The sequence below is a fragment of the Podarcis cretensis genome, assembly GCF_951804945.1.
Source record: "Podarcis cretensis genome assembly, chromosome: 6".
Classification (NCBI taxonomy): Eukaryota; Metazoa; Chordata; class Lepidosauria; order Squamata; family Lacertidae; genus Podarcis; species Podarcis cretensis.
Window position 1 is genome coordinate 3,545,248 of NC_137175.1, and position 285,283 is coordinate 3,830,530.

General features: G+C 47.6%; 6 protein-coding genes and 1 pseudogene across 15 annotated transcripts; 2 read left to right on the forward strand and 5 right to left on the reverse strand.

The window, feature by feature from the left end:
- Nucleotides 1-17,413: 17,413 nt before the first annotated feature.
- On the reverse strand, nucleotides 17,414-62,274 carry MYLK2 (myosin light chain kinase 2). 3 transcript variants are annotated; one of them, XM_079979323.1, is made up of 12 exons: nucleotides 62,119-62,274; nucleotides 52,718-53,108; nucleotides 46,238-46,608; nucleotides 37,122-37,227; nucleotides 34,265-34,358; nucleotides 32,578-32,687; nucleotides 31,249-31,390; nucleotides 29,919-29,989; nucleotides 28,802-28,930; nucleotides 26,400-26,552; nucleotides 23,164-23,296; nucleotides 17,414-20,875 (listed from the first exon to the last, which is right to left on the reverse strand). In XM_079979323.1, the coding sequence occupies exons 2-12, from the start codon at nucleotides 53,011-53,013 to the stop codon at nucleotides 20,795-20,797; spliced, it is 1,686 nt and encodes a 561-aa protein (XP_079835449.1). In that variant the 5' UTR covers nucleotides 53,014-53,108; nucleotides 62,119-62,274; the 3' UTR covers nucleotides 17,414-20,794. The 3 variants fall into 3 exon arrangements, with proteins under 3 accessions (XP_079835449.1, XP_079835450.1, XP_079835448.1); XM_079979324.1 differs by having other exon boundaries at nucleotides 62,115-62,250; XM_079979322.1 differs by lacking the exon at nucleotides 62,119-62,274 and adding an exon at nucleotides 61,959-62,107.
- Nucleotides 62,275-76,312: 14,038 nt separating this feature from the next.
- TPX2 (TPX2 microtubule nucleation factor) lies at nucleotides 76,313-106,429 on the reverse strand. Of its 3 annotated transcripts, none has more exons than XM_079979215.1 (16): nucleotides 106,296-106,429; nucleotides 96,978-97,118; nucleotides 94,625-94,780; nucleotides 93,379-93,505; nucleotides 91,818-91,940; nucleotides 90,683-90,813; nucleotides 87,764-87,921; nucleotides 86,836-87,007; nucleotides 86,087-86,225; nucleotides 83,912-84,131; nucleotides 82,858-82,959; nucleotides 82,303-82,479; nucleotides 80,330-80,476; nucleotides 79,272-79,383; nucleotides 77,709-77,875; nucleotides 76,313-77,082 (listed from the first exon to the last, which is right to left on the reverse strand). In XM_079979215.1, exons 2-16 carry the CDS (start codon nucleotides 97,072-97,074, stop codon nucleotides 76,972-76,974), a joined length of 2,139 nt encoding a protein of 712 aa, XP_079835341.1. In that variant the 5' UTR covers nucleotides 97,075-97,118; nucleotides 106,296-106,429; the 3' UTR covers nucleotides 76,313-76,971. The 3 variants fall into 3 exon arrangements, with proteins under 3 accessions (XP_079835341.1, XP_079835339.1, XP_079835340.1); XM_079979213.1 differs by having other exon boundaries at nucleotides 77,709-77,896; XM_079979214.1 differs by having other exon boundaries at nucleotides 77,709-77,896; nucleotides 106,194-106,304.
- A 5,444-nt stretch (nucleotides 106,430-111,873) lies between these two features.
- On the forward strand, nucleotides 111,874-162,263 carry BCL2L1 (BCL2 like 1). Of its 2 annotated transcripts, none has more exons than XM_079979995.1 (3): nucleotides 111,874-112,033; nucleotides 119,785-120,455; nucleotides 159,385-162,263. In XM_079979995.1, exons 2-3 carry the CDS (start codon nucleotides 119,910-119,912, stop codon nucleotides 159,520-159,522), a joined length of 684 nt encoding a protein of 227 aa, XP_079836121.1. In that variant the 5' UTR covers nucleotides 111,874-112,033; nucleotides 119,785-119,909; the 3' UTR covers nucleotides 159,523-162,263. The 2 variants fall into 2 exon arrangements, with proteins under 2 accessions (XP_079836121.1, XP_079836120.1); XM_079979994.1 differs by lacking the exon at nucleotides 111,874-112,033 and adding an exon at nucleotides 118,136-118,276.
- A 1,789-nt stretch (nucleotides 162,264-164,052) lies between these two features.
- On the reverse strand, nucleotides 164,053-186,947 carry COX4I2 (cytochrome c oxidase subunit 4I2). The gene is made up of 5 exons (XM_079980078.1): nucleotides 186,753-186,947; nucleotides 178,288-178,384; nucleotides 172,612-172,773; nucleotides 170,953-171,084; nucleotides 164,053-164,616 (listed from the first exon to the last, which is right to left on the reverse strand). The coding sequence occupies exons 2-5, from the start codon at nucleotides 178,382-178,384 to the stop codon at nucleotides 164,480-164,482; spliced, it is 528 nt and encodes a 175-aa protein (XP_079836204.1). The 5' UTR covers nucleotides 186,753-186,947; the 3' UTR covers nucleotides 164,053-164,479.
- Nucleotides 181,316-181,977, forward strand: LOC307219240 (elongin-C pseudogene; annotated as a pseudogene). The gene has a single exon. The product of its transcript is annotated as an elongin-C pseudogene (transcript).
- A 5,162-nt stretch (nucleotides 186,948-192,109) lies between the features above and the next one.
- On the reverse strand, nucleotides 192,110-236,965 carry LOC307217733 (bactericidal permeability-increasing protein-like). 4 transcript variants are annotated; one of them, XM_079979524.1, is made up of 16 exons: nucleotides 236,447-236,965; nucleotides 216,421-216,568; nucleotides 215,356-215,470; nucleotides 214,164-214,292; nucleotides 212,915-213,070; nucleotides 212,219-212,282; nucleotides 210,821-210,881; nucleotides 210,614-210,705; nucleotides 209,078-209,257; nucleotides 206,906-206,965; nucleotides 204,303-204,470; nucleotides 203,260-203,348; nucleotides 202,332-202,374; nucleotides 200,074-200,134; nucleotides 198,725-198,801; nucleotides 192,110-194,253 (listed from the first exon to the last, which is right to left on the reverse strand). In XM_079979524.1, the coding sequence occupies exons 1-16, from the start codon at nucleotides 236,456-236,458 to the stop codon at nucleotides 194,200-194,202; spliced, it is 1,509 nt and encodes a 502-aa protein (XP_079835650.1). In that variant the 5' UTR covers nucleotides 236,459-236,965; the 3' UTR covers nucleotides 192,110-194,199. The 4 variants fall into 4 exon arrangements, with proteins under 4 accessions (XP_079835650.1, XP_079835653.1, XP_079835651.1 ...); XM_079979527.1 differs by lacking the exon at nucleotides 236,447-236,965 and adding an exon at nucleotides 231,185-231,189; XM_079979525.1 differs by lacking the exon at nucleotides 236,447-236,965 and adding an exon at nucleotides 224,311-224,496.
- A 40,859-nt stretch (nucleotides 236,966-277,824) lies between these two features.
- Nucleotides 277,825-280,173, reverse strand: ID1 (inhibitor of DNA binding 1). Its single transcript, XM_079980655.1, has 2 exons — nucleotides 279,665-280,173; nucleotides 277,825-278,365 (listed from the first exon to the last, which is right to left on the reverse strand). The coding sequence occupies exons 1-2, from the start codon at nucleotides 280,070-280,072 to the stop codon at nucleotides 278,324-278,326; spliced, it is 450 nt and encodes a 149-aa protein (XP_079836781.1). The 5' UTR covers nucleotides 280,073-280,173; the 3' UTR covers nucleotides 277,825-278,323.
- Nucleotides 280,174-285,283: the final 5,110 nt, after the last annotated feature.

A 285,283-nucleotide genomic window follows, 5' to 3' on the forward strand; every position in this document is an offset into this window, starting at 1 on the left:
AGTCTTTGCACAAGCAAATCAGGGGGAATGCTCAACAAGCAGTTTACTGGATGAGTCCTCAGCTTGCTTTGCTCTCTGTCTGTTCCCAACTGCAGATTTCTCTCTCACACACAAATCTATGATGGGTTTCTCATTCACACACAAATTCCCAGATGTTTTGCTGGCCCTAACCTTTACTCCCCCATCGGGGCCTATTATCCTACCAAAAGAGCTTTGAGCACAGTGGAATAGGTTTGATTCTCAGCGGACTTCCAGCGCAGAGAAACAGGTCTCCTCTCCCAAAGGGGATCCTCCTTGCCTTTTGCCAAAATAAGTGAGCTGATTTCATTAGTTCATATAAGGAAAAGTTTGCATGGAAGAACGGGTGCAATATAAATTCCACCCTGTCCTGACGTGGGCGTCCTGGGGTTGGTTGACAAGGATCCTACAAGAAGGTGCAGTTGTGGAGATTGTACACAAACAAACAAACAAACAAACAAACAAACAAACAAACAAATGCACCCACCCACACATCCCTGCATGATGGATGGCTGCCTATCAGGGATTCTTGAGCGGTGAGTCTTGCATTGGTGGGGGTTAGACTATGTGACTCATGAGATTCCTTCCAGCTCCACAATTCTATGATGACCACCAGACTTTCACCAACTGTTTACCAGCTCCATCTGGTACACAGGATGAGACCCTATCTGCCCGCAGACTGTCTATCCAGAGTGGTGCATGCTAAAGTTATCTCCTGCTTGGACTACTGCAATGCGCTCTACGTGGGGCTACCTTTGAAGGTGACTCGGAAACTGCAGTTAATCCAGAATGCGGCAGCTAGACTGGTGACTGGGAGCGGACGCCAAGACCACATAACACCGGTTTTGAAAGATCTTCATTGGCTCCCAGTAAGTTTCCGAGCGCAATTCAAAGTGTTGGTGCTGACCTTTAAAGTCCTAAACGGCCTCGGTTCTGTATACCTGAAGGAGCATCTCCACCCCGGACACTGAGGTCCAGCTCCGAGGGCCTTCTGGTGGTTCCCTCGCTGCAAGAAGTGAGGTTACAGGGAACCAGGCAGAGGGCCTTCTCGGTAGTGGCACCTGCCCTGTGGAACACCCTCCCAGCGGATGTCAAGGCAATAAACAACTATTTTACTTTTAAAAGACAACTGAAGAAGTCATTTCCTTCCATTGACAGGCTTAAACATGTGCAGAGGAGGGCGACCAAGATGACCAAGGGTCTGGAAACCAAGTCTGATGAGGGACGGTTGAAGGAGATGGGATGGTTAGCCTAGGAAAGAGGAGACCGAGGGCAGATATGAGAACCACCTTCAAATATCTAAGGGCTGTCACATGCAAGATGAAGCAAGCTTGTCCATTATTTATTTATTTATTAATTATTATTATTATTATTATTATTATTATTATTATTATCTATTAAATTTGTATAGCATCCTATACCCTGATGTTGAGAAAGATGGAGGGCACAAGGAGAAGGGGGCAACAGAAGACGAGATGGTTAGACAGTGTTCTCGAAGCTACAAGCATGAGTTTGACCAAACTGCGGGAGGCAGTGGAAGACAGGAGTGCCTGGCGTGCTCTGGTCCATGGGGTCACGAAGAGGCGGACACGACTAAACGACAACAAGAGGATTACAGCCTGAATCAACTGACTGCTTGCGGCCTTTTCAATGACACCCCAGAACCCACTGCCTCATAAGAACGTTAAGAGCCCAGCTGCTGGAACAGTCAGTGGCCATTTAACCCAGCATCCAGGCACTGGTATTCAGGGGCATAGTGCCCAAAACAGGGAGGACACAAACCAGCCATCATGGCTAGCAGCAAATGAGAGCTTTAGCCTTGCTATTGCCTAATGCTAGGGCTGGGTGATGATTGACATGTTACCTTCACAGAGGGTCTTTGCTATCATTATGCAGAACATAACTGTCTTGCTTTATAAATAAGTGACATTAATTGCACCAACATCATTTTAGGAGCATTTGAACAGCTTATTATTATTATTATTATTATTATTATTATTATTATTATTAATTATTATCTATTAAATTTGTATAGCACCCTATACCCTGATGTTGGGAAAGATGGAGGGCATAAGGAGAAGGGGACGACAGAGGACGAGATGGTGGGACAGTGTTCTCGAAGCTACGAAGATGAATCTGACCAAACTGCAGGAGGCAGTGGAAGACAGAAGTGCCTGGTGTGCTCTGGTCCATGGGGTCACGAAGAGGCGGACACGACTGAACGACTAAACAACAATAACCCGCAGGTATGTCCTCTCCGGCTCCAGATGGTAGGACTTGAACCAATGGCTTCAAGTAACAAGAAAGGAGATTCCGACCGAACATCAGGAATAACTTTCCATTGTCAAAAATTATTTGACTGTGGAACGGAACCTCCTTCCTTGGAGGTTTGCAAGCAGAGCTTGGGTGGCCCTGGATGCTTTAGTTGAGATTCCTGCCTTGCGGGGGGCTGGACTAGATGACCCTCGGGGTCCCTTCCAACTCCATGAATCTGTGATTTTATGAATCCTCCAACATGCAGCCTAATTGAATACTCCTTAATTCTAGAGTTTTGAGAGAGGAAGAATAGCTCTCCTCTATCCAATTTCTCAATTTATAAAACAAACTTCATAAAAAGACCACAGAGCTACTGGCCAGGATCCTGTCACCTGGCTGATGGCATGCTAATATTATCCCAAGTCCAGGGGAAGGGGGGGGGGGGGAATAAGATTTTTGGGGAACAATAACGCACACACCTTATGTACAAATGCACATATTCATGATGCAATCCCCAGTATCTTTTCAACACACCAGAAATATTTGGCTCCTATTCCTGCCCACCCACCTCTTCCTCCTTCCTCTGGGTGGGTGGTCTGGATGAGTGCCTGCACAGAACAGGATCCCACAGAGGTTCTCTGCGCATCTGGGCAGAGGAAGCAAGTGAGGGGGTCCACTCTGGCTCCATCCTGGGGGCGCCGAAGGACTTTTGCAGCTACTCTGGAGCCAAGATCGACAGCGGCATTTGGGGTCGAAGCTCCAGCTCTCAGCCCCCATCCCACTTCCTTTCCTCCAACCCCACAAGTCCTGGTGGCAGGAGAAGATTTGCCTGAGCAGAGAAAAGGGAGAGGAGGAAGAAATGAAACTGTGTTGTCAAGGGGAAGAACGGCTAGCGGTTTCTCCCACTTTTGGGAGAGCCCTTCTTTCCTGTGGCATTTCCCCCCTCCAGGCTGTTGTTGTTTTCGGGTGGGATTCTGTCACACATTGGGGAAATTCAGGCTGTGTGGTTACAGCCAAACGGGATGCATTCAAAGTCGCTTCCCCCAAACAACTACGTTCTGCAGGAAAGAAAGTGATGGGGGAAAGCCCTGGGGAAGTGTGGGATGACCCCTCAGCTAGGCTATTCACAAAGGAATCAGGATGGGTGCTCCTTAAATAGCCAGCATCATTTAACCTCCCTTTCTTGGGACAAGGGATTGATTAGGTTAGAATATGTTAAGATTAATTACAGGACATAAAATAGATGAAGATGGAAAGGAATTGCTGAAACAGTTAACTAAAGTGGAATACAAAAAGGGAGGCGTGAGGAAGTCAATGAAACAAGTGAATGAAAGTTAAGATTGAAAATATTGGAAGTGTTTTTAATTGTTTTTGTTTTGTTTCGTTAATTCAATGTTTTATGTCGTGTTTTTGTTTCTGTTTTTGTATTTTATTATGTTGAGTTGTTTAATTCTTTTTCTTTCTTTTTGTAATCTTTAAACTCTTAATAAATATTATTTTTTTTAAAAAAAAGAACTTTGCTTCAGGATGAGATCAGAAATCGTGCTCCGGCGGCAGTGGGAGGCCCCATTAGCTAAAGTGGTGCTTCAGGTCAAGAACAGTTTCAGGTTAAGAATGGACCTCCAGAACAAATTAAGTACTTAACCCGAAGTACCACTGTTTATAAAATTTCCTTCTCTGCGTATACTGTAATGTTTTACTGTTGCTATGGCCATTGGCTAATGCGAATAAAGTTTTATCTCTCAAAGTTTCAGAACAGTTGCAGGTTAAGAACGGACCTCCGGAACGAATTAAGTTCTTAACCAGAGGTACCACTGTAATTTTTACTAAAGGTGTTATTTTGCTACAAAACAAACAAACAAACAAAGATATGGCATCTCCATTTTTGCTTCCTAGAGTCTCGCTTCTCAACCCTCTCTGTCCTTTGCAGTTTTGAGGTCTCCCCTCCGCTCTGCTTCTCTCGCTGTGCTTCAGCATCCCGTCCGAGTGCCCTGGGCCTGGCCTCTGCCTCGTCTTCCAGGGCCCCCTTGGCCTCAACCGCGACCAACCCTGGAGCCATTTATAGCCTGGAGCCAGCCTGGCAGCCCAGCGTTACCGCACGTCTGAGGGAATGTGAATCAATGACCGAGAGCCTCTTCTAGCCAGCCGGGAAACTCCCGTGGGGAAGCAGGCCGGGACGGAGGCGAGCGAAAGAAACCCCAATACGTGCCCATAATAACGCAAGGAGTGGTCAGCTCTGCAAAGGGGCAGAGGGACGCCAGCCAGGGACAGCCAGCTCCATCGCCATCTCTCTCTCCCCCCTGCCTGGATGGGTGCTGGGTTCTGAGGCTGTGCCTCTCCCCTCCTCTCCCCACGCCCAGCTCTGAAGGTGGGCGAATTTCGGGTAGAGCCAAACTCCTGGGAACCAGACAGGAAGGAGACGTCAGCAGCTCTCGGGGTAACTCAAACCAGATGCTGCTGCTCTGGTTCCCAGCCAGGGCCGCGGGGTGGTCACTGGGAGGGACTGGTCAGGGGTTGTCGGCAGGAAACGGTCTGGGAGGAAACTCTCCCGGCTCAAGGAGAGGCGGAAGGAGCTCGCTGGCACCGCGGAGGAGGCAAGGCACGCCGCCGGCCGGCCTCTTGCTTAGCAACCTCACGTCGCTTCCCGGAGGCCGTGGGACATTGTGACACTACCTGGGTGTCGTAAGGACAGAAGAAGGGCCTGCAGGATCAGGCCAATGGCCCATCTAGTCCAGCATCCGGTTCTCGCATCGGCCAATGCACGGTTTAGCCCAAGGCATTTTGGCTTCTGAACTGCAAAATGGCATCTGCCTGTGTCACGGTCTGGTTTATGGGTGATCGAAGTCCCGGCAGGGGATGTTGGGACCGGGGGCAACATGGCGGGGTGGGAGCAGGAAAGGGGGTCCAGAAGCTAGGAGTCAGGAGCCAAGAGTCTGAGGGTCAGAGAGCCAGGAGTCAAGAAGTCAGGGGTCCGAGGATCAAGAAGCAGCCAGTCATGAAGTCGGGTCCAAGGAATTAGGAAGCAAGGAGTCACGAAGTCAGGGGTCCGAGGATCAGGAAGCAAGGAGTCACAAAGTCAGGGGTCCGAGGATCAGGAAGCAAGGAGTCACGAAGGCCGGGGTCCGAGGATCAGGAAGCAAGGAATCAGGAAGTCAGGGGTCTGAGGATCAGGAAGCAAGGAGTCACGAAGTCAGGGATCCGAGGATCAGGAAGCAAGGAGTCACGAAGTCAGGGGTCCGAGGATCAGGAAGCAAGGAGTCACAAAGGCCGGGGTCCGAGGATCAGGAAGCAAGGAATCATGAAGTCAGGGGTCCGAGGATCAGGAAGCAAGAAGCCAAACCCAGCAAGGCAGGAAGTGTGTTGCTGTGGTAAAGAGCTGAAGGGAAATACTGACCTTATATCCCTTCCCAGCTCTTGCCACCAGGTGCTGTGAGTCACCAATCAGCCTCACCTGTGTGGCCACGCTTTGCCTCTTCAGAACAAACTTAGGAAGGCCCCAGTCTTGCAAAGTCCTATTGGCCACAGGGCCTGGCTCCTGCACGCACACCTGACAGCCTCCTTGCCAGGGAGGAAGTTGAGAGTGAAAATTAAAACCAGGAACAAAGAGAGCCATAGAATTGTAAAGCTGGAAGGGACCCGAGGGTCATCTAGTCCAGCCCCCTGCAAAGCAGGAATCTCAGCTAAAGCATCCATGACAGATGGCCATCCAACCTCTCCTCCAAGGAAGGAGCGTCCACCACCTCTTGTGGTGACAGCTCTTGCCGTCCAAACGTTCTTCCTGATGTTTGTCAGAATCTCCTTTCTTGTAACTTGAAGCCACGGGTTCGAGTCCTACCCTCCGGAGCAGGAGGAAACAAGCTTGTTCCCTCTTCCATGGGACAGCCCTTGAGATAATTGTAAATGGCTTTTGTATCTCCTCTCAGTCTCTGAAACGTCCCCAGCTCCTTCAACCGTTCCTCATAAGGCTTGGTTTCCACAACCTTGATCATCTTGGCTGCCCTCCTCCGCAATCAAAATTGACTTTGAGATCTGCTGCCCCTCTGGATCCTGCTGCCTGAGGCAGTTGCCTTTCCTTGCTTCATGGTTGGGCCGGCCCTGGGCTGACCAGATGCCTATGGGAAACTTTAGCTGAGATGCTTGAGCTGAGATTGCTGCATTGCAGGGCATTGGACTAGACGACCCTTAGGTAATTAAAGGGACCCCTGACTATTAGGTCCAGTCGTGTCCGACTCTAGGGTTGTGCGCCCATCTCACTTAAGAGGCCAGGAGCCAGCGCTGTCCGAGGACACTTCCAGGTCACGTGGCCAGGGTGACGAAGCTGCTCTGGCGAGCCAGCACCAGCGCAACACACGGAAATGTCATTTACCTTCCCGCTATAAAGTGGTACCTATTTATCTACTTGCACTTAAGAGTGCTTTCAAACTGCTAGGTGGGCAGTAGCTGGGACCGAGCAACAGGAGCTCACCCTGCCGCGGGGATTCGAACCACCAACCATGCGATCGGCAAGCCCTAGGCACTGAGGTTTTACCCACAGTGCCACCCGCGTCCCTTAGAGGACCCTTAGAGTGTCGTAAACTAAAATCTGCCCTAATTTCCCCTATGGGGTATCCAAGAGCCCATATAGAGTCCTTATATAGGTTCCCTATTGGTAGGAGAAAATAACAGAGGCCAACCAGAGAATATTGAGAAGCAAAGCAGCTCGTAAGCCTGATCTTTATTGATCTGTTGCAACAGGGTCCTCACTCACCACACGCAGGAGAGGAGGAGGAACCCAGAACAAAGGTGTGCCTACCCTTATATAGACATTTTAAATTCCCTGCCCTGGAGCTCAAGACCACCCTCATAAACATCATACATACATCACAGAAGGGCCAGCGAGCTCCTTCTGGTCCTTCCAGATCTCCTGTCATTGTTTATTTCCTGTCTGGCAGGTTACCTGTTTAATGGTCACTTGATTGGATTGCCTGGGGAGCCTGGCCAGTCTTTTGTAATGATAAATACTTAGTTCCTGAGCCAGGTCACAGGCTCACCCTATTCAAACACAGGCATACGCTTAAGACAGGATTTGTGAGGGAAAAGACAATGGGGAGGCTTTTCCACTTTGACCTTGCAGAGAAAACATTTGCTCAGTTTAGGAATCAAAATGGCTTCAGGTCGGACTTCCTGTGCTGATCTATGTACGTGCTTGGTTGGTACACTTATGAACATTTAACATATATCTAAGACTTCAACGCAGGTGGCGCTGTGGGTTAAAGCCTCAGCACCTAGGGCTTGCCGATCGAAAGGTCGGCGGTTCGAATCCCTGCGGCGGGGTGCGCTCCCACTGCTCGGTCCCAGCGCCTGCCAACCTAGCAGCTCGAAAGCACCTCTGGGTGCAAGTAGATAAATAGGGACCGCTTACCAGCGGGAAGGTAAACGGCGTTTCCGTGTGCGGCTCTGGCTCGCCAGAGCAGCGATGTCACGCTGGCCACGTGACCCGGAAGTGTCTCCGGACAGCGCTGGCCCCTGGCCTCTTAAGTGAGATGGGCGCACAACCCCAGAGTCTGTCAAGACTGGCCCGTACGGGCAGGGGTACCTTTACCTTTACCTTTAAGACTTCAAAATTCCTATCGCAAGAGGACTCCACAATTCTATATTTCTCCTGAAGTCAAACCACCACCACTGCTGTACCACCCTGGCCAGGCCCCCCTATCTTCAAAAGTGCTCTTAACGCCTCTTAACACAGGTACCCAGAAGCATCTGTCGTTGTCATTGTTTGTCCCAGGGCAGCGCCAGCATCCTCTCGGTAGCCCTTCCTTGCCACGAGGTCAACCCAAAGACTTGGCATCTGGCTGGGTCTCCCCCTTGGTCAGTCTATTTTGGCTGGAAAAGGCAGCCAGCGACGCCAGGCTGGTCCCTGACTCACTTTCCTTCCTCAGTTGGAATCTGAGGGTGGGGGTTGAAAAGAGACAGACAGACGGAGGGAGGGAGCGAGGGAGTGACTTTCTTTTGGCCAGCGTCAGTGAAAGGGAGTCTGAAAGAGGTTGGATGTGACAGTCCTGGCCAGCGAGCCAAGTCTGAGTGTGCTGGCACCGTTCAGAGGAGCTGTGTGACGTTGGCTGGTCTTTTTGTTTTTTTGGGAAAGTGTTTTGCTCCTCTGCAAAGGCGCTGGGAAAGGGGAGGATGTGGAAAAGGGCACAGGGGTAGGTGGAGCAGGAAAAGTCTCCCCCCAAATGCCAGGGACCTTGGAAACTCTTGGAAGGAGACAGTTCAGGCCTTATGCCAGCAGGACCTGCGTTCAAATCCGTGCACAGCTACAAGGATTGAAAATTGGCCATTCCCCCAGCTTCTCTCTCAGCTGAACCGCCCTTGAAGGCCTGTAAATTAAATGTTCATCAATTTACAAGGCAAACACATACATAGGTATGTAACCCATGTTTCTGAAATAGTACAGGAGAACAATCCTGAAACCATTTTGACTCTCCCAAATTGACCTCAAATGTTTCTCTGCAAGGAGGAAGGAAATGGGAAAAAGCTTTCCAATTGTCTTTTGCTTACCTGTCTTTAGGGTGTCTTTGTGTATGAATAGGGTGAGCCTGTGACCTGGATTCAGAAATTAAAGTATTTACCATCACAAAAGAATGGCCGGGCTGCCCAGGTAATGCAATCAGTGACCATTATCAGGTATCCTGGCAGGCAGGATTTCTGTTGTAGACCGCCTCCTTCTGTGATGTATGTATGATGTTTTGGGGGTGGTCTTGAGCTACAGGGTGGGCAATTTCAAAAGTCTATATCTCCTCCCTCCTGCATGTGGTGAGTGGGGACCCTGTTGCAACAGTTAATAAAGATCAGGCTTACTAGCTGCTTTGCTTCTCAATATTCTCTGGTTGGCCTCTGTTATTTCCTCTTACCGATAGGGAACCCACTTAAGGACTCTATATGGGCTCTTGGGTAAGGGAAAAGGAGCAGATTTTGTTTACATCAGTGCCACCCCCTTGCAGTAGTGATGGAGTCCTCACTTGGCCCTGCAAGGACACTCCTCCTTCCCAGACAGACCTTCACCTCTTTCATGGGATTGCAGACTGTTACGGAAAAATCTAGGTGCAAGGCTGCTCAGTCACCCAGCTGGTCGGGCAGAGCCCGCGGGTCCCTGCGGAATAAAGGAAGGTGTTGTGTACTGAAGTTCTCACCCTGGACCAGCAGGGGGATACTGTAGATAGTTTCCACTCAGGTCCACATATGCAAATAAGGAATTGAAAGTGACATTCAGTGATTGGATAGTTACAGAAAGTTGTTTCTGTTTCCTTGTAGTTGAGCTCTATATAAGCAGATTGGCTGAGGCCTTCAGTTCAGTTCTGTTCTGGCCTGTGAATAAACAAGAGCTGTGTGAAGAATCTCTGTGTCGTCTGATATGTTCACCCACAACTTAACAGAAGGAGTCCAGCCACCAACCTCCCTGTAATTTCCGTAACAAAACTTTTCCCCCTTCCTGCCCTCTCGGACTGGATACCCCCCTTCCTTCCCTGGGACTGCTGATCTTATCTCCGATTACTCACTGAGCCTAGTGGGTGGCGGAAGGAGCAAACGGATTTTGCATAGACAAAAGGGCTGGGTTAGTGCTGCAGCGGCAGCTACAGCTCATCCTCCAAAAGGCCTATATGCCTAAGTACTTTTCATTTTAAAAAGCAGAGACATCACCTTGCCAACAAAGGTCCGTATAGTTAAAGCTATGGTTTTCCCAGTAGTGATGTAGGGAAGTGAGAGCTGGACCATAAAGAAGGCTAAAACAAAATTAAAAAATTCCTTCCAGTAGCACCTTAAAGACCAACTAAGTTAGTTCTTGGTATGAGCTTTCGTGTGCATGCACACTTCTTCAGATACACTGAAACAGAAGTCATCAGACCCTTCTATATAGTGAGAAGGTGGGGAGGGGTATTACTCAGAAGGGTGGTGGGATTGGGTGATTGGCAGATAGGCTGTCTGAGGGACAGTGGACAGTGGACCGGCCCCCTGCTGAAAATGTTTGCTGACCCCTGGCCTGGGCGAAGAGCCATTAAAGGGGGAAGGGGCTCTGATTGGATCCAAAAGCTGACAGAATATGCCGAATTAGATGGTCTATCAGAAAAAATAAAGAATAAATCAAAACAGGAATTTGTTTCAAAATGGGAGGTTTTCAAAGAATATTTGAAATATAAATATAGTAAAGTTTAATAATGATAAAATTGTGTACTGGCAATAAGTTATACGAAATTGAAATATGTAATAGACGGGCGGTTAGGTCTTTAGTGTTAAGACCAATTTATGTCTTATTGCTTGTTAAGAAAATTCAGTATCTATTGTTATTCCTGTGTGTAATTTGGTATTTGTGTTTTCTCTTTTTTCTTTTCTTGCTGTATCCTGTCTTAAGGGTATGTCTGTCTGTGTTTCAATAGGGTGAGCCTGTGACCTGGCTCAGGAACTAAGTATTTATCATTACAAAAGACTGGCTAGGCTCCCCAGCGTATCCAATCAAGTGAGCATTAATAGGTAACCTGTCAGGCGAGATAAACAATGCACTCAGATTTCTGTTGTAGACCGCCTTTTCTGTGATGTAGGTACGATGTATCTGGGGGTTGGTCTTAGGTTACACCCCTTCTGTGATGTAAGCATGATGTATGGAGGGGTGGTCTTGAGCTCCAGGGCAGGGAATTTAAAATGTCTATATAAGGGTAGGCACACCTTTGTTCTGGGTTCCTCCTCCTCTCCTGCGTGTGGTGAGTGAGGACCCTGTTGCAACAGATCAATAAAGATCAGGCTTACTAGCTGCTTTGCTTCTCAATATTCTCTGGTTGGCCTCTGTTCTTTTCTCCTACCAATAGGGAACCTACGTAAGGACTCTATATGGGCTCTTGGATGCCCCATAAGGGAAAGAAGGGCAGATGTTTGTTTACAACATCAGCAACAGGGGGTTCTCTGAGCACCTGACAAACTGCAAAGGCAACAGAAAGCCCAGTGGATATAGGGGTGTTCGGGAGAGAGAAGGGATCCATCAGCTTTTGCTGGCAGGCCAGGTTCGGGCATGACCCAGGGACAGAGAGAGTAGAAGAATTCCACATATTATCCCCAATTCTTGCAGTCCACGGGCATGTTTCCAAAACCCACAAAGACCCTTTGTATGTGTTGCCTGCCTGCAAGTAATGGTGGCTCTGCAAAGGTCATCCCTGAACACCAATTATTAGGAACTGGTCAATCTGCAAAACCACATCTGGAAAGAGACGGAGGTGGATTCTCTTCCCAAGGGAAGCAAAGCATCAATGAGGAGCTCTGTGCGAAACTAATCTTGAGTGGAGAAGAATGGTCTTCCTTGAACAGGGAAAGGCTGGAAGGAAAGGCTACCCGAGAGATGAAGAGGGAGAGAAAAGATCTCATCTCACCACAAAGTACACGCCTAGCTCATAGGGCATCACTAAATGCCACTTCTCTTATAGAATCGTAGAGTGGAAGGGACCCAGGGGTCATCTAGTCCAGCCCCCTGCAGTGCAGGAAGCTCAGCTTTAAAGCATCCATGACATGGAGACAATTGGAAATTGCAGAGTTTGGAGAAAATGAAGGATAAAGTGCGAGACTGGTTACATTACGCTCAGATTAAAGAAGTCTTTAAAAATGATAAAAAGGTAGGGTTCCAGGTGGAGAAATCGAAGTTGGAAACAGAATTGTTAGAACCAAAGACTAAGGTATTATCAACAATGTATAACTTGCTGTTAAAATGGAATACACAAGACGAAATGGTTAAATCGGTTATGATAAAGTGGGCTCAGGACATTGGGTATATTATGTTTGAGGACTGGGAAAGGTTGTGGACCACTGGGCTGAACTTCACTGCATGTAATGCTCTGAAGGAAAATGTAATGAAAATGATATATAGATGGTACATGACCCCAGTTAAACTTGCCAAAATATACCATTTGTCTGATAATAAATGTTGGAAATGTAAAGAACATGAAGGAACATTCTTTCACCTCTGGTGGACCTTCCCTAAAGTGAAGGCCTTCTGGGAAATGATATATAATGAGCTGAAAAAGGTATTTAAGTATACCTTCACTAAGAAACCAGAGGCCTTCCTTCTGGGTATTGTCGGCCAGAAGGTGCTAAAGAAGGACCGAACATTTTTTATGTATGCAACAACGGCAGCAAGGATACTCATCACTAAGAGCTGGAAAACTCAAGATCTACCCACACTGGAAGAGTGGCAGATGCAGCTGATGGATTATATGCAACTGGCCGAGATGACTGGTAGAATCCGAGACCTGGGAGAGGAGAGGGTTGAGGAAGACTGGAGGAAATTCAAGATTTATCTACAAAAATATTGTAATTTGGTTGAATGTTAAGAAGGATGCTAGATCATAAATAATTGCCCACCACTGAATTAGATCTGAATTTGACGATAAGTGAGATTAAGGAAAATACAAACTTTTTGGAGAATTGCTAGATTTTATTTAAATAAGCGGAGATAAGATTGCAAACAAGTGGGTAATTTGCTTGGAAAAACTTTTTGTAACGATGCAAGTGCGAGCGGGAGACGTGAGGGAGTCCAAAGAAGCGACGAAATTATGTTATGATATAAGTAATGTTGTTTAATATTTATGCATTTGTATTCAAAAAATGTTAATAAATATGTATAAAAATAAATAAATAAATAAAGCATCCATGACAGATGCTTCTATTCTAAAACCTCCAGGGAAGGAGAGTCCATCACCTCTCGTAGGAGTCTGTTCCACTGCCAAATGGCTCTTACTCTCAAAAAAAAATCCCGAATGTTTCATCGGAATCTCCTTTCCTGCAATTTGAAGCCATGGGTTCGAGTCCTACCCTCCAGAGCTGGAGAAAACAAGCCTCCTCCCTCTTCCACATGACAGATATTTGATGATGGCTCTCGTTTCTCTTCTCAGCCTCTTTCCTACAGGACTGCCTCTCCTGGTCTGCCCCGTGGAGGACCTTAAGGTCCACAAATAACAACATTTTGGAGGTCCCAGGTCACAAGGTGGTTAGGTTGGTCTCAACTAGGGCCAGGGCCTTTTCAGCACTGGCCCCGACTTGGTGGAACGCTCTGTCCCAAGAGACTAGGACCCTGCGGGACTTGACATCTTTCCGCAGGGCCTGCAAGATGCAGCTGTTCCGCCCGGCCTTTGGTTTGGACTCAGTCTGACCCTTATGTTTCCCTCCCCTTATGGTCTTGATCTATGGGCTACTTTTAAAATGAGGCTGCATTTTAAATTGCATTTTAGCCTGTATTTTAAATTGGGTTTTTTTCCACCTCTCTTTTTCCCCTATTATGTTTTTACTGTGATTTTATTGGTGTTAGCCGCTCTGAGTTTCTACTGAAATGAGGCTGCATTTTAATGTATTTTAATCTTGTTTTTAAGTTGTATTTTAATCAGTTGTTTTTATATCTGGTGTTAGCCGCCCTGAGCCCGGTCTTGGCTGGGGAGGGTATAAATATTGTTTTAAAAAATATTATTATTATTATTATTATTATTATTATTAATTTATTTTCCTCCAGGCAAAACATACCCAGTTCCTTCAACTGTTCCTCATCAGGCTTGGTTCCCAGACCCTGGATTATCCTGGTCACCCTCCTCTGCACACGTCTTGCCTTGCCCCCATGGGTTCCTTCAGCAGACTCAGACAGGGCCATGCTATGCAATCGCAGGCTTGTGAAACACCCTGGGGCACCTCTCCTGAATGCCATTCTGGGACGCTGCAGCCAGCTGGATGCCCTCTTGGGAAGGAGATTCTATATATAGAAGCATCCGATCCCAGGGCAGCGAGAGCTAGGCAGGGGCTGGTCTGGCAAATCTGCTGACCGGCAGCTCAGCAGAAGCCTGAGTGGAGGAGCTCAGCCTGCAGGGAGCTGAGGAGCTGGGCCCGTGTCACAGAATTGCAAAGTTGGAAGGGACCCCTAGAGGCATCTAGTCCAACCCCCTTGCAATGCAGGATTCTCAAATAAATCACCCCTGACAGATGGTGTGATAAGAATTTCAAGGTCTTAGATACAAGCTGGGCATGTTTAGCCTGGAGAAGAGGAGGTTAAGGGGTGATATGATAGCCATGTTCAAATATATAAAAGGATGTCACATAGAGGAGGGAGAAAGGTTGTTTTCTGCTGCTCCAGAGAAGCGGACACGGAGCAATGGTTCCAAACTACAAGAAAGAAGATTCCACCTAAACATTAGGAAGAACTTCCTGACAGTAAGAGCTGTTTGACAGTGGAATTTGCTGCCAAGGAGTGTGGTGGAGTCTCCTTCTTTGGAGGTCTTTAAGCAGAGGCTTGACAACCATATGTCAGGAGTGCTCTGATGGTGTTTCCTGCTTGGCAGGGGGTTGGACTCGATGGCCCTTGTGGTCTCTTCCAACTCTATGATTCTATGATTCTATGATTCTATATAATAAATGTACCAACCAAGCACGCACATAGATCAGCACAGGAAGACTTACCTGAAACCATTTTTTATTCCCAAACTGACCAAATGTTTTCTCTGCAAGGTCAAAGGAAAATGCAAAAGCCTCCCCATTGTCTTTTCTTCACAAATCCTGTCTTAAGGGTATGTCTGTGTTTGAATAGGGTGAGCCTGTGACCTGGCTCAGGAACTAAGTATTTATCATTACAAAAGACTGGCCAGGCTCCCCAGGGTATCCAATCAAGTGAGCATTAACAGGTAATCTCTTCCACAGATTTGCCCAATCATTTTTTAAAGCCGCCTTTTTAAAAAGCGGGTGGCGCTGTGGTCTAAAACACAGAGCTTAGGGCTTGCCGATCGGAAGGTCGGCGGTTTGAATCCCTGCAATGGGGTGAGCTCCTGTTGCTCAGTCCCTGCTCCTGCCAACCTAACAGTTCGAAAGCACATCCAAGTGCAAGTAGATAAATAGGTACCACTCCGGTGGGAAGGTAAACAGCGTTTCCGTGCTCTGTTCTGTTTCTCCAGAAGCGGCTTAGTCATGCTGGCCACATGACCTGGAAGCTGTCTGCGGACAGACGCCAGCTCCCTTGGCCAGTAAAGCGAGATGAGTGCTGCAACCCCAGAGTCGTCTGCAACTGGACTACTACTACTACTACTAATTTATTATTTATACCACGCCCATATGGCTGGGCTTCCCCAGCCACTCTGGGCGGCTTCCAACAAAACACTAAAATACAATAACATATTAAACATTAAAAGCTTCCCTAAACAGGGCTGACTTTAGATGTCATCTAAAAGTTTGGTAGTTATTTTTCTCTTTGATATCTGGTGGGAGGGCGTTCCACAGGGCGGGCACCACCACTGAGAAGGGCCTCTGCCTGGTTCCCAGTAACTTGGCTTCTCGCAGTGAGGGAACTGCCAGAAGGCCCTCAGATCTGGACCTCAGTGTCCAGGATGGACGATGGCGATGGAGACGCTCCTTCATATATACTGGACTGAGACCATTTAGGGCATTAAAGGCCAGCACCAACACTTTGAATTGTGCTCGGAAACGTACTGGGAGCCAGTGTAGGTCTTTCAAGACCGGTGTTATGTGGTCTCGGCGGCTGCTCCCAGTCTAGATGCCGCATTCTGGATTAGTTGCAGTTTCCGGGTCACTTTCAAAGGTAGCCCCACATAGAGCGCATTGCAGTAGTCCAAGTGGGAGATAACTAGAGCATGCACCACTCTGACTTAACAGTCAGGGGTCCCTTTACCTAGTGACCAAAAGACAAGAGGTAGCATTATTATAAATTTACAACGGGGTGGGAGGTTCGCAGACTATGGAGGACTTGCTCACAAATCTATTGACAGCTGCACAAATCATGATAGCCAGGAAGTGGAAGGGGCAAGCAGAATATAAAATGGAAGAATGGTACAAGGAGGTGTGGGATATAGCTATTAACAATAAATTAGCGTGGGCCATTAAGGTAAGACAGGGAATATGCAGGAGAGATGATTTTGAGGAGATATGGAGAGTGTTTGTAGAATTTGTGCTGTTAAAACGGAAAGGGGTGAAACCATCGCAAGAGGTGTTGAAATTTTGGGAGGTTGGATAGTTACAATGGAATGGTCTTGGTGGGGAGGTCCACAACTTTATTCTTATTTATTTATGATTATTACTTTGTAAAAAAAAAAAAAAAGCAGCCACCTAGGCTGCAGGCCGCGGAGGACCTTAAGGTCCATAAACAGCAACATCCTAGAGGTCCTGGGCCCTAAGGAAGTCAGACTAGCCTCAACCAGAGGCAGGGCCTTTTCAACACTGGCCCCGGCCTGGTGGAACACTCTGTCTCATGAGACCAGGGCCCTGCAGGATCTGATTTCTTTTCGCAGGGCCTGTAAGACAGAGTTGCTCCACCTGGCCTTTGTCTTGGAATCAACTTGATCCCCTCCCCTTTCCTTTTTCCTTTCTCCTTCTGTGATGGAACTCCTATTTGTGGACTTCCCTGGCTTTTTTCTGGCCCACGTAGGACCAGTCTGGATAGTTGGCCTTGGTGAAGACTTGACGTTTTCATCCCCAAAAAAGTTTTTGATTTGAGTTCCTACTGAAATGAGGCTGCATTTTAATGTTGTATTTTAATCTTGTTTTTAAGTTGTATTTTAATCAATTGTTTTTATACCTGGTGTTAGCTGCCCTGAGCCTGGTCTTGGCTGGGGTGGGTGGGGTATAAATAAAATTATATTATTATATTATATTATATTATATTATATTATATTATATTATATTATAATTGTTGTTATTATTGTTATTGTTATTATTATCATCATCACTGCCTCCGGTGGGATAAAGTTTCATAGTTTAACTGTGTGCTGTGCAAAGGAGTCCGTTCGTTTCTCTGCCCCGAATCTTCTAACATTCAGCTTCATTGGAAGAGTCCACAAGTTTTCATGTTGTGAGAGAAGGAGGAAAAAATTCTCAATGCCATAATCTTATAAAACCCAATGCATAATTTTATAAGCTTCAATTGTGCCACTTCTTTTCAGTAATAAGAGAGCGTCCCCAGGGCCTTAAGACTGCACTGCCCCCTCCCCGTTGCTAGCGCAGGACGTAGCAAGCCAGAATTGAAAGGTTGGAAGGGAACCTGGGTGTCATCTAGTCCAACCCTGCAGGAATCACCCTGCTGCACTCAGAAAAATACAGCTCTCCTCACCCTCCCTCCTTTGGAGGACGCAAGACAAAAGAGTGGTACTTGAATCTGTACATTTATTTACATTCAGCCAGGAGTGGCAAGGCGTGGGGGCGCTGGGGGCACATCAAGAGATAACTCAGCCAGACACAACGGGGGCGGGGGCAGAAACTGCTTTTTTTTCCATGGGGAGGCACCGTGACAAACCCAAGTTGGAGACCTTCGTGGAACTGGGGGAAAGCTTAGTAAATCAGTAGACACAGGATCCGCCCTCCCGCAACTGTCAGAAAATACACGCAATCCCAACCCAGCCTCCAGCCTCAGACCAAAGTTAAAATGGGCAGAAAAACACGCCTTTCTCTCCATTGCTAAATCAGTGGTTCCCAAAGGAGGAGGTAGGTGCCCCTCTGGGAAGGACGTGGGTGGCGCCGTGGTCTAAACCACTGAGCCTCTAGGGCTTGCCAACCAGAAGGCAGGCGGTTCGAATCCCCGCAACGGGGTGAGCTCTCGTTGCTCAGTCCTAGCTCCCGCCAACACAGGGGAGACAGGGAGGTGAGTCACCAGGGGATCAGGACCGGCCATTACCCCATCAGAGATAAAAGGCTGTTGGACCCCAACCCAGGTTGTGGGAGCAACATTGCTGCTTGCTGGAACCTGCCTGGGACCCTGTGCCTGACCTAGCCTGGTTTCCTGCCTTGGCCCTGTTGGACGGACTCGTCGCGGAATCCTTGGATTCGGGATCGGACCTGGACCGTGTTGCTTGGGTTAACCTCCAGGCCCAGCACAGTTGGGGAGACTTGTCCAATCTCAGACTTTGTCTTTTACATCAGCTTCTCCAACCTGCTGCCTTCTAGATGTTATTGTAGAGAGGGAAGGTTTCCCTGACTGTCATTTCGCAAGGCAGAAATCTCAACTCGAGATTCCATGGCAGATGGGCATCCAATCTCTTGCTTAAAAACCTTCCAGGAAGCAGAGCCCACCCCCTTCCATCATATCAGGAAATATGATGTCACATGATTCCAAGTCAGACTCACGGGTCCATTCAGCTGAGCATTGCTGAGCATTTCCCGGCCCTACCTGGAGATGCCAGGATTTGAACCTGGGACCAGTGTTCTGCCACTGGGCTACTGCCCTTCCAACACCATCCCTGGCCAGCAGACATTCTGGGTGATGTTGTTGGGAGTTGTAGTCCAGAACATCTGGCAGGCGCCAAGTTGGGGCAGCCTGCACATGTTACCAGGAGATGGGAGAGACTCCAGGTTTCTCCTTTCGGTGGCAGTCCACACGTCCCCTTGTACCGGTTCCTTCTGGCCTCAGCTTGCCCATCAGGAAAATGGGCTCGTGAGTGACCTACCTGGCTTGGCTGTGGCAAAGACACATGCAGCGAGGATTCCCAAAGCACACCAAGTGCTGCAGGAACTAAAAGCCACAATCAAACTCTTGTCAACACCCCTGGCTTCCTCCACACCCTTCCATGGAACTACACCCGGGTTATTCTGGGTCATTAACCTAAGGGGGAGTTGGAGGGAAGTTTAAATAAAAGAGGTTTTGCAAAAACACGCTCGGCTTTGGCCTGCAGTTCCGTTTGAGGCCGGTTTCCCGGGATCTACAGGGGGTTGACCCTGGGCTAATGGAGGAGATCTCCGATGTGCGCACGAACACTCAACAGGCACCCTTGGAGCACTCCTCTCTGTTGGTGGCCGGCTCTGAAGCAGCCCTTTCAGATGGGCGAGGAGGCGGCCGTGGCGAGGCCAGCCCAGCCCAGATGGTCTTCATTAGTCCATCTCCTTCCCCTCTTCCTCTGGGGGGGGGGAATGCAAGAGCCTTGCTCTCCCCTCTCCCTTCCACCTCTCCCATTCCCCTTCCAGACCCTTCGGCAGCGCAGGAGGGCAAAGAGGTTAGCACAAAGTGGTTTGCACAATGCTGTCTTCTTATTCTCCTCCTCCGGACCAGCTGCCCATCTGGGGATGTTCCTCCTGGAATGCCGGCTGCTTGCTTCCTGCCCGCCCAGAGCCTAGAGGATCTTTGAGTGCGCAGGCCGGAAAAGGCAGTTTCCTGTCCGCATTATCAGCTTCCCACAGCCGTCCCTGGCGCAGTGGGGTTCAAGTCCTTGGGGTTGTTTTTGGTGCGTGTGTGTTTTGCTGGGGGGGGGGGATCTGCAAGGCTGCCCTTGCGGGGACAAGGCACTGTTTGCGCTAGACCATCGCACAGCCTTTCTCAACCTGTGTGTCCCCAGATGTTGTTGGACTACAACTCCCATCATCCCTAGCTAGCAAGGCCAGAGCTCAGGGACGATGGGAGTTGTAGTCCAACAACATCTGGGGACCCAAGGTTGAGAAACGCTGCGAACCTCAGCTAACTCCAAGACACAGCTGTCAACTTTTTCCTTTTTTTAAGGGGAAGTCCCTTATTCCGAATAGGATTCCTCGCAAGAAAAGGGAAAAGTTGACAGCTATGCTCCAAGAGCATGCAGGGGGACAAGGCATTCCTAAGCAGGGTCGTGAGGTGCAACTTCTGTGCAAAAAGTCAGAGCAGAGACGTCTCGGGGTGCCAAGGCAGCGAGCGGTTTGTGGGTGGCACAAGCAGATTGGAAGCCGAAAAGCCATTCTGCAGAAGGAGACGGGCAAAGGGATGGCCGCCTGGCAAAATCCTTATAGCAAAGGTTTGGGAGCTGTATTTCTCAGTCAGGGGTGTGGGGGTGATCCAACACACCCTGTATGCACAAGCTTGGGGGCTTGGGAAGGTGCTATCCCCAGCACCGTGGGGTCAAGATTTTGGCTCGCTGGGGAAGGTTACAGAACCAGTCCAGGCGGCTGGGTAGAGGACGGTCACAACGGAGAAAATGCAGTTTAGGCAAGCTGAAGCCATCCCAGAAACCAGTTCCTTTAAAGTTTGCATGGTGGAATCAGAGGCAAAAAACAAGGCGTAGCAAAGGTAAGGAGATGCAGTTGGCTGCAGTGGTTTCACAAGGTCCCTTGAAAGCAGAAAACGGTCAGACGTATGTCAGGTGAGGTCCTTAGCAGCAGGGCATCCAGGAAGGTGGGTTTGTGTGGAGCGTGGAGTCCAAGAGGGAGAGGCGGCAGAATATCCACTAAACAGGAGGACGGTGTTCAAGTCAGTCAATACGGAGAGGTAGGGAAGACTGGCTTAGTGGCAACTGCGCGGGAATATGGGGGTGCTATCGGAGAGAGCAAATATCCTACACATGGAGGGAGCTTTCCCTGCTAAAAAGTTCCAGGCCGGCGTCCACCAGCTTCTCGTCCCCAGCTCTCCGGGAAGGAGCCAGCTCTGGGGCAGGCCCCGATCCTCTTGCCCAAGCAAGTCCCTGAGACGTGGGGCAGCAGGAGCACAACGCAGTTCAAGCTTCCCTTCGGGAGTTCCCCCTGCCCCCTTTCCGTCCATGTGTCGCTCGATTCTGCCCGCTTCCAGCCCCGCCACTCAGACGCCCATCGCGGTCAGAGATCCCGCGCTGGTGATCTTCTTGAACCGGTTTGCAGCACAGACGCCAATGAAGTTTTTCTGCGCAGTTGGAAAAGAAAACGCACACAAGAGTGAAAAACAGGGGGGGAATAGCATCGAGCTTGGAAAGCTCACACCGCAGGTTCAAATTATAATAAATTAAAAATTAAAATTAAATTAAAACAATGCAAATAAAGTATGCAAATCAAGGTTTGTGCTTCTAACTTTTGTTGCAGAATTTCTTCTGTTACCTATGAGCAAGGGGAAATGGTCTGTGGGAACCCTGGGTAAGATTCTGGGTTTACTGTGGTGGACATGTAAAATAATAATTCTGGGAAATGATATGTAATGAATTGAAAAAAAAATGTTCAAGTTAGCCTTTATCAAAAAACCAGAAGCTTTTCTATTGGGAACAATAGGGGATGAAATACCAAAGTACTTAAAAAAGAACGCTTTTTGCCCAGAAGTGGAAGGAAGAGAAAGTCCCAACCAAGGTGGATAACCAAGAAGATGGACTATGCTGAAATGGCAAAGTTGACTGTGGAGATCAGAAGCCAAGCTGATAAATTTTTTTAGCAAAATGTGGGAGAAATTTATAGAGTACCTTAAAGAACACCATAGATAATTAAAAAGTTAACAGGATTGTTATAAGACTTCTAATGTAATGACTAAAGTTTAAAAAAGGATATAAAATGATTTTGAAAAAATGTAATTTTTGATGCAACAGATAAAAATTGGAAACCAGGGGAGGGTGGGGGGAAGTCCAGGGATTCAAGTAATCTCAGATTTGCAAAAACGGAAAATGATTTAAATGTATAAGAATATTGTTTTTAAAAAGGGGGGATTTTTTTTTAATTATTATTTTTGGGTTCACTGAGCACCGATTATGGTTTGTTTCCAGGGAGGTTAGATGATGTTCAAATATACGAACTATTTGAAGAGCAACTGTAATCCACAAATTACACTAGTAGGACTACAAGTTTTGTAAGGAGAAATGTATGAAGCATTGCAGAGAAAGAATAGAGATATTAGTTATGAATTAAATGCAATTGTGGAAGTAAGAAATGTATATTTAGTGAATAGATTGGAAAGTTTTCAGATATGATTGATGGAAGTAAAAAAGATGGTGTAAGATATGAAAGCATGTTTAATTACTGTTGAAAATGATATGTTAAAAAACTAATATATATATATATATATATATATATATATATATGTGTGTGTGTGTGTGTGTGTGTGTGTGTGTGTGTGTGTGATGTTCATCAAAGCAACTGCATTTCCCTTCCTCTTTCCTGGCTGCAAAAACTCTTATCTTTTGGGGGAGAAGCAGGTTTGTTGTGCAAGGCCTCCCACTCAACTAGACTTGTGCGACCTGAATTCCGCTGGCGTGTGATTGAACCCCACCCCAAAGCAGTGGGTGGCCCACCAGCAGCCATTGCGCTGCCTCCCAGTCTGAGCCCAAAGTTCGTGGGATGACTCACAGGGGAGTAAAAAAATGGACCAAAACCACCATCCCCCCTTTCCGGATTTGGCAAGCTCCCTCCCACGACTGGCTGCCTCTTTTCTTTGGGAGGAAGCTCAGGACAGAAATGTACCGTATTTTTCGCTCCATAAGACACACTTTTTTCCTCCAATAAAGTAAGGGGAAATGTGAGTGCGGCTTATGGAGTGAATGGCACTGCGCAGAGAGGTAGAGGTGCGCAATGCCCCTTCAGCGAAGCGGGAGGAAGAACGGAGCCCCTTCTGTTCCTCCTCCCGCTTCGCTGAAGGGGCGCTGTGCAGTTCTCCCTCTCTGCGCACAGCGCCTCTTCAGCAACGTGTCTGTCCTGGCTTCTGCCTTAGCTGCGGGCAGCCTCTTTGGGCAGGGGGAGCCTTCATCCTGCTGAAGAAGAAGAAGAAGAAGAAGAAGAAGAAGAAGAAGAAGAAGAGGAGTTTGGATTTGATATCCCGCTTTATCACTACCCGAAGGAGTCTCAAAGCGGCTCACAATCTCCTTTCCCTTCCTCCCTCTGTGAGGTGAGTGGGGCTGAGAGACTTCAGAGAAGTGTGACTGGCCCAAGGTCACCCAGCAGCTGCATGTGGAGGAGCGGAGACGCGAACCCGGTTCCCCAGATTACGAGACTACTGCTCTTAACCACTGCACCACACTGGCTCTCAAAGAGGCTTGGCGCAGTCATCCCAGAAGCCGATCAGCCACATGGTATCCCAGAAGCCAGATCCCTCTTGCTGTTCTGGCTTCTGGGATTCAAAATGTTTTTTTTCTTGTTTTCCTCCCCCCAAAACTAGGTGCGTCTTATCGTCTGGTGCATCCTATAGAGCAAAAAATACGGTACTAAAGAAGCAAATACCTTCCATCGCCTCTTCATCACGTATTTTCGGAGCAGGACCTGGGATTTCAGCCGCCGGTTGACCCGCTTGGCTTTTTCTCCCAAGTTGTTGAGCCAGGGGTGTTGCAGGCACTGTGCGGCACTCAGGCGTCCGCTGGGGAGGGGGACGAGAGGCAAAGATTATCAGGCGGGGGTCACCACCTGCAGCTGCTGTATCCCAGAGCCCCTAGCCCCCCCATCCTGCAACGTACAAAACCCTGCAATGAATAGAAAGCGCATCAAACAGAGTCTGCGTTCCAACCTGCCCTGCAGAATTCGTACTCAGCTTCTGCTGCCGGTTGGGGAGGAAGTTGTTGACGGCACAGTCACTGGCCAATTGGTGCCACACACAACCAGTTACTGCAGCTCCCCCCCCCCCATGGGGTGTTTTTATCCTGCTGTATTATTATTGGTTGTTTTTTTTTTTACTTTTTAAACAAATATAAATAAATATACACAACCAAAATGACAAAAGAAAAATAATAATAATGGAAAAGGCTAAAAAACTACAAAAAATATCAAAGTACATGGCATAGAACAAAAGAAAAAAGGGAAGGAGAAGGAAGGAAGGAAGAAAGGAGCGTGGTGATAGCAACTAGTCTGCAGGGTTGGGGTGCGGTTCATAAAGGGCGTGAGTCGCAGCGCAGCTCTTTTAACTGGACCGCCATCCCAGAGACCCGTAAACATCTCGACTGCCACCCAAACCCAGCCTCAAGATCTCAGGAGCAGCAGGAAATGCAATATGCAGGGATCTTTGAGTAAAAACTCAGATATCGTCACCCTTCACCCGCACACCAGACCTCCAATTGGGGGGGTTTTTTGGTGCTTTTTAAAATATGGACTTTTGGGAAGCAGTTCAGAAAGCTACATTCTTCAAATTTATTTCCTTTTCTAATCAAGAATAGCTATCTTCACAATACTATTGTATTTTAATATTTTGTTGGAAGCCACCCAGAGTGGCTGGGGAAACTCAGCCAGATGGGCGGGGTATAAATAATAAATTATTATTATTATTATCATCATCATCATCATTATTATTATTATTATTACTAAGGGAGTGTTTCTTCCCCCTCTCAAAACACGAGGACTCGTGTGCATTCAAGGAAGCTGAATGTCGGGACAGATAAAAATAACTCCTTCTTCATGCAATGGAGTGTTAAACTGTGTAACTCCCTGCAACTGGAGACAAGGATGCCTTTAAAAGAGGATAAAGAAAATTCATGGAGGGTTGCCGATGGCTATACTAGTCATTATGGCCTTTTCTTGCCTCCCCAGCTGGGGGGCAACAATGCTTCTGAATACCAGTTGATGGAAACCCTAGGAGGGGCAGAAGGCTTGTGTTCGAATCCTGGTTTCAGTTTTCCCACAGGCCTCTGGTTGGCCACTGTGAGAACAGGATGCTGGACTGGATGAGCCATTGGCCTGATCCTGGACTATGCAGAGTTAGATAAATTCACAGGCAGGATTGGAAACCTGCGGGACCAGAGATTCTCAGAAGACTGGAGTAAATTGACAAACTATTTGGAAAGCAATTGTGATGAACAGATCACTCTGGTAGGATTGCAAGAAGTTTTGTAAGGTGAATTATTTGAAATGTTGCAAGAAAGATACAGTGGTGCCTCGCAAGATGAAAAGAATCCGTTCCGCGAGTCTCTTCGTCTAGCGGTTTTTTCGTCTTGCGAAGCAAGCCCATTGACGGCTTAGCGGATTAGCGCTATTAGCGGTTTAGCGGCTTTTAGCGGCTTATCGGCTTAGCGGATAAGCAGATAAGCGGCTTAGCAGCTTAGAAAAAGGGGGGGGGAGGGGGGAAAAAAAGCAGGAACTCGCAAGACATTTTCGTCTTGCGAAACAAGCCCATAGGAAATTCGTTTTGCGAAGCGCCTCCAAAACGGAAAACTCTTTCGTCTAGCGAGTTTTCCGTCTTGCGAGGCATTCGTCTTGCGGGGCACCACTGTAGTGAGGAGAATTATTAGTTAAATTAAATGTAATATATTTACATGCTCTGGTTATCTCCCGCTTAGACTATTGCAATGCGCTCTACGTGGGGCTACCTTTGAAGGTGATCTGGAAACTACAACTAATCCAGAATGCTAGACTGGTGACTGGGAGCGGCTGCCGAGACCACATAACACCGGTCCTGAAATACCTCCATTGGCTCCCAGGACATTTCCGAGCACAACTCAAAGTGTTGGTGCTGACCTTGAAAGCCCTAAATGGCCTCGGTCCAGTATACCTGAAGGAGCGTCTCCACCCCCATCGTTCTGCCTGGACACTGAGGTCCAGTGCTGAGGGCCTTCTGGTGGTTCCCTCACTGCAAGAAGCAAAGCTACAGGGAACCAGGCAGAGGGCCTTCTCGGTAGCGGCACCCGCCCTGTGGAACTCCCTCCCACCAGATGTCAAAGAGAAGAACAACTACCAAACTTTTAGAAGACGTCTGAAGGCAGCCCTGTTTAGGGAAGCTTTTAATGTTTGATGTATTACTGTATTTTAATATTTGGTTGGAAGCCGCCCAGAGTGGCTGGGGAAGCCCAGCCAGATGGGCGGGGTATAAATAATAAATTTAATTTAATTTTAAAAATACAGAAATTAAGAAATGCATAATAAGCGATAGAGAACGGGAAAATCATCAGCATTGCTGATGGAAGTCTAAAAATATTGTATAAGATGAGAAGTTATGTTGTATGACTGTTGGAACTGATATATTAAAAAATCAATAAAAATGTAATTTTTTAAAAAAGCCATTGGCCTGATCCAGCAGCTCTTTTTAGGTCCTTATGGATGTCCATGACTTCTAGTGTCATGTGAGTAAGGAGAAAAAGTCTCTCTACCCCCTTTCTCAGCGCCCTGTTTCCTTTAAGAAACCTCTATCGCCTCCCCTCTTTTCCAGAAACTTCCTCTGTCATCACAGCAGAAGCCAGATTCGCTTCTTCAACCGGGATAGCTTGGTTGGTGGAGCATGAAACTCTCAGGGTTGTGGTTCAAGTCTCACACTGAGCAAAAAGGGGGGTGGACTAGATGACCCCTGTGGTCCCTTTCAGCTCTCCGGTTCCATGATTCTAAAGAGCCTGTGCAGTTTCCTACTGGTCTCCCTCCAGCTAGAAAATATTAAAGGGTGCGGTGCCTCTCCATTTGCTCTCTGGCTGACCTGGAGGTTCATCGGTTCCCACACAGAAAAGAGCAAAGCTTCCCCCCCCCTTTTGCCCCAAATGGTCCCAGACCTTTTGTTCTTGATAATCAAGTTGGAGACAAAGTCCTTGGCTTCTTCAGAGATGCCCTCAAAAGCTTCCTCATCAAAATACCAGTTGGCTGCCAGGACGTTGTTGAGGGTTTCTGTGTCGTTGTCGCCCAGGAAAGGGGAGAGTCCGCTCAGCCTGAGAACAGGGTGGGGAGACAAGGAGAGAGAGCGTCAATCAAGGCTCGTTAGTGAAGGAAAACTCTCCTGGGGCTCAGAAATTTGGCAAATGCAAGCGACTCCAGGGCCAGGAGCCTGGCTGCTCCAGAACATGCCGTGGCCATGTCAGAGCACAAAAAAATCGGCTCGCTGGGCCCATTTCCCTTCCAACCTCTCTCCACCGCAATCGACGCCGTGGGTGTTCTGCTGCAGTTCTGTTTCTGCCAAATCCATTGCTGTTTCGCCCCAGAGGTCAGGACCGCAACCAACTGATTCAAATTACAGCGGCACCTCTGGTTGCGAATGGGATCCGTTCCGGATGCCCGTTTGCAACCTGAAAAGAACGCAACCCGCGTCTCCGCGTCTGCGCAGGTCGCGATTCGCCACTTCTGTGCATGCGCGTGGTGTCATTTTGTGCATCTGCGCATGCGCGAGCGGCGAAACCCGGAAGGAACCCGTTCCGTTACTTCCTGACGCAACCTGAAAACGCTCAGCCTGAAGCAAACGTTACAAGAGGTATGACTGTAGAAGAAATGAGATTTCAACTAAACATCGGGAAGAACTTTCTGACAGCATGAGCTGTTCGGCAGAGGAGGTTGTGGAATCTCCTTCCTTGGAGGTTTCTGAGCAAAGTTTGGAGGGCCGACTGTCAGGGACACTTTGATTCCTGCACTGCATGGGGTTGGGCTAGATGACCCTCAGGGACCCTCCCTTCTGCCTCTTTGTTTTATTATGTATTTTTGTTTTCTCATTTGGTGCTTTTATGTTTATGAACCGCCCTCTGATCTCCAGATGAATGAGGGTATGCAAATGTCAGGGAACTGACATCGGAGCAAGAGGTGGAGGCAAGGCTCCCGAGCGATGCAGGAGAGGGGACCAGCAGAGGGGAAGGAATTCAGCGCAACACCAGCAGAGAAGGGAGGGAGATGGAGGATTCGGAGAGGGGTCTCCAAGACTCTTCGCCCGAGACTAGTGGAGAGAGCACGGGCACGCCTCTGCCCACCCTTTCCTTGCGCAGGAGAGTTCCGCGCAGGGAGAGTAGGCGGAGACTTGGCGTCAAACAACTTTTATGCTGGAAGAGGTTCAAGAAACGCCCACTGACGGATTCTGCAAGCGACTGAACGGCCACGGAGTGAAGGGCTGTCAGCCGAGGCATGGTTAGCCAGGCAATCTAGCTGAAAGTAACGGCAACTTACGCACAAGTAACCCCTTATAACCATTACAGCAAATTTAATAAATAAAATAAATGACAAATGCGGCAGCTAGACTGGTGACTGGGAGCGGCCACCAAGACCATATAACACCGGTCCTGAAAGACCTACATTGGCTCCCAGTACGTTTCTGAGCACAATTCAAAGTGTTGGTACTGACCTTTAAAGCCCTAAACAGCCTCGGTCCAGTATACCTGAAAGAGCATCTCCACCCCCATCGTTCAGCCCGGACACTGAGGTCCAGCCCTGAGGTCCTTCTGGTGGTTCCCTCGCTGCGAGAAGTGAGGTTACAGGGAACCAGACAGAGGGCCTTCTCGGTAGTGGCACCTGCCCTGTGGAACTCCCTCCCACCAGATGTCAAGGAAATAAACAACTACAGTGGTACCTCGTTTTGAGTCCAGGATCCGTTCCGGAGCCCCAGACGCTCGACAAAGCGCTGCTCTGCGAATGCGCGTGAGCAGTTTTGCACTTCTGTGCAAGTGGCAAACCCGGAAGTAACCTGTTCTGGTACAGTGGTACCTCAGGTTAAGAACTTAATTCATTCTGGATGTCCGTTCTTAACCTGAAACTGTTCTTAACCTGAGGTACCACTTTAGCTAATGGGGCCTCCCACAGCCACCACCGCGCGATTTCTGTTCTCATCCTGAAGCAAAGTTCTTAACCCGAGGTACTATTTCTGGGTTAGCGGAGTCTGTAACCTGAAGCGTATGTAACCTGAAGCGTCTGTAACCCAAGGTTTTGCTGCCGATGTTCCACGAAATGGACTCTAAAAACGGGGCAGACTCAAAACAAGGTACTACTGTTATCTGAGTTTTAAAAGACATCTGAAGGCAGCCCTGTTCAGGGAAGTTTTTAATGTTTGGTGTCTTATCATGTTTTGAATATTCTATTGTGAGCCACCCAGAGTGGTTGGAGAAACCCAGCCAGATGGGCGAGGTACAATTATTATTATTATTATTATTATTATTATTATTATTATTATGCCTGATTGCAAAGGCACCCTTTCCCCTCAACTCACAGCATGTAGGTGATCACCCCCATGCTCCACATATCCGTTGTGTAGGAGACTTGTTCGTAGCTGACCACCTCCGGAGACAGGAACTCGGGGGTGCCAAAGTTCACTTTCAGCTTTTCTCTGGGGTTGTACCTTTGAAGGTGAGAGAGAGAGAGAGAGAAGAATCTAGCACCATCAATGCACACCAACGCCTGGCCCATCCACCCCCCAGGAAGATGGGCACCAGGATCCTGCTCCCTTCGGAAAGGACTTTGTCCTGTGCCCTCCCCTCTCCCGGTGCCCAGAAGAGGCACACAGCAGGGTCACGAGTGCGGAAAGGGGAGAGGGGGCTGGTGCAGGCTGGCGATGCTCTGGGCCGGGGTCCCCAAACTAAGGCCCACGGGCTGAATAAGGCCCAGGGGACTCGTTTATCCGGCCCACAGCAACCCCCGCTGCCCACTGTCGGCACCCGCTCTTACCAGTGCGGCGCTGCGCTGCACGGCTGCCCACATCCGGGTCGGAGGAGCACCGGAAATAGCTTGTGGACATGCACAAGCGATATTTGTTCCCCCCCCCCCATTTTTTTTTATTGATTTTCCAAAATTTTAAACAAACAAACAAACAAACATAAATCACAACTGAACTTGATCCAATCTTAGTAACATTGTTAAGTGACTTCCTCAAATCCCCCAGCTGAATTTCGGTGTATATCATTGTAACAGGTTTCCAATTTTTCTCGTCATATTAACTTATTCACTTAACATCTTTCTTTTCATTATAACTTTAAACATATTGTTCTCTAACATCACATATTTAAATCCTAAGCCTATCTGTTATTTGCAAGTTTTCCCAATTAAGTTATCTTAACGTATTTCAGTAAATAGTCTTTAAATTTCATCCATGCACAAGAGTTATTTGCACATGTGCAAGCGTTATTCTGGTCACATCCGGGTCAAAGGAGGCCCCTGCACATGCACACAAGCTATTTCCGGTGCTCCTCCGACCTGGAAGTGCGCCAGAAATAGCGTGTGCGCACGCGTATGGGCATGCGCTCCTCCACCCTCCGGCCCACCGCGCGATTGGCACTGGAGACACCGGCCCGAGGTGCGGTAAGTTTGCTGACCCCTGCTATGGGCATTACCTTCGGGCAAGTCCAAAATCAATTATCTTCACCATGTGGCCGGTCGAGGTCACGCACAGGATGTTCTCAGGCTGCAGAGGGAGAGAAAAGATAACATCCCCCCACCCCAAAACACCACCTCCGGTTAGTTACTTTGTGGGGAACCTGCAAATAATCCCCTTGAAATCTGGAAATCACGGAGAACAACTAGATATCTTGTGTCTGGCTCAGTAGAGGAACTGGGCAGACCCACGGACGTTTCATGCCCATCTCTATTTTTGGCAGTGGTTACTAAAGTTGGTAGGGATGCAGGTGGCGCTGTGGGTTAAACCACTGAGCCTAGGGCTTGCCGATCAGAAGGTCGGCAGTTCGAATCCCCACGACGGGGTGAGCTCCCTTTGCTCGGTCCCTGCTCCTGCCCACCTAGCAGTTCGAAAGCACGTCAAAGTGCAAGTAGATAAATAGGTACCGCTCCGGCGGGAAGGTAAACGGCGTTTCCGTGCGCTGCTCTGGTTCGCCAGAAGCGGCTTAGTCATGCTGGCCACATGACCCAGAAGCTGTATGCAGGCTCCCTCGGCCAGTAAAGCGAGATGAGCGCCACAGCCCCAGAGTTGGCCATGACTGGACCTAATGGTCAGGGGTCCCTTTACCTTTACCTTACCAAAGTTGGTAGTAGGAGCCCCTGGGCGGCAGTGGGATTACCTGGTGCAGGGGCTGTTAAGAGGCAAGGAGGCAGCAGGGAGTGTATAATAAATACTGCATTTTTTGCTCCATAAGACTCACTTTTCCCCTCCTAAAAAGTAAGGGGAAATGTGTGTGCATCTTATGGAGCGAATGCAGGCTGCACAGCTATCCCAGAAGCCAGAACAGCAAGAGGGATTGCTGCTTTCACTGCACAGTGATCCCTCTTGCTGTTCTGGCTTCTGAGATTTAGAATATTTTTTGTCTTGTTTTCCTCCTCCAAAAACTAGGTACGTCTTGTGGTCTGGTGTGTCTTATAGAGCAAAAAATATGATAAATAAATAATTTATACCCCATCTGACTCTGAAAAGATGTTATCACTGGATCAGATATATCCATTTTGCTGAATTCAACTAAATAGTTCTCACTGGAATTTGTATAAACGTGCCATTAATTGCTGCACTTCTGAATTTTATCTTCCTTAGTGGGTTATGCAAACTTCTACTCTGAGTGATGCTTTTTATAAGGTCGCGTCGGAGCTGCTGCAGACGCCTTTATGGAACCAGTGTCCGGGAACTGCTGGTTTGTCCCCAAAGTTCTTGTGCCCCACAATAGCTTTGGCCCTCCTCCTCCTCCTCCTCCTTGACGGAGAGCAGAGATGTTCTCCTACCTTGAGGTCCAGGTGGAGAACACTCATGTGGTGCATGAAGAGGATCCCATCACAGATCTGACGCACAAAGACCATGCAGTCCACCTCCGTCAGCTGGTAATCCTCGTCGATGATCCGCTCAAAGAGCTCGCCGCCCTGCACGCTGCAAAGCAGAAAAGGGGCTGCCTTGGACCATCAGGTGAACCCCAAACCCCTCAGGGCCACAGCTGTCAACTTACAGATTTGAAAATAAGGGATGAGAAGCCTCGAAAATAAGGGATCAGGAGCCAAAATAAGGGATCAACAATTACTTAGATAAAATACATATTTTGTTGCGTGCAAATGGCTTTAGATACCTATTAGGTCCATAAATTACCATATAGCATATATTCAACACAAAAAACCAGCAACAATTTGTTGTTGACAAAGGACAGCTGGACATATGAAGGACCCCATTACCTTCAGTAGCTTATTTAAGGGACATCATCCATAAGGGACAGCAGCGAGACATGGCGCTGGGATAAGGGACTGTCCTGCCAAATAAGGGACGCTTGACAGCTATGCTCAGGGCAGTGCGTTCTGGGTGCTACTCATGCACGTGGGATTTTCCCAGTGTCCAAGTGACATCATCAAAAGGCCATCCCATATCCTCCCACATTTAGGTCACATTTAGGCTGGTTGCCACACCAATGAAACAAATGTCCTGACTGGAAGAATCTGTGACCAGAAAGATGAGGAATATCAAGAAGATTGGAAGAAATTTAAGGACTATTTGAATAAATATTGTAATATAAATAATTAGAAGTGACTTGAAAGCACCAAATAGGCCTAAGATTAATTTAGGATTTAATTAAGTCAGTTGGATTAAGAACAATAAGAAAAGAGAAAAAGATAGTTAATTGCTGGAAATATTTTTAGTTTAAGAATGATATTGGAAAGGTGTTACATACAGACACAATGAAATTCAGGAGGGAGGGATCTGGGGAAGTCAATTAACAATATAAATAAAATTGGGTTTTTAAGGGATATGGGACTAAGATTGTTGTTGTTTTGTTTTTTGTTTTCCAATACTGTATTATTTCTTTTTTGTATTTTTCTTCTTCTTTTTTATGTTATATTTGTTATAATTGTGGAAAATTTAATAATAAAACTTTGAGGGGAAAAAGAAAGAAACAAATGTCCTCATTTGCATGAATCAATGCCGTTTCTGCTAAACTTGTGCCAGAGCTTGCTTTTCTCCTCCTCCCTCCGCTTTCGTTTTTCCTCATGTGTCGTGTCTTTTCAAACTCCAGGCCCGAACACGGCGATTGCCCGCAGAGCAAGAGCCTGCCTCGCAACTCCATGACTCACAACTCCATGAAGAGCATGATGTCCTTCGGAGTCTCGATGGCGTCGTATAGTTGGATCAGGTTCCGGTGGTTCAGCTGATTCATCACGTCGATTTCCACCTCAGCCGCTTCCTAGAGAGGCAAAAGCTGGTCAGCGTGGAACGGAGGCTGGCTAGGGGAGCCTTTGCCAGGCTGGTACCCTCCAGGCATTTTGAACCACAACTCCCATCAGACCCCACCAACGTCACAGTTTTGCACCACAGCTTCCACCAGCTGAGACTGACAGGAGTTGCGGTACAAAATCTAGGAAGGGCACCAGGTTGGCAAAGGATGGGCTTCAGGAGAGACGCTTCTGGCATGCTGCCACCTATGCGCAGACCATGGGTGCTATCCAACTAACATGCCCTGTAAGTCCAAGGATTTCTTCTTGCACAACAGTGTTTCCCCTCTCTTCCCCCCAAATCTGTTCTAGGGGTTCCCCCAACCCTCCCGATGTGATGGCCTGGGACTCGGACTCGGAACCAGAGGAGTCTCAGTTTGCACTGGATCCTCTGCCTCAGGCATCATCTGAACCAAGTCTGGGGCCTGATCCTGAAGAGCCCCATTCTGCACAGGTTCCCCTGCAACAAGCACCAGCTGGGCCGAGTCCGGGGCCTGAGTCTGCACTGACTCCAGATGCGGGGATGACCTCTGTTATGTACTGAGTTGAATAGGATCCAAAAGGCAGCAGTCTGACTGGTCCTAGAACCATAGAGTCCAGAATGCAGCAGTCTGATTGGTCCACAGGAGCCACCCAATCCAGCTCCAGGTGGAAGTGAATCCGCAACCTGATTGGCCTACAGGTGAATCTCAGAATTAGCCAATCACGTGGGGCCCATTGTGTAAATAATGTATATAAAGCAGACATTCTGGGGGAACTTCCATTCCTCCTCACCACTATGAACTGAATTAAGAGCATGAAATCCACTCTCGACTCCGAGTATATTATTTCAACCTCGTTGCCTTCAGCTGGGCCATCACTTACAGCTGCTCCACTACCGGTTGGGTCAGGGGAGGCTGAGGCAGCCCATGGGTCTAGTAACCCACTGACATCTCCCGAGCTGCAGAGACTAAGGTCTGAGAGAAGGAGAGACCTGAGTACTCGCAGGAGGAGTGCTCGCCTTCGGGCGAGACAGAGAGGTGGGTCACCAGGGGATCAGGACTGCCATTACCCCGACAGAGATAAAAGGCTGCCGGACCCCGCCCCAGGTTGCGGGAGCAACATTGCTGTTTGCAAGAACCTGCCTGAGACCCTGTGCCTGACCTAGCCTGGTTTCCTGCCTTGGCCCTGTCGGACGGACGCCTCGTGGAATCCCTGGATTCGGGACCGGACCTGGAACGCATTGCTCGGGTTAACCTCCAGGCCCAGCACAGTTGGAGCAGGTTTTGGAAATGCCCAGGGCGTGAGGAGGAGTAGGGGAGGCTCTGTTGAACAAGCGCTGACAAAACACCTTTTAGTAAATTTGCACTGTTCTTATGTTATTTTGCACATTTTCGTCCGTCGCTTTGGTCCCCGTTTCGGCCGGACGAAATGATGAATGAGTTTCACAAACCTGAACTAAACTTAGCAGGGCAGCCGTGCAGGAAAACCCGGCACAAAGAGCGGTGCAGAAAAGGTGTTGCGCGCATTGCTACATGTTGCAGCACACTGCACACCAGAGGGCACCTACCCTGTCTTTCGGCCCCTGCTTCTTAATAATTTTCACGGCCAGCTTGAGGCCCGTCTCCTTCACTGCACACGTACGGACTTCTCCAAACTTCCCCCTGTGGTGGAAAAGAGAAAAGCAAGCCCTGAGAATTATGAATTCTTTCCAAAGTTCCTCCAAAGCACTAAAAAGCTCACTTTTTCCATGAAGCCTAACTCCCAACTGCAACAAACGTTTAAGAATGGATGACGTTTATCCCTTCCTCCTCATCCTCACTTTCCCCTTTCTGTTTCACCACCATCACCAATTATCTTTCTGGATTGTAAACTCCTTGGGGCAAAGACCCTTTTGCCTTTTAAAACTGCTTTCAGGCACTGTGTGCAATGATGGCTTGGTAACAACAAACCTCTCATTACAGTTCTTTCTAATAATACAGTGGTGCCCCGCAAGACGAATGCCTCGCAAGACGGAAAACTCACTAGACGAAAGAGTTTTCCGTTTTGGAGGTGCTTCTCAAAACAAATTTCCTATGGGCTTGCTTCGCAAGACGAAAATGTCTTGTGAGTTCCTGCGGGGTTCCCCCCCCCCCTTTTTCTAAGCCGCTAAGCCGCTAATAGCGCTAATCCGCTAAGCTGTCAATGGGCTTGCTTTGCAAGACGAAAAAACCGCTAGACGAAGAGAATCGCGGAACGGATTAATTTTGTCTTGCGAGGCACCACTGTAATAATAATATTTTAATTTATATACCGCCCATCTTGCTGGGTTTCCCCAGCTTACAACACATATAAAAACATAACAATGCATCCAAAATTAAGAAACAAAATATCCTATATGAGCAACAAATAAACCAAAAAATCAATAGAAACCATTAACAATAATAAACAATTTACAGTTATACCTAAATTATAATAACCACCAACCCCAACTAAACATTTAATCAACATCAGCCCAGCAAAAACAAAACAGAGAAACAAAATTGAGAACCATTTAAAACATTTAAAAACATTTCAGCCAGTTGCCCCAACCCAAGAGTGCATGCATGAGAAAGTAATGGGGGTTTCTAAATCTGAATGATGAATGACCTGGCTTCTAGATTTGATGGTGTTGCGAATCATAGAATTGGAAGGGACCCAAGAATCATCTAGTCCAACCCCCTGAAATGCATCAATATGCAGCTGCCCCATACGGGGGATCGAACCTGCAGCCTTGGCATTATCAACACACTGCTCTAACCAACTGAGCTAAGTGTTCTTTTAAGGCAGGGGTCAGCAACCTTTTTCAGCCGTGGGCCGGTCCACCGTCCCTCAGACCATGTGGTGGGCTGGACTATATTTTGAAGAAGAAAAAAATATGAAGGAATTCCTATGCCCCACAAATAACCCAGAGATGCATTTTAAAGAAAAGGACACAGTCTACTCATGTAAAAAAACGCTGATTCCCAGACAACCGTCCATGGGCCACATTGAGAAGGCGATTGGGCCGCATCCAGCCTCTGGGCCTTAGGTTGCCTACCCCTGCTTTAAGGCAATACTTTATTGGTCTGTTGCTTACTGATTGCTTGAAAGGGTTTGGTTTGCAGCCGGGTGGGTGTGTTTTCTTCAATATTCTGCACTTTATAAAACATTGCAGCATTCTTTCTTTCATTTACAAATGCCAATCTTACTGCTGCATTTTCTTTTACGTGCATTATTTCGAAAATAATATCCGTATCGCAGCAAACCATCAGGAAATTGGAAACAGTCACAATTATTGTGGGATGTGATACATAAGTAGCAGTCAAGTATGACATTCCTTGTTTTCCTAGAGTGGACATGCAGAGGAATGTTTGGTCCAGCCAGTCGAAAACTTCCTGTTTCCTCCTGGGCTGGGACATCCTTCCTTTGCATGTGACTAGAGGTGGGTGTGACCTTACCTGCCCAGGTAACAAAATGGACAAGGCACGCAGCACCATCTCTGTCTTTGGCTTCCTCCATTCTTGGAGCATCTCACAGATCCACGCGTATATACTTTGTAACTAAGTCTGCCTTCAGGGATCCAACTGTGAGCTGATGACGTGAGTAAACTCATTTTATATACAGTCATACCTCGTGTTACAGCTGCTTCAGGTTGCGTTTTTTCGTTTTGTGGACCGCCAAAGCCTGGAACAGGTTACTTCCAGGTTTCAGCGGTCGCGCATGTGCAGAAGCGCTAAATTGTGCTTTGCGCATGCGCAGAAGCACCGAATCACAACCTGCACGTGCGCAGATGCAGGTTGCGAAGGCTGCGGGTTGTGAACGTGCATCCCGCACGGATCGCTTTCGCAACCCGAGCGTCCACTGTACTTTAAACAAGATTGTTGTGTGTTTATTCTTTTAAGAGGGATATAAGGGAACTTACCAGGAACCCAGTGGTGCCCCGCAAGACGAATGCCTCGCAAGACGAAAAACCTGCTAGACGAAAGGGTTTTCCATTTTTCGAGGCGCTTCGCAAGACGAATTTCCCTATGGGCTTGCTTTGCAAGATGAAAACGTCTTGCGAGTCTTGCGAGTTTTTTCCCTCCCCCCCTTTTTTCTAAGCCGCTAAGCCACTAAGCCGCTAATCCGCTAATCCGCTAATAGGGATGCTTCGCAAGACGAAAAAACCTCTAGACGAAGAGACTCGCGGAACGGATTATTTTCGTCTTGCGAGGCTAACACAAGCCTTCAGCCAGCTATCTGCTGTGCATTTAAAAAGGGAAATGTAAAACTCTGCTAAGGTATAGAACTTATAAGTTGCTATAAGTTAGGTAGGATATTAATAAACAATATGTCCTCTCTTGCCACCCTGAACATTCCCACAATTATGTCACTGGAAGAGTGAATGATTTGGCACCCTCTTCCTCCCACCCCTGGCCAGGCCTTACCCTCCTAGCATCTCCTTGGTGTTGATGCTGTAGGTGTCTTTGAACTCCCCCGTTCTCAGCTGGACGATGCGGTGGGTGAAGGGAGCAGGTGGAGGGGGAGTGTCATCTGGAAGAGAGAGGCAGAGGTTAAAACAACAGAAAAACCACTTGGCTAATTCATTTGTCCACCAGGGGCTCCCACCCTGCAGCCAGCTCTCCTCTGTGGCTCCTAGAAACTGTCTCAATAAACACACAAGACGTAACTGGCTGTACTTTTGAATAAATAAGGTACACTATTCACTGTATCAAATTGTAGATTTCAACGGAAGTCTCATAAAGTTCGACGGAAAAAACAGAAGACCCAATGGATCAGTGCAATCTCTAGTCCGTTCATGCATAAGGTCCATACATGTATAAGTATATATTCCACCTGTCTGTTCTTAGAGTCCAATAATTTACAGTTCCACAGAATCCTTTCACAGAGTCTAAGACAAGGATTTCCCGGAATATTAGCCTTGTTTTGCCATCCTAGGCTTCATAAGTAGAACAGGCTCATATGTAATATTACAGTGAGTCTCTTTGTCTAGCTGTTTTTTCGTCTTGCGAAGCAAGCCCATTGACGGCTTAGCGGATTAGTGCTATTAGCGGTTTAGCGGCTTTTAGCGGCTTTTAGCGGCTTTTAGCGGCTTATCGGCTTATCGGATAAGCGGCTTAGCGGCTTAGAAAAGGGGGGGGGGAAAAAAACCCCGCAGGAACTCGCAAGACATTCTCGTCTTGCGAAGCAAGCCCATAGGAAATTCGTATTGCGAAGCACCTCCAAAACGGAAAACTCTTTTGTCTAGCGAGTTTTCCGTCTTGCGAGGCATTCGTCTTGCGGGGCACCACTGTACAGGATAGTGGATCTTATAGCATAGTATATGAGCCTGTTCTACTGATGAAGCCTAGGATGGCGAAACAGGGCTAATATTCCGGGAAATCCTTGTCTTAGACTCTGTGAAAGGATTCTGTGGAACTGTAAATTATTGGACTCTAAGAACAGACAGGTGGAATAGATACTTATTGAAATCTGCAATCCATTGAAATCTGCAATTTGATACAATGAATAGTACACTCATACCTCGGGTTGAAGTGGCTTCAGGTTGAGAGCTTTTGGGTTGCGATCCGCGGCGACCCGGAAGTAACGGAATGCGTTACTTCTGGGTTTCGGCACTCACGCATGCACAGACAGTCAAAATGACATCACGCACATGTGCGGAAGCGGCAAATTTATATTATACTGCAAACATTTGAACTCTTTAGCAGATTTGAAATAACTCTTGTAATGTTACATAGACTTTGGACCCAGCAGAGAACTGAAAAGCTAGAGTGATTTAGCAGCCCTGTTTAGGGAAGCTTTTAATGTTTAATAGGTTATTGTATTTTAATATTCTTTTGGAAGCCACCCAGAGAGGCTGGGGAAACCCAGCCAGATGGGCGGGGTATAAATAATAAATTATTATTATTATTATTATTATTATTATTATTATTATTATTATTTACAGTATGCAGTTGAAAAAGTTAACTAAAGAAACCATGGAGGGGAGGAGGGAAGCCTAAAGATTTGGAAGATTCTTGTAATTTTATTCATTTGTGGTTTTGAATGTGCATAAATTTGTAAAACCAAATTAAAAAAAAATTAATTAATGAAAGTAAGTCCCAAGGAAAATCTGTGACCGCTGCCTTGTGGGACATTTTCCACAGGCTGCTTGGCTGCTCCTTCCTGCAACTCCTGCAGCTGCAAACGGAGCCCAGCCGCTGATGGAAATTGCCATGGCCAGGATTCACAGCTGATGGTGACAATTCTGTATGCAGCAGTGCTTCCCCAAGGTATGTGCAGAGGGCGACCCCTACTGGCGAAATGGGGATGGTGCCTCTGGGCAGCAGCATAAGGGACGTTGCCTTGCCAACTAACAGAAAGGGGTTTCATCTTTGCTCCAAGACGTATCTAGGCTGGGGGCAAAACCATCTTGGCCACGGGCGCAACCCGAGGTCTTCCTGCTGTTTTCTCAATCGAAACCGCTCCCCTCCTCAAGATGCTGCTTAACTTGAGCTGCAGGTTGTGGACTCTCCTTCCTCGGAGGTCTTTAAGCCAGGCATTGGCAAACTCGGCCCTCCAGATGTTTTGGGACTACAACTCCCATCATCCCTAGATAACAGGACCAGTGGCAGGAAGAAGGTACAGGGTTATAAAGACTAGGACTAGCCGCCTGAGAAACAGTTTTTATCCAAATGTTATTTTGGTTTTAAACGCAGTGGAAGGTAGTCTCTAGAGGGATGCGGGTGACGCTGTGGGTTAAACCACAGAGCCTAGGACTTGCCGATCAGAAGGTCGGCGGTTCGAATCCCCGCCACGGGGTGAGCTGCTCCTGCCAACCTAGCAGTGCAAAACCACGTCAAAGTGCAAGTAGATAAATAGGTACCACTCCGGCAGGAAGGTAAACGGCGTTTCCGTGCGCTGCTCTGGTTCGCCAGAAGCGGCTTGGTCATGCTGGCCATATGACCCGGAAGCTGTACGCCGGCTCCCTCGGCCAATAAAGCGAGATGAGCGCCACAACCCCAGAGTCGGCCACGACTGGACCTAATGGTCAGGGGTCCCTTTACCTTTTAAGGTAGTCTCTGTGGGAGTATATTGTATTTAATTATGGGGTATCAGAGTTTTTAGGGGGCTAACCAGGTTGGGATAGATGGGATAGCAGGCTTGTTGGTTTATGAATGTCTGGTGTAGATTTTTTCAATTTCGTTGTTCTGTATGGGACAATGGCACTAAAGATTATCATATTGTATGGTATCGTATGGTGGGAATAGTAGTCTCAAAACGTCTGGAGGGCCGAGTTTGCCTGCTTTAAGCAGAGGTTGGGTGATCATCTGCCCTGGGGGCTTTAGCTGACATTTCTGCATTGTAGGGCTTGGAATAGATGACCCCTGGCGATCCCCTCTACAATTCTATGAATCCAAGTGCTCATCAGGGGGAAAGCCTGAAGCTCAAGTTGTAGAGGGACCACATTTCCTGCAGAAGATTCTGGGTTCAATCCTCCTGGCAGGGCTGTTGGGGGGTGGTCCCTTGTATGAAACCCTGGGGAGCCACGGTGAGTCATTGTAGACAACACTGAGCTGCCTGGACTAACAACAACAACAACAACAACAACAATTTTTTTATACCCCGCCCATCTGGTTGGGTTTCCCCAGCCACTCTGGGTTGCTTCCAACAGAGTACTGAAATACAATAACCTATTAAACATTAAAAGCTTCCCTAAACAGGGCTGCCTTCAGATGTCTTCTAAAAGTTTGGTAGTTGTTGTTCTCTTTGACATCTGGTGGGAGGGCGTTCCACAGGGCAGGTGCCACTACCGAGAAGGCCCTCTGCCTGGTTCCCTGTAACCTTGCTTCTCACAGGGAGGGAACCGCCAGAAGGCCCTCAGAGCTGGACCTCAGTGTCCGGGCAGAACGATGGGAGTGGAGGTCTGGCTCAGTAGAAGGCAGATTCGTATGTTCCTAAAAAAGCTGGAAGCTGCGCTACAGACAGGGCACCTCGTTTAGTATTTAGACACATTAAGATGCCAATGCATGGATGGTAACCATGCAGGAAAATATGATTGCAAGATTCAGCTCATTAGGCAAGAGAAAAGAGATTTCTCTGGGAAAGGTCAGGTGGAATCGCGCAGAAACTGAGAAAAATAATTCTATTTCCAGTGTTTAGGCTGGGAGTAAGAATATAAGAGGGGACCCAAGTGGCGCTGTGGGTTAAACCACAGAGCCTAGGACTTGCCGATCAGAAGGTCGGCAGTTCGAATCCCCACGACGGGGTGAGCTCCCGTTGCTCGGTCCCTGCTCCTGCCAACCTAGCAGTTCGAAAGCACATCAAAGTGCAAGTAGATAAATAGGTACCGCTCCGGCGGGAAGGTAAACGGCATTTCCGTGCGCTGGTCTGGTTCGCCAGAAGCAGCTTAGTCATGCTGGCCACATGACCCGGAAGCTGTATGCCGGCTCCCTCGGCCAGTAAAGCGAGATGACGCCGCAACCCCAGAGTCATCCGCGACTGGACCTAATGGTCAGGGGTCCCTTTACCTTTACCTTTAAGAATATAAGAGCATGTTGGGTCAGCTCGCCTCACAGATGCACCAATGTTTTTAAGCAGCGGTCAGATGGCCATCTGTCATGGATGCTTCAGCTGAGATTCCTGCATTAAAGGGGGTTGGTCTAGATGACTCTTAGGGTCCCTCCCTTCCGCCTCTTTGTTTTATCATGCATTTTGTGTTCCCCTTCCGACTCTACAATTCCACGATTCACTTAGAATCTGAAGTGGAGAGACAGTGTCACATAGTGGTTAGAGTGTCCAACTAGGACCTGGCAGACCAGGGTTCGAATCCCTCGCTCAGCCATGAAGCTCGCTCCGTGACCTTGAGCCGGTCCCTGCCTCTTTCAGCCTACCCTACCTCGCAGGGGTGTTGTGAAAATTAAATGATTCTAGAATTCTGTGATTCTAATGGGAAGCCAGCATGCTGCACCTGAGAACAAGAGACCCCTTCCCTTCTGGGGTTTTCAGCACCTGGAATTCCAAAGCATCGCCACCTCCAACTATGGAGTAAGGCCATTGGCTAGTGGTCATTGACAGCCCTCTCCTTCATGAATTTGTCTAACCCACTTTTCGGCCCTTCAGGGGGCAGGGAGTTCCATATGCAGCAAATATAGCACTCCGTCCCTCTCCATTAGTGAGATTTCACCAGAGACATGACCCACATTCTTCTAAGCCTATCTTTGCAGTCACGAGGGCTAGAAACTTTAATTTTCCTAAAAGCGTAAGGTGCTAGGCATAGGAAGCTCTGTACCAGATACTGCACACATCCACAGCTGCACAGCACGGCCCTGGTTACAACCACAAGAGGTGGTGCATTGTACTGAGTGAGGCCACTGGCCAGTGCCGGATTTAACGGTAAAGGGACCCCTGACCATTAGGTCCAGTCGTGGCTGACTCTGGGGTTGCGGTGCTCATCTCGCTTTATTGGCTGAGGGAGCCGGCATACAGCTTCCAGATCATGTGGCCAGCATGACTAAGCCGCTTCTGGCGAACCAAAGCAGCGCACGGAAACGCCGTTTACCTTCCCGCCGGAATGGTACCTATTTATCTACTTGCACTTCGAGGTGCTTTCGAACTGCTAGGTTGGCAGGAGCAGGGACAGAGCAATGGGAGCTCACCCCGTCGCGGGGATTCGAACCGCCGACCTTCTGATCGGCAAGTCTTAAGCTCTGTGGTTTAACCCACAGTGCCACCCGTGTCCCCAGTGCCGGATTTACGTATAAGCTAAACAAGCTATAGCTTAGGGCCCCACTCTCTTGGGGGGGGGGCAAAAAAATTAAAGGGGAAAAAACTGGATGTACGTTTCCAAAATATAAGATAAAACACAAATAAAATAAAACCTACATACAGCAACAGTGTTTGGTGTTGTACAGGCTCCTATGGTGTAAGTCATGGGCCCTCAATCATTTTATGTTAGAGCTTCATAATTATTTCACTATTAATATACTTCTTCTAAATTGTATTTCAGTTCAACAGTTACTTTGATAAAATACATATTTTGTTATGTGCAAATGGCTTTAGATACCTATTAGGTCCATAAATTACCATATAGCATCTATTCAACACAAAAAAACAGTGACAATTTGTTGTTGGTAAAGGACAGCTGGACATATAAAGGGACCCATTACCTTCAGTTGCTTAGTGCCTCATCAAACCTAAATCCAGCCCTGCTATTGGCCCACTTAATTCAGTATTATCTCTACCAGTTGTGGGCAGAAGGTAGGTTGGGATTTACTGGTCAATATCTGCATCATACTAGATCTGCGTTCTCCAACCTTGGGTCCTCAGACATTGCGGGACTACAACTCCCATCATCCCCAGCCAATTCGGCAAATGGCCAGGGACTATGGGACTTGTAGTCCAACAACATCTCGGGACCCCAAAGTGCAGAACGCTGTACTAAACAACCGTCAATTTTCATTTTCCAGGTTGTTAAACAACAGCAATAGCATCGCTCACAGCTGCCTGCCCTCCCCTGCCAAAGCAAAGAAACTTTGGGGGCAAATTAGTAATTAATTTTGTGTGAGAAAGGACTGAGGGTTCAGTTCTAGTGCTGCAAACTAATTCCTGGGCTGAAAATGTGCTCGGATGCACTCTGCTCCTTTATCCTAGGTGTCTGTCTGTTACCAGTTCAAAGGGAATATTTTGCACTTACTGGTGGAGCTCAGAAGTTCTAGGTAAAGGTAAAGGTAAAGGTAAAGGTAAAGGTAAAGGTAAAGGTAAAGGTAAAGGTAAAGGGACCCCTGACCATTAGGTCCAGTCGTGGCCGACTCTGGGGTTGCGGTGCTTATCTCGCTTTATTGGCCGAGGGAGCCGGCGTACAGCTTCCGGGTCATGTGGCCAGCATGACTAAGCCGCTTCTAGCGAACCAGAGCAGCACACGGAAACGCCGTTGACCTTCCCGCCAGAACGGTACCTATTTATCTACTTGCACTTTGACGTGCTTTCGAACTGCTAGGTGGGCAGGAGCAGGGACGGAGCAACGGGAGCTCACCCAGTCGCGGGGATTTGAACCGCCGACCTTCTGATCGGATCATGCAAGCTTGAAGTCAGTCCATCTCAGATCTATCCTGACTTGCAATGGCTCTCCAGGGTCTCCAGCAAAGGTTGTCCCAGGCTTCCTGGAGACGCCAGGAAGTGCAGCCTTCTGCGCATGATCCATCACTAAGTTATGACCCATCCCTGAGACACTGGCTTCACAGCACATCCTGGTTCGGGTCCCAAGGCCTCCATGAGAAAGAAAGGAGGAGGGGACAACACAGCACTGTCTGCCTGAACTCCCATGCGCTTTCATTGGGCCTTCGAACATTTCTTTTCATAAGGACCAGAAACTTGAGATTCCGTTGTTTCATTTGACTTTAACATTGAAGGCATTATATTCTGCAGATCCTGCCCTTGGCACAAGGAAACTGCAGGTGCCTAGCGAATGCTCAGCCCAGGACAAAAGCCATCTGGTGATCGTCTCCCCAACAGATAACACACGCCCTGACACACAAATTGTTAGTCCTCCCGTTCCATTGCTGCCCTGCCCACCTGCCTCTGCCCCTTGCCAGCTTAACCTCACCCACTTGCCACACTTTGCCTTGCACACACCCCACACTCCCTCCCTCCCAACTCCATTGCAAGGTCACCCGGCCACAAGACACGCTGTCCCATCTGTCACAGCGGGAAGAGCGATCACAACAACACCTGATGCTGCGATGCGCCCCGGTCCCTCGCCCTGCCAGCCTGCTTATCTCATGGAAAGGAGCTTTTCTCTGCATACCAGAGAGGGAGTTGAGGGAGGGAGGGAGTGCATGCCAGGTGGATCAGGCCACAGGGAAAACTTTCCTCCTGCCCTGCAATCTCCAAGCTCTGGCGCTCAGCAAAACCGTAGCCAAAGGCACCAGCTGCTCAGGAGACCCTATGAGGCCGTGGTGGTCAGCAACAGCGAAACCCTGGACCAAATGAGGGCCACATGTCGGGCAAACAGGGAGCTGAGGCATCCTACCAGTTGATGCGAGTTTTAATCCATTTTAGTATGGATCCTAAACGGCCTTGGTCCAGTATACCTGAAGGAGCGTCTCCATCCCCATTGTTCTGCCCGGACACTGAGGTCCAGCTCTGAGGGCCTTCTGGCGGTTCCCTCATTGCGAGAAGCAAAGCTACAGGGAACCAGGCAGAGGGCCTTCTCGGTGGTGGTGCCCACCCTGTGGAACACCCTCCCACCAGATGTCAAAGAGAAGAACAACTACCAAACTTTTAGAAGACATCTGAAGGCAGCCCTGTTTAGGGAAGTTAATGTTTAACAGATTACTGTATTTTAATACTTTGTTGGAAGCCGTCCAGAGTGGCTGGGGAAACCCAGCCAGATGGGCGGGGTATAAATAATAAATTATTATTATTATTATTATTATTATTATTATTATTATTATTACCTGTGCAAAGTGCTTTGTTTTCAAGCAACAGTCTGCTGCAGGGAACCGGGACGGTGCCAAAAAGGCATCCCTTTGCACAACCGGGGCTGGCCCACCCATTTGGCAGGCTGAAGAAGCAGCCTTGGAGGGTGTGGAATCCCACACCCCGCCCGCCCCCAGAGTCATGTGGCCACAGTTTCTATGAGATCTCTCCAGAAGAAGCCACCAAGCGACCCCAGTAAGTGAGACTTCGGCGGGCAGAGCCGGCACCTTCCTGTTTCGCCTCAGGCGGCAAAACAGGATAGGCCGCTCCTGTCTGCCACCTTAGGGAATGGCATCACACATTCTCCTCCGAAGAAATGAACAGCCTCTGCAGAATGATGCGCACCATGTGCTTCGATCTCTGCAGCAGGAACGTAGTCGAAACGCTTTCACCGACAACCTGTTTCCTGCAGCTGATGTCTGTTATAGCGCCAGCTGAGAAAGCATGCCTGATGTTTCCATTCCTTCCCTGCTCTGTTCCGGTCCCACCCTCTCCCTGAGACAAAGACAGGCACAGCCTGTTTGCAGAGCCTCAACCAGGGGTCCCCAAACTAAGACCCGTGGGCTGGATAAAACCCGAGGGATTCATTAATCCGGCCCGCGACAACGCCCACTGCGTACTGCCGCCACCCACTTACCAGTGCTGCACTGTTGCCCACTTCCGGGTCAGAGGAGCACCAGAAATAGCTTGTGCGCTTGCGCAAGCATTATTTGCACATGCACAAGCATTATTTGTGCATGCGCAAGCGTTATTTCCAGTGCACATCCGGGTTAGAGAAAGCCCGTGCACGTGCGCACAAGCTATTTCCGGTGCTCCTCTGACCCGGAAGTGCGCCGGAAATAGTGTGTGCGCACGCGTATGGGCATGCGCGCCAATGCCCGCCGCGCGATCGGTGCTGGAAACACTGGCCCGAGGCGCGGTAAGTTTGCTAACCCCTGGGCCTAAAGGATGAACAACTTACATTTCCTTCCTTCCTTTTTTAAAAAAAGAGCTGTTCTGGCCCCTGGCCCTCACTCCTAATCCCTCTGTCTGGACCAGGCTCGTTCCGCTGGCCCCCCAAGGCCATAGGCCTCGATGGCCTTACCCAAAATCAGGGACGGGTCCTCTTTGCCAAAGTCCGGAGTGAGGTACGGGCTGGTTGGGGTATCCGGAACCTCTGCAGGGGTTGCCGCGGTCTGGCTTCCTTCCGACGGCGGCTGCGCTGCGGAAACGCTGGGCTCACCAGCATCCTGGGTTGTGGCCCCTGGGGCTAAGGGAGCGGGTTGGGCCAAGGTCCTTTCTCCTTGATCAGCTGGGCCCGGTTGCTCGGCCGCCGCGGGGGCCTGCGACGAATCAGGGGGGGCCTCCTTGGCTTCCCCAGGGGGTGGCGGGTCCGCTTTGTGGGTGGGAGCCGCCGGTTCCTGAGGAGTCGGCTCCTTGAGGTCAGCCGGAGCCTCTTCCGGAATATCTGCTAGGCTGAAATGTCAGAAGATGAGAACATCAAAGGAGAAGCTGCTACAGCATCTGGCCCTTATCTAGTCCAGCCTACTGTTCTCACTTTGGCCAACCTAGATGCCCATTATGGGACGCCCGCAAGTAGGATTTGAACACAAGACCCCTCTCTCCTCCTGCGGTTTCTAGCAACTGGGATTCAGAAACATTTGCTGCCTCCAGTTGTGGATGCAGACCACAGCCAGCATGGCTAACAGCCTTCGAAAGCCCTCTCGTCCTATTATTATTATTATTATTATTATTATTATTATTATTATATTAATAATTAATAATAAAAATAATAATAAAATTAATAATAATAATTTTTTAGTGTTACTTACAATGTTAGGTTAGGAAGAAAAGGGGGAAAGAGGGGGAGGGGGAATGGTGAGTGGGGTGGCAATGCTTCTATTATTCTACTTAGTGTATGTGACCCTCCCTGCCTGCAGACTGTCTCGCCAGAGTGGTGCATGCTCTGGTTATCTCCCGCTTGGACTACTGCAATGCGCTCTACGTGGGGCTACCTTTGAAGGTGACCCGGAAACTACAACTAATCCAGAATGCGGCAGCTAGACTGGTGACTGGGAGCGGCCGCTAAGACCACATGAAAGACCTACATTGGCTCCCAGTACGTTTCTGAGCACAATTCAAAGTGTTGGTACTGACCTTGAAAGCCACAAACGGCCTCTGCCCAGTATACCTGAAGGAGCGTCTCCACCCCCATCGTTCAGCCCAGACACTGAGATCCAGCGCTGAGGGCCTTCTGGCGGTTCCCTCATTGCGAGAAGCAAAGCTACAGGGAACCAGGCAGAGGGCCTTCTCGGTAGTGGCACCCGCCCTGTGGAACACCCTCCCACCAGATGTCAAAGAGAAGAACAACTACCAAACTTTTAGAAGACATCTGAAGGCAGCCCTGTTTAGGGAAGCTTTTAATGTTTAACAGATTACTGTATTTTAATACTTTGTTGGAAGCCGTCCAGAGTGGCTGGGGAAACCCAGCCAGATGGGCGGGGTATAAATAAATAATAATAATAATAATAATAATAATTATTATTATTATTATTATTATTATTATTATATTATTATTATTATTATTATTATTATTATTATTATTACCTGTGCAAAGTGCTTTGTTTTCAAGCAACAGTCTGCTGCAGGGAACCGGGACGGTGCCAAAAAGGCATCCCTTTGCACAACCGGGGCTGGCCCACCCATTTGGCAGGCTGAAGAAGCAGTATACCTGAAGGAGCGTCTCCACCCCCATCGTTCAGCCCAGACACTGAGATCCAGCGCTGAGGGCCTTCTGGCGGTTCCCTCATTGCGAGAAGTGAGGTTACAGGGAGCCAGGCAGAGGGCCTTCTCGGTAGTGGCTCCCACCCTGTGGAATGCCCTCCCATCAAATGTCAAGGAAATAAATAACTATCCGATTTTTAGAAGACATCTGAAGGCAGCCCTGTTTAGGGAAGTTTTTAATGTTTGCTCTTTTATTGTGTTTTTAATATCCTGTTGGGAGCTACCCAGAGTGGCTGGGGAAGCCCGGCCAGATGGGCAGGGTATAAGTAATAAATTATTATTAAATTATTATTACAGTATTATTCCTTGGTGGTGAGAGAGGTTGGGGGGTGGCTTAGGGTGTGGTTGGCTGTCTTTGGTTGGCTGTAGTGAAATTTGTTTTTGTGGGGGGCTTCCGGGTTAGCGCGATCGGGTAATGGCGGATTCCCTCCGAGCTCCGGAGGGAATCGGCTCTACTGAAGACGGGTCTTGCCGCGGCGGCGACACGGGGACCCTCAGAAACCGCAAGCGCGGAAGCCTGCGGACTTGGTGACTCGGTGGGCACCTTAAGCGCCCCCTCCGACCCACGAAGAGCCTTTTTAAAGGCTTTGGAGAGGGTACGGAGAGTGGCGTGGTGCTGTGAGTAGACCGCTACTTCAGTGGAGTGAAGCCGCGAGCCATGGCCGAAGAGCGCTGACTTTTTTTCCTTGAACATTTGGACTCAAAAAGAAATAACCCGTGAGTAGTACGGAATTTGGACTTGAAAATTTCTTTCTCTTTGAATTCGGTACAATCGGGGGAGTGTTAAAAAGGAAGTCTGCACCCCCCTTTTTGCAGACATTTAAAGCAAGAACCGGATAACTAAGGTGGAGAGACTACCTTTCTCTGTGTGAGATAAAAGTTATTAATTTCACAATTGACATTAGAAGTTTTGAGCTGGAGGTTAAGAACTGAATTTCAGAAGTTGATGTGTAACCCCCCCCCCCAGACCCGGGAGCGATCCGCGAGTGAGCCTGTTGAGGAGACAGAAGGAGTTTGACAGCTGTCAAACGAGCTATCAAACGAACTGTTTAAGCTAGAAAAATCTGTTACCTATTTTGCAGACCAGATGGGTTACATTTGATTTAAAGTTGTTGGAAATAAAGAAGAAATAAGTAATAGTAATTGATCACTGGAGAAGGTTTACTAAGTAACAAGAATCCCTCTAGGGGGGATTCTGAGGCACTACAATGGCTGCAGATGGAAAATTACAGGCCGAGTTGGAAAAAATATTCTTTCTCGTGGGAAAACTTCAGGACCAGAGCACAGCTATGGCTACAATGATTGTGACCTTGAATTCTAAAGTAAGTAATTCTGTTGCCTGTGTTAAGGACTTGACAAAAGAAAACTCTGCAGATGAACCAGAAGACATGACAAAAGAAAACTCTGCAGCTGAACCAGAAGAGATATTTTCAGAGTCAGAAGAGAGGGAAGGAGGAGCGGAAATATTTCAGGAGGAAAAGGCCAACCAAAAACCTACAAACGGGGAATACAAAGAAAATAAGACATGGATAATGAGAATCTGGTTGAAAATTAAGGATGAAGAAGAGAGAGATCCCCTTATGGGGGAATTGAAAGAGCTATGGATTACAAATTTGTGTAAGATGAAAGAGGGAGCCCTTGGGACATTCGGATTAATTGGACTTAAAAGAAGTCAGAAACAGGATCGGGGCTCCGCTTTCGAATATGGAGGGCTAGTTGGAAGAATCACTGATCTTATTGGGACAGAGCTCCTTCGAGACCTGGTGGCCAACATAAAAGATTACCAACAAAATCGACGAAGAGGGACTGATAGAGATTTGAAGGCCTCGGACGTGAGAAATCCAGGCTAAGAACTGATATTATGGATACTTCTTTGGGGGATCGAAACCTGGAAAGAGGGGGGTGAGAGTTCTTTTATAAGGTTATGATTTTTATGTCTAGTTATTATGTTTAGTAATTAATATGATAATTGAGAAATTGTTGGAAGGGAATTTAGGTCGACCTTTGGAAAGGATGTAATGATTATAATGGATCTGTATAAGTTAAAATTGGATAACTAAGAAGAACTAAGTTTTTTTTAAAAATGATATTAATATTGTAAAGAAAAGAGATAAGAACTTGCTGAATTAACTATTGGAACTAGGGAGCATGAAGGGGGGATGCGGGGAAGTCAGAGAATGTGGTTATGAAAGTAAGAATTTGAAATTGTACATGTTTGTCTGTGTCTTTGTGTGTTTGTTATGTCTATATAAAATGTGAAAACTCAATAAAAATTTTTTAAAAAAAAAGAAATTTGTTTTTGTGTGTGAGCGGAGTGTGAGTGTGTATTTTTGAATCAGGTTAGCCAGATTGATTCATATGCTGTCTGCGGGTTCTTGTTGCTGTCTTGTTGGGCTGCGTATGTGATAAAGGGGTAGCCATACCGGGGTGAAGGCGTTTTCTTCTATTTGTCCCCGTGTCAGTTTCAGTTTGTTGGTTAGTTTTTCTAATAAGGCTGTTTCCCAGACTATTTGATACCATTGGTCCAGACTTACTCCTGACAGGTCCCTCCAGTGTCTGGCTATGATGGTTCTGGCTGCTGAGAGCAGGTGGGTTCCCTCTCCCCCTCCTTGAACTTGCCTAATTCTCTTTCAAACTCATCCAGGTTGGTGGCCATCCCTGCCTCCTGTGGCAGTGAGTTCCACCGTTTAACTCTGTGCTGCATGAAGAAAGACTTCTTTTTTCCTGTCCTAATCGTTCCAACTTTCTTTTTTTTTATAATAATATTTATTCAAAGTTTTAAGAGTTACAAAAAGAAAAAAGAACAATACAAAACACAAAAAGGAAAATACAACAACAACTGAAAAAGACAAAAAGAAATAAAAAAAGAAAAATACATTCGCTTAAAAAATAAAAAGAACTGATTAAACCTTTACATAACTTTCTTCCTTTACTTGTTTCCTTGACTTCCTCTCACCTCCCAATTTTGTATTCCAATTTAAATCGTTATTTCAGCAAATCCTTCCAATCTGATCGTTCCACCTTTAGCTTCATTTAATGCTTACCCAGCTGAGATTTGCAGCACACACTTAGACCCTACAAGTGTCCCTATTTTCCAGGGACAATCCCAGATTTACAGAAGCCGTCCCAGTTTCTCATTCAATCCTGGAATGTCCTGCTTTTCCTTAGCATGATTGTGTTCTGCCTCCACCGCCGGAGGCATTATGTCTCCGAACACCAGTTGCTGGGAATCTCAAGGGCAGAGATCATTTTCAGGAGCGTCCCTCCCCGAGTTGGTGAGTCTCACTTGGCAACAGCAAGAACCCACGGCTTTAGTCCCATCATCACAGCCCTGTGGAACTCTCTGCCACTAGAGATTCAGCACCTGTCTTCTGTGCCAACTTCTAAACGCCTGCTGAAAACTTTTCTATTCTGCCAGGCAGTTGTGAATAACATCACTGCATTCCAAACAAAGAATCAGAGTTGGAAGGGACCATCAGTTGGAAGAGACCAATGTGAGGCTCATCCTGGAGATTAGCAGGCTCTACCGACTGAGCTATCCCAGGTTCGGTTTTATTACATATTCAACATGGATAGAACATGGTTTACAGCAACTGAGGACACGTGGCAACTTGTGGAATGATAGGTAAAGGTAAAGGGACCCCCGACCATTAGGTCCAGTCTTGGACGACTCTGGGGTTGCGGCGCTCATCTCTCTCTATAGGCCGAGGGAGCCGGCGTTTTTCCGCAGACAGCTTCCAGGTCATGTGGCCAGCATGACTAAGCCACTTCTGGCGAACCAGAGCAGCGCACGGAAACGCCATTTACCTTCCCACCGGAGTGGTACCTATTTATCTACTTGCACTTTGAGGTGCTTTCGAACTGCTAAGTTGGCAGGAGCTGGGACTGAGCAACGGGAGCTCACCCCGTCGCAGGGATTCGAACCGCCGACCTTCTGATCAGCAAGTCCTAGGCTCTGTGGTTTAAAAACCGAAATCACTGGAGTAGGGAGAGTGTGGTCTCCAAAGGCTGATTGATCACCAAATGACTGATATTTGTGGAATACAGTTTATCTACATTGCAATATTGCAAGCAGTTTTGCCTAACAATTTAACTTGGAAGGTACTGGTTCAATAAAGCTCAAAAGGAAGGTTTGGACAATTAATGACTGGGAATTGCTGCGCCATTAAACTCCAGATAACAGACTTGGACAACATCCCGGATTGGAATGGAGTCAGAGGAAACTGCGCTGATAAAAAGACAGTTGGAAAAATATATACTAATAAAGCTGTATTCGACGGTTGAAAGTATATGATGTTTGACATGACTGAGAATTGTGGACTCAGGGATGGAGAATTATAAAGCGTCAAAATCGAGATGTGGAAAATATGGAAACAACAAGGAGAGGCAGGGCTGAAATGTGGAGATATGCTTCAGAGAGCCAGACCGTGGGGAAGCTCCGAAAAATAAATAATTATAATTCAGACTATAATTTGGTCTTCTTTTAGTTTTTTATTTTAATTGGAGTATTATGATTGGATATATTAATTGGATGTTTTTTATTGGAAAATCAATAAAAATGATTTTTTTAAAAAGTTAAATGAAATTAAATAGACTTTTGGTGCTTTTATAGCTGCTGCCGGTGGACATTGCTGAATATTGATGGTTACTTCTTGCATATAAGTGACAACAATAAAATAAAAGTCTGCTTTTAACTTTTTTATGGCTTCATTGCTGCAAACCGCTTTGATATATATTTTTAGAAACAAATACTTTTATACATCAATGCATTAATAAAGGCTGTACGAGAGAGAAGAATTACCTGGGCAGGTGTGCTGGGCAGCTGAGGCTCTGCTGAAGTTCAAGGTGCTTCTGCTGGGCGCTTGGGGGGCTTTCGTGGCCCCCTTCCCCTCCTGCCACGGCGGCTTGGCTTGGCGTATGGCTCTCTTCCACTGCCTTGGCCGCATCCTGCCCTGCTCCCCCTTCCCCTTTCGCCTCCTGGCTTGGCTCTTCAGGCCCGGCTTCCGCTCCTTCTCTCGGCTCCCCCAGGCCCACGGCAGGCGCTTCTGCTCCCCCTTCTGTGCCGGGGGTGCTGCAAGACCCTCCGTCCTTCTCCATCCTCTGCTCTCCTCCCAGGGGAGCCTCCTCGGACGCTGGGTGTTGGGCAGAGGCGTCCAAACTTGGGGTTCCCTCCTCGGCCTTCAGCTCAGCTTCTGTGTAAGACACAAAATAAGGGAGAGTAGTGATTTTCCCCCCTAATACAGCAAATAACAAAAATTAAAGCGACAAAAAGTGTTTTGGGGCATTGCAATAAATTGCCCTACATGCCAAGAGGAGGCAGCGTTTATTCATTTATTTCCAAGAAAGAAAGAAAGAAAGAAAGAAAGAAAGAAAGAAAGAAGGAAGGAAGGAAGGAAGGAAAGAAGGAAGGAAGGAAGGAAAGAATGAAAGAAGGAAAGAAGGAAAGAAGGAAGCAAAGAAGAAGGAAGGAAGGAAGGAAGGAAGGAAGGAAGGAAGGAAGGAAGGAAAAAAGGGGAGAAGGGAAGAAAGAAGGAAGGAAGGAAGGAAGGAAGGAAGGAAGGAAGGAGGAAGGAAGGAAGGAAGGAAGGAAGGAAGGAAGGAAGGAAGGAAGGAAGGAAGGAAAGAAAGAAAGAAAGGGAGAAGGGAAGAAAGAAGGAAGGAAGGAAGGAAGGAAGGAAGGAAGGAAGGAAGGAAGGAAAGAAAGAAAGAAAGAAAGAAAGGGAGAAGGGAAGAAGGAAGGAAGGAAGGAAGGAAGGAAGGAAGGAAGGAAAGAAGGGGAGAAGGAAGGAAGGAAGGAAGGAAGGAAGGAAGGAAGGAAGGAAGGAAGGAGGAAGGAAGGAAGGAAGGAAGGAAGGGGAGAAGGAAGGAAGGAAGGAAGGAAGGAAGGAAGGAAGGAAGGAAGGAAGGAAGGAGGGAGGGAGGAAGGAAGGAAGGAAGGAAGGAAGGAGGGAGGGAGGGAGGGAGGGAGGAAGGAAGGAAGGAAGGAAGGAAGGAAGGAAGGAAAGAAAGAAAGAAAGAAAGAAAGAAGGGGAGAAGGGGAGAAAGAAGGAAGGAAGGAAGGAAGGAAGGAAGGAAGGAAGGAAGGAAGGAAGGAAGGAAGGAAGGAAGGAAAGAAGGGGAGAAGGGGAGAAAGAAGGAAGGAAGGAAGGAAGGAAGGAAGGAAGGAAGGGGAGAAGGGGAGAAAGAAGGAAGGAAGGAAGGAAGGAAGGAAGGAAGGGAGGGAGGGAGGGAGGGAGGGAGGGAGGAAGTGGTTTACAAAAGAAAGATAAAAACAACAAAAATTTCATTATGAAAAATTAACAAGACAAACTTCAGACATTAAAAAAGTTAAAATAATAAACTAAAACAGGTGAAAGGTCGCAATAGCTTTCGATACACCTGGCTAGGATTGCTTGAGCAAAGAATGTTTTTAATCAGGCACCAGAAAGAGTACGGCGAAGGCAGGTGCCTGAAGTCAATAGGCAGGGAGTTCCAAGGTTTTTCTCAGTACAAGGATCCTGTGTGCGAGGGATGGCGTGCCAGTGGCAGGCAGTGCCAGAGGCCAAAGTGGCTGGGGCAACGGATGTTAATTTCACCTTTGTGCAGCAGACTGGTTCCTACATACATTCGCAAACACTCTCTCCTTGCTCTATTCTCCGTCCAGACGAACAAGAACCATCATCAGAGTTCGAGGGTACTTTCCAGCCAGGCAAAAACACTCACGGGCAGTTCCAAGGGCCAGATAGAGAGGCATTCGGGCCCCAGGTCTGTGGCTCCCTGCCAAATTAACAGCAAACTCGTTCCCTGAATCCTGACCCTGATTTATAGCGCCTCCACACTGTCATTCCGCAGGAGAGAATAAAAAAGGAGAATTTCAGGTTTGCATGATGGAAGGACCCTGGCACAAGAAACCCACCTCTTCCAACTATGGACTTTTTGCAGTAGTGAAGGTGATAGGGACTACATTTCCCAGAATTCTTTGGGCAAAGTCCTGGCTGTTCAGGTGGTACAAGAGAGTTTCCTATATTTTCTCCATGTGCACCATCTAGATCTGCAAATCCGCAGGTCAGCCCGAAAAAGGCCGCAGGGCCTCAAGTGCTCTCCTCCGGAGAGAAAAGCAAACTCTGCAGCAGCTGCCTCTGGAACTCCCTGCCACTTGAGGAAACGGTGAGCTGTGTGCACGAAACAGTACGCTTGTTCCCCTCTTTAAAAGCACCGCTTCTCATCCTCTTTGGGAGAAGCAAACGCGCAACAAGGGGAACATGGGGAGGCATGTCCCTGCACCACTCAGAGCGCTTGTCAAGGATGAGCATTGGGGAGTGTGCCCAGGCCAAAGGGAAGCTCCTCTGGCTCAGCATCCCGTCCCAGACTCAAACTCTCATAGCATTTCTTGCTAAAAGTGAGAGCAAAGACCCTCTCTCTGGCTGAGACGCCTGGAGAGTAGCTACCAGTCAGATCAGATAATGTTGGGTGAAGGCAGTGAAGGTCCTCCGTCTGGAGGCAGTTGGAGGATGGATGGCGGCTAACAGATTGAGGTTGAATCCTGACAAGACAGAAGTACTGTTTTTGGAGGACAGGAGGCGGGTGGGTGTGGAGGACTCCCTGGTCCTGAATGGGATAACTGTGCCCTTGAAGGACCAGGTGCGCAGCCTGGGAGTCATTTTGGACTCACAGCTGTCCATGGAGGCGCAGGTCAGTTCTGTGTCCAGAGTAGCTGTTTACCGGCTCCATCTGGTACGCAGGATGAGACCCTCCCTGCCCGCAGACTTGCCAGAGTAGTGCATGCTCTGGTTATCTCCCGCTTGGACTACTGCAACACGGTCTATGTGGGGCTACCTTTGAAGGTGACCCGGAAACTGCAACTAATCCAGAATGCAGCAGCTAGACTGGTGACTGGGAGCGGCCGCCGAGACCACATAACACTGGTCTTAATAGATCTGCATTGGCTCCCAGTACGTTTCTGAGCACAATTCTAAGTGTTTGTGCTGATCTTTAAAGCCCTACACGGCCTTGGTCCTGTATACCTGAAGGAGCGTCTCCACCTCCATCGTTCTGCCTGGACACTGAGGTCCAGCGCCAAGGGCCTTCTGGCGGTTCCTTCGCAGCGAGAAGCCAAGTTACAGGGAACCAGACAGAGGGCCTTCTTGGTGGTGGCGCCCGCCCTGTGGAACGCCCTCCCTTCAGATGTGAAGGAAATAAGCAGCTATCTTATCTTTAAAAGACATCTGAAAGCAGCCCTGTTTAGGGAAGTTTTTAATATTTAATGCTGTAATGTTTTTAACACTCGTTTGGGAGCTGCCCAGAGTGGTTGGGGAAACTCAGCCAGATGGGTGGGGTATAAATAATAAATTATTATTATTATTATTATTATTATTATTATTATGTTGAATGAATTGTTGGAACAGTTGGGTGACCTGTCTTGGGCTGGCCATTGGTCCATCTTCCTCAATACTGTCTGCACGGACTGGCAGCAGCAGTCTAGGTTTTCCAGCAGGACTCTCTCCCAGCCCTTGTTGGAGATGGAAAGTGGGGGACGTTTTCCCCTCCATTCCGCCTGGCCTTTGGCTTGGAATCAACTTGATCCCCTTCCCCTCTTTCCTTTTTCCTTTCTCCTTCTGAGATGGAACTCCTATTTGGGGACTTCCCTGGCTTTTTTCTGGCCCATGCAGGACCAGTCTGGATAGTTGGTGATATGTACTGAGTTGAATAGGATCCAAAATGCAGCAGTCTGATTGGTCCTAGAACAATAGGATCCAAAATGCAGCAGTCTGATTGGTCCTAGAACAATAGGATCCAAAATGCAGCAGTCTGATTGGTCCTAGAACAATAGGATCCAAAATGCAGCAGTCTGATTGGTCCTAGAACAATGCAGCAGTATGATTGGTCTACAGGAGCCACCCAATCCAGCTCCAGGTGGAAGTGAATCCACAACCTGATTGGCCTACAGGAGAATTCTGGAATTAGCCAATCACATGCAGCCCATTGTGTAAATAATGTATATAAAGCAGATACTTTGGGGGAACATTCATTCCTCCTCACCACTATGAGCTGAATAAAGAGCGTGAAATCCACTCTCGACTCTGAGTATATTTCATTGGCCTTGGTGAAGACTTGATGTTTTCATCCCCCAAAAAGTTTTTGATTTGAGTTCCTACTGAAATGAGGCTGCATTTTAATGTTGTATTTTAATCTTGTTTTTAAGTTGTATTTCAATCAATTGTTTTTATACCTGGTGTTAGCCACCCTGAGCCCGGTCTTGGCTGGGGAGGGCGGGGTATGTATGTATGTATGTATGTATGTATGTATAAATTTATTTATTTATTTATTATTATTATTATTATTATTATTATTATTATTAGTGAGCTGCAGCCCCTGGGTTCCGGTGTGACAGAGACAAGTTCACCCCCAGCTATTCTGAATTTAAGATAGCATCTTTTCCCATTTCCCCCTGCTGCTGCCTGCAACATGCGTTTCCATCTGCTGCAGTCCATCCTCTGCCAAAAACTACATTATTTGTTTTGCTGTCCGCAGTGGTACAATTGAATTATATCAGCGTTGCTTCATTATTACACCCCATTCATTTCGATGCAAAGGAAAACGCAGTGGAAATGGGGGGAGGAAACACAATCACAGAATCTCAGAGTTGGAAGGGACAGCAAGCGTCATCGAGCCCAATGTGAGAATCAGTGCCAAATCAATTCCATATCGAAGGCTGGAAGTGACAACAGCAGATAGCAATTATGTCCAATGGATTGATTTTGATTTTGCGCATGCATTGTCAATTTCCCCTCCCATTTCCACTGGAAATCGTGACATCCTGCTGGGGATATTAGCCAGTGAAATCCCAAAGAAAGTCTCAACGGTATTTCTATATGTGACTACAGCGGCAAGGATTCTCTGTGCACAGAAATAGGGGGGGAATACCTTCAAAGGGAGGATGGCTGTGAAAACCTTGGAATATGCAGAGATTGCAAAATTGGGAGCGCAAATGAAAGATGCAGATACAGAAAGATACAGATTTAGAATTTTTTAAAGAAGAAAAGCCTTTTCTAGTCTATATAAAAAGTTGTTTTCCCATATGCGAAGGCCACAATGGAGTTTGAAGCGTTATTATTATTATTATTATTATTATATTATAGAAAACAGCAGAACGTATTAAGAAACAGGTTGGAGAGAATGAAGACCGAACCTTAAAACGCAATTGTATGTAATTTGGGCTATGAATATCGCTGTTGGCTGAGTGAGAACTCACTAGTTTTGTTGAACTGGAATATAATCGTTGAGCAACAAATGTAACTTTCTATATGGAAAAAAGAACAAAATATTATTATAGGGGGAAAAGTAATCTCTGACATCCCTACTCTTAATCAACCCATCAATCAAAAGAAGATCTACTGTGTTGTTTAGAGTAGATTCCATTCCTTAATTCACACATTGGAATAGAGAGTATTTCCTTTTCAGCCATTCCTTTTCCCCCCTAAAAAAATTAATTTATTTCGGGATTTTTACATATATTATCTCCTTCCAATTTTTAAATTTCCCGTACACTTTTTTCCTTTCCCACCCTTCCCACCCCCCCCCCCGCCTCCCCATATCCATTGGAAGGGTTCAAACAATTATCCTCAGCCACGGTCATAGCATCTTTAGTTTCCACCGAATGTCTTTTGTTCCAGTAGTTTTTATCCATTGAAGATAGGAGTTCCATTTGTTCCTTATTGTGGTGGACTTGACCTTCCACGTTGTTTCCTGTGACATGACTGCGACAATGTCCGACTGAATAAGTTCAAACAAATAACTATTCCATGCCTCTACTGTCCATTTTTCTCTGTCTTTCCAACCTAAAGCTATCGTTGCCTTTCCCGCTAATATCATAGCTTTAAAAGTAAGCTGGTCTCCTTTCTCTATAGCCGTGTTTCCAAGTATACCCATGGTCATGAAATCAAAGTCTATTGAAAGCTTCACTTTAAACAGTTCATTAATAACCTTTAGGATTTTACTAGAAGCTTTTCTACTTGGAATAATAGGATTGGAATTGTGCCCAAAAAAGATGTTAGACTGTTTTTGTATGCCACTAAGCGGCAAGACTTTTATTAGCCAAAAGCTGGAAATCGCAAGAAATACCAACAATAGAAGAATGGCAGATGAAGATGCTGGACTTTTTGGAGCCAGCCGACCTGACTGGAAGAGGAGATACATGAGGATTGGAAGAAATTTAAAGAATATTTAGCTAAATATTTTGATATAGGATAAACAGAAAATTCTTGGAAACAGTAAATAGGCTTAGGGGTAAAATAAGAATATGTGACAGTAAATATTAAGGATTAAAATATATTAATTAGGAGAAGAGGTTAGTAAATGAAAGGAGTTAATATTATTAGAAATATGAATTTGGAGAACTGTTATATGGGTGATATAATGAAATTCAGTTAGCGGGGATTCGAGGAAGTCAGTTATCTATGTAACAAGAATTAGGTATTTGAAGAAACAATTTTTCTTTGTGCTTAATTTATCGTAGCGTAATGTGTTTTGTTATGTCATTTTTGTGATAAATGTGGAAAATCAATTTAAAAAATTTGGGGAAAATAAAATAAAATAACCTTTAGCATTTTATTCCAGAATTCCTTTACCTCTGGGCATTCCCAGTACGTATGGGAAAACCACCCCTTGGCTAGTTTACAGTGCCAACAGTTAAGAGTTCAATCCTGCTACTACCACATTAGCTATCTGGGCTGTTCAGCCATTCCTTATCCTGACCGCGAGAAGACAATGAAAGCAGCCTGGAGGGACAAGGGCCTCCGGACCCAAAGCAGATTCTTGCATGGCTGCAGCCTGGACAGAGCCAAAACCGGGACGCCCTCTGTGCCAAGGGAGGGAAGACTTGGCAGGGCTGCTAACCAGGCCGGCTCTCTGCCCTGCGGAGGCAGCTGCAAATGGGTCCCATCAAGAAAGCGGCTGGAGTCATAGCGATTGCACCCACCAAGGACACACAGCAGAGAGACATGCATCCCACTCGAGTTCACTGGGATTAAAACAACCACCTTGCCGTAAATGACTGGCAGAATCCGAGACCAGGGAGAAGAGATGGTGGAAGAAGATCGGAAGAAATTTAAAATCTATCTACAGAAATATTGTAAAATTTTTGAATGTTGATGACATTGAAATGAAATGAAGAGGTTCTAGTAATAAGGTATAAGAATATGTAAGAATGGTTGATATTAGATGAAAATTTGAAACCATAATATGTGAGGAAAAATAATCAAGGATAAACTAACAGGATATGAATTTGCTGAACCAATCTTTAAATGGAATACAAAAAAGGGAGGCGTGAGGAAGTCAGGAAAATAAGTTATTCAAAGATGAGAAATTAAAAAAGAAGGTTTTTGCTTTTTCTTTTTTCTTGTTCTATGTTAAATGTTTGCATTTTTGTATTTTTGTGTTTTTGTATTTTTCTTGTTTTTTTTTCTATTTATTGTCTTATAACTTTTTTACTGTTAAAATGTAATAAAATATTATTAAAAATAAACAAATAAATAAATAAAACAACCGCCTCGCCTGGTCCTCCGCCTTGCAGCAGACCAAGCAGATTGCTTCTCCAGTGTCCCTAGCGGTCAGGGACAATTGTTTGAACCAATTGATGATCAGATGATTGATTGCCAGCCTGCCTTTAATACTCATCCCCTGCTGGAACCAAACATTTGTGGCATTTGCCTGCACTCATCAGCACTTGTAGTTCCACACTGAGTCTCCCTCCCTCCCCCTGCTACCTGCCTGCACTGTGGAAATTATGATTGTAAGCTCCCAGGGGCAGGGGCTTTCCCCCTTTTGTTTAAGAAAGCTCGGTGTGGCGTTGCATGCATTCGTAATTAAATCTCAGCCATCACCATGAGTGATGGCTTATGGTCATACAAGAAAGCCTAACAATAATTACAACCGGTCAGGAATCAATTAAAAATAGTAAATTCACATTTCACTGAAACCACGTGGAAGTTATTGCGCATGACAAACATTTAGGTGGAATTGATTTGTCTACTACAAAAGAAAACTCAGCCTCAGGCCTGAAAAAAACACGAGGTGACTTAAAGATTCACGACTAAAGGCTATCACTTCGTTATTCGAACAAAACAACCTCTTTAATATAAGTCTTCCCCAATTCCTTCTTACAGCAACATACCAAAAGCAAAATCACATCCAAAGATAAACAAGAATGCTCTCTTTCCATTCCTACCAGTTAAAAAATTCCCTCATCAATTAACATGTTGGCTGATTGATCCATAAATCAGATCAATTAGCACTTGCAGGCCTGTTTGAAATGCCCCTGATTTTCACATTTTTTCCTCTTTGGCTGGGCCCGTAGCCATGCCCATTCCACAGAGCACCTGACTGTTATTTCAAACTATACCCCCACAGGCACACACACACACACACACACACACACACACACACACTAAAAAAAGGCCAGAGGAATAGATGCTCCGATGCCTAAAAACAAACTCAGTCCAACTTTGCAGACAATTTTCCCAGCTTTGCACAAAATGTCACAGTTCTCCGCAGACTCTGGATTCATTTTGCACACAGTCCGACATGCTCTGCTTCAAGGTGTGCTGGTTTTTTGCCACCCCAAGGCACCTCGTCGAGAGGTGGGCAGCAGCACACACTAAAACTCAAGGCTGCCCTGGAATCTAAAGCCTGAATTGTGCAAGGAAGAAGCTTGCAGCGTGAACGGCACTCCAGACGGCCGAAGGAAGTCAGCAAAAGTCTGGCCAAGATTTGCCTGATCTTACCCTAGGGAGCAGATGGAAATAGCCGCCTGCAGAGAGCCATCGCCCGGGCACCTGCCAGAGACATCAGCCTCAAGAGCAGCCACCTCAGAGCTTGATTCTCAGAGCAGGAGCCACCAAGACGGTTGAGAGGATCTCTTTGGCCCAAGGCATCTCTCGACTGCTGGTAGCAGGGCATCTAAACCACGCCAAGGCTACCCTGCAAGACGCCCGGGCAACGCTGGTGGGAAGAGCATCCCCAAACCGCCTCTCTCCATCTCCCATGAATAAAAGGTTGGAGTTTACCTGGACAGGTAGCCCTCCACATAAACCCACGGAAAGGCCAAGAGCAAAGCCGCAGGCTGGAAGACTCGAACTCTGCCCAGCCCAAGGAAGTCCCAGGGCAGAGTGAGGCCTCCCCTGCTCTCTACCCCTCGGGAAATGAGGCAAGCGGCCCGTTACCTACTGTCGCCGTTGCCGACGGCCGCCAGCGCTGGATTAAAAGTGGGACAGAGCTGCCCGCCTTCTATACTCTGCGTAACCGAGCTGGATTAAGCATAGGGAGAGAGAAGTATCTTTTACCCCAGAACTCTGGCAGTTATGAGCCTGCTGCGCTCTGCTCTGTGGGGCCACCTGTTCCCTCTGGCTTCCGTTCAAAGGACACTCCATTCTGCTGCCCGGCGCTCTCTCTCTCCTGCTCAGATGAGATGGGAATTCAAACAAACAGAAATCAGATGACCCAGCCACCCTTGCTGAACTCCCTGCTCCTTGGGGAGCCTGCCGGAGGGGGTCTGGCCCAGAGTAGAAAGCCCGCCCGACCCCCAGCAAGACGCAAGCGGGGAGAGAAGGCTTTCTTAGGCAAGGTCTCCTGGGTTTGCATGTCCAGGGAGGGCGTCCCATAGTTGCCCGGGGCTGTTTAGCGGCGATGGGGATTAGGCCAGACTCAACGGGCAGAATCTCCTATTGTTTAACCTTTGCCGGGTGCCAAAAGGCTGTTCAGACTAGCAGAGTGCCAGGGCCCTTCCGTACTCAGGGGGGTTGCCATCTATATTAAGACCAGGAAGGAAATGGGCAGTTTGACTGGGGAAACGGAGGATCAGCTCAGGCGAGGGCAATTCCCACCCTGTGCGTCACAGGGCATACATTGAAGGCGCCAGGAAGCCCCTGTTGGAACTCTGAACGATTCACTGCTCCAGACTGCCAAGAATTCCCTGCTAGGTGGGGTTGCCCGAGCTCTGACCCGAGGCCTTCAGGTTTGCCTGGTCCCCTCCAGGTGGCAGGTGGAAGGTTGGAATCTCCAGGTGGGCAAGTGCACCTTTAATCATCACAGAGGGAGCGCAGCTGTTCAAGGTGTTAACCAGCCAGAGGTGGCTGAAAGGCGGAAGAAAAGAGTTTTCTGAGCCCTTGGTCAGCAGTTCTGTTGCAGACAGAAAGGAGTTCCTCAGAAAATTATCTAGAAGATTGTGCATCCATCTTGCAAGCGTTCAGCCCATTAGAAGCTGGCTGAAAGTTATATGAAATATACTCGGAGTCAAGAGTGGATTTCATGCTCTTTATTCAGCTCATAGTGGTGAGGGGGAATGAAAGTTCCTCCAGAATGTCTGCTTTATATACATTATTTACACAATGGGCCCCACATGATTGGCTAATTCCGGGATTCTCCTGTAGGCCAATTAGGTTGCGGATTCACTTCCACCTGGAGCTGGATTGGGTGGCTCCTGTAGACCAATCAGACTGCTGCATTCTGAATCCTATTGTTCTAGGACCAATCAGACTGCTGCCTTTTGGATCCTATTCAACTCAGTACATAATATTATAGCACAGACATTCTGGAGGGGGGGGTCCTCTGCTCCCCTCCTAATTAACCTCTGTCTCCAGGGCCAGTGACATCACCAGGGGTCACCTCTAGGTTTCAGATCTGGGCCCTGAAATTTCATGGGCTGGGATGCTTCTGACCTGGCATGGAACAACCAGCACATTGTTCCAGTAGCAAAGGCAGAGCCGTTGCCCTGATAATGGCAGGTACACATCACTTCTCTGTTAAGAGTCCCTCCATGGATTGGCCAGTCTGGAAGCATGGTCAGAAAAGTGATTTTAATACCATTTCCCCAGACACTGGTAGGAAACCCACAATCAGGATTCGAACACGCTTCCTTCCTGCCGTTTCCAACAACAGGCATTCACAAGTGCTGTACACAAAAATTTGCCCTTTTTCCCTTATGGGGCATCCAAGAGCCCATATAGAGTCCTTACGTAGGTTCCCTATTGGTAGGAGAAAATAACAGAGGCCAACCAGAGAATATTGAGAAGCAGCTCGTAAGCCTGATCTTTATTGATCTGTTGCAGCAGGGTGCTCCCAACACACACAGGAGGGAGGAGGAACCCAGAACAAAGGTTTGCCTGCTCTTATATAGAAATTTTAAATCCCCTGCCCTGGAGCTCCAGACCACCCCTCCATACATCATACATACATCACAGAAGGGGTATAACCCAAGACTACATACATCATACCTATAACACAGAAAAGGCGGTCTACAGCAGAAATCTGAGTGCGTTGTTTATCTCATCTGACAGGTTACCTGTTAATGCTCACTTGATTGGATACCCTGGGGAGCCTGGCCAGTCTTTTGTAATGATAAATACTTAGTTCCTGAGCCAGGTCACAGGCTCACCCTATTCAAACACAGACAGACATACCCATAAGACAGGATCTGTGAAGGAAAAGACAATGGGGAGGCTTTTCCATTTTCCTACTGTGGGAGGGAGTTCCATGGCTTAGCTATGCCCCATCCTTTCTTGTTTGTTTGTCCTGAACCTATCGCCCCACCCTAGGCAGCCTCTCTCTCTTTTTCCCCCTGCAGAAGAGTGGCAGTTAGCGCCTGCCGGGAAGGAACTCCTCCTTGTTTGCAAAATGTCAGGCATGGCATCTTTTCGCTGCTCTTGGCACAAATGCCGAGGACCAAAATAATTCTGGAAAGGACCCAGGGCCTGGGGCAGGGGAGGCTAAGAGGGTCTCTGTCTAGCGGGGTCTGGTTTGGGAAAGAATCACCCTTAGTCACCGTGACGGAAAGCAGGAGGAAAGTGCCTTGCCCTTTCAGACAAGCAAACAGCCTCTTGAGCCCAGCGCCACAATCCCCAGGCAAGGGGGCTGCTGATCAGTAGCGATTGCATCCAGAGCCTCGTCTCTTTTCCATCCTGAGTGGAGCAGATAATGGTGAGGTATATGGAGAGCAAGGGATCATAGAATCATAGAGTTGGAAGAGACCACAAGGGCCATCGAGTCCAACCCCCTGCCAAGCAGGAAACACCATCAGAGCACTCCTGACATATGGTTGTCAAGCCTCTGCTTAAAGACCTCCAAAGAAGGAGACTCCACCACACTCCTTGGCAGCAAATTCCACTGTCAAACAGCTCTTACTGTCAGGAAGTTCTTCCTAATGTTTAGGTGGAATCTTCTTTCTTGTAGTTTGGATCCATTGCTCCGTGTCCGCTTCTCTGGAGCAGCAGAAAACAACCTTTCTCCCTCCTCTATGTGACATCCTTTTATATATTTGAACATGGCTATCATATCACCCCTTAACCTCCTGTTCTCCAGGCTAAACATGCCCAGCTCCCTTAGCCGTTCCTCATAAGGCATCATTTCCAGGCCTTTGACCATTTTGGTTGCCCTCCTCTGGACCCGTTCCAGTTTGTCAGTGTCCTTCTTGAACTGTGGTGCACAGAACTGGACACAGTACTCCAGGTGAGGTCTGACCAGAGCAGAATACAGTGGCACTATTACTTCCCTTGATCTAGATGCTATACTCCTATAGATGCAGCCCAGAATTGCATTAAGTAAATATAACTGCATCTAAGTAAAAAACCAAGGGAGCTTGCGGGGTCCCAGATACGCCTGCAAATACTTGCCCGTTCTCCTGAGCGCACACATTCGGCTGGGCGAGGCAAGGTCCCAGAGATCCCATCCTGTCAGGCTGCCAGCTCCGGCCTAATTAAAACAAGTCATCCATCCGCTTCCTTTGCTCTCGTGCCGGGAGTCAGATTCTCGCAGTCAACAAGCGTGCCAAGGATCAGAGGGTGGGAAGGGCTTTGAATGAGCTGCTTAGCCAGACCCAAACGTGCAAGCGATACAAGCATCTGCCAGGGGCAGGGGGGAAGCAATGGGGGGTTTTGGCAGGGGGTGGGTGGGCATGGACAAAATCAGCGCAGGATCCAAGAAACTGCAGCCCGGGGATCTTTTGAACGGTGCAAAAGCTGGTGGGGTGCTGCTTCCAAAGAGAAGTGCGCAGGCAACATCCGGACGAGAAGCGGTGCTTTTAAACTGGGGAACAAGCATACTGTTTCGTGCACACAGCTCACCACTTCGTCAAGTGGCAGGGAGTTCCAGAGGCAGCTGCTGCAGAGTTTGCTTTTCTATCCGGAGGAGAGCACTTGAGGCCCTGTGGCATTTTTCAGGCTGACCTGAGGATTTGCAGATATAGATGGTGCACATGGAGAAAATATAGGAACCTATGAAGATCTGATTGGATCAGGCCAATGGCCCATCAAGTCCAGTATCCTATTCTCACAGTGGCCAAGAGCTGGGATGCTGGCAAATAGGATCTGGGCACAAGGGCCCTCTCCCCTCCTGGGGTTTCCAGCCATTGAGTGCCATCTCCTCTATGAATATGGTGGGCTTTTGGATCCACTACATTAATTCCCCAATCTGGTGTCAGCCAGATGTTTTGACATACAATTCCTGTTGAGCTCAGCCTGAGGGGCTTAGGGGATGTTGGCGGTCATAGCTTAAAACTTCTAGAGAGGACCAAGTTGAGGAAGTTATATTACAATATTCCAGGCTATAAATCTATTTAGAAATATAATGAATTAAAAATGTGTGTCTATACAGAGTCTCACATTTTTAATGTGTGTCTATACAGAGTCTGCAATGACAAACCTAGACAGCATCTTAAAAAGGAGAGACATCACCTTGCCAACAAAGGTCCGTATAGTTAAAGCTGTGGTTTTCCCAGTAGTGATGTATGGAAGTGAGAGCTGGACCATAAAGAAGGCTGATCGCCGGAGAATGGAAGCTTTTGAATTCTGGTGCTGGAGGAGACTCTTGAGAGTCCCATGGACTGCAAGAAGATCAAACCTCTCCATTCTGAAGGAAATCAGCCCTGAGTGCTCCCTGGAAGGACAGATCCTGAAGCTGAGGCTCCAGTACTTTGGCCACCTCATGAGAAGAGAAGACTCCCTGGAAAAGACCCTGGTGTTGGGAAAGATGGAGGGCACAAGGAGAAGGGGACGACAGAGGACGAGATGGTTGGACAGTGTTCTTGAAGCTACGAGCATGAGTTTGACCAAACTGCGGGAGGCAGTGGAAGACAGGAGGGCCTGGCGTGCTCTGGTCCAGGGGGTCACGAAGAGTCGGACACGACTAAACAACTAAACAACATACAAAGTCTACCTCTTTGCAGGACAGGATATGATTTCGGCATGAAGGCTGGAGGGTATAAGAATCCTATCCATAGGTCTAGGACAGGGGTCAGCAAACTTTTTCAGCAGGGGGCCGGTCCACTGTCCCTCAGACCTTGTGGGGGGCTGGACTATATTTTTTTTGGAGGGGATGAACAAATTCCTATGCCCCACAAATAACCGAGAGATGCATTTTAAATAAAAGGACACATTCTCCTCATGTAAAAGCACGCTGATTCCCTGACCATCTGCGGGCCGGATTTAGAAGGCAATTGGGCCGGATCTGGCCCCCGGGCCTTAGTTTGCCTACCCATGGTCTAGGATCACATAGAGAAAGTGTCAGTTGTTCTCTGGTGCAAATGAGTTGCAAGTTCTGCTCCACATGCAGAAATCTACAATTTGAATTTCACCAGCCCTGGCTCACGTCATCTTAGGGACCACGTAATGTTGGAAGAGCCTGGTTGCTGGATCAGGCCAAAGGCCCACATTGCCCAACACCCTGTTCTCAGAGTATCTGACCAGAGGCCCCCCATGGGAAAGCCACAAGGAGGACCTGAGTGGGATATAAATGCAATAAATAAATTAAATCCACAGCTGGGCAGCATGCAATTGGGTGTTGGGTTCCACCCCCGCCCCCGATCAGGATAAATCAGAATTAAATGGAGGGGATGTGCAGACTGCCACTTCGAAGAGGACTGTGTGGGATGCACTGCCTCCCCTTTTAACAGCTGTGAATCCACTGCCCCAGCCCCAGCTGCAACCTGCTGCAGATTCAGCCTGGTGTTGCCCCAGCCACTTAAGGAAACTGCCCCCCCCCCCTTCCAGGGAGCTATTCTCTCCTTAGCAGCCAGAGCTGAAGAGCTCATTGCCTGTTCTGCCTTGCATCTCACGCCCCCCCCCCCCCCCAGCAAGCTAAGAAAGGAGCAGTGATTCATACATTGTTGTCCGCAGCATAGCAGCGAGTTAGCACCCCGCGACTATGCCATTCACCTCATTAGCCTTCATCAGCCTCCGCCATGGGCTGGCCAAACAATCAACGGCACAGGAGCGATTGTCTCATTAGCAATGGCTTTTGCAAGGCCTCAGAGGCCGGGCCAACGGAAGGAGGTACCGTTATAGCACTTAAAAGGCAGCCAGGCTGGTTGCTGCCCAAGGCAGAAAATGAAAAAACCCACAAAGGTTTTGCTCTGCATTAAGGACACACATCTATTTATTAATTGCTCTCGTTAATTTGATTGCCGGCGTTCACCCTAAGGCTGCTAGGAGCGTCATGCAGCATCGAAACACAATGTTAAGAGCGATTTAAAGCAACTTACAAGCATAAGTACAAGGTAGATTGCAAAAAATGTACGCCTCAAGTGTCGAAATTCAGCGTAAAGAGGTGTGCCTTGAGCAATCTGCGGAAACATTACAAGGAAGGTGCCAAGCGCTTCTGCTGGAGGTAGTTCCAGTGGTGTAGTGTACGGGGGGGGGGGGGCAAAAGGGGCAGTGGCCCCGGGTGCATTTTTTCTGGGGGTGGGGTGCAAATTTTCATCCAGGAAACTGATGGGCCTGCCATTAAGACTGGAGCAGACAGGTGGACTTGGCTAGGACTGAACTGGGCTCACTAGTGGCCAGAGGTGAGGAAAACCCAATGGGATGTCCCTGTTAGAATTCTGTACTGTGTGTATGACATCTGTATGGTTGTTGCAGTTACATTGATGACTGCAATACAGATCATGAATTGGGGGAGGATGTTAGAATTCCTGCTCCATGATTGCAGTCATGGGATTGTTGTCTTTCACATGACGGTGTATGTTTTGACTCCACAGAGTGGGAAGTGACGGAGACAGGATGTTTGTGTTACTGTGTTCCATGAAGTGGGACTATTGTCCTTTGTTCTTTTTCTCTTTGCTGTCTGATGCTAGAGAGAGAGGGAGCCATGATTCTATGATTCCATGTTGCAGTGTTCCGTGTTGGTTTATATGTAAATAAAGTAGATTAGCCAAAATGCTGAGTTGCTAAGTTCTGTTACACAAGCTGCGAAGACTCTGTGGATCCCTAAGTGTGCTGGTGTCAGTTGGCATCGTTCGCTGTGATGTTCAGGCAGAAGAAAAGCTTTTGAAGCTCCTGAACGAAAGACCAGGAGGGAGAGAACATGCCAGTTGAGCATGTGTCTCTGCCAGAGTCCTACTCGAGTGTATGCTGAACTCCTGACAGTCCCCTCCCCAAGCCGCACCAGGCAAGGCCAAGCAGGAGGATGGGCTGGGGGCTCCTTGTGTGGCAGAGCTCCACGCCTAGGCCCAGATCCAGCAGGCAGGAGGGACAAGGGTGAGGAGAGGAGAGGAGCTTCTGCACGCAAAGCTGGAGGGGTTGCTCAGAGCAGCTGGTGCGCAGAAATAATAACGCCAGGCCCCCTCTTGCTGCGCCACTCTGCTTTGAATTCTTTAAACTTGCTTAAAGTGGCACGATTCTGCTTTAAATGCATAGTGCAGGTCAGGGCTTCAATCTCTTAGGAACCACAAGGGCTTGCAAAGCCCACTTTCGTTGTCCTGCCGTTAATCCCTGTACAATGAGTAAACAAACCCCTGTGTTGCAAAATATGAGTCAGCAATATCAAAAGCAACACGATGGCCAGAAACAATTAGAATGTGAAAAACTTTATGGAATAATTCAAAACATCAAAACTAACAAACTGAAGTCTCTGAAAGTCCTTAAATGAATCATGGTGCCAGACTTTACCCGGCGGAGAGCAAGCTGTGAAGCTTTGTATAATCAGCAAATGTCAATTATGATGTCCAACTCTGAACTCTGCTGAAGAGTGTTTCCGGATAGCAACTACTGTTTTGTTGAATTCTTCATCAGCCAATTAGTTCAACACTCGTAAGTAGAAAGATATGTAATTTCTTCATTAACCAATCTTTTTTTCGAATACATATACATGAGAATGAAAAATACTCTGGAACAGTGTTCATGCAATTATGTAGTGACTATATGTATATTATATCTATCCGGAAGTAGCTGCTATCCGGAAACACTGTTCTGCAGAGTTCAGTCTGGCACCATGATTCATTTAAGGACTTTCAGAGAATTCAGTTTATTAATCCCTGATTAATCCCTGCACGACAGAAATAGAATATAAAAATCTGCTCTTTGGGGAAAGCAAGTCTGTTGAGCAAGACCTGGCCATCAGCTTGAACTACGCGATTTAAATTTGCTGGGATGTGATTGAATATCAGCTGAAAACAGCAACGGCCTGGAAGCGCCCTGCGAGGCTTGCAGCACTCAAAAGATGTTTTGATATAGAAGACGGATCCAAAAGGCACACACACACACCCGGCCTGACTTTTGGAGCATGGCTGGGGTCAATGTGTGTGTGTGTGTGTTTGTTCTGTTCCAGGCTGGAGAAAACAAGCACACCCACCGGGTAGTTTTTGGCTCTGCGGACACAGCCCAGAGGCTCCAGCCAGTGCACAGTGTCCTGGGAGAGTTGGCCAGCGGTCAAGCATGCCTGTTCCCCTGGCTACAGTGCCGTCACAGCCTCAAGCAGGACACACTTTAACCTTTCTGCTCTTTCCATGGGCCTGAGAAAGTTGGTTGGGCAGTCAGGCCCGTCCCCTTCTCAGGGAAACTCTATCCCCAGGCTAATTCGAGCCACTCAGCAGGGCAGTTGGCTTACAAGAGTTGGAACAGGATGGAGAACCCTTACCTGAATATCCCAGCCCCTGCTCCGTAACTGGAGAGCCTGGAAAATCCAGGGAGAACAAGTCTGTGATGTAGTCAACAGCTTCTCAAAGCCTTCCATCAGCACTGGGAACTTCCTGCCTCTGGGGTGGGGTGACTGGGAAGCATCAGGAACACACTTTGACAACTCTTAAAGAGGGTGGGGGGACAAGTGTATAACCCTTGGCCTAATCAATAATGCTCATATTGGTACCCCTTTGAAGGGGTACGATACGTATCTTTATTGTCATTGTCCCTTGCGGAACAATGAAATTGAAAAACTACATAAAACTACCACAAAACTACATAAAACATTCAAAACCCCCTAAAGAAATCGCCAGTTGCAGCCAACGCAATCACGGGTTATTGAATCATAGTTGGAAGGGACACCTAGGCTCATCTAGTCTAACCCCCCGCAATGTAGGAATTGTGCCTAAAGCATCCATGATTGGGGGTCATCCAACATCTGTGCAAAAATCTCCACTGAAGGCGAGTCCATCATCTTCCACCGGTCTTGAAAGACCTACATTGGCTCCCGGTACGTTTCTGGGCACAATTCAAAGTGTTGGTGCTAACCTTTAAAGCCCTAAACGGCCTCGGACCAGTATACAGTGGTGCCCCGCAAGACGAATGCCTCGCAAGACGAAAAACCCGCTAGATGAAAGGGTTTTCCGTTTTGGAGGCGCTTCGCAAAACGAATTTCCCTATGGGCTTGCTTCGCAAGACGAAATGTCTTGCAATTTTTCCGACTCCCCCCCCCCTTTTTCTAAGCCGCTAAGCTGCTTATCTGCTTATCCGCTAAGCTGATAAGCCGCTAAAGGTAAAGGTAAAGGTACCCCTGCCCGTAAGGGCCAGTCTTGACAGACTCTGGGGTTGTGCGCCCATCTCACTCAAGAGGCCAGGGGCCAGCGCTGTCCGGAGACACTTCCGGGTCACGTGGCCAGCGTGACATCGCTGCTCTGGCCAGAGCCAAAGCCACACACGGAAACGCCGTTTACCTTCCCGCTGGTAAGCGGTCCCTATTTATCTACTTGCACCCGGAGGTGCTTTCGAACTGCTAGGTTGGCAGGCACTGGGACCGAGCAGCGGGAGCGCACCCCGCCGCAGGGATTCGAACCGCCGACCTTTCGATCGGCAAGTCCTAGGCGCTGAGGCTTTAACCCACAGCGCCACCTGCGTCCCGGATAAGCCGCTAAAAGCCGCTAATAGCGCTAATCTGCTAAGCTGTCAATGGGCTTGCTTCGCAAGACGAAAAAACCGCTAGACGAAGAGAATCGCGGAACAAATTCTTTTCATCTTGCGAGCAACCACTGTACCTGAAGGAGCGTCTCCACCTCCATCGTTCTGCCGGGACACTGAGGTCCAGTGCCGAGGGCCTTCTGGCGGTTCCCTCACTGCGAGAAGCCAAGTTACAGGGAATCAGGCAGAGGGCCTTCTCAGTAGTGGCGCCCGCCCTGTGGAACACCCTCCCACCAGATGTCAAAGAGAACAACAACTACCAGACTTTTAGAAGACATCTGAAGGCAGCCCTGTTCAGGGAAGCTTTTAGTGTTTGATGGACTATTGTATTTTAATATTTTGCTGGAAGCCGCCCAGAGTGGGCAGGGTATAAATAATAATAATAATAATAAAATAATAATAATAATAATAATAATAATAATAATAATAATAATAATAATTCCAAAGGAATAACAGCTCTTAGTGCATGGTTCTTCCTAGTTTAGTTGGAATCTCCTTTCTTGTCGTTTTAATCCTTTAGTTTGGGTCTTACCCTCTGGAGCAGGCGAAAACAGGCTTGTTCCACCTTCCATGTGATAGCTATCATATCAACTCTTGGCCTCCTCTTTTCCAGGCTGAACATACCCAGCTCCTTCAACTGTTCCTCATAAGGCTTGGTTTCCAGAGCCTTTTTCATCCTGGTCACCCTCCTCTGCACACCTCCCAGCATGTCAATATTCCTCTTAAATTGCGGTGCCCAGAACTGGATACAGGACTTCGGGGGGGGGGGGGAGTCTGACCAAGGCTGAATAGAGCAGTACTATTGCTTTTCTTGATCTGGACACTGGATGTAGCCTAGAACAGCATTAGGGGTTTTTTTGCTGTTCTGCATTTGATGTACAGTATAGGCAGAATGTAGACTGTTACCTTAGACAGAGTCAGACCATGCATCTATGTAGCTCTAATGTCTACACTACCAGCAGCTCTCCAACATTTCAGACAGGGAATCTTCCCCAGCCTTCCTGCAAAGGCTGGAGCCATTTCCATGCAAATGTGGAGCCTATTGGGTTATTTTTATTTTTATTATGCATTTTGTGGTTTTATATTTTTATTTGAACCACCCTGAGACCTGCGGGTAAAGGGCAGTATATAAATTCAATTAATAATGCAACACACCATGGTCCTTCCCCAAATATTAAGTGCAGGGGGCACCCACTTATAAGCAGACACAGGCTGGAGAAGAAATGCACCTGCCTGTTTTTCCTAATGTGGAAGCAGAATGTATGCTTCTGCGGCCTGCAGGGATCTGGGCCTCTCACAGGAGACATGAACTTGCTTCTGTCTTAAGGAAACATCTCTCTTAAGAGTGTAACAGGATCAACACAAAGTTGGAAGAAAAGTGAAGTATGGAATGTTTGAGGGTTTTGGACCAAAAATGTTTGCATATTTCCCCCCTGCAAACTACCGTATTTTTCGCCCTATAGGATGCACTTTTTCCCCTCCAAAAATGAAGGGGAAATCTGTGTGTACCCTATGGGGCGAATGCAGGCTTTCGCTGAAGCCTGGAGAGCGAGAGGGGTCAGGAAGCTATCAGCAAGCCTGGGGAGCCTGCGGGAGTTCCTGCAGGGCTCCCCACGCTGTGGATAGCAGCCTGCCGCCCGGCGCACCCTGAAGCAGAGCGCCCCGCGCTTTGGGCAGACATCGGCCAGCCCCACAAGCTCGGGGGACAGCGGGGAGGTGCAGCGCCGCCATCCCGCTGTTCCCTGACCTGGTTTTGGGGGGGAAATAAAGGGGGGGAAATTCCCTTTATTTCCCCCCAAAAAAACTAGGTGCGTCCTATGGGACGGAGCGTCCTATGGGACAAAAAATACGGTAGTTTCTTCTGGATTCTTATTAACCACATTGTGATAACATTAAAAGCTGTTAGGGTGTTCTGCTTACGTACAGAGGGTATCAATCACCTGAGAAGTCTGGCTCACGAGTCTTCTGTAATGCAATTGCCTTGTCTTAATAAACAAAGAGTCTTGAACAGACTTTATTCCAACCACATTGTGAAAGCTGTTTTTCTTCCACACTAATATCAGTGATGAAAATTACATAATTCTATTTCTTTTAATGATAGCTCCTGCCCACACGGAACAGTATTTTACCCATGCAACTGTGGACATAAAACAGGCAACTGCTTGCTTGGGTGTAGTGTAAAGGTAAAGGTAAAGGTACCCCTGCCCATACGGGCCAGTCTTGACAGACTCTGGGGTTGTGCGCCCATCTCACTTAAGAGGCCAGGGGCCAGCGCTGTCCGGAGACACTTCCGGGTCACGTGGCCAGCGTGACATCGCTGCTCTGGCGAGCCAGAGCCGCACACGGAAACGCCGTTTACCTTCCCGCTGGTAAGCGGTCCCTATTTATCTACTTGCACCTGGAGGTGCTTTCGAACTGCTAGGTTGGCAGGCGCTGGGACCGAGCAGCGGGAGCGCACCCCGCCGCAGGGATTCGAACCGCCGACCTTTCGATCGGCAAGTCCTAGGCGCTGAGGCTTTAACCCACAGCGCCACCTGCGTCCCTGGGTGTAGTGTGGAAGGGCCCAAATTTGAGAAATAGGCTAAATGCTTTGCATGCAGGGCACCCCAGTTGCAAATTCCTTTTTTAAAAAAGGGGCTGCTGGTAGTAGTTAGAAAGATTCCTGCCTCCGCCTTTGAGAGCCGCCACAAGTGGATTACAAGGGCTAACTTAGCTTCATATGTTGGCACATTCCAGCTCTGGGAAAAAGATGTTAGATGTCCACCACACCCTGGCAGCTCCCCACCAAACAGCCTTAGCTCAATGTCAAAATGAAAACCTATTGGCCCTGAATCTGCCTGTAGTCTCTACTGTGCATGATGGTCTTTATTGAAAGTCAGCTGGCATCCAGATCATGGGGGCTTCTGCTAGGCAAGTCAGCGGTCCCAGAAGCTTTCATAAGTGACAGCACAGATCTACCTTTAAATTTGAGGTCCAGCACCAAGGGCTTTCTGGCGGTTCCCTCATTGCGAGAAGTGAGGTTACAGGGGAACCGGGAAGAGGGCCTTCTCGGTGGTGGCGCCTGCCCTGGGGAATGCCCTCCCACCAGATGTCAAAGAGAAAAACAACTACCAGACTTTTAGAAGACATCTGAAGGCAGCCCTGTTTAGGGAAGCTTTTAATGTTTAACAGACTATTGTATTTTAGTGTTTTGTTGGAAGCCGCCCAGAGTGCCTGGGGAAACCCAGCCAGATGGGCGGGGTATAAGTATTATTATTATTATTATTATGAAACTGAAGTTCAGAGCGTTACTCCCAACTGCAACAAACCAGAAGCAAAAGGCTACTTTTCACTACTAGCCCAGTCTTGGGATCCTCATGGGTGTTGCAAAGCCAGACCTATTGGGCCCACCTAGCCCATTGTTCCTGGCACACACTGGCAGCAGATCTCCAGGTTTTCAGGCAGATTTTCCCAGCCTTACCTGGCACTGCTGGACATTGAACTTGGGACCTTCTGAATGTAAAGTTGCAATTCTTCACGACTGAAACAAAGTTGTTGGAATTTATCCATGAAACTACAGTGGTACCTTGGGTTACATATGCTTCAGGTTACAGTCTCCGCTAACCAAGAAATAGTACCTCGGGTTAAGAACTTTGCTTCAGGATAAGAACAGAAATCGTGCTCCGGCGGCATGGTGGCAGCGGGAGACCCCATTAGCTAAAGTGGTGCTTCAGGTTAAGAACAGTTTCAGGTTAAGAACGGACCTCTGGAACGAATTAAGTACTTAACCTGAGGTACCACTGTATAGGTGAAAGCAGGGAGGGATAGCACCGATTCTTGTTACACCATTATCCCAAAGGAGGCAAGTCAGGACAGGCTGGGGCTGCCCTGACAGAACCTCATGTGGGGGCATCCCCACGACCCGACTCAAGCGATCCAAACCTGAGCTCTGGCCGAGCAGACAAAGAGCAGAGGCAACATTAACCAGCCTTGTCGGCAGTTGCAAGGAGGGTGCAAGCCCAGCGTCTGGGAAGGTGGTCAACAGCGTGCATCCAATTTGGATCCTAAAATAGCACTTCTATCATACTGCTCAGAAGCCGCTCAACAGCTTTCCTACAAGGATCTCGTTACTCACCTGATGGCTGCAGCACGGCTTACCATTGCAATGCATTGGAAGTCTCTCAGCACAGGACTGCTTGAGATCTGGATCACACAACACTGGGAATTAAAATTAATGGACAAACTAACAACCCCTGTGCAAAGGAGCCAAATGACAAGAAAACCACCCATTTTCAAACAACCTGGCAGGGTTTTTTTTTACATTTATTACATATACAACATCAAAGCAACATTGTTCTATGGTCATGGTACACATGTCAACCTTTGTTTAAAAGCTAAAATCACTGGAAAGCTAAATGTAATTAAAAGAGAAATGTGGTGCTTCTGGCTGAATACCGATTGTTGCTTCCTGTACAGGGATGTGAAAATAATAGCACAAAATGAGGGTGGAGAGGAGAAAGAGCATGCATCCATCTCCACCTCAGCTCAGAGAAAAAAAAAAAACCTGCCCCCCTCCCCTTGACTGTATTCAGTTCTGCATGCTGTGGTACAGGTTTATCAAAAGCACGGTTCCCAACCAGAGCCAGTGATTAAGGCAGGAGGGTTCAGTCAAGGAAACAAGGCCACACAAGAACAAGGAAGTTCTGCACAGCAACTCAAGTCCTAGAGGGTATGTGCAAAATGTTTTGAGGGTTGGGTTTCAGTTACGGAGAGAAATGGAAAAATGACACTTTTTTTCCCCTAGGCTTAGCAGGAAAAGCACTCCCAGTAGTAACATTTTATATTGCTTAAAATAGTTTATTGATAAACAAGTCAATAAAATACAAGTTTCTATACTATGAAGGGGGGGAAAAAGCCCCCCTTTCTTTTCTTTCTTGTTTGCGCATCAGCGCTGAAACCTTTTGGAAAAGTTTGGAGAGTGAGGCACGGTCAGGGGTTGGTCGCTGGCCTTGATCTCCACTGGCTGGTACCTATGGATGGGGTTGGCTTTGTGTACCTGGGAAGGAAAAGAAGGAGGAGGTTCTAAGCACCGTCAGCAAAGGAGAAAGTGCTGTTGTCAAGGAACAGCCTTGCTCACCCCCCCCCCCAAAGGAAGGCCAGGGGTGGACTGCAGCCAACCACTGAGAGACTGCGGATGGCGGTGGAGGCATACAAGAGAAAATTGAGCTGTAAGTTCAAGTTAAGCCAATTTCAGTGTGCCTTCGATTGCACCTCCCCGCCTCCCAGTATGTGTAGAAGCAAGGGTCAAGACATCTTGACCCGCCGAGACACAGGAACGGTTGCAGGTACCTTAAAAGTCAAAGGAACAGATGAAGCCACTTTATACCAAGGCAGTTCTCCAACATCTTTCCAGTTCAGAATTAACTGCTGCAAAGTGTAGTAGACATCTGGCTGGGCCTGTTTTCCCAGAAAATCCCACCCACAAGGTAAGAGATCTACCACTGAGCTACAGAGCCGGCTTGGTTGGTTTTAAGACCTTCTGCCAGTAAAAATATTATATATTATGCTATTTTATTTACTGAGCTGCCTGCACTCCTAAGAAAAGATGGGATCCATTGCTGGCTCAGCTGCTTAGGCATCTATGATCCAGATTCATGCCCCTCAAGCCACAGGCTCATTTACCAGCTCTTCTCTCAGCTCAGCCAACTCGGCTTTCCTCTGCTCTTCCTCATGACGTCTCGCTGTCTCCTGCAGCCGCGCTTTCTCAGCTTCAAGTTCCGCCATCCGCCTCTCAAATTCCTGCCGCTCTCGGGCGCGCCGCTCTGTGGCCAGCTCAAAGCTTTTTGGAGCTACGGAACCAGAAAGGACATCTGAGTTTCGGAATAGAAGGGGGAACAACTCTTTATGCAGGAAGGTGGTGCCTGTCACACAAAACACCCCAATTGCATGTTTGTTTTTCAAAATGGAAGAGCAGCCCTGTCGGATCAGACCAAAGGTCCATCTAGTGCTAGTCCTTCATCCTACCGGATCCAACTAGAATTTCAGCTGCAAAACTGAGCTTTGCAGAACTGCTTTGAGGCTGGTTGGATGCTTTCTCTTGATGCTTTCTCATTTGCTAGGATGAAAAGTACAAGGCATTATGTAGATACCTGGCTCCCTGTTCAGACAGGCCCACAGGGCACAACCAGAGGCATGTGGGAAGCCAACATGCAGGATTCAAGCACAAGAGCCTCTCCCCTCCAGCAATACCTCTTCCAGCATTCAGAAGTATTGCAACCAAGGCTTCAGGGTGTGGGATGTAACATAAGCAGTCAAGTACAACACTTCCTGTTTGCCTAGAGTGGACACAGACAGGGAGATGTTGATCCAGCCAGTTGAACTTCCTGTTACACCTGGTCTGGAGCATCCTCCCCCTGCTGTGACCAGGTAGGTGGGCGTGACCCTTGCAGACCCCACAAAAGGCCCAGTCACATAGCCACCTTCCTCTTTTGATGCCTTTTCTTCTCTTGGACTGCACTGCTGGCTCTCTGCCAGCAGCACATGGGCGCATCCTTATAAGGATGTAAGCCACGCTGCATCTGTAACTACAGTACGAGCTAAAGCCTGCCTTCAGGGATCCAGCCGTGAACTGAATGTGAGTAAACTTCTCATTACTTTTAAAAGAAGCTTCTTGTGTCTTTCTTCTTTTTAGGAGGGATAAAAGGGCTCTTACCAGGAATATGCTCCAATCTGAAGAAAGCCAGATTGGATTGCTTAAGTAAAGAGATTCAAACCAATCTACCAACTAGCTTCCTGCTGTATACTGGGGAATGTCACTCTGCTGCCGACTCACAAGTGCGAGTTAGGAAGGATACTATTAAATCAATATATCCTCTCCTAGTACCTACAACATTCCCACAAAGGGCACTGACAATATTCTGTCACCCAAGAGCAAGCTTGCCTCTTCCTTGGAGTAGCTATATGCCGAGCCCTTTGTCCTCAAGGAATCGAGGAATGTAGAGAAGGCTGGAAGCGGTTGCCAGGATTATGACTCCATGCCTTCTGCTTACGCCTGATCTAACTTAGCACTCAATCAACAGCCATGTCTCCACACAGCTGTCGAGCGTTGCTGCCCTCACCTGTTCTCGTGGCAACTGAGAAGGGACTTCTCCCTGTCCCCCAGGCACAGATGCAAGCTAACATCACGCAAGGCACCACTTTGGTGTTCAGTGGCTGGGCCCTGAAGGCTGCCCAAGGGAGCCTCACCTGAAAGGACTTTGCTCTCCCTCTTGGGCACAAAAGGTTCCTGGTGCAAGACGGAGCTTGGCTGAGCCTTGAAAGAGGCAGCTTCCCTCTGTTGTTTCATTTCTTCCTTGAGCTGTTCAGGAAGGGAGGGAAGTTGGGGGGGGGGGGAAAGAGATTTAAGAGAACCTCAGACACTCCTCACCAAGGCAAACAAAGTCCACAAGGCAGACTGACAAGTCAGCAAAAATAAGGTACTGTGGTCTAGTAACGTCTGGGTTGGCTAGGATTTTAAGAATTTGATTTGGTTTCTTCCTTTCTACCACACATTATCTAAGAGCACGTTTACAGACACTATGCACTTGCACACAAGTACAAATACACACTCCTTGTCATACACACATGGCCCTTGAGCCATGCGACAACACACAGCTTGAAAATCACTAAAAGCAGCAATGATGACAAGGGACCAGACTCTATACACCCAAGTATTCTTTAAAACAATGTACTTTAAGCTGCAAGTTCCAGGGCTGAAAAACATTCAATCAACAAGGAGGGCTTATTCCATATAGCTACTTCTCTCCCTCTAGGCCAAATGTGGCTAATTTGAGCCCTCCAGATGTTGCTGGACCACAACTACCTTTATTAGCCCTGACCACTGGCCACGTGGGCTAGAGTTTGTGGGAGTTGCAGCTCAGTAACATATGGAGGGCTCCAGGTTAACTATCCCTGTTGTAGGAGAAAGCGGAGTGGAGAGTAGAGATACAGATCTTACATTCTTCCCTGTGTGGGTGAGCAATTTTGATGCATAACAGGAAAACCATCTCTAGTAGGATGCTTCCCCCATCTGTTTCTCATGACCCTATCACACAAGGCCACTTTGGCCAGACAAAACAATGCAGGAAGAGGCCACTAGGATGCTCCCAGTCCAAACACTGGAATCAGCCCCCACAAGTGCAGGGTTGTGTTGGATGCTGCTTCCGATGGCAGCCTCAGACTCTCTCCTCTTCCGACGATGGAAGGGAAGCTGTAAAGATGGCCAGGAAGGGCCCCCGGCTCAGTCAGCTGCTCAGCCCCCTCACCTGCTGCTCCCACTGCTCTTGCTTCACAGCTCCTCTCATATCAACAGCCAGTTGGAAGGGCTCCAGCTTGGTGGGGCTCTTGGTCTTCTTTTCTGGAAGGTTGATGTGGTCAAAGTGGGGCAGGGGGAGTGCTTTGAACTTTGGCACCTGCCAACGAAACACAGAACAAGGCTCAGCACTGCTGGTGAGATGAAGACTTGGAACATAGTAAACACATCAAGTGGAAAAGCTCCTGGGGAAAGCTGAGAGAGGTCTTGGAGGCCGACTTCCCTCACTTAATCTTTCAGGTGCATCTTCTCTCTCCTTTTAGATGGGAGGCCCTTCTAGCTGCTACAGACTACAATTCCCATCTGCCCCAGCCAGCACGCCCATGGTGGCTGGGAATGACAGGAATTGCAGGCCTAAACAGCTGGAGGGCACCAAATTGGGGGAGGCTATTTAGAGATCAGTAGGCCCTCTTTCTCTTCTGGTTCCCACCTGGCACCTGAGGTCAGGCAGATGGTGACTGGGGAAAAGCCCTTTTAAGTCACTGTGCCAGGGCTGTGACTAAATATCAGGAAGAACTTTCTGACAGTAAGAGGTGTTCAACAGTGGAATGGTCTCCCTCAGGAGGTTGTGGAATCTCCTTCCTTGGAGGTTTTTAAGCAGAGGTTGGAAGACCATCTGTCACTCAGGGGGTTGGGTCCCTTCCAACTCTGTGATTCTATGATCCTCTGCCTGAAATCCTGGGTAGCTGCTGCTGGTCAGCACAGACAATACTGAGATAGATGACCCAGCCATCTGACTCCATATGAGGGAGCATCCTATACTTTGTCAGTACATTATATGCTCACATGGACCACAGATCCCACGAGGTAATCCTCGTGGAATAGCAGGATATAAGGACTGAGATTCTTTGTACAATGTAATGGTGTAAATAAACAGTGAAGCTTACATCTGTAATGTTTTGAAAGATTTTAAGATAATATTTTAGTTTCCTGTTAATTACGTTGCTTTGAATGTATACTTTATATTTGACTTCCTTCTGTAGTGTTTTATTTTCCATTGCTTTATTTCATGTTTTAATGTAGGTTGTAATCAGCTTTGAGATTTTGGGGGGGTAAAAATATAAAGCGGTCTAGAAATCGAAAGAATAATAATACAGATTGGCATAAAATTTTATTATTATTACAGCCTGACCCCCTCCTTTGGTAATTCTTCACAGAACTCTAGCCTAATGGTTGCCATCAATTTGAATGGTTGATTTGAACTGATTTTATAATAAATTGATTTTAGAATGTTGTATTATTTTACTGTTGTTAGCCGCTCTGAGCCAGGCTTTGGCTGGGGAGGGCGGGATATAAATAATTTATTATTATTATTATTATTATTATTATTATTATTATTATTCACTTTTCTCCAAGAGCCATGTACTTCCCTACAGCTGTTTTAGGCAAGTGGGCCTCCACAATGAAGCCTGGACAGCTGATGGGAACCTCTGGCCTTCCCTTCTCTGCCAAAGACACTTTTAGAAGCTTGGTCTTAAATCTGATCAATTATAGCAAGGGTGAGGAACCCATGGCTCTGCAGATGTTGATGGACTACAACTCCTTGAGCATTGGTTATGCTGGCAGGGGCTGGCGGGAACTGTTTCTTATTATTTTATATAACACTTAATTGCCAAAGTGGCCTCTAAGCAGATTACAAATATAAAACCAGTTACACAATAAAACAATTCTGTCAAAACATTAAAATATGGGAGTGGGAGTCCAACAACATCTGGAGGACCCCAGGTTGCCCACCCATGAGTTAGAGATATAACCAGCAGATTCCTACATAGCCCAGGGAATGGCCAACATCTGCTTCCTTCTTTTGTGGCCCATTTACATTGAGAATTGTGCAAAGATCCACTTTTGCTTTTGGACAGTAGTGTCAGGAGGAGGATGGCCTCTGCCCCAACAGGAAGAGGGTGTCCCTAAATGAAAAGCACCCACCTCTTCTTTTTGCAATTCTTCAATTTTCTTCTCTTTCTGAAGAAGCCTCTCTTTGTCCCGAGAGTCAAAGGAGAAAGGGCACATCTCCATCTGCCTAGGTTCTGCAGCTTTTGGCTTAAAGGGCACACCAAAGTACGGCACTGGCTTGGCTTTGATCACAGGCACAACTTCCTCTTCCTGCAGAGGAAAACAAAAGCACGGGAAATGGAGTAGGGAAGGGAACAAAGGCAGCCTCCACTCCCCCACCTGACCTTGTGTGAAGAGTTGAATCTTAAGGAGACTTGGAGAGGGCAGAATGGCTGTTCTTTGGGGAAAGCTCGCTGTGGCAAATCCAGGAACCAATTCAAAAAGGAACTCTAAAAAATCACCCAGCCGCTAGGATATTTACCATCCAGCTGTGTCAGCTGATGGCCCAGAACTGCCTGGTTGCAGGCAGAACACTCACTGAGAAGGGCTGAGCAGCTCATTTGAACCCTAACCCCCATGTCAGGCCCTGGCTGGCTACAGTAGTGAAGCAACACCAGGGTCCCCAACTACCACGGACTAAAGAATCACCTTCACTTTCTCCTCTTTAGCCAGGATGCCAACTCTGTTCTTCAGAGCAAATGCTGGGGACTGTGGAACTGTGGGAGGGAGCAGTTTTTTCTCAGGAACACCCTGCAGGAACAAAACAGCAAGTTGCACTACTGGCGAGTCAGGAAACATGGAGTAGCGTTAAAACAAATTCCCCTTCTACATTTTGCATTGGGACAAATCAACCTGGTGGAAACACAGCAGTGCCATCTGATGATCAGTTCTGCCTTTAAATACATAGGGCTTACATAGGGCTCTGTGTGCCCTGCACAAAACCCCCATCTTTGCTCACTCAAGTCTTAACCAAGAGAGAGTTCTGTTAATGTTAGAATCATTTTCAGTGGCCTCCCTGTCCCCTGGACTAGTTTTAGTCTGCTCACCTTGGAAAGACACCTCTTGCATGCTGCCACTGCTAGCAGGTCAGAGCGCTAGGGAAACAAGGAGTGCTCCTTCCTGTATCCAGAGTGCTCGGAGCTGCTCAACTTTCCAAGAGGTGAGCAAAAGTACTTTCCTTCCCACTGCAGTGCTGGATGGACAGCTTCCAGCAAGAGGGAAGAAATCTTCACACACACCCTCCATGCTGCATAGATCGGGGAGACTGGATATCTGCCTGCTTCTGCTTGTGAGAGTCCATTTGTGCACCAACTCCCCCCCCCCCGGCCCCTGGCAGGCAAGCCTAAGCTGGAGAGCCAACCGTGGATACAGCCATTGGGTCCCAAAAGGTGCATCTCCTCTATGACAGATGCTGATAAGTATCTGAAGGTGTGAGTGTTTCTGATGTGGGGTAAAAGTAGGCAATGAGCACAGCAGCCAAGCAAAGAGGCCAAAGGTCCATAGGTGAAAATGTATGAGCAGCAAGCACTAGACTAGAACAAGAAGACTCTGAAGCCAGACAAAGGACTGAAGCTCTTGGCATCCAAAAGGCAAACTGGAAGCCTCACGGAATGCAGAGAATCAATCATAGATTCAGACCATCTTAGTACCAACTTCAGCCCATTTTCCTTTGGGGTTGAAAAACACAAGCTGCAAAGATTACCACCACATCCTCCAGGATTTTAGTCGGACATGGCCTTGAATGGAACTGGAAGTGTTCCTCCTCCTGGTGCTTCTTCTTGCTCTCCCGTTCTTGAATGCGCTTCTCTATTTCCAAATCAAAGCCAACTGGCTTGGTGGGCTCCTTCACTGGAGGCTTCTTGGGCAAGATTGGTGTTCCCTCCAGGATGCGGGGGTTGAGCTCTTGAGCTTTGAACTTGTACCTGCCAGACAATGAAGCAAACAGTGAGACTCCAATGTGGAGTCGAAATTACTCCATGCCATGGGCTGAGTAGAGACAACTGAAGTTGCCTGAAGTTAGCCCATTCCTGTGACACTTCAAAGCTGTGTGCCTGCAATTTGACATTTCTGACTGCAGAAGTTTTGAACTAACCCACAAGGCTCCTCTTATCTCATAGGCAGATGAGCAGACAAGGGTAATGCTAATGCCTTCTCCCACTCAGAAGGGAGGCTGACCAGCTTTAACATACCCATTCATGTGAGTGTACAAAGCTGCTCTATCCTAAGTCAAACCACGGGCCCATTGAGTCCAATATAAGATGGGGGACACCTGGCTTGTCAGTAGTACATTTGAGAATGATTGAGGGGTCTTAGCAGACCACAAGCTTAACAAGAGCCAACAGTGTGATGCAGCAGAAAAAAACAAAAAAACTAATGCTATTCTAGGCTGCATCAGCAGAAGTAAAGAGTCCAGGTCAAGGGAAGTAATAGTACTGCTCTATTCGGTCTTCGTCAGACACACCTGGAATACTATGTCCAGTTCTGGGCACCAGAATTTAACATACAGTGGTGCCTCGCAAGACGAAATTAATCCGTTCCGTGAGGCTCTTCGTATAGCAGTTTTTTCGACTTGTGAAGCAAGCCCATTGACAGCTTAGCGGATTAGCGCTATTAGCGGTTTAGCGGCTTTTAGCGGATCAGCTGATAAGCGGCTTATCAGCGGATCAGCTGATAAGCGGCTTAGGGCTTGGGAAAAGGGGGGGAAAGGGGAAAAAACCCCGCAGGAACTCGCAAGACATTTTCGTCTTGCGAAGCAAGCCCATAGGGAAATTCGTTTTGCGAAGCACCTCCAAAACGGAAAACCCTTTCGTCTAGCGGGTTTTCCGTCTTGCGAGGCGTTCGTCTTGCGGGGCACCACTGTATTGATAAGTTGGAATGGGTGTAGAGGATAATGACCAAGATTATCAAGGGCGCTGGGTATGTTTAGCCTGGGAAAGAGGAGACTGACAGGAGATAAGACAGCCACCTTCAAATATCTAAACGGCTATCACATGGGAGATAGAGTAAGCTTGTTTTCTTTTGCTCTGGAGGGTAGGACTTGTACCAATGGATTCCAATTAAAAGAAAGGAGATTCCAACTAAACATCACAAGAACAGTAAAGCTGTTAAACAGTGCAACGTGGTGGACTCTCCCTCGTTGGAGATTTTAAAGTTGGATGGCCATCTGTCAGGGATGCTTTAGTTGAGATTCCTGCATTGCAGAGGGTTTAACTAGATGACCCTTGGGGTCCCTACAACTCCACAATTCTATGATTCTATGAGTCATGGGTGATGCTTACTTGAAGCAGCTCTCCAGAGTCTCTCAAAGCTCTACTACTGGACATCCTTGGCTGGAGAGGCTATAAATTAAACCTGGAACCTACAGGCCAAACCTGTTCTCAAGCACTAAGGTATGGGCCTTCTTCCAGAGGCAGTCCTTCCCAGTTTTGTAGATGACACAATCTCAGTTGGAAGATTTGCCATGGAATAGATACAGGCAAGTGCACGAACCAGCCTTTAATCAAGGAAGCCCTTGGGGGCGGGTCTTGCTGCAGTCTCACCCAACATGTCTCCCCAAGTATATTCATACCCTCAAGGGGCTCTGACTACTTTCCCTTACCCCCAATGGACTGCAGGATGCAGAAGCCTGAACATATAATATTTTTTTTTTTTTAAATTGTCCAGTAGCACCTTAGAGACCAACTAAGTTTGTCCTTGGTATAAGCTTTCGTGTGCATGCCTGCTTATTCAGATACCAACATGAACATGAAATTCATGCAGAGAGAAGCACTCACACAATTCTGGCTCACTGGTTGGATTCTACACCAAGGACACCACCAGGAGCCCTGAACTATATTCAGCTCAGAGAGGCGTCATTTGGGCAAAGAGTTGCACTTACTGTTGAAGCTTCTCAATCTCCTCAGCCTCTAACTCAGCAGTGCTCTTGCATTTGACAGGTCTCTGGCGGGTCTTGGTTTCAAGGCGGGGAGTTTTGGGGTTGGTTACCTTGGCCTTAAGTGGCTTTGTTTGGCTTATGCCTGCAAGAATGGGGGGAAATGACCATAAACAAAAGCACAGCTTACAAAGTTATCTTTAAAAAAGCAAGAAGTGCATTTAGCCAACTCTCATAATTGCAAATATGAAATCTTATTGCCTTAGGAAAAAATAGCAAAGTATGGAAAGTGAGGCTGATGTTAGTCCTGATATATTCAACCCTTCCTTGTGCCATCCACAGTTCCCATTTTACATTTTTCCAAGTTTAAGCTTTGTGTCCTTGCCCAAACTCTTCAAATAAAAAGAGAGGGGAAGACAACGACACAAACCTAAATTCTGATCTTAACAGAACGCACTCTAATGGAAGTAACTGAATTTTCTTAGGAAAATTAAGCAAAAGTCTCAATTCCAACTTCAACCTCCTATCTCTGACTATCTAGTCCCCCTAGAACTGCACACTTGAAAAATAGCCAACCTATCTTTACTGTGGTTCCCTACTCCTCTTAGCAGGAAAGAAGAGACACAGCTGTTTAGCAGTCTCCAAGACATGAATAATTGCACCTGATTAATGTCACCAGGTTCAGAGGAACTGTGCTCACAGAGTTCTTCCCACTGTCACAAAGGGGTTCCCAGTCAAGCCACTTGCAGCCTTACCTTCTTCGGTCTTCCTGCTCCTCAGGTGGTAACGTGGTGGGGTGCGTTGCTGGAAGTTTCTAACCTGCTGGGCCATTGATACAAATTCTGTGGAAACTTCATCAAACTTCCTTTTGTTGCTTTGGGACAGGTTGAAGGGTTTTGGGACTGTCATACCCTTTGACGCTTGGACCTGTAAGGAGACAGGGCTGGTTTGTTAGCAGAATGTTCTCAAGGCGGGATGCACCTTGGGCATTAGCCCACCAGCTGCTGACAAAATTTACTTGGCCTGCAAGTCCTTCTAAAGCTCTTAGTGCAGTGCATGGTCTCCACACCTCCTCAAAAGAACATTTGGGAGTTTACCTGTGAACTGAATAAATATTCATTTCAGCAGTGGATGAAATCTGCATATATACATTTTGAAGGCCCATTCCTTTTTTAAAGAAGCAATGCAGAAGTAGAAGTTTACAGATGTATTGTTCTGAAAGAGGCTAAAGTTGAAGCTTCTTTAACTTACCATAAGGAAAGGGCACCATAGAATGGTTAGAGAGGGTCTCATCTAAGCAGAGATTGACCCCACAAAGTAGGCTACATACATGAGAAAATGTTGTGTGCTGTATTGTTTTTAACACTCGATTGGGAGCCGCCCAGAGTGGCTGGGGAAACTCAGCCAGATGGGTGGGGTATAAATAATAATAATAATAATAATAATAATAATAATAAAATTATTATTAGCCTGTGTCAAGGTAACACGAGTCCCCAGCAAAAGACTCCAAAATAATCTGCCTCTATTCTTTTTTAATTGGCACCTACTTCTTCTTGCCCTATATAGAATTTATTTCTTGCAAATCTTTTCATCTGCAAATCTTTACACCCCAAGAGATGCAACAACAGGCAGTTGAAGGCTCTCTAGCCAGAAGTCTCATTTCTTGATTCTTGTTGCTCTCACCGGAGATGGTGGGTGCCTCCTCAGAGCAGCTTTGAAATCCACCTCCTTATACTCTGTAGCGGGCTGATTTTCACCATGCTGTTTAATCCTTTCATCTGTGCGGAAGTGGAAATCTACTGGCTTGGTGATATGGGTCACCATCTTCTTGACAGTTTGCCCTGGTAGGGAGAAAGTGGGGGGTGAGATTTAATAAGAAGCATTCCAATGTCCAGGACATGGCAGCTTGAACAACTCAATATGATGTACTCACATTCCATCCAATGAAGATAAATGAAAAATTGGGCATACTATGAAGGTTCATTTTCTGCAGGAGATGGAGGGAATCCTCAGACGGGTTATGCCTCCCCCTTGCTCCACTAGGCAGGACTACGCCAATTAAGTTGGTGGATTCATTTTCCATCCAAATCAAGATAAATTGCCACACTTACATACATATAATCTGCTCTAGGTACCACTCATGCAGATTCACATGAACCAGTGAGAGATCAGTGGGACATGGAGAGAATTTGTGAAAGCCCAGCTTGTAGAGAGTCACAGCAAAGCAGTGTGTCTACACCATTTTCACTTAGGGAGTTGCCAAGACCTCTGCAGACTTTATGGCACAAAGGCTAACTAAAGTGATTAAGAAGCTTAATCAGTCAGTGGGTTTTATTGTTTATAGCCAATGACCATCACAATGCAGTATGAGCACTTAATCACGTTCCATAAGAAGAGCCCTGTTGGATCAGAGCACAGGCCCACCTAGCTCAGCTTTCCTGCTCTCCAAGTGAGTATAGCCAGGTTCTCCAACAGGAAGCTCAAAAGGAGGCCCTGAGTGAAACAAGTCTTCTCACTTGTGATTCCCAGCAGCTGGTATTCAGAGGGATGCTGCCTCTGGCAGTGGAGGTAGAAGATAGTCCTTCCAAGGTGGCTAGTCCCAAGAAATATTGGGACTTTTGAGAATTAATTCCCTTTTTGCTTTGTGTTTATATCTAGATTGTTAGACTGAAAAGCAGGAGCGAACCATGCATTTTATGCATTTACAGTGGCTAGCATGGCTTAGGTGCATCTATAAATAAGCCATGATGACGACGAGAAAAGCCACCTAAGGGTGGGGGGAGTAGAGCAACTTGAGAGGTCTGTAAAGCGACTCCCTTTTCACTCAGTTTGCAGAGAGGTTTCCCATAACACTAGAATTTGGAAGTGTCCAGTGAATCCAGTTGGAAGCAGGTTCAGGACAGATGACAAAGAAGCACTCAATACACAACTTTTGGTGGCTCCTCCAAGCTACAGCTTAAGAAGTGCTGCCAGTGGCCCACGGTGCCAGATGCCTGCCTGGCACAGAGAGATTACCTGTGCCCAGCAAGGCCTTTCAAGGCTGGGACTAACACCTGCATCAGGAAGTGCATGACTATAGTCGTGAGAAAGCTCCTAGGAATAATGTATTTCAGAACATTCAGCGGCAGACAAACTATGATCACGTGGCACAATCACGTTAAGGATAGCCACACACAAGGTTGTTTTGCCCAAGGCCAATGTGCCAGCAGAAAGGTCCAGTGGGGAGGGGGAAAAGAGCAAGTCACATGCCAGCCTGCTTGTACACCAGGCAAAATACTTTTTAGAAACCTTCCTTCCTGACTGCCATCTGAGATGAAATGGGTGAAACTGGAGATGACCTCAGTTCTGGCATCCCAGTTGTGGGGTCCTTTCCCCAGGGGAAAGCCTTCTGTGGCAGGTGAGAGACACCCCTTTCACGCTAAGGGCCAAATACCCTTTCGGAGACCACAGTAAGAGGACAAGTGGGCACAGCAACAACAAACATAAATTTCACAGGCAGCAAGTTTCTACAACACACCCTTTGTATCCTCCATTCACACAAAGAGCAGTCATGAGCAGAGTTAAAGGACACATTCCAGCCAGGCAAAAAAACAAAACAAAACCCTGGGTGTGAAATGGGACCAGTGAGGGATCTGGCAATTCTAAGGACCACCTTCAGCCCCTAGCCTGAGGTTTGCCACTCCCTTTTTATGACACCAACTGCCTTTCTATCTCCTAAGGCTATGATGTTGTGCTGTTTTTAACTTTTAACTCCTCTAGTGTTTTTACACTGCTGGAAACTTCCTAGTTTACCCAGTATAACAGTTCCAGACAGGGGCGCCGACTTGCCCCCCACACTGAGGGGGCTGCTGTCATGTGACACTTCACGTGATACTGCCCGGTGTCTGCGCGGAGGGCCAAAAAATATTGGTGAAGCTGAAACGCCCTCCACCCCCTATACCCAGTGCTGCTGGTTCCAGATTTTATATTATATTACAGTGGTACTTCGGTTTACGAACAGCCCAGTTCACGAACTATTTGGTTTATGAACTCCGCAAAACTGTGAACTTTGCCTCGGTCTATGAATGGAAGCCAAACGGTGGAAAGGCACTGGCGGAGGGGGCCCTCATTAGGGAAAGCGCGCCTCGGTTTAAGAACGGACTTCAGGAACGGATAAGTTCGTAAACTGATATACAGTCATACCTCAGGTTACAAACGCTGCGGGTTGCGCGTTTTCGGGTTGCGGACAGCGCCGAACCCGGAAGTACTGGAACTCGTTACTTCCGGGTTTCGGCACTTGCGCAAAATGACACCATGTGCATGCGCTGAAGCAAGTCACGCGCGTGCGCAGACATGGCGCTGCGGGTTGCAAATGTGCCTCCCGCACGGATCACGTTCGCAACCAGAGGTATGACTGTACCACTTATTGGTAAGCTGTCCTGAGAATACATACATTGAAGGAAAAGGCTGGAGGTAAGTAACTGTAAATCATTAATTTTAAAATAATTCTTTAATGAGCTGCAATACAAACCCAAACACTAAAGAAAAGCACATACTTTATTAGTGCAATAGATTGGCTGGGATGGGAGGGGAGGAATCTTTGTAAGTTACTTTCAAGCTCACCCGGTCCAGCAATGGCCACTTTGAGGGAGTCCTCGTTCTTCCTGCGCAGCTCAGCCACCTCTTGCTGCAGCTGCTGCATTTTCTCTACCTCCAGGTCCTCAGTGGACTTGCCCTTGGATGAAATCCGTTTCCTGGAAAATAAAAAGATACAGATTCCTTTCAGAAAAGGGAGCAGTGTACAAGGCTGCAGCTGCCTGAAGGTCCTCAGCCTCAGGCCTACTGCTTCTGACCCCTGCACAGCTTAGAAAGTTCCTTTAAATCAGAGGTGGGGAATCTGTGACCCTCCAGAGGTTGTTGGGATTCCAATTCCCATCAGCTGCAGCTGGTCTGGCCGATGGTCAGGAGTGAAGGGAGCCATAGCCCAACAACACCTGGAGGGCCACCAATTCTCCCACACTAGCTTTTAAAATAACAGGAAGAGGCAAGATTCCAAGGGAATCACATTCTGTGCCCATCACGATACCCAATGCTTGGGCAAAATCACAACACAGATCAGAGCATTGTGGAATGCTATCCCAAGGGAGCTTTGACTGGCACCTTCATAATACACCTTTAGACGCCAGGCAAAAATAATGTTCCTCTTCAACCAGGCTTTGAACTGATTAACATCTTACACTTTTAAATGTGTATTTTTATGTTGTGAACCACCCAGATATCTATAGATGAAAGGTGGTATACACATTTAATAAAAAATAAATAAAGTCCAAACACTAAGTCAACATTTTTGTACAGCTTTCCTTGCATCAATGAGGCCTGTGCAGGGCAAGTTTCTGGTGGATTTGGGCTCAGTTCAGACATCTCTTAAACACCCCAAGTTTGGGGCTGTATCCAATGATGTCATCTGGTTACCACACCAGTTTCCACCTGTGCAACATGACTTCCTCTCCTTGTGCCTGCCAAATCTGTTCCAGAAGGTAGGGTGAACCCAAGGAACAGATGGGGGGGAGGGACAGGAAGAGGTTGTCCCATTGTACTGGAGGAAGTTATTGTGGACAACTTTGTTGGATAAAACTTTCTTGGCACTTGAAGAGGGCTTGAAATAAGATGGCACAGTGACCACCAGCCAATTCAAACATCATAGCAAGCCACTCTTTTGTGCCTCTCCCCTTGCTCAACCCACCAGACCTATACTTACTGTTTCTTTACAGGTGGTGGCAGCTGTTCATTGGTGGCCAAGGCAGCACATCTCTTGGCATGCATTTTGGCAGCGCACTTGCGCTGAGCGCTCTTCTGCCGTTCCAAGAGCTGTTTTGACACCCTACAGGGGAGGAAAAGGGAAAAGCCAGCTGACTGTAAAGGAACGGGGTGGAATGAGATGAAGAGACACAGCCTCAAAGCTTACAAGTTTCAGCTACTGCAATAATATGGAGCCATTCCAAAACAAGAGGAAAAAAGAAGGGATTAGTAGGGCATTCAAAATAGGACTCTTGCATATTTTACATGGGATGAACATCATGTGCTCATTGTCTGCTTGGGGTACGGAGGCTGCAGTTGGAGGCACCAGAAGCAGTTATCCAGGAAATAGCTCAAGGTACCCCAATTTCCCCATGTTTGAAATATGCAGTATTTTATCCATTTGGCTTTGGGCAAGTATTGTTTTATGCAGCATTTCGAACATGGTCATGCTGATAACAGACTCATTTATGGAGAGCATCTGCTGAGAAATTGAAGCATCTTTTCACAAGAAGGCATCTAATCTGTCTTCCCTCAACCACTGATCCAGATCCTCCCTCCCATGATGACTTTTGACAGTTATTGGGAGAAAATCTGGCTGGTGTCCCTCCTCAAGCTTTTCGTACTAGATCCTGGAAAGATGCACACCCACAAAACCACATTTGCTCATTTATGTTGAGACTATTTGCCATGTTCTCAAGGACAACCTGATTTCAGAATTAGATCACAATATACCATATTTTTCGCTCTGTAAGACGCACTCCCCCCCCCCTAAAAAGTAAGGGGAAATGTGTGTGCATCTTATGGAGTGAATGCAGGCGGGAGGATCTGCTCAGCGCTCCCTTTAAAGAGCTGTGTGGAGCGTGAGTGCAGCTCCTGGGGGCTTTTCCTGAGGAGGGAGAAGGGCTGCCCTGCAATCCCGCTGGCTGTCCTGGCTTCTGGCTTAGCCGCATGCAGCCTCTCCCGGGCAAGGGGAGCCTTCATCCCCTGCCCGGGAGAGGCTGAGCAGCTATCCCATAAGCCAGGACAGCAAGCGGGATTGCAGCGCAATCCAAAAACTAGGTGCGTCTCTCTCAAAGTTCCAAAAACTAGGTGCATCTTATGGTCTGGTGCATCTTATAGAGCGAAAAATGCGGTAATAGATGCGGTTGGAGATTCTTGGCAGCCATGAGTACTAGAAACTCATTATTTTCTGAATTCATTATACTGGCCTCTCTGAGAAGAAGCCCACTGAAGGGGCACTGTGGCAGGAAGGGTTGTGCATCAGCTTTATTCCCACATTCAGATCACTTTGCAGCTTCCCAGAACTGCAGACCTGGAAGTTAGCTTAAGAGCAACTAAAGGAGAAGGAGAGTCCTAGGCCAGCTGGAAAAGCTCAGCAGGCCATTTCTCGAGAGAATAGAGAGAAGCACTTGTGGGAGGATCAAGATGTTAGGCAACCATGGTCTACGTCAAAGCTTGCAAGCTGTGTCAACACCAAGTACCAGGGGAAAGTTGACCTACTTGGAGATTAGAATGCTTACCTTCCTGGGGCCCTTGCAGGGGCAGCTGCCGTCTCATTCGATGTACTGCGCCACTGTGCCATGGATCCAACCACATTTGGTGGCACCCTGTTAGCCAGTCCCATCTCATTTTCATTGTGATTCTCAGCTAAGGCAAATAAGAAACACGAGCTATATATATTCCTCGAAATTTATATGCCCCTTCTTCCTCTCCAAGGGCTCAAAGCCAGCTAATAGCTTATACAACATTCACAAAAAGACCCCAATAGCTATCCATAAAAACCATACAGTGCTCCCTCCGACACCCCCCAGGAGAAGCGTGCTACAGGATAGGATACTACCAACAGATGCACAGAGGCTTGAGCTTGTCATCGGCAAGTGAGGTTATGAGGGAAGGAGCTTTAAAAACTTCACAGCTTTGAACTATTAGCACAGAAGAAAAACAAATGAGCAGGAAATAGATCTTTTGCTAGCTTCAGCAGTAAACAGCTTGCTTGTGTATTTGAGGTTGTAGTTCATCTTTCCACTCTATATTTGGGACCCTGCGTTATCCTTCCACAGCTCCACACCCTGCTTGATGCATCCAGCATGGCCAATAAAGCACCCTCAGAGGGATACATAAACCTTAGCTTAGCCCCACTGAGACCTGAATTAGGACTTGTGCTTTTTAATTTACTTAGAAGTTATCCCGAGTCAGTGGCAAGTTAAGGCGGTAGCCTTGTTTGTAGCTAGTATCAAATTATTTGGAATGGTGAAAAGCCAGATGGACTGCGATGAATTCTGCTGGTTGACTGACAGAACCCAAAGAGTGCTCACTAATGGTTCTTCAACATCCTAGAAAAAAGTGACACGTTGGGTACTGCACTCACAGGAATCTGTCCTGAGCCTGGCACTGTTCAACATCTTTATAAAGGACTTGGATGAAGGAATTGAGGGGATGCTCATCAAATCTGCAGATGACACCAAACTGGGAGGGGTAGCTAATGCCGCAGAAAATAGAGTCCAGATTCAAGGCAGCCTTAACAGATTGGAGAACAGGGCCAAAACCAACAAAAGGAATTTCAATAGGGACAAGTGTAAGGTTCAACCCTTAGGCAGGAATAATCAGATGCACATTTGTGTGTCAGGCATTCAGGTCTTGACACTGCCTGAGAAAGCCAAGCCTCACATGAGCAAGTTCACAGGCCATCACTGGACTAGGTCCATATACCCTTCTATTACCATTGTAAATTTACAAGAACTTGCTGTCCTGAGCTGAACAACTTACTGGATTTCACCATTGGAGAGACAATGGCACGTGGAATGTTAGCCCTCGAAGCTGAGGATTTCTGCAGGATGCCGGCTGGTATGTCTGAACTTGGAGTTCTCAGATGACTGGCTGGCATATCTGAACTTGGAGTGCTCAGAAGACCAGCTCTGAGATCTGGAAGAACCAACAATCACCTGGTTAAATTCAATGTACCTCCCAATGCTGCTTGGCAGGCTAACTGCCATCTCCACTGCCAGCTGTGGCCCTTATGGCCCTTCCTCTCCCAGTCCGAGGGCCAGGCAAACACAGAGAAGACCTCAGGTGCCCTGTTCCTTTCCCACTTTTGGGGAAAATGGAGCAAAACACAGCTTAGAGAAGAGAGAAAAAGTACCAGCTAGACTCAAGAGCAGTTGCGTTTGCTAGTCCAGCTTTTGACAAGAGGATAGATTAATCTTCTCTCACCTTGACTCAAAATTCTCAAAGCTCAAAATTACCAGATGTAGTGTGGCAGAAACTTGAGGCTACTGCTTCCCGCTCCCTGCCCAGTTTCCTTAAGTTGGCTGAAAACATATCGCAGCACAACAAAAAACTTGGACCCTGCAGATCCTGTGTGCATTGTTAGAACATACTGCAGGTTCACAGCATTTGGGAAGTGAGTGTTCAAGGAAGCAACTGCAGATCTCTCAAGAGGTTTTTGGTACGTCACATCCTTCCAGTACAGAGAGGAAGATGTGTGGAATCACAAAAGCCACATTCGAGACACAACTGGATCTCTCTACATGTTCTTGTAAACATAAAACAAGCGAAGAGAACTCATTTACTCTCCAAAGGGTCCCTGCATGGCTAATTATAGATTCTGAGGCAGGACAAACTTAGGCTGAGGGGGGGGGGGGGGAACAGTTAAACACCCACCCACCCTGGCACCACTCTGAAAGCATTTGTAGATTCCTGTTTGTTTGGAAAAGGCTCTTGCTCTTGCTCACATACAGATTAATAAAGATCAGATGATGATCTCCCAGATCACATGTGGTCCTGAGTATCTCTTAGAGACACATTTCTAGTCTTCTTTTTACTTTATTCACATAAACCTCCATCATCCTTAATACAAACTGAACTGCATCCTAGCACTTCCATCAAAAACATGAGGGCATGACAGTGTGGAAAAGTTTCCAAGATGAACTCAAGCAACTCCCTGATTATGTCTGTATCTGTCCAGAAATCAGTGTGTCAATACTGGTAACCCTGTTTGGCTGACAGCACTGGCAATAATCTCTGTTCTCCAAAGCTTTGTATTTCACCACTTTAAAATAATTCAGGTAAAAGGTAAAAGGTAAAGGTACCCCTGCCCGTACGGGCCAGTCTTGACAGACTCTGGGGTTGTGCGCCCATCTCACTTAAGAGGCCAGGGGCCAGCGCTGTCCGGAGACACTTCCGGGTCACGTGGCCAGCGTGACATCGCTGCTCTGGCCAGAGCCAGAGCCAGAGCCGCACACGGAAACGCCGTTTACCTTCCCGCTGGTAAGCGGTCCCTATTTATCTACTTGCACCCGGAGGTGCTTTCGAACTGCTAGGTTGGCAGGCGCTGGGACCGAGCAGCGGGAGCGCACCCTGCCGCAGGGATTCGAACCGCCGACCTTTCGATCGGCAAGCCCTAGGCGCTGAGGCTTTAACCCACAGCGCCACCTGCATCCCACAAATAATTCAGGAGGGCCAGGCAATTCGTTTTATACTGATCTGCTTCCAACCAAGCAGAAGGACAAGTGTGATGCATTTAAGGGCTCTTGGAATATTAAGCCATCCCAACTTCGGGTAGCCTACAGCATATTCTGTGTTGGCCTTTCCCCTCTTTTACGTTGCTTCTCTCAGCTCATATAGCCCCTAGCTGGCCCCTCTTCTCTTTCAGACAACCCTATGCATACTTAACCATTGCCAAGTCCAACAAGGGTCTCCTCAGCAGTTGTGGGTTGCTTTGCCCAACACCTGCACGTGGAAGAAAGTTTTTGACAATATAGGCAGCCCTCTTCCATGCTCCTTTTGATACATACAGTGGCAGAGAGAATAGAGGGTTGGTTTTCTAGTGCTGTTTCATCACTTCCTGTACAATGAGTATAAGATGTCTGCAGCCCTCCAGATGTTGTTGGACTACAGCTCCCGCCATCCTTGACCTCTGGGCCATGCAGTCTGTGGATGATGGGGGTTGGAGTCTTACAGCATCCTATACTGGCTGTACACCACAGTTTATGCTGCAAGTGTTTACCCGATAACAAACACCTCCTCAAGCCTGTGAAATCCCCTAGCCAAAAAAGTGACAACCCCCTGCTCAGCAGGACCAGTTTTTCATCCCAACTTGGCAGAATATGCAGATACTTACCAAACCAGGCATCAGTGCCAGTTGTTTCACCATCTTTAATGTTCTTAAAGTCAATGTATTCATTGGGGACATCAAAGGAATACCGTTCCTCAGACATTTTGCTGGAGCAAAGCCTTTTTCCAGCAATCTTGGAGCAAGCCCCTGAGAATCAAGAAATATACAGTACTATTAGCATGGCAAGTAATTTACAAATGCTATCTTTTTCAGCCTCTCAAAGCTATGGATGGTCAGTCTATTTCTGCTTTTATAGATTGGAAGCTACAGTCACAAGCTACCCATGTTTAAAACTAACCAATGACCCAAGAATGAACTGGGACTGCAACCTTGCAACCATCCCAGGTCTAGGTACAATGACTATCAGCTAGAGGACACTACAACCCAAAGCAATGCAAGATAGAAGACCAAGAAAGAAGGTTAAGCCTCAAAGTACTTCAACATTGCGCAACAAGGAATTCATCACTTTAGAGAAGAAACACAGGTGCTCACCCTGACCTTCAGCCAGCGTTTAAAATTCACCAGGCACATTTTGGAACCACGCTATTGGCAACTTGAGACCAAGTGTAGATGCCCAGGTGCCAGGATGGCACCTGACATCTCTACCATCTGGAGGTGAATGCTTGGGGATCCTGTAGAATTCTATCCATGGTATTTTATCTGCACAATCAGAACAAACTGCAGGAACCCAACTGTTGTATTGAAAAATATGAGTTTCAAGTCATCTGGCCCCAAAATGGCAACTATTGACATTTCATTTTCGTGCCTGTAACCCTGGGTTTAAGGAGCCATTTGTGCTTTCAGCAAGCCACATTACGCAAAACCTGTTTCTACAGACTTAAAAGAATCAGCCTGGCCTCACAATTGACCCCACCATGGTTGCTTCTGGCCTCACACCCAACTTTGCAACATTTTGAGGGCCTTCCCAAAGTTTAATTGATTGCAATGTACTAAGATCACACAGAGAATGATACTGCAGGAAGAGACCCAGCTTGAGTTAGAAGGAGCAAAGGGGATTATAGGTGTCAGCGGAGACAGAATCAAGGAGCCAAGAAAGGGACAGGATTTTCTAGCCTAGGAACTTGAGATGTTTTTCAGACCACACCTGGTGCAAAGCAAGCCAAGAAAGGGGCCCTGAAACTCAAGTTACTCAGATTGCTCCATAGTTGTGGCCTTGCTGCAGATAGGCTGGTTTAATGGGTTAATGTTGCGCTTGTGCAGAGCACCCTTTCTACAACTACAAGGGCAACTTCCATGTTAAGGGCCAGGGCTTCCTAGAATCATAAACCTGGCGCATATTTTTATGCAGCATCCTAGGTTTGCGAACATGCATTAACATATCCAGTACATCCATCCGTGCCATGTTGCCCCACCTTATTAGCAACCTTCCACAAAAGCAACTGGCTTTTGCTAAGCCAAACGGCTTCAAGTTTATCCAAAGGAAGACTTTGCATGCATGGCCTCTTCAGTCAGCTGAGGCCTAGGGCAGGATTACTGCTGGTTTATGTGCTTTTAGAAAAGCTGGCTACACTCACATGCGGGAAGGGTGCCCAGATATAAATTACAGCACCATTAGCAGGTGCCACCCTAATTTATAACCCTTGGCCTTCCCTTGCCAAGGCATGGAAAGCTGCCACATTGAAATGTAGACAAGAGGTCTCCAAGCACGGACTGGCTGAGAGACAGGGCAGAAAGGGTCCTGTGACAAGGACTAAAGTGGTCTCCAAGATTAGGGAAAAGTAGGTACAAGAAATCAAAATGCCCCAGAGAAGGAATGGATGGAGGGAAGAAAGTGACAGCCCCAAAGGAGAGTTGAGAGAGCTCCAAAGCCTGGCTGGAATTAGATCCCTTCTTAGCCCCCTTAATCAGGATCAAGTTTCTGTCAACACTAACAACTTAAAAAAAATATTGAAGTGCGTCATTGACGTTCTTTTCGCCCACACGACCCAACAAGTTGAGCTGCCAAGCAGGAGGAGCAGGAATCACATTTCAGAAATGGTTGGCTCCAAAGCTAGCCCACTGCTCCCTCAGCCTCTCATTCTGCAAGAGAGTGACAACGGCCATTTCATTAGCAGGAGCTGGGGAGGCAGCTGGAGCCAGAGAAACACATTCACAGGGGAGCTGTGGTGTGCTTGAGGCCCTTGTAGGGAATCCCCCTCTGGAAGGGTCCGGTTTCCAGGGCATTTCCAGAGCAGGAGGGAAAGGTAGGTCGACCATGCGAGGCAGCGTTAAGCAATGGTCTGGCCACTGGAGGAAGCCATAAGCTCAACCTCCTCAGATATCAGCTGTGGGCTGCAATTTGGGTTGTACTACAGCTACCAATTTGGGTGGACAGGACAGCACTATTGAGAAGTGAGCCTTTTACCTTTCAGCTTTGCACAGTGGCTAAGGCAAAGCAAATTATTATAATCTGCAGGACAAAAAAATTCCAATACACAATTTCCCCAAAACTCATACTGCTGTTTTCAGCTCAAGCCATCCATCCAACCTGGAAGCAATGGTACATTTTCATCTCTATTAAGATCTGCTGCCAGAAGACTGTCAAAGATTGCATTGAGTAGAAAGACCTCCACCCTCATTTAAGGAAACAAGGAAAAATACAGATCTTGCAGGGAACATGTGTGCCTTGTTTTCTTTAACAGCCCATAACTGAATATGCCCTTCCAAATAGATCTGCTAGCATTAGACATCAATACACAAGCATTCTTATTAAAAAGCTGATGGACCTGGACCTTTCCCCTACCATCTGCAATTGGATTAAAGACTTTCTGAGCGATCACACACAAATCGTGAGGATTGGGCCTGTTACATCAACCTCTCGGAAGCTTAGCACTGGCACCCCACAGGGATGCGTGCTGAATCCCTACCTGTACTCGTTGTATACATATGACTGCATTTCCTCTCATCCATCCACTGCAATTACTAAGTTTGCAGATGATACCACCATAATGGGTCTAAAGACAGGTGGAGATGAATCAGCATATAGGGAGGAGGTTCAAAAAGTCTCCACATAGTGCCTAGAGAACAACTTGAACCTAAATATCAGCAAGACAAAGGAGATGGTGTTGGACTTTCGGAGGAAGAGAGGAACTAGCCCCGTTGTATATCAGGTGTATGCGTGTGGAGAGTCTTTAAATTCCTGGCAGTTTACCTTAGTGAAGACCTCACTTGGAAAATCAATACAACCCAGGTGGTTTAGGAAGGCCCAACAGAGACTCCATTTCCTCAGGGTCTTGCGGAAGAACAATGTCAAACAAAACTTGATCTCCTTCTACTGGGCCACAACAGAAAGTGTCCTTTAATACCGTATAATAGTGTGGTACGCTGGTCTGACACCCATGGACAGGAAGTCCCTACAGAGGGTGGCAAATACAGCACATGACATCATGGGCTTTTCCTCGGAGTTCGCTAGATGACATCGCGGGAGACCGCTGCCTCAGGAGAGCGAGGAAAATTCTTAGGGACGACTCACACCCTGGCCAGCACTTCTTTAATCTCCTACCTTCGGGCAGGAGATACAGAAGTATAGTCAGCCGCACCAACAGGTTAAAGAACAGTTTTTATCCGTGGGCTGTTGGGCTGCTGAATGGGAAAAAAAAAAAGTGGTGTAATTGACTTCTGACAAGCACACAGAGCGTGAACAAGACTGAGTGTATGTGGGGCTCATTCGATTTCACTGCACACAGGTGGTGTAGTGACAATAAAGGTTTATTATTTATTAATTATTGTAATAAAAGGCCTCTGAGAACCAACCCTTCCTATTTTAGAAGAAGCCTCACTGGAACACAGGAAGCTGTCTTATTCCATGTTACACCATTGGTCCACTGACTGCCATCAACTCTCCAGGGTTTCAGGCTGAGGAATTTCCAAGCCCCACCTAGGAATATCTGAGATTGATCCGGGACCTTCTGCATGGAAAGCATGTGCACAGGTTAGAAAGCAAGTAGCCATTTAGATGCCTGAACAGCAACAGAACAGAGGAGCAGCTCTACTAGACTAAATGTTTCTAGAAATCACACAAGTAGGGCACTAAACCAACTGCTCCCACCCGATTATCCTCTCCTAAGTACACAGGATTCAGATGCTTTTGCACATCTGCTGTTCATTGCATTAGGGCTTGTGAAGAAGAACATTCTGGGAGATGGTGCCTCCCCCAGCCAATTTACCAGATAAGCCTGCCTCTCTGCCACCTCACACCATTACTTGGTTGGTACAGGGGTACTCAATAGGCTTTACTAGTGAAGTTCAGCAAGGCTATGGATTGCAGGCTTTTTTTAGCACTTATCTCAACTCTTTCATCACAGGGCAGGGCTGTGTCACTTTCTGCACCTCTGCAGAAAAGGTCAACCAGCAGCATGGAGGGCATAGAATGCCTTTTTCCAGCTAGGCACCACAACAGCCACACTTAATCACATCCAACCTTGGGCATAATCTATCTTTTACTGATACTACACAGCTTCGGCCTTTTCATCAGGAGAGTAAGAACAATCCCTGCTAGACAAGCAGAGGCTGTGAAGCCACAGAGAAATATGGATTACACCCAATATTAGAAACCATTACATTCTGCCCACTCCTCCACCACCCAATCATGACAGATCTTTTTGCTTCCAAGCCCAGGCACTTCCAAGAAACTATTGTGCAAGACCAGGCTGGAGGACATGAGCAACTCATGCTACAAACAGAACAAGCTGGCACAGGTGCTGTGCTGACCACTTGCTCCATTGACCACATCCCCAGCTAACTTGCAGGCCTCTTGTGCCCAAGGGCTCACATTCCTTCACTGCAGAAACACTTACAGATGTTCAAGGCTTCCATTACACTAAGGAAGTCCCAGGACAAATCAAGGTTTCAGGCAGAGCAGCTGAAGTATTTTAGGGTCTCAGCATCATCAAAGGATGACTGCCTGGCAAGTCCCACTCCAAACTTACTCATGTAAGTAAGGTTGCTCATGCCATAGGTACCTATTTCCTTACAGCGCAGTCCTCATGTTAGAAAGCTAATTCCCAGGTACCCAGGAGGGGCAGGTAATGTCTTTACTAGCAAGTATGGCATTTGTAAATGCATTTTTGTTTTTATGCTTTCAACTCCACACATGCAAGACACACAGAAATTCTGTTTGACACTTAGGGGAATGACAATTTGGGGGCAGGGAGAGGAGAAACAAAAGGTTTTGGAGTTTAACTTCTATGCACTGCCCATTTAAACTGGACCTTATATGTCAAACACAAAAAATGCATTAGGAATCTCAGCACATGGAATGGTAATGTTTGGTTATATTAATAGGGCACAGGTTCTGCAGTTTCTATTCAGGTCACTTCAAATCTGCCCATAAATGGAAACTGCAATGCTGAGCCCTCATTATCTTTTTCTCCCACCCCACCCCCCAATATCTGCCTTCAGATAGCAAAAAATAAGTTGAAAATAGAAGCCAATGACCCCATAACAAAGAAAGGTGACTGTATTATTTGGGATTAGGAACATTATGAAAAATCAACATTCTAATGTGGAAGCAGGAAATGTGAACAACCCAATTTTATTATTCTATGATGCAATTAGCATCTTCTCTCAGAATGAGCCCATCTCTAATGTTTCTATGTTGTAAAGAAAAAAACTTGTTATTCTCTTCCCCCACAAGTATTTTTTCCCAACTATCCTTCACTATTTCTGGTGGAATTTACGGATGCAGACCATGTACCCTGCTGGTACCAGTGTCAGAGCTGTTCCAACTGTTTCTGGGTGCTCTGCAAGGTCACAACCTGACTCAGCTCCTGGTACAGAGCTCTGGGGCCTAACAAACATGTGGGAGGCCCTGCACTTTAAGGCCAAGATGCAAACCGTAATGTGCCAGCCAGGAAGTCTTGGTAGATCTGCAATGTTATCCCCATGCTAATTCTGCTTATCCATCATGCTTGATGTTGCAACAGGCTCATTTGTGGAACAGGGAGAGTCAAGTGAGAGAGATAAAAGCTGTGCCAGTATTTCCCAGACTTCTTATGCCCCTCCACCCCAGCTAGAGATCCGTGTCTCCCTTCCCAGCAACCCAAAAATAAATGCCCCTGACATCGTATGCCCTGTAATTCAGGCCCCACAAGCTCTAGGAGACATCAAGATGGGACAAGTTAAAAATAGGTGTTAAAGGGACAGCAGGGGATTTGGGGCTGATGTGTTATTGGTGCAAAGGGGAACCAGAAAGCCTCTTAAGACACCCAAAATCTCCTGCTTAATGCCAGGCCAGCTTTTGCCTAGGTGCCCTAAGTTTAGATTTGTCATAGTGCCTGAGAAAGGAAGGCATGGGGCAGGGGGAATCGCTAGAACAATGAAATCCCCCCTAACCAACACCCTGGAGCTGGAAATTGGGCTGGTTATTTTGAGACCTAGCATTCCTTCCAGTTGTGTGCTCTTATTTTCTTCCCATTATGTGAAATGGCTAGAACCAAGTTTTTAATTGGATGCATATTATTTAGTGATCAAAAAGCTCTCCATTTTTAACTTGTTCTCCACTCTAAAAGCTAACAGTTAGGGCAGGCTATAATACCTAAATTATATCACCACAACACAAAACCAGGAGAGTGTAACACAGAGCAAGTACACTGGCCTTACTCTGCAACAGAGCAAAAAAGTACACTGGAAAGAGCAAGAATTGTAAGTATTCTAAAACCTCCTGGCAATCGGCCTTGAATGTTCTGTTAATATGCATCATGCACCAGAGCAGTGGTGGCATTCCAAAAATTTGTATCTACTCACTGCTTTGGCGCTGTTGTACAGGGAACTTAATGATTAATCATGCATTTATCTGCCTGGTGTTTCTCTCAAACAGAAAGCAACTAAACCATCACTGTCTCTATCAGAACCATTGGAAATAAAGAACTTGCAGAATACCTCACCTCATCTAAAGCAAACTTGCCTTCTGAATGCAAGAACAGCTCTGCTAGCAGATGAAAGGGTCATCTATGCAGTGTCAAAATCACTAGTATCCGTTTCAGTCAACCAGATTTCTCTAAGAAGCCCAGAACGCCACTTGTCTCAACACTTGGCTTTGCAGCCATCACTTTTTCCCATCCTGCTTGGTGAGTGGGTTAAAAGAGAGAGGAACCCGTATAAACCTGTCTAGATGTTATGAGGGGAGGTCCTGCTGGAAGCTTTGCTGCCTTATGAAGCTCTATGAGCAGGAGTGTGTGAGGGGGCCTTCTTTGTGTTGGCCCCTATGTATGGGTCATACATGACACCACCAGATCAAGACATAAAGATGAGATCAGAATATGCATCCTGTTTAACAGCTACTTATACTGAGCTGTATGTAAATAATACTTGGACCACATGATGGATGGGTGGAACATAGTGTTGTATCCCACCCCCAATATGCAAGCGGTGTGAGATTGCAAGGGTTCCTGGCACTAACTCAAGGTTTGTGTTTCTTTTTGGAACAAGATACAGGTGAATATTTTAGGTGCATTCAATTGACATGCAATCACAGACATCCAGGTCCTTTTAGACCTGGAAGAGGGCATAAGGGGGGGCAGAACAGGGCATGCTTATGTGGGGGCTGACGCATGTGGGGGCTGGGAACAGAGCTTTCACGAGAAATGGTTGCTGCCTGTACAGCAGAGATGGTGCTGCCTTTATGGTACATGGTTTATTTACACATATATACAACCCGAGCCTAAAAGGAAATCAGGCCTGTCTGTCCGTCTCTCTCTCCGACTTTCCAGCCTGTCTGTCCGTCTCTCTCTCCGACTTTCCAGCCTTAAGCTTTTGCATCCAGCATGTAACTCACGTCACTCAACTCTGGCCTCTTGTTTACCACCCCTTCCTCTCTTCCGCCCCCCAACCTTATACTGTATACAATGGTGGTTGCCATACATCCAGAATTTCACAGACATACACAGAATACTACAGTTGGAAGCTGCGTCTGGGCGGAAAACGGCAAAACATCTGAGGAAATCGTGACATATGGCAATCTGCATTGGCAGTGTCACTTCTGCCTATTTTCCTCAAAAATAGCTCAAAAACCGTTTTGTTGTTTTTTTGTGATTTTGCCAAAAAAGCTGAGCAACTTTGTATATATTTTAAAAAGCTGAACTTTTGCGTCTGGATTTTCAGTTTTTGAAATATGGCAGCCTTACCTAACGTCTCTCATCAAATGTAACTGATCTATAGAATAGGCTCTACAACCTGAAAAAGGAGAGAATGCCCGTATTTTTTGTAACCTAAAAGAAACAATTTAATAAAAAATATTTAAAAACAAAACAAAACAAAACAACCCACCCTCTGGTCTCTTGCCTTTTTAATGTATTTTTAATCTTTTTAAATCTTTTGTTGGAAGACCCCAGAGTGGTTGGGGAAACCCAGCCAGATGGGTGGGGTATGCATGTATGTATAAATAATAATAATAATAAGAATAAGAATAAGAAGAAGAAGAAGAAGAAGCATAGAAGAAGTGTGCATGCACACGAAAGCTCATACCAAGAAGAAGAATAAGAAGAATAGAAGAAGTGTGCATGCACACGAAAGCTCATACCAAGAAGAAGAAGAATAGAAGAAGAAGAAGTGTGCATGCACACGAAAGCTCATCCCAAGAACTAACTTAGTTGGTCTTTAAGGTGCTACTGGAAGGAATTTTTTTATTTTGTTTTGAAGAAGAATAGAAGAAGAAGAATAGAAGAAGAAGAAGAAGAAGAAGAAGAAGAATAGAAAAAGAATAGTAGTAGATGAAGAAGAAGAATAGAAGAAGAAGAATAGAAGAAGAAGAATAGTAGTAGTAGTAGTAGTAGTAGTAGAAGAAGAATAGAAGAAGAAGAAGCATAGAAGAAGAAGAAGCATGTCTTTGGCGGTTGAGGGAGGGAGGAGGCCCCGAGCCACGCCCCAGGCTATGGGGCCCATTTCCACCCCCAGAATCCCCACAATAGGAAGCTGCCCAGGGGGGACTCAGGCTGGCGAGCTCTCCGGGGCTTCGGACACGGCGCCCTCTTCCCCCGGGAAGCCCAGCGGGGGGAGACGGCGCGGAAGGGACCCGCCGAGGCCAATTCTTCCTAGGGCCGCCCGGCTGCTTCGAGGGCCTCGACCGGCCCTTGGGCCCTCGGGCGGGGGGAAGGGCGGGAAACAAAGGCGGGCGGGGGGAACCAAAGCGACAGACCCAGGAAACTAAGGGAGGGGCTTCCCCTCAGGACCCTCAAATTCGGACCCCGCACCTTCAGAACCCGCGGAACTACCTGCGGTTTTTACCTCAGGTGAGCGGGATGGGGCCCCTCCCCTCTCCTGTCGCGGACCGCAGGGAAAGCAGTCGCTCTCCCGAATCTTTTTTCTCTTTCCTCTCGCCTCCCGTACCTCGGAACCGCCGAGGCCTCGTCTCGCCCGTCGCCTCAGCTCCCTCCGCCGTTGCCGCCGTTTAAATATTTCAAACTTCGGCCTCCCTTCCGAACTGGCCAATCGTCGCCCGTCCCAAGGTCCCCGTGGCGCGCTGATTGGGGCAGAGGGTGGAACTGACGGGTGGGAGGGCGGGGAGAAGGGAAAAAAAACCAACGTCCCGGATCGCGTTGGGAAGCGGGTGCCCCGCCCCTCTCGCCGGCCTCCTGGAGGGCGCGCTCGCCCCATCTTCCTTCGCGGCTGCAGGCCGCGCAGCCTCCTGGGAAACGTAGTCCGAGAAGAGGGACGTGGATTAAAGGCAAGCCGAGGAGGAGCGCGCCGAATGAACTACGAGTCCCAGCAAGGGTAGCGCGGGGGGGGGGGGTTGAAATAAAATGAAAACGCGCCTCCGTTAGTTTTAAGTGGTGGGTCCTGAGGGTGAATTAGATGGAGGGGGCTAGTCCTCAAGAATTTCAAAAAGAGGCCTGAAGGATTGGGGTGCCCCCCAGATGTTTTTGACCCCCCAGCCAGCCCCCAAAATTGGCAGTTGCATCCTGTTTCCTTGCAGTAGCCAATCAGGTGCCCAGAAAGAAAGCTTGCTCTTTGGCCCCCAAGCACATGGCAAATGCAGGTAGACTGCCTCTGAACATGCAGGCTCCATTCTTCACTTTGTTGTAGTTTAGTCGTGTCCGACTCTTCGTGACCCCCTGGACCAGAGCACGCCAGGCACTCCTGTCTTCCACTGCCTCCCACAGTTTGGTCAGACTCATGTTTGTAGCTTCGAGAACACTGTCCCACCATCTCGTCCTCTGTCGTCCCCTTCTCCTTGTGCCCTCCATGTTTCCCAACATCAGGGTCTTCTCCAGGGAGTCTTCTCTTCTCCTGAGGTGGCCAAAGTACTGGAGCCTCAGCTTCACAATCTGTCCTTCCAGTGAGCACTCAGGGCTGATTTCCTTCAGAATGGAAAGGTTTGATCTTCTTGCAGTCCATGGGACTCTCAAGAGTCTCCTCCAGCACCATAATTCAAAAGCATCCATTCTTTGGCAATCAGCCTTCTTTATGGTCCAGCTCTCACTTCCATACATCACTACTGGGAAAACCAGAGCTTTAACTACAGTGGTACCTCGGGTTACATACGCTTCAGGTTACAGACTCTGCTAACCCAGAAATATTACCTTGGGTTAAGAACTTTGCTTCAGGATGAGAACAGAAATCGTGCAGCAGAGGTGCAGCAGCAGCGGGAGGCTCCATTAGCTAAAGTGGTACTTCAGGTTAAGAACAGTTTCAGGTTAAGAACAGACCTCCAGAACGAATTAAGTACTTAACCCGAGGTACCACTGTATAGGGACTTTTGTCAGCAAGGTGATGTCTCTGCTTTTTAAGATGCTGTCTAGGTTTGTCATTGCTTTTCTCCCAAGAAGCAGGCATCTTTTAATTTATTAACTCTACTGAGAATATAAGAAGAACGAAGAATTAGCTGGTGCTCCCAGGTTAAGTGCCTGGGAGCATTTAAATTGCCTTAAGCTGCTCTCATCTCCCAGTTTTTGCACTCTTCCTTCTCCATAACTTAACCGCTCATCTCCAGCCCACATTCCAGCCCTGTTTGGTAACGGTTGCCAGGAGCAACACGTATCCTCCTGATCCCACTACTGTATCCTTCTTCCTGCCCAGATGAACCATCCTATTGCACGTGCTACAGAGATTGAATAAATAATAACTGCACCATTATGGTCCCTCACCAGCCAGGGTTTTGCAATCCTTTGACAGAGGTTGTGGGGTGGGGCACACAATGGCCAGTTTGTTCTCTGGTAACACTGTTGACAGAAACACTGTGCCCAGCATTGGTATTTGGCAACCTTAAGGTGATTCAGCATCTTAAAAAGCAGAGACATCACCTTGCCAACAAAAATCCGTATAGTTAAAGCTATGGTTTTCCCAGTAGTGATGTATGGAAGTGAGAGCTGGACCATTAAAAAGGCTGATCGCCGAAGAATTGATGCTTTTGAATTGTGGTGCTGGAGGAGACTATTAAGAGACCCATGGACTGCAAGAAGATCAAACCTCTCCATTCTTAAGGAAATCAGCCTTGAGTGCTCACCGGAAGGACAGATCCTGAAGCTGAGGCTCCAAGACTTTGGCCACCTCAGGAGAAGAGAAGACTCCCTGGAAAAGACCCTGATGTTGGGAAAGATGGAGGGCACAAGGAGAAGGGGAGGACAGAGGACGAGATGATTGGACAGTGTTCTCAAAGCTACCAATATGAATTTGACGAAACTCCGGGAGGCAATGGAAGACAGGAGTGCCTGGCGTGCTCTGGTCCATGGGGTCATGAAGAGTCTGATACGACTAAATAACAACAACAAGGTGATTCAATGTTACATCTAGCTAAATGTGATGTATCAACATCTTTGGAACATCATCAAAGCACAAATGTCCTGGCATGTCCACTTAAGACTATTCTGTGGCAACCAACAATTTTATCATATACAGTGGTACCTCGGGTTAAGGACTTAATTTGTTCCGGAGGTCCGTACTTAACCTGAAACTGTTCTTAACCTGAAGCATCACTTTAGCTAATGCGGCCTCCTGCTGCTGCCACGCCGCTGGAGCACAATTTCTGTTCTCATCCTGAAGCAAAGTTCTTAACCTGAAGCACTATTTCTGGGTTAGTGGAGTCTGTAACCTGAAGCGTATGTAACCTGAAGCGAATGTAACCCGAGGTACCACTGTACTGTAACCTTGTATGGAATCCTTCAGGTTTAGGACAGGTTATTAGGAAGACATTTGCTGAGCCTATCAGGATTGCTAAGAACATATGAAGCCATAACGTAAGAAGGCATTTTATAGAATCTATTTCATATGATAAAAGAAGGTAGCCAAACATTTATGTGGTTTCTCGTGTGTTAAAAGTAATAATTAGAGTTTAACTTAACAAGCTCTAAGGATGTGTGGCATGTGGATTGTTTTTTATTACAGGCAGCCCATAGTGGATGAGGCTAAGAGGGACTGTTTTCCAAGGTCAACAAAGGCTAAAGAGGGCTGGACAGCTGGCCAGTAAGACTGAAGTGTGAAGAGATGCAAACAGTCCAGACTTCTTAACATGATGAAGACATTTTGTTGTACCAAAGAGGCCCAAGGCATGTGTGAAGAATTTGTGCAGTTACAGAGGTGTTCCTCTCATCTTCCTGCATGGGAAAGGCAAGCCCTCACTCCAACTGACTCTTATCAACAGTTGTATCCTGCCTGGCTGGCTGTGGAACAGAGAAACATGTTTATCTGTGTTTATCAAAGACAGACTTTATTACCTCCATTAGAGAAGGGCAGCCTAGCTGTGCAAACATTGTAGGAAATAAAAATGTGAAACCTCCCATCATTGTGTGGTGTTTGCACTTGATCAAGATAATCTCATTCCACATGGTAGAGGCTAGTTGTTTCTGTTATAGGAATTCTAAGGTCTTATATATATACAAAAGAAATGTTCATAAATGTACAAGGCAAACACATACATAAGTATATAAACCACGCATCTGAAATAGTACAGGAGAACAATCCTGAAGCCACTTTGACTCTCCCAAATTGACCTCAAATATTTTCTCTGCAAGGAGGAAGGAAATGGGGAAAGCTTTCCAATTTTCTTTGGACTTTAGGGGCTTACACCTCCCCTTTCAAATACAGTTTGGCAAGTATCTGTTAAGCTAAGCAAACTATCAGTATGTATAAGAGATCCAGGAACTAAGTACCATCTTCCAAGGAATGGCCAGCCTACCCAGAAAAGGCACTCAGATGAGGCATTATCAGGTATCCTGGCAGACAGGAGAGAAGCAACACACTCAAATTTCTGCTGGGGACCACCTCTTTCTGTGATGTATGTATGATGTTTTGGGGGGTGGTCTTGAGCTACAGGGTTTCAAAAGTCTATATAAGAGCTTGCACACCAATGTTCTGGGTTCCTCTCCTCCCTCCCTCCCTGTTGCAACAGTTCAATAAAGATCAGGCTTATGAGGTGCTTTGCTTCTCAATATTCTCTGGTTGGCCTCTGTTATTGTCTCCTATGGATTGAGAACCTACATAAGGACTCTATACAGGCTCTTAGATACCCCATAAGGGAAAGGGAGCAGTCGTCTTCTTATGACATTTCCAAACAGGTTTCCTTGGCCCAAGCTCAGTTTTGTAAAGCAGGGGCCACGGATTAGATGAGGATGTGGGAAAGAAACCAGAGATGGTATTTAAGGAGGAGCACCCTCTAACCAGAGTAACAGCAACAAGAGAGGTGAGTGATGTGGGGAAGTGTGCTGCATAAATTCAAGATGTCAAAAATGAGATAATGTGAGGTCACAGAAGAGATTACAGTAGCCAAGACCAGAAAGGAACAAGACATGAGCACAAAGGAAGAATGGCAGGCGGATTTGATGGAATATGCAGAAATGGCGAAACTGACGGGGAAGATCAGAAACCAAGAAGATCAAGTATATGTTAGAGATTGGAGTAAATTTGAAGTTTACTTTAAAAACCACTGCAAACAGTTAAAATCATTGGTAGCGTTGTAATGACATTTGTGATGTGAAATTGGTTATGATAATTAGTGATATACAATAGTTGGATAAAACAAAATAAAAAAATTCCTTCCTGTAGCACCTTAAAGACCAACTAAGTCAGTTCTTGGTATGAGCTTTCGTGTGCATGCACACTTCTTCAGATACACTGAAACAGAAGTCACCAGACCCTTCTATATAGTGAGAAGGTGGGGAGGGGTATTACTCAGGGAGGAAGCATTGTGCTTGTTAATTCTGGCTTGGGATTCATCCAGCCCAGCCTTTCGCATGATGAATTCTGCATATAAGTTAACTAAGCAGGGAGACAATATACAGCCTTGCCGTACTCCTTTCCCAATTTTGAACCAATCAGTTGTTCCATATCCAGTTCTAACTGTAGCTTCTTGTCCCACACAGAGATTTCTCAGGAGACAGATGAGGTGATCAGGCACTCCCATTTCTTTAAGAACTTGCCATAGTTTGCTGTGGTCGACACAGTCAAAGGCTTTTGCATAGTCAATGAAGCAGAAGTAGATGTTTTTCTGGAGCTAAATAAAATGGTGAGAGTTTTGAGATTCCCAAGTGAAGTGTTCCCGCTGAAAGCATTCAGGTCCTGCTTGCCGTTGGGACATCATCTGGCTGCCCACTCTGAGTCAGGAAGGCTTGGCTCTAGGCCTTTGGCTCTTACGCTACTACGTTAGATCTTACTCGCTGTAAACCCCGCAGAAAATCACGGCAACGCCACTCTGCCAAGCGCGTCTCTCTTTGCAGAGCGCAGTCACTGCAACATCAGCACCGCCGACCTCTTTCCCCACGCGATGCCGGTCTTCGGCCAAGAGAGGGCGCCAACGCCTTTCCTTTGCCTGGCGCGCCGCTCTTCGCGCAGGCGCATGAACCCCTTGTGAGAGCGCACCCCCCTCCCCACTCGCGTCACATTCCTTCGCATGCGCATTCCTCCCCGCTCCGCCGCGACTTGGAGCCGCGCATGCGCAAGGCGGCTTCGAGTAGTAAGTAGCGGTTGCTCGCGCATGCCCAGTTCTTTTCGCCCGGCCGGTGAAGGAGCGAGGCAGAACCGCCGAAAAAGCCGCCGCCTCGTCGGGTGGCAAGGAAGCTCCGCCGGCGCCGGAGCGGCCGAGCCCTCTCAGCGCCTTCCTCTCGGCGGGTCCTGCCGGCCGCTTCTTCCCTGAGGTAACCGGGGACGGAGGCCGGTAAAGGGAACCGGGGCAGGGGGCGGGGCTCCTTGGCATTTTCTGAGGTGAGGGCGGCGAGCGGGAGAGGAGTGACAGAAGGCTCGTCCAATGGGGAAGCAGTGCGTGCCGGGCATGCGCGTCTTCGCCTTCCCTTCTTTGGGATTGGCTCGGCCCTGGAACGGGGGCGGGGCTGCGCTTTGTCCTAGTTGAATTGGAGAAAGATGAATGGGGAGCGGGGGAGGGGCGCGGGGGAAGGAAGTGGATGCGGTTACGGGTCAGGGCGGATGCGCTGCGCTCTGCCAAAGGGGGAAGGGAGACCTTTTGTGAGTTTTGCATCTTCCTCCAAGGGGCGGAGAAGGGGGATATAGCATTCAACCCCAACTATCTTACAACAACCCTGTGAGGTCGTTTAGGCTGAGAAACGATGGCTCTCCATCAGGATTGACGTCTGATGGTCTCACCCAAGATCGGACAGCTTTTTTCTTTCTTTTATTTTTCTTTTATTTTTTTACCTTTAAGATATATGGTTTTAAAGTATATCTTTATTGATTTAAAATAAATACATTTATGGGAAAACAGACAAACATACAATCGAACAAACAAATAATAGAAAAGTCAAACAAACAACCACAATATAAGAGACAACTAAATAATAATAATAATAATAATTTTTATTTATACCCTGCCCTCCCCAGCCAAGGCCGGGCTCAGGGCAGCTGACAAGCAATAATAAAAACAAGTTGAATGATTACAACTTAAAAACAAGATTAAAATACAACAATTAAAATATTGAAACATTAAAATATTAAAATGCAGCCTCATCACAGGAGGAGAAAGAAAATAGAAAGGGGTAGGGAATTAAATTGGCTCCAAGCCAAAGGCCAGGCGGAACAACTCTGTCTTACAGGCCCTGCGGAAAGAAATCAGATCCTGCAGGGCCCTGGTCTCATGAGGCAGAGCGTTCCAGCAGGCCGGAGCCAGTGTTGAAAAGGCCCTGGCTCTGGTTGAAGCCAATTTAACTTCCTTAGGGCCCGGGACCACTAGGGTGTTGCTATTTATGGACCTTGAGGCTCTCTGTTTAGGCTGAGAAACGACGGCTCCCCCACTGATCTTCATGAATGGGATTTAAGTCCTGGTCTCTCGGGATTGTCATCTGATGGTCTCACCCAAGGTCGGACAGCTTTTTTCTTTCTTTTCTTTTTATTTTCTTTTTATTTAATTTTTTACCTTTAAGATATATGGTTTTAAAGCATATCTTTATTGATTTAAAACAAATACATTTATGGGAAAACAGACAAATAAACAAATAAGCAAACATACAATCAAACAAACAATAGAAAAGTCAAACAACCACAATATAAGAAACAACAAAATTAATATAACTAACATCATTTATATTCCCGATACTGAAAGCAATTATAAAACTTATATAGAAAGAAATTAAAAATGACTTTTTTCTTTCTTTATTAATGATGAGGTCTGCATTCTTGTCAGGCAGTGTTTCTCAGATTTTGGTCCCCCAGCTCTTGTTGGAGTACAAATCCAACCATTCCTAACTAGCAGGACCCAGGGATGATGGGCGTTTTAGTCCAACCACAGCTGGGGATCTAAGTTTGAGAAACACTGCAGAAATAATCTGACTTTGGCCGGGCAGAAGCCAATAGCTGGTGGGACTGCTACCCTTTTCGTTCTTGCTGAACAGGTTGGGACACATCATTCTGGCCAGAGGTCCGACCTGAGCAAGAGGGTGTTGCAAATTATGCCTGAGGACCACAGACTGCTTGTCTGTGCTCCAGCCAGTGCAATATACTGACTCATGTGAGCTCAGTAAATGTGAGGCAGCAGTAGGGCTCAATGGTGTGCAGTGGTCAGGGAGCTGGTCTTGGACAGCTCTCCCAGAAAGCAGCCTTGGGACGCTATCTGGTTTCCTCTCTCTCTGGTTCTCTGCTTTGTTAAGGGATTAAGCTGATCGGAATGGAAGCAACCTATACAGTGGTGCCTCGCAAGACGAAAATAATCCGTTCCACGAGTCTCTTCATCTAGCAGTTTTTTCGTCTTGCGAAGCATCCCTATTAGCAGATTAGCGCTATTAGCGGCTGTTAGCGGCTAAGCGGCTATTAGCGGCTTAGAAAAAGGGGGGGGGGAGGAAAAAAACCCCGCAGGAACTCGCAAGACATTCTCGTCTTGCGAAGCAAGCCCATAGGAAATTCGTTTTGCGAAGCGCCTCCAAAACGGGAAACCCTTTCGTCTAGCGGGTTTTTCGTCTTGCGAGGCATTCGTCTTGCGGGGCACCACTGTACAGACAGCTCTGTCTGGGGAACAGTGTGTAAAAGGAAGGTGTGATCTGTGAAGAGCAGAGTGGGGTGCCAGTGTGGGAAGAGGAAGTGGCTTGAGAGGGGGGTGATTATGGATAGGATAGTGCTAAGGGGTAGACAAGGATATGCAAGAGAAAGAAACAGGACAGAGAAAGGACCAGATGACATCGTTTATAATCTACAGAGTGCCCTGCAATAATCATTTATTGCAGGTTTTCACCTTGCACCCATAAAGTTGGTCACTGTCATACCCATTTTGTTGACCTATTGATATAGTGCCATTAGTGTGCATGGAACTATAGTGTGTTTTGCCGAAGTCCTCTTAGCGCAGTGGTGGCCAAACCTGGCTCTCCAGCTGTTTTGGGACTACAGTGCCCATCATCCCTGGCCACTGGGAGCTAGGGATGATGGGAGTTGTAGTCCCAAAGCAGCTGGAGGTCCAAGTTTGGCCACCACTGGGCTAAGGGCATAGGTTCCCTGATCTGTACCTGTGCACCTATGAAACTTCCTTATATTGAGCCTAGCTGTGGAACTACACAGCCCTGTGATGTCTACTCCAAGTGCCAGTGGCTCTTCAACATCTTTCCCAGCCTTAGGATCTGGGATCATTTTACACTGAGGTCCAGTGCCGAGGGCCTTCTGGCGGTTCCCTCATTGCGAGAAGCAAAGCTACAGGGAACCAGGCAGAGGGCCTTCTCGGTCGTGGCGCCTGCCCTGTGGAACGCCCTCCCATCAGATGTCAAAGCAATAAATAACTACCTGACATTCAGAAGACATCTTAAGGCAGCCCTGTTCAGGGAAGTTTTTAATCTGTGATATTTTAGTGTATTTTTGGTTTTTATGGAAGCCGCCCAGAGTGGCTGGGGAGACCCAGCCAGATGGGCGGGGTACAAATAATAAATTATTATTATTATTATTATTATTATTATTATTATTAAAGGAGATGCCAGGGGCTGAACATGTGACTTTTTGCTCTGCCCCTTCCCCAGCTTTCAATTTTCCAACCAAAATTCCAGGGAGAAACTGCTTGAATTTGGGATTGGAGACATCATTGGCAGGGTTGCCCACCCTATAGTTGGGACAACAGAGAATTGCCAGCTCCAGACATGGGATCTGAGCACTTCTTGAGTGTTGTGCCCCTTGGCTTTTAATTCCACCATATCTCACGGGGTGATGATGCTTTAAGTCACCCGTTGCCAACCTGGTACCTTCCAAGTATTTTGGGCTGCAACTCCCACCAGCATGTTGGTCACTAGGTTGGTGAAAGCTGTCTTTGGTAGCGGAACAGGACTTTTCATATTGTTGAAAGACTCTGATATGCCAAATCAATACAGTCATTCCTTGGTTGTCAAACTTAATCTGATCCGGGAGTCCGTTCGACTCCCAAAACGGTTCGAAAACCAAGGTGCGGCTTCCAATTGGCTGCAGGAGCTTCCTGCACTCAGTTGGAAGCTGCAGAAGCTGCGTTGGATGTTTGGCTTCCGAAAAACGTTCGCAAACCGGAACACTCACTTATGGGTTTGCGGTGTTCAAGAGCCAAAATGTCCGAGTACCAAGACGTTTGAGAACCGAGGTACGACTGTAAAGTGTTTTCAAATTAAATTCATTTAGGCTTGGGATGGGCAGAAAAAAACAGATGAAATGTGGCATCTTTTCTAAGTAAAAAGTTAAAAAGAGCAGTAAAAGAAGCACATGGTGAATGTGGAGATTTGTGGGTTGGAGAGGGGATAGTCAGGATGGAGCTGAAGGAAAGCAAGAAGAAGAAAATCTACAGAATCAGAAAGTTGGCCCTAGTTTGATCAGTGAGACTGCTCTTCCTTTTTCAGGGAAATTCTAGTGAGGCACACATGTTTTACACTAGATGCAGCAGAGATGCTAGATGAACCCATGACAAAAGCATTAGAAGGAAATTATACATCATTCTTGAATGAATCCACTCTGCCTTCACTCTAGCAACATTCTTTGCTCTTAAAACCATAAGAAGGGCCTGACTGCTGGATCATGCTGAACACCTACTTAGTGCAACACCTTGTTCTCACAGAGGCCGACCAGATGTCTCTGGGAAGACCACAAGCAAGACATGAGGGCAATTTCTCTCTCTCTTGCTGTTATTCCCCAGCAACTGCTATTCAGGGTCTGATCCTGGAGGTAGCTCACTCGTAGCCATTGATAGCCTTATCCCCCTTCTTGAGCCTCACACAGAGTGGGGTATGCAAGTACAGAAGCCAGTGTCCAGATTTCTTGCAGAACTCAGTTAAAAGTACAGTATGAAGCTTCTAATTAGCACTTTTCTATCCATCTCATGTGCAGATAAGCAGCATGAGCGCAAGAGTTGCCAAGGCCAAACAATAACCCTGAATGTAGTTTTGAGACAGCACACAATTGAAACTAGCAGAGAGGTGGGAAAAGAGAAGAAAAAGAGAAAGTGATATACCCATGACCTCTTGATTTGAGTTTTGGGAAACATGTTCTGGCTTCTCACACCCCTGCAGAAAATAAGTCATTCTGGCACACGGGGAACTCTGATAGAGAACAAGGGGAACCCAAGGCCCAGCAGTTAACTTTTGAGTCTGGTTTTCTTTTCCCTTTTCCCCAAGATGGGACAGTTCTCAGACAAGGAGTTCATCCTGCAAGTGAGCATGTCCAGAGCCAGACCCTTTGCTCTGTGCATGTTTGGGGAGGAGAGAGAAAAGAAAGATGCTGATATTGCCGAATTCCAATAGCCTGCGGGGTGTTTGGCTGAAGGTCCTGAGAAAATGATAGAGGGTGGTCTTAAGAGAAGTCTCTCTGTGTGTGTTCGAGTTAGCAGCTCTAACTTTGGATGATCTCATTGTGGAGGACAGGATGATTTGCAGTTAGCTAAGGCTTGGAAGACAGGCACACAGGTGCCTCCCCACCCTTGAGGCATGGGACCACTCTACAGTGCTCTTGACAGGATTGCATCACAGGTACTGAGTGCCCTGCAGGAGTCTTTTATTTCAGCCTGCCTGTGTAGCTTTCCCAGCAAAGGAGAGAGGGAGACGGAAATGTTAAAGAGTACAGCTGCTGGGAGGGAAATAAAAAAAACCACTTTGTCCAGGGAAAAGGCCACATAGGGCCTAGGAGTGGAAGTGGCTTGTGTGCTGTAAGGATCTGGGAAGGAAGGGCTCAGGAGGCTGGGGAAGTTGACCAAGGACTGATAGGAGTTGTTGTTGTTGTTGTTGTAGTCCAAAACATCTGGAGCGCACCAGGTTAGGGAATCTTGCTTTAGCCTGGTGAGAATGAAGGTTTCTCTTCCTCAGTCTGTTGTGTGAAAATGGCATTTAGTTACCTCTCCTTTGAAGAAGCCACTGTCGCACTTCCCCACATGCGGTACAACCCTACAGAAAGCACTTTCAGGGTTACCAGGAAGCAAATTCCTGCTGGATTCAGAAGGGCTCGCTTCCGACTAACCTTTATTCAGATGGCACTGCGGGAGAAGAACATAAAAGATTGGGGAGAGGGTGTTTTCAGACCCCATAACCTCCTTGTGATGGACACAGAAGGAGTCTAGATGTGTGCTGGACACAGGTTTGTGCCATACTGCTAGAGTGAATGGTAGAAAAATTGGGATGTTAACTACAAAAATCCCCTCTCCCACGCACGTATGCACGCGCAGAAAAAAAAATCCTGAATGAAGGCTCAATTAACAGAATGGAGATTTCATAATCTGCTGAGCTTTGATGTTTTCAGGCCTCCTACAATCTGGGAATGGGGGCTGGCTGACTTGAATGTTTGGCCAGCCCTTAGGAGGCGGGGCGATGGTGATGTCAAGGCGGGTTGGCCAGTGCCTGGAACTTATCCCTGCTGCTGCTGCCTCCTCCGCCACATTCACTGCACAGCGGCTGGCTGGGTTCCTCCTTCCCCTAAGACTTCCCAGAACTGAGCTGGTCCTCCCTCTCCAGGGGGTGAGTACTGCACAAGCTCCTTTTGACACATCTCCCAGTAGGGGATAGCCTGGCTATTGTTGCCCAGCTGGCCTTCTGGGAGGGAGGAAGAGGATGCTGCTGTGACTGCCCTGCCTCTCCCAGCTCCTGCAAAGGAGGAAATCGGGTTGGGGTGGGCAGAAGGGGGGGGGGGGGGAGAGAGAGAGAGAGAGAGAGAGAGAGAGAGAGAGAGAGAATACCACTGACCGGTTGTTAATACAAATTCAACATTAAGTTGGATCCTTTGCCATGCCGGGCACAATTGCAGCCTGCTATCACCCCCTCTGCCTGGTTCTTCGCAGTCATTTGCCTTGTGCGTGCCTGAGCTTTCCAATTTGGGGGATATGTCTCATGCATGACTCATTCCCATAAGTGGGTCTGTTTGTGGTGGGAGTTTGTGCTTAGAATTCTGCTTTGGAGCCGCACTAACGGCTGAGGTCTGCTGTGCCTCTGTGCTTGTCAGCTGCAACCCTTTGCAGTTAACGTTTAAGCCAGCGCAGAGCACTTAAGCTAGTATTTCAGGAAGGCAGAAGGAAACTCTTGCCTTTGACTTTGCTGCCGGAGCAGGCTGCAGGGAGGGAGTGAAAAACCAGCCGCTTTTCCAGTGTAAAATGGAGAGGCTGTGTAATCAAAGTCCCCACACCTTTCAGGGTCTTGAAATCTAAGTCAAGGTGATCAACCTGAAAGCAGCTTCTAATCCTTCCCTGAAGTTGTTTTTTAATTAAAAAAAGCCCCAAACTTCTCTCCCCGGTTTACTCTCTGCTTTTGTTTTAGGCTATTGAGAGACATTACTGACCCGGGGCAAAAGGTGGCGTCCTGATTGTTAATTCCTGGGTCCTTGTTGGGGAGCAAGCAGATACAGCCGAGAAGCTTCATCCAGTACTTGTCCCTTTAAAAAAAGCACCAGGAAGTGCTTAGATCCGGGGGATGGTGGGAGGTGGAGATGCAGGGGGAGGGATCTCTATGCTTCGCTGCTGCAGGAGAGCCGCAACACTCAATCAAGGTGGCAGAGGGAGCCCTCTTGGGTTTTCAGAACCTTCTTTGCCTGCATCTTCCCAGCCTGGCAGGCCGCAGGATCACTCCGGTCAGAGCTGGTTTTGCTTCCAAAGATTGATCTCAGATGTGGCAGAAAGACCACCTGGGTACTTAGTGTCCTGGCCATGTTGCACAGAATTTTGGGGGAAAGGACCTCACAGGCAGCACCTGAGCCCGGTAAAACATCTGTTGGGGGGTGATCCCTGTGCATGAGATTTGGGACCAGCTTTAGTGGATAAGTGAAGTGGCCGGGGGAGGGGAGGAGTTGGCTGTCTGTACAGATGCTCATATGACTAAGTCTGAGGATGAGCCACAGAGATGCTCATGAATATTTGACTTTCCCTGAGTAGTAAGGGACTGCTGCTACGTGCATGCCAGGAAAACAGAGTGGAAGCCTGGTCCTTTTAACAGTTTCGTCTCCTTCTCTCTCTCCTTCTGCTCTTTCTCCCTTGAAGCTCTCTTGCTTGGCATTCTTCTGGTTGCCAGAAAGATGGAAAGGAGCAGCATCCTCACTCGGTAAACGTGCTGGTTGGCTAGCATTCTGGACCATGGACTTACTGAGACCCCTTCAGGTGTGAAGATGTCACGCAATAACAGGGCGCTCGTGGTAGACTTTGTTTCCTACAAGCTGTCAGAGAGGGGCCACAGCTGGGATGAGCTGGAGGAGGACAGCGAGAACAGGACTGAGTTGAGAGACGAGATGGACAGCGTCCCCAATGGGAGTCCGTCTTGGCATCAAAGTACCAGCCCGGTCGTAAATGGGGCTACTGGACACCCGAGCATCCTCAGTGATCTTGAAGACAGCCCGAGGTTGGACGTGAGGCAGACGCTAAGAGAGGCAGGCGATGAGTTTGAACTGAGGTACCGCAGAGCTTTCAGTGACCTCACATCCCAGCTCCACATCACCCCTGGCACAGCATACCAGAGCTTTGAGCAGGTGGTGAATGAACTTTTCCGGGACGGGGTGAACTGGGGGAGGATTGTGGCATTTTTCTCCTTCGGAGGGGCCCTGTGCGTGGAGAGCGTCGACAAGGAGATGCGAGTGCTGGTGGGACGGATTGTCAGCTGGATGACCACTTACCTGACGGACCACCTGGACCCGTGGATCCAAGAAAATGGCGGCTGGGTAAGCAGTTGGCAAAGGGTGGTGGTGGCGGTGGGAAGGGCGCCTTCGTAGTTTTAAGTATGGAACAGGCCAGTTTATATTTCTAGCAGCATCAGAGGCAGAACTTGAGGATGCTGATGGGCTGGAGCTAATCGAAGCTGTAGTCCAAAACATGTGGAGGGCACCAGTAGAGGAAAGGCGCCAAGTGTCTTCTCTGGCAAGGTGTCAATACAACATTGGATAACCAGATGCTGGAAATGGCCACCAAGGGCTGAAATATTGTATCTTTGTTCCATGCTATTTCACACTTCCTGATGGATATTAGGTTTCCTGTTCTTTCTCCCCTGCAATGCCAAGTATGTAGACACACATGGTACCAAGGGCTCTTTCCTCAGCTGTGTTGTTGGATAGGTACTAGCCACTGTCTTTCCTTTTCTCGTCCAGGCTGGCTTGGTTCAGGTCACCTACAGGCCTGCCTCTGAATCCTGTTGTTTACTAGAGCATTTCATAGCCCTCTAATCAAAGCCTCAAAGGTACTTTCCATTTCTTTTCTAGTTTATTATTCCCTTATTATATATCTATTTATACCCCACCTGTACCCTGACAGGGGCTGAAGGCTGCTTTCAGATAAAATGTACCACCCTGGGCCTTCTTCATCTTTAGGGGGTCAAAGCTAATCTTTGGAACCTGGGGTGACTGTTGAGGTTAAGGAAGAGGTTGGTTGACACCTTGCCTATCTTGCTGTCTGGCATGATTAAGGTGCATTTCCAGGGCACAGGTACCCAGTGAAGGGGTGATGAGACAACTGCTGGTCATGACTAGACTCAGACCTGTATTTTTCCTTTTCCCTTAACCCCAACTGTGGATAAATAGACTGTTTGTGTTGCCACACATAATCACCTTCACAGGGAGTGCAGTTTGGTGCATGGCCAATGTGCTTGCCCCAAGCATGAATGTGCTATGGAAAAGGTTAGGTCATGGGATTTGCCAGCAGCTAGTGTGGCTCTGGGTGTGGCCTTGCATAAGTGTCTGGCAACTCCCTAGTGTTTTTCCTTTGCTTGACAGGAAGACCTTGTGCAGTGATTGTGACACCCAGAATGTGCAATTGGTAGAGAGACATGGGTTAACTGCTGCAAATCAGTGCTGGCTTAGGAAGCTCTCATACCACTCAGGAGCTCGTGCTTTGTTGGAACACTCAAAACAAATTCCTGACTTTTATCACGGGTGGAAAATTAGTTTTATCTTTCCTTGTAAACAGGCCAGCCTTATTTCCTAGTCCCCCGTCCCCCCCCCCCAAGTTTTACTAGCCAGGCTGCCTGCATGTACCTGTGCAGAGTAGGGCAGCCTGAACAATGGGCCTAGCAATTAGTGACCAAGTTGGAGCCTGGGCATATGGGCAAGTGGCTAACAGCAAGTCTGCTTTTAACTCCAGGGCGGTTGCATTATGTTAAAGTAGGGGTGGGTCACTGGAGGCTGAGTCAGACTCCCCATCTGGACCCCTTGCATACCCTCCCCCCAGCCCTCTTTATTTGTGTCTCATCTGCTAAGGACACTTTAATGCCCTCTTCCCCTCGGAGAGTGATCAGCAGCAGACGCGTTGGCAGAATCCTCCAGTGACGTCTCTCAGCTGCTCACTCCCAGTAGCTGTGATGCAGAATAACGGGAGACCCTTGACCCAGTCTCCGCGGCTGCTCACACCAAGGGGGCCATTGAGCCCTTTTCCCTGCATCTGGCGGTGTTGCTGGCTCAGTTGAAAATACATCCTTGTTAAAAATCAGCTGCTGGCTGTTTCACTCAAGGTCCCACCTGCTGAATTGTCTACATCCTTGGGTTTGAACCTAAACAAAGCTCCTGGTGGGTTAATGCTCACTTCTTGGGAATTTACTTCTAAGTACCACTCAAGGCTGTGTGTGGCCGCTCTCAGCTACCCAGATGTAAATGCAGCAAGCAAGGGATAAAATCTAATGGGCTCATGGAGTGAAATCCAGTTTTGGATGCAGGCTGGATAGGGTGAGTGTTGAGAAAACTGAGAGACAACTAGAGAGAGCATGGGGAGGGGGTATTACTCAGGAATGCTGGGAATGCAGTCATCCTGGGGGCACAACCTGGGGTGTGTCTGCCCAAACTGACCCGACTGGTTCTCTTCCTCTTAAGGCCATCTTGCTGGCTGGCCCCATCTCTTGTTCTCTTCTCTCCTCTTCTCCTGGTTCCCTCCAGCTCCCGAGATTAGTCCTTGGTCCAATGGAGATTTCCATATCCCTGTCGCTCTGGTGACGATTGGGCTGTATCCTGGAGACCGAGGCGATAATGTAATCTGATTTTGTAAACGAACTCCCCGGAGAGATTTAGATTAAATCGCTGATGGAAAGTCACTGGCCCTGGCTTGCTGGGAGGCTGAGATCCCCCTTCCCCTCCCCCACAACTCCGCTAATACCGCCTGCTGGGAGTCTTCCCTTTTTTATGTCTAAGGACAAATGCATTGTTTGGGCAAGTATTTGTTCAGCATTTGTAGGAGGGGCAGAATTGCTCTGGGGTGCACACCCACTGGTTCCTGCTGCTCAGATCTCAACATTGTTGTCTCCCTAGATTCTCCTTCACTATTCTGGTATTGTTACATAGTTGTGCTGGTGGGGAAGTAGATAATGGTGGCCACAGAAAGGTTATGGACCATCATGTCCATGGGGATAACTTTTTCAGTACTGCAGAATAGTTTTCTTTCTTTCTTTCTTTGATGTTTGCTCCATGCTTCCTCCAAGGAGCTTAAGTTGTGGCATATGATCCCCACCTATTTTATCCTCACAACCACCTTGTGAGGTAGGTCAAGTTGAGAGAGAGAGAGTCATCCAGTTTCTCTAACATACTAACACTAATAAGGTTAGACTCCCATCACATATCATGGAATTACTGAGATCCAGTGGATCAGATAATTGCACCTGGATCCAGAACAGACAGCTTGAGTCCCCACCCTTAACATGAACCAACTGGAGATAGCTTTGATGGAAAAGTACTAAATGAAAAGTAAAATAATATGTGTGGTCTTGGGCATGTTGCTCTTGGCCTCTGTTCCTCACCTGTAAAAATGGAATAATATTCATTACCTACCTTGCAGAATTATTGCAAGTGAGGCTGCAGTGACTAGAAGGCATTTGGCAAATTAAGAACCGGTGAATGTTGTGGACAGAGGATTGACTTGGAGCAGGAAGAGCTGGGTTCAGATCTCTGGAAATGTGGCTGGTCTCTCTCTCTCTTTTTCTCCCTGATGAGTTTGTTATGAAGTCCATGCATTATTCTTGGCACTCCTGGAAGGATGCAAATGCACCTATTTCCCAGCATTTTATTCCACTTGCTGTTGCTCTCCAATGTGACCAGCAACCCAAACTCAGGATGGACTATATTGATAATAGTGGGCTTGGTTGCCAGGAACTCAGTTCACCAGTGCTGGGGAGCAGGTTTGGTCCCCTACTTCATGTTGTCTTAGTATATACCCCTTAATTTTATAAATGGTTGCTTGCCCTGGGAAAAAGTCACCTCAATAAGACTGTTGTAGGGAGAGCAACGCAGCCGTCCCCCCTGACCCTGAGTGGGCTGGCCTGTGTGATGACTGGGAGCTTCCAGTAAGCAGCCAAGTACACAGTCCTCCAGTTATCATGACAGGCATTTTTCTGGTAGCAATCAGTAGCAATAAGCTGTCATGCTCTAGAGTGGCCGAGAAACAGATGGCAGGACTGTGCAGTTAGAAGGTTTGAGTCTTAATTATTGAGGGATGCCTAGATGGCCATTGGGGTGCCTTCCAGCTCTACAGCTCTGTGATTCTGTCCCTGACAGTGATCTCACAGAAGGGTCAGTAGTGTCTCCGTGCAGATTGCACACAGGTGCGCTTTACTCACTTGCTCATTTCTTTGCACTGCACAAGCCCCCTTGCTACCCACAAGCCTCCTGTCTGAATGAGGGGCATTTTGCTAACAGTAATAGAAGCGGCTGGATTGGCCCTGTGCTAACTTCCTGATTGTGCTTGCAGCCTAGAAAATCTCTGGGCTCCAGAGGTGAGCTCTGTCTCTCTCCCACCCCCCCACCCCCCTTCACACTGGCCCTGAACAGGCTGCCCTGTTGTAAGCCTTCAGCCAATGTGCACTTCTCTCCCTGCTCTTTCTGTAGCCTTGTTAGCATGGGATTAGCGCTCTCTTGGGGCCTGGGGAGCAGCCTTTGCCTGGCCCTTTCAAACAATGCTGTTGTGGAAAGGGCGTAGTTTGCGAGAAAGACCCACAGAGAGGCTTGCATGTTCTGGCAGGCCTGCCCCTGGCAGGGAGCAGGCTCGGTGTGTTCGTGCGCATTCCCCAGAGTCGCTCAGCATTTTATGTCTTGGAAAGTATCTTTGGAGAGGGCAGCACACTTCAAAGCGGGTGGGACAATGCCTTTATTTGATCAGTCTTCAGGAGATGAAAGTTACTCTGAACATTGGGAGGGGTGTGTGTGTAAGGTAGCCAGCAAGGGGTCCCCAGCGCTCTCCTGGTCTTTCTCCTCCCTTGCCTTAGCAGACGTCGCATGAAGCATTTTTGGCCTTCTTAGTAAGGTGAGGGAGGTGGGATCCCTTTGGTGCCCAAGGCTGGGTTTTGGTATGTAACAGGAAATGGTCTGTTGTCATGGATGGGCTGTAGGAGGAGTACATGGGCATTGGAGCAGTGAAGCAAGTTATCTGGCAGGCTTAAAAAGCCTGAGAAGATGGATCAAGCCTAGATCTAGCAACTGGAAAGTGAAGGTGAGGGAACAGTGGTCAGTTCTGGTGTTAACAGTGTGCCCATGGCCGCTACTAGTGTGGTGTAGGGGTTAGAACAACCTTTGGATGATAGCAAGACCAATCAGTGGCCAGGAATTTTTAATTTTTTAATTAAATTTCCACACTGCCCTTCATCTGAAGACCACAGGGTGGTTTACAGTATAAAAACGCAAAGATACATACCATAATAGCAAATAAAAACAGTAACCCCACCCCGGTATCTATAATGGGAGCTGTCATGTGGAGGGCACCAGCTTGAGGAAAGGCTGGGTTTAGAGGACTGGACTAGGAATGCAAGACAGATTGGCACCCATGGTCTTGGTGGTGCATTTTTCATGCAGTGGGTTCCAAACTGGAACATACCAAGCCACCTCTTGGTCATTATGAAGATGAAATGGGAAGAGAACCACGTTTCCTGCCTTAAGTTGCTTGGAGGAAAGGCAGGATACAAATGTAAAATGCATAATTAAATCTGTGCAGGTAAAACGCAGTTGCCTATTGTAAGCTCAGTCGTCTAAGGCAACTAGTATGTGGGCAGAGTGTCTTTTTTGGGTGCACAGGTGATTTTTCTGTTTCCTTTTCATTGGTATGTGGGAAGGTATGCACAAGGTGTGTCTGTGATTCAGGCACTGTAGCAAGATGAACTCCCAACATTCACACCTTCTAACCATATTCTGCACAACTCAGACTGTTCTGTCAGGAACATCCAGTTTGTTTAAAGTTGTCACCAGAACCAATTCATTTAATCCTGGCATGCCGATTTGGGGAGAGTCCGTATGCCTGCTTGCCTTTATGTCTCTCTTGTCAGCCATGGAGTTGGTCTGCCTGGCACGGATGTTTGGAGCATGAATGCAACTTGTTTGACGGGGCACACCTGTAGCATTAAGACTCACCAATTTACATCGCAATTTTGCAAGTCAAAGAGCTGACTCATTTGCCAATAAAATGCAGCCACTTCTATTCTGGCACATGGCAACTGCACACATCATGTGCAGCAATGGTCATGCTATGGGTTGAGAAATCACCACTTGGATGTTACTGGGAATGGATCAGCTTGTTAACCCAGGCAGAGTTGCTGGCACTCCTTGGTGCAGATTTCTGGAGGTGGGTTTTGCACCCTGTCCAGTAGGTTCCCCCTTCCACTTCTTCCTTTCAGGTCTTAGCTAGAAAAAATCCTGGACATTCATTACCTGAGAGGCCAGCAGTTTGGGAGTCTTCGTGGCAGCAAAAGAATCCTAATTTTACTGTTTCTTCTTCGTTCACCTCATCAGCTCTTTGGGAAGGTTAACTATTTTCTTTCCTCAAAGGCTTAGAAACTGGGAGCAGGGGTGGGCACAATGGCTGAGGGCTGACATTGCTATTGATGTCAGGCCGACCCCTGGACAGTAATAGCATCATCTTACAGCTGACGTGTCTGATTTTGCAAGAGCCGATAGTCTCACTAGGAGGTGACTTGGAAGCAAACCTCCTATCAATTGCAACCATTCTTAGTGACTGTTTGTCCAAGCTCCTATTAGCCATCTGCGCAAGGTTGTTACTGCTATCTGCGCTGTTCTTGCAAGTCTTCCCTCAGCCCCATGGACCTTTGGTGCTGAGTAGCAGCTTTAGAGCTTTGGTCTCTCTGCAAACTCAGAATTGTCCTGATTGATAATCATTATGTGCCTGGACGACAGTGCAGTTTTCATGCAGTGGGTTCCAAATTTAGAACATACCAAGTCACCCCTTGCTAAAGCTCTTCTGTAGACTGAGACTGAACCCCAGAATTCTGTGCAATTCTTTTCTTTTGCCCCCCGTCAGCCTCTTTGGGGAGTCTGAGTTTGGTTTCCCAGGAAAACCCATTTGCCGCTGACTGAGACAGTGGGAAGCCTTAGTCGCCAGCCACAGGTAATTGCAGGCAGAAAGATGGGATTGTTCAGTCTCTGCTCTCTTCCCAGGTTTGGCAGCCACCCAAGTTGATTTCGGAAGTGGGAGGGTTTTCTGTCGAGCTCTTCAGGAAATGCCAATGGAATGACTTCCCCCAACCATTTCCTTTCCCAAATAGCATTCCTGCCTCAGAAAATGTGAAGGATGGAAAAGAACATTTACAGACCTTAACTTTTCACCCCTCACTTTGGTTCTTAGCCTTGGTTTGGGGCCCCTGATTTTCCTGGGCTGGGTTGTTGAATTTTTGCACAAATTAATTTATTTTCTGTGTGGACAGAGAGGAGGGTTCAGTGAACGAGAATGCATTTAGTTCTGTGAGCCTTGCGAAGGCCTCTCTCTGTCTCTCTCCCTGTGTGTGTTGTCTGTCTGTGTGGGGGGGGGGAACCACTGCTATTATATTATTTATTAATTTCTGAATTGTTTTCCACATATATGTCCCAAGGCAGTTTACAGACATATCCTTAAAAACAGCTAAAACATTTTTTAAAAAAACAGCACAAGAACAGCAAAGTATAGATTTAAAAGCAACACAAAATCAACACCTAAGGCAAAGACCTTTCATCTAGCTGGAAAAACTTGTTGAAACAGAATGTCTTCAGTAGTTTCCGGAAAATACAGATAGTGGGTGCCTATCTTATCTTGACAGGAATACTGATCCATAGAACAAGAGCAGCAGCCACCCTGAAAGGCTTGTTCCAAGTCACTGTGGCTTCTGACATTTTGGAGACGTTAAGGAGGTAATATGCAGAAGACAGTGACTAATGGGATAAGGTGGTCTCTCAAGTGTTCAGCGCAGAGTAGAATTGCTGCTGCCAGAGATCCCTGACTAAAGATGGATTTAGGGCACCATCTTCTGACTGCTCTGGGCACCCACAGACCCTCTTCATCCTGATGATGCTGACCTTGGACCCAGAATCCGGGCCCCTGAACGGGGAGCTGCATCTTGTCTTGGCTGCTGAGACAGGGTGGCTGATGTGTGCAGGCGCCGGGTTTTCATTCAGAGAGCAGGAAGCTCTGTGTGCCTGGCACGCCAGGCTGTGCCTCAGAAAGTGACGTAACCCACCGTTATATAACAAGGATGCGAACATGCTCTGTGAGCCCCGGGGGCACACGGTGGGGGTGGGAGGCAGCCGATTCACTCTTTTCCCTGTCCTTTTTCCTTCTCCACTCCATTGCCCTAAATTATTGAGTAAAATCTGGAAAGCTGCTAGAGCAGAATCTTTTCTCTAAGACGCTGAGATCACTGCTCTGGAGTTTTTACATGGGGGTGGGCAAATTTGATTAAAAATCTTAGCAAACACACAGGAGAACTGTGAAATGTTAGCGTGCTGCTCCTGAGATTGCTGCTGCAGCAGGAAGCAGAAGGTCACCTAGCATCCATAGGGCATTGCTAGATTTGGGAGTGGAGAGCGACTGGAGCTCAGCCTTTCTGTGTGTGGCTCTGAGCTTTCCACAGCTGTAGAGAACCTCCTAGGTGTGGCTCAAGGGTGAATTCCAACATTTCTGTAGTAGCCATTGGCCAAAATTGGTTAAGTGACCGGTTCCTGACAAACAGTTTGGGGAAGGCTGTAGCACAGTGGTGGAATATCTGTTCCTCATGGAGGAGGTCGCAGGTTCAATCCACAGCATCTTGTGGCCAGATTCCTACGTTGCAGGGGGTTGGTCTAGACCAGTGTTTCCCAACCTTGTGCCTCCAGCTGTTTTTGGACTACAATTCCCATCATCCCTTGCCACTGGTCTTGCTAGTCAGGGATGATGGGAGTTGTAGTTCAAAAACAGCTGGAGGCACAAGGTTGGGAAACATTGGTCTAGATGACCCTCAGGGTCCCTTCCAACTCTACAGTTCTGTTCTATGATTTTTCAGGTAAGGCCAGGAGAGACCCCTGTCTGGAACCCTAGAGAGCAGCTGCCAGCCAGTGAAGACACTCCTGAGTTTGATGGACTAGTGGCCTCACTCTTTTTAAGGCAGCTCCCAGTGTTTTGCTTCTCTTCCTGAATATGAAGCCTTCATATCCTGAGTCAAGCCATTGACCACTCTTGCCCAGTAGTGTCCAGTCTCACTTCCAGCTGCTCTTCAGGTCCTTTTAGAAGGGGTTTCTCCCAGCCCTGCTATCCCCAAGATCCTTCTTAACTGAAGGGACTGCGCTTGGGACCTTCTAAGTCATGCAAAGTGTATTCTCTGTCACTGAACCATCATTGCCTCTGCCCCTTTCCCTACTTAACCTGGCTGATCTCTTCCTGCTCTACAGAGAGTAGAGCATTCTAAGCCATCAAGCATGCAGAGCCACCTTGAACATTGGAAAGCAGGGTAGAAATGCCTCAAATAAATGAGTAAACCATTGCAGCACGGTTCCTAGCTAAGGTCAGTGCCCTTCCTTGCAGAATGGCTACCCTCAGCCCTTTACAGTGAATCACCACTGGTCCCGAATAACAGCATTTATAGAGTGCGCTCGAAGCCCTCGTGTTCTTTGTTGTATACCATCCTCTCATAGAATATGAGGTTGGTGTGCAGCAATATAAATCCCATTTTTAAAAGGCCGTTAAAACAGTACAGAATCATCACAGTAATCCTTACAAGAACCATGCAAGGCTGGACAAGGCTGCAGAGAGCTGCAGTCCAAGCTTTCCAGCAGGCACCAGGTTGGAGACGACTGGTGAAAGGAAAGCCAAGATGAGCACTGTCCCCATATTATCAATCTGGTGGGGCTGAAACTGAAAAGGAGTGGCTTTCCTATAGCCACTGTAGGAGTTTGCGGCTGATGCTAGACTTGAGCCAGAGACTCCTCAAATCATGTTCCTCACTGCTATTGCAGCTCCTTCCATCAGCTGTCAGAGAAGTCTGAGACACTCAGCAGTGTTTTTGACTAGACACGTGTTCACACAAGCAGTCCTCATGTTTAAAAGATCCCTATCTCATCTGACTGGCAATAGTCACGTGGGTCAGCTAAGGGATGGATGGAACATAAGCTCTGCAGCTCTTTCTGTATTGATTTCCTGCTGGGGTTGGTGTTTAAAGCTGTAGGTTGTCTCGGAAGCAAGTCTGGTCTCCTGATGGACCTTTGGTCTTGTACCGCTCACGGTGTGCCTGGTAGTAATGCTGTTTGGTGCAAACTTGCCCCCCCCCCTGCCCCTTTCTCAGCCTGTGCTCTCTTGCACCTCCCCAGCAATAGCCGCCTTCTCCAAAAACGAGGCAGTGAGTGGGGCTCTTCTTCGCCAGGCAGAACTGCCTTGGGGTTTTGCCCTCTTGGGTGCTTCTTGTTGTTGTGCTGCTTGGGTTTGGAGCAGGGGGCCGGCCGGTGGGATGTGTGTTTGCGTTAAAGTTACACTTTGCTGCACAAGCAAAACAGCTGGGGGGGGGGGAGAAGGAGGAGCGCAAAGGGGACGGCTGCAGGACAGGGCTGTTAGCTGACAGATGGTTCCAGCTGGGGGTTATAGGGAGCAGGTGTGTGGTTCAGGAGGGAGCACCAAAGTGACTCCTCAACCCCACGAGGCTTGCTGGGTTGCTTGCCCGCGACGCGGCAAAGCTGGCTTGACCCAGTTATTGCGCGGAAAGCGAAGTGCTTTGTGTGTGTGTGTGTGTGTGTGTGTGTTTTGTATTTTTAGGCGTTTGACTTATTTTTATCCCCTGCTTTTTATTTTAACTAGACTGAGCAGAAGAGCAGGCTAGGGAAAGGGAGGACAGCCTCCGGGTAGGAACACCCAGCGCCGCTCTTGCGCGCTGCCTGCTCATCCGTGCAGATACACGTGCTTGCTCCCGGGAGCCGGCTCACGTGGACTCCGCCAGCACCATCTCTTAGGATTCCCGTAATGGGGAGCCGGAGCCACTCTCTGCTGCAGCCTCTCCGGAGAAAGGGGTGTGTGTGTGTGTGTGGAAAAGCAGATGAGATGCAGAGGGGAGTTAACCAGGCTGCAGCCCAAGGATCCCTGGAGGTGTGGGGGGTGTTCAGTGCAGTGTTTTTCCCTTCCGAGGCATGCAGGGAATTGCAGCGGTGGCTCGGATTCAGTGGCACTTTGCACCCTGTGGACTCAGTGTCAGCTGGCTCTGGCTTTAACCTTTGCAAGCCTGGATCCCTTCTGCAGCAGGCACGGCTTATCGTGGACCACAAGCAAAAGCCAGTTCCTTGTATGTGACTTTATTTCCATTCTGAATCTGGTCCACCAACAGAGCTCCTTGTCGATAGCAATTTAAACATACAGCGCAGTTCTGAGTATTTAATCTTGCCTTGTCCCTAAAGACAGTTGCCCCTCCAGTTCTTTTGGACTACAGTTCCCAGCAGCCATGGCTGGAACAGCTCTGTGATGCTGGGAGCAACAAAATTGAGCACAGCAGGGCTTACTTCTGAGTAAGCATGAATAGGATTGCACTTTGTGCACATCTGTTATAAACCCAGATCTGTTCATTTTATGGGCCTGGATTAAGCAGGTGTGGTAAGGCAATGAGGCATTTTATCTTGCAGTTTTTAACAGGCTTCCCAGCCCAAACCTTGGGATGCAGAGAGTTCAGCTAAGTCTCAGGCCTAGGCTTTAGCAAGCCTCTGTTGGAAGGGTGCTCCCCAGTTTTTTGGGCTGGTGGAGCAGTCATTAAGACATCCTCTCTAGACTTGTAATCTTTCTTGGTTGACCTAGTAGATTGTGATGGAGAATATATTAAGGAACAGCCAAGATATCCGTGAGCCACACATAGCAGAGAAATCACACACACAGCCTTGTATGTCCTTTAGGAGGGGAAGCCCCTCTTCTCCCCAACCAGTGTTCTGTGGGCTGAGGATGACTTCATGGGCTGAATCACACTGGAGGTGATGGCTTCATGTGGCATTAACAGGAACTGAGAGTGAGGTCTAAACTCCGATCACTCTCAGAGGTCCAGTCAAATCACATGGTTGCCCAGAGGTGCTTGGGACAAGTTCTTCTGCAATGAAAAAGAGCCCTTTCAGAGGGTTGTATAGGGGTGGGATGATCTCACAAAGCCCCATTTCCATTGACCTTCTTAGGGCAGCTTCTTGGTTTCCTCATCCACTTTAGGGAAGGGTGTTCTTTTTTCTCCAGCCCGAGGGCCACATTTCCTTTGCAACTTTCCGAGGACTAAATGCCGAAGGTGAGCACAGCAACAGATGTGGCTCTTAACCTCTGTACAGTAGGATACAATCCTGTCACACCAAGCCAGAGGTTTCTCTCTGTTCTGCCCACATACACAGATCTCTCTGCTCCCCATCCAGCATGTGGCACTGTGGTCTAAACCACCGAGCTTCTTGGGGCTGACTATCAGAAGGTTGGCGTTTCAAATCCGCACGACGGTGGTGAGCTCCTGTTGCTCTGTTCCAGCTTCTGCCAACTTAGCAGTTCGAAAGCACACCAGTGCAAGTAGATAAATAGGTGCCACTGCGGTGGGAAGGTAAATGGTGTTTCTGTGTGCTCTGGCTTCCGTCATGGTGTTCCATTGTGCCAGAAGTGGTTTAATCTAAGGTTACCAGATTTTTTTCAATGAATCTGGGGACACTTTTCAACTTCCTACTAAATAGATGGATTTTGTCAGGGGACTAATTTGTAAATCTGGGGACTGTCCCAGGGAAATGGGAGTGTCTGGTAACCTTAGTTTAATCATGCTGGCCACATGACCTTGGGAAGCTGTCTGTGGACAAACGCCAGCTCCCTCGGCCTGAAGCAAGATGAGCGCCACACCCCATAGTCGCCTTTGACTGGACTTAACTGTCCAGGGGTCCTTCACCTTGCTCTCCACCCAAGCAAGGAAAGAGGCAACAGTGTAATTGAAGGGGTGTGGCCTAGGGAGAGTCCTGAGGACCAAAGAGAAGCCTGGTGGGCTGCATTTGACCCCTAGGGCTAGGGTTCCCCACCCCTGCCCTAGAGATGCAACAACCAGGAGACATAAGAGCTGGAGTCGGGGGGGGGCGGGGAGGCAATATCCTGCACACCTCTCCCTCTCAAGATTCCCAAGGCCAAAAGCTCTTTCTGAGCCCAATGTGCTCAGCACTGGCCCTCCTCTCAGCTTCTCTAGGTTAAGGCCTGCATCTGCCCTAGGCATTCTGGGCTCAGCTTCCAGACCCACACAAGGCAGCATTTTGCACTGAATTATAGAGAAGAGAGTGCTTGCCATCTGCTTGTGAACTTACCTCCAGCCTTGAAGAAGCTGGTCTGGGCAGGAAAGGGAGCTGAGCACTGCTTGCATTGTGCTCAGATAGCCCAGCTCCTGGTCTGATCCCAGAACTCTATAAGACATTTTCCAGATCTTTGAGATATTTGTCTTCCTCGTGATCTAAGGCTCCTAAATGTGGAAAAGTTGCACCCACGTCTTGCTCAGAACAAAAGAAGCTTCTCTTGTGCTTGGAAATTAAATGTAGGAGCTGCCTACCCTGATCAGTCTCTTCCTCCTCCGCAAAGCAGCCTGCGGAAAAAGGACTCCTGTTCAAAGGCACCTCTACAAGGTTCCCAGAGCCCAGGCGGTGCAAGCTGCCAAGGGTTGCTACTGAAATGCAAGTATCGGATTTCTAGGAATGACACTGTACTTGACATTGAGGAAAATAAAATTCACTGCCCCAGCAGTCCAGATTCTGCGCCAAGACATGATGAATTCTCCAACCCATCTAAACTGTGGAGATTGACCAAATGGGTGAAATGTCCCCTATTGTGCATAAGGTTTTGTGGTGTGCTTATTTGTGGGTAGTGGCAGGGACATTGAAGCCTTGCCACCCAACCCCTTGAGGAACGTATTCAGCCACTGCACCCTCGTGCACCTGCTTCTGAGATTTCCTCTGACATTGCCCCTTGAACCCAGTACCTTCTATAGGCAGAGCAAAAGCTCCATCCCTGAACTGCAGCTGCCCTGGCCGTGCGAGTGAGTGAGCGAGAGGAGCTTGGCAGAGCCAGGCTGAGATGCCAATCATTTTGCTCATGCTCCCTTTCGGCTTCTGTGTGCCCACATGCTCGCTTTCCCAAGGAGCTGCACTCACATGGTATCTTGCAGCGCCAAAGGAGAAGAAAATGGCTAGGGGAGGAGGATTCTGCTTGATTTCCCTACACCCTTCCCACGGCCAGATGGTGTGTCGCTGGGATGCCCAACTTAACAAGTCCTGGTTCCAACATGGCAGCTGTGAGCATCCTGCTGACAAGTTGCAGTGGGCCCACATTGTGGAAATGGGCATGTTCACCATCTGTAAAAGCTTAATATTGGTTGATTCCATGGCACTCAAGGGCTGTCACGTGGAAGATGGAGCAAGCTTGTTTTCTCCTGTTCTGGAGGGTAGGACTCGAAGCAGTGGCTTCAGGTCACAAGAAAAGAAGAACTTTCTGGCTGAAAGAGCTGTTCAACAGTGGAGATTGTGGACCTTCCTTCCTTGGAGATTTTCAAGCAGAGGTTGGATGGCCATCTGTTATGAATGCTTTAGTTGAGATTCCTGCACTGCAGGGGGATAGACTAGATGACTTTTGGGGGTGCCTCCCAACTCTACAATTCCATGATTCTTTGATTTACAGATCTCTCTCTTGTGCCCTTGCAAAATGGGCCATCTAGTCTCCAGCCTTTTCAAATCCAGGACTTATCAGTAAGCCCATCCTGCAAGATAGAATCCACTTGTACCTTTTTTCCCCGCGGGGAAAGGGTGGTTGATCAGTGGCAGACCGTTTGTTTCACATGCAGAAGGTCCCTGGTTCACTCCTCAGCGTCCCAGATAGGGCTGGGAATGTCACCCCTCTGGAACCTTGGAGAGTGTAGTGTAGACCAGGTATGGCCAAACTTGGCCCTCCAGCTGTTTGGAGACTACAACTCCCATCACCCCTAGCTAACAGGACCAGTGGTCAGGGATGATGGGAATTGTAGTCCCAAAACTGCTGGAGGGCCACGTTTGGCCATGCCTGGTGTAGACAGTCCTGAGCTGGGTGACCAATAGCTGGACTCACTGTAAGGCAGCCTGTCTTCTTGTCTGCCTCTCCTCCCGTCACTTTTAAACACAAAAGAAAATTATGTTGGTAGTGCGCTGGTTCTGCTGGATATCCTATAATGGCAGAATCCATGGCAGGTACCCGTTCATGCTTTTCTTGGAAACTTCAAAGAAGTGACTTTCTTGGCAGTCCAAAGAATCCTAAAGTTAGGAAGTTCTTCCTTTGCTGTAAACAAAACCTGTAATTTCTTGTCCTATCCTCAGCCCACGGGATGGGCTACTGTCTCCCGGCCCCCTCTCCTCCTTTGCATTGGAAGCTGCCAACTTCTTCTCCTCGCCACCTGCCGTGATCTCCTTTGGGGAGCCCTGAACACGGAATTGGACTTTGAGATGTGGGTTCAAGTACAGCCTCCTGCCATGGGCTGATTTGTGGGTTTTGTCAAACTGCCGCCTCTTGGCTTCGGTCTCCCAGAGAGTCAGGTAGAAGGAGCAGCAAGCAACCTTGCAGGGCTCTTGGTTTTTTGAGTTGCTACAAGAGAAAGGCTGTTAAGCACTCTGCTCACTTTTTTTTTTTTTTTGTTAAAGGATCCAGACATTAGAAATAATAAGAGGCTTAAGGTGTCTCTGCCTACACAAGGGGAGGTTCTGTGCTTTGCATGTCACATGCAGGTAGGCATTATGGAATAATGTGCCTCTCCCTTTTGTGCTTGTCGCGGGTGAGGGAGAGGGGAGGGCTCAGACGCCATATGTCCATAAAAGGGGCGGGGGGGGGGCAAGAAGGGGCAAAGCAAATGTTTTCCAAAGGGCATTAACTGGAATGATAAATTGTAACACCACCCTGTCCCCAGCAGGTGCTAATCTCCAGCTCGACCTACATGTTCAGCCTTTGTTTCGAAGCCTCTCTCTCCCTCGCCATCCCACCCCCACACTCACCTACCAGTGTGTCTGCATTGTCATAGCACCCAGAATGTCCTCTGCAAGTTGGGTGCAGTTGTTGTGCAGCTCACTGACAATCGATCTCCCCAAACTGCATTTTTCTTACTTAGCGGTATTGGCAGTTATACCTGGGCATATTGCTCTGTGGACGGACAGCGGCTTGATTCCATGTTTTATTATTTATTATGCGCAAGCAGCTGAAATCGTGAACATTCACATCAGCAAAGTAAGGGCATACCAAGGACAGCTCCATTTTTGAAAACTGCGCCACCCTTTCAACTTGCTTTCTGAATACTGTCAACTTCCTTTGGGAGACGGTTTTATAAAAACGGGGCCACCACAGGAAAGGTCCTGCTTGCAGTTGGAAGCTGGAGCAGGGCCTCTCCAGTCAGTTCTATATCACAATAGCCTTCCTAGCAGGTACCAGTAAAAATTTTTTATTGAAATATCCAAGAAATGAGTTTTTAACCTTAGAAATGTGACATTTTGAGGCACATGGGCACCTTTAGTGTATTGTGTGTAATGATTAATCTATCACCTTCTGGACGTAGATGAAATAGGGAGCAAACTGGAAGCCGATGAATCCTAGAAATATAGGGTTAGAAGGGACTCCCGGGGTCATCTAGTCCAGCCCCCTGCAATGCAGGAATCTCAGCTAAAGGATCCATGACAGATGGCCATCCAACCTCTGCTCGAAAACCTCCAAGGAAGGAGAGTCTGCTACCTCCTGAGGGAGACCCTTCCACTGTCAAACAGCTCTTACACAGAAAGTTCTTCCTGATGTTTAGCTGGAATCTGCTTTCTTGTGACTTGAATTTGTTGGTTTGGGTCCTACCCTGCCTTCACATGCAAAGTGTACCCCTTGCTTCAGATGCTTGTGTGATCCTCACACCTAGAGTGTGATTCCTTGTCTTTGCCTACACAAACCAGACATTTTGGCACATCTGAAGTGGCTTCTGAGCAACCTGAATGTGCTGTCTCAGGAAACCAGTTTGACAGGGAGCCTGCTCTGTGCTGGCAGCCCTCTTGTGTCTGGTGTGAGGAGGCATGAGAGGAGTAGCTGTGGCTCCCCCAAATTCCTTCTGGGTGCCTTAGAACAGGCATCCCCAATGTGCGGCCCTCCAGATGTTTTGGCCTACAACTCCCATGATCCCTAGCTAGCAGGACCAGTGGTCAGGGATGGTGGGAATTGTAGTCCAAAACATCTGGAGGGCCGAAAGTTGGGGATGCCAGCCTTAGAACACCCACAGTGGTGTGGAGCCCTAAACCCAAATGGTGAAAGTTGAACGTTGCCACCTGGAGCCAAGCTGCTTGCTGGCTTGCACAGGGGGTGGTAGGAAAAGAAAAGGGGAAAGGGGGGTAGGGTGGGTAGCTTTTAGTGTTTTAACCCTTTGTAGTTTTGCATCTCTTGCAGCTTAATTGCCACCACTCAGGGTTTGTTTGCTCTGTGGGTTGCTGAGCCCAGAATTCCCTCTTTTGTCATTGAAATGCACCAGCTGCTCTCATGTAGGTCAGTCATTTGCATAACAGTTTAAACGGAGTCCCAGAAGCATTCGCACCTGCAGGGCTGGCTCACTGGGGTGTCTCCCCTTTAATCCTGCTTCTGTTGTATATATGTGAAGGGGGGGGGGAGGAAATCATTGCAAGGAGCTGAGCTGAGGAGCCTGTTGAGGTGTGGTAGTCCTTGAATTTCCCCCATTATGATATGGGGCAGGCAGCCAGGGTGGGAGAGAAAAAGAGGATTATAGGCTGGAAGGATGTAATGGTAGGCGTACATAGCACTTTTTTCCTGGCTTTCCCCGAAGTACTTTGTTGCAGTGATCCTTGCAGCAGCCTTATAAGGTTGGCCATCCCAACATTGCAGGTGGTGATGCCTGGGGCCAAGAGATGGGGGCTCCCCAAAAATTGGTGCCTGACATAATATTTGAAATGGTGAGATCCCAGCTTGTTCTCGTAACTGCCGCATTAAAAGGCGTTTGCAGCTGTAGATAATTGGTAGCTGTTGGCCCTAGGCTTTGGGCGAGGGGTAGAGTGGGACCTTTTGGAAGAGGCAAGGGAAACCCTCTCTCTCAAGGCACTTTCACGAGAATATAGCTGTGGGCCCTGAGAATACCTTGTCTTTTGGCGTTCCAGGAAGCGCTCTGTTGTCTTCGCCCCACCCCTTTTCTTTCTTTCACCCAGCAGGCTTATCCCAAAGCAGAGTTGGCTGCCCCCTGGGGCTGCCCTTGTTGCCAGGATTTTGCCTTGGCAGGGTTTCCGATTCCACGCCTAGCTGGTATGCTCTTTGTTAACAAAGGCACATTGGTTCACATTTGAAGGATAATGAGGAGGGCGGGGAATGATTTCAGCCTCCATGTGGTTATTCCAGGGCCTGCTTGAAGTATGGAAGGAGCCTGGTGGGCAGCCAAGACCATCCCAGCCAAATTTCTGTCCAAGGGGGCAAGGCCCTTTGAACTTCAGGGCAGTTGTGGGTCAAGGCCCTTGCATGGAGGCCCACGCTGTGGTACATCAAACCTTTTGTGACAGATTCAACAAGGCGTGGGCCACGCCGCCAGGTGCAAAATCTTTGGAAGAATTTGGCCCCTGTCCAATTGCACACCTTTTCCTTTGGGCAGGAATGTGCTGAAACAAGCTGCACTGACTGGCAGATTGTACGTTTGCCAGAGCAGGTGAGGCTTTGGAAGGTCTTCTCATGGCTGGTTGGATGGGCACCAGAATACCGCCCGTAGCTGTGGTCGGAGACCAGGGGACACTGAAAAGGAGCCACCCTGAGAAGGCTGGGATACCAATTTAACCAAAACACATAGTGACAACAGTTGTTAGTATTTATGAGAGACAGGAAGAGAGTTATAAACATTTCCCTAAGCCGTGGACGGTTCAGGGGGTCTTTTGATCGTCACATTTTTCTCTCTTTTGAGCACACTGTTGCAGAGCAGCAAAGAGGCTTCCTGCATTTGCAAGATCTCAGTTGCTTTGGAGTTGCCTGTCATTTGCTGGGTCTTTGAGGAGGGGGGCTGCAGAAAGTCCCAAAGCTTCCTGTGTGTGCTGCTGCCTTGCTTCTGCAAGCTGTCTGAGGCGGAAGCAGGGGTGTCGTCTGTGTTGACACGCTGAGGCGTGGTGCTCGGACCAGCCTGTTTTCCCTCCTCGGCAGAGAATGTTCTGTGTGAAAGGCCTTTCGCGTTTGCCTTTGGACTCTGTCCCATCCTCTCCTGCAGCTTGAACTCCATTGATCCTCGAACCTCCCCGATTCCTCTGAACTGCTGGCACTTCCTTCACTGCGGGAGGGGCTCTTCTTCCTGTGCTACACACCCACTCCACAAAGCCATCGCACCAGAGCAGGCACCTGCTCCATGCTACCTGACGCCCACCCACCTTGCTGACTGAGCCGCATGCACACATCCAATGCACACCTTGCAGTGCAACACATCGCTCCATGCTCTGTTCTGCACACTCAACTCACATGCCCAGAGACAGAGAGGCAGGTACCTGCTCCTCTTTGCACCTGTCATATTGGTGCCAGTTCCCTGAAATTAGGATTTTCCACTGCATTGTTGGCCTCAAAGTATATCTTTTTTTAAAAGCAATTTGTCCTATCCCACAATAAGTATATGAAGGATTTCAGAAGAGCGCTCCTAGATCAGGCCCAGGATCCTGCCTCCCACATTTTATAAATCTGTGATTGCAAGTTAATTATTGTCCTTGCTGAAAGAGGTTGGGATTTGAACTCATGTCTTCTGTATCTGGTGCCAACTCTTCATCCTCTGGACCTCACAGCAGCACAGATGTGGTTTACACAACTTCATCCCATCTTTTCAACCTGGGCTCTTGGAGGAGAAGGTTGAGGATTGTGATGAGCAGCAGGAGGTGGGGGAGGAAGGTGCTGCTTTGTGTTTTGTACCAACTTTGCCCTCTCTTTCATCTGCTTAGCCGTTTTTATTATGACACTTTCACCCCACCCTTTCTCCACAAAGCAGCGTCCCACTCTTACTAAGTGTCTCGACACTGTGCACTCCAGTTGCAAGGCCATCTTGAGATTGGCACGCCTCCATTCTGTGGAGCTCAGGTAGGCCGGCAACTGAAAGACTCCTTGGAGCACTCACTCTGCTGCGCCAGAATCCATGTGGCTCTCTGCCACAGAGTGAAAAGCTCAGTCATGTGAGCCCACTTAGAATTGCAGCCTGTTGCAGGACATCCTGTCCCTTGGCAAGTGAGTGTGCAAATTGACATGTGGGTTAGTCACCCTCTGTGTAGCAAGGCAAGCTGTTGCTACCACGAGTCATTGACTGAGTAACTCAGGAATTCCAAACATTTCCTTTCAGATAAAGGGAAGGGTAGATGTAACTGGACTTGTCCAGACAAGTCTTGGGTCCTGAATTCTGGGCTGGAGAATCCAAAGGTCAAACATGGGTTCTGCTAGATTCTGTGGCTTCAGGCTGGCTCAGTTTGAGGACCTATTGTTGCCAACCCCACTCTGCGTTTTTGGTTTTCAGAATGTGTTTTGAGATGTTTGTGTGGACTCGGGAGGGGGCAAATGGGCTTCACCCCCATCTCAGTGGGGCTTAAATGAACTGCAGTTGTGATGAACCTCAGAACTGCTTTCTAGATCACAGTAAGGTCTGAGCGTTGTGCTGATAACAGTCAGCTATCATTTTCTCCCAGCATGCTCAGCTACAGCTGTATGTGGGGATGTCCCTGTCCGGTCTTTAGAACTAAGCAGCTTCTGTGAACACTTGTAGCATCGTCATAAAACACTTGAATTGTATTGTTGGAAGGGACCATGAGGATCATCTAGTCCAACTCTCTGCAATGCAGGAATCCTTTGCCCAACCTGGGGCTCGAACTTTTTACCCTGAGATTAAGATTCTCATGCTCTACTGAGTGAGCTATCCCAGACTTTATTACTCTTTCCAGCACATATTAGCAGTGGATGTGCTTTGGAACCCTAGAGCAGTGCTAGCTTCCCTCCAACTAGTCTCTGCAAATAATTATGCACAGCACAACATTCACCCCCCACAGAAAATGTGGCACAAGCAAAGAGCAGGACAATTACAGAAAGGTGCTGAGCACTAGAACTTGTCCAGGTGAATTCATGGATAGCACCTTTATTGGCACCCCAAATCTGCCACCTGAGGCAGCCTTCCCAGGGTCTCTCGTGACAAGCCACCTCTGTTGGGAAGCGACATGGGCACAACATTACTACCTGTGTTGAAAGTAGCATTAGTTGAAAGTGGGGCTAATTGCTTTGCCTCGGCTCTGTACTATAAAAATGTACATGGACTGAAATGCTACCCCCCCTGCTGTGCATCCTTATGCAGCTCCTGCCTAATTTGGCATGTGGGTGCCTTTTATTTTTGCACAAACTCTGCTTTATTGCGGTTGTCCTCAGTGCATCATCAGCGTGCGTGCTGCTTTGCAGAATGACAGTAGAGTGTTGCTTTTCCTGTCGAGGAGTGTGACACGTAAGCCAGCCCTGTCCCCCATGCTCAGCCTCCCTGGCATTGCCAAACCTTATGTGGACATAAGCCTTAAGGGAGAGAAGATCAGCACGGATCCAGGAAAGAGGTGATGATGCAAGGGAAATGCGTTGTAAGAATGGGCCTTCCCTTCCGCCAAACCCACAGAAAATAGAATTGGGACATTGTCTGGTGTGCACAAGGGGCAGCCTGCTGCCTGCATGTTGCCTAGTTTTGAAGCTGGGGGGGGGGCATGTCATTTGCGCAGCTCTGCCCTCCCCAGTCCCTTGAGCTGGCGTCTCTTGATAGTGCTCTTGGTGGAAGGCGTTTATCTCCCACTCAGTAAGAGCTCTGTTTCTCGGAAAGAGAACTTTCTTGGAACTTGATTTCCGCGAGTACCATCTAGAATCAAAAACTTGTACAAAGCCAAGCTGGCTGGCTGCTCCCCAGCATTTTCTTGTGCCTTGAAGTGTTCTGCGTCTGATCCCCCCTCTTCTTCCCCTCCCAAGCTGTTAAAAGTTTTTGACATTTACCTAGTGCCAACTGTGTGCTAGGTGCTGGGCAGGCCCACGGAAGTAATACAGTACTTGCCTAGAGTGAGGAAAGAGGAGCAGTGTGAAGATGAAGGAAGAAGGCCCCCTGTGCAAACCCTCGCCCATTATGCTTGCTATCTTTCAGCTTGGCTACGTGTCTCCTTTTCAGTGGGTTTTGCTCTCCCCCACTTTGTTCAGGATGCCTCTGCTAAGTTCATTAGACTCCCCAGTCACTAGGACCGCCTCACCACTGATAGTTCAGTAGGAGTCCTTTTTCAGCATCAGGTTCCTCAGGCTGTAGTAGAGGAAGTGAATGGCCACCATCAGTTGTGTTGAGAAGGCAACTCCATCAGGATATGCCCCCTGGCAGCAGCCATTCCATCAGGCTGCAACAAAGGAAAACATAGCCCCTCTGTCGGCTTGGCTGAGATCAAGAACTTTGGGCTTCTCCTCCCCTGAAATTATTTTCCATTCCAATTGGTCATTTTGAGAACTTGGTAACTAAGAACCACTGCCTGAGTTTGTTTCTCCTCCTCCTCCTCCTCCTCCTCCTCCTCCTCCTTTTGTGTCATGTCTTTTAGCTTGTAAGCCATGGGGTGGGGACAGTCTTACTGATATGGCGAAAATCCCCCAAAGAAATAAACTTCTAAGACTTTGCACTTCTGTGCCTGAATGAACTGTGGTTTCAGATAACCTGTAAACAACTCATTGGTATGGCAATAATCTCTTCACATGGGAGCTTTCTTCCTGTTGAAGATTATTGCATGGCAAGGCAAACTGCCACATTTTCAATGCACACAGAGCATGATCACAAGAGTCCACTGTAAATGATTCTTAGGCTGAGAGCATGCACAAGAGCTAGTTGAAATTGGACTTTCCTTTTGCTCTTCCCAACTGTTATCCCCGTCTTTAAAGCGCCATCCCCTTTGGCTTCCTCTGGGAGCATAGGAAAATATAGGAAGCTGCCTTAAACAGAATCAGGTTGTTGGCAGAAACTGGAATCTTCTGCATGGAGAGCATGTGCTCTTCCACTGGGCTACAACACTTCTCTGATGGAAGCAATATTTTTTGTACTTATGAGACGAGGCGCTGAAGTAAGCTTGTCAGCATTGGGTTACTACTGACTATGTGGATACAGAAACCCCCTCTTCGATTCCTTGGCCAGGCAGTGGTTACCCAGTAATGGCAGCAAAGTTGGTGGGTGCATGGAAAAAGTTAGCTTGGAGCAGCAGTAGAGTGACAGCTTCCTTGCAGAAGAATCAGCTTATGGTAAGAAGCACGGTTGGCCATGCCAGAGGGCTTTGTACTGCAGCTCTGGTAGTCTTTGCTTTCCAGAGTCCTCAGCTCTGGCCCTGAACCTTCAAGTGATTCCTTTTTTGTGTGTGTCCTTCCTCAGGAGCAAGCAGCCAAAGGGTATTTGGGGTGTGGCAGGTGGGATGGGTTCTGGAACAATGGGCCATTGTTTGAAGGAGCTGCTTCAAAAAATAAGGGTTTTCCTGGGTCTCCTCCCTCCTCCCTCCTCTCTCCCTTTCCTTCCTTTGTCCCACAGACTATCGACTATTGGTCCCACGGAGAACAAAGGACTGGAGCTTCCCTCTCTGAAGCAGTGTATGGGGAGCTGGTGTGGGGAGGGGCTTGTTGGGATGCAGGGTGCAGAAGGGCCTTGCAAGCCCAGTCAGGGAACAGAGAAGAAGGTGCCTCTACAAAAGGAGCTGGATGTGTCCTTGAAGAGTCACCCTCTTGGTCAGTAGCAACAGCAACTAAAAGGCAAAGAGGGGCATCTGGGAGGCAAACTGCTTTGTTCTGGCTGGATCAGCTGATGCAGAGGAACGGCCTTTGCGTGAGGACCCATTCATTTCCCCACTGCTTAACCTGAACGCGCAGGAGATTTTTATTTGTATCACAAGGCAGAGCTCTTTTGTGGACTACGCCTGAGGCAGAAAGCAAACAAACAAAGCAAAATTTAAGTAGCCAAGCTGTTACAGATATCTTGCTTTCCCCCCCAAAAAAACTCCTAGGATCTTTTTTTTTTGTGCATGCGGGCATACCTGCCAAAGGAACAGGCATGGGGTAGGATACGAAACACTGAAGCATAGCGTGAATGGCATGTCTGTCACAGTTGGGTGATGATGCAGATTCTAGCAGTGCAGGACGCTCCCATCGGAGACAAGCCCTGCCTTTGAAAGTACAGTAAGGTGGCCATCGCAGGGCAGAGGGGGTTGGTGGAGATGCCAGTGAAATTCACCAGGCTAAGGCCCTGAAATAGGCTTCAGGGGATTGGTGATGCTTCTATGAAAGGGAGTGGCAAGCTCTGGAAACCCCTGAATTCTACTCTGGCGCAAATAAAGTTCCGAGCCAGAGAAAACTTCCCAGCTTGAGCCCCCTGCAGGGTCACAGTTTTGCTCCATAGCAGCAGTTTCCCAGGGTGCAACACACAGAGGAGGGGAGATGCTTCTCTATTGCTTATATCAGATGCAGTTTCAAACCAATACTTTTTAGCCTCGGAACAATTCCACTAACAGTGGATAAAATCTGCTCTATCTGTTCCGTATTTCAAGCATCTTGTCCTTTCTTCCTGTCATATATATATTCAAGATATCTGAGATGACATTAGATACCACACTACCCGAAGTTTAATTACATCTCTCCATGTTAATAATGCAGTATATTTAGAGAAAAAATTCCAGATATCCTTTGGGATTAATGTCCCAGTAATCTTTTCCCTTTCTGTGTCCTAGGTCCATATATATTTGGGAATTCTTTGTCCCTTTTTGGCAAAATAATTTTTCAAAATTATTTAACTGCCTTAATCCTCCTTTTGAGTTCACATTCAGCGATTTTTCAAAAGTATTTAATCCGAAAATACTAAAATAATATAAATTCCGTATTGCCTAAACCAGACACCCCTAAACTCAGCCCTCCAGATGTTTTGGGACCACAACTCCCATCACCCCTATCTAACAGAACCAGTGGTCAGGGATGATGGGAATTGTAGTCCCAAAACATCTGGAAGGCTGAGTTTGGGGATGCCTGGCCTAAACCTTCCTTCATTTGATTTGTGGACTTTATCTGATTGTCGACAATCCAATCAGCAAATTTCCCCAAACCTCCTTTATACCAGTTGGCAAATCATTCTGTAGTCTCGTTTTTCTTAAACTGTGGTTGAAATAGTACAGCTGCAGTTGGTGATGTTGATGGACACCATTTCTTTTTAAATTCATCCCATATCCTGTGTTTTGTTCAAAAGAGTTTTGTGCATGGAAACCAGAGAAAGATAAGCTTTTGGTCCGGCCCAGCCGTAGTCTTAGGTTAGTTTTACCTGGTTCATGAATGGTTGTGACCAGTCTCATTTTGATAAAATGCTTGGGTCTCTGAACCCAAATATCAAAGGTTAATAAGTCTTCTGAAGCTGTTTATTTATTTCCATCAAGTCACTTTGTCAAGCTTATTTTTATTTTAAAAAATAATTATAATAATGGAGGGTTATTGTTTTTATTTTTATGGTATGTATTTTTGTGTTTTTATATTGTAGACCACCCTGTGATCTTCGTTTGAATGGTGATATAGAAATTTAATAAATCATAGTAATAAAGTTACAGGTTTTGGCCGCATTTGACAGTCCTATCCTTATTCCATCCATGATGTCCAGGAAAGCCAGCAATAATCCTTGCTGTTGTGGGAAGCCATCAGAGCCTGCACAGGTATTTGGAGAGGTGGATGTGTAATGTTAGACTCAGTCTGTCTAATCATAGCTGTTTCCAAAAAAACATTTCCTTGGCTGCTCATACACAATGATCTTCTGACATAAAGCATATGCTATAACACTTGAGTCAACTTCTTCCGGATTTCAGCGAAGTGCTTTCTTCTTTTATTGGAAAATAGCCACTTTACTATGAAACATGCACTTCCCTTCCTTCCTGATTGGCTGAAGCATTGTTTTGGTCATCACTTATGATGACATCAGACATTTCGCTTCCTGTTGATATCATTTGTGGCTATTGGGAAATGTCATAAGAAGTCTTCTCTGAGAACCTATGAATGTAGACTGGTCATTTTTCATATATTCCTTTCAGGTGCCTTTAATATGTACCGTATTTTTTGCACCATAACACTCACTTTTTTCCTCCTAGAAAGTAAGGGAAAATGTCTGTGCGTGTTATGGAGGGAATGCCTACGGGTGGCATGCCTACGGATTTTCCTCCTCTAAAAACTATGTGCGTGTTATGGTCGGGTGCGTGTTATAGAGCGAAAAATACGGTATTTTGACAGGGTTACATCAGTCTTTTGGCATCCTTCCACTATTTCTTCAGAAATTAACTTGATGAGGTCAGAGGAAGTTGCAGGGAACTTCACAATTCCTTGTAATTTTAGCCACAAGGTCTACAGTGAGAGCACTTACATATGACCCTGGAGTAACGGTCGTTTGTGGTGTCATAAATGCATTGAGGGGTCTGTGTGTGTGTGTGTGTGTGTGTGTGTGTGTGTGTGTGTGAATGTCATCATATGTCAAATTTTAAGAAACCAACCCTAACAAACAGGTATTGCATTCTTTATCAGTCACTTCCGTCACATGTGTTTGCAACCCAGATGATTTGTGGATCTTATTCTCTCTCTGAAGATATGACAGCGCTTAGTTCTTTCCCACAAAAGGCAGTGTCAGGTGGCCAAATGGCATTAACATTTGGATCCAGCACCCCAAAATATGTAAGAGAGGATGGGTCACATTAATTGACCCCAAATGATTTCAGGATAGGTGTTATTCCTGACTTTATCGTTAGAATTTTCCGTTTACTCTCCATGTTGCTTAATTAGAGATAGGGTGGATTGGTTTAAATCAGCAAGATAAAAGAGGCAATTTAAATCATTTATTTAAAACAAGTTCTCCTTTGATACTTCTTTGTTCTTGAAATAATAGTGCAAATATGACCCCTAAACTTTGTTAAAGTAGTTGTACTTGTTTTATTCTTATAGCCAGGCCTTCTTTATTTTAGTTGTACTTGCTTTCCATGTATATATATTTTTTACCTGTAGAGGGAATATGTTTAAATTCTATTTTTATCAGCAGAGGAGGCACATTCCATTGTCTTTCAGGACAAATGGATGCTAACAACAAGCAGCACCCATGACAGTTTGCAAAGTTGACAGCAGGATCCCATACATGTTTACTCAAAAGTAAGTTCCCTTGAGTTCAGTGGGGCTTCTTCTCCCATGTTAAGCAGGTATAGGACTGCAGCCTAAGTACGAGAATATGGGAACATGCACAATTTTGTCTTCCATTCTTATTTCCAGTGTTGCTCCGTACTGCTTCTCGGCCCACCTTCTCTCTCACACACACACTCAACCAGAAAGTTGCAAAAAATAAATAAAAATGACGTGACCATAACTGATAACTCAAAATAGGGCTGCCAGGTGGACAAGAGCAGTTGGTTTTGATCAGGTGAATATGGACTGCCTGTTTCTGGTAGGTGAAGTTTAAAGGCAGTGGTACCTCGGGTTAAGTACTTAATTCGTTCCGGAGGTCCGTTCTTAACCTAAAACTGTTCTTAACCTGAAGCTCCACTTTAGCTAATGGGGCATCCTGCTGCTGCCGCACCGCCGGAGCACAATTTCTGTTCTCATCCTAAAGCAAAGTTCTTAACCTGAAGCACTATTTCTGGGTTAGCGGAGTCTGTAACCTGAAGCGTATGTAACCTGAAGTGTATGTAATCCGAGGTACCACTGTACTCATATTTGAGAAATGATCAGATTGGTTCTTCATTTGTTAGAAAAAGCCTCCTTAGTTTCCAGTCCCAGTTCAAAGTGCTGCTTTTGACCTATTAAACCTTATGCAGCTCAGGGCCCCGATACTACAAGGACTGCCTCTATTCACATGAAGCAACTCAGGCCCCACAGTCATAATCTGAGCCCCCTTGTTGTAGGCCCCCTCCAAGGGACGTGCGGAGGGTGGTGACTTTTCAGTGGTGGCTCCCCAAATACCAGTTGATGGGAATCACTAGTGGGGGAGAGTGCTGTTGTGCTCAGGTCCTGCATGCAGGCTTCTCATTGGGTTACCTGGTTGGCCATTGTGAGAGCAGGAATGCTGCGCCAGGCGAGACCCCGTTGGCCTGATCCAGGAGCCAGGCTCTCCTTGGCCACCTTTCCCAGAGTTTCTGTGCCCCTGCTGCAGAGAGGGGAACCACGAGTGTGATGCAGTGACATCACACAGGTTTTGTGTATTTCTAGATGGAAGTGGGAGGGCAAGAGCAAGATGGTGGGGTGCTTGTCACGAGGGCAGCCCCACAATCTTGATGCGCAGCACAAGACAGGCTGCCTTGCTTTCTGTTTCCCTCTTCAACACAACGCAATTCTATCCAGAGGGCTCTCCGGCCCCAGCATCTGTCTTCTGCAGGGAAAGCATCTCCCTGCCTGCCTGAAACCTAAGCACTGCTGACATCCCGCTTTCTCCTCCCCCCTCCCCAGCCTGTACTCTGCAAACGTGCAGCCCTGCATGTCTTGCCGCTTTGCAGACATCATAGAATCATAGAATCCTAGAGTTGGAAGAGACCACAAGGGCCATCGAGTCCAACCCCCTGCCAAGCAGGAAACACCATCAGAGCACTCCTGACATATGGTTGTCAAGCCTCTGCTTAAAGACCTCCAAAGAAGGAGACTCCACCACACTCCTTGGCAGCAAATTCCACTGTCGAACAGCTCTTACTGTCAGGAAGTTCTTCCTAATGTTTAGGTGGAATCTTCTTTCTTGTAGTTTGGAACCATTGCTCCGTGTCCGCTTCTCTGGAGCAGCAGAAAACAACCTTTCTCCCTCCTCTATGTGACATCCTTTTATATATTTGAACATGGCTATCATATCACCCCTTAACCTCCTCTTCTCCAGGCTAAACATGCCCAGCTCCCTTAGCCGTTCCTCATAAGAAGGCATCATTTCCAGGCCTTTGACCATTTTGGTTGCCCTCCTCTGGACACGTTCCAGTTTGTCAGTGTCCTTCTTGAACTGTGGTGCCCAGAACTGGACACAGTACTCCAGGTGAGGTCTGACCAGAGCAGAATACAGTGTCACTATTACATCGTGCCACACTTTTGGTCCCTGCCTGGAAACTGGTCCCGGGCTGGAAATCCAAGAGCCGTAACCTGCACCCCTCAGTATCTTGGGTGTTAGGGGGCTGAGGAGGCTTCTGCTCTCACTGTAAACGCAATCAGGGTTGAGTCCCCAGGTTGCAAGCATGCCTTGTGGGAAAAGGCATCTCTTAGCCTTTGCAGGCTGCGGTGACCAGAACTGATGGGAGTTGTTGTCCAGAACATCTGGATGGCACCAGGCTAGTGGGTGGGGAGGGAGGCTGCTTTATATGGGTGGGAATGGTATCTCAACTCTGTGTACACACTTTGTGTGAGTGTGGGCAGAGCAAGATCGGAAGAGAAGAGTCAGGATATCTGCTTCAAAAGTGCCGTCCTGGTTTGCTCAGTAGTCAGTTTGATCGTATGTAAGCTGCTCTGGGAGACTTTTTGGCTGAAGAGTGGGATGCAAATGCTCACATGTTACTGCAGCTCGCTTCCCACAGGAGCACCTGCAACATTGGCCAAGGTGCAAAGGGCAGGGTGGGGGGGAATACTTATAGAAGACCATCTGCTTGTCCCCTTTTATGATCTGAAAAATCACAGGATGCACAAACAGCACCTATAACAGCTCAGCTGTGTTGTAAGTGCTCTCTGGAGCTACAGAAGAAGATGGAGGTACAGATTGTGCCTCTTAAATCAGAACCCAGGAGTGTTATATGGTGAATTGATCTTCACAACAGCCCAAAGGGGTAGTTTGCTGCTCTCTCCTTAGAGGTCTGAGGCTGAGATATAATGATTTGCCCTAGACTACCGCGACGGGGTGAGCTCCCGTTGCCCGGTCCCTGCTTCTGCCAACCTAGCAGTTTGAAAGCACGTCAAAGTGCAAGTAGATAAATAGGTACCGCTCCAGTGGGAAGGTAATGGTGTTTCCGTCTGCTGCTCTGGTTTCGCCAGAAGCGGCTTAGTCATGCTGGCCACATGACCCGAAAAAACTGTCTGTGAACAAACGCTGCCTCCCTTGGCCAGTAAGGCGAGATGAGTGGTGCAACCCCAGAGTCGTTTGTGACTGGACTTAATTGTCAGGGGTCCTTTACCTTTACCTAAGTATCCACCTAAGATGTCTTTTCAGTGCAAGGATGTTGGAAGATTCAGGACAGAGGAAGTAGGGCATAGTCAAACTATGGCACTCTCTCCCACAGGAGACAAGTGTCAGCCACAATCCTGGCTGGCTTTAAAAGAGGATCAGATACATTTATGGAGTAAGGCAGGGCTATTGATAGCTACTAGCCAGAATGGGTATGATCTGCCCACACTGTTCAAGCCCACACTGTTCTTATCCTTAAAGCAGTTCTTCTCCTCACCAGCAAAACTGCAGTGGTAGTGCTTTATTTTACTAAACTGCTGTCAATGGGAGCCTTATTAAAAGAGCAGGTTGAAAGCATCACACACATGATAAAAGTGAAGCGCAGAGTCCTGTCATTTCCAGGGTCACTCTGGGCTTAGGGGGCTTTTGAGTGTCATACAACACCATAGACATGGCTCTTTTCAGACCTCCTTGTGCCAAATGGAGATCTGGCAACCTGAGGCAGATGGCCAGAGCAGCACGTGGGCGCAGGCAGGGCTGGCATCAGTTGGGACTCCCTGCAGCCACTCTTGCTTGAGTCACATTGCCGAAAGCACAGACCCCCATGACTTGGCCTGGCAACGCTTGAGGAACCGGTGCTGTGACCGGTGATGAGGTGGAAGAGGGCCCAAATTGGATCTGGGGGATTACAGCAAGCTGGACTGGAGGCGGGAAGTGCTGCAAAAGAGCCCTGTTGCAGCAGGCAACTACCTGCCCCAGTATCCTGCTTTTCATAGTAGCTAACCAGGTGCCCCTAGCAGGCTCACAAACGTTGCAAGCAGCCTATAGGCCTCTGCTGTGGTTTGTGCCCAGCATCTGGTAGCCGGTTTCTGAGTGTGGAGGCTCCATTTCCCTACCATGGCTACCAGCTGTTGAAAGACCTGGCTTCCACAAACCTTCCCAGCTTAGAGCTAGTCCCCTCCAAATGTTTTGAAGCACAGCAAGCACAGGTTTAGGACATTGGGACCAGTAGTCGTCCAAAACCTCTGGAGCATACCAGGTTGGAGAATTTAGGCCTAGCCTTTCCCCCCAAACCACCTCACCTAGTTATTGGTCATCATGACCTCTTGTGCACAAGTTAATTATTTCTTTGGACTATCCTGAATCTCCTGTCAGTCGGCTTCATTGGATAACTCCCAGTTCTAGTACTATTTGAGTTTCAAACTTTTCTTTTTGCTGTTTTTATTGTGCATGACCTTGAGATGACAGTGTAGAAGGCAATAACTAAATTGTTGCTGATGCTATATTTTAGAGGGGGGGGGGGGGGAACGGTGCCTGCTTACTCTACACCAGGCCTAGTTTTATAAAATTCTGCCATGCCCACGCGCTTTAAAGTCATCTTTTTAAAAACCAAAATGCCCCAAATGCTTTAAGTGTTTCCTTCTAGGGAAGGGGCTCCAGCCTCTTGTTCACATGGGTTGCCAAAGTGGGCTATGACTAAATGATGGCGGAAGACCCTGCTGGGACGCTTCAGGGATGCTATGACAACAAGAGGGAGGGAGATCTGTGCGTTCCAAAGTGGGGATTTTGGACACAAGCCATTGGGCGAGCTAGCTGTCTGTCGGTCGCCCCTGTGACCTCAAGGCTGGGAACACCTCTCAGCACCCTTAGCAACGGTTGCAGCTCTTGATGTCATCGGTGGCCTTGCTGTGCGTGGCACAGTTATTTGGCAGTTCTGCAGGAAGCCTGGGGAACCCTGCTGAGGTTTTGGTCTTGCAAAGGGGGAGCGGGTTTCTGAAAGTGGGTGGAGAGAGGAGGGGGAGATATGGAGCTCACATCCCTGCTTCTCCAGGTCTGTTAAATGACGGGTGCTGCTCTTGATCTGTCCAGGGAACAATCCCAATAATACCTGCCTAGCTCAGAGGCTGGAGAGGGACCCAGCCAGAGGTGCTTCTGCTCCTAGGCTGGAAGATTCAGGGCAGACAAAAGAAAGGAATTCTTCATGCAGCACAGAGTTAAACTATGGAACTCACTCCTGCAGGAGGCAGAGATGGCTGCCAACGTGGATGGCTTTAAAAGAGGATTAAACAGATTCATGGAGGAGAGGGCTGTCAGTCACTACTAGCCAGGACGGCTGTGCTCTGCCTCCACAGTTAGAGGCAACGATGCTTCTGCTTGCAAGAAGCAAGGTCAAATCCTGCTTGCAAGTTTCCCATAGTGGTTGGCTACTGTGAGAACAGGATGCTGAACCAGATGGGTCATTGGCCTGATCCAGCGAGGCTCTTTTCATGTACTTATGTTCTTAACTTTAATTACTTTAAGGGCAGGTGAGAGGTCAGTGTGAATGATGTTCCTGGGTGCTACCTACCTACCCACCTACCTATCTGATGAGTCACACTTTGTCTTTCAGATACTCACTTCAGGCAGCTTAGAGGAGGCATAAAAGCCATTTAAAACAAAAATGAAAACAGCATAGGATTTAGTTGGAAAAGCCCAACAGCCCCAAATCACAGCTTCATTGAATCAACAGCCTCTCACCGAGTGCCCGGCAAGAAGCTCTAAGCCACTTTGCCAAATGACTGCAGAGCAGGAGTCAGGCAGGTCTCTTTCTGTAGGCACAGAAATTCCTAAAAGTGGGGCCAGCTCAGGTAACAGCCATCGCCACTAGCCTGAAGCAAGCTCGCCTCCTAAATGAGGAGGTGGGGCATAAAAGAGGGGGCTTCATAGCTGGCCTCAGGTGGTCAGGGCTTCAGAAGAGAAGAAGGTGCAGGGCTGCTGACCATCTTTCACTTGCAATATGAGGCTGGGGTGGTGGTGAAGCTCTCCAATGGCAGGTCACGAATGAGACCTGACAAGAAGCAACATCTTTTGACACATGCGTGCATGCACGCACCCCAGATCCAGACATTTGAGTGTAGGCTCTGTGTTAGTTGACTGTGAGGATGTTGCACTATTTAACGTGCTCTGAGAAGTATGGCTCCCTTAAGGTATTGCTTTCCCTGTTCCAAGGCTGGTTCCCGGAAAATGCACCATAAATCAGCTTGTTGTACTGCCTTTGGCGGCTTTGCAGAATCGCCCAGGTTTGCACCTTCTTCTGCATTCCGTCCCTCGGCAGGAGAGCTGGTGAAAGCCAAGGAAATCGACCCCACTGCTCTCTGCAATGCCATCCTGGGAAACTTTCCCAAGGCTGGGCAAAGCCCCAGAGACGGCACTGTGGCTCCTTTGTTCTCCCCGCCGGGTTCATGGAAGAACTGATAACAGCGCTGGGCTGCCAGGGGGATAACGCTCTGCTGTCGTTTGACTGTTTGCTGAACTTGGAGGCAATGTTCAAATGTGCAGCTGGCCAACAGCGGTGGGGACCGGGGATTGAGAGTGGAGAACTTAGCTGCTGAGCAGGATCTGGGGGTTATAAAAGATCACCAACTAAGAATGAGCCAGACATATGACAGATATTGTGGCAAAGCGGGATAGGACAGGCGACAGGCCTGGCTATTTCGGGCTGCGTTAGCAGAAGTACCATATCCTCTGTGGGATGAAGTCATGGGCCTGTCCTTCGCATATGGGCCCCGGACTCAAGAAATCGTTTTGCCAAATTGGAGAGGGTTGCAGAACCTCAGCAGAAAGGCTTGAAGACGCTTGGTAGCAGAGGCCAAGGGAAGGCTTCATCAAATGCTCAAGGGGTGTATGAAATCAGCAGGCTGCATAATATTGCACTTTCTTTCTTTTATAAATCATTTTTATTAGTTTTCCAATAAGAACATCCAGTTAACAAATCCGTCAAATCATAATCCAATAAATTGGATTGTAATTTGGCTGTTTTTTATTTTATTTTATTATTTTTAATTGGATAATATTGCACTTCTTTCTCTCGTTCCTCTATGCTTTTTGCGAAAAGACGCGCCTGTAGGACAGCCAGGGTTGTGGTGAACGTCTCAGTGGGGCACGGGGTGTGCAGTACAGTTTCTGGTGGGTTATCCTGGCACATCTTTCAATCATTGGACCAAGGGGTGACTTGTCCAAGTGCTGGATTCATGTAGTGTTTGTCCCCAGGGTATCCCCCCCCCCCCAGCTTGGCAAGTGGGTCAGATGCCTTGCGGATGTTTCTTTCGGCCAGAACAAAGTGCCGCTTTCTCTTCCCTGCAACCTGATACTGAGCACAGCTTGTCTGCTTTCGGCACGGCCAGGCCTCGTGGTGTGTCTCCTGCCTCCAGCTTGTGCCTTTTCCTCCCACTGCCCCACTCGTGATGGGTCTTGTGTTCCAAGTGCCTGTAGCCTTTCTGCCTTTTTTCGGCAGCTGCACCGTCCGTCCTGAAATCCAGGCTGTACTGTGCTTCCCCGGCCTGTGTCTATAAGCGCCTCAAAGTTTGCACCAAAGAAAACGTCGATTTTGTGCCTCCATCATGGAATAAATAATTTGCAGGCATTAAGTCACGTATTGGACCCCTTGGGAAATTCAACTAACCTACCGTACCTGGAACTGCAGCTGAATGGGACACGGCTGTGGGCAGCCTGAAGAAGTATCCTCCACCTTGAGCTGCCTGTAAAAAACAAGTCTAGAGTGAGAGACTAGGGTGATGTCCGCTATTTCCAGGAACTCTTCTCTTTGTGAGAGTTTTGTGGGTGAGCTGGGAGTTTGTTAGTACCCTGGGTAAGAACGCGGAGGCTGGGAAGGAGGGTGTGCCGGAAGGATAATGAATTGATATTGTTTTATACAGCTTTCTCAGCCTTGGCCCTCCAGATGTTTTTGGCCTACAACTCCCATGATCCCAGTGGTCAGGGATGATGGGAATTGTAGTCTCAAAACATCTGGAGAGTTGAGGAAGCCTGATATATACAGTGGTACCTTGGTTTAATGTACCTGTGAATTTTTGTAATATTTTTTGTTTATCTGTTGTTGCTTCAGTTTTCTGTATACCACTTAGAGATATTGAGCAACTGAGCTGATTAGACAGCTTGGAATGTTCACAAATATTCCAAATGTTCAGGGAGAAAACATTCTTTGGACATTCAACTTTCATCCTTCCTACATAAAAACAATTTAAAACGACAGAAGCACGTACATAAAATTAAGACAGCTTGATAGTGCGGAACAAAATGTTCCTCTCACTCATTTGCAGGCAATGAACTGGGGTGTATTTAGGTACATTTGCAGGGGACATGCTGGCTTGTGTCGATTGGAGTTGTGGTCCAAAACATCTCAAGGGCACCAGACTGGGGAAGGCTGGTACATAGTATGCTGTATGAAGTCACTCACTAGGGATTGTCATTTCAGGACTTTGCTTTGCAGGTTCATCTTTGCACAGCGCTCACACAATGGTGTGTGTGTAATATAAATATATATATATATCCTTTTCCTTTCAACTTCCTTCTTACCAGTCCCTTCACTTTTGGGAAGCTTCCTCTTTGGAAGTCAGATGTGACCGTGTTGGATTTTCTTGGAAATTGTCCATTTGCATCCGTGGTGAGGAATTGCTGCCTTGTGGTCCAACCTTGGCCTGCCAGGGGGTCCAGTTTGGCTCATGAGGCCATTTTCTCCAAACCATAGCCACCCACCTGTCAGCTGACACCACTGGTTTTACCAGCTGATGGGTTTAATTCTGCTTTTTCTGCACAGGGATCAGGATTGCACAGCCAAGGCAGCAGAATTACCAAATCCCTGCTCACCAGATGACAGTGTTAGAAACTTGGGTATACAAGCTAATTGCCAAATGGCACCTTAAACCTAGTTTGCAGTATAGGTGGAATGTCTACGTGCCGTTTCCCCTCGTTAGTGGAATTTATTGTTGTGGTGATTTTTAGTCCTTTCATTTCTATACCGCTTTATATTTTAAAGAAAAAAAAATCTGAAAGTGGTTTGCAACACATTAAAACATCAAATAAAACAATCCAGAATAAAACAAATTCAAGCTTCAAGGAAAATATTTCAGATCCATCTCTAAGTGATATTTTGCTTTCCCCATATTTATTTATGTAGCTGTCCCATAGCAGAAGTACTCTAGGAAGCCAGGGTGGTGCAGTGGTTAGAGTGTCGGACTAGGACCTGATAGATCAGGGATCAAATCCTCACAGCCATGAAGCTTACTGGGTCACCTTGGGCCAGTTACAACCTCCTAGCCTACCTCACAGGGTCATTGTAGGAAATAACTAAGGGAAGTGAACCATGAGGAATAGTCCTAGTAGAGAAAGGTGAGATATAAATGCAATAAATAAGCTCTCCTGCTTGCCTGATTACAAAAGCTGGAAGGGCCAGCTAGATGGAGATGTCAGTTGCCAACTTGGCATGCAGAGATCTCCACATGGTTGCAGTTGGACCTGCTCCACTCCAAAATGTGCCTGGCGCCTCAGGAATTTCGAAGGCGGCTCACACAATGGCACCTTAAGCACATCCTGGGCCCATCTGGCCAAGCACACATGTACCCAGCTAGTTTTAGTCAGCCAAGAGGGGCAAAGGTCAGGCGTTCACGTTGGCGGATGCATTGCTGCTACATCATCGTCGCGCCACAGAAACTGAAACTGATGCCACAGCGCTCTCTCAGAGCGGACATTGGACACCTCAGCCGATTCTGCAGTCACTGCAGCATGAAGGTCACCGCAGAAGCAGAAGACTTTGCCCTTCAAGAGTCTTGCAGACAATTCACAGCAGACTCCAGAGAGCCCTATTGCTCTGCCCACAGATGATAACAGCCCCTTGATCCCTCCGTAAAGTTCCTCTGGACAACTGCTTCACGTTTCAGCAGAGGAAGCAAAATAAGGCCCTTTTTGCTAACCCTCCTGTGGCACAGTGAGCAGACACTTTGGTGAGGCTCAGCCTTTTTTTTCTCTCTCTCTACACCCTGCATTCTGCTGTCTCCTCTAGCACAACATGGGACTAATCATACTGGCTAACCTTGCAAGGATCACTGGGATGCAAAGTATTCTGAATACTTGAAACTTTCTATATAAAAATGCAGAGTCATCAAATTCATATCCATTAGGGGAAATAGCAGAAATTCATCCTTTACCCCAAAAGACAGTTACATCCTTCTGTTAGGTGGGGGGGGGCATGGTACCGCTTGTGTTAGTGCACCCACCCACTCCCACCAGGGGGCCAAAAACATGCCTCATGCTTCTCTTGATCATATATTAAGAGCCTGGATTTTCCGGGGCTTGGGGGTCCTGTGTTTTTGCGCAGTGCGTTGGGCTTGGTGGTTTTTGGTTCCCTTCAGGCGCCAAGTCTGCCTAGCAGACCCCTGCGAAACGCAGAGCAAACTCCCAGTCATTTCCTTCCCCTATGACGGGGCAGAAGGGGCCTGAAGAGATAGACTATGTCAGCACCAAAAGCATCTATTCTGAGCCGTTGCTAAGAAACTGCCTAATGTCACTTCCCTCTCTCTTCCCCACCCAGCACCCTTCTGCAGTGCTGATCCAAAAGAATCAGCAAGCGTTTTCCGCAGCAAACTGCTTCCCCTGGGATGGCTTTGCCGAAAAGGATTGCGCAGGAACTTTAAGGGAAAGGATTGTGCCCACCCAAAAGACGGTGGAGGCAAAACCCAAATCCTGCAGTCCCACATATATTGTACAGATTGCACGTTCCCATATTTGCTTATTCTGTTGTATAATTTCTGCTTGGCTTTGGGAAGGGACGTGGGCTTATTGCATCTCTATTGCATCTGTTTCAACCCTGAACCTTTAAGGATCTGGAAGCCCTGCTCAAACTCCCTCTAGCTTCTGGCATTTTCACCAAGCACCGCCCAAGTTTTCAAATTTCTGCAGGCTTAAGGACTAGAAGCTTAAAAAAAAAAAGCAGAAAAAAGGAAACAGAGATGCTGCAGGATATTCAGTTGTGCAGTCAGAGGAAATTATGTGCTTATTAGGCCATGCAGTCATTGATGTGTGGAATGCAATTGGCCCTGGCTTGGTGGACCGTATTCCAAATGTCTGGAGAGGTCTCTCCTCTCTCCTGCTCTTCTCTGATGCTCCCATCACCACACACAGTGTGACAAATGTGAGACATAAAAATAAAACTTGCCGTATTTTTCTGTGTATAAGACTAAATAGGTTTAAAATTGGGGCTCGTCTTATACACGGGTAGTGTTGAGGGGTGTTTTCTTAACTTGGAGTCCCCCAAAATAGGGGGCATCTTATGCATGGGGGCATCTTAGACACGGAAAAATACGGTAAGTAGAGTGATTCCTGGTTTCAAATAATTCGCAATTGTAGGATCAGGGGCTAGAAGTGCTGTTGATATCGCTAGAGATACTGAGGAAGGATCCTTCAAGAGTCCTCTCGACGTTCCTAGGCAATTTGCTTGTCTGTGTTAGAGGCCAGTTTGCAAATCAGGGAATGCAGGACCAAGATGCTCCAGGTCATCAGTGCCTCTTTTACTTGGTTAGCGCAGGAGATTTCCAGGGCACCTTAGACGGGATCTCAGGTGTCTTCACTGCAGCCTCTTGTCTGCTTCTCTCAGGATGTTCTTCAGTACTTGTTTGCTGCGAGTTTTGTGCAGTTCTAACGACACAGTTTATGCTGTTAGCTGCGCCCAAGTTAAAGCCACACTCCAGAAAATAAGGCTCTTGACTGTGGCTTCTTTTAACCTTTTGATGAAGAAATGTGAAGTGGGTGGGTGGACGGAGGCTTCTCTCATCTTTCTATGCTTCTCAGGCTTAAGCAGGCTATTAAGAATACATCTTTCCACAACAGTTTGCTGATTTCTGATTCCAACTTTCCGTATGCTTTCATGTACAATTGTCGTTAACCTCTCTGATACTTTTTTTTAATGAATAGTGGTCTATAAAACTTTGTGCGTCACTTATCCGTTCCTTGAGGATGTGCTGTGACAGAGCCTTACCTGGGCTTCCTGTTCACCATGTCCCACTTGAGAGCACATGCTAAATTCCACCAGATCCTTCTGCCTCCTTCATTTGGAGCTGTGAGGTGGTGCTTCAGCTCAGTCCTGCTCACGGCGCTCTTCCCTGCTGAGCTGCCAGAGCAGTCCTCCTCGCCTCCTGACCACGTAGGAAGATCCTTGTTTTCATGCATGTTGGAACACAGGGCACAGGAAGCGGCCTTGCGCTGAGTAAGACCATTGGTCTCTCCAGATTTGTACTGCCTACACTGACTGGCAGCTGCTCTCCTGAGGCTCAGGCAGGGGGTCTCTTTCTGCCCTACCTGGAGGTGCTGCTGTTAACTGAGCCTGGGGCATTCTGCAGGTGAAGCCCCTGAGCTATTGCCCTTCCCGGTCTCATTCTGTCACCCATGATCTCAGCTGTCAGTGAAACTTTTTGCCTTGTTTCACATCTCACCCTCGTTTTTCTTCTTTTTCCCTCCCTCTCTCTCTTTTCCAGGAGAGGTTTGTGGACCTCTACGGGAACGACGCCGCGGCCAAGAGCAGGAAAGGCCAGGAACGCTTCAACAAGTGGCTGTGGACGGGGGCCACTGTGGCCGGGGTCGTCCTCCTCGGCTCCCTCCTGAGCCGCAAATAGCCAGAGATGGACTCTCCGCCGCCTCCGCCGCCGCCACCCACCTCGGCCTGCGCTTCGTCACCGAGGGACGCGCTGCGCATCCTGTCCCTCAGCCTTGCGATCATTCCAGGGGGGGTGGAGACGGGGGTGGGCCTCCGTGTAGCAAACCCCCCACTCTGACCCCAGGTGTCATCCTCTCCCTCCCCCCAACAACTCACAGACCTCTTTCTGGTGCCTCCTGCCCCACAGACACCTCCAACCAACCCCAGGTTACTGTTCCAATGCGTGGGGACCTGGACCCCTCCCCACCTCACCTTTGGGTGCTGTGCCTCCAAACCCCCCCACCCCGCCCCCAGGAGCGGGCTTCCCTTGCTCCTTTTAATCACTTTTACTCACATTCCTGGGATTTCATTTGGTGGTTGATTATTATTATTTTTTAAAGCCCCCCTAAGGCAGGCCTGGCTCTTGTTTGCTTTACTTCCAGGAAGTGTGTGTGTGTGTGTGTGTGTGTGTGTGTGTGTGTGTGTTCTGCCACGTGGGTCGTTTTGGGTTAGCGAGCTCTAGCACTGCAAACGCCTTCCGAGGCCAGCAAGTCCGATGGAGAGAGACTCCTTTTGTGCTGACCTGCGTGGGAGCCTCCTGCATGTGGGAGTGCGTTGAGGGTTCCCCTCCCATGACCAAAGAGGGGACCCTGCAGTGAGCGTAGGAGAAGGGGGTGCCTTCTCTGAGGGACCCCCTTATTCTGTGGGGCAGTGCTTGGCTGGGCTGGAGGAAGGATGAGGCAAGTGCATGGGAGCCCTGGAATGGGAACAGACAAAGGCAGGATCCACTATCAACCTCTTATTCCCAAACTTATCTGCCTCCCCTTATTCCCAGTGGACGGTCAAGAGGGGTCTCAGTGTTGCCGCGGGTCTCATGTCCATCCCTTCCAAGCTTATTTCTAAGGGAGTCCCCCCAGCCCTGTGCTAGTCCTCAGCACCCCACAGGATGCAGGCCAGTGTTTGCTTTGCACACCCGAAGGAAATGGAGGCCAGTCATGTGCGGGGGGCGGACAGTGCTCTTTCTTTGGAAGGAGCTTTTGGCAGTGAGGACTGCAGTCCAGAGCACTCGCTTTAGACTCCCGTGCCCTCAGTAATGACCCCCATCCCCGTCTGTCCTGCTCGACCTTCTGGGGTGGCTGATGGTCCCCATTGTGGCTGGGGGTGGCTGCACTGGCCCCTTGGGCACGGTCCTGGCCCACGTCTCCGTTTCCCCAGCCCTGCCCCCCTCTCTCGGAAGAGACGCCTCCCCTCCCGTCCTCTGCAATGAGAAGAAGCCTGTCCTCTGCCGGTTACAAGGAAAGAGCAGGCGCAAGATGGCGGGGGGGGGGGGGGGGGAGAGAGACCAGCTGCCAGGAAGGGAGACGAGAGTCCGTTAGCGGAGCAGCCTCTGGAAGGTGTTTATGATCAGCTGCTAATTGCTAGGCTGGCTCTCCGGGGACTTTCCCTGGCGGCAGCCCAGAGAACTTCCAGTAAGAGCAAAAATCAACAGCGTGTGCTGGACCAGGCTATGCAGAGAGTGTTTTTGATGGGAAGAGGTGGTTTGTGTCTGTCTGTCTGTCTGTCTGTCTGTGTGTGTTTGTGTTTGCCTGCCTGCCTGCCTGGGCGTGCGTCCGCTTCCCCAAGGCTCTGCAGAGAGTGGCAGAAATTGCTTCTCCCACCCACTGCCTGCCACCCCAGATTTAGCTGGTGTGCCTGCGCACACCAGCACTTTTTCTTCTCCCTCCCTGCAAGTGGGAGAGCTGTGTGGGTGGGGGGCAGCGGCCGGTCTAGCACAGTGGGCTTCCTTAGAGCGGGGAGTGGGTGTTCTAGGTGCAGGGCAGCCCCAGGCACAAGGCTGGGCCTTGCCTGACGGCGCCACCTCAGTGCTTTACATTCATCGCCCACCCCTCTCCTAGCTGCAGCCATGGGGCCTTGGTCCGCAGGGTCGAAGGGGGCAGATGGGGCACTGGGGGGGGCTTGGGTGTTCAAAGCCAGCTGTGCTCAGAAGCAGCTTCTGCAGGCCACTCAGAAATGGCTGTAGGGAGAGGAAAAGAAAGCGATGTTTCCTTTGGGGGGTGGGGAGTCTGCTTCTCTCTTGGTCTCTGCAGCAGCCAAGGGAATTGGGGAGGGGTGGGCTTGGTTGGGGGGGGTATGCGCAAGCTCCCATTCCTGGTTCTGATTCGGGGGTGGAAGCCCTTCACAAAATGCCCCGTCCCTCCCTCTGTGGGTCGCACCATTTTGAACCCCTTGGGTTGCTCTAATGTCAAGTCCGCTTATGACATAACCTCACAATGCCCGCCTGTCCTGTCCGAATCCCTTGTGCGGCTTGCCTGCCCCCTTTCCCCGCCACCCTGTACATGCTCAGCTGTATATATCGGAGAGTAGTTTTTATTCAGTTGTGAATACAATAATACTATTTTTGTTAACTGTATGTCTGTATTTATGTGTGTTGACTGTGCTCTTCCCCTCCTCCCAGTTAACCTCATTTTTCACAAACCGGCCAACGAGGACGGGACGTGGCGGGGGCTGGGCAAGGGAGCGCAGGGGCCCCCCCATGTGGCAGCGGGAGCCTCCCCCCACCTCGCCCTCTCTGGCCCCTTTGAATTAAAGCGTGAATGTTGAACCTGGAGCTCGCCCGCCCATCCCTCTTGTGTTCAGGCCCCACCTGCACCCCCTATTAGGAGAAAGAGTTTGATTTGAAGATGAAAGTTCAGTTCCACCAATAAAACTGTGGTGTTTGAATTACTTGGCTCGGTTTGCTTTTTGGGATTCTGCTGCCTCTTATATCACCTTTCCCCTGAGAGCCCCTTGCACTGGCTGGGGCTGATGGGAGCTGTGGTCCAAAATGGCTGGAGAGGGCCTCTCAGCTTAGGACGGCTGTGCTAGGTCATAAAGTCCCATTCTGCTTCCTTTGATGGCTTCGCATGTCTTTGCAGGCAGATGAACTTAAATGAAAGGCAAAAGCCAAGAATCTTAGGATATTAATCTAGTTCAATGCTTCCCAAACGGAGGTCTCCAGCTGTTTTCAGACTACAATTCACATCATCCGAGACCACTGGTCTTGCTAGCTAGGGATGATGGGAGTTGTAGTCCAAAAACAGCTGGAGACCCAAATTTGGGGAACACTTTTCTAGATGATGGTTGAATGGGGCGGGTAGGGGAGGGAGAGACTTTAGCAAAGAATTCAATGCCACCTTTGCCTTCTCCAGATATTTGGGATTACAACTCCCATCAGCTACAGCCAGCATGGCTGTGGGATGCTGGAGTTGATGTCAGCGCAACCGTTCTGGCTGGGGCTGATGGGAGTTGTATTCTGAAACATGGCAGGCACAGGGTTGTCAAGGGCTGGCTTGCAGGAGAAGTGATGACTGCAGCCTCCATGCTTAGAGGACCTTGGAGTATCGGGCTGAATGAGAGGCAGATGTTTGCATCACAGCCTGCTGGAGAAAGGTGGCTGGGATCTCCGGCTCGCCACTCTCGGGCAACTGGGCAGGCCAGTAGTCTTTTCAAGCACTGTCCTCTCTGTGTGCTCTTTAAGGAGGAGCATGAGCAAGCTCTGTGAACCTGGCAAGACTGTCTTGCCTTTCATGGTCAGGAGTAACCTGGATCAGAAAAAGGCCCGTCTAAACCAGCAGTAGGAATGCGGGTGGCGCTGTGGGTTAAACCACAGAGCCTAGGGCTTGCTGATCAGAAGGTCAGCGGTTCAAATCCCCACGACAGGGTGAGCTCCCGTTGCCCGGTCCCTGCTCCTGCCAACCTAGCAGTTCGAAAGCACGTCAAAGTGCAAATAGCTAAATAGGTATCGCTCCAGCGGGAAGGTAAACTGTGTGTTTCCGTGTGCTGCTCTGGTTCGCCAGAAGCGGCTTAGTCGTGCTGGCCACATGACCCAGAAGCTGTACGCCGGCTTCCTCGGCCAAGAATGTGAGATGAGCGCCACAACTCCAGTGTCAGCCACAACTGGACCTAATGGTCAGGGGTCCCTTTACCTTTAAACCAACAGTAATGCACAATCGCGTACTTAGGAATGTGCAGACTTTGGAACTCTCTCCCACAAGAGGCGGCCATGGCCATGGCCACCAGCCTGAGTAGCTTTAGAAGAGGATTAGACAAGGAAAAGAGGCCTATTGAAGGCTACTGGCCATGGTGGTTATTCTCAGCTGGAGATAGCAGTGCTTCTGGATACCAGATGCTGGAAACCACAGGAACGGAAGATGTTCTTGTGCTCAAATCCTGCTTTTGGGTTTCCCACACACCTCTGGTTGGCCAGTGTGAGACCAGGATGCTGGACTAGATGGGCCATTGGCCTGATCCAGCAGACTGTTGATATGTGATCCCTGGTGCTTCCAGCGACTTGAGCTCCTAAAAGGAGCAGGGATTCTTTTTGGATCCAAAGTTGCTGGAAGCTGCAAGGAGCGAGTCAGCAAAAGGCAGCTTTGCATGCATTGAACGAAGGAGCCGCACGGTTAACCCCAGGTGGTTCCCCCCGCCTCCTCTTACCTGCGGCTACCCAAGAGAGATGCAAACCACAGCCTGATGTACAACGTAGTGTTTTATTGCATGGAGGAAAAGAGCAAGGCTTCTTAAGAGGAGCCGCTGGAAAGGCCACGCAAAGAGGCTTGGGTCCAATCCAGTCTCGGCTGACCTGGTGACCTCGGCTGTGCTGGCAAGGGCTGCCGGGGGCTGTAGTCTAGAACAGCCAGAGGGCACCAGGTTGGCAGAGGCTGGGCCAGTCTCTCTGCAGTGGAACAGAGACGGCTGGTGAACATGCCCGACCTCCTGCAGCTCCAGGAAGGCAAAGGCACACTGGGTGGATCTGGGAAGGCTCTGGCCAAGGGGAGGTGGTGTGGCATGGGCAGTGTGGGAGGCGCCGCCCCAGCTGTGTCACCCTCGGGGCGGTCAATTCTGCCTTGAACGTGCAGGATCCATGGCTGCCTCTCCCCGACTTCCTCCTCCTCGCTCTACTTCTTCCACTCGTTCTTTTCGTAGTCCCACTTGGAGGAGAAGCCGTCCACAGGGTTGATGCGCATGTCCAGCATGCGCTTGATTTGCTTGGCCTTCCACTCGTCGCTCAAGGTGTGCGGCTTCGGGGGGAACACTGTCAAGGCAACAGGGGAAGGCCGAGTGAGGAGGGCAACAGAAAGATAATGAGCGGGTCACAGGGAAGGTTCTCCCGCACTGGTTAGGAGACCCTTGATGCCTCCCAAACCCTGTTCCAGGGTGGTTAAGGGGTAGAAAGGCAATAAATAGTTTGTTCACTTGGGGGGTGGACAGGGGGTGGCGGTGACTGGAAGCTGTAGCCCTCCAGATATTGCTGGACTCCAACTCCCATCAAACCCAGTCAGCATGGCCAACAGTGAGGGATGATGGGACATGTAGTCCAGGAACATCTGGAGGGTCTATAGCAGCCTTTCTCAACCTGTGGGTCCCCAGATTTTTGCTGAACTACAACTCCCATCACCCGTAGCTAGCAAGGCCGGAGCTCAGGGATGATGGGAGTTGTAGTCCAACAACATCTGGGGACCCACAGGTTGAGAACTGCTGGTATAGGTTCCCACCCCTGGTGTATGGTTGTTGCTCCATATGTAAGACCAAAAAGTGGACGGGGGCCCAAACACACAGACACACACCCTGTCTTGGCAACGCAGAATAGAGCACAGCAAAGTTCCTAGTTGGGCTACAGCCTTGACCACATCCTGCTCAGATGTCAGTCCCAGAGAGTTCAAGAGATAAGGATGTGTAGGATGGAAGCTTTAATTGGTAAGTATCCTGTAAGTCAAGGGACAGGTGGCGCTGTGGGTTAAAGCCTCAGCGCCTAGGGCTTGCCGATCGAAAGGTCGGCGGTTCGAATCCCTGCGGCGGGGTGCGCTCCCGCTGCTCGGTCCCAGCGCCTGCCAACCTAGCAGTTCGAAAGCACCTCCGGGTGCAAGTAGATAAATAGGGACCGCTTACCAGCGGGAAGGTAAACGGCGTTTCCGTGTGCGGCTCTGGCTCGCCAGAGCAGCGATGTCACGCTGGCCACGTGACCCGGAAGTGTCTCCGGACAGCGCTGGCCCCTGGCCTCTTAAGTGAGATGGGCGCACAACCCCAGAGTCTGTCAAGACTGGCCCGTACGGGCAGGGGTACCTTTACCTTTACCTATCCTGTAAGTATCTCTAAAACCTGCAGCTCGTGGGTGCCATCTTAGCCTGTTTTAAGACAAATCCTCTTAAGACCCAGCCACACCTTAACAAAAAGCAATGCCATTTCATCTGAGGTTTTTAAACAAGATGGCCATCTGTCAGGGATTCTTGCAGGGGGTAGACTAGATGGCTCGTGGAGTCCCTTCCGACTCTACAATTCTGTTAGTACAGTATTTGTGCTTTGCAGGACAAGTGTTCAGGTTTAATCAACTGGCTAATGGAGTAAAATGCATGTCTGCTAAGATTTCTTTCAACACAAACAGAGCCCTGCAGCTGGATCAGGTCAAAGGCCCACCTAGTGCAGCAACATCTTTTGCAAAGCAGCTCAGGAGATGCCTGTGGGAAGGACTCGAATATCACAGCCTTCTCCTCACTTCTGACTCCCATCAAGAGGCCTGCATCTTCCAGTAACGGAGGTGCATAGCCATCATGGTTAGTAGCTCTCTCCTCCATCAATTTGTCTAATCCTCTTTCAAAGCCATCCAACTTGGTGGCCGTCACTATCAGTTTTAACTGCGCTGCGTGAAGTCCTTTCTTTTATCTGCCCTGCATAGAATCAGAATCCTAGAAGTATAGAATAGGAAGGAACCCCGGGATCATCTAGTCTGACCCCCTGCAATGCAGGAATATGCCGCTGTCGCATATGCTGATCGAACCTGCGACCTTGGCGCTATCAGCACCACCTTCCAGCATGCAGCTCCGTGGAATGTCCCCGAGTTCTAGTGTTATGAGAGAGGGAGGAAAACTCTCTGGGTGGTGCTGTGGGTTAAACCACTGAGCCTAGGGCTGCCGATCAGAAGGTCAGCGGTTCAGATCCCCGTGACGGGGTGAGCTCCCGTTGCTCGGTCCCTGCTCCTGCCCACCTAGCAGTTCGAAAGCACGTCAAGGTGCAAGTAGATAAATAGGTACCACTCCAGCGGGAAGGTAAACGGTGTTTCCGTGCGCTGCTCTGGTTCACCAGAAGCGGCTTAGTCATGCTGGCCACCGGCTCCCTCGACCAGTAAAGCGAGATGAGCACCGTCAGGGGTCACTTTACCTTTACCTATCATGAGCACTTTCACCTGCCTTTTCTCTGAACTAAAAAGCAGGTTCCCTCTGGGAACCACAGGAGGGAAGAGATTCTCTTGTGCCTACAAGAATCTGGTTGGCCACTGACAACAGGATGCTGAACCAGGTGGGCCACTGGCCTGGTCTAACAGGCTCCTCTTACGTTCCTACAGCGGAACTGCTCCATCCGTTGCCCTTCTCCAGCTCTGCAACATCCTTTTTGTTTTGCCTGCCCTGTGAGAATCTGGGGCAAGTGATTGGTCCCACTCTTAACTTTCTAGGTGCACTTAAAAAAAATAAAATGCAATTCTGCATCCAAGCAAACTGAATTCTGCCAAGGGTGAAGTTTTCTTCTGCAACCTCCAGCACAGCATGCAGAGTGAGAAAGTGGGTGCGCTAATTTCCTCGCCCTTCGCCGCTGGGCTGTGCACACAAACTGGGCCCCAACATCCCTGCGGGTTTTCTACGCACCAGGCGAGCCCCGTGAAGGGGAACAGCCCAGAGCTGCTGTTGCTGCAAAGGCAGGCAACAGAACTGGCCTTTCTCCTCCTTTCCGAGCCCGCCACCCCCCGCCATTCCACACCCCTCACTTGGCAGATGGGCTGTTATTGCAAATCCAGGAAAACAGCTCCATGGGCATCAGACCAGTGCGAGGAAAACAGCGGCCCCTTTGTTCCTCCCCACCCTGATTTCCAGGAGCGCAGGGCTGACATGGCTGGCTGTGGGTTGTTTACTCCCCAATGGTCCAGGAACATCAGCTGTGGGCAGAGAGGCCTGGCCTGGGGAATGGCTGGGGTGCGCAGCTAGGAGAAGCCTGTGCTCCCTCTGCTGGAAAGCGTCTTCCAGCAGCAGGAACGCTGCAGAAACCTAAAAGCTTTTTCAGGGCTGATTTAGGCAGGTCATTTCCCAGCCGTGGATGCAAGGCTTGAAGCAGACAGCTTCAAGTTGTTTGCTTTTGTGCCTGTGATGGCCTGGGATTCGGACTCGGATGCTGAACCTGAGGGATCCCAGCCTGCACAGGATTCCCTGCCTCCAGAACCAGCTGAGCCGGAGCTGGGGCTTGAGCCCTGAAGGGTCCTCACCTGTGCTGGATCCTCAGGAGCAGACACCAGCTGAATCCACTCTGGCTCCGGAGGTGATTGAGGACCCATTGCCTGCAGGTGCTCCACTCTCAGCCCCGTCAGGGGAAGCTGAGGTTGCCTCTGGGTCTGGTAACCCTCCAGCCTCTCCTGAGCTGCAGAGGCTCAGGGCAGAGAGGCTGAGGGAACTAAGTTCCCGCGGGAGGAGTGCTCACCTCCAGGCCAGGAGAGGCGAGTCACCAGAGGATCGGGGCCGCCCTGTGCCTCGGGACAGATAAAAGCCGGCCAGCCCCAGTCCCAAGTTGTGGGAGCAACATTGTTGGTTGCTAGTTCCTGCCTGAACCCTGTCCTGCTCTCCTGCCTGAGCTCCTGACCCGCCCTGGCTCCCTGCTTGCAAGCCTGTTCCTGACTTCACCCAACTCCCTGCCCTGCACCCAGCTTCAGCTACTACGGACTGTCTCCACATTGCACCTTTGACCCTGGACCGGACTTGGACCTCGCCTCTCGGGTAACCCACGGGACCAGCACAGTGCCTGACATGGGGGCAAAGCGATCTTCTAAATGCTCAGGCCTGTCGGAGTCAGTAGTGAAGCTGAACATTGGAAGAAGTTTCTGCAGGCGTCTGGTGGGCCACTGTGAAAAGAGGATGCTCAACTAGATGGGCCAGTCGGCCTGATCCACAGACCCTTCTTAAGAAATCACACCTCCCCACATCCTGGCTACATTTATGGTGCATTCGCTTCTAGAAACTCCATGCAAGGAGGAGAGCTCTGGTTGTCCCGTCTCTCAAAGGATTGTGCAGAGCTGGGAATGGTTCAGAAGAGGGCAGCTCGGATTATCCGTAGAAAGGAAGGCTTGAGGCTTTTTAATTTATGCATCCACCCACTCTCTGACACACTTATATTTAAGTCGGTGGAGGCTGAATGTTCAATAGAGCAGAATGAAGCCGTGGAGTCTTGCCTTGGCCAGATGCACTGCTCCACTTCAAGCTGCAGAGGTTGGAACCCTGTTTTCGAACGCTCCGTTATAAATGTAAAATAATCGTAATCTGCCTGCACTTGGAAATCCAGCACATCAAGACGGGTTCCTCTGATACGCTGGTTTTCTACTGGTTTTCTTTCCCTGGTGTGCTGCATTTCTGCTTGATTCAACACCCATGAGCGTTCAGATGTATTATCCTCCGCTAGCAATCTGAAGCAGCCCAGTCTAATTGACCCACCTAATTCTGACCTCATTCTGCTTCATGTGTAGATTTGGCCTGAGTGGGGAAATGGCATTCACAGAATCATGGGCAGCGTGTACCAGGAGCGAAGGCTGCCTGCCTCAAGACCTCTTTTCCCAAGCTATTATGTCTTAGCGCAGTCTACGTCTGCAGCCGGGCAGTGGGAGCAAGACCCAGATGGAACGAAGGGGGAAACATTGAGGCAGCCTGGAGAAATCATCCGTCAAGAATGGTAGAAAGAAGAAAGGGAGGGGAAGGATTCAAGCAGCCAAATTGGCTGGATTTCCACCGATGCCTTACCTACCGAGACAGATAAATCCAGTCTGGTTCAGACACAAAGGAGGAAAGAGGTCCTGTACAAGGAATCTTTGCCTGGGATTGGAATCTGGGTAGGTGATGCTCTGAGTGAGATGTCTACCTTGGGCTTCAATTTGGGAAGGGGCTGCGTAGCTCAGTGGTAAAGATGATACGTTACATGCCAAAGGTCCCTGGTGCAATCCTTAGCATCTCCCATGGGGAAAGCCCTCTGGGGTGGAGAATTTCTGCCAGGCAGAGTAGCATCCCAGAATCAAAGATGGTAGAATTGGAAGGGACCCCCAAGTGTCATCTAGTCTAACCCCCCCGCAAAGCTGGATTCACAGGACTTATTGGCAGGCAGCCATCCAAACTCTTATTTAGAATCTCTTTAGTTCATGGCCACTGGGCCCATCACCTCCTGGCAAACAGAAGGGGATGAAATGGAGACAGTGAGAGATTTTACTTTCTTGGGCTCCATGATCACTGCAGATGGTGACAGCAGTCACGAAATTAAAAGACGCCTGCTCCTTGGGAGAAAAGCAATGACAAACCTAGGCAGCATCTTAAAAAGCAGAGACATCATCTTGCCAACAAAGGTCCGTATAGGCAAAGCTATGGTTTTCCCAGTAGTGATGTATGGAAGTGAGAGCTGGACCATAAAGAAGCTGATCGCCGAAGAATTGATGCTTTTGAATTCTGGTGCTGGAGGAGACTCTGGAGAGTCCCATGGACTGCAAGAAGATCAAACCGATCCATTCTGAAGGAAATCAGCCCTGAGTGCTCACTGGAAGGACAGATCCTGAAGCTGAGGCTCCAAGACTCATGAGAAGAGAAGACTCCCTGGAAAAGACCCTGGTGTTGGGAAAGATGGAGGGCACAAGGAGAAGGGAGCGACAGAGGACGAGATGGTGGGACAGTGTTATTGAAGCTACCAGCATGAGTCTGACCAAACTGCGGGAGGCAGTGGAAGACAGGAGTGCCTGGCGTGCTCTGGTCCAGGGGGTCACGAAGAGTCAGACACGACTAAACAACAACAACAAAGAGTCCAGCACCTTCCGAGTTAGGTTATTTTTACACAGGAACACAGCCAGCTAGCTTACACTGATTCCGCCATTGTTCCACCTAACTCAGTGCTGTCAACACTGGCTGGCAGCAGCTCTGCACCATTTCAGGCAGGGACGTTTGCAGTGCTACCCAGAGATGTTTGGGATTGAACCTGGGACCTTTGGCCTGCAAGGCGGATGCTCAAACTATGGCCCTTCCCTGTGAGAGAGGCTTCCAGCACTCTTGAGTAGATGAGCCCATGATTTGGCTCAGCATATGGTGGCTTTGGAAATTAAAAAAACACCCTGAATTCAAAGTACTTTGCCCAGCACAGGTGAGGCTCTGTGCTTTCAGCAGTTGTGCGTAGGAGCAAAATTCCACAGGTGAAGCCACCATCTGGCCCAGCAATGTGGCTGTTGGAGGAGGCAGCACCGGTTGTATTTCTGCCTGCCTTGGAAGACTCACAGATGCCCAGGAAAGGGTGGGAGCTCTGTAAACACCACTGGGATTCTCATCCACACCACAGCTGCCCCCTCCTCCTCCTCCTCTTCCCACTTTCATACCATGGACCCGTTGCCACCAGACAATCAATCCCGTGAAGCCGATGAAGAAGAAAATTCCTCCAAGGACCGTCTTCCACTCGCTAGAGGGCCTGTTCATCTCTGCATAGCTCTGGTGAAACTTGAGCCGGTACACTGCAAGGCAAGTGCAGCAGGGTCAGGATCCACGCCACCCACCTCCCCTGCTCAGGCTCTCTGTGCCGTCACTTGCCTGCCCCGCCGGGTGATTGGCAGCGGTGCTCTGGCAGTTCCCTGTCTCCCATGCAGGTGTGATGGGCAGTCAAAGATGGCAGCTCCAGACAGGAGCAGAACAGAAAATTCAGAAGTGCAGGGTCCCCTTTGTGAACATCACAGCCATGCCCCCTTCTAAGATGATGAAACAATCCTACCATTATACAATACAGTGGTACCTTGGGTTACAAACCCCTCAGGTTACAGAACACTTCGGGTTACAAACTCTGCTAACCTGGAAGTAGTACCACAGGTTACAAACTTTGTCCCAGGATGAGAACGGAAATTGTGCACCAGTGGCGCCGCAGCAGCGGGAGGCCCCATTAGTGAAAGTGCGTCTCAGGTTAAGAACGGTTTCAGGTTAAGAACAGACCTCCGGAATGAATTAAGTTTGTAACCCGAGGTACCACTGAAATAAGAATTAAGAGATGCAGTGCAAGAACTGAATCAGATGTCTAAGTGATGCCTTCCAGCTAGATCTGCTGTTTTCTGCAAATGATTTGGAGTGCTCTGATATTTTGGAGCGCCTTAAGGTGTGTTTTCCCTGAAGTTACATTTATACATAACAGAACTTGTCCTCCATTTTCTAGAAAACGAAGTGCCTTGTCTTTTCAGTGTTCCTAAATGCTTAGCTTTGGAGCAGACAGAACAACAACTCCTTGGTGTCCTTCCTGCAAACCTTCTCTAGAGTAACCCCAGGAGCCCATCCTCAGTGGCCGACTCACCTCCTTTCCCTCTGATTGGCTCTGAGTAATATCTCAGGGTGAGAAAACTTATTCTCACTGGCTTCAAAGCTCTCCTTTCACACTGATGAAAATTCTTCAGCACTTTGGAGCACATGCTCTCCAAATTTTTGTTTGCAATTTTTGCTCACTCGCATATTTTTGTGAGCAATTGCTCCAGATAAGATGCATTTTGTAGGTTCACTTTCATTAATACGCTCACTTTCCCCTTAAAGGATGCATTTTTATACACATGGCATGGCTAGAGAACTATAGGGGGCACCCATCTGTCTCGAGAGACAATGGAGTGTGCCTCCGAGGGTGAAGTCAAACTGCTGCATAAGCAGCACTGGAGTGACCTCCCTGGGGTCTGGAGGTCCTGGGCTCTTGGCCTTGCTGAAGTGGTCCAAAGGAAAGCAGAGCAATACCGTTGGAGAACTGCATTGCAAAATTCAGGTAAGTGTGAATTTCCGAGGGTGGCCGTATCTCACTTTATGGCAGAAAGTGTGATTCAGCTTTAAATAGGAGTTAAAATTACTCCCTCATCCCAAAAGGCTGGCAACTTAGGGTGCAGCCTCTATCTTGTCTGTCTAGTGTGTCTTGACCCTACAGAGGCTGCCCACAAAACATTGTCTTGGTTTTGTGGGAATGCCCAGGTTCCTCCAGCCCAGCAGGTCATCCCTGGATGGGCCAGTCTGTTGCTACATACGGGCCACTTTCTCCTCGTTGCTCAGCTGCTTCCAGGATCCTTTCTCTTTCTCCTGGAGGGCCTTCTGCGAAGTGTCCAGCTCCTTGCAGAAGGGGACATCCGGGAGCGGGTAGCTGCGCTTGTCATAATACATAGGCACTGAGAGATCTTCTTGGGCCGCGACTAGGGAGAAAGAGGAAGAGCAGAGCAGAACCTCAGCATGGCTTGGACACATCCCTACACCAGCCATGAGGGTGGCCACTTATACATTCCCCGCCCCCCTCCAAGCTAAAAAGTTGTCATTTTTGCATTAAAATTGCATAGACTAATTATAGGGATGCGGCTAGCGCTGTGGTCTAAACCGCTGAACCTCTTGGGCTTGCCAATCAGAAGGTCGGCGGCACGAGTCCCCTCGACGGAGTGAGCTCCCGTTGATCCGTCCCAGCTCCTGCCAACCTAGCAGTTTGAAAGCACACCAGTGCAAGTAGATAAATAGGTACCACTGTAGCGGGAAGGTAAATGGCGTTTCTGTGCGCTCTGGTTTCCGTCACGGTGTTCCGTTGCACCAGAAGCAGTTTAGTCCTGCTGGCCACATGACCTGGAAAGTTGTCTGTGGACAAATGCCGGCTCCCTCGGCCTGAAAGCGAGATAAGCGCCACAACCCCATAGTCACCTTTGACTGGACTTAACAGTCCAGGGGTCCTTTACCTTTACCATTTTTTACACTAATTATATTGGCACCACTGAATTTAAAAAAATACTAAAAATTTAAAATGTTTTTCATTTCATTTCACTTTTGATTTGTGCACTGCCTATCATTTAAATAGTACAATATGTCTCACCATAGAATCACAGAATTGTAGAGATGGATGGGGCCCAAGGATCATCTAGTCCAACCCCCTGCAATCTTGGCTAATAGCAGGGGAGGCTGTGACCAGGTGACACATCAACCTGCCCAGTCAGCTGTCCAAGTGCTGCAAACTCTGGGTAGGCAACCCCTGTAAGAGCCCTGCAGGTCCCCCTTCTCAGGGGTCTTTATCTTGAAACCGCAATTGTATTGGGCATTGCTTTCACATAGGGGAGAGCTTCAAACAACATACTTGCTTAGACAAGCCAAGCCAGATATTAGGAAGTCGAGGCAATTTTAATCTGTTTTAGTATTTTAACTTTTGTATGGTTGTAATTTTTTCTTGCATTATCTTTTTGTAAACTGCTTTGAGGGTTGTTGTTTTTATAAAACCAATTGATCGGTGTATAAAGTTTCTGAAACAAAATAAACAAAGAACCCAATTGATTTATATTGTGTTTTTACAGCTCCATTTCTTATGTATTTTTTTTTTATTGTACTGCAATTTTAATTCTGTGGAACGCAAATTGCAATACAGCAGTGTGCAATATATATGTAAGAAATAAAAGAAGCAATAAAGATTACGACTGAAAAGCCTGTTGCATCTAGCCTGGCACATTATGATTGCTACAACGAGCAGAAAAATCAAGACCCTCAGCCACTTTCAAGTGGTCTGTGGGAGCCTCTGAAATAGAGGACCTGTACTCTTGACCAGTGGCGGAGGAACGCTCTCCGGCACCTGGAGTGGGGCGAACTGCCCAGTGACGCACGCGTGACGTCTGTACAGACTGCGCATGTGTGGCATCCCGTACGGAGTGCATATGTGCAGTGACCGTATGGGCTGCCGCACATGCGCACTCCGTACGGAATGCCGCACATGAGCACTCTGTATGAGCTGCCACTTGCACAGTGACTGTACGGGCTGTTGCACGAGCGTCATCCTCTACGACGTGCGCATGTGCGGCATCCCATATGGACTGCACATGTGCGGCATCCCGTACAGAGTGTGCATGCGTGGCATTCCATACCGTCACTGTGCAAGGAGCAGCCCATACAGATGCCGTGCAAGCGGCGCCCATACAGACTGTGTGCACCCTCGGCTGCTCTACAGCTGGGGGGAGGCAGGGGCCATCTTGTCAACCCCCCCCCCAGAGTGGCACCCGGGGTAGACCGCCCCCCACCCCCCACTTCGTATGCCCCTGCTCTTGACACCCCTTCAAATTAGAGGCTTGTAAAGCAGGCAACATGGCCAAGCTAGGGACCACCAGCCCCTCTGCAGCTGACTCTGTCTGAGGATTGAACTGGGTTTTATGCAACTTTGAGCCACGTGGTGAGAGAGAGGTGTTTTGCCCTTTTCCCTTGTGCCAAACCATCCCTCCAGATGTTTTGCACCATCATCTCCGAGGAGCACATCCCACGGTCAAGGTAACCATTTTCTCTGATAAAATGAAACTCAGGGAGGCTTGTAGAAACCCAAGCAAACCGAATATTACCGTGAAATAAACGGCAGTAAAAACAGCATCGTAGACGTCATCAAAACACAATCCCTTTGGTGACAGCAGGCTCAAAACAGGATTGCTTTTAAGCCTTGTATTCTTTTGAGCCTGGAGTTAAACTGCTCAGAGGAGATTCTACATTCCCTGTAGGAGAATTCTGTCTATATCACAGGCCATCTGATGGGTAACGCTTAGCCTGTCTGTGGTGGAGATCAATCTATAGGGGAATAGCTCTGTGCTCAACTGCTCCTGCTCCTCATAAGGCTTGGTTGCCAAAACCCTCTTGGTTGCCCTCCTCTGCACACCTTCCAGCTTGTCAACCTCCTTCTTAGATTGTGATGCCCAGAACTGGACACAGTATTCCAGTATTCCAGACAGTGTGGTCTGACCAAGGTAGAATAGAGTAGTACTATTAAAAAAGGCTGCTTCTTGGGAGAAAAGCAATGGCAAACCTAGACAGCATCTTAAAAAGCAGAGACATCACCTTGCCAACAAAGGTCCGTATAGTTAAAGCTATGGTTTTCCCAGTAGTGATGTATGGAAGTGAGAGCTGGACCATAAAGAAGGCTGATCACCGAAGAATTGATGCTTTTGAATTGTGGTCTGGAGGAGACTCTTGAGAGTCCCATGGACTGCAAGAAGATCAAACCGATCCATTCTTAAGGAAATCAGCCCTGAGTGCACACTGGAAGGACAGATCCTGAAGCTGAGGCTCCAATACTTTGGCCACCTCATGAGAAGAGAAGACTCCCTGGAAAAGACCCTGATGTTGGGAAAGATGGAGGGCACAAGGAGAAGGGAGCGACAGAGGACGAGATGGTGGGACAGTGTTCTCAAAGCTACAAACATGAGACTGACCAAACTACGGGAGGCAGTGGAAGACAGCAGTGCCTGGCGTGCTCTGGTCCAGGGGGTCACAAAGAGTCGGACACGACTAAACAACTAAACAACAAAATGAGTTCCCTTGATCTGGACACTAGACTTCTGTAGATGCAGCCTAGAATATCACTCACTTTATTTGCTGTTGCATCACGCTGTAGACTCATGTTAAGCTTTTGGTCTACTAAGATCTCTAGATCCTTTTTACCTGTACCGCTAAACCAGATGTCCCCCAGCCTCTATTTGTGCATCTGATTATTCCTGCAGAACCTTGCAATTCAAACTGCTGATAGGCCATTGTCGGATGACTAGTATTCTAGTATATTTTTAACTCAACAAACATACCGCCTCGGCTTTGAAATCAGCATTTACTACTGCTGAGTAAATACAGTAAATATAACGAGAGCCAGAAACTACACATTCAGCCTTCTGCAATATGTAATGATTTTTTTTCTGGGGGGGGTGCCTCAGGAGAGATCCTTTTTATGGAAACGGGGGTGTCAAAAGCACGTCCCTAATTTTGTTTGCAAAATGCTGGTGAGTTATATGTGCTGCTTGTGGGGAGGTGTTTTTTTTGGGGGGGGGTTGATGGTGGGGTTGCTGCTGCATTTTCAGTGTTTTATCTGTTGTCTTTGCAGCTCTTCCAAATATATTATTACCAGTGTAGTTTGCTTGCTTAATTATACTGTGTCAATGCAATGTTACTGTTTTCGCCATTACGGCGATTAGCTCTCAAGTGCAAGTTGTAAGGAGGGAAGATCCCTCTTTCCCACCTCCTTTTTTGGGTTCAACAAGCTGCAAAGGTTTTGGAACTGGGTCACACTGGGACGCTTAATGCAGTCTTCATAGAATTGTAGAGTTGCAAGAGACCTCTAAGGGTCATCTAGTCCAACCCCGCTGCAGTGCAGGGATCTCAGCTGAAGCATCCATGGAAGATGACCATCCAATCTCTGCTTAGAAACCTCCAACGAAAAGGCCCGTTGTCATGTTGCCACCCTCTGAACCTCTCATGGAGAAGGCACACTAAGAAGGGCCTCCAATGATGATCTGGGTAGGTTCATAATTTAGAACAATAGAATAATAGATAGTAATAATAATAATTTATTATTTATACCCCGCCCATCTGGCTGGGTTTCCCCAGCCACTCTGGGCGGCTTCCAACAGAATATTAAAATACAATAACTTATTAAACATTAAAAGCTTCCCTAAACAGGGCTGCCGGAAGGGTGTTCCACAGGGCGGGTGCCACCACTGAGAAGGCCCTCTGCCTGGTTCCCTGTAACTTGGCTTCTCACAGCGAGGGAACCGCCAGAAGGCCCTTGGAGCTGGACCTCAGTGTCCGGGCATAACGATGGGGCATAACGATGGTAAGATTTGGACAGGTCCCTGGGTATCCAGCCCCCTCACCCAACCCTGTGCGAAGGGGTGATATGATAGCCATGTTCAAATATATAAAAGGATGTCACATAGAGGAGGGAGAAAGGTTGTTTTCTGCTGCTCCAGAGAAGCGGACACGGAGCAATGGCTCCAAACTACAAGAAAGAAGATTCCACCTAAACATTAGAAAGAACTTCCTGACAGTAAGAGCTGTTTGACAGTGGAATTTGCTGCCAAGGAGTGTGGTGGAGTCTCCTTCTTTGGAGGTCTTTAAGCAGAGGCTTGACAACCATATGTCAGGAGTGCTCTGATGGTGTTTCCTGCTTGGCAGGGGGTTGGACTCGATGGCCCTTGTGGTCTCTTCCAACTCTATGATTCTATGATTCTATGATTCTGTGCAACACACGAATATGCAGCTGTCTCCAATGGGGATCGAAAGGGACGTCGTTTTGTGGTTTCCCTCAGCCGTCAAAATGTCCCGGGTCGGCCCTGGGTAGGATCCGCATTCCAGACAGAGCAATGGGAGCTCACTCCATCGCGGGGATTCGAACCGCCAACCTTCTGATCGGCAAGCCCAAGAGGCTCAGTGGTTTAGACCACAGCGCCACTCACATCCCTACTAACAACACCGAGGGCTGGGCAACACACTTAAGGTAAAGGGACCTCTGACCATACCTACCCCTGCTAGGTTGGCAGGGGCAGGGACTGAGCAACGGGAGCTCACCCCATCGTGGGGATTCGAACCGCCGACCTATTTGCACCTCGACGTGCTTTCGAACTGATAGGTTGGCAGGAGCAAGGACCGAGCAACAGGAGCTCACCCCGTCACAGGGATTTGAACTGCCGACCTTCTGATCGGCAAGTCCTAGGCTCTGTGGTTTAACCCACAGTGCCACCCGCATCCTTACCTGCACCTTAAAAAGTAGGCCACATCTTCCTCATACATCTAAAGCAACACAACACCACTTTCAACAGTCCTGGCTTCTGGGTGCTGAGAGCTGTTAGAGAACTCAAGCCATGCCCCACCCCCCTTTAGAAGGGGACCACTCGCCCCAAAGGACAACGGGAGCAAGAGATGATGGCAGAAGCATCACTTACCATGTCCGCCATGCCCATGGGCTGCTCGGACACCAGCAGCAGCCAGGACCCTTCTTCTGGTCAGGATACCCACTCGCAAGGATGGCAGCGACAGCATCTGCAAGGCCAAGGGATTTTATTACAGTAAAAAAACAGTATAAGTGTAAGAAACCGAAGAAAAGGGGGGAGGGGAGTCGAAATATGACGTGGAAGGATTCAAATTTATGTTTTGTGTTCATTGTAAAATGAAAAGCATAAATAATTTTTAATAATAATAATAATAATAATAATAATAATAATAATACATTTTATTTATACCCCACCATCCCCAGCCAAGACCGGGCTGAGGACGGTTAACACCAGGTATAGAAACAGTTGACTGAAATACAACTTAAAAACAAGATTAAAATGCAACATTAAAATGCAGCCTCATTTCAGTAGGAAATCAAAAACTTTTTTTGGGATGAAAACGTCAAGTCTTCACCAAGGCCTTTTTAAAAAAAGGAATTTATTACTTATTGATTTATCATATTTTTATCCCACCCTTTTCTTGCTCAAGGTGGTGTACATAAGTCAGTGACCAGAGCAACATTCACAGAATCACACAATTTTAGCATTGCAACGGGTTGGACTAGATGGCCCTCGGGTCCCTTTCAACTCTACGATTGTATAATTCTATGATTTTTTACATTCTTATCCCACCTTTCCCTCCAAGGAGCTCAAGATGGTCACGAGGTGCTCCCTTTTCCATTTTATCTTCACGACAACCCTGTGAGGTAGTGTTTTTTTTAAATAATATTTATTAAAAGTTTAAATATTACAAAAAGAAAGAAATAAAATTAAACAAATCAATATAATACAATACAAAAACAAAAACACTACGTAGAACATTGAATTAACAAAACAAAACAAAAACAATTAAAAACACTTCCAATGTTTTCAATCTTAGCTTTCATTCACTTGTTTCATTGACTTCCTCACGCCTCCCTTTTTGTATTCCACTTCAATTAACTGTTTCAGCAATTCCTTTCCATCTTCCTCTGTTTTCTGTCCTGTAATTAATCTTAACATATTCTAACCTTGTTTTTTTCCCTTTAATACATTAACAATCTATCTGTACCTAGTTCCTTATAACATTCCTGCCAAAGCCATATAACTTCATTCCACCATTTTTCTAAAGCTCATTAATTTTACAATATTTCTGTAAATAATCTTTAAATTTTTTCCAATCTTCTTCCACCGACTCTTCTCCCTGGTCCCGGATTCTGCCAGTCATTTCCGCCAATTCCATATAGTCCATCAACTTCATCTGCCATTCTTCCCGGGTGGGTAAATCTTGTGTCTTCCAAAACTTCGCGATGAGTATTCTTGCTGCTGTTGTTGCATACGACAACCCTGTGAGGTAGTTGAGGCTGAGAGACACACACATGCACGCACCCCAGTGCACATTAAATCTATGTTCTGAAGAAATATCTGGAGGGTTTCAGGCAGGGGGGGGGGGTTTGACCCGGCTGGAACCGTAAGGGACCTGAGAAGCTACTTGGCTGTTAGGTACTGAGTTGAATAGGATCCAAAATGCAGCAGTCTGATTGGTCCTAGAACAATAGGATCCAAAATGCAGCAGTCTGGTCCTAGAACAACAGGGTTCAGAATGCAGCAGTCTGATTGGTCCTAGAACAATGCAGCAGTCTGATTGGTCTGCAGGAGAATTCTGGAATTAGCCAATCACGTGCAGCCCATTGTGTAAATAATGTATATAAAGCAGATACTGTACTGTAGCACCCTGCTTGTGGTTAACGCTTAGCTGGAATGAAATATTCAACGCAGCAATAGAGAAATTAAAATAATAATTTATTTGTCAGACAAATAAATGAGAGGCACAGTGGTATATGGTTACCAAGCTCTGGCCTGCCCTCCTGCCATTCTGGCCAGCACTTATATTTCCTTAATCCAGCCCCCTTGCTCCTCCTGTGGCTGCCTCTGTCCAATCAGCCTGGTTGAAATTCCCATTGGCTGTTTGCTAGAACCAATCACAAAAGATATGCCCATTTCCTTTTGCCCTTTTATGGGAAACAAAAAGCTATATATTCTTCTATCTATAAATGACAAATAAGTAGTAATATATCTTACATGTGTCTCAACAAGGAACCTTAATTACCAGCTCACCTCTTGCCCTCCTTGCCCTATTGCCCTCCAAAACAAATGGTTAATCTTAAATTTTTATCTTAAACAGATGTCAAGGATCTTGAGTTCACATCATCATTGAAAGATTTCCTTCTCTTGGAGGTCTTTAAACAAAGGCCTGACAATCATATGTGTGCTCTAATGATGTTTCCTGCTTGGCAGGGGGGCTGGGCTGGTGGCTGATGGCCCCTGTGATCTCTTCCAACTATATGAAATAAGAATCTAGCATAAGGATTTAACATTTCTTAGTTTCTAAATCCTTTGCATAATTACATTTAAGCCAATATATTTAATACATAACATAAATAACCTTTTAAAAGGAAAAGAAATCTTAAAAGGATCTCAGTTTAAGAAAGAAACAACTTTAGAAAAAGACTTCCCAAAATACTCTCTTCCTTTCTGCCAGCCAGATGCTCTTGGCCTTTTAACCTTAGGAAAATATGGCTCAAGTTTAATGGGAGGCACATGGTTTTATTTTACTATTTACCCACTCTTAATTATGTTTATCTCTTTTTTTATCTTCTGTAATATGTAGGGTCAGTGTAACCTTGGCTCTCAGCCTGTAATTCCCTTTTTACGACTTTGAGAATTGTTTTCTGCTATAAATCAGGAGGCCCCCTTGTCCAGGAGAATAAACATTGCCAAGGTTCTTAGGCAGCTGGTCTTCTGCCTGGCATGAAACATTTGAAAATCTTTAAGCTCATCTTAATATACAGGCCTTAATCAAAAATATAAGCTTTGATAAAAATGCAGGCTTATGATTAGATGCCTCAGTACTTTGGGGGAACATTCATTCCTCCTCACCACTATGAGCTGAATAAAGAGCATGAAATCCACTCTCAACTCTGAGTATATTTCATCGGCGAATATCTTTTGGGCGCTGGCAGGGCAGAGATATTATTGCAGAGGCTCCAGGGGTAAAGAACCAACCATCTGATAAGAAGAGATGGATGGAGAAGAGAAGACATATGGGGGCTGTGAAGGCCCTGATGCTATGTATGTGAAATTGATATCCTCGGATGGCCATGAGTTCATAGTTAAAAGAGAGCCTGCACTCACATCGGGAACAATAAAAGCTATGTTGAGTGGTCCAGGACAATTTGCCGAAAATGAAACAAATGAAGTGAATTTCAGAGAGATTCCTTCCCCACGTCCTTCCCAAAGTATGCATGTATTTCACCTACAAGGTTCGCTACACTAACAGCTCTACAGAGATTCCTGAATTTCCAATTGCACCTGAAATTGCACTGGAACCTCTGGTGGCCGCAAACCTCTTAGATTGTTAAAGTAAATTATAATAAAAATGTACACCTTTTTTCCTCCCAATATTTAATGCATGTAGTTCAGGTAGTAACTTTTTCATATGGCAATATTCTGTATGTTTGGTTAAGAAGTGTAATGGTCACTGCAGAGGCTATTGCTCACAGTGATTTTGCATAGGAATCATTCATGTTCTGATTTTGTTTGGCTGCTTACATAAGTAACAGACTTCTTACCAACCGACAAATAAACATACTAATTTAGTGGGGGGAAGAAAAAAGAAGAAGAAATATATGGAAAGGACTGGTAACCGTGTCTTCTGGATACGGTTCATACTCCAAAACTTTTCAGAGCAAGGACAGGACAGCAAAGCCGAACCTCCATATTCAGGGAATCTCTACCGCTGGTGACCAGATGCTGGGAATAAATAGCAAGAGCGAAGAAGCCTTTTGCTCCTCTTGTGAGCTTTCTGGCGGTGGCTGGGCTCGGAATGCGGGGCAAGGTGGACTTTCCGGGAATTGCACTTTTTACGCTCCAAAGTCCAGCGCTTTGTGACACAGGACCCGGGGGCCCAGGGACATGTGTGGGAAATCGGCCAAGCGGAGCACTCGTGTGGGGTGTGCATCATGCCCGGGACAGAGGGACACCCTTCTGACACCCTCCAAGATCTGCCACATGGCAGAAGAAGCTGCTTTCCTAGTGGCCGAATAGAAAGAGGGTTGTTGTGAATAGAAAGACATAAGAAAGAGGCTCTGTTGGATTAGCCCAATAGCCTATCTTGGCTAGAATCTTGTTCTCACAGGGACTAGCCAAGTGCTTGTTATGGGATACTTGCAAGCAGGATCCAGGCACAAAAACATTTCTCCCTTAGACCAGGGAAAAGAGTCGGTGGAAGAAGACTGGAAGAAGTTTAAAGACTATTTGCGGAAATATTGTAAAATTAATGAATGTTAAAATGATGTTAGACAGAAATTAAGTGGTTTCCAGCTGTAATGTTTAAGAGATATGAAGAATAAGGTTTAGAAATAAGTAAAAACTAATGGAGAGGATTTGCTGAACTAACAATTTGAATTGGAATATAAGAAAGGGAGGTATGAGGAGGTCTGGAAAATAAGTTAAAAGAAAATAAGTAAATGGAAACTCTATGTGTTTTTAGTTGTTTATATTTTTGTATTTCTGTATTTTTGTTGTTTTTTCTTTTTGTTTTATATTGTATCATTTTTGAAAACTTTAATAAATATTTTATTAAAAAAAGAACATTTCTCCCTTGTTGCAGTTTCTTTCTCTTTTTTTGTATATAATTTGTTTATTATATTTTCTGTTTCACAATTTAAAGAACTCATCTTTACATCCTTAATATATCAATGGCTTCCCTTCCTTTCTTTCCTCGGTTCATTTTACATATCATAAGTCCCTGCATATTTTATAGAAACTATACCATTCAATATTCCGTTATTGCATCCATCCCCGCTTCCTGGACCATCACCTTCCAAAGCAACGACTCTATTCCGAACTTTAAAATGGGAAGCGTAATGCTGGTGGTCAACAAAAGAGGTTGAAAGACTGTCTCAAGGCAAATCTTTAAAAATGTAGTATAAACACCGACAACTGGGAAACACTGGCCTGCGAGTGCTCCATGTAGAGAACAGCCTTTGCCAAAGGTGTCCTGGGCTTTGAAGACGCTCAAACTCAGGACGCAAGGGAGAAACGTGCTAAGAAGAAGGTATGTTTGGTAAATCCACATTGTGATCAGCTCCCACCCGGAAACCAATGTCCCCACTGTGGAAGGACGTGTGGATCCAGAACTGGCCTCCACAGTCACTTATGGACTCATTGTTAAAACCGTGTCTTTGGAAGACAATTTTACTTGGCTACGAGTGATTGCCAAAGAAGAAGAAGATTGCATCCATCATAACTTATTTATCTCAATGCTGCCGGTTTTCATCTGTACACAGTTATTTCCCATATATTCAAGAAATATTTTCCAATCTTCTCTAAGCGTACGATATGTTCTTTTTGTTCTCTTATTCTATATGTTAAGCCTGCAAGCTGCGCATATTCTGTCAGCTTAAGTTGCCACTCTTCTTTGGCTGGTACCTCGCTCGTTTTCCATTTTGGGGCTAACAAACCAAGGGCTGCAGTAGTGATGATGATGATAATGATTATATTTATAATAATATTTACTATTTATTATTTATTATTTATACCCCACCCATATGAGTGGCATACATAATAACCTTTTTTGACGCCTGGGAATTTCAGTCTGAATTATCCCCAACAAAACAGACTCTGGGTTTTTTTGGAAAGCACTTTTACACATTTTTTTTCCAATTCATTATGGATCATTTCCCAATACTCTCTTACCCTTTTACAAGTCCACCCCATAGGAAAGAGCGTTCCTTCAACCTCTTTGCATCTCCAGCACTTACACAGAGGTACCTCAGGTTACGTACACTTCAGGTTACAGACTCCACTAACCCAGAAATATTACCTCGGGTTAAGAACTTTGCTTCAGGATGAGAACAGAAATCGTGCTCCAGCAGTGCGGCAGCAGCGGGAGGCCCATTAGCTAAAGTGGAGCTTCAGGTTAAGAACAGTTTCAGGTTAAGAACGGACCTCCAGAACGAAATAAGTTCTTAACCCGAGGTACCACTGTATGTACCGTAGTTTCCAGCAACTGGTATTCAGAAGAATTGCTGCCTCCAACTGTGGAGCAGAGCAGAGCTGTCATGGCTAGGACCCTTCGACAGCCCTCTCCATTAATTTTTCTAATATTTACGAGTCTCATTCGATCAGGCGACCTTAACCTATCCAGGGCTATGTGCACACCAAACCTTCAAAGCACATTTAAAGCACATTGCCACGCCATCATCATCATCACAATAAATTGTTATTAATATTTATTAAATTTCTTCGTCGCTTTTTTGCCACGGCAGCTCCAAGCGACTTACAATTTTTCATGTGTACATTAAAACCAGCCTTAAAAAAATCTAAAAGGCAAAATCTTTTCTGTTTTTATGAACAACATTCAGGGCCGTCTTTAGCATATGCCCCACTGGGGTGCAAAGATCTACCCACCGCCCCGAAATTTAGTTAATTTCGCGTGCATGGCACCGTTGAGAATGACAAGCGCTGCTGTTGTGAATGACAAGCACCGGCGCATCTTTGGTTAATGAGCGCACAAAATCAAAAGTCCATTAGTGAAACAGTAGGTATACATTTCGTTAATACCTACGTATTTTGTTTTTCTAGCTTGATCAAAATTATTTATTATTTCATAACAGGTAGATAGTTAAGAGCTTAGGAGGCTTCAGCAGCGGGCACCTGGCGCCCCCCAGAATTCAGCGCCCAGGTGCCCTGAACCCATTTCACCCCCGGGTAAAGATGGCCCTGACAACATTATAACATCCCAAGCCAATCCAAAGACAAAAAGGGTTCCTTTTGCCTGGTGCCTAAAGATATGTAATGATGGCAGCAGGTGAACCTTTCTGGAGAGAGCATTCCACAAGCGGGGAGCCACCACTGAAAAGGCCCTGTTCTCGTGTCGCCCAGCCTCTGGACCTCCTAAGAATCCTTGGAACTATACTTCACCCCTTAAAGGTAAAGGGACCCATGACTGTTAGGTCCAGTCGTGGCCGACTCTGGGGTTGCGGCGCTCATCTCACTTTATCGGCCGAGGGAGCTGGCGTACAGCTTCCGGGCCATGTGGCCAGCATGACTAAGCCGCTTCTGGTGAACTAAAGCAGTGCACGGAAATGCCGTTTACCTTCCCGCCAGAGCAGTACCTATTTATGTACTTGCACTTTGATGTGCTTTCGAACTGCTAGGTTGGCAGGAGCAGGGACTGAGCAACGGAAGCTCACCCCGTCGTGGGGATTCGAACCACCGACCTTCTGATCGGCAAGCCCTGGGCTCTGTGGTTTAACCCACAATGCACCCCTTACAGAGCTCCAATTCCCAGCCTCTTTTACAAACTAAAGTTCCCAGGATCCTTGGGGGAAAGTCACATGCTTTTGTGCAGCCCTGGATAGGTCAAGCATCCCTAATCCTGCAAGTCACATCACAGCCCTCTTTGCACCCAGCTTCTGTCGACGCCTGGAGGGTGACAGCTGCCTGAGATACAAGTCCTGTCTCCAAAATCAGACCAGCAGAGGGTGGGTGGAAAGGAGAGAAGGTGGCAGAATAAATGGTCCACCCAATGGCAGCTTCCTCGGTGCCAGAGGCCTAGAGATCTGGCTATTCTAAACACCTGAAGCCGCCTTTCTCTGGCCACACCTGCAGTAGCTTGGCCAGCAGGAGTGAAAGTGGCTTGGCACACACCCCACGGCCCTCCAGCGTCCCAGCAGCCCCTGGTCCTGGCCGGCAGCCACCAGAGAAGGTGGCTGCTGAGGACCCGTCCTGTCTGACCTCTAGACACGGAGAAAGGCACCCGAGGCAGAGAGAGGGTTCAGGGTGGCCCTGGCACTGGGCAACAGATACCCCAAATCTCTTGCTGGGCACTGTGGAAGAGACTTTCTTCTGCCCTGGAGGATTCCAGACAGTTTTTAAAGCAGGGATAGGATCCATCTGTTTGACATTTCAGGGATCCAAACGGAAATTTGTGGGGGGCACAAGAAGGGGAGTTGCCCTGGCATTGTCGGAGGAGGAGAATGGAAGCCAAGCTTTGCCTTGTAACGCCAAACTCTTACAAAGTTACTTTGTTCCTGAAGAAATTCTGGCCTCCTCTATTCAAGGCCTGGAGGAGAGCAAAGAAAGTTTCCAAGGCGAAAGGAAACAAGAGACGCAGCGGGAAAAATGTGTCGCGGGAGCGCAGTGCCCAAACCTTGGGCCCGGCGGGCAGAAATTTGGGCCAGAGGAGGCATCGAGGGGGCAAATCTGCCCCCACAGAGCCGGATGGCAACCGGACTTTCCCGTTATGTGCCGGGGAGCCGAGCAAGAAGGCAGTTCTCCCAGCCTGGTGGTTCAGAAGTATCAACACCTACCTAGCCAGGCCGTTGTGCCCCTGGTAGAGCTTGGAGGAGGGCGAGAGGGAGGGTACTCACCGTGGGACAAGCAAGGAGCTGGAGCGGACGAGGTTGGAAATGGAGGCAAGAGGCTTTCTCCAAGTGCAACTGCCGGGAGGCTGGCAAGCAGCCAAGGCACAAAACAGCTGCCAAAGACTCTTATTATAGAACAGACCCCGGAGCAGGCAGGCAGGCAGATGGAGGGATGTACCAGGCCACTGGGTGGCTGGCTGGCCGGCCCCTTCCCCTCTGCAGCCCCCTGGCTCCAGGAGAGGAGGAGGACAGATGGGGGGCTCCTCATCTGCAGACACCCCCCCCCCAGTATAGAGAATTTGCAAGGGCGGCCAGTTAGGAGGAGCAAGGAGAGAAGAAAGCAGGACTTGGACAGCGGCCAGAGGCCGGCCAGTCACCCCCCCACCCCTTCCTGTACACAAACACGGCTGCACACTCCAAGCTAAGAGTCCTTGCAGCATTTGGAGAAGGAGGGGGAGAGCTGGAGAGAGGGGTTTCCCCCCCCCCCCAGACTTCATTTCCAAGAGCTGCACTCCCCCTGCTGCTGCCTTGGGATGAGGCGTCATCACTGGTTTTTAACTGTGTCGTGAAATTTAAAAAATTAAGGTCTTCTATATATATATATATATATTTAAGAATATTTATTAAGATTTTACAAAGTCATAAGTACAAAAATACATAGTAAAACAAAAAAGGAAAAAACTCTCAAACAAAAATACAAGGTGCAAAAAACAAGAGAAATAGAAAAATAGAAAAAAGAAAGTTAAAAACAAATCCATTTTTTATAACTTTAAACTCATTAGCTTATTTCTTTGACTTCCTCACACCTCCCCTTTTTGTATTCCCATTAAAATATTCAAATCAGCAAATCCTTACCCTCTTTCATTTATCTTAACTCTAAATCTTAACATATTATAACTCTATATTTTCACCCATTTTCAATTCATTTTTGCATACTCTTTTTAACTTTGTTGCTAATGCCACTTATTTTCAATCCAACATCATTTTAACATTCATTAATTTTACAGTGTTTCTGCAAGTAATCTTTAAATTTCTTCCAATCTTCTTTCACCAACTCTTCTCCCAGGTCTCGGATTCTGCCAGTCATTTCCGCTAATTCCATATAGTCCATCACCTTCATCTGCCACTCTTCCAGGGTGGGTAGATCTTGTGTCTTCCAATACTTTGCAATAAGTATTCTTGCTGCCATTGTTGCATACATAAAAAAGGTTCTATCCTTTTTGGGCACCAATTGGCCGACCATGCCCAAGAGAAAGGCCTCTGGTTTCTTCAAGAAGGTATACTTAAATACCTTTTTCATTTCATTATAAATCATCTCCCAGAAAGCCTTAATCTTTGGGCACGTCCACCAAAGGTGAAAGAATGTACCTTCATTCTCTTTACATTTCCAACATTTGTTCTCGGGCAAATGATATATTTTTGCAAGCTTGACTGGGGTCATGTACCACCTGTAAATCATTTTCATAATATTCTCTCTTAAGGCATTGCATGCCGTGAATTTCATACTGGTGGTCCACAACTGTTCCCAATCAGCAAACATAATATTATGACCAATATCTTGTGCCCATTTAATCATGGCTGATAAATTAAGGTCTTCTATAAAAGATAAATGTTCATAACTGCATATATAAACCACATGTCTGAAACCCCACAGGAAAACAGCCCTGAAACCATTTTGACTTCCAAACTGGCCAAATGATTTCTCTGCAAGGTCAAGGAAAATGGAAAAGCCTCCCCATTGTCTTTTCCTTCACAAATCCTGTCTTAAGGGTATGTCTGTGTATAAATAGGGTGAGCCTGTGACCTGGCTCAGGAGCTAAGTATTTGTCATTACAAAAGACTGGCCAGGCAACCCAGGGTATCCAATCAAGTTAGCATTAACAGGTAACCTGTCAGACAGGAGATAAACAACACACTCAGATTTCTGCTGATGTAGGTATGATGCTTGTGGAGGGTGGTCTTGGGTTACACCCCTTCTGTATGTATGTAGGATGTATGGAGCTCCAGGGCAGGGAATTTAAAATGTCTAAATAAGGGCAGGCACACCTTTGTTCTGGGTCCTCCTTTCCTGCGTGTGAGGGGAGCACCCTGTTGCAACAGTCAATAAAGATCAGGCTTACGAGCTGCTTTGCTTCTCAATATTCTCTGGTTGGCCTCTGTTATTTTCTCCTACCAATGGAGAACCTGCAAAGGATTCTATAAGGGCTCCTGTGTCCCCCATAAGTGAATAAGGGCAGATTTTTGTTTCTTACAATCAAATCAATAATTGTTCCAAGGGCTTTATTTATTTGAGACTATCATAAGATGCTTTTGAATTATGGTGCTGGAGGAGACTCTTGAGAGTCCCATGGACTGCAAGAAGATCAAACCTCTCCATTCTGAAGGAAATCAGCCCTGAGTGCTCACTGGAAGGACAGATTGTGAAGCTGAGGCTCCAGTACTTTGGCCACCTCATGAGAAGAGAAGACTCCCTGGAGAAGACCCTGATGTTGGGAAAGATGGAGGGCACAAGGAGAAGGGGGCGACAGAGGACGAGGTGGTTGGATAGTTTTTCGAGGTTACCAGCATGAGTCTGACCAAGCTGCGGGGGGCAGTGGAGGACAGGAGTGCCTGGCGTTCTCTGGTCCATGGGGTCACGAAGAGTCGGACACGACTAAACGACTAAACAACAACAACATCATAAGATGCAGGCTGCTGGATCATGCCTGCTTTCATTTGTCATTATGCTTTGTGTTTTTGTGTTGTAAGCTGCCCTGTGATCCTCGGATGAAGGGCAGTATAAAAATTCAATAAAATAAATAGATAAATGAACAAGTCACTGGGTGACCCCACTGGGTTTTAGTATTGCAGGAGAGGGAGTATCAACAAGAACAACAACCCAGCAGTGATGGAGCCAGATGAGGAATTCCCAAAGGTGTGGGGGCCACCACCAAGAAAGCCTTGTTCCCAGTACCTGGTAGGTTTGATTCCGGGCAAGTCCAGGTGGAGCTGGAAAAGAAGAACTCTTTTCATCAGGCTAGTCAGCCTTTCTCAACCTTGCGCCCCCAGACACTGTTGAACTACAAATCCCATCATCCCTGACTACTGGTCCTTCTAGCTAGGGGTGATGGGAGTTGGTAGTCTAACAAGATCTGTTGACCAAAGATTGAGAATGGCTGGACTGGAAGGTAAACAGAAGAAGGGATTCAGGAAATGGGAAGGGGGAAATGTTCAAGTCAAGCATTTAGCCCATTGGGACTGGTAGGACGGAAAGCAAGGAGGTCAACAGCAGGTGGCGCCAGAGGCAATGACAGGCAGGTCCAACTAATTCTGGTCCTTCTCCCTGCTGAGTCTTACAAGGGCCACACAGAGATGGAGGAGGAGGAATATGATGGGCAGTGCCACCCCTGGGACTGGCGGTTGTAAGTGAGAAGGCAGGCTGGCAATCTGTGATGGCCTGGGAATCCGATTCAGAGGCTGAACCGGAGGAATCCCAGCCTGCACAGGAGTCCCCGCCTCCAGGGCTGGCTGAACTGGGGCAGGGCCTTGATTCTGAAGCGCCTGCACCTGTGCCGGATCCTCAGGAGCAGGAACCAGGTGAATCCACTCTGGCTCCAGAGGTGGTTGAGGACTCAGTGCCTACAGGTGAGTCTCCCCCTGGGTCCAGTTACCCTTCAGTCTCTCCTGAACTGCAGAGGCTCAGGGCAGAGAGGCGAAGGGAACTGGTTTCTCCCAGGAGGAGTGCTCGCCTTAAGGCCAGGAGAGGCGGGTCTCCTGGGGGCCGGGACCGCCCCTGGCCTCAGAGAAGATAAAGGCCAGTCAGCCCGGTCCCAGGTTGCGGGAGCAACGTCGTTGATGAGCTGTTTCGGCCAGCATCCAGTCCTGTTTCCCCCAGAGTTCCTGTCCTTGCCCGGCTTCCCTCTGTGGACCCTGCTTCGCCCGAGGAGGACCGTCTGCCGACCCTCAATTCAGGTCCTGGACCTCGCCCCACGGTAACCTCCCCCCTGGACCAGCACACAATCGCTGCCGAAGGACAGATTTGAGCCTGGTGGGTCACTGCCCCATTTGCCCAAAGAGAGCAAATGTAGTTTGCCCCTCACGATTCCTAGCAGCCCTTAACAAACTCCAGTGCCCACAATTCTTTGAATTCTGCATCCTATGTGCTTTAAAGGTACAGGAGCTTCCAGATGGCCTGTTTACTGAGCATTCATCTGGATTTGTTTTTCAGGGGGATTACACAGGATTGGCGATTTAATATGCCTTCGCTTGGATTTTTTTTGCAGGGAGATGACGTAGTGGTGGTCTAATGACCATCCGCTTGGAATTGTTTGTGGAGAGGCTAGACAGCGGTGCATCGAAACCAGCATTGTCACACATTTTCTGGCTAATTTCCCTGTCACCTGTTGCAAAAACAATCCCGGCCTGTTCTGCTCACCCCTAAGAGAAGACCCCTCTCCCCTCCTCCAGTTTCCAGTAACTGGGATTCAAAAGCATTGCTGCATCTGATGTCCCCAAAATTAGTTGCAGAGAGAAGAAACACCAAGGTGCACCTATTTCAGCAAAACCGGACGTCTTCATCTGCCGCACCTGCAGTAAAGCCCATCTCTTCTGTTATGTACTGAGTTGAATAGGAGCCAAACTGCAGCAGTCTGATTGGTCCTAGAACAATAGGATCCAAATTGCAGCAGTCTGATTGGTCCTAGAACAATGCAGCAGTATGATTGGTTGGCAGGAACCACCCAATCATGCTCCAGATATAAGTGAATCCACAACCTGATTGGCTTACAGTAGAATTCCAGAATGAGCCAATCATGTGCAGTCCATTGTGTAAATAATGTACAGTGGTGCCTCGCAAGACGAAAAGAATCCGTTCTGCGATTCTCTTCGTCTAGCGGTTTTTTCGTCTTGCGAAGCAAGCCCATTGACGGCTTAGCAGATTAGCGCTATTAGCGGCTTTTAGCGGCTTAGCGGATAAGCAGATAAGCGGCTTAGCAGCTTAGAAAAAGGGGGGGAGGGGGAAAAAGTCGGAAAAACTCGCAAGACATTTTCGTCTTGCGAAGCAAGCCCATAGGGAAATTCGTTTTGCGAAGCGCCTCCAAAACGGAAAACCCTTTCGTCTAGCGGGTTTTCCGTCTTGCGAGGCGTTCGTCTTGCGGGGCACCACTGTATAAAGCAGATACTTTGAGGGGACTTTGATTCATTCCTCCTCACCACTATGAGCTGAATAAAGAGCATGAAATCACTTTGCGACTCTGAGTATATTTCACCTTCCATATCAGTTTCTACAGCCACAGCTGGCGCTGTGACTTTCCAACGGTTTGACGTCACCCCAAAGAAGCACCCTCCCATTGCCTCCCAAGAGAGACAGATGCCAACAACGAGTACTAACGTTGTTTTATTTCTGGTGGCTTGAGGAAGGGGTCAGAGGAATCTTATTTATTTCTTTATTAGCATTTCGAAACCACTTGGCATTTAAAAACATCTAAGCCAGATACAAAAGCAACATGCAAAAACAACAACAAAAAAAGAGATTCATAAAAGCAGCTACACAACATGGAAACCAGTAAAAGCAGTCTTATAAAAACAAGCTTTAAAAAGGAACTTGGTATTAACAGGGCAAAGGTTAAGGGCATTCACGGCACAGGAGCAGTGGTGGAAAATGCCAATTTTTCAGGCTACCCCACACTGTGATATTCTGAAGGGTGTGGTGCCACCAGTAGAATTTTCCCAGTGGCTTCCAGTGTGGGATTACTGGAGGTGGGTGCTAAGAGGCAAGGGGGCAGGTGGAGGTGAGTGGCTGCCATTTCCTAGCAACAGATGAGCTAGCCAAGGGGAACCTCTCCTGCCTTGGTAAGATCAATCGCTGTGCCAAAGCCGGTTCTACTGTTAGGCAGTGTGAGGCAGCTGCCTTAGGCAGCAGCTGCTGGAGGATGACAATTGTAGGATAATCAGTCTCAGACATCCAACATGAAGGGGTTAATACCATAGAGTAAGCTGTCCAGCCAGGCTTAGCTAAGTCCCTCACCTTGGGAGGAACTACGAAATCAAGCCTTTGTTCACCCCCAGACTGCATGTGAACTTTGGAGTGTGAGGAGCTCTGAGCTCCTCCTTCCAACCACATGGCTTTAACAAGCCTCTCTTGCGTTCCTTTAATACCAATAATCTAGGAACTTTTACCACTTTCCAACTAAGCTAAGTTTCACTGCCTGTGCAAATTTGCTAAAGCCCATGAACCTGACCTTTGAAAAGTTTGTAAGTAAACCAATGTCTAACTGACCAAATGTGTGCTCTTTTACCTATGCTAGGGGAAGAGGGAAACTTTTTAACTGTTAAAAGGGACATTTTTTGGAACCCACTTGAAAGGTCTAATAGCCTTGTTTTTGTGGCTTTAAACTCTGCTCGGGTTCTGGTCCCAAATCTGGATCTTGGCATCTAGGAATTCTCCCATTGTATATATTAAGAAATTAAGAAAGTCTGGGATTTTGATTATTTGGGGTATTGAAGGGAAGATTACAGGCCAGTGGAAAAATATAAGCTAAGCTTCCTTTCCAAGCCAGGGCCTCACCTGGGATAGAGGCATTAACAGGACAAAGGGTGGTCTTTGGCTGTAATAAATTATTATGATGGTGGACAAAGGGTGTTGATCTTGGGCCTGGAGAGACAGAAGGTTGCCAGGATACCTGGCTGTGAAGTGTCAGGAAAAGAGAGTCTTTAGAGCAAGGTGTGCTGGGAAGAAGAACGGAGAGAGAGAGAGAGAGAGAAAGGAGAGATCCATCTTGGGCAGGCTGGCTGAAGGCTGGCTGGGAAAGATGCTTTTGACTCACGTGTTGCAATGCCCTTGGGGACAAGCCCCTCTTGAAATGTCCATGCTGTAAGATCTGGACTCCCTCCAGGCAGACTGAATGTGTCAATATGTGAATAAACCATATTTCTTAAATCTACGGCAGTCTCCGCCGTGTCTTCAATTCTCCAAAGGAGCACAGATCCCGGGCGAGTGCTTGGAATGCCCTGGGATTTTGCTATCGCTCAGCAGAGGGTGGACTTGGTACCTAGCTTTTGTGAGAATATTTTTCTTTTGCACCAAGAGATGGAGGACAGGGCTGTGCATGAAATGGGCTCTGTTCTGCATTTCCTTAAGCTAGTCTGCTCTTCTCAGGTGGGGCAGAAGGCAGCATCTCAGTATCTGAATTGAAGGAAGGTGCAACTTTCAGTCCTGTTGGCTTTTAGACGTGGAACTGGAGGGGGAGGCCATCTTGTCCTCTGGCTTCAGGCAGCAAAATGTTTGGGGCTGGCTCTGCACTGTCCCATCTCTGCCCAAACCTGACTTCCCCAGGAAAGGCCCAAGTTCCCCACATTGTCCTTGATCACTGCCTCAAATGGCTCCTGAGCATGGAAGGTGAGCATCTTGGGAAAAACCCTGAGGCAGGAACAGGGGGCAGCAGCTTTTCTTCTTCCTTCTGGGTGCCCCTCGCAGCTATACAGCAGCCTGGGGTTGGTGGACCAGGTCAGTGGCGATGAACATGTGTCCCTGCAGAGGGTGGGAAAATCAACAATGCTAATAATAATAATAATAATGCTAATAATAATAATAAAAATTATTTATACCCCGCCCTCCCCGGCCACAGCTGGGCTCAGGGCAGCTAACATCAATAAAAATTCAGTAAAAACATAATAAGAAAAACGGGGGGGGGGCAATTTAAAATACTGGTTAAAATGCAATTTAAAATGCAGCCTCATTTTAAAAGTCAAAACCATAAGGGGAGGGAAACATAAGGGTCAGACTGAGTCCAAACCAAAGGCCAGACGGAAAGCTCTGTCTTGCAGGCCCTGCGGAAAGATGTCAAGTCCCGAAGGGCCCTAGTCTCTTGTGACAGAGCATTCCACCAAGTCGGGGCCAGTACTGAAAAGGCCCTGGCCCTAGTTGAGACCAATCTTGCGGCTTGGGACCTCCAGAATGTTGTCATTTGTGGACCTTAAGGTCCTCCGTGGGGCATACCTGGAGAGGCGGTCCCATAGGTATGAGGGTCCTAGGCCACATAGAGCACCTCAAAACCAGCACCTTATACCTGACCCTGTACTCCACTGGGAGCCAGTGCAGTTGGTATAGCACTGGATGAATGTGATCCCCGTGAGGCGCCTCGCTGCAGCATTCTGCACCCGCTGGAGTTTCTGGGTCAGCTTCAAGAGCAGCCCCACATAGAGCGAGTTACAATAATCAAGCCTGGAGGTGACCGTCGCATGGATCACTGTGGCCAGATCAGGGCGAGAAACATTCTGCACCACCTCATATATCTCCAGTCTGCTTTAAAATCAAGTTTTTTAATGTTTGATGTTTTAGTGTGCTATTATATTTGTTGACAGCTGCCCAGAGTGGCTGGGGCAACCCTGTCAAATGGGCAGGGTACAAATAATAAATTTATTATTACTATTATTAAGGGGTGTTTTTTTTTACATTTAATTCCTGAACAATTTCTTCTTAACAGCTTGCAAAAAGAACTTGTTCTTTCTTTTCCCTTCTCATCATTTTTAAAGGCACATTATACAATGAAATTTCATAGAAAGCTAAAGCACCCCCCCCCAAAAAAAAAGGTGCTTCCGGACAGTCCTTATTTTGTGGGTGAGATCCAGTCCCATACCAGCAGATTCAGACTCTGCCCTGCAAACCTCCACTCCAAAGAGGGCTTTTAGACATAAGGAAAGTGATGGAGGGGAATGCACCAGGAAACAGGGAATATCTCTTGCTTAACCTCCCCACAAACAAATCATTCATTACAAATCAGTAACTAGTCAATGTTGTCTAACCTCCTTGTCTAACCAAACAAGAAACCTGTTTATTAAGGATTCTAGCTGATTTGTCTTAGGAGAGGCCAGATGACGTTGGGTCAAAGCCACAGTGTCCAGTGTGTTTCTCGTCATTTTCCTTATCGCAAAAAGGCTGATCTTGAGGAAGCAGGTTTGTCACGCAAGACCTCACAAACAGCAGTGACTGTGGCACTTGATTTTGCAGGTATGCCGTTGAAAAAGCAGAAACTGCAACCATCTTGAAGCATCTTAGGTAATCTGAAAGTGATCTATGACTCCAAGTCTTTCTGCAAACTTCCATAAATAATGCATTATATATACAGTCGTGCCTTGTTTTGTGGCCAGGATCCGTTCCGGAGCCCCGGCCGCTAGCCGAAAAGGACACAGGGCAAAGCGCTGCGTCTGTGCACGCGCACAGAGCAGTTTGTGCTTCTGCGCATGCACGAAGCATGATTTAGTGCTTCTGCGCATGCGCGAGCGGCACTCCCGGAAGTAACCCATTCCAGTACTTCTGGGTTTGCCGCGGACGTTTGCCAGAATGGACGCTAGACAAGGTGGACATTCGTGGAGGTATAATTGTACAGTGGTACCTTGGGTTACATATGCTTCAGGTTACATATGCTTCAGGTTACAGACACCGCTAACCCAGAAATATGACCTCGGGTTAAGAACTTTGCTTCAGGATGAGAACAGAAATCGGGCTCCGGCGGCACAGCAGCAGCAGTAGGCCCCATTAGCTAAAGTGGTGCTTCAGGTTAAGAACAGTTTTAGGTTAAGAACGGACCTCCAGAACGAATTAAGTACTTAACCCGGGGTAACACTGTATGCCACCTTTGGGCATTTATATTCCACTTTTTTCTGCAAGGAATTCAAGGTGCCATTGATGGTTCTCTCCCCCTCCTCCCCATTTAATCCCCACAACAACCCTGAGAGGTAGGTTAGACTCAGAGGCAGTGACCGGCCCAAGGTCATCCCCAGTGAGAGCTTCATAACTGTGTGGGGATTTGAACCCTGATTTCTCAGGTCTTAGTCCAACACTCTAACCACTACACCACGCTGCCTCAGTTTATTCCAAAGAGCGCAATACTCCGGCAAGCGCTGTATCCTTACACATTGTTTGTGAGGGCTGTGTGGATTCACCTCTTCAGGGAAGAAAGACATTTGCAAAATTCTCTGTTAACAGCTTTCCTCAACCAGTACAGCCTTCCAGGTGTTTGGGCTGAAACTCCCACCAGCCCCAGTGAGCACAGCTGGAGCTAATGGGAGTTGTAGTTGGAGAAAACTGCTCTATTCTTTTATCATTTTCGCTGCCGACTCTTCCTAAAAGGCCCTCAGGTGTCCTCAAAGTGCATCTCAAGTAATTTTATATATTTATTTATTTATTTATACCCCGCACATCTGCCTGGGTTTCTCCAGCCACTCTGAGTGGCTCCCAATAGAATATTAAAAACACGATAAATACATCAAACATTTAAAAACTTCCCTAAACAGGGCTGCCTTCAGGTGTTGTCTAAAAGTCAGGTAGTTGTTTATTTTCTTGACATCTGATGGGAGGGCGTTCCACAGGGCGGGTGCCACCACCGAGAAGGCCCTCTGCCTGGTCATATCTTGGTTTTTCCACACAGAAGGCATCGCCCTGTGTTGGCATCTGACCTTGGCATGCGACTGGGCCTTGTCTTGTCCAAACTGTCTTGGCTTCCATCTTAGCTCCTGAACGGTGCCGTCAAAAATCCTGCTTCCTAATTGACCTTAATCACCCAGAAACATGACCTGGTCTGAGCATGACCAAAGGGAACCATCAAAGCTCTCTCAACTCCTGGAGTGGAATTAACGGCGCCGCCTTTTGACATTTTTTGCCTGGTGACATTCTCAGACTTTGCCTGAACGCGACAAACCTGCTTCAACTTAATCAGATCAAGCCGTGAGCTGAAAAGAGCAAAGCTTTGTTCTCTGCACCCCATTGTAAGCGATAATATCAAGATCCATTGTGCAAAAAGGAATTTCAGCTGTGCCTTTTTGGCTCTGGGGAAAATCAGAGTCCCTCTCTGGACTGAATACTCCCCTGGTCAGAACACCCTGTTTTGTCCAGATGATAAAGCCAGTCTTGAGCTAAGATCGCTGCTTGGCACCCTGCCTCACCTACCTGGGAATAGGGTCCTGATCCCAACCCATGCTGGTTCCAGGTTCTCCTGTTCCTGGGCCAGACAGTCTCCAACCTGCAGGGAGCTCTGCTCCTCATTTCCATTCTCACCGGCTACTCCTCCTGAACACCCTCTTCTTCCTCACTGCCATGGCTTGCTTGCTTGCCTGGCATTAAGGAGAATATACCTGAAAGAGCGTCTCTACCCGCATTGTTCTGCCTGGACGCTGAGGTCCAGTGCTGAGGGCCTTCTGGCGGTTCCCTCGCTGCGAGAAGCAAAGCTACAAAGAACCAGGCAGAGGGCCTTCTCGGTGGTGGCACCTGCCCTGTGGAACACCCTCCCACCAGATGTCAAGGAAATAAACAACTACAGTGGTACTTCGAGTTACAGACGCTTCAGGTTACAGACACTTCAGGTTACGGACTCCGTTAACCCAGAAATAGTACCTTGGGTTAAGAACTTTGTTTCAGGATGAGAACAGAAATCGCGTGGTGGCGGGAGGCCTCATTAGCTAAAGTGGTACCTCAGATTAAGAACAGTTTCAGGTTAAGAACAGACCTCCAGAATGAATTAAGTTCTTAACCCGAGGTACCACTGTATCTGACTTTTAGAAGACATCTGAAGGCAGCCCTGTTCAGGGAAGTTTTTAATGTGTGACATTTTAATGTATTCTTAACCTTTGTTGGAAGCCACCCAGAGTGGCTTGGGAAACCCAGCCAGATAGGCGGGGTACAAATAAATTCTTCTTCTTCTTCTTCTTCTTCTTCTTCTTCTTCTTCTTCTTCTTCTTCTTCTTCTTCCTCTTCCTCTTCCTCTTCTTCTTCTTCTTCTTCTTCTTCTTCTTCTTCTTCTTCTTCTTCCTCTTCTTCTTCTTCTTCTTCCTCTTCTTCTTCTTCTTCCTCTTCTTCTTCTTCTTCCTCTTCTTCTTCTTCTTCCTCTTCTTCTTCTTCTTCTTCTTCTTCTTCTTCTTCTTATTATTATTATTATTATCGACTGCTCCTGTCTTCTGGGTTGACAAGTGGGGCCGCCACACCTCTCCCGCCACTAGGAACTTACCTTGTTCATCATGACGGTAGAGTTCAGTAAACTGGAGCCGTACAAGTTTGGAAGAGCAATCGCTTGCTTCAGCCGTTCTACAGAAATGCAAATGATTTGTTTAGCTGAAAGTTTAACTTCGCCTTTCAGGGAACAGCTGTCCCAAGACACCCAACACCAGGTAAATAGCAAGGGGCAGTGGTGGCCACCAACCTCAATGGCTTTAAAAGGGAATTGAACAAATTCATGGAAGAGAAGAGGTCTATCGATGGCTTGGAAGGTAGTACACTCCCCTTCCTTGGAGGTTTTTAAGCAGAGGTCGGGAGGCCACCTGCCCGGGATTATTTCGCTGTGAATCTAAAAATAGGATCCCATGAATCTAAAAGGTTCATGGGATCCTATTTCAAAGCCCATAGAAGTGGCCTCATTCCAAGTCAGGAGCCATTGCCCATCTTGGTCCAGTATACCTGAAGGAGCGTCTCTAACCCCATCATTCTGCCTGGACACTGAGGTCCAGCTCTGAGGGCCTTCTGGCGGTTCCCTCATTGCGAGAAGTCAAGTTACAGGTAACCAGGCAGAGGGCCTTCTTGGTGGTGGCACCTGCCCTGTGGAACGCCCTCTCAGCAGATGCCAAAGAGAACAACAACTACCAGACTTTTAGAAGACATCTGTTTAGGGAAGCTTTTAATGTTTAATAGACTATTGTATTTTAATATTCTGTTGGAAGCCACGCAGAGTGGCTGGGGAAACCCAGTCAGATGGGCAAGGTAAAGGTAAAGGGACCCCTGACCATTAGGTCCAGTCGTGGCTGACCCTGGGGTTGCGGCGCTCATCTCGCTTTATTGGCTGAGGGAGCCGGCGTACAGCTTCCGGGTCATGTGGCCAGCATGACTAAGCCGCTTCTGGCGAACCAGAGCAGCGCACGGAAATGCCGTTTACCTTCCCACCAGAGTGGTACCTATTTATCTACTTGCACTTTGAGGTGCTTTTGAACTGCTAGGTTGGCAGGAGCAGGGACCGAACAACGGGAGCTCACCCCATCGTGGGGATTCGAACCGCCGACCTTCTGATCGGCAAGTCCTAGGCTCTGTGGTTTAATCCACAGCGCCACCCATGCACCGATGGGCGGGGTATAAATATATTATTATTATTATTATTATTATTATTATTATTATTATTATCTAGCTCTGTACTGTTGACACTGGCCAGCAGCATCTCTCCACGACTTCAGGCAGGAGATTCCAGGAGATTGAAAATGAGATCTTTTGCATGCAGAGCAAATGCTCCATCCCAAATAAGGTGGGAGGAGGCAGAGGAAGGGGGACCCCCCCCCCAGCGGAAGCGGGAGACGAAAACTGTTCTGCACTCACCGTTGAGCCTTGACATCCCCAAGTTGCTGGCAGCCTTCAGCAGCGTCTCCAAAACAGTCACCTGTGTAGCACAAAGACAGTGGGTTTGAAAAGTGGCGGAGTCAAAAATAGGGGGGACACTCTAGAAATGTAGGGTCACCATACAGGAAGCAGGGAGCTTTTCAGCCTGAGGGCTACGTTCCCTTCTTCTCGGGGCCACATGGTAGTGCTGGGCAGGGCCAGGGGCCAAGCAAGCCGAGAAACTAATGCAAACTTTATTTATTCTTTTATTTCATAAAATGCATGCACCTGGAACAACAATGTACATGAAGGATTGCACATGTGAAAGCGATTTTTTATAAGATGTATGGAAGTGAGAGCTGGACCATAAAGAAGGCTGATCGCCGAAGAATTCATGCTTTTGAATTCTGGTGCTGGAGGCGACTCTTGAGAGTCCCATGGACTGGAGGAAGATCAAACTTATCCATTCCTAAGGAAATCAGCCCTGAGTGCTCACTGGAAGGACAGATCCTGAAGCTGAGGCTCCAAGACTTTGGCCACCTCATGAGAAGAGAAGACTCCCTGGAAAAGACCCTGATGTTGGGAAAGATGGAGGGCACAAGGAGAAGGGGACGCCAGAGGACGAGATGGTGGGACAGTGTTCTCAAAGCGACCAGCATGAGTTTGACCAAACTGTGGGAGGCAGTGGAAGACAGGAGTGCCTGGCGTGCTCTGGTCCAGGGGGTCACGAAGAGTCGGACACGACTAAACAACTAAACAACAACAACTGAGGTGCTGTTTGTAAGGTGAAAAAAGTAGCCAGCTGGAAGAATGGTTTGACGGCAAGTGAAGGATGTCAACTGGACTCTAAATCAGAAATGATTTGGCTATGCGAGGATGGTGGCCATATGTTTGGAACAGGAGCGGGAAACCTGTTTTTTAGGAATTGTACCATCATACCTCGGGTTGAAGTTGCTTCAGGATAAGTATTTTTGGGTTGCGCTCCGTGGCGACCTGGAATGCGTTACTTCCAGGTTTCGCCGCTCACGCATGCGCAGATGCTTAAAATGACGTCACGCACATGCACAGAAGTGGCATATCGTGACCTGCGCATGCGCAGACGCAAGTTGCATTCTGCTCTGGGTGAGAAATGGGGCTCTGGAATGGATCCCGTTCATATCCATAGGTACCACTGTATTAAATGAAATTAATTTGGTTTGATTTGTAATAATTTGGAAAAAATGAAAAATTGGGGGGAGAATCGTTTTCCCCAGACGTCTGCCCCTTCCTATCTCTATCTATCTATCTATCTATCTATCTATCTATCTATCTATCTATCTATCTATCTATCATCTATCTATCTATCTATCTATCTATATCTATCTATCATCTATCTATCTATCATCTATCTATCCCTTTTGAGAACCTGGACGTATAGTTTTAAGCAGTGCTTTTTTTCTTAAAAAAAATGTTTAGGGGTATTCTCATTTTCCTACTCATATTGAAATACTGCCCCTTAATGAGGCCAAACTTAGATTCACAAAAAGTTGAGGGGTATGCATACCCCTGTGCCCCCCCCCCCCCCAGGGAGGGAAGAGTGTGTGTGCACTAGGGCGGTTAATAAAAAACTTTTTTTAAAAAAAAAGCCTGCTCCAAAGGTCTTATCTTACTACACTTGGGATTATACAGCTATATCTGAAATTTCATGCATATCAGTTAATATATTGACCTTGCTTCACTGAATTGAAATTTCAGCCTTCACGATATAGGAAATCAGCCAAGTAAACAGCTATTTTTGTGGAGGACGGTCAAGATATTAACTGATATGCACGAAATTTCAGATACAGTGGTACCTCTGGTTGCGAACGGGATCCGTTCCGGAGGCCCGTTCGCAGCATGAAAAGAACGCAACCCACAGTGGCGCGTCTGCAGATGCACAGGTTGTGATTCGCTGCTTCTGCGCATGCGCATGACGTCATTTTGCGCTTCTGCACATGCGCGAGTGGTGAAACCTGGAAGTAACCCTTTCTGGTACTTCTGGGTCACCGCGGGACGTAACCTGAAAGGATGTAACATGAAGTGGACGTAACACAGGTATGACTGTATAGCTATATAATCCCTAGTGTAGTAAGATAAGACCTTTGGAGCATGTATTTTTTTAAAAAAGTTTTTTATAAACCGCCCTAGTGTGCACAGCTAGGTGCATCTCACAACCCCAGTCTCCAGATTCCAAGCCCCACCCATTCCTTCATCCACCTGAGCTCCTCCTCTATACTCACCCTGATCTCGCCAACCTTGGACCATTCCTTCGACAGGCGCAACCTGCTGGGTACACAGAAGGATGAGAAAGCACCAAGTCGGGGTTCATTTATGTCAGGGGTCCCCAAACTAAGGCCCACGGGCCGGATAAGCCCCGAGGGACTCGTTTATCCGGCCCGTAGCAACCCCCGCTGCCCGCCGCCACCGCCTGCTCTTAGTGGCGCTGCGTTGTGTGGCTGCCCACTTCTGGGTCGGAGGAGCAAAGGAAATAGCTTGTGCGCATGCGCAAGCGTTATTTCCGGTGCACATCTGGGTCGGAGGAGGCCCCTGCACATGCACACAAGCTATTTCCGGTGCTCCTCTGACCCGGAAGTACACTGGAAATAGCATGTGCGCACACATATGGGCACACACTCCCCTGCCCTCTGGCCCGCCATGCGATCAGCCCTGGAGACACCGGCCCGAGGCGCAGTAAGTTTGCTGACCCCTGCTTTATGCTCTCGGGAAAATTTGCTTCCTCATTCCATTTCTTACATCCCACCTTTTCCCTCCAGTTAAGCTCAAGGGGGCATTGTTCTCATTTAATCCTTGCAACAACCCTGTGAGGTAGGTTAGGCTGACAGCCAGTGACTGGCCCCTCAGGTCACCCAATGAGCTAAATGGCCAAGTTGGGATTTAAACTCCTGTCTCCCAGGTCCTTCCATCTGCACCCAGCGATGCCAGGGACCAAACTCGGAGCTTTTTGCATGCAAAGCAGGTGTGATGGGCAGGGGCAATTAATAATAATAATAATAATAATAATAATAATAATAATAATAATAGCACAGAGGCCTGCATTAAAGGTGAGACAACAGCAGGCAGGAATCCTGTGCTAATCCTGGGGATTGGGGAAGGGGGGTGCGGAATAAGAGGAAGACCCTGGAGTCAGAGAAGAGGAGCGATACTCACTTTTTCAAGGCCACGAAAGCCCCGGCATAGCCAAGGGATTTCCCAGACTTCCCTGGCTTAAGAAGGGGTTGCCCCGTGAGGTTGGCGTCCTGTAAGCCAAAGTGAGAGAACAGACAGAAGAAGATGAACAGAGTCTGGGTTGGGTGATGCATCTAAGGCCGTTCATGCTTCCTGTGCGCATTGGGGAATGGTATGTAGGAATGATCGCTGGGTTGTAGAGCATACTCCCGCCCGTGGGCAGCCTCAGCTGCCTGCACGTGTGACCTTGGGGTGCACATTCCCCCTCACAGATAAAGCCACAGCTGTCTGAACATCTTGCCCTCTGTCTAAGCTTTTGGGGTCTCAGTAGTGTGCCGTGTCCTGTCTGTGACCTTTGTCTCTTTCGTCATACATTGTGCAAGGGGAAAATGACACGGTGGAAATAGGTGCCAAAGTAACTTTGTACCACCCCACGATCTCAGGACTGGAAGATGTGTAAAGGTCACAGCTCAAAATGTATCTGCCTGGGTTTGCATATTGTGCCAATAAAAGGAGCTTCCACAGAGCTAGCTGGCAGCTTGCTTGTGCACAGCTCACCTGCATTATCAACTCCTGCCTCATGTCCTTCACTTCAGGTAGGGCAGAAGGTTGGGAGCCAAACAGCAGGTGGCGCTAAACCAATGATGGAGGAAGCCAGAGCCAACGGCAGCGGGGGCAGACTTGTTCGGGCTTCGTCCCCATCCACCCTGAGCCGGGGAGGGAAGAAGCTGATAGGCAAGGCCACTCTCTGGGCTAGCTTTAAGTAAAAATGCATGAGCAGCCTCCACTCACAGCTCCCAGAAGCACACTTATAAAATTGCAGAGCTGGAAGGGACCCTAGGGTCATCTAGTCCAACCCCGTGTGATGCAGGCACTGTTTTGCTGCACTGGTAGCAGCAGCAGACCTGTGACGCACACCTCCCAATCCTCTTTAAGACGGTTCATATTGAAGCCTCTCCCCACCATCTCTGAGAAGGGCAGGGATCTCTGTTCCTCCACCAACCCCACCTGTTAACGATGCTTACAATATTCAGCAGGAACACGGAGGCCAGGCTGGCGTTCGGGAGGATGACAAAGGCCTCTGCAGATGCAAAGAGCGTGACCTCCACTCCAGTGGGCTGGAAGCGTATCTCAGGTTCCTTTTGGGCAGCCAGGTGGATCTCCATGGGCATATTTGGAAAGAGCTCGTTCAGCTGCGGAGGGGAGAAAAGAGAGATGCTGCGATGGAACGGGTGTTTCATTACGATTGGGTCAGTGGCACGGGGAGAGATCAATATTTCTGCGCCCGGGGGTGCTTCCACATGAGAATTATTACAGGACGGGTGCGTCTTGCTAAATGCAAGGTGGTTCTTTTAATGAGATTCAGTGAAGATGCCTGCTTGAGATCAAGAGGCAGGGAGTTCCAGGTGCCGCCACACTAAACAATCAAGTTCTTACAAATGTGGAACGGGTGTTTTGCGGCATCTACGTCGGTGTCATCAAAAATATTCAGTACTTTGAGATAGCTCTTGTGCAGCTGTGCTCCTTTGCACCTGTCTTGCTAAATGCAAGCTAGTTCTTTTAAAAGGAGATTTAGAAGCAATGCAAAACACAAGTGAGTGGGAAGAAGAAGATTTTATTTCTAAACAGCAAGCAATATATACATACCAAGTATGCACTTCTATCTGCCACTGGGAAGCCCTCAAGAAGCGGTGAGGTGACTCCCCCAGGTAGCCTCAGTTTGCACAGCCCTGCAGCCGATCAGTCCGTGCAGGAGCTGTCAGTATTGCCCTTGAGCCAGTGCCACCAACTGGACTCATGCACTTCAACCCGACTGGGCTAGGCGAGCTGGGTAGCACTTCCAGAGACCACCAGGTCAAAGTGCTGTGGACTCACAGCTTAGAGTTGTGAGCACCGGATTCACTTCCACAATGCAGTCGTCGCACAGCAGAGTATAGCAGAGTCTGGCAGTGTATAAACAACTCGGAAAGCAGCTCTGTAGAATGTCTCCTTTTATTCTATAACTACAGCTATAATACAAAACTATATACAGAGCTAAATAGGTCTAAGCATAAATGAATGCTACACTGAGTGTCTGCAGCTGCTCTTAGCAGCAACCTTATCTCTACACACGATCTCTAACACTCAGTCTCTCTCTCTCTCTCTCCGACACACTGACTGACTAGGATGACTTGGTGCTGGAGCTGAATAAGTAGAAAGCAAAACACTGCTCCTCCTCTCTGGAGAATCAGCAGACTCGTCAGGAGATTCTTGGATATGGGAGGGGTGAAATCTCCTCAGGAGCTTCTGAAAAACTCTGCCCCCAAACCATCCGATTTATAGATCGCTAACTTGTTAGCCTACATGCCTTGCCCAACTAGCTGGTGTGGATGAGCTAGCCCCCTCTTCCAATACTGCACATTCCTTCAAACAATGTCTAACATCAAAGGAGGTCAGAAGGGGCCCTGCACCATCACTTCCTTCCAACAAATTAAAAGCTGTCCTCAGCCATCAAAGAGCAGAACAAGAGATAGAGATGGGGATTAAACAGAGGCAGGAAGAAATGACCGTGTCAGATCGCTAAACTCCTCGAAATACAAATATCTTCCGGAAAAGATTGCCCCTGCAGCAGGGGTTGGCAAGGTTGACCTCGCCTGGGCCGGTTCACTCCCACGGAGATCGCTCTGTGGGCCAGATCACGTCTGCGCAGATGCAATTTCCGGCATCTGCGTCTGTGCAGACGCAATTTCCGTCGTCTGCGCAGGCACGGTTTCCGCCACCGCGGAAGTGAGTCCCCACTCTGCGCTGCGCCAGTTTAGCGCAGCACACAGGGACTCGCCGAGCAGGTGGCTTGGTTCGGGGGCAGCTTGGGGGCCGTTTAAACGACGCCCATGAGTTGCTTGTGGCCCATGGGCTGCAGGTTGCTGATGCCTGCCCTATAGGGTGCACCTAGCACATGCAAATTTTATGCAGCATCCACTTTGATGATCCCCTCCAACCCTGCAATTCTATGATTCTACAACACAACTGTGGCGATCACACAGGGTCCCCGGACGTTTCACCGTCTATTGATCTCTGTGCCACCACTTGATTTCTCGCTGCCACCACCCAGGCCCTACCTGGTAAAATACTGAACCCAGCCAGGGTTAAATTGGAACATAAACTTCTATTTATTTATTGCAGTTTAACAAGCGTGTGGTTTCATAAACAGTATCAGTCAATTACAATCATGGGGTGCCTATCCAGACCTATAACTTCCGCTACCTGCTCTCTCTCACTAAACCACCTCACTAAACTCACTAAACTGTTCCTGACTCAGCTTATTTCACTACGCTAACTCAACCTACCCACAGACTCTATCCCAATTCACTCCCACTCCAATCAACCACCCAACTCCCATTGAACTCCTCCCTTCGCCCCTCCCAGAGCTGGTTTTATAGTCCCTCTGACTCCACCCCCTGAGTCCTGATTGGGTAACCTGTTTAACTATTTCACCTCCAGCACTCTCATATGTTAATGTCACAACAACAAAAAAGACCTTTTTGTGACCCATCACTCCAAATGAGAGAATATTTCACAAGAGAAAAGATTTCACAAGAGGTTTTCAGTTTTGCATTTAATTCCCCCACCTTCACAAGACTAAACTCACCTCTGGTACAAATATTCCCACATTCTTGGTGTTCAGACGCAAAGGCAAACTTTTGGGGACCTGAAACGACAACGTGTGTGAATGTTCGATTGGGGCAGCCCCAGTTTCCAGGCTGACACACTGGATTTGCTCTTCGTAATCTTTGGAGATCAGGGACCATCCACACTTCTTCTTGTCCTGGGCCTAGAAAGGTTTTCCACTTGTCCTGTGTTGTCTAGGACCAGGTATGTGCGGTCTTGCCTTTGCCCCACAGTTCTCACTTAGATGAGCTGCTCTTTAGTGTTACATTGGAACAAAGAGCCATCCATGGAAAACCCAATTGCCATTTGTTCGGTGCTAAATATCACATTTCTCCAGGAGAAGTGGGTGGGGGGGCAATCAGAGGTGCAATGACAGAGCTACATTTTGGGCGGCTCTTTGCAACCAGCAACAAGGTCTGAGCAACCACTGCTACCGTCTTCCGTGGGGTTGTTCCATGACAGATCACTTTAAAAAAAAAATTAACTACACCACCTCTTATTTTGATTAAAATTGCTGTACCGGATTATCTCACATGCCATAGTCACTGGTGTGAATAAACATTTTCTATGCCTTATTAGTTTCAAGTTACAGTTGCGGGAGTTAGAAGCTTCATTCGTTCCATAGTAGAGCCACACCTTCAGAGGTTTGCATCAGCCCTAAGAGGGGTTCAGGCAAGGATAGGCTTGCCGTACGCCGGGAAAATTCCTGACATGTCCTGGTTTTCGGGTGTAAGCATGGCGTCCGGGGGGAATTTAGCTGAATCGGCAAAATGTCAGCGAAAACATGGATGTATGGCAATGCGATGGGAAAAGCACCGGAAACAGTTCCAAAAGCTTAAAGTCACTATTTGCGGGGGGATTTGGGCTTGTTCCCAAAAAAGCTGGTTTCCTAAAAAAATGCTCACAAATTTTTGCGGGAGTCAGGAATTTTACTTTTTTGAAATATGGCAACCCTTTGGCAAGTCAAGACCCATCAGACCCTCAGAAGTTGCCTCTTGCCAAGTCAGGACATCAGTCCATCTAGCTCAGAATTAATAATTATAATTAATTTACAGAGCACTTCATATGAAGCATCACAACGAGCTTTCACAACGCAATAAAAACATATATTAAACAATGTGAGAGAGTTTACTTTTACCTTTTACCCTGTATGTCTGTGTGTCTGTATGTCTGATTGTCTACACTCATAGCGGCTCCCCAAGCAGGGGCGTAGGAAGGGGGGGGCGGCCCACCCCGAGTGTCATCCCGGGGGGGGGAGGGTGACAAAATCCGCCCCGGGTAGATCGCCACACTGCCCTCCTGGGCACCAATAGCCACACCAATCACCCCTCTGAGTGCCAATTGCTGCACTGATCACCCCCAATGGGTGCTGATTGATTTGCCGATCGCCTTCCCGGGACGGTTAATAATAATAATAATAATAATAATAATAATAATAATAATAATAATTTTTATTTATACCCCCCCTCCCCGGCCAGAGCCGGGCTCAGGGCGGCTAATACCAGTAAAATTACAGTAAAAACATAATGGGGGGGGGGAACCAATTTAAAATACAGGTTAAAAATACAATTTAAAATGCAGCCCTATTTTAATAGTAGCCCATAGATCAAGACCACAAGGGGAGGGAAACATAAGGGTCAGACTGAGTCCAAACCAAAGGCCAGGCGGAACAGCTCTGTCTTGCAGGCCCTGCAGAAAGATGTCAAGTCCTGCAGGGTCCTTGTCTCTTGTGACAGAGCGTTCCACCAAGTCGGGGCCAGTACTGAAAAGGCCCTGGCCCTAGTTGAGACCAATCTAACCTCCTTGAGGCTCGGGACCTCCGAAGTGTTGCTATTTGTGGACCTTAAGGTCCTCCATGGGACATACTGGGAGAGGCGGTTCTGTAGGTACAAGGGTCCTTACCGCTCACTGCGGGCAGCGCCCCCCTGGGATACTGGCCCCGCCCCTGCTAGCCCCACCCCCAGGCAGCCAGCCCTGCCACCGGGTGCCGCTCCGGGTGCCGGAGCGGCTAGCTCCGCCCCTGTCTCCAAGGATTTGGGCCAGAGTCTTTTCAGCCTCATAGCCTGTCAACTGGTGACGCCAGGATTCTAACCTGGGACCATGTACCTGCACGGTGGCCTTGACAGCCCTGTGCACATCCACACCTCCTTACCATGGCATCCGTATAGTTCACCCTGAGCGCCCCTGCAGTATAGTACACAAAGGCAGCTGAGTTGGCGACGAGTTCAGAGATGCCCACGAGAATCATGGAGTCTGTCTGGTTGGGTAAGAGGAAGGGGGCAGGCTGGAATGGGCTGTCGTGGAGGGTCTTTCCCACCATGAAGAACTGACCCTAGGTGAGAAGAGGAGGGAAGATGGTCAACTTTTGTAGGGTGCTCCACAGTGAGATTGCCACCTGCCTCAGAAAGAAGGAAGAATTTGAAGGCAGATCTCAGGTAAGAAACCTGTTGGAAGTGTGGGGTAAAAGAAGGCAGTTTCTTCCACATGTGGTGGACATGTGACATAAAGGTAAAGGTAAAGGGACATCACCTTGACAACAAGGGTCCGTATAGTGAAAGCTATGGTTTTCCCAGTAGTGATGTATGGAAGTGAGAGCTGGACCATAAAGAAGGCTGATCGCACAAGAATGGATGCTTTTGAATTCTGGTGCTAGAGGAGACTCTTGAGAGTCCCATGGACTGCAAGAAGATCAAACTCTCCATTCTGAAGGAAATCAGCCCTGAGTGCTCACTGGAAGGACAGATCCTGAAGCTGAGGCTCCAAGACTTTGGCCACCTCATGAGAAGAGAAGACTCCCTGGAAAAGACCCTGATGTTGGGAAAAATGGAGGGCACAAGGAGAAGGGGACAACGGAGGACGAGATGGTGGGACAGTGTTCTCGAAGCTACGAATATGAGTTTGACCAATCCGTGGGAGGCAGTGGAAGACAGGAGTGCCTGGCGTGCTCTGGTCCAGGGGGTCACAAAGAGTCGGACACGACTAAACGACTAAACAACAACCACAAAAGGTAAAGGGACTCCTGACCATCATCTCGCTTTATTGGCAGAGGGAGCCGGCGTACAGCTTCCGAGTCATGTGGCCAGCATGACTAAGCCGCTTCTGGAGAACCAGAGCAGCGCACGGAAATGCAAACTGACAAATACTACTTAGAAGTATTTGCTGCCTGCGTTGAAATGTAAGTAAACCTTTTCACTTTTACTAAAATGTGTTGTTTATTCTTAGCAACGGGGATAAAGAAGCGAAAGGGCAGCAGATCACAAACAAACAGCGATAAAAGGTGTAACTGCCTAATTCCTAGCTTCCAATAGGCTGCAAAAGTGTGCAAGTGTTTTTACTCTGCTAAAAGGGCTTCACAGCCTGTTTACTCTCGTGTTTCTCACACACAGGAGGTTAAAATTTAAATTTACCCACTGAATTCTCAATCCATCTCCATCAAACCACCTCTCCAGTCTCTCTTGTTTTGGACAACCGTTCTGGAAATTGCTTCCCATTCCACCTTGGGAAGGCCACACAGAAAAAGAAACAGCTATTCAATCTCACAGTGCTACAAAGCTCTACCTACTTTGGGACCAGGCTTCACCAGAAGACTGGGATGGAGAGGTTTGAAAAAAGGCTTCGCCGTTCCACAGACAATCTGAAATGATCTGCTGGATCCCGGCTCCCTCCATCCCCGCAAGGTTATCATTACCTTCAGGTCCACATTGCATCGATCCACATCAATCATGGGCTTTTCCACCAAGGAATAGTCTATCCCTGCAATGGGGTCCAACTGGGCCGAGACTGGAAAAGGACACGGAGAAAGCCAATGTTTAGCAAGGTACAGACCAGTGTGCCAAAAATTATTCCCAGCGGAGTGATTTTGAGCTGGTAGCTCCAGGCATACAAGGTGCTTTACCATTCATGGTTTTCAGGATTTCCGCAATCTTGCCGATTCCTTTCTTGACCTCCGAACAGAGCTGGAAGGGGAGAAAGCCCATAGCATTCAGAGGGATGGACAGTGAATGTCACCTGGAGTTCTCTTCCCATCACAAATGGAGAGGGGAAACTGGAACCAGCTGAAAGGGGGGACACTTAGGAAGGTAGGAAGTGAGTCTGACTATTGGTGTATTCAGCTGAATACGGTCTACACTAACTGGTAGCAGATCTCTGGAATTTCAAACAGTTCAGGATCTCCCACATCCCTACCTGGGGATGCACCAGGGATTGAACCTGTAGCCTTCTGCACGAAGAGCAGATGCTCTACTGCAGAATGTCTTGCCATAGTAGTGCATGCTCTAGTTTTAGAAGACATCTGAAGGCAGCCCTGTTTAGGGAAGCTTTTAATGTTTAATAGACTATTGTATTTTAATATTCTGTTGGAAGCAGCCCAGAGTGGCTGGGGAAGCCCAGCCGGACGGGTGGGGTATAAATCATCATCATCATTATCATCATCATCATCATTTCCTGCTTGGACTACTGCAATGCGCTCTACGTGGGGCTACCTTTGAAGGTGACTGGAAACTACAACTAATCCAGAATGTGGCAGCCAGAATGGTGACTGGGAGTGGCCGTCGAGACCACCACCAGTCCTGAAAGACCTGCATTCGCTCCCAGTATGTTTCCAAGCATAATTCAAAGTGTTGGTGCAGACCTTGAAAGCCCTAAATGGCCTCGGTCCAGTATACCTGAAGGAGCATCTCCACCCCCATCGTTCAGCCTCAACACTGAGGTCCAGCTTCAAGGGCCTTCTGGCGGTTCCCTCACTGTGAGAAGTGAGGTTACAGGAACCAGACAGAGGGCCTTCTCAGTAGTGGCGCCCGCCCTGTGGAACACCCTCCCATCAGATGTCAGGGAAATAAACAACCATCTGACTTTTAGAAGACATCTGAAGGCAGCCCTGTTTAGGGAAGTTTTTAATGTTTGATGTTTTATTGTGTTTTTAATATTCAATTGGGAGCCGCCCAGAGTGGCTGGGGAAACCCAGCCAGATCGGCAGGTATTAATAATAATAATAATAATAATAATAATAATAATAATTCTGCTCTGGGACTAGGTGATTGCTCCACCACAAACATATGCATTTAACGCTGGGGGCAAAGGATCCTGTGGCCCTCCCAGATGTTGAGGGACTCCAACTCCCATCAGCCCCTGCAGCCAGCATGGCCAATGCTCAGGGATGATGGGCGTTGTAGTCCAACCGCCTGCACCGGGCAACAGTTTCCCTGTCCCTGCAGAGCAGGGCAGGGCAATGGAGACGGGTAGCAGTAATAAGGTCCAGCTTTTGTCCTTCAACTAAGAAGTTCAAAAATCTTACTTGTTGATTGACTTCTGACTTCAGCATGTCCCTGAGAGCAGACGCTGCAATGTTGTACAGCCAGCTGTGGGAGAAAGAAGCAGCAAATGTCAGTATGATGGCTAATCTAACACTGCTGTTCTTCCAACCTAGAAGAGGGGCTTTGCAGTGCCCTAAGCAAGAGAGGTGCCCCTTCTCTGTGGGACATCGCCCAAGCTTTGGGGAGGGAAGAGAGGTTAGATTTTGGTTTATGAGCCTCATGCTCTACTGGCTGAGCTATTCCAACAGCGGCAATGTGTTACTTTAAACCACATGAAGGCACTTTGTTTAGCAATATAGCCAGCACTTGTTTGTAGCCTCTCTTTTTAAGCTAACTCCACCCCTAAAAGCGGATCCATTTTCTCTCTTTTCATCTCTACTAATCCTGTAAATAGTCCCTGCCAAGATAAACCTGCTCCTGCATGAATAAAGCCTTTGAACTCCAGAAACTGTAAGTGATCATTTCAATCTAACTCACCCAAGTTAAAAGCTCTTCTTAAAAAAATGGTCCATTAGCTCAGTCGTGGCCCTCTAGGGTTTCAAGCAGGTGTCTATCCCACCAATACCTGAAGATGCTGGAGACTGAACCAGGACCTTCTACACGCAAAGGAGGTGCTCTCTCACTGAGCTATAGTCCTTTGCCTTTCAGTGTCTAGGAAAATAAGGAATTAGAGGTACCTGGTTCCCCCGTAGAATTTCAATTTGAAGTCCCCCATGGCAGAACGGCAGCTTTCATACCACACCCGAAGCCGTCCTTCATCGCCTCTGTCCACTCCCATGACAGTAGAGATGGTGAGCCGGTCGATGCTGATGTCAACAGTGCCACTGTCATCCCTGTAGGGTAAAGATGCAGTCATTGCATCGGAACAATGCAGTGATTGGGGTACAGCCAGAACAGCATCTTTTTGAAGATGGGATGGAAAAACTGAAAGGGTGTCTGGGCTGGCTCTGTTCCCCGCGTAGATGGAGACCAATGCCCAGCCAGAAAGCCTTCAAGAGGGATGTGATGTGCGTCCTGATGGCCGCCCCTTCCATTTCCAGGTAGAGACTTTAACTGGACTAGCAACTGAATCTTTTTTCAGCCAGGACAGCTGCAAACACACAAAAGCACACAGCTTCCCCCTAAAGAATCATGGGGAATGGAGTTTGTGCCTCACAGAGTTACAGTTCCCAGAACTAAGAAATAATACTAAGGATGAGAGTTGCAAATTTCAATCTAAATAAGAATATTAAAAAATGACGAACACTGGTGGAGGGTGGTCACATAAGTGTAGCATTTATGTCTGCATTTTTGTATTGTCGGTATTTCAGTTGGTGTAATTGTATGGTGTTGGAGGAGGCTCTTGAGAGTCCCATGGACTGCAAAAAGATCAAACCTCTCCATTCTGAAGGAAATCAGCTCTGAGTGCTCACTGGAAGGACAGATCCTGAAGCTGAGGCTCCAAGACTTTGGCCACCTCATGAGAAGAGAAGACTCCCTGGAAAAGACCCTGATGTTGGGAAAGATGGAGGGCACAAGGAGAAGGGGACGCCAGAGGACGAGATGGTGGGACAGTGTTCTCGAAGCTATGAACATGAGTTTGACCAAGCTGTGGGAGGCAGTGGAAGACAGGAGTGCCTGGCATGCTCTGGTCCAGGGGGTCACGAAGAGGCGGACACTACTAAATGACTAAACAACAACAAAAATTGTGTGGTTGTATGTGCATTGTAAATAATGAAATATTTTAATTTTAAAAACAACAACAATACAGTTCCCAGAACCCATAAACTACAGTTCCCAGAATTGTTTGCAGGGAGGAGCCATGCGTTTTGAATGTACAGTGTGGATGAAACCCCAATAGCTGCAGGAGGCGGCCAACGCTCTCCCTCTTCCCAGCTCCGCTGCTTGGAAGTCGAAAGCAGCTCCCTGACAGCAGGCAGTTCTTACCCTAAAAAGGATGCCAACTTCCAGTTACCGCTCATCAAGACTTTGGCATCTTGGACGGAAAGGTCGACACCTGTCCCAGCAGCAAACTCAGCGCCTGTCTGGTTCACCTGGAATTCGGTGATCTGGATTCTAAAAAGTAGAACAGAGAGACATGAATGAGGGTCACCCTCCTGTTGAACACTTCCTTTTTCTTTTAATTTTTTTTTCAAATCCTTTATTATTTTATTCACACAATGTACATTATTTACAACAAACAACTCCAAAATAAAATCTTATGTAACAAAACCATAAGTCTCATGTTTTCATTTACACTGATCTCCTCGCCAATACCTTTACTTGATATTTCTTCCTGCTTTCTGCTTTCCTTATAGAATCTTTATAAAAATTTAAATCTCTTAAATCCTATACCAATTTTTAACAATTTCAATTACTCCCTTCACCTCCCTCCCCCACAGCCCAGTACTTCCCTCCACCCCTGTGTGATCTTCTTTACCTACTATTATTTTTGCTATTGTTGCGTTATTCACTTTATTTGTTATTCCTTGGGCTGGTGTGGGCAAAGGAACATAAGCAGCTGCCTTATACCAAAGCCAGACAAATAGTATTAGTATTAGTATTAGTATTAGTATTAGTATTAGTTTTCTTCTTCTGCGGTCCCTTGCAGCTGAGTAAGATTGTCTTCCATAAACACGGTTTTAACAATGAGTCCGTAAGTGACTGTGGAGGCCAATTCTGGATCCACACATCCTTCCACAGTGGGGACATTGGTTTCTGGGTGGGAGCTGATCCTGGTGAGGGTTTGCTAAGCGTGCCTTCCTCTTAGCATGTTTCTCCCTTGAGTGTCCTGAGTTCAAGTGTCTTCAGAGTCCATGACACCTTTGGTAAAGGCTGTCCTCCAACTGGAGCACTAGCAGGCAAGTGTTTCACAATTGTTGGTGTTTATACTACATTTTAAAAAACTTGCCTTAAGACAGTCTTTAAACCTCTTTTGTTGACCACCAGCATTACGCTTTCCAACTTCCAATTAGTATTATTACTAGTACTAGTACAGTGGTACCTCGGGTTAAGAACTTAATTCGTTCTGGAGGTTCGTTCTTAACCTGAAACTGTTCTCAACCTGAGGTACTCCAGACCACTCTGGTGGTCCGGAGTCAAGAAGAGGGGAGGTGGGGAGCCACACACTCTCGCTTACCCAGATACAGAATACCGCACTTTCCCAGCAAGCGGAACAGTGTAAGAACCATTTATGTCGTAGAACGTTTCCTTCTTCAGCGCTGACCTCAATATCTCGATTCCAAGTTCCTTTGCTGTAAAGAGGGGGAAAGGGGCAGAATCAGAAAGGTCTGCCTTCCTTGTCTTTCCCAATTAACCTCCGTCTCCAGTGCTCAGTGTTGGGAAGAATCCCCGGGACCCACCCTTCATGACATCACTAGGGGTCGCCCTTGGATCTCAGGTTTGGGCCTTGAGATCTTAGGTTCTGAGGTTCTCCTGGACCGACAGCCCTTGCCCCACAGGGAAATCCAATGGTTCCCAAACTTTTTTCAGCCACCCCCCAACCCCAGTGCCTTTTTTTCTGGGGGGACACATACCCATAGCTGTCAACGTTTCCCTTTTTCAAAGGGAATTCCGAATAGGATTCCTTGCAAGAAAAGGGAAAAGTTGGCAGCTATGCGCACACCCCTAAACATTTTGCGAATCTTTGTACTTTTGTCTATTTCCTGTATTTATTTCCCCTGACGGGAACTATAAAATGGTGATTTTCTTGAGTCAAAATGAGAGTACCCCTAAACATTTGATTTTTTAAAAAAGCACTGCCGTACTCTATAAAAAACATTTTTGTTTCAGAATAGCGGCTTGCATAGCCCACTAAGGAAGATAATAGCGCAATAAACTTCAAAGCAGTAACGATTAATTGCACATTTGTTCAATTAAAACTATTTAGTTTAATTAATTTGACAGAATTGATGAACTTGATCCAGTGATAGCAACTTTTAAAAGTCCGACTGTCGTTTGCACCTATGGCACCCCACGCCTTGCCTCTGAGGGTCTCCCTAGGTAATCCTGCCCCCCGGCGGGTAGCACCCCCCCCCTTTGGGAACCACTGCCTTAATGCAAACATCACATTTTTAAAAGTACTTTCTGCACCAACAAGTTCTCAGTTTGAGCATTTCTAGGAGACTCTCTCTCTCTGTCTTTTTAATCTCCCCCTTCCGTTTTGCTCAAGGCCAAGTATGGAGATTGCCGTGAAGTCACGCACCATAATTCAGCCCCTTCTGGGTCACTTGGACCTTCAAGCCTCCATCCGCTCCCATGGCTGTCTGCACGCAAGAGGCCAAAAGAGCCAGAGAAATTGGCCAGAGCATCTTCTGTAGGCCCAAGGTGTGTGCGAAGGTCATCTGTGTTACCTGGAGGAGAAAGGGGGGAAAGGCTCTTAAAATGATTCTGCATGAGAAATGCACCTGGTAGACGAAAAAATGTTTCTGAGAGTTAGTGATCTAACACAGAGCCCTTCCTGCCTCTGTTCCTTCCCCCTCCCTCGCTCTTGTTAAGTTCTTTGATGATGTGAGAACAGTCTTTAATGTCCTAATCAGTTGGGAGGAGGTGAACAGCCCCCCCCCCATGCCTTAATCACCTGTGGAGGATACAGTAGTTCTGGAAAGCTTCTTTGATGTTGGAAATCATTGTGGGAAAGTGAGTGGCTATCTATAAAATCGGATAGTTTGGGCAGAGTTTTTCAGAAGCTCCTGCACGGACTGATCGGCCGCAGGGCTGTGCAAACTGAAGCTACCAGGGGAAGTCACTTTGCGGCTTCTTGAGGGCTTCCAAGTGGCAGATAGAAGTGCATGCTTGGTATGTATATATTGCTTGCTGTTTAGAAATAAAATCTTCTTCTTCCCACTCACTTGTTGTCAGGGACTCAGTGGGAGCGCAGGGAGGAGAAGAGATGGAGAGCGAGGGGGAGCAATCCGAGGGCAGCGTAGGAGAATATGACAGCAGCCCGAGAGATTCCATGAGCCTCTCCAGCGAATCGGAAGATTCACAGAAGGGGGCGCCGATGGGCAGGGCAAGGGGCGAGCCAAGGGGGACACCCCAGAAGCAAGGGGCCAGCGGGGACTCCCAGAGCAGCAGTTGGAAATCAGGACCAGCTTCCCCACCAGAGCGCAGTGGGGGGGAGGAGTTCCAGGTGTCAGAGCCCACATATGCACCACCAGCGAGAGAAGATGAGTCAGGGTTGACCACGCCTCCATCGGAGAGCGAGTTAACGGTCAAGAGGAAAGTTGCAGGCTGGGCGCGCGCGCCAAGTTCAAAGGTACAGGCGAGCGGCACAGAAGGTAGCCCAGATAGGGAACCAGGTCCTAAAGCCCGCCGGAAGGAGGGGCAAGAATCGTCAGGGTCAGCGTCAGAGGAGTCCAGGAAGGATGAGACCCTAGCGGGCAGGAGGGCCCAGAGGAGAAAGGAACTTAGGAAGAGGTGGAGCAAAGCGAGAGTCTTAAACTGGTGTGGAAGGGGAGGAGACTCAGACGGGACTTCGCCGGTCTAAGGTCGAGACGTAGAGCTGCACGCTGCGGCTTTAAAATGGAAACTGAACCTCAATAAAGACTTTTGTACATAACTACAGCCTAGCGTTGGTCCTCTGTGAGCTGGGACCTGGAGGCAGCTCTGACACTTGTGTTTTGCATTGCTTCTGAATCTCCTTTTAAAAGAAACACCTTGCGTTTGGCTAGACGGATGCAAAGGAGCACAGCTGCACAAGAGCTATCTCAAAGTACGGAATATTTTTGATGACACCAATGTAGATGCTGCAAAAATACCCGTTCCACATTTGTAAGAACTTGATCGTTTAGTGTGGTGGCACCTGGAACTCCCTGCCTCTTGATCTCAAGCATAGAATCATAGAATCATAGAGTTGGAAGAGACCACAAGGGCCATCGAGTCCAACCCCCTGCCAAGCAGGAAACACCATCAGAGCACTCCTGACATATGGTTGTCAAGCCTCTGCTTAAAGACCTCCAAAGAAGGAGACTCCACCACACTCCTTGGCAGCAAATTCCACTATTGAACAGCTCTTACTGTCAGGAAGTTCTTCCTAATGTTTTGGTGGAATCTTCTTTCTTGTAGTTTGGAACCATTGCTCCATGTCCGCTTCTCTGGAGCAGCAGAAAACAACCTTTCTCCCTCCTCTATGTGACATCCTTTTATATATTTGAACATGGCTATCATATCACCCCTTAACCTCCTCTTCTCCAGGCTAAACCTCACTGTATTATGTTCAGCCTCTTTCTCCATTTCTGGGCTGGCTTACCTAAACAAATATGTTTTTAGCAGGCAGCAAAAGAGTACAGTGAAGGCACCTAGATCACGTCAACCGGCAGGGAGTTCCAAAGCGCAGCTGCCAGAATATCAAGTTCTTACAAACGCAGAACTGGGCCAATTCTGCATATTGAAGCAGTTCAGAGTTATGTTAAGGTGATCTCACAGGTAAATTGGTCCCAGACTGTTAAGGCTTTATATACTAATGGCAACTCTTTGACTGGGGCTCAATAGCAAATCAGCAACCAGCACAGGTCTCTAAGTAATAGTACCGCTCTATTTTGCCTTCTCGGGACGTGGTTGGCGCTGTGGGTTAAACCACAGAGCCTAGGACTTGCCAATCAGAAGGTCAGCGGTCTGAAACCCCGCGATGGGGTGAGCTCCCGTTACTTGGTCCCTGCTCCTGCCAACCTAGCAGTTCGAAAGCACGTCAAAGTGTAAGTAGATAAATAGGTACCACTCTGGCGGGAAGGTAAACGGCATTTCCGTGCGCTGCTCTGGTTCGCCAGAAACGGCTTAGTCATGCTGGCCACATGTCTCGGAAGCTATATGCCGGCTCCCTCGGCCAATAAAGTGAGATGAGCGCAGCAACCCCAGAGTTGGTCACGACTGGACCTAGTGGTCAGGGGTCCCTTTACCTTTACCTTACAATCTGCAGAGCCATGCCAGAGAAGGAATCTCAGGGCTGGCTGATGCAAACCAGCCTGAAGAGCAAATCTGTTAACATGGCAAAAGGGGTTGATGGGCCATCAAAGAGGAATCTTTTGGCCTGGGGAGACAGATGTTGCCAAGGTCATGGTGTGTGAGTTTGTGTGAGTTTGAAGCTACAGTGTGAGTTTGAAGCTACAGGAAAGAGTTTCTTTAGCAAGGTGTTCTGGGAAGAAAGAGGGTAGAGAAAAAGGAGAGATCCATCTTGGGCAGGCTGGCTGAAGGCAGAATGGGAAACATGCTTTTGATTCAAGTGTTGCACTGCAGTGTGGGACAAGCCCCTCTTGAAATGACCATGCTGTAAGATCTGACCTCCTTCCACGCAGACTGAAGGTGTAAATAGGTGAATAAACCACATTTCTTAAAGCTACGACTGTCTCCGCTGTGTCTCAGTTCTCCAAAGGAACACAGACCCCATGTGAGTGCCAGGAACCCCCTCGGATCTTGCTATCATTCGGCAGAGAAAGGGGGAGGCACCCAACTTTTGTAACAATAGAAACTGCTGCCTCTAAGTGAGGCAAACCTTCATGGCAAATAGCCATCAATAGCCCTCTCCTACAATCTTCCTAAAGCCATCTTGGTGGGTGGCCATTTTTGCCCCTTTGGGGAGCAAGTTCCATAGTTTAAGTATGAGCTGTGCGAAGCTTTTTTTTTGCCTTTTATAAAAACCCAGCTGATATAGAAATTCATTTGTGTTGCAAATCAGACAGCCGCTTCCCACACACACCTGAATGTGTAATCTAGTGATAAACCAGTAGCACCAGAAGCTGCACCCACAGAGGTAAAGGTTTTGCAGAATCGGCACATTTACCTCCCCTGAAGTTGTTTAAAAACCCATGCGTTTTATTTTTTCCAAAGAGGAGTGAGCAAATCACTCCTTTAGAAGGCATATGAAACACTTGGTGTGGTATTTATTTTAAAGGCAAATTCCATTACTTCAACCTCTCAAACCCCAAACCAGTTTCCCCTCTAAAGTAACAACAACATCACAATATTTTTTTTTTTGTTCTGTCTTTCAGGGCATATACCTTCGCAAGGTGACATAAAGAAGAATTGTTTGATTTGTTTTCAGAGCTACAGTTCCTTCCTGGAAATGTGATATGAGAACCTCTGACCATATGCAAAGCGCCTCCCCAAAGTCTCTGTGAATCTGTGCCAACATGCTTATTTACTCATTCCAATCAGAAAATTTATATACCCCTTGCTCAAAAAGAAAATGAAAACAGAACAATCCCCCAAGCTGTGTACAATTTCAATTATAAAAATATATAATCTGGCTAAAATACACAGACAAAAAGCAAGGATACAGAAAACCTTCACTGAAAACAGAGATAGCACATGCCTATTGTCCTCACAGGGGCCCAGGTGGCGCTGTGGGTTAAAGCCTCAGCGCCTAGGACTTGCCGATCGAAAGGTCGGCGGTTCGAATCCCTGCGGCGGGGTGCGCTCCCGCTGCTCGGTCCCAGCGCCTGCCAACCTAGCAGTTCGAAAGCACCCCCGGGTGCAAGTAGATAAATAGGGACCGCTTACCAGCGGGAAGGTAAACGGCGTTTCCGTGTGCGGCTCTGGCTCGCCAGAGCAGCAATGTCACGCTGGCCACGTGACCCGGAAGTGTCTCCGGACAGCGCTGGCCCCTGGCTTCTTAAGTGAGATGGGCGCACAACCCCAGAGTCTGTCAAGACTGGCCCGTACGGGCAGGGGTACCTTTACTATTGTCCTCACAGAGACATATTTTGCAGTGTGGTTTAACAGCCAATCTCTCTTTCCAGGGAATTCTGGGAACTGTCTCTCTTTGAGGGGAACTGAGGCCGCCCGACAACTCCCAGCACCCTTAGCAAACTACAGCTCCCAGAATTCTCTGGGGGAAGCCACGGCGCTTTGAAGTGGCAACATGGGTGGTTTAAATGTTTGGTGTGAATGTGGCCTCAGCCAAGGGAAGGAGAAAGGAAGAGAAGGGTTTGCACAGCGAAGAGGGGGTCGTGTCACCCCAAGATGACAGGGTCAGGCTCAAAAACAGAAGACAGGAGAAGACAGGGGGGCGGGGGAGAGAGAGAGAGAATTCTGCTGGCTGATAGACTTGTAGCCAGAGGAGGAGGGATGAGTACCTGTCCGTGTTTCTGCAAAGCAGCTGCCTGATGTATTGGAGCTGAGGGGGCCTTAGATGGAAGGAGCTCCAGCCCTTGATGCAGAAGGCAATGGTCCAACAATTCGCTGGGGCTTCCTATGGCTACCCTGTTAATGCCACTGCAAAAGGAACCAGCTACTTATATAGCCCCTTGGCCATTGTGCTTTGCAGGAGAAGGCACCCTGCAGATATCGTCTTATCAGGAGGTCTGTAGACGCCGACCAGACAAGGCGCCACCTCTATCATCTGCCGAAGACTGTCCATTTCCAGCAAGCCTTTTTAAGGGACAACCTTTATCCCAGTATCATCAGATTGAAAGTTGTTTCCCTGCACGTGGCGCTTCACCCAGAAGCTGCCGTTGCGATGCAGAATACTGCAGGACAATTGCTGACAGGAGTGAGACCCTATCAGGTTGTACAGGTCTGCCCCAGATGATGATTTGTTACCAGGCAGAGATCAAGGTGCCACTACAGTGGTACCTCAGGTTACATACGCTTCAGGTTACATACGCTTCAGGTTACAGACTCCGCTAACCCAGAAATAGTGCTTCAGGTTAAGAACTTTGCTTCAGGATGAGAACAGAAATCGTGCTCCGGCAGCAGCAGGAGGCCCCATTAGCTAAAGTGGTGCTTCAGGTTAAGAACAGTTTCAGGTTAAGTACTTAACCAGAGGTACCACTGTATTAGTATAAAAAGAAAGTACTGTACTTAGTAGCTTGGGAACAGTTTATCTGAAGGGCAGAGGAAAGCAGCCAAGGAGAAAACGATACACGAGGTCAGAGTGGAGTCCCTAAATTGATTGGACGGCGCCTTCTATGCCTCTTTCAGCAACTCCTGCAGCCAAACTGGTGCCAAACATATTGCTCTACTTTTCTTTGGACAGCATCAGTGAGGCCAGCCTCAGGAACTCCAGACACACTGCCCAGGCTTGCACTCTGGAGAGTGATATTTTTATTGTTTTATCCTTTTTGGGTAAACTGCTTTGAGGTTTGTTTGCTTGATTGTTTTACAATAAAGCCTTACAGTCATACTTTGGTTGCTGAACGCCTTGGAACTCGTATGTTTCAGCTCCTGAACGATCGGAAACCAGAAGCATGTGTTCCGGTTGTCAAATGATTTTTGGGAGCCGGACATCCGGCGCTGCTTCCGATTGGCTGCAGAAGCTGTGCTTTGGTTTCCAAATGTCTTGGAAGTTGAACGGATATCCGAAACTGATTCCAGCTAAGAGCGGTTTAAAGCAACACAGTAAATGCTAGCAGGCAAATTTAAAAGCAATACTGAGCAGACACCCAGGGGCAGAGATCTATTCCTCTTGTCAGAATTCTTTCCAGAAAGTGCAGATAGCTGGTGCCTGTCGTATCTGGAAATAAAGATTGCCCTAAAATGCCTTGCTATCGTGTCTCTTAATTAAAGAGGAAGGAAGCAATAATTCAGCTGAAGCAATATGTCTGGGTAGCTTCTAGAGGGGAGCCTCAGGCCATTGAAAGATCTTGACTGGTTTATATGGGAGGTGGAGGGAAAAGAAAGAAGTTATCACATCTTGGCTTTGCACTTCCAGAAGGAGTCTGGTGCAATCTCCTTTAACTTTATGGTTACAAATGATAAGGGGGGATGGGAAAGATTTGCAGCTAAATCAAAGGATTTAGCAAGAGGTGCTGCAATTGTTCCCTGAGTTACTGCAATGGAATCTCTCGCCTTGCTTCTCGAGGCCAAAAGAGAGCTTCTTTCTCAGGCGCAGTCTACCATCCTGATAGCAAAAGCATGATTCAGGGATACATTGTAACCCTGCTGTCTAGAGTCTCAGGTGAGGATCCATTTATAACACTAGCAGAGCAAAAGTTACTGAACCAAGGCTTCCTATCTGAGTATGTGTGGCTCTGCGTATGGATTGTGCAACCACCGAGCTCATATGCAAACAGCTTTTATATAATTTTATAACGACCCAGCAAGACTCTTCTCAGTGCGCAAAAAATTAAAAGCCGATGCCCTCTGCAGGCCAAGCAGACACACCTGACCAACATAGCCAGCTAATTCCAACTAATTCCATGAAATTACAGAGATGATGGACTAACTGAGAAGCTGAAGATTGATTTGGAGCAAGAACAATAAAGCGAGATGAGCACCGCAACCCCAGAGTTGGCCATGATTGGACCCAATGGTCAGGGATCCCTTTACCTTACCTTTACAACTCCACTAGCATCTCTCGGTATCGTGAATAACACCTAACTTACCTTTTGTTGGTATCTTCATGAACTTATCTAAAAGACTGAGTTAAGCATTTGAAAAATCTATTGAAACCAGACATTATAAGTTCATCTTAGGTTGGGTAGTTTGTAAGTCTCTGTGGCTTTGTTTGATGTTTTGTATTTTTCTCCGAAGGTTGGTAAAGAATGTATAATTATTGTTCTGTGTATATTAATCGCCATTGTATTGCATGAGTCGCACTCTTCCCAACAGCAAGGGCTGACAGACTTGGCTCCCTCGCCCATTTGCTTGCTTATCCCAAGGCCGCCTCAGCTCCTGGCAACCAGCGCCCCTGGCCAGTCCCAGAGGCACCATTCGCCTGTGGAGCTTGTAGCCGGGGCTGTTGCAACAAACAGCCCTGCAAGCCTTTGGGAGGCAGAGACGCAAGAGGGCATAAGAGGAGAGAGGGAAGGAAAGAGGGTGCCCGTGGGACCCCTGACCATCCTTCAAAGCACCCCAGGGTGCCACAGCACACTGGTTGAAAACTACTGTTCTAGTGTTGTGAAAGAGGGAAAAGAACGTTTCTCTGCCTACTTTCTGCCTGCCATGCATCACCTTAGAGGCTGTTATCATGTCTCCTCTTCCTTTTCTGTAAAAGGTCCCAAACTCTGCAATCTTTCTCCATAGGGGAGACATTCCCTTGACCAAACCTTCAGAATTCCTGCCACCTCAAGTATGTAGCCAGGTGGGCTACCCAGTCAGTTGGGCCACCAGCCCTCCTGAAAGCCTAGAATGCAAATCTTGAAGAAGTGTTACTTACGAGAGTCTTGAGCGCCAAAGGATCAGCTGGACACTATCCGATGATCTTATCAACCCCCCTGGAGCCTTTATAATTCTTCCCCGCCATTCCTAGACTTCCCTATATTGCAAGTGATTGACAGTAATTCGTCAATCCGGGGCCCATGGAATGCCCCCACAGTTCCCCATTGCCAGTCACACCACCGGAGAGCAATAAAGGAAGTGATGATTGTTTTATCCGGGTGTTGTACTCCGGGGTGTTCTGTCTCTCGTGAGGAAATCCAACCACACCATTTATCATCGAAGGAACTCTGGAGGGATGATGAAAGGCCGATTGTCTTTCATATTGACACAGATGAAAGTTGTCCAATATATTCGACGTTTGCGGGCAACATGAATGTCATGTCAGGTTCAGCACAAGGAAGTGTAACGAGATGAACCTTCGGGCAAAATAATATTCACCCTAACTTCAAATATGCAATGACGTGGTCTGAACTCCTGATGAGCAACCGGGGGGGGGGGGGGGGGAGAGTATACCGTATTTTCCCATGTATAAGACGCCCCCATGTATAAGACGACCCCTATTTCCAAAATTAAGAAAATGAAAGAACAATGGCAAGAGAAGTTGATGAACTATGTGGAACTGGCAAAAATGACAGGTAGACTAAGAGAAAAAGACAACAGAGACTTTGAAAAAGATTGGGAACCATTCATATTATATTTGCAGAAACAAAGAAAGCCAATAGACTTGATGGCAGGATTTAAATAAACATTCACATTATTAGCATTAGAAAATGTTTAGAAGATAGCAAAATAGGATGGTGTATTTACTGTTACTTTTATGTTTTTAGGCTTGGTGTTATGTTATTAATAACTTTTTCTGTTAAGAGACAGCAAAGTGGGTGAAAATAGAAACAAAACAAAAGCGGAAGTGGGGAGAAGCCTTGGAGGGGAGCAAAGGAGTAATATATAGTAAATGTTAAGAATTTGAGATGTATGGACTAGATGGAACTTGCCAAACTAACCAGGAGACTCTGAGACCAGAGAGAAGAGACGGTGGAAGAAGATTGGAAATTTGAAAGGAATATTTGAAAGGAATATTTGAAAAAAAAATATGTTAATATTTAAATCTTAGAATAGCTTTGGAAGTCGATTTAGGCTGTAAGGTTAGAAGTAGAAGATAGTGTATTTTAAAATAGAATTATTTGTAAGCGATAAAATGTGAAGATTTTTATGGTTATAGTAAGTGCGATAAAAAAAAATGGTTAGAAATTATGCTAAAGATGAGGTAAAATGAAAATCAGATAGGGGGGAACTTGGGGAAGCCCACCTAACAATGTTTAGAAAAAATAAAGATAAGACAAGAATATGTTTGTATTGTTTGTTTTTCTGTTTGTATTATAAAATGAAAAAAAAAATTGGGGGGGGGTTGAAATTGAGATGTATGTAATGAATGAAAAAGGAAAATGAATAAAAAAAAATTTAAAAAGAAAGAAAATGAAACCCTAAACTAGAAGTGAAAATCTGGATGATTGGCGGCGGCAAGTTGTTGATCTTTTGGGGGGCGATTGCCCTCAAAGTTTCCAGCATGAGCTGCATGCAGTGCACCGTGTTGCAGAAGCAAAGGGGCACCCCACGCTCCCCCTTGATGGCAGGATGCCAAGGAGGAGTCAGGAGAAGGCAGCGACTACTCTGCATCAGGCCATGCCTTCGAGCAAACTGAGCTGAGGAAGCTGGTGAGCAGGCTGGGGGCAGAGTGGGAGTTTGAGAGGGGAACAGGTCTCGGTGTTTCAATTTCTGGGAATGGAGTTGAGAGATGACCTAACCTGGGGAGAAAAGACCTGATGAAGAGAGCACAGCAGAGGTTATATTTTCTGAGAATCCTCCGGGAAAACAATCTCTCAAAGGACCTGTTGATGGCATTCTACCATTGTACTCTGGAGAGTGTATTAACTTATGGTCTGTGAGTGTGGTTTGGGAGCTGCACAGTCAGGGAAAAAACAATGCTGTCCAGGGTTGTGAAGACTGCAGAGAGAATAATTGGGTGCACTAATCCCACCTTGGATCAAATCTGTGCTTCCAGGTGCCATCAGAAAGCTGCAGAGATAGTGCACACCCCGAAAATGATCTCTTTCAGCTTCTGGAAGAAGATACAAGGTTATAAAGACTAGGACTAGCTGCCTGAGAAACAGTTTCTGTCTGTTATGTACTGAAGTTCTCACCCGGGGCCAGCAGGGGATACTGTAGATAGTTTTCACTCAGGTCCACATATGCAAATAAGGAATTGAAAGTGACGTTCAGTGATTGGATAGTTACAGAAAGTTGTTATTGTTGCCTTGTAGTTGAGCTCTATATAAGCAGGCTGGCTGAACCCTTCAGTTCAGTTCTGTTCTGGCCTGTGAATAAACAAGAGCTGTTTGAAGAATCGCTGTGTCGTCTGATATGTTCACCTACAACTTAACACTATCCAAATACGATTTTGGTTTTAAACACGGAGTAAGGTAGTCTCTCTAGGGACGTGGGTGGCGCTGTGGGTTATACCACAGAGCCTAGGACTTGCCGATCAGAAGGTTGGCGGTTCGAATCCCCGTGACGGGGTGAGCTCCCGTTGCTTGGTCCCTGCTCCTGCCAACCTAGCAGTTCGAAAGTACATCAAAGTGCAAGTAGATAAATAGGTACCACTCCAGCGGGAAGGTAAAAGGTGTTTCCGTGTGCTGCTCTGGTTTGCCAGAAGCGGCTTAGTTAATGCAGAGGTCTGCAAGTTAGCAACTCCTCAGCACTGGTCAGCAAAATTAATGCAGATTCGCCAAGGTTTGATTCACAGAGTTTGATGCTTTCTTCAGTGGCATTAAAGATTAGAAACTTGCTTTTTTTAAAAGAAAAGGGGAGAAATAGAATGAAAACTGGAGTTCTCAGGATGCCAATTACTGGAGATTGCATCAAATATGCATAGCCCTGTTGTGTAATTAGCAAGTGAAACTGCACACCATCAGGTTTAATTGTTTGTGTGAGAAAGAATCCCATTTCTGCCCAGGGAAGAGTCTAAGAGTCTAAGAACTCAGTACTGGCCCTGGGACTTGACATCTTTCCGCAGGGCCTGCAAGACAGAGCTGTTCCACCTGGCCTTTGGCTTGGACTCCGTGTGACCCTTATGTTTCCCTCCCCTTATGGTCTTGATTTATCGGCCTCGGTCCTGTATACCTGAAGGAGCGCCTCCACCCCCATCGTTCAGCCCGGACACTGAGATCCAGCGCCGAGGGCCTTCTGGCAGTTCCCTCATTGCGAGAAGTGAGGTTACAGGGAACCAGTCAGAGGGCCTTCTTGGTGGTGGCGCCTGCCATGTGGAATGCCCTCCAACCAGATGTGAAGGAAATAAGCAGCTATCTTATCTTTAAAAGACATCTGAAGGCAGCCCTGTTTAGGGAAGTTTTTAATATTTAATGCTGTATTGTTTTTAACACTCGATTGGGAGCCCCCCAGAGTGGCTGGGACACTTCCTGACTGGGATTCAGGTGGGATTCAATCAGATGCCTGGAAACCCAGGTTGTGCAACTATAGCTCACTGGGAGGTCTTGCACAACAAGACCACTTCCCCTAATGACTGGACTTTTCACTATGAGGAAAGGGAAAGTGAAATGCCCTGGAAAGTGCAGGATTGCATTTGCTTTGAAACAAATCAGGAGTGAATGCTTGTGAATCAGTTGGCATTGTCTAACCTCCCTGCAATGATTCAGGGTAAACGCCCAAGAAACCTGTTGTCCGAAAGGTCCTGCGCCACTTGGAACCCTGCAGTGGTTCCCACATTGCAAGGGGGTTGGACTAGATGACCCTCGGGGTCCCTTCCCAAGCTACAATTCTGTGATTCACCGGCACTGCTCAAAATATCACTGTTGTAAAGAACTCTGGTCTCGCTGCTCCGTTGAGAGGTTCGCGCAGGGCAGCAGTGGTTCAGGCCCCCGGCTGATGAACAGCAGGAAGGGGTATTGTCATTTATATTATTATTATTATTATTATTATTATTATTATTATTATTATTGATACAGCAAGAAAAGAAAGAAAAAGAGAAAACACAGATACAGAATTACACACATAACCACAAAATTTTCTTAACAAACAATAAAACCTAAGTTGGTCTTAACACTATCGACCCAACCTCCCGTCTATTCCTTATTTCAATTTCATATTCCTTATTGCCAATACACACTTTTTATCATAATTTAACTTTTTCTTAATATATCTTAACTCTTCTGTCTAACTTGCAACAGAGTTTAAACTACTATATTTATATTTCAAATATTCTTTGAAAACCTCCCGTTTTGATTCCTGTTTTGATTTATTCTTTCTTTTTTCTGATAGACCATCTAATTCAGCATATTCTGTCAGCTTTTGGACCCATTCATGAATAGAGAGAATTTCAATACTCTTCCATTTTGCTGTGATAAGAACTCTTGCGCCCGCTGTGGCATATAAAAAGATACCCTTCATTTTTTGCGGAATGTCCAAATCTGTAACTCCCAGGAGATAGGCCTCTGGTTTGTTTTTTTTTTATTAAAAGAGATCTCTAGCATTTTTTGCAAGGGGTATCATCATTTGGGCACCCAAATATATTGCACTGGTTCTGAGCACCCTCTTTCTCTGTGGAGAAAGAGATCATTGCACCGCTGATCTGACCTTGCCCTCGTTTGACCCTCTCATCTCCAAGGCCTGCAGAGTCCTGTGTGTCAGGTCTGCAGGGGAAGCCAGCCAAACATTTCAGGAGAGAAATGCCCCCATCATTTGTTGTCTCAGACTCAAGCTGCACACCTTCTGCTCTGGAGTCAGTTGTGCTGCTGACTTAGCAACCAGCCTGGGGAAGCCCCCTCCTCTCTCCCAGGGAAGGCTGGAACCACAGAGGGGACCCTTTGGGGAGATTCCTTGCTTCCTCCTGAAAAACACGACTCCGGCTTGAATCCAGTGTTAAAGTTGTACCTTGGTTCTCAGACTTCATCCGTTCCAGAAGTCCGTTCCAAAACCAAAGTGTTCCAAAACCAAGGCACGCTTTTCCATAGAAGGTAATGCAAAATGGATTACAGTGGTACCTCTGGTTGTGAACGGGATCCATTCCAGAGGCCCATTCGCAGCCTGAAAAGAACGCAACCTGTGTCTGCGCATCTGCGCATGCGTGGGTCGCGATTCGCCGCTTCTGCACATGCGTGTGACGTCATTTTGTGCTTCTGCGCGTGTGCGAGCAGCGAAACCCGGAAGTAATCCATTCTGTTACTTCCGGGTCGCTGCAGGACACAACCTGAAAACACGCAACCTGAAGCAAATGTAACATGAGGTATGACTGTAATCCATTCCAGACTTTTAAAAACAACCCCTGAAACAGCAATTTAGTGTGAATTTTACTATCTAACAAGACCACTGATCCATAAAATGAAAGGAATAAACAATATACTACAGTCACACAATCAATCAATCAATCAATCAGTAGCTGAACTGGGTTCCACACAGTCACAAAAAGAAAAAAAGAGCCACAAAAACACAAAAAGAAAAAAACAGACAGACCTCAGCATAACACTCAAAACGGACGTGTGGCACTCAAATCGGAGCATGTTTGGCTTCCGAAAAAAGTTTGCAAACGGAACACTTAGTTCTGGGTTTGCAGTGCTGGGGTTCCAAGTTGTGTGAGTTCCAAGGTGTTGGAGAACCAAGGTACCACTGTGCTCATACTCAGAGAAAGGCCTATGAGATCCAAGGACCGAAGTTTGTCATCCTAGCTCTGACAGTGGCTCACGTTGGACACAACTCTCAGGCACGCCTTATATTCACATAGTGGGAATTTATTTATTATTTATTTGTGGCATTTATTTGTGGCATATTGTGCCTTTCCTCCAAGGAGCTAAAGGGGGCATAAACGGTTCTCCCTTTCCTCATTTGGCCCTCACAACAACCCTGTGAAGTAGGTTGATTCCTGGGACTACAAGGAATTTCTGCATTGCAAGACTAGAGGACCCTTTGGGGTTCTACGAATGGAGATTTGAACCCTGGTCTCCCAGGTCCTAGTCTGACACTCTAACCACTCTGCCACATTGGCTGTCTTGTGGGCAATTGCTCACTGAGTAGGATCCATCAGATTATGGTGGAACCCAGGTAGGCAAGACATTTCTGGCACCTCAAGGTCACCAATGCTGATGGCAAGGTCCTGACCCAAGAAGTTGGTCTTTGTCCAAGAATATTACTGGCACAAAAATGGAAGCAAGAAGAATTACCGACGAAAGAAGAATGGCAGATGAAATTGATGAACTATGCAGAATTGGATAAATTAACAGGAAGGATTGGAAACCTGCGGGATCAGAGATTCTTAGAAGACTGGAGTAAATATATGAACTATTTGAAAAGCAACTGTAATGAACAGATTACACTAGCAGGACTGCAAGAAGTTCTGTAAGGAGGGTTATTTGAAATATTACAAGAAAGACTATGAAGAGAATTATTAGTTAATGATAATTAAAAGTAATAGAGAAATTAAGAAATGCAGAATAAGTGATAAAGAACAGAAAATCATCAGAGGACGGAAGTCTAAAATATTGTATAAGATAAGAAGTTATGTTAAATGATGGTTGAAAATGATATGTAAAAAAACGAATAAAAATGTGTGTGTGTGTGTGTGTGTGTGTGTGTGTGTGTGTATGAAGTTGGTCTTTGTCAGGATGGTGGCAAGACTGAACTCCCTGCAGGCTTAGGCAAAAATGTTTGGTGAGTCTCTGCAGAGCTTCCTCAGAGTGTGCCGTCAAGGCTGCATCATCTGCAAACAACATCTCTCGGATAAGGACCCCCAACACTTTTGTCTTGGTGCAGAGATGTGCCAGGTTGAACACACGCACACACGTTATTCCCTGAATGAAAGTACACACCCTCTTCAGTTGAGCAGAAGGCATTTGAGAGCAACAGGCAGAAGAAAATGCCAAAGGGAGTTGGGGGCAAGAACATGGTCCTGTTTCACACTGCTCTTTGTCAGGAAGGCATCCGAGGATGAGGTTTTCACATGGAAGGACACAACCATCTTGCGAAGCTAAGGAGGCCGCCCTATCTTGTTGAGTCAAAGGTCAACAAGTGTGGTGTAGTGGTTAAGAGCGGTGGACTCGTAATCTGGTGAACCGGGTTTGATTCCCCGCTCCTCCACATGCAGCTGCTGGGTGACCCTGGGCCAGTCACACTTCTTTGAAGTCTCTCAGCCTCACTCACCTCACAGAGTGTTTGTTGTGGGGGAGGAAGGGAAAGGGGAATGTTAGCCGCTTTCAAACTCCTTAAAGGTAAAGGGACCCTTGACCGTTATGTCCAGTCATGGCCAACTCTGGGGTTGCGGTGCTCATCTCAATTTATTGGCCAAGGGAGCCGGCGTACAGCTTCCAGGTCACGTGGCCCGCATGACTAAGCCGCTTCTGGTGAACCAGAGCAGCGCACGGAAACGCCGTTTACCTTCCCGCCGGAGCGGTACCTATTGATCTACTTGCAGTTTGACGTGCTTTCGAACTGCTAGGTTGGCAGGAGCAGGGACCAAGCAACAGGAGCTCACCTGTCGCGGGGATTCGAACAGCCAACCTTCTGATCAGCAAGTCCTAGGCTCTGTGGTTTAACCCCCAGCGCCACCCACGTCCCTTTTTAGGGTAGTGATAAAGCGGGATATCAAATCCAAACTCCTCCTCCTCCTCCTCCTCCTCCTCCTCCTCCTCCTCCTCTTCTTCTTCTTCTTCTTCTTCTTCAGGCCGATGAAGGCAATGTACAAAGGGTGTCTCTGCTCTTGACATTCCTTCCACAGCTGGCACAGGGAGAAAATCATGCAGACTGTTGACCTCTGAGCTCTGAAGCTGCATTGTGACTGTCTGCGAGTGACTGCAATCTGTTGAGAACTACCCAGGCCAAAGCTTTCCCCACAGGACTCAGCAGGGAGATTCCATGGTTGTTGTTGCAATCCTAGCGGTCACCTTTGTTCTTGTAGAGGGTCACAATGCTGGAGTTGTGCATGTCTTGTGGCATGGATCCTTGTTCCCAATACTGCAAGAGGAGGTTGTGGAGGTGTTGTCCTGAGGGAGGAATTTAAGACAGCTTTCAGAACTTCTGCTGGGATTCCATCCAGATTGCTGTGTCAGAGGCTGTGTTTTCCTGTGAGTGCAGGATAGTGCTCTGCCCATTTCTTCATCTGCTTGCTGCTGTCTGCAATGATCTCTCCCCACAAGGTTTTCAGCGGTGCAGTTTTCCTGACTGTGGGTCCAATGGCTTTCTTCGTGCCTTCGTACATTTTGCAAGAGTTGCCAGTGTCCCCAGCAAGTTGGATGCTCTGACACAGCTCTAGCCAGTAGTCCCAGTGTACCTCGGCCCAGTATACCTGAAGGAGCGTCTCCACCCCCATCGTTCTGCCCGGACACTGAGGTTCAGCTCCAAAGGCCTTCTGGCGGTTCCCTCATTGCAAGAAGCAAAGCTACAGGGAACCAGGCAGAGGGCCTTCTCGGTAGTGGCACCCGCCCTGTGGAACGCCCTTCCACCAGATGTCAAAGAGATAAACAACTACCTGACATTCAGAAGACATCTTAAGGCAGCCCTGTTCAGGGAAGTTTTTAATGTGTGACATTTTAGTGTATTTTTGGTCTCTGTGGAAGCCACCCAGAGTGGCTGGGGAAACCCAGCCAGATGGGTGGGGTACAAATAATAAATTGTTGTTGTTGTTGTTGTTGTTGTTGTTGTTGTTGTCATTGGCACAACGTCTGGCAATCGGATGGGCATCGCCTTTCTCAGCGAGCAAGCATCTTTCGGCAGGTTGCAAGCTTGAAGTTCAGGAGAGCCTCACACTTTGCAGCGATAACAGGTTCCATATTGACCACTTGCCCCATCGCCTCCTGCCACTCAGTACTGGACCATCTTGCTTCCGCTCTCTCACCATGGCAGCACCTATTGGCCTGCTGGTTGCCACCTTCCACAAATACGCCAGCAAGGATGGCGATAAGAACACCCTAAGCAAGTAGGAATTGAAGGAGCTGATACAGAAGGAGCTCACCATTGGACCGAAAATGCAGGACACAGAGATACTGGCATTAATGAAAGATCTGGACCGCAATGGGGACCAACTGGTGAACTTCCAGGAATATGTCACCTTCCTGGTTGCCCTGGCAATGATTCACAATAAAGCTTTGAGTTTGTAAATGTACACCCTGGTGGGGCAATGTGTCGTGGTTCGGAATTATACCTCTGTAGGCGGTTTCACGTCCAATAAAATTTAAGTTTTGTAAAAAACCAAAAAAACCAAACCAGGTTCCATGTCCTTTAGGTCAACCCCAAACCAGTTGGGGGTCTGTATCTCTCCTTTGCCAAAGGAAGACCCAGCTGTGTTGCAGATTGCCTCTTTGATGTGGGTCCACCTGGCTTTGACAAGATCTCTGGAGCAGTTGAGTAGAGCTTGTTCAACGGAATCAGAGAAGCGTGCACAAGACCTGTTGCGGTGTTGCTTCTGCGACACTCTCCATCTTATGCTCAGGTTGCATATGTGTGCAAGTAAAACCATATATCCTAAAGTCTCAGTTAGCCTTCATTCCAAGGAAAGTGAACCCTGGCTGGAGCCTCTCAGCTCAGATATTAGTGTGGCATGTAAAGCACAGACAGACAGACAAAGCAGATTGGTATGCATTGCTTCAGCCCACTAGGTAAAGGTAAAGGGACCCCTGACCATTAGGTCCAGTCATGGTCGACTCTGGGGTTGCGGTGCTCATCTCACTTTATTGGCCGAGAGAGCCGGCGTACACTAAGCATGGCCAGCATGACTAAGCCGCTTCTGGCGAACCAGAGCAGCGCACAGAAATGCCATTTACCTTCCCGCCGGAGTGGTACCTATTTATCTACTTGCACTTTAACGTGCTTTCGAACTGCTAGGTTGGCAGGAGCAGGGACCGAGCAATGGGAGCTCACCCCGTTGCGGGGATTCGAACTGCCGACCTTCTGATTGGCAAGTCCTAGGCTTTGTGGTTTAACCCACAGCGCCACCCACGTCCCTAGCGTTCCCTAGTGTTCACTCCACTAGGCAAAGCCTAAATCTCCCTGGTCACAGAATGACTAGCTACGGCCCCGTCCCTGACACATCCTCCAAAGCACTCTGCACATTCTTCTCTCTTCATAACTCCTACTTGACTTGAGGTTAGCTAAGGCTGAGCTCCTGTTCTTAATTTTTTGTGGGGCAGGGAGTGTAGGGCCGCAAACAAATTTAGCACAAATTTGAAATTTGACAACATTTCGGATTTGGCGTTCAAATTCAGTTGAAGGAGATAACATTAGGTACCAGCATGGGAGTTCAGTGGGTGGCGGAAGCAATTCTTTAAAAAAAATGGTTTTGCAAGAAAGTTGTGAGAAATTGGTAGTCTCCACCCCAGCTCTGGGCTGCACTCAGGTCTTGGGCTCCAGTGAATCCCAGCTTTTGCTGCTGTGGCAAGGAACGTACCAGACTGGATGTCTGATATGTTCATGCAAGTGACAATGACCAATCAGAAGATACCTTCTGGTTAGAAAAGGACGTGGCGAAATCTTGGTCTGCGTCAGGGTTCATTGTTGGAAACTGAGCTGATCAAAGGGAAAAGGCACCCCAAACTCCCTCAGATGGAACAGAGAGAGGCTGGCAAAGTTTGCAGCAACCTAGTCAGCTGAAAAGAAGTGGTTTCCTGACTGACTGACTCTACTCTGGCACTGCAATTTGCTGCTTACGGATTTGCAGAGAGTGGCAGGCTCTCCTTCTTTGAAGGTTTTTAAGCAGAGGTTGAGTGGCTGTCTGTCAGGGATTTTTCAACCGTTGTTCCTGCATCGCAGGGGGTTGGACTAGATGACCCTCAGAGGTCTGTTGGTGGACCTCCTGAGTCTCTGGCATAAAGACAACAACACAGGGATCTGCCTTATACCGAGTCAGATGATTGGCCCATCTTGCTACAATATTCTTTACACGGACTGGCAGCAGCTCTCCAAAATTTCAAGCAGGGTTCTCTCCCTGGAGATGACATTGGGGCACCCCAGCTAGATAGGCAGGGGGTATAACAACAGCAGCAGCAACAACAACAGTTGTGACCTCCTGCTTCCAAAGTCACCCATTGCTCTACCACTGAGTTACTGTCGTCCTTCCAAGGTACAGGATTCTTCTTTGTAGCTAAGACAGAACGAGAAGATAGATCCTAGAATCTGGTATGTCCAGCAAGTCTCTCCACCTCAAATTTATAGACTTGGGTAGGGGTACCAAATTAAATAGTCTAAAATGTAAAGGTAAAGGTAAAGGGACCCCTGACCATTAGATCCAGTCGTGACCGACTCTGGGGTTGCGGCGCTCATCTCGCTTTATTGGCAGAGGGAGCCGGTGTACAGCTTCCGGGTCATGTGGCCAGCATGACTAAGCCGCTTCTGGCGAACCAAAGCAGCGCACAGAAACGCAAGTTTACCTTCCCACCAGAGCGATACCTATTTATCTACTTGCACTTTGACGTGCTTTCAAACTGCTAGGTGGGCAGGAGCAGGGACTGAGCAACAGGAGCTCAACCCGTCACGAGGATTCGAACCGCAGACCTTCTGATCGGCAAGCCCTAGGCTCTGTGGTTTAACCCACAGCGCCACCCACGTCCCTAGTCTAAAATGTATTCAGCACAAATATAGAGCCAAACTCCCATTCAAGCACACAATACACATCCTAAACTGATGCTCTGAGAACATCTTGGGTTTTCTCTCCTCTTTGGACATAGGCAAAGTTTTGTGCCATCCATGAATTTATCTATTCCTCTTTTAAAACCACCTAGCATGGACTGAAGCTGTAGTCCCACCCAACCTTCCTGGGTGTAAGTTCCGTGAAGAAGAGCAGGACTTACTTCTGAGTAAACACCCAAGAGGCTATTGCACTGTGAACTCACTTCTTTCAGCAGGCTTTAAAGCACACAAAAGGCAGAATCGCAATTCTCCCTCACCTTGTGCTTGAAACACTCAGCACAGCCAGTGATTAATGTTCCTTCCCAACCTCAACAGCTATTAAGTAATTGTCGGAGGCTGGCCTGCCAGCTGCCCTCAACAGCCCAGAGCTGAAAGATCCTTGCTGCAATTTCAGGACTCGAGTCACAATGAAAAGAGCCTCGGATTCTGGCAAGTCCCACTGTTCACGAACTCACCTGGAGCCCCATGGTCAGAGGTGCGATCGCAGTCCTCCCCAAAAACCTTTGGATGAATGGAAGGAGTTGTCAGCACACCTGTTCAGGTACCTGCCTGTTGCTTCCCAAGGGCATCTTGCTAGGAAGGAGTCCAACCAGTAGCTCCCAGCCAAGGCAGGATCCTGGCAAGGACACACCTCTCCAACGGGTTGCGAAGCTTTCCCCCAATCTGGTTGGACCAGTAAGTCTCCATTGGTGCTGACTCTTCTTCCCAAAAGATATTTCCTCCCTGGCTGAGTCACCGACACCCCAAAGTTGGTTTAAGAGGAGGGCAATGCTAGAACCACATCTAGGCATTTTGCAAGTTGCCTTTGCTGTGGGTACCAGCGGTTCCTGTGTCCAGAGAAGCCCTCCAGGCTCCCAGCTGCCACCATCCCAAAGGCTCCTCACCTGTCAAGAGCCACACTCTGACAAACCAAACATGGCCTCAGGGAGAGATTTCCAGCAAAGGATATGGTGGCTGGTAAAGAGCGTCTCATGGAGCAGCGTGGTTTAGGGGTTGAAATTAGGGAAAGGGATTAATTCCATAACATCTGGACCTGCTTAGACATGTTTTCCTGGGCCTTGGGTAATAAAGACATCAGCATCTGTTTTCTTTATGTATTCAAGGGACGAAGAGGAAGTCAAACCTAAACAAGTGTCAGAAATGCTGGCGACACCTGTCATTTAAACTGTAGAGGAGCGGTTGGATTGTGGGTGATAGTTGTGATGGCTTTGCTCTGCAACTCAACGACTTTCGGAATTTTTACTTTTTGAAATATGGCAGCCCTAGACGGGCCATTGGCCTGGTCTTTTGCTCCCCCCCCCCCCCCCGAGAAACTGGAGCTATCCAGCCAGCATAAACCCCAAAGGTGAATCCCACCTGACGCTGCCCTGTGGGATTTATCCTGCCAGTGGCAGGACTGAAATAAATCTTATGATACTGGATACAATAAGGAACTGTGGAAAAGTAACAGACATAAGAAAACCTGTTGAAGTGAGGGAAGGAAGCCAATGCTCAGCAGAGTGTGTGTGGGGGGGGGAATGTGGGTAAATGATTGTTGAATTTTACTGTATTTTGTTTGTTTGTATTAAATGAAACACCAATAGAAAGCATTTTAATATATATATATATATATATATATATATATATATATATATATATATCCTGCCGAATTCAAAATCGCCTCTTCTCTGAATTATGGGAAAAGTTGTGGGAAATAAATATGAATTTTCTGGCATGTTATGCGATAAAAGAAAATATGAGGAAAATGGCCCACAGGTGGTATTTAACACCCATCAGATTGGCAAAAATGTCTAAAAAAGAAAAAGGTATATGTTGGAAGTGTAATGAAATTGAGGGATCTTTTATTTGCATGTGGTGGTCCTGTAAAATAATTATGGAATATTGGGAAACGATATATAATGAATGAAAAAAGATACTTTTAAAAAAACTTTCCCCAAAACACCTGAGATTTTCCTCTTGGGGATGGTAACAATGGAGTTCCCAAAAAACAAGAGTTTATTACTATACGCCACTGCTGCAGATAGAACCTTATTGGCACAAAGCTGGAGAACAAGTCAAGTACCCACTAAGGAAGAATTGGCAGTGCGAAATGTTCAGATATGCTGAACTGGCTGGTCCGACCGAACAGGATAAGAGAAAACGAAGATAAGGCATATAAGGAGGAATGGACAATATTTATTGACTATTTCAAGGACCACCATAGACAAATACACAGCTTAGCAGGTCTCATGTAAAACCAGCAGAGATGAAATAGATAAGAGTATTTAATAAGACAACAAATTGGATGATTAAAAAGATGTGGGTTATACAAAGTAGTAGAAAAGCAAAAGGAACCGAACCAGGAAACATGTGGAAGGGAAGTCATATGGTATATATACATGTTGTATTTGGTACGAAGTTGTAAGGGGGACAGGGAAGGGGAAGGGGGTTAAATATGCTCTCTGTTCCTGTTTCTGAAAATGCAAATTTTTAAAATAATAATAATAATAATAATAATAATAATAATAATAATAGAAACACAACTTCTTCTTCCCTAGACATTCTAGAAATCTTATCAAGGGTGGCTTCCAGCCAAGCTGCTGGTGGAGCCCTCATCCTGATTTGTTTGCTGCCAGATTAGATGACGTTGGCTAAGGAACATTTGTTCTGAACTGCTTGCAGGGAGGTAAGGTGACATTGCATCAAAGCAACTCCTATCCGTGACTTTCCTCATTGCAAAGCACAAGATCCTTTGGGGAAGTGCCCTTATTGTGCAAGACCTCTCGATCCACTGTGACTTCTTCACCTGAATTTGCCAGTACAGTGGTACCTCGGGTTACATACGCTTCAGGTTACATACGCCTCAGGTTACAGACTCCGCTAACCCAGAAATAGTACCTTGGGTTAAGAACTTTGCTTCAGGATGAGAACAGAAATTGTGCTCCGGCGGCGCAGCGGCAGCAGGAGGCCCCATTAGCTAAAGTGGTGCTTCAGGTTAAGAACAGTTTCAGGTTAAGAACGGACCTCCAGAACGTATTAAGTACTTAACCCGAGGTACCACTGTATATGATTGAGTGCCACCCATCAACAGCAACAGTCAGGGCAGCTTTATTTTACATTAGGTGGGGAGGGATCATACAGTCGTTAAAAATTTTAAGTTGGAAGGGACTGCAAGGGATCATCTACTCCAACCCCCTGCCATGCAGGAATCGCAGCTACAGAATCCCTAAAAAGTTTGGAATGGATGGACAATTAACGGGAAGATGTGTAGGCACCCTGCAAGCAAACCTGGATGGGTGTCCTTGTCAAATAACTCAGGCATAGGCAAACTCAGCCCTCCAGATATTTTGGGACTACAACTCCCATCGTCCATAGCTAACAGGACCAGTGGTCAGGGATGATGGGAGTTGTAGTCTCAAAACATCTGGAGGGCCAAGTCTGCCTATGCCTGGAATAACCTCTCTGCAAGCAAATCTGACTGCAGTCTCTCTCAGCTTGCATTTCTTGGTGCAGACAGTACTGATCTGATGTGTACAGATCTTTCCTATTCTAATTAATCCAAGAGGGTTCTGGAAGCTTCTCTGTGCAAAAGAAGCAAGCAGAAGGTTCATGATGTTTGGGTTATTCCTTCAGAGAAGCTGAGTACAGCTGGCTAAAACTGGTTCTCTCTTTCTGTCAATGTCATGTTGACTATAATAATAAGGCCAGAAGGAGCCTGGGTTTCACTCTTTTCTACCACTTTTTCCTTCTGGTGTGGTGTTCTGTATATAGTGTTAAGGTTTAGACTTATTATAAGTTATTGTAAGTTTAAGTGACGTCTGCTGCAACTGGATTTCTTATGGACAGGGCCAGTCCTGAATGTATTTGATTTGTGACCATTATGCTCATTTGCCTTCAGTAGCAGTAAAGCTCTGCTGGATGAAATATTAATTTGTTTTTTGTTTAGTCGTTTAGTCGTGTCCGACTCTTTGTGACCCCATGGACGAGAGCACGCCAGGCACTCCTGTCTTCCACTGCCTCCCGCAGTTTGGTCAACCTCATGCTGGTGGCTTTGAGAACACTGTCCCACCATCTCGTCCTCCGTCATCCCCTTGTCCTTGTGCCCTCCATCCTTCCCAACATCAGGGTCTTTTCCAGGGAGTCTTCTCTTCTCATGAGGTGGCCAAAGTCTTGGAACCTCAGCTTCATGATCTGTCCTTCCAGTGAGCACTCAGGGCTGATTTCCTTCAGAATGGATACATTTGATCTTCTTGCAGTCCATGGGACTCTCAAGAATCTCCTCCAGCACCATAATTGAAAAACATCAGTTCTTTGGCAATCAGCCTTCTTTATGGTCCAGCTCTCACTTCCATACATCACTACTGGGAAAACCATAGCTTTAACTATACAGGGCTGATTTCCTTACGAATGGAAAATTTTGGTCTTCTTGCAGTCCATGGGACTACTCCCTCTGGTCTATTTTTTGGGAATCCTGCAACGTGTTTAAGTTTTTACTCTGCTAGCCATACATTGGAATCTGCTCTGGATCAATATTGAGTGGAATTCCAATGACATGCTCAATGAAGACCAGGCATAGTGCAAGCACTGTGTACCGTATTTTTTGCACCATAACACTCACTTTTTTTCTCCCAGAAAGTAAGGGGAAATGTCTGTGCGTGTTATGGAGGGAATGCCTACGGGTGGCAGAGGGGATCTGCTGCAGTCATGAGCAGAGGATCCATGGTTCCCCTTCCTTCCCTCCTCCATGGCTCGCTTTGAAACAGCAAAGCGGGAGAAGAGCTGCTGAGTGGGGAGGAGAGAGGGACAGAGAGTCTGCTGCTTTAAAGGAGCAAAGCAGGAGAGGAGAGGAGCCGCTTACACGAGTGTAACTGGCTCCTGTCCAGTTGGTTCCTTTAAAGCAAGCAGGATCTCTGTCTGTCTCTCCTCCCCACTCAGCTCGCTACATAGCAGCAAAGTTTTTCAGCTCGCTAAGCCAGGGATGAGTGGGGAGGAGGGAGAAAAGCAGAGCCTGCTTGCTTTAAAGGAGCAAAGCGGGAGAGGAGAGGAGCCTTCTCCCCTTAAACCCCTCTTCTGCATTATTAGCAGCATCCTTCTCCACCCACCCCATTTGTGTTCCTTCTCCCCTTAAACCCCTCTTCTGCATTATTAGCAGCATCCTTCTCCACCCACCCCACATGTGCTTCTTCTCCCCTTATACCCCTCTCCTGCATTATTAGCAGCATCCTTCTCCACACACCCCACACGTGCTCCTTGTCCCTTGAGTGCTTTTCCTTCCCTCCCCACTTAAAACGTGGTTACAAAGCACGGATTCACGTGGATCCTCAGGATTTTTGCACTGGGTCACCCCAAATTCACCATCAGATCACATAGCATGTCCATGGCTACATCTTGCACCAAAAGAATCACACACCCACTGTTGCCTGGGGTGGTGGTGCAAAAACGTGATTACAAAGCATGGATCCACATGGATCTTCAGGATTTTTGCATTGGGCTACTCCAAACTCACTGTCAGATCACATGTCTGTGGCCACAGCATGAACCACAAAAATCATACACCCACTGTTTCGTTTAGAATATTTTTTTTCTTGTTTTCCTCCTCTAAAAACTATGTGCGTGTTATGGTCGAGGGTGTGTTATAGAGCAAAAAATACGGTACGTTTTGTGCAAGCAGATCAGGTTGCATGCTCAATGAACAGGTCATATGTTTACCTACAGAGTTTGCCCGCCTTTGCTGATGTCATGTTTTTAGAAACTGCTCTCTTGTTTTATTGATGGTTGCTATAATTCACAGCACGTTGCACCCTGCTTGGCTATCAGCGAAGCGTGGGTTATAAATCTTTGAAATTAATGAATCAACCTTCCTTATAGGCTCAATGTGAGTATAAAAGGGGAGGGAGAGAACCTTTCACTTTGGCTGTTTTGAGGTCCTTAGAAAAACTCAAGATATAAGCCGAATAAATACATAAATGAAAGCATATCTTGGCAGACCTAAGTGATGGGAGATGGCTTAAAAAAAAAAAAAGGCTATGAAATTCTTAGAAAGTTGAATCCGGCATAAAATACCACATCCTGTTTGTTCTTTCCCCTCTGCACACAAAAGCCTTTATTAGCCTGGGACAAAGTGTCCAAGTTAAGAAAACCGCTTCCTTCCCATGCAACCAGTCACAATCTCTGCAGAGTAGACCAAGAACTTTGTAACACCCTAATCTCAAGTGGAACAGTAAGAGCTGTTCGACAGTGGAATTTGCTGCCAAGGAGTGTGGTGGAGTCTCCTTCTTTGGAGGTCTTTAAGCAGAGGCTTGACAACCATATGTCAGGAGTGCTCTGATGGTGTTTCCTGCTTGGCAGGGGGTTGGACTCGATGGCCCTTGTGGTCTCTTCCAACTCTATGATTCTATGATCCTGAACGCGGAAAGAAGGAAGCCCCTCTCGAAGTCTGCCCACACTTGTGGAAAGGATAGATGGTGCGTCAGACAAGTCAATCAATCAAATCTTTATTATGGTTATAGACCAGGATAAGTAGGATGGGGAACAAGAGTCAGACAAGTCTCCTTCTTCATTTCTACCATTTTCAATTACCTTTTTCAAATTGCATTTGTAGGCTATTTCATTATTCGGACGCACAAGTTGCATTCCTGATTTATTCCAATAAATCTGTGTGTGTCAGTCTCTAAATCTTTATTGATTCACGTCGTATGTAAGCCAATAAAAGCAAACTCATTTCATCCATACTTAAGAATAACTGAAATGTACTTGCATCTAAAGAAACTTGACAGTGCCTCTCCGCTTGGTGGTACGCTATTTGATTGTGGTACAATATTTGATTGCAGCCTAGGACCCACGTACCTACGGGACCGCCTCTCCTGCTATGCCCCACGGAGGAGCTTAAGGTCCACAAATGACAACACTTTGGAGGTCCAGAGCCCCAAGGAGGTTAGATTGGTCTCAACAAGGGCCAGGGCTTTTTCGGCTGTGGCTCCAACCTGGTGGAATGCTCTGTCACAAGAGACTAGGGCCCTGCGGGACTTGACATCTTTCCGCAGGGCCTGCAAGACAGGGCTGTTCTGCCTGGCCTTTGGTTTGGACTCAGTCTGACCCTTATGTTTCCCTCCCCTTACAGTTTTGATCCATGGGCTACTTTTAAAATGAGGCTGCATTTTAAATTGCATTTTTAACCTGTATTTTAAATTGGTCCCCCCCCCCCCATTATGTTTTTACTGTAATTTTACTGGTGTTAGCCGCCCTGAGCCCGGCTCTGGCCAGAAAGGGCAGGGTATAAATAAAATTTATTATTTTTTATTATTATTATTTCCACCTGGGGGTTTTCCCCCTGGTACAGTGTATCAGCAGCTTTGGTGGTGGAGCAGGGTGGATGTCTCTGCAAGCTGAGGACCCACCTGGTAGGTGGAACTAGCAATGATGTTATAGGAATTCTAAGGTTTTATACAGTATATATAAATTAGGTAAAGGGACCCCTGACCATTAGGTCCAGCTGTGGCCGACTCTGGGTTTGCGGCGCTCATCTCGCTTTATTGGCCGAGGGAGCCGGCGTACAGCTTCCAGGTCATGTGGCCAGCATGACTAAGCCGCTTCTGGCGAACCAGAGCAGCGCACGGAAACACACAGTTTACCTTCCCACCGGAGTGGTACCTATTTATCTACATGAACTGATGTGCTTTCGAACTGCTAGGTTGGCAGGAGCAGGGACCGAGCAACGGGAGCTCACCCCGTTGCAGGGATTCGAACCGCCGACCTTCTGATCGGCAAGCCCTAGGCTCTGTAGTTTTAACCCACAGCGCCACCCGTGTCCCTATATATAAATTAAATGTTCATAAATGTACAAGGTAAACACATACATAAGTATATGAGCCACATGTCTGGAATAGTGCAGGAGAGCAACCCTGAAGCCATTTTGACTCTCCCAGTGACCTCAAATGTTTCTCTTCAATGAGGAAGCCTCCCCATTGTCTCTTTGCTCATAAATCTTTTCTTAAGGGCGTATTTGTGTATGAATAGGGTGAGCCTGTGACCTGGATTCAGGAACTAAGTATTTAGCATCTCAGAAGGAATGGCCAGGCTGCCCAGGTGAAGCAACCAGTGACCATTATCAGGTATCCTGACAAACAGGATTTCTGTTGTAGACCGCCTCCTTCAGTGATGTATGTATGATGTTTTGGGGGGTGATCTTGGGCTACAGGGTGGGCAATTTCAAAAGTCTATATAAGGGCTTGCGCACCATTGTTCTGGGTCCCTCCGGCCTCCTGCGTGTGGGGAGTGGGACCCTGTTGCAACAGATCAGGCTTACGAGCTGCTTTGCTTCTCAATATTCTCTGGCTGGCTTCTGTTATTTTCTCCTTCTGCTAGGGAACCTACCGTACATAAGGACTCTATACACCCTCTTGGATACCCCATAAGCAGTGCAAATTTATGTATAAGCCAAACAAGCTATAGCTTAGGGCCCCACTCTCTTGGGTGGGGCCCAAAAAAATTAAAGGGGGAAAAAATGGATACTTCTTCTTAACTGTATTTCAGTTCAACAATTACTTTGATAAAATACAGTCATACCTCGGGTTAGACGCTTCAGGTTGAACGTTTTTGGGTTGCGCACCGCACCGAACCTGGAAGTACCGGAATGGGTTACTTCCGGGTTTCTGTGCTCACGCATGCGCAAAAGCACTAAATTGCGCTTTGCACATGGGCAGAAGCGCCGAATTGCAAACCCGCGCGTGCGCAGACACGGCACTGTGGGTTGCGAACGCTGTGGGTTGCAAACATGCCTCCCACATGTATCACATTCGCAACCTGAGTGTCCACTGTACATATTTTGTTATGTGCAAATGGCTTTAGATACCTGTTAGGTCCATAAATTACCATATAGCGTATATTCGACACGAAAAAAACAGTGACAACTGGACAGCTGGACATATAAAGGGCCCCATTGCCTTCAGTAGCTTAGGGCCTCATCAAACCTAAATCCGGCCCTGCCCATAAGGGAAATGGGGCAGTTTTTTTCTTATTTGTTGTTGTTATTGTTTAGTCATTTAGTCATGTCCAGCTCTTCGTGACCCCATGGACCAGAGCACGCCAGGCACTCCTGTCTTCCACTGCCTCCCGCAGTTTGGTCAAACTCATGCTGGTAGCTTCAAGAACACTGTCCAACCATCTCGTCCTCTGTCGTCCCCTTCTCCTTGTGCCCTCCATCTTTCCCATCATCAGGGTCTTTTCCAGGGAGTCTTCTCTTCTCCTGAGGTGGCCAAAGTCTTGGAGCCTCAGCTTCAGGATCTGTCCTTCCAGTGAGCACTCAGGGCTGATTTCCTTCAGAATGGAGAGGTTTGATCTTCTTGCAGTCCATGGGACTCTCAAGAGTCTCCTCCAGCACCATAATTCAAAAGCATCAATTCTTCGGAGATCAGCCTTCTTTATGGTCCAGCTCTCACTTCCCTACATCACTACTGGGAAAACCAGAGCTTTAACTATACAGATAACAGTGAACAATTCCTTTCTCCCAGGCTAGGGCTCGCTGCCTTGTTGCTTGTGCTGGCTGGGACGGATGGGAGTAAGAAACGTCTGGAGGGGCGGAAACCGATTGGAGCCGCTGTCGAATCAGCCACAGGGACGTTCTCTTTTCTTTCACAACCTTGCTGTTTGATTTGCAAGATTAATTGTCGCAGGGCTCACGTTTGCACTCTGAGAAGGGATTTCCTGCTTGGTTGCCCAACTTGCTATTGACCTCATTGGATTCGCAGGGAACATCATCAGATTGGCAGCTGCCTCAGGTGACAAGGGAAGAGGAGGAGGAGGAGGAGAGCAGGTGGGAGCAAAACCTCCGTCAAGGCTCAGCTGCAGAAGGAAACCTTCCATGCCAGCGCTAGATGGCAGTCTAGGGTTGGCTTTGGAGATTGCACCGTACATTTAAAGCAGTACCAATTCAATTTCAACCATCATGGCTTCCGCCACAGAATCCTGGGAAGTGTAGTTTCTTAAGGGTGCTGAGAGTTGTTAGGAGACAGTTGCCAACAGATAAAAACATTGGCAGGATTATTCCAATAACCTGCAGCTTCATAAGAGAATATATATTGTGGGAGGATATGGAATTGCATCAGCACTGTTCCACAGCATTTGATATTTTCATTTACATCATTCATTCGAAATAAGATGGGTTTATGAAGCAATTCTATATCCTCCCACCACGCTGACGAAGAATTCTACGAAACAGTAGTCGATATCTGGAATCACTGTTCAGTGTTGGACATCATATTTGCTGAATACACAAAGCTTCACAGCTTGTCTTTCATCGTACAAAGTCTGGTACCTTGCTTCATTTAAAGATTTCCACAGACTTTGAGGCTAAAGATTTCATTTTGGACTTGTTACGGTTTGAAGGAATTCTATAAAATATTGTCTATTACGTATGCACATGGTCATCATGTTGCCTAGACATTGCTGACGTCATCTTCCATGTGACAGCCATTCAGATATTTGAAGATGACCATCATATCACCTCTCCATTTTGTCTTCTCCAGGCTAAACAGACTCAACTCCCTCAACTGTTGCTCATAGGTTTTGCTAACCAGATTCTTTGTCATCCTCCTCTGCACACCTTCCAGCTTGTCAGCATCCTTAAATTGTGGTACCCAGAACTGGACACAGTTTTCCAGGTGTGGTCTGACCAAGGAAGAATAGGGTGGGACTATTCCTTCATTTGACCTGGACACTAGACTTCTGCTGATGCAGCCTAGAATAGCATTAGCCTTTTTTGCTGCTGCATCACCCTGATGTCTCATGTTCAGCTTGCAGTCTATTAAGACCTCTAAGAGTCTTGACTTTAAATGCACCAGACCAAAACCATGATTACCCAACCACAAACTTCATAGAAAAGTCTGGGAGAAGGAAATAATTAAAATTAGCATGCCGTCCTTATGTTGACAACACCGGGGCTATAAATAAAAAATTGCAAAGTGCATGCGTGACAGTGACACTCAACAGGAGTTGGGCCAACTCACCCATTTGTACATCAACGAAACTAACAAGAGCAGAGATTCATCACATGGGTGGTGAACAGTTCCCAAGGAACACATGAGAAGAATTGATGCCCAGATAATCTGTCACTGCAGCTTTTGCCAATCTGGTTCCCTCCAGATGTTCTGAACTGCAACTCCCTTGTGAGGGTCAAGAGACATGTGAAATACAGCTCCCTTCTCATAATCCTCTGGAATGGAAATGGTTTATTGAATATTTACAGATAAATTGCAAACAGATAAAAACATTGGCAGGATTATTATAATAACCTGAAGTTTCATAATCCTGCCAATGTTTTTTATCTGTTTGCAATTTATCTGTAAATATTCAATTTAGATAATTAAATGAACAAATTAACTGAATTTGGATTTGCAGAAGATATTTTTTAAAAAACCAATTTAAGAAACCGCAGAAACAGGGGGAAGGAAGTCAAACTTTGAAAAGTGTTGTAAGAGAGTCAGTGTCAGAGGGGGGAATAAAGGAAAATGACCCTACCAATATCAGAATTATAGTGTTCTACCTAAAAAAACCTCACAAGGATATGAACTGTGTCTCAGAGAATGAATCGTTTGAGAATAAATCATTTTGCTGTGTCTTTTTACCTTTGCTATCACTGAAATGTGTATCATTTCACTGTGTCTTCTTTACCCTTTGCCATCACTGAGATATATATGAGTGTATCATTGAAACGTATAAAAATGTATCTGAATGTATCCTTACTGAAATGTATCCATGAATGTACCTTTACCGAAATGTAATGCTGCACTAAGCTGTAATTTTCTGAATGTATCCATTAAATTGATTGTAAAACTAATGAAATGTACAGACTTGAAAAGTAAAAATAAAAACTTTGAAAAAATAAAAAATAAAGCCCTGTTTAGCTTAAAAAAAAATAAGCAAAATGTATTCTGTTGTTTCTGGAAAGTGGGTACCAGACATATCTCAACAGCTATGCAGAGACAGCGAGATTAAAATGCTCTGAGTTACGGTGGAATGGACTTTGGAGGGACTTTAAAGAGAACCTACTCTACTGGCTAGGGACGCGGGTGGTGCTGTGGGTTAAGCCACAGAGCCTAGGACTTGCCGATCAGAAGGTCGGCGGTTCGAATCCCCGCGACGGGGTGAGCTCCTGTTGCTCGGTCCCTGCTCCTGCCAACCTAGCAGTTCGAAAGCACGTCAAAGTGCAAGTAGATAAATAGGTACCACTCCAGCGGGAAGGTAAACGGCATTTCCATGCGCTGCTCTGGTTCGCCAGAAGCGGCTTAGTCATGCTGGCCACATGACCCGGAAGCTGTACGCAGGCTCCCTCGTCCAGTAAAGCAAGATGAGCGCCGCAACCCCAGAGTCGGCCACGACTGGACCTAATGGTCAGGGGTCCCTTTACCTTTACCTTTACTCTACTGGCTGTATAGGGGATCAGGGCCTCTCAAATGGAGTGCTCCTTGGTTTGTTAGTGCCCCTGAACTTATTGCTAACAATATGGGTTGCTTCTGCAGTCATGCCATGTGTGTGCACACCACTTTTGCAAAGAAACTGTTATGTACTGAATTGAATAGGATCCAAAATGCAGCAGTCTGATTGGCCCTAGAACAATAGGGTCCAGAATGCAGCAGTCTGATTGGCCCTAGAACAATTGGGTCCAGAATGCAGCAGTCTGATTGGTCCTAGAACAATAGGGTCCAGAATGCAGCAGTCGGATTGGTCCTAGAACAATAGGGTCCAGAATGCAGCAGTCTGATTGGTCCACAGGAGCCACCCAGTCCAACTCCAGGTGTAAGTGAATCTGCAACCTGATTGGCCTACAGGAGAATCCCAGAATTAGCCAATCACGTGTGGCCCATTGTGTAAATAATGTATATAAAGCAGACATTCTGGGGAAACTTCCATTCCTCCTCACCACTATGAGCTGAATAAAGAGTATGAAATCCACTCTCGACTCCAAGTATATTTCAGAAACCTTTGGTCACCTCCAGACAGCCTTTTTCTTTTTGCAGAGGGGAAAATTCAAGTGTGTTCTGGAAACTGTGGGTTGCACAATTAGATTTGCTAGCTCTGTGACCGTGTAATAACATTTGTTGCTGCAATTAAAGTGGAGAAACGCTCTCTGCTGCCTGAACACAATAAATCCACTTAAATGCAACAACAACTCTGCCCTTTGTGTGGTTCAGACAATGCACCATGTAGCATGGAATGAATGAATGATTTTAGGGGGCAGGTGTGCAAACACCCCACAAGCAGAGCAGGATGAAAACGGAGAAATCTGAGGTTCCCTTGGACAAAAAACAAGGACACCAGGCAGGAATACTAGAGCAAAACAGCAGCCAGTCGGCTTGGTCTTTATCGAAGACTGTTGCGACAGGACTCCCACCTGCCACAAGGTGGAACAAGATGGAAGCCCCCAACAAAAGAGAACCCAAACTTTTATTAGCTGCTAATCCCCATGTTACACCCCTCAAACTACATCACTCATACATCACGGTTACATCATGAAAGGGGAGGTCTGGTGGCAGGAATCAGAGCATCCTGGACCCTGCCCCATGATTCCCCTTGCCCTCCACCAAACACCCATCAAGTGTAACAAAAGTGATATTTACATTTCCCTATTTCCCAGCCAAGATAATCACACCCTTTTGTCTTCATCAGGGTTTGTTATTTCTGGAATGGCTACCTGTCTGGCACTCAGGATGCCAGGGATTATCACTCAGGCAGAGGGGCTGCTGAGTAGCTGAGCTCACATGTCTATATGAATTTCTGAAGTTTTCCCAGTGAGCCAGTACATAGAGACATTTATCAGTGAATTCTTACATTTGGTATTGTGCAGCAAAGGCCCTTTGAATAGATAGGAAGAAACTGCGATGAAGTGTTTTGTGGGGACAAGTCACGAAAGTGATTGTGCTGGTTTTGGTAGTGGGCTGCATGTGCATGATATCTGCTGGAGGGGCAACCCCCCCCCCAAGCTATACATAAATTCCTGCAACAGAATGCAGGATAATGCTCGTTTTCATATCACCGCCCCCACGCCCCCAGAAATAAAAATTGGGGCGAATGCTGGTTAAAGACCAGGCGCGGTCTGAGCCCTGCGTCGTCATCATCATCATCATCATAATTTATTATTTGTACCCCACCCATCTGGCTGGATTTCGCCAGCCACTCTGGGCGGCTTCCACAGAGACCAAAAATACACTAAAATGTCACACATTAAAAACTTCCCTGAACAGGGCTGCCTTAAGATGTCTTCTGAATGTCAGGAAGTTGTTTATCTCTTTGAGATCTGGTGGGAGGGCGTTCCACAGGGCGGGCACCACTACCGAGAAGGCCCTCTGCCTGGTTCCCTATAGCTTTTCTTCTTGCAATGAGGGAACCGCCAGAAGGCCCTCGGCGCTGGACCTCAGCGTCCGGGCAGAATGATGGGGGTGGAGATGCTCCTTCAGATATACTGGGCCAAGGCTGTTTAGGGCTTTAAAAGTCAACACCAACACTTTGAATTGTGCTCGGAAACGTACTGGGAGCCAATGTAGGTCTTTCAAGACCGGTGTTATGTGGTCTCGGCAGTCGCACCCAGTCACCAGTCTAGCTGCTGCATTCTGGATTACTTGCAGTTTCTGGGACACTGGACCTCTCTCTCTGGCCGTTGAGACGCTGCCAGGAAGGCTGAATGGAGGGTCACCCAGGCTAAAGAATCTCTCCCACCCTGGAGAGCTGAGCTGTGGGGCCTCTCCCTTCAGCGCAGAGGCCGGCCTGAGACAGATGGAGCGGTTTACACCAGAGGAAGGGGGGAGAGATGATTTGAAAGACGATGACACCAGAGACACGTTTGATGTCTCCAGTTTCTCAGTTACAGCCTGATGAAAAGGAAAAGTCTGGGAAAGGGAGGGATGGACACCAACACACACATCGCCTTTTGAAGTGCAGCCCGGTAATTGCCACCACCACCAGCCTCTTTAAACCTTTTCTGCCAGGTGCGGAGACCTCCGTCTCTCTCCATCTCTGATATCGGCAGCGCCCAAAGGGATGAAAGGTTCCTTCGCCCCGCAAGGCCAGTTTCTGCAGAAGCAAGGCAGGTGGGAGGAAGGAAGGTTATTCTTTCGGGGTGAAGGGCGGGAGGAGAGATGGAGGAAGATGAAAGCTTCCCTCCGCCCAGACCTGAACTGGCCTTGACCTTGGATGAAGCCGTGTGAAGTCGGGAAGATGCTGGATTGGAAATCGGGGCGAGTCGGGTTCATCTCCTGTACTGAAAAAAATATATTATCTGGGCAGCATCAGTGGAAAAATACAGCAACATTAACACTAGATCATAGGAAAAGGTAAAGGGACCCCTGACCATTAGGTCCAGTCATGGCCGGCTCTGGGGTTGCGGCGCTCATCTCGCTTTATTGGCCGAAGGAGCCGGCGTACAGCTTCCGGGTCATGTGGCCACCAGAACTAAGCCGCATCTGGCGAACCAGAGCAGCGCACGGAAACACTGTTTACCTTCCCGCCGGAGTGGTACCTATTTATCTTCTTGCAGTTTGACGTGCTTTCGAACTGCTAGGTTGGCAGGAGCAGGGACCAAGCAACGGGAGCTCACCTGTCGCAGGGATTCGAACCGCCGACCTTCTGATCGGCAAGCCCTAGGCTCTGTGGTTTAACCCACAGCGCCACCCTTACACTAGATCATAGCAGCATCTAAAACAACACAAAACCAGCGTTTAGAGATTAGGGCCCCTCTAGATGGCCTCTCTGTGGTGCAACCACATTTGGGCTCCTGTGTGGACAGTTCTGGTCGCCTCACCTCAAAAGGGGTATTCTAGAGTTGGAAAAGGTTCAGAGAAAGGTAACCAAAATTATCAAGGGGGTGGAGTGAGTCCCCTATGAAGAAAGGATACAGCGCTGGGGGCTTATTAGTTCAGAGTAAAAATTAGTAGTAGTAGTAGTAGTAGTAGTAGTAGTAGTAATATATTATTTATTTATTTATTTATTTATTTATTTATTTATTTATTTATTTATTTATTTATTTATACCCCACCCATCTGGCTGGGTTTCCCCAGCTACTCTGGGCGGCTTCCAACCGAATATTAAAATACAATAACCTATTAAACATTAAAAGCTTCCCTAAACAGGGCTGCCTTCAGATGTCTTCTAAAGGTCTGGTAGTTGTTTTTCCTCTTTGACATCTGGTGGGAGGGAGTTCCACAGGGCAGGTGCCACTACCGAGAAGGCCCTCTGCCTGGTTCCCTGTAACATGGCTTCTCGCATTGAGGGAACCGCCAGAAGGCCCTCAGAACTGGACCTCAGTGTCCGGGGTAGAACGATAGGGGTGGAGACGCTCCTATATGGCTTTAAAAGAAGATTAGGCAAATTAATGGAGGAGAAGGCCTCAGTTGGAGGCAGGAATGCTTCTGAATAGCCTGGAAACTGCAGGAGGGGATGGGGCTCTTGAGCTCAGGCCTCATTTGTGAGTTTCCTACAGGCATCTGATTGGCCACTGTGAGAAGAGGATGCTGGACTAGATAGACCATTGGCCTGACCCAGTCGCCTCTTTTCATGTTCTTTTGCATATCTTGGAACTTTCAGTTTGCACAGAGATTTGTCCTGCAGCACAGCAAATCCGTTTTGAGAAAAGAGAGGTGTTTTTGTGAATTGGAAAGTGGTGGGGGGGGTGCATTTTTAAAATTGGGAGAAATGGAAACACGCTGCAATCATATCAGGTCGAATGCTCCTTTTCGTATAAGGGTCCCATAAACAGCTCACAATGAATGTTCAATAAAGGCATGGTGCGGCTTAACCCCTGGGGAAGCTTTGTACAAGTAAATCAGGATGAATCAGGATAAATAAACACTGTCAGTATTTTGCCAAGGGATCAAAGAGCATACCTGAACTTTAGTTTGCACAACTGAGGTGAGCTAAAGCACTGTTCTTCCTTGGCACAACAAATCGACCTTTTTTTAAAAAAGGAGGACTTTCTGCAGTTGGGAAATGCATTGAAAAGAGTGGGATGAACAAATGATGATCAGAAAGATGGGTAAGCAGCACAGCAGCAAATCAGAACGAAGGCTCCATAATGACTAAACCTCCAGCTAAACCTTGCACAAGCAGATCAATAAATAGGCGTTATTGCTCCTGTGGAGGGGAGTTCCATAGGCTAACTCTGTGCTGCGTGAAGAAGTCTATCTGTCCTAAATCTTCCAACGTTCAGTTTCGTTGGATGCACACGAGTTTTCTAATAAGAGCAGAAGAGTTTCTCTCTCTCCACTCTCTCCATGCCATTCTAGCTCAGCAGCTGCGACAGAATTGCAGGCAGCCTTTGAAGAAAGCGAGATCCCCCCCCCCCAAGCAGCTGTTTGGCACGGAGGGGGCAGAAGGCAGAGGGCTCACCCTGATGCCAAATTGCTGACTGGTGCGATTCCAGCTGGCTTCAAAGGCCTCCGCGCGCACGGATCCTGAGCGCGAGGGTGTCACACCTGTGCATAGGTGTTGCACTCTCAACCTGATAGAGACAAGTGTGTGGAAATAAGTTGCAGGGAAGAAATTATCTCCGGTTGAATCAAGGAAAGTATCTTCCAGCATTAACTCTGGGCTTGCGGTTGGCTAGGCCACTGCAAGAGCATTCATGTTCGCTCCCTGATGGAGATCCGCCTCACCAACAGGCTGCCCTACAGATGTTTTGGGGTCCCATTGCCTTCCTCCCGATTATTTTTATGGAAGCTGCTGATGGGCCGAACCAGCCTCTGGGAAACCATACCTGGGAAATTCCCACAGAGGGCGCAACTGATCCAGATTAGGCTTCCCCACCAAAAAATAAAATTAAAAATCCTGTATGAGGATAGAGGGAACTGGCTGAGAAAAATCTGGGAGACAACACGTGTGACAAAATTAACACACAAAAGGAAAGCTTTCAGTAATAACCAAGAAGCCAAATTCATTGAAAGATGGGCTTTATATATTCAGTTGCGGAATGAACAGATAATATTTCTCCTTATTCCTATTCCTTTTTCTCCTTTGTGTAGCAAGGGAATTCCTGTGCAGAGAGGTGAGGTCTCTTTGATACCTGAAAGGTTCATTTGTTGCCAAAGTGGAAAGAATCACCTTTTATGCTCAGATTTGACTAAAGAATTAAAATGAAAACAAAGACTACAAATATTGGATTCCGGGCAACAATCAAGTGTTAAAAATATTTAAACGATGGCAGCAAGGAAGAGTTTGTCTAAAATGTCAGGGGAACAACTTTCCAAAACATTTGTCCTGCTGTCTTGGGGGCAGGGAGAGAATCATCGAATTGTAGAATTGAAAGGGACCCTGGCGGTCATCTAGTCCAACCCCGTGCAATGCAAGAATATGCAGCTGTCCCATACGGGAATCGAACCTGTGACCTTGGCATTATTAGCACCACACTCTAACCAGCTGAGCTACCTCCACATATATTTGGGGCTTCACTGGTGGGAACCTCAGGTGTTTGAAACAAGAGCCAATGTGGTGTGGTGTGGTTCGAGTGTGGGACTAGGATCTGAGAGAGCAGGGTTCAAATATGCAAGGAATTCCCACATGGTGCGGTTGATGCTGCCATCTTTGGAGTGCAGAGTTGGTCTCTTAATAGGCCAGAAACCAATTCCCCGTTGAAATAAAGAAAATAAAGTCTTATATATATAATAAATGTTCATAACTGCATATATAAACCACATGTCTGAAACCCCACAAAAAAAGTCCTGAAACCATTTTGTCCCTCCCACATTGACCTCATATATTTCTCTGCAAGGTCAAAGGAAAATGGAAAATAATAATAATAATAATAATAATAATAATAATAATAATTTATTATTTGTACCCCGCCCATCTGGCTGGGTCTCCCCAGCCACTCTGGGCGGCTTCCATAAAAACCAAAAATACACTAAAATATCACAGATTAAAAACTTCCCTGAACAGGGCTGCCTTAAGATGTCTTCTGAATGTCAGGTAGTTATTTATTGCTTTGACATCTGATGGGAGGGCGTTCCACAGGGCAGGCGCCACTACTGAGAAGGCCCTCTGCCTGGTTCCCTGTAGCTTTGCTTCTCGCAATGAGGGAACCGCCAGAAGGCCCTCGGCACTGGACCTCAGCGTCCGGGCAGAACGATGGAGGTGGAGACGCTCCTTCAGGTATACTGGGCCGAGGCCGTTTAGGGCTTTAAAGGTCAACACCAGCACTTTGAACTGTGCTCGGAAACGTACTGGGAGCCAATGTAGGTCTTTCAAGACCGGTGTTATGTGGTCTCGGCGGCCGCCCCCAGTCACCAGTCTAGCTGCCGCATTCTGGATTAGTTGTAGTTTCCGAGTCACCTTCAAAGGTAGCCCCACGTAGAGCGCATTGCAGTAGTCCAAGCGGGAGATAACTAGAGCATGCACCACTCTGGCGAGACAGTCCGCAGGCAGGTAGGGTCTCAGCCTGCGTACCAGGTGGAGTTGGTAGACAGCTGCCCTGGATACAGAATTGACCTGCGCCTCCATGGACAGCTGTGAGTCCAAAATGACTCCCAGGCTGCGCACCTGGTCCTTCAGGGGCACAGTTACCCCATTCAGGACCAGGGAGTCCTCCACACCAGCCCGCCCCCTGTCCCCCAAAAACAGTACTTCTGTCTTGTCAGGATTCAACCTCAATCCATTAGCCGCCATCCATCCTCCAACCGCCTCCAGGCACTCACACAGGACCTTCACCGCCTTCACTGGTTCTGATTTAAAGGAGAGGTAGAGCTGGGTGTCATCTGCATACTGATGAACACCCAGTCCAAACCCCCTGATGATCTCTCCCAGCGGCTTCATATAGATGTTAAAAAGCATGGGGGAGAGGACGGAACCTTGAGGCACCCCACAAGTGAGGGCCCAGGGGTCTGAACACTCATCCCCCACCACCACTTTCTGAACACGGCCCAGGAGGAAGGAGCGGAACCACTGTATAACAGTGCCCCCAGCTCCCAGCCCCTCTAGACGGTCCAGAAGGATGTTATGGTCGATTGTATCAAAGGCCGCTGAGAGATCCAGCAGAACTAGGAAACAACTCTCACCTTTGTCCCTAGCTCGCCGGAGATCATCAACCAGCGCGACCAAGGCAGTTTCAGTCCCATGATGAGGCCTGAATCCCGATTGGAAGGGATCCAAATGGTCCGCATCCTCCAGGTGTGCCTGGAGTTGTTCAGCAACCATGCGCTCAATCACCTTGCCCAAGAAAGGAAGATTTGAGACTGGGCGATAGTTGGCCATACTGGCCGGGTCTAAAGATGGTTTTTTAAGAAGCGGTTTAATGACCGCCTCTTTCAGCGGATCTGGGAATGTTCCCTCACAGAGGGAAGCATTCACCACCCCGCAGAGCCCATCGCCCAGCCTCCCCATTGTCTTTTTGTTCACAAATCCTGTCTTAAGGGTATGTCTGTGTATGAATACCTACAGGTGAGCCTGTGACCTGGCTCAGGAACTAAGTATTTATCATTACAAAAGACTGGCCAGGCTCCCCAGGGTATCCAATCAAGTGAGCATTAACAGGTAACCTGCCAGACAGGAGATAAACAATGCGCTCAGATTTCTGTTGTAGACCGCCTCTTCTGTGATGTAGGTATGATGTATCTGGGGGGTGGTCTTGAACTCCAGGGCGGGCAATTTAAAATGTCTATATAAGGGCAGGCACACCTTTGTTCTGGGTCTTTTCCTGCATGTGAGGGGATCACCCTGTTGCAACAGCTTAATAAAGATCAGGCTTACAAGCTGCTTTGCTTCTCAGTATTCTCTGGTTGGCGTCTGTTCTTTTCTCTGACTGATGGAGAACCTACAAAGGACTCTATAAGGGCTCTTGTGTCCCCCATAAGGGAATAAGGGCAGATTTTTGTTTATTACACCGTAGATCACATTCTTGAGGATCTTGCCATCTGCCATTCTGCACACATGACCGAGCCAGTGTGGACGCGGCCGAGACATGAGATTATGCCAGGATAATCTTCTTGAGAGACCCCAACAACAATATGAGGGGATCCACAATTTCCCTGGATAGACAGAGCCTGACTGCCCCAACTGCAAAAACTGGGGTCTTGGGGACCTACAAACAAGTGAGGACTCCAATCCAGAAGCTTTAGACTACAACTCCCATCATCCCTTGCCACTGCCCATGCTGTTTGCCAGGGCGAAGAAGAGTTGGGTGGAGTCCAACAACATCTGGAGATCCACACGTTCCCCATGCCTGGTCCAGGTTTAGACTGGTTTAGGGAGTGCCTGATCACCTCATCTGTCTCCTGAGAAATCTCTATGTGGGACAAGAAGCTACAGTTAGAACTGGATATGGAACAACTGACTGGTTCAAAATTGGGAAAGGAGTACGACAAGGCTGCATTTTGTCTCCCTGCTTATTTAACTTATATGCAGAATTCATCATGCGAAAGGCTGGGCTGGATGAATCCCTAGCCGGAATTAAGATTGCCGGAAGAAATATCAACAACCTCAGATATGCAGATGACACAACCTTGATGGCAGAAAGTGAGGAGGAATTAAAGAACCTTTTATTGAGGGTGAAAGAGGAGAGTGCAAAATATGGTCTGAAGCTCAACATCAAAAAAACGAAGATCATGGCTACTGGTCCCATCACCTCCTGGCAAATAGAAGGGGAAGAAATGGAGGCAGTGAGAGATTTTACTTTCTTGGGCTCCATGATCACTGCAGATGGTGACAGCAGCCACGAAATTAAAAGACGCCTGCTTCTTGGGAGAAGGGCAATGACAGGCCTAGACAGCATCTTGAGAAGTAGAGACATCACCTTGCCAACAAAGGTCCGTATAGTTAAAGCTATGGTTTTCCCAGTAGTGAGGTATGGAAGTGAGAGCTGGACCATAAAGAAGGCTGATCGCCGAAGAATGGATGCTTTTGAATTATGGTGCTGGAGGAGACTCTTGAGAGTCCCATGGACTGCAAGAAGATCAAACCTCTCCATTCTGAAGGAAATCAGCCCTGAGTGCTCACTGGAAGGACAGATTGTGAAGCTGAGGCTCCAGTACTTTGGCCACCTCATGAGAAGAGAAGACTCCCTGGAGAAGACCCTGATGTTGGGAAAGATGGAGGGCACAAGGAGAAGGGGGCGACAGAGGACGAGATGGTTGGACAGTGTTTTCGAGGTTACCAGCATGAGTCTGACCAAGCTGCGGGGGGCAGTGGAGGACAGGAGTGCCTGGCGTTCTCTGGTTCATGGGGTCACGAAGAGTCGGACACGACTACACGACTAAACAACAACAGGGGGTCCATTTGCTCTGACACCCCCCCTTCCCCAGAGATAAATCCACTGGGCCACCTCTGGTGTGGATGCTGGTGTGTGTTTATCAGACAGCACAGGTCTGCTGTTGGTGTTAATTAGGATTGTTGTTGCTTTTAACCTCCAGGGCTGGAGCAGTCCCTAACTAATTATCACCTGCTCGCTTTCATTAGCAGCAATTAAAGCGCTTCCAGGCCTCCCAAGGGGCTTGGCGTTAACCCTTCCCCTTCTCCAGCCTACTGCTCCCATCAACAAGCGCGTGCAATGCAAGCCTTGGGACACCAGAGGGCAGCAGAATCCCACTGCGGCCCTGTTCCAGTAGAATTGTAGCATTGGATACCCAACTTTCGTCTTCTTGGCCTTTAAGAGTTGTATGTGACAGTCAGGAGTTATTTTTCTTTATCCAGGGAGCCCAGAGTTGCAGAGAGCTTCACCGGTTGAACTACTGCCTGCCGCACAGCTCCTAAGGGTCCAGATTCCAACTGGTGAGGGTTGCCAAGAAAGACTTGAAACCAGTTGATCGAATCCTGCTCTGTACAGTGAACAAACACAAGATATATTGAAGACTGATGTGGTCTTGGGAGAGAGATGAAACCTGAACGTTTTAGAAATGTATCTTAATGTGGGGAAAATACTTTAGCATACGCTGATCTCAGTTCAATTAATTCCTTGTGTTTAAATGGAAAGGACTGAACTGTGCAAAACCGCTTATGCACAAATATGGCATACGATGAATTTGACTGTGTAAAATTTTAAATATGTTTCTATATAATCATAATAATCGATTTAAAAGGTAAAGGGACCCCTGACCGTTAGGTCCAGTTGCGAACGACTCTGGGGCTGCGGCGCTCATCTCGCTTTATTGGCCAAGGGAACCGGCGTACAGCTTCCGCGTCATGTGACCAGCATGACCAAGCCACTTCTGGCGAACCAGAGCAGTGCATGGAAATGCCGTTTACCTTCCCGCTGGAGCGGTACCTATTTATCTACTTGCACTTCGATGTGCTTTCAAACTGCTAGGTTGGCAGGAGCAGGGACCGAGCAATGGGAGCTCACCCCGTCGCGGGGATTCGAACCGCCAACCTTCTGATTGGCAAATCCTATGCTCTGTGGTTTAGACCACAGCGCCACCCACGTCCCTATAATCAACTTAGTAAAAGGTAAAGGTACCCCTGCCCGTACGGGCCAGTCTTGCCAGACTCTAGGGTTGTGCGCTCATCTCACTCTATAGGCCGGGAGCCAGCGCTGTCCACAGACACGTGGCCAGCGTGACAAGCTGCATCTGGCGAGCCAGCGCAGCACACGGAACGCCGTTTACCTTCCCGCTGGTAAGCGTTCCCTATTTATCTACTTGCACTTGAGGGTGCTTTCGAACTGCTAGGTTGGCAGGCGCTGGGAACCGAACAACGGGAGTGCACCCCGCCGCGGGGATTCGAACCGCCGACCATGCGATCGGCAAGTCCTAGGCACTGAGGTTTTACCCACAGCGCCACCCGCGTCCCTTATAATCAACTTAGTAAATACTTAATTTATTATTCTCATTCCAGATGGTCATCATTATAAGAACCATTCTTTAATTTTAAGAACTGGTGTCTGAGTTTGCTCTTCTCTCCCCATCCGATTTTCCTTTTGTGTCGTGTCTTATGGATTGTGTGTGTGTGCATGAGCAAGGATGGCCTCTTTTTAATTTTGGAACCTATTTTGGATTAAGGGTTGGGTACAAAGGCTCTAAGCAGGTAAATAACATGATAGAAATAATAGTCGGGAGCAGGCTTTCTCAGCCCTCTTGTGCTGTGTAGCCAGATGGGTGGGGTATAAATAATAAAATTATTATTACTATTATTATTATTAGCCCACTCAACAGGTGAAGGTAGCCCATTTGCTGAGCTGAGCCCTGGCACTGCACAAGAGGAGAGGCCAGAGGAGAAGTCTGTGTGGCACCCTTCCTGGCATCACCCACACAAGCAGCCGCAGTCTCAGCCTCACCCCCCTGCCCTCCCCAGTGTCTGCCAGTATCTATGGAAGCCCTGCTGGGATACTGCCAGGAAGACGGGGGCATCAGGCAGGCCCCCAGCTGGCTCCAGCCACCAGCCGGCAGCCGGTCTCCCTTGGAGCAGCATCAATCAGCGACACAAGCCTCAGATACGTTTAGAGATTCTTGCACGCTCTGTGAAATGTGCAAGCATAATGCACAGCATTTTATTCAGCATAGTTCAGGAACAGAGGAAAACATGTCTGCTTCCCTTCATCTCCAGCAAAACAGCAGTAACACAAAAGCTATATCCAAACGGAAGTTCCCAGAAGACTGTGCTGGAAGTAAACAGGCCTGTGACACGCAACAGTCATGCCTGTACCCTTTTAAGGGGGAACAGAACTATAGCCTAACTAGGGTGGTGCAGTGGTTAGAGTGCCAGACTAGGACCTGGGAGACCAGGGTTCGAATCCCCACTCAGCTGTGGAACTGTCACTGGGTGTGCCCTTGGGCTGATTACTGCCTCTCAGCCTCGCCAACCTCACAGGATTGTTGTGGGGATTAAAGAAAGAGGAAAGTTCTTCCTAATGTTACGTGTGTGTGTGTGTGTGTGTGTGTGTGTGTATTTTAACTTTTGGTATGTTTTAATACGTTTCCATTTCCACCACTCCACCACTCCCGGTTTTATGGTTGTTGTTGTTGTTGTTTTTAAATCATTTTTATTAAGTTTCCAATAAAAAACATCCAATTAATATATCGAATCATAATACTTCAATTAAAATAAAAAACTAAAATAAAAATTATATTTATTAATTTTTCGAAGCTCCCCACGGTCTGGATCTCTGAAGCCTATCTCCACATCTTAGTCCTCCTTCTCTTCTTTGTTTCCATATTTTCCACATTTCGATTTTAACGCTTCATAATTCTTCCGATTTTACGGTTTTGTCATTTTGTAAACCGCTTCGAGGTGCTTCTTATTAACAATCGAGCGGTGTATAAATGTGAAATAAATAAATGCTGTAAAACAAAAATAATTTATCTCAGGGCTGTGGGTTTGAGCTCCACGTTGTGCGGGGTTGGGCTAGATGATCTTTGGGGGGCCCTTCCAACTCTACAGTTCTATGATTTACCGCTCTGTGAGAGAGTCATTTAAGCTTCCGCTTCAGACACTGAAATGCTTTGGGCCGTGAGCAAAAACGTTTTCTCAGCTGGATCCCTGAACAGGGCGGCTCAGCTCCTCTTGCCCCCTCAAGTCTCGCCTTCCTTCCCTCCCTACGTCAAGACTTGGGGCCCTGATTTCTGAAGAATGGGCATGCTTCGGGGATCCCCCCCACCTCCCAGCTGTTGCAGGAACTGCCTCATGGGATCTCAGCATCTCCTGGAAAAGTTGCACAAGCCTCACTGATGTCACCGCCTGAATAACGTCAGAGAGTGGGGGCAGCAGCATTTGAACCCAGAGCCAGCAGGTTTGCCACTGACTGTCTCACCGTCCCTGTCTGGGAGGGTCAAATATTGAGGAAAACGGCAAAAAGGTCTCTTTGGACAACTGGTTTCCTTTTAGCAGCTTTACCAAAACCCACAGGACGTAACCGGCTGTACGTTTGAATAAATAAAGTATACTATTCATTGTGTTAAATTGTAGATTTCAACAGAAGTAGCTCACAAAGTTCAACGAAAAAAGGAGAAGACCCAGTTCATGCATAAGGTCGATATATGGGAAAAAGTCTATTCCACCTGTCTGTTCATAGAGTCCAACAATCCACACGAAAGGTTGTTACAGTTCCACAGAATCCTTTCACAGAGTCTAAGACAAGGATTTCCAGAATATTAGCCTTGTTTCGCCATCCTGGGCTTCATCAGTAGTACAAACTCATATATGATATCAGAGGACAGTGGGTCTTATAGCATAGTAGTAGCTGCTGTTGAAATCTACAATTTAATAAAATGTATAGTATACTTTTCGGGGGACACGAGTGGCGCTGTGGTTAAACCACAGAGCCTAGGACTTGCCAATCAGAAGGTTGGCAGTTCGAATCCCCACGAGGGGGTGAGCTCCCATTGCTCGGTCCCTGCTCCTGCCAACCTAGCAGTTCGAAAGCACAAAGTGCAAGTAGATAAATAGGTACCACTCCGGCAGGAAGGTAAACGGCATTTCCGTGCGCTGCTCTGGTTCGCCAGAAGCGGCTTAGTCATGCTGGCCACATGACCTGGAAGCTGTCTGCGGACAAACGCCGGCTCCCTCGGCCGATAAAGCGAGATGAGCGCCGCAACCCCAGAGTCGATCACAACTGGACCTAATGGTCAGGGGTCCCTTTACCTTTATAGTATACTTTATTTATTCAAACGTACAGCCAGTTATGTCTTGTGTGTTTATTGAATATGTTTCAAGTAACAAGAGGTTTGTTGTTTTGCTTTACCAAAACCACCAAAAATTGTGAGGATCGGGTGGCAGTTTCATGGGGCAGAAGAGGGGTGAGCAAATTTGGGCCACTCGGGACTGTACCCCAAGTTTGCACATCCTTCCCAGACCACACCCCTCTTCAGATATTCCTCTCACATTCCTGGAGTGTTTTTGCCTTTTGCTTGTCCCCTTACTCTTGTGTAAGAGTAAAAGCACCCAGAAGAGAATGTGGCTCTCAGTCAGAAGAAGGATTCCCATCCCTGAAGCAGACTCTGTGTTGATGTTTCTGCTGCAAGAAAATGGCAGACTCAGTCATTTTTGCCATCTCCGCAAACTCACAAACCTTAACTTGCCATTCTGCATCAATCAAAAATTCTACACAGAATGGGAATGCATAGGGGAATAGATGAAGAAATATGGTGTTAAAGCGGAACTCTTAATAGGCAATTGTTAAGCGTGTAAGGACAAAAGCAGTAATTGTAATTTAACAGTTTTCATGTTGTTCTATTTGGTTAAAGCAACTAGAAAAAATATATTATGATGGGAAGATCTCACACAGGTGAAGGGAAGCAGTGGGGAGGAGGGGAGGGTTAGGCTGAATTTGGGAAATTAAATAATATATGGGACAGCAAAGGATATATTAGATTCTTATAGAATAGTAATAAATTGTAACCAGAATAGTTCAAAAGGAGAAGTAGATGTATTTTTAGTATTTTCATTATTGTAATAGTTATTATTTCTTATTGGTAGAAGGCAATGTTAATTTAGGCTTCTTTGTTTTGCTGTCTGTATAATTTTCTTAAGTCAATTAAAAAAAAAAAGACATGGCGGACTCAGCAACACAGGGGAAGTTTTGGTCCTGATCCTTTCATAGAATAGAATCGTAGAATTGTAGAATTCGAAGGGACAACCAAGGCTCATCCAGTTCAACCCCTGCAATGCAGAAATCTTTTACCAAACGTGGCACTCGAACCCACAACCCTAAGATCTATCAACCGAGCCAAATGGCCGAAATATTGGGAAATTTTGGAACAAGATGGAGACAGAATAAAATTGCAGAGTTTTGAAAAATTAAAAAATAGAGTGCGAGATTGGCTCCGTTACTACCAAATAATGGAGGTATATAACACAGATAAAAAATTGGGCTTCCAGGTGGAAAAATCAAAATTGGAAACAGAATTGTTAGATCCCAAAACTAAGAACTTGTCAAGAATGTGTAACTTGCTGTTGAAATGGAACACTCAGGATGAAATGGTGAAATCTGCTATGATTAAATGGGCACAAGATGTTGGACATAACATTATGATGGCTGACTGGGAACAGTTATGGACCACAGGTATGAAATTTACGGCATGTAATGCCCTAAGAGAGAATTTAATGAAAATGATTTACAGGTGGTACATGACACCAGTCAAGCTTGCAAAAATTTATCATTTGCCCGAAAACAAATGTTGGAAATGTAATGAGACTGAAGGTACATTCTTTCACCTTTGGTGGACATGCCCAAGGATTAAGACATTCTGGGAGATGATTTATAATGAAATGAAAAAGGTATTTAAATATACCTTCCAGAAGAAACCAGAGGCCTTTCTCCTGGGCATGGTCAGCCAATTGGTGCCAAAGAAGGATAGAACATTTTTTATGTATGCAACAACAGCAGCAAGAATACTCATCGCAAAGTATTGGAAGACTCAAGATTTACCCACCCGGGAAGAGTGGCAGTTGAAGTTGATGGACTACATGGAATTGTCGGAAATGACTGGCAGAATCCGAGACCAGGGAGAAGAGATGGTGGAAGAAGATTGGAAGAAATTTAAAGATTATCTACAGAAATATTGTAAAATTAAGGAATGTTAGAAAGATGTTGGAATGAAGTTACATGGCTTTAGCAGAAATGCTATAAAGAATTAAGTACAATAGATTGTAAATGGATTAAAGGAAAAAATAATGATAGAATTTGTTAAGTTAAATGATAGGACAGAAAATTGAGGAAGATGGAAAGGATTTGCTGAAACAATTAATCGAAGTGGAATACAAAAAAAGGGAGGTGTGAGGAGGTCGCTGAAACAAGTAAATGAAAGTTAACAACATTGAAAGTATTGGATGTTTTTTTAAATTTTTGTTGTTTTACCTTTGTTATGTATATGTAGTATTTTTGTTTTTGTATTGTATTGTATTGTATGGTTTTGTTATGTTTAATTCTTTTTCTTTTCTTTCTGTAACTTTTAAAACTTTAATAAATATTATTATTATTATTATTTTAAAAAAAGATCTATCAACTGAGCGCGCTCTCTCTCTCTCTCTCTCTCTCTCTCAGCAGCTCAACGACCCTGTGAGGCAGGCCAGGCTAAGAGATGGCGACTGGCCTACAGTCACCCATTGAGCCTCATGGCTGAGAGGAAATTCGAACCCAGTTCTCCCAGGTCCTAGTCCAATAAACTAACCATTGATTTATGCACTGCTAACTGCACTGCCAGCCAGTGTTGGCCCTATTGAACTGGATGGACCAATGAACTGACTCGGTATGAGTCAGTTCATTGGTCCATCCAGTTCAATAGGGTCAACACTGGCTGGCAGTGGCTCTCTAGAGTTTCAGAAACAGCTCCAAGGATTGAACCCAAGACCTTCTGCAGGCAAAGCACATGTTCTACCACCAAGCTCTTCCACTCCTTTGTTCCCTGCTGCAGGGACATCCATGTCATTTTGACTGAATCATCTTTTGGACGTCTTTGCAGACGTGTATTAAAATGATTTGTGAAACACCAAGTGGTTTTGATGGGAGAGCAAGTCAGGCATTTCAGACCTATGCAAAATTATCGCATTATAAGCTATTAACATACACTGTTTACAACAGCCCTTGAAGTAGGACGGTGTTATTATTAGGGGCGGTTCTACTATGAAACTAATTAAACTTAAGCCTCAGGGCTCCTAATCCTGAATAGACCCAACAAGTGATTTTCAGTCCACATTGGGTCCACTAGACCCAACATGAGTTGCCCGACTCAAATCATTCTACGACGCATCAGGCATCTGTAGAGCATTTCCCAAATTTTCAAACTCCCCCCTCCCCAAATAACTTGAAAACTATAAGGCACAGGAAAGAAAACTATAACACATTGGAAACTGTAATTCATACCAGTGTGAGATAACCCAGTACAGAAACTGTATTCAAAATCTGAGACATAGTAGTTAATTTTATATATATTATTATCATATGATAATAAATGCTGGAAATGTAAGGAAAAAGAAGGAACCTTTTATCACATGTGGTGGACATGCTCCAAGGTAAAAGACTTCTGGGAAAGGATTTATAATGAATTGAAAAAAGTGTTGAAAAACACATTTATTTAAAAACCAGAAGCCTTTTTACTTGGTATAGTGGGGGGTGAAATCCCCAAAGAGGATGTTACTTTTTTTCTGTATGCCACAACAGCTGCGATAATATTGCTAGCGAAGAATTGGAAGAAACAAGATTTACCAACTATCGAAGAATGGCAGATGAAGATGATGGACTATATGGAACTTGCCGAACTGACCGGGAGACTCCGAGACCAGAGAGAAGAGACGGTGGAAGAAGATTGGAAGAAGTTAAGGAATATTTGAAAAAAATATGTTAATATTTAAATCTTAGAATAGCTTTGGAAGTGGATATAGGCTGTAGGGTTAGAAGTAGAAGACAGTGCGTTTTAAAATAGTATTATTTGTAAATAATAAAATGTGAAGTTATTTTAAGTGTGATTAAAAAAAAAAAGGTTAGAAACTATGATATATGTAAACTGCTAAAGATTAAGTAAAATGAAAATCAGATAGGTGGGACCTGGGGAAGCCCATTTAACAATGTTTAGAAAAATAAGGTTATGACAAGAATTTGTTTGTATTGTTTGGTTTTTTTGTGTGTTCTTCATTTGTGTCATAAAATGAATTATATATATGTGTGTGTGTGTGATCTGAAATGGAACAACCCCAACAAAGAAGATACCAGTGGTTACTCAGACCTTGTTGCTGGTTGTGAAGGGTCCCCCATATCAGTTGAAGCTCCAGGGGCCCCCAAATGTAGGTCTGCCCCTGGTTATTATGCCCATATTGCAGACAGGAGACTGAGGCAGAGAGAGAGAGAGAGAGAGAGAGATTCTTCATGCAGAGAGTTTGCCCCTGTGCCAGGGAGCAGATCCTGCTAACCTCCCTCTGCCTCCCATCTCCGAGATAGTCTTTTTGAAGGCGCTTCTCCCTGTCTCCGGCGAGTTGCAGAGTTGCACCGTGGGCCCTGGGAGGAAGGCGGAGGCAGCCGGCTGAGTCACCCTGAACAGGATGCGCCAGAGCTGGGCTTGGCTGCCTGCCCTGATGCCCTCTGCTCTGAGTGTTTACTGCCCTGTGAGGCTCGCCTGCAGCTGGGCTGTTGCACAAGCCCCATTGATGCAATGCGCTGCTGCTCAGAAGCGCAACCCTCCCTGCGGGGAAAGCAGCCTCGTCATTGTCCTCCCTCTGAAAGGCGATGGGGAGGAGGGCAAAGTTTGTGAGCAAGGAGGGCCACCCGCCTGGGCCCCCTTTTGATACCCTCCTATCCCCTTGCCCCCCAGCTGAGGTGGGTGCAGAGCTAAACCCAGCTGAACCCAGGACTCAAACAGGCGACCTCTTGCAATTCTCACAAAGCAGCACCCTTCGCTTCCGGCACGCCAGCTGGGCAAGAGGGCAAGAGGCCTTGCGGGAAACCAGCTGCAGCAGACCTGGCCCTGGGCTGCTTCTCAGAATTGCCGCCAGACTGGTTTCAAACCAGTCTCCCTTGCCCTTCTTCCACCAACACACACTTTCCAATTTTGCTTTTCAACACCTTAGTTTGTGGGCACCGTTCCTTTCTTTTCACCCACTCTAAAGTAGATGTGTGTTTTCTTGTCCCCCCCGCCCCTTTTTTAGAGAAACTCTCAAAAAGCACATGCAAGAGTTGGATCTGGTTGACCCTTGGCGCTCAAGGCACCCTGCTGAAAGGGAATTTATGTTTTATAGTCAAGTACATAAAAATGGTTTTAGGTTGGATTTTTTCCCTTAATATCAGCGTTCTTGTATCATCAAATTCAAGACTGTGATATTGATGTATGTTGTGTATCTGATCACAGTGCAATTAGCTTGGATTGGAAGTAATATTATATTATATTGTATTGTATTGTATTATTATATTATATTATATTATATTATATTATATTATATTATAATGGAAGTATTATTTATCATTTTCAATTTCACAACAAACATATGATTTTAATATTAAAACCACCCCATAAAACAGACAAATTAGGTCGACTTCCCTTTCCCCCCCTTCTGTGGTTGATTTCATTTTCCCCCCTTACTACGGCACATCCAAATTATTCCTTATTTATTTTCTTTTCAAATTTTCCCTTCCAATGATACCTTAACAGCTCAATTTATTCTAATCCTGCTAACGTTTTAAATCATTTACAAACCCCCCCCCCATTCTCTATTAACAGTGTTTTCTTCCTGATTTCTTATTCTTAATTTAACCATTTCCAAGTACTCCTTCAATTTCTTCTGTCAGTACTGCAGCTTTTGTCAATTTCTGAGCATAAAATAGATGTGCATTTTCAGCTTGCATGGATGGAAATAATCAGCACCATTATATTTATTAAATTTGCATTTTGCCCTATTCCTGTAGACTTCAGGGCGGTTCACAACATGGACATAGCCAGGATTTATTTTGCCCAATTTTTACTCCCTCCCTGCTAAACACTAGAACTCGTGCTCATCAAACGAAGCTGAATGTTGTAAAATTCAGGACAGATTGGGGGGGGGGGAGCCCTTCTTCATTCTCATGCTCGAATCCTGCTTGCTTGTTTCCCACAAGCATCCGTCTGGCCACTGTGGGAACAGGATGCTGGCCTTAGATGGGCCTGATCCTGCAGTTAGGAACCTTCTGATGTTCTTCGGGTCAAATGTGCGGACCCCTGGATGCACACAAGAGCAGTCCAAATCAGCCTGGCTCAGAAGGGTTTAATCTAATTATTTTCCAGGCAGAAGTTAAAAGGAAGTGTGTGGGGAATGTGTGTGTGTGTGTGTGTGTGTGTGTGTGTGTGTGCATGCACACACTGTATCCTTCCCCCCTCCCTTTCCCTGCTCCCCCCCCCCCCCACAAACTTTCCCTCTTGTGCAAGGCAAACTGTTCTCAGGGCCCGGCTGCAGCTGTGGGCAGGGAGGGAATTTCATGAGCCACACAAGGCAGCTGTCTCTATGCGCGGCTGTGTGTGCGTCAGCGCGAGTGTGCTGGGGGAGGCGTGTTTGTATAACTGTTTGGTGCCAAAGGGAGGTGAGGCAGCCTGGGAAGGGCTCGGCGCCTCAGACAGAGCGGCGCCTTCGTACACCTGGGGAAGTTCAGGTTAAATAACGTGCACATACCACAGCGTACAGCTGATTGAAACATTAACAAACAGGCAGGCCAAGCCAGGCTCCAGATGGGCTGGGTGGAAGCCAGCAAAAAGAGAGAGAGAGAGAGAGAGAGAGAGAGAGAGAGAGAGAGAGAGAGAGAGAGAGAAAGAAAAAGAAAGAGAGAGGGAGTCAGCGCATAGCAGCTATGCTACAGAGCGCATACCATCAGGGCCCCCCCAATAGCCTGTATCCCACCGCCTGGGCCAGCAGGGGTGCCATTTCAAGGGGGCTGGGGATAAGATGCTCAGTCAAATTTCGATACATTCACGATTACATTGCATTAAAAAATAGGGATGCATTTTAAGATCATTTGTCTTGCACCTTACCAGAACTACAGAGACCTCCAAACTCGAGGTGTCTATTTGTTTGGCTTGTTTTTTTGCACGGGTGTACAGTGGTACCTAATGCGACGTGGGTGGCACTGTGGGTTCAACCACAGAGCCTAGGGCTTGCCGATCGGAAGGTCGTGGTTCGAATCCGTGCAACGGGGTGAGCTCCTGTTGCTTGGTCCCTGCTCCTGCCAACCTAGCAGTTTGAAAGCACGTCAAAGTGCAAGTAGATAAATAGGTACTGCTCCGGCGGAAAGGTAAACAGCGTTTCCGTGCACTGCTCTGGTTCACCAGAAGCGGCTTAGTCATGCTGGCCACATGACCCGGAAGCTGTATGCCGGCTCCCTCTGCCAATAAAGCGAGATGAGCGCCGCAACCCCAGAGTCGGCCACGACTGGACCTAATGGTCAGGGGTCCCTTTACCTTTACCTTACAGTGGTACCTTGGGTTACAGACGCTTCAGGTTACAGACGCTTCAGGTTTCAGACTCCGCTAACCCAGAAATAGTATCTCGGGTTAAGAACTTTGCTTCAGGATAAGAACAGAAATTGTGCTCCGGCGGTGCAGCGGCAGCAGGAGGCCCCATTAGCTAAAGTGGTGCTTCAGGTTAAGAACAGTTTCAGGTTAAGAACGGACCTCTGGAACAAATTAAGATCTTAACCTGAGGTACCACTGTATTCTGGAACTGACTATTGGCGCATCATGCATTAGTAGTGGCTTCATCCCGGACCAACCACAACTTTAGTTTGGAGAAGAGGCGGTAGTTTATAAAATTAGGCATGGCCTAGGAAGTGTGGATAGAGAAATGTTTTCCTCCCTCTCTCGTGACACGAGAATTTGTGGACGTCCAATGATGCTGAACCTTGGAAAAGTCGGGACGAAGGAAGTCCTTCACCCAGCGCAAACTTTGGAACTCCCTCCCACAAGAGGCAGCCAGGGCCAACTTGCATGGCTTTAAAAGAGGACTAGGCGAATTCATGAATACTAGACAATATGGTGATTTTCAGTTGGAGGCAGCAATGCTTCTGAATGCTGGTTGCTGGAAACCCCAGAAGGGGGGAGAGAGCTGCTCTTGTGTTCGAATCCTGATTGCCGGTTTCCCACAGGCATCTGTTCAGCCACTGTGAGAACAGAATGCTGGACTAGATAGGCCATTGGCCTCATTCAGCAAGCTCTTATTATGTTTGTCTCTTTTCCCTCATTCCACTGTATTAGTTTTCAGTGCCGGATTTACGTATAAGCTAAACAAGCTACAGCTCAGGGCCCTGCTCTCTTCGGTCCCCAAAAAAAATTTGAAGGCGAAAAAAATTGTACATTTCCAAAATATAAGATAAAAAACAAATAAAATAAAACCTACATACAGTTAGAGCTTAATAATTATTTCACTATTAATATACTGCTTCTTAATTGTATTTCGCTAGTAATATACTTCTTCTCAATTGTATTTCAGTTGGAACAATTACTTTGATAAAATACATGTTTTGTTATGTGCAAATGAGTTTAGATACCTAGTACATCCACAAATTAGGGACGCAGGTGGCGCTGTGGGTTAAAGCCTCAGCGCCTAGGACTTGCCGATCGAAAGGTCGGCGGTTCGAATCCCTGCGGCGGGGTGCGCTCCCGCTGCTCGGTCCCAGCGCCTGCCAACCTAGCAGTTCGAAAGCACCTCCGGGTGCAAGTAGATAAATAGGGACCGCTTACCAGCGGGAAGGTAAACGGCGTTTCCGTGTGCGGCTCTGGCTCGCCAGAGCAGCGATGTCACGCTGGCCACGTGACCCGGAAGTGTCTGCGGACAGCGCTGGCCCCTGGCCTCTTAAGTGAGATGGGCGCACAACCCCAGAGTCTGTCAAGACTGGCCCGTACGGGCAGGGGTACCTTTACCTTTACCTTTTACATCCACAAATTACCGTATAGCATATATTCAACACAGAAGACTGTGACAATTTGTTGTTGACAAAGGACAACTGGACATATAAAGGGCCCCGTTACCTTCAGTAGCTGAGGGCCTCATCAAACCTAAATCCAGCCATGTTATAGTTGTTCTGCAATGTTTCCCCAGTGTTACAGCGCTATGACCATCTTCTGCTGGAACGCAATGAAAACAGGACAGAAACGAAGAAACCCCATTTGTGATATGAAAAGTTACCGGATTTCAGCAGGAAGCTGTGGGTCAGTATAAGCCACGTATATTATATGAAGAGATATACAAGAGGGGAATTCTTTCAATGACATTCAATCAAGCATATATTACGGTCATACCAAAATTGGACAAGGATCATAGTCTACCTGCTAATTACCACCCAATATCACTAATTGACGTAGATACGAAGATTTCAACAACAATTTTGGCAAATGGAGAGCAACAAGTGAGGTCGCCAAAAACAGTGAGGGACCAGGCAGGATTCTTTTTTAAAAATAATAATAATTCATTTTTCATTTTCATTCATTACATACATCTCAAATTCTTAACATTTCTTATGCAGTATATTCCTCCCTCCCTCCCCTCCAGGGCTTCCCCCAACTTCCGCTTCTGGTTTGTTTCTATTTTCACCCACTTTGTTATCTCCCAACAGAAAAAGTTATTAATAACATAACACCAAGCCTAAAAACATAAAAGTAACAGTAAATACACCATCCTATTTCACTATCTTCTAAACATTTTCTGATGCTGATAATGTGGATGTTTATTTAACTCCTGCCATCAAGTCTATTGCCTTTCTTTGTTTCTGCAAATATAATATGAATGGTTCCCACTCTTTTTCAGAGTCTCTGTTGTCTTTTTCTCTTAGTCTTTCTGTCATTTTTGCCAGTTCTGCATAGTTCATCAACTTCTCTTGCCATTGCTCTTTAGTTGGGATTTCTCCAGTCTTCCAGTTTTGTGCAATCAGCATTCTTGCTGCTGTAGTGGCATACACAAATAAAGTCCTCATTTCTTTTGGTATGTCTTGACCTAAAATACCTCAATAAAAAGGCTTCTGGTTTTTTTACAAAAGTTATTTTTAACAGTTTCTTCAATTCATTGTATATCATTTCCCAGTAGGATTTTGCCTTCTTACAAGGCAAGATTCATTAAGGCTAGACAAACTCAAATGATGTCATGTTTGGGATTGGTGATGCCCAACAACCTAGGTGACTAAAAGAAGGTTTGATGAATTCATGGAGGAAAGGGCTGTCAGTAGCTACTAGCCATCGTGACTATGCTTCCCGCAGCCAAGACCAGAGGAAGCAATGCTTCTCAGTATCAGTTGCTGGAAACCGTGGAAGGGGAGAGGGTGTCACGGCTAAACATTGGTCGCTGTTTCTTTAATGCTAAAAGAACTAAGTCAGCATGAGTCAGCGGCCTACAATGGCTCATGCAACCTTTCACCAAATTCTACCTGTATATATAGAGTGGTCAATGGTTGCGTTTGGTGGTGGGTTGGTTGGATGGTAGAAAGCTGGTTGCATTTGGTGTGTGTAAAAGCTGTCGGTTATGGTTGGAGAAGAAGACTTTTTAAGAATACTCTGCAAGAATACTATTTCTCAAAGACTCTTTTGTGCCAACTAAGGTCTGAGGTTGGGAGAAAAGCAATGACAAACCTAGACAGCATCTTAAAAAGCAGACGCATCACCTTGCCAACCAAGGTACGTATGGTTAAAGCCTATGGTTTTCCCAGTAGTGATGTATGGAAGTGAGAGCTGGACCATAAAGAAGGCTGATCGCCGAAGAATGGATGCTTTTGAATTATGGTGCTGGAGGAGACTCTTGAGAGTCCCATGGACTGCAAGAAGATCAAACCTCTCCATTCTTAAGGAAATCAGCCCTGAGTGCTCACTGGAAGGACAGATCCTGAAGCTGAGGCTCCAATACTTTGGTCGCCTCGTGAGAAGAGAAGACTCCCTGGGAAAGACCCTGATGTTGGGAAAGATGGAGGGCACAAGGAGAAGGGGACGACAGAGGACAAGATGGTGGGACAGTGTTCTCGAAGAGACCAGCATGAGTTTGACCCAACTGCAGGAGGCAGTGGAAGACAGGGGTGCCTGGCGTGCTCTGGTCCAGGGGGTCATGAAGAGTCGGACACGACTAAACAACAACAAGGTCTGAGGACTAGGCAGAGGAGTAAAAGGAGGTCAGAACCTTTTCTTTTTCAGACACTGACAGAGGGATCTTGTCCTCAGGTCCTGTTTGAAGGTTTCTCACTGGGGAATCTGGTTGGCCCCTGTGAGAACAGGATGCTAGACTTGAGGGGATACCGGCCGGATGCATCAGTTCGGTTCTCCTTAGGTTCTGGGCGTGGTGAGGGATGCAACATCAGTCCTTCCTTTTCCAAAGTTATTGATGACTTAGCTCTGTTCCCAAACAGGATTGCCAGTGTAGCTTAGTCACAAATCTGCCACGGGCCAAACAGCTGCAGATACCGCCTGGCAGATGTGAGGGCGGGAAGCCAAGAGGAGGTTCTGCTTGCAATCTCCTTGGGAAGTTGGATCCATCAAGACCAACAGCCGCTTGCCCAGCCCACAGCTTCCCTCTCGCTGCGAAGGATCCTGGGTGGCAACTTCTAACACAGACTACAATCCCCATGAAGCTTTGGGAGAAGCCTTAGGGGTTCGGGATGGAGGAGTTTGGGATGGATTGCAGCTCCCATCATGCACAGGATTTGGCCATGCTGGCTGGGCTGAGAGGAGCCCGACATCATCTCAAAGGCTGCAAGATGCCCATCTCGTGGCACATACGTTTGGCCAGTCCTCTGAGCTGGGCCTGGGAAAGGTTTTGGCAATTTTTGAGCAGGAATCCAGTGCCAAAAAACAGCCCTAGCTTACATACAGGTAAGATCAAGTGGTAGGTTCCCTCTACCTGGGACTACTGCGCAAGGAGGAATCACATGGAATTCTTGCAGAAATATCTTACCGCATACAATAAACTAGCACCAATTATGGAGAAGTAGGCAACTTTCACTGTTCTACTTTTTTACATGCAGGGATCCATTGGAAAAGGGATGCGGGTGGCGCTTTGGGTTAAACCACAGAGCCTAGGACTTGCTGATCAGAAAGTCGGCAGTTTGAATCCCCGCGACGGGGTGAGCTCCTGTTGCTCAGTTCCTGCTCCTGCCAACCTAGCAGTTCGAAAGCACGTCAAAGTGTAGATAAATAGGTACCGCTCCAGCGGGAAGGTAAACAGCGTTTCCATGCGCTGCTCTGGTTCACCAGAAGTGGCTAGTCATGCTGGCCACATGACCCGGAAGCTGTATGCCGGCTCCCTCGGCCAGTAAAGCGAGATGAGCGCCGCAACCCCAGAGTTGGTCACGACTGGACCTAATGGTCAGGGGTCCCTTTACCTTTATCAATTGGAAAAGCGTTGGCTCACCTGGAGCAGCATGGTTTTTGGGAGGACTTTTGCGTACCTCCTCTTTTGCATACCAAGAAGGCAGGATTTGCCCAGACAATTGGGGCTGAAATCAGTCTCAGAGTGTGCAAAACGGCTAAATTTGATGGGGATTTCTGTAAAGAGGGAAATTTCAAGAGCAGAAACCTATCTTGGGCTTAGCAGCGCTGCTCCCAGCTATTACTCAAATGTTGTGCACTCTGCACGCGGTCAAGGGCACTCCTACCACATTCCGGCACCCAGCCTCAAGCTCAATTTATGCGTGACGCAGCTTTTCATTCTTCCAGCTGTGCTCCATGCAATTGCTTCAGGCACTAGGGAGTCACTCGCTAGCTATGTCAGGCTAGCCTCATTCTCTCTTCTGTCACACAAAAAAACTGGCAAAGCTGCGCTTCATCCCCGCCCACAGCAGTGGCATTACTCACCCGCCCAGGCAAAATGCTCTCCCATCCTGTTTCCGTTAAAGCCATGCAAAAGCTGCATGGCTTCCACTGTACAGGGCTATTTCTTTGGCCTCAGTTCTCCGGTCTGTGAAATGGGAATAAAAAGGAAGCCACCAAACCTGGTGGGAAGATTCTTTCAGAGGTCACCTAGAAGCCTGACCAAAGGTTGCTTATGGGGCTGCAAGAAGTGGCCAGATCATCATTTCAGCTTAAGCTCCTTGGAAAAATAAGAAGTGTATTTTTTATTATTATTATCTTGCTCTGCGTATACACACACACACACACACACACACACACACAGAGAGAGAGAGAGAGAGAGAGAGAGAGAGAGAGAGAGAGAAGATATTTAAGTGTTCCTCAGTCTAGCCCAGACTTCTCCAACCTTGTGCTGACTGGAGCTGATCTGGGATTGTAGCCCAAAAGTGGAGGGCACCAGGTTGGGGAAAGCTGGGCTAGTCCAATGCCCCCCATACGATGTTGCAGGGGCCGTGCATAAGCTTGCAGGCTTTCGCATCCTTGCTCATTTCTGACACACTCTGCTTTTTTTTTTTTTTGCAGGAAAAGTATCCTGCAAAACTGATAATGCATTTCCAGAGAAGGGCTGGAAGGAGACCAATAGATCCCCGATCGCCCACACACAGTCAGAAGAGGAAGAAATCATCAGATATTCAGGCCCCCACAAGTTCAGGCTGTGCAAGTAGGAACTACTCCTCCAACAATCATCTCCCATCTCCACAGTGAAGAGCACTCAGCCCCCAGTTGTGGAGAGAAGCTGTTGCCATCAGCCTTCCACTGGTTCAGGCAGATTGGAGCTGTACTCCAAAACAGGGTCATAGAATCATAAAACTGGAGTTGGGGCACCCCAAAGGTCATCTAGCCCAACCCCCTGCAATGCTGAGTTGGCCCTTGTGGCGCCCACCAGACACATCCCCGGAATAACTCAGTCGTAGATCATGAGACTCTTATTCTCAAGGTTGTGGGTACAAACCCCAAGTTGGGCAACAAAATTCCTGCACTGCAGGGGGTTGGACTAGATGACCCTCAGGGACCCTTCCAGTTCTAGGATTCTACTGTTGGGACTCCCATCAGCCCCAGCAAGCAAGCCCAATGGCCAGGGACTATGGGAAGTGGACTGAAGGGTATGATGTTGTAGATCAGGGGTGCCCAAACTTTTTAAAGAGGTCCAGATTTGATGAAGTGAACATGTGTAAGGGCCGACCAAAGCTTTTTTAAGGATTGAATTAGTTACGGATAGGTAGCCATGTTGGTCTGCCATAGTCAAAACAAAATAAAAAAATTCCTTCCAGTAGCACCTTAAAGACCAACTAAGTTAGTTCTTGGTATGAGCTTTCGTGTGCATGCACACTTCTTCAGATACACTGAAACAGAAGTCACCAGACCCTTCTATATAGTGAGAAGGTGGGGAGGGGTATTACTCAGAAGGGTGGTGGGATTGGGTGATTGGCAGATAGCTGTGATGCCCTACCATGCAGGGTCCGTATAATCAAAGCTATGGTTTCCCCAGTAGTGATGTATGTCAACAGGCTCATCACAGCTATCTGCCAATCACCCAATCCCACCACCCTTCTGAGTAATACCCCTCCCCACCTTCTCACTATATAGAAGGGTCTGGTGACTTCTGTTTCAGTGTATCTGAAGAAGTGTGCATGCACACGAAAGCTCATACCAAGAACTAACTTAGTTGGTCTTTTAAGATTGAAGTTATTGAGCTTTTTTTTACAATTCTACCCCAGGACATATACTGCCACGGGGGCCGGATTAGGACCCCGAAACAGACTTTCAACATGCCTGGACTACCAACTCCATAATTTTATGATTCTATGTGGTTCTGTGTCAACTACAGCATCTGGAGGGGACTCGCTTGGGAAAGGGTTGCTGCATAAGCTACAGACTGCAAGTTTCTCGTAACTTTCCCAGGAGATCTGAAAGTAGACTTGCCTCCCCCTGTGAGCCAGATAATAATGTTGGCCCTACCATGCAGGGTCCGTATAATCAAAGCTATGGTTTTCCCAGTAGTGATGTATGGAAGTGAGAGCTGGACCATAAGGAAGGCTGATGGCCAAAGAATTGATGCTTTTGAATTCTGGTGCTGGAGGAGACTCTTGAGAGTCCCATGGACTGCAAGAAGATCAAACCTCTCCATTCTGAAGGAAATCAGCCCTGAGTGCTCACTGGAAGGACAGATCCTGAAGCTGAGGCTCCAAGACTTTGGCCACCTCATGAGAAGACTCCCTGGAAAAGACCCTGATGTTGGGAAAGTTGGAGGGCACAAGGAGAAGGGGACGACAGAGGACAAGATGGTGGGACAGTGTTCTCAAAGCTACAAACATGAGTCTGGCCAAACTGCGGGAGGCAGTGGAGAACAGGGGGGCTTGGCGTGCTCTGGTCCAGGGGGTCACGAAGAGTCGGACACGACTAAACGACTAAACAACAACCACCATGCAGGGCTGTTAAGAATGACCAAGAATGTGTGAGAAGGATTCAGAATTTGAGGGAGACGTTGGCTCCTGGTTTTTCTTTTCCGCAGAGAGGGTGGTGGTTTGTATGGTCTTCCAAACACCTCTTTCCCGGATAACAACTGACCTAATTTATACCCCAAAATCCTCTTTCCATCCAATAAAAGCCACACGACCCCAAAGGACCATTTGTCGCAATATGCATTTGTTTTAATAACAAAAACCTCAAACTATTGTAGAACAATATTCTCAGGGGGGAAACATTATCATTGTAATATACAATACAAGAATGATTCTCAGAAATCTGAGAAGTATTTTGGAGAGAGTTACAACACGCTGCTTTTCTCTTTTCTTAAACAAAGAACAAGCACTGCCCGTCTTAAGCATTAAGCCCCTTCCATGGAGGGTGCTGCTTTGGAGTTCAGTTTGAGTTCACCGGCGCTGGTTCCTCTTTCTAGCTAAGAGACACCCACGTGGCACCCTTTCAACATGGGGAAAGTGGGGCAGAGGCTGTTGATTTCAACTCTCCTTCACCTCCGGTAAAAATGTCCTTTGCAGTCTCTCTGCCCAAGTCCACTGGAACCTAGTCCGTTGGGAGAGGAGAGAATTCCTTCCCCTGCCATTGGAGGAGCAACAGGAAAGCCATTTCTTCCAAGGACGTTCCGCAGGCCCCGACTGGCCCTCAGCGGCACAGGATCCGGTCGTCAGCATTCACACAAGCAGCCTGGAAAGAGACACAAGATAAGATGGATCAGCGTGGAGATAAAAACCAATTCGTAAATCCACAGAACGTTGGTTCTTAACTCCCCATTTTCTGCCTAGGGATGAAGCCAGCACTTTGCTGAAGACTGCTGTGAAACCCAGAAGCTTGTGAAGCTTCTGAAAATTAAGGGTGACTGGGTTCAGTGCTACCAGATTTCATCAAGCCTAACCCAGAGCACACATACACACAAACAAACAACATCAATGGCAAGAGCAAAGTCCACCGGAATGCAAGCAAGAGCCATTGCCATTCCAGTTTCCCTAGGCAGCCACTGTCATCTTCCTGTAGCTAAGTGGAGACTGGGACTCGATCTCCCATCAGCCCTTGCAGCCACAGGTCAGGGATGATGGGAAATATCCATGGGGCTGCCCTGAACCCCCCCCCCAAAAGGCACAACATGTGGGAGAGGACCGGAGGAGGAGAATGGGCGAGGGCAAAAAGTATTTTCTGCAAAGGGAGAGAATCCATGCAGTCTTGATTTGAATACAGTGCTTTAATGCAATAGCCAAGGGCTGAATATTGACAGCAGCAAGAAGAAGCCACAATAAAGGCTGGAGGGGGGTGTATGCCCCATCTCCCCAAAAAGGGGACAGAAAAGGGGGTGAGAATCAGAAGAATTTTGAGGGGGGGGAAAGGTCAAAAGAGGCATCAGAGAAGAGGAATACAGGGTCAGGAAACAAACTGGAAGGATATGGGATGGGGAAAATTAACAAACACCCCCCCCCCGGCAAAGAAGAGGCAATACTGTATCTACAATAGGGAAAAATGGGGTGGGGCGACTAGGAACACCAGGCAGAGGGCATCACCTCCAGGTTGAAAAACGAAAGCGCACCCAGAGCGGTGGCGTGGGAATCCCCTCCCCAAGAATGGAGGTCCGGAAAGTAAAAACTCCAAAGGCAGCAGCGGCACACAAGGGTGCCAGGTCGTTTAGAGTCCATGGTGCGGAAGGGCAACTCCAGATCAGGATTTGGGGTGGGGTAAAAACACCCCCCAGAAGAAGCAGAAGCAGCAGCCCCAAAAGCGCATGATAGTGGCACCCAAACCACGGAGACCAGGGGAAAGTGGTGTCCGTATGGAAAAGGAAGTCAAATCATCGGGGTGGGGGCGCAAGGCTGGAAACGCCCCCCTAGACGCAGGGTCCGTGGGCAGGCGAGGGACACCTTGAAACCCTCCTCTCGCTGCCCCTCCCGTGGTAACCTCCCCCCCCCCAAGCAGCCGAGGGAGAGACGGCGGCGCGGTGGGTCAGCGGCCGGGGCTCACCTCGGGCACGGCTCCAGCCGGCTCGTCCGTGGCCCTCTGCGGGGTCGGCCCGGCGCCCAGCGGGTGCTGCAGCTCCAGCTGGAGGTCCCAGATGTAATCGATGACATGCTGGAGGATTTCCACCTTGGAGACCCGTCGGTGGCGGGGCAGGGTGGGCACCAGCCCCGCCAGGCGCGAGTAGCATCCCTTCATGTCCATGAGCAGCGAGGCGGCGGCGGCTGCCTGCTCCGGGCACAGGGGCAAGCCCCGAGGGGGCGGCGGGCTGCCAGCCCGGGACAAGGAGACGCTCTGCTCCGACAGGCACCGCGACACCGGCTCGCCCGCGCCCCCGGAGCCCAGGCGCACGCCTTTCAGGGTGCAGCTGGGGCCGGGCGACACGGCGGGCGCTGCGGCGGTGGCCACCTTCATGGCTGCGCGAAGGGTTGAGGCGGCGGAGGAGGAGGAGGAAAAGCGAGAAAAAATTGGAAATCCAGGCGCGCAGCGAGACGGGCGAAGCGCTGCAAGTGCCGCGCCGTCCAGCAGGACCAGCTATTTATAGGGGCCGGGGAGGAGTGGGCGGGGCCGAGCGCCGTGCGAAGGAGCCAATCACAGGCGCGGAGGGAGGGAAAGGGGGCGTGGCTCCCGCAGCAACTTTTCTTCTGCGGGACGGAATTGAAAAGGGAGTTTGGGGTGAATTTTTTTCTCTTTTTTTCCAAAGCCAAACATCATGGGAAGCAAGGAGTTCCCGCCCCCTCTTCTTCTTCTTCTTTTTTTAAAGAGAGATTGGGGAGAGCTGCAGGTGTAAGGAGCTCGGGGGCATTTTATCCGGAAAAAGAGGAGGATGAAAGGAATGTGACAGGCACTTGAAAAATAAATAGTTTTTAACGACAGATTTGACACTTTCGCCTCCCCGCCGCCTCCTCCCCCTCCCCCCTCCTCCATACACGGAAACAAATGGGGTATTAAAGTCCCCCCCCCCGGATCACCGCCACCCATTAAACACTCACTTAATATCATGTAAATATATATATTTATAGATTTGCAAACTTTCTCCCAGAAGGCGTTCCTTCGCCATCCTTAATGCAGAAGTTAAGATGTTTCTCAAGAGGGGAAAATTAGCCGGGTTTTTTTATTTTATTAAAGATCGTCCTGGCCCCCCCCCCGCCCCTCCCCCGATCGCCGACTGCTACAGGCACCATCTATAGTTATTTAAACTATATTTAATTTTATTTAAACTGGGCTCCAAAGCGTTAAGGCCGAAGAACGATGGGAGAGCGGATTTGGAAGCTGTTTTAGAAAACAAGGCATGCAATGGATTAGGCGGGGGGGGGGCTCTTAAAGTTTCGATCCCCTCCAGTTTCGGTGACTGCAAAAGTCCGGGAATAATTGATTGATTGATTAATAATCAACGCGCGATGAAAACCGGGATCCTTCTAGAAAGGAGATAAAAGCGGTCACGTTTGAGACGAGTTCGATTTCTGAAGGGTTTCCGGGATGAATGTTTAATCCCAGTCTGGTCACGTGTTAGCGCGTTCACACGCTCCACAGCTGCAAATCGACTGGAGGTGGTGGGGGAAACCAACTTTTAAAAAAATAAATAAAATGCGTGGGTTGTGGTGTGAATCATTGCTAAATACCAGTGAATTCACTGAATGAGGCTGCAAAGCCATCATTCCAGTAAACTCTCCCAGCAAGGACCCCTGTCGATATTCCTATCCTGTCCCTGGGGCTCCGCGTTTGCTGAATGAATCCGACCCAACTTTTGCAGCCGACCCTTCTCGGAGTCGCAGGATGAGATCCTGAGCACAGCTGCTGAGGATCGCCCTTGCCCCCCCCCCGATCCACCCACCAGCCACTTCGCAGGCAGCTTGGAATCGGGACTTTGCAAGCGCCCAACTTGTTTCCAAAACGCAAGCAAAAAACAACCACAATTCGTGTGTGTGTGTGTGTGTGTGTGTGTGTGTGTTTGTGCAATGAATACCCGCAAGCCCAGCGTTGCAAAGTCTCCCAGCCGCCGGCGCCCCCGTCCTAATTTGCAGCGCGATCCCGAATTGCCTTCTTCGGGGGCTCCCACTTTCACTTTCGCCCCATTCATCTCTCCCAGCTCCTTCTCTCTCTCTCTCCTTCCCTCCTTTCCCTCTCTTCCAGTCGGCCTGGACCGTTGCCATTTATAGCCGTTCCCAAAGCAGCCTCGGTAGCGCTCCGTCTCTCTCTCTCTCCCTAACCCCCCCCCCCAGCTCGAACCCTGCCCGCCCCCTCGGGCTGTTTCTGTGTCTTAACAAGCCGCTCAGACCGCGAGACGCCAAAGCCTGTGATGTCACCCATTCATAAAACCCTGAGCGCTGTCAGCCTGGCGCCTCGCGGCCGGTGCCCATGGAGACCGCAAGGGCGGAGGGGGGGGTAGGAAAGGGGGAGGGGGGAGCTCCTCCGCGCCTCCCCCCCCCCCCAACGCCATTCACATGCAAGCCAAGGGCCCTGAGAAACCCAGCCCGGAGCTTTTATCACCTCGAAGCCGTCGAGTCCCGTCCCCCCCCCACCCGACAATGGGGGTCTCTCGCAGGTGCCAGGGAGGTTTTTTTTGGGGGGGGCTAATCCCCCTCCCGCTGTTATGCACACACACACACACAAACACCTCGTCCCCCGGCGCGATCTAAAGATGGCATTCCACAACCAGGAGCCAGCTGTTCGGGGCCCCATAGAGCGGCGTCGGGGGGGGCCGCGCATTTGCTCGCCCCCTTTCCTGGTCTGCGCTTGGCGTTTGGTGCAGCGCCCCCCGCAGGCCGGTTGCCAACCAGCGGGAGAACTGCGCCGGATGCCCGGCGTTTTTCCAGAGTTCCCGAAAGATGCTTCTTCTGAGCTCTCCACGCTGTTTCTCCACGGAGAGGGCCCGCTGGGGGGGAATTTCATCACCGCCCCCCACCCAACATTAGATGAGGTTGCGTCCAAGCAAGTGTCAATCCTATGCTCCCCCCCCCCCAAATCCCTTTGCTTGCTGTCAAAAAATAATAATTCTGGTCTTTGGGGATGACTGTCGTGGTCCCTGAAGAATCCTGGAAACTGTAGTTTGCTAAGGACAGAGCTAGAATTCCCAGCACCACCCATACCACCCATGAGGTGGGGTGAAGCAGCTGCCTCAGGTGGCAGAAACCCATGGGCCGGTGTATTGCCTGCCACCTCCACCACTGGGGGAGCACAAGCAGCAATGGCAGTGGCGCCCATTTCTGGTGAGATCCTGTGAGATCTTGCTGAAATCTGGTGAGATCTCACTGAAATCTTACGGCGTACGCAGATCTTGCTAGAAACCATTTTGTGGGCACCTCTGCATGTCTGGATCACTCTGACCACAGTTGGTTAGAACATGGCGCTGATAATGCCAAGGTTGCGGGTTCGACCGCTGCATATTCCTACATTTCAGGGGGTTGGAGTAGATGACCCTTGGGATCCCTTCCAGCTCTACAGTTTTGTGGTTCTATGACTGTTAAAGTTGCACTGGAGTTCTTTAAGCATAAGTTGTAGATCAGCAAACTTTTTCAGCAGGGGGCCAGTCCACTGTCCCTCAGACCTTATTGGGGGCCGGACTATATTTTGAAAGAAAGAAAAATGAACGAATTTCTATGTCCCACAGATAACCCAGAGATGCGTTTTAAATAAAAGCACATATTCTACTCATGTAAAAACACCAGGCAGGCCCCACAAACAACCCAGAGATGAATTTTAAATAAAAGGACTCAGTCTACTCATGTGAAAACACACTGATTCCCAGACCGTCTGGAGCCGGGTTTAGAAGGCGATTGGGCCAGATCCAGCCCCGGGGCCTTCGTTTGCCTACTCACGCTGTAGATGCAACCTCAGTCAGCTCTTATGGTGCAACCTGAATATGCAGGCATGTGATAGACTCTCACCTGAAGACCCCACCCCAAGTCTCCTGCCTTTCAGCTTCAGCTGATCTCCCAAGTCTTTAAATCTCCCAGCGCTTTAAACAAGTGGCCCAAATGTCTGAGCAATGGGGTGGGGGTGGGGGAGGGAGAGAAAGAGCCCCCCCCTCCCCTGTGCCTTCAGAAACCTTTTCAGCCAAGAAATCCAATTAAGCAGTTTGTTTAAGAGGAGTTTAGAAAGCAGGGTAAAAACAGCGAGGACGCCCAATCAAAAGGAAAATAAAACACACTAAGTAAAACTAAAAGAGGACATCTTGTTCTTAGGGTCTCCTCTAGTGCTGGAAGCCTCTGGAGTTGGCTGTGGGGGGGACACACACAAAGGAATGCAGTTTTGTCAACTGGTGTCAAAGTTAGCGGAAGGGGCAAGATTCGATCAAATACCAGCACATGGCAAATTTGTGCAACTGAAGTTGACTGGGAGCTTTTGCACAACAAACCCACTTCCCACCCCACAAAAAAGGAGAAAATAAGTAGTTTTTGTGTGTGTGTGATAAGGAAAGTGATGATGGCACAACTGTCCTGGGATGACATTTGCCTGGCCGCAATGTCATCTCTCCGCAAACAATTCAAGATGCACACTCAGTAAATAAACAAGGACACCGTCTAGCCTCCCTGCAAACTTTGTGCAAACAAATCTGGGAGAACGCTGGACAAACAGTTCATCTGCAAGTGAGCCAGCTTCCCTGCTAGACAGCAGTCTTTGTTGGTGCGTGAACGTCTCCTCTTTCTTTCTGCAATTCCTTTTACAGAAGAGTTTTCCTTTTACTTCTTTGCAGCAGCAACATTCCAGCTCTCTCTTAGTGAAATTCCCATTACAGGAATAAACACCATTTGGTTCTGTTTCTCAGAGTCTTTATTATTTACAAAACTTTACACTGGTCATTAATAAAGGGAAAAAACCCCATAATCCTTTTCTCTTTTTAGCCATCCAGCCAGAGACCTAATGCTGACTCATTCACCTACTCATTCACACTGACCCAGATTTAGCTGATTGCATGACCTGATAAGGACACCTGTTGCTGAGGAAATTTTCCGTTGCCTAGCAACTTGTTCAAGACCACTCCCATTATCCCTAGCTAGCCAGACCAGTGGTCAGGGATGATGGGAACTGGACTACTGCAATGCGCTCTATGTGGGGCTACCTTTGAAGGTGACCTGGAAACTACAACTAATCCAGAATGTGGCAGCTAGACTGGTGACTGGGAGCGGACGCCGAGACCACATAACACCGGTCCTGAAAGACTTACATTGGTTCCCAGTACATTTCCGAGCACAATTAAAAGTGTTGGTGCTGACCTTGAAAGCCTTAAACAGCCTCGGTCCAGTATACCTGAAGGAGCGTCTCCACCCCCATTGTTCTGCCCGGACACTGAGGTCCAGCTCCGAGGGCCTTCTAGCAGTTCCCTCATTGCGAGAAGCCAAGTTACAGGGAACCACGCAGAGGGCCTTCTCGGTAGTGGCGCCCGCCCTGTGGAACGCCTTCCTATCAGATGTCAAGGAAATAAGCAGCTATCCTATTTTTAAAAGACATCTGAAGGCAGCCCTGTTTAGGGAAGCTTTTAATGTTTGATGCGTTACTGTATTTTAATATTTTGTTGGACGCTGCCCAGAGTGGCTATGGATAGCCCTCACCATCATGAATTTGTCTAATCCTCTTTTAAAGCAATCCAGGTGGGAGGGGGCACCACTCCCTTCCTGTGGCAGT

Excerpts from the sequence above, each read along its gene's own strand:
- ID1 (XM_079980655.1), bottom strand. The coding sequence starts at position 280,072 with ATGAAGGTGGCCACCGCCGCAGCGCCCGCCGTGTCGCCCGGCCCCAGC. Across the intron at positions 278,366-279,664 it reads CGGCTGGAGCCGTGCCCGAG|GCTGCTTGTGTGAATGCTGA; the intron begins GTGAGCCCCGGC and ends GTCTCTTTCCAG.
- LOC307217733 (XM_079979524.1), bottom strand. Across the intron at positions 213,071-214,163 it reads AAGTTGGCATCCTTTTTAGG|GGATGACAGTGGCACTGTTG; the intron begins GTAAGAACTGCC and ends TTTACCCTACAG. Across the intron at positions 210,882-212,218 it reads AGTCAGAAGTCAATCAACAA|CTCTGTTCGGAGGTCAAGAA; the intron begins GTAAGATTTTTG and ends CTCCCCTTCCAG.
- MYLK2 (XM_079979322.1), bottom strand. The coding sequence starts at position 61,980 with ATGTGGAGGGCTACCTGTCCAG. Across the intron at positions 37,228-46,237 it reads GGACCCGTCCCTGATTTTGG|ATGACACTCCCCCTCCACCT; the intron begins GTAAGGCCATCG and ends TCTCTCTTCCAG. Across the intron at positions 20,876-23,163 it reads TGATGAAGAGGCGATGGAAG|AAAAACTTCATTGGCGTCTG; the intron begins GTATTTGCTTCT and ends CCAACTGCGCAG.
- BCL2L1 (XM_079979995.1), top strand. The coding sequence starts at position 119,910 with ATGTCACGCAATAACAGGGCGCTCGTGGTAGACTTTGTTTCCTACAAG. Across the intron at positions 120,456-159,384 it reads TCCAAGAAAATGGCGGCTGG|GAGAGGTTTGTGGACCTCTA; the intron begins GTAAGCAGTTGG and ends TCTCTTTTCCAG.
- COX4I2 (XM_079980078.1), bottom strand. The coding sequence starts at position 178,384 with ATGCTGTCGCTGCCATCCTTGCGAGTGGGTATCCTGACCAGAAGAAGG. Across the intron at positions 171,085-172,611 it reads CAACGAGGAGAAAGTGGCCC|TGTACCGGCTCAAGTTTCAC; the intron begins GTATGTAGCAAC and ends CTTGCCTTGCAG. Across the intron at positions 164,617-170,952 it reads CTGGTGGCAACGGGTCCATG|TGTTCCCCCCGAAGCCGCAC; the intron begins GTATGAAAGTGG and ends TTGCCTTGACAG.
- TPX2 (XM_079979213.1), bottom strand. The coding sequence starts at position 97,074 with ATGTCTGAGGAACGGTATTCCTTTGATGTCCCCAATGAATACATTGAC. Across the intron at positions 87,922-90,682 it reads AGTGGCCATTGCTGGACCGG|GGCAAACTGTCAAGAAGATG; the intron begins GTGAGCTTGAAA and ends TCTCCCTACCAG. Across the intron at positions 77,083-77,708 it reads CTGAGCTGAGAGAAGAGCTG|GTACACAAAGCCAACCCCAT; the intron begins GTAAATGAGCCT and ends TTTCCTTCCCAG.